This window comes from Dasypus novemcinctus, chromosome 6 (genome assembly GCF_030445035.2).
Source record: "Dasypus novemcinctus isolate mDasNov1 chromosome 6, mDasNov1.1.hap2, whole genome shotgun sequence".
In the NCBI taxonomy this organism is placed as follows: domain Eukaryota; kingdom Metazoa; phylum Chordata; class Mammalia; order Cingulata; family Dasypodidae; genus Dasypus; species Dasypus novemcinctus.
In genome coordinates this window covers 47,581,921-47,870,278 of record NC_080678.1, presented here as the reverse complement: position 1 = coordinate 47,870,278, position 288,358 = coordinate 47,581,921, and the positions used below count along the sequence as shown (strand labels likewise).

At 39.2% G+C, this 288,358-nt stretch overlaps 2 protein-coding genes across 3 annotated transcripts; one reads left to right on the top strand and one right to left on the bottom strand.

Annotated features, from left to right (window-relative positions):
* The first annotated feature begins 27,834 nt into the window (after positions 1–27,834).
* On the top strand, positions 27,835–32,472 carry PPP1R3C (protein phosphatase 1 regulatory subunit 3C). 2 transcript variants are annotated; one of them, XM_004449993.4, is made up of 2 exons: positions 27,835–28,156; positions 30,062–32,472. In XM_004449993.4, exons 1-2 carry the CDS (start codon positions 28,143–28,145, stop codon positions 30,999–31,001), a joined length of 954 nt encoding a protein of 317 aa, XP_004450050.1. In that variant the 5' UTR covers positions 27,835–28,142; the 3' UTR covers positions 31,002–32,472. The 2 variants fall into 2 exon arrangements, with proteins under 2 accessions (XP_004450050.1, XP_004450051.1); XM_004449994.5 differs by having other exon boundaries at positions 27,835–28,316.
* Positions 32,473–132,303: 99,831 nt separating this feature from the next.
* Positions 132,304–263,660, bottom strand: HECTD2 (HECT domain E3 ubiquitin protein ligase 2). Its single transcript, XM_058298765.1, has 21 exons — positions 263,407–263,660; positions 227,697–227,826; positions 191,562–191,700; positions 190,752–190,854; positions 190,259–190,348; positions 182,018–182,082; positions 171,393–171,438; positions 169,108–169,217; positions 162,879–163,027; positions 162,169–162,292; positions 159,853–159,949; positions 156,447–156,554; positions 155,322–155,454; positions 154,317–154,405; positions 150,872–151,030; positions 142,736–142,810; positions 141,995–142,082; positions 141,804–141,910; positions 139,429–139,544; positions 138,731–138,874; positions 132,304–134,596 (listed from the first exon to the last, which is right to left on the bottom strand). The coding sequence occupies exons 1-21, from the start codon at positions 263,542–263,544 to the stop codon at positions 134,476–134,478; spliced, it is 2,331 nt and encodes a 776-aa protein (XP_058154748.1). The 5' UTR covers positions 263,545–263,660; the 3' UTR covers positions 132,304–134,475.
* Between the last annotated feature and the right edge of the window lie 24,698 nt (positions 263,661–288,358).

Sequence of the window (288,358 nt, the reverse complement as noted above, 5' to 3'; positions counted from 1 at the left end):
AAGCAGGGCAACAAGCTCAGGAATTCGGCATCCTGTTAGTGGGCCTTACTTTGCAGTTTATGCTCCCCAAAATAAGAGAGTGAGACACATTTATAGTTTCCCTATGCATGGCTTTTCTGTCCCTTTTATTTGAACCTACAATTAGGCCTATATATCATAAATACATGCCCCAGAGACTTAAATCTTTTGTCTCTTCATGTGCTAGTTGAGCACTGAATCTCAACAGAGTTGCAGCACCTACTTTCCAGTTCATTGGATTCACCCAGGACAACTAACAAGGAGATGATGATGGACAATGTCCATCCCAAGAAGCAGAGTATCTACAACTGCAAGCAAGATAATTCCATCATTTGCTCCATGGGATCTAAGCCCCCTTTCAGTTAGAGTAGGTATCACTATCCCCAAACCCTCAAGACTGGGAATGAAAAATGGACTAAAGTAGACTTATAATTCTATTATAGACTTATTATTATTCTAGTAATGGAAGAACTTTTATCATTGATATAAAGGCAGTGGTTTTGAGGAGAGGGAGAGGGAAAAATAGGTGTTATATGGGGACATTTTTGGGACTTTGGAATTGTCCTGCATGACATTGAAATGATGGATACAGGCCATTATACATTTTGTCATAACCTGTAAAATTGTGTGGAACAGAGTAAACAGCAATGTAGACCATAGTCTACGGTTAGTAGCCAAACTTCAATATGTGTTCACCAATTGTAACAAATGTACCACACTAATGAAAGATGTTGTTAATATGAGAAAGTGTGTGTGGGGGAGGAGGTGGGGCATATGAGAATCCCCTATATTTTCATGTAATATTTATATAATCATAACCTTCTTTAAAAATAAAAAAATTAATTAAAAATTTCAATAAAAATGATATTTATTGAATTACCTTGCAATTTCTTCTTTGACCCACTGATGATTTTTGTGTGTTGTTTAACACCCATATATTTTTGGATTTTCCCTTTTCTGTCCATAATTGATTTCCAGCTTCATTCTGTTATGATCAGAGAAAGTGTTTTGTATAATTTCAGTCTTTTAAAATTTATTGAGACCCATTTTATGACCCAGGCAGAATATGGTCTATCTTGGAGAAGGATCCATGAGCACTTGAAAAGAATGTATATCCTGCAATTTTGGGGTGCAATGTTCTATAAATGTCCATTAGGTATAGTTCATTTATCACATTATTCAAGTTCTCTATTTTTTTTTTAAAGATTTATTTTTATTTATTTCTCTCCCCTTCCCCCCCCCCCCGAGTTGTCTGTTTTCTGTGTCCATTTTGCTGTGTGTTCTTCTTTGTCCGCTTCTGTTGTTGTCAGTGGCATGGGAATCTGTGTTTCTTTTTGTTGCATCATCTTGTTGTGTCAGCTCTCCGTGTGTGTGGCACCATTCTTGGACAGGCTGCACTTTCTTTCGTGCTGGGCGGCTCTCCTTATGGGGCACACTCCTTATATGTGGGGCTCCCCTATGCGGGGGACACCCCTGTGTGGCACAGCACTCCTTGCGCGCATCAGCACTGCACATGGCCAGCTTCACATGGGTCAAGGAGGCCTGGGGTTTGAACTGCGGGCTTCGCATGTGGTAGACAAACGCCCTAACCACTGGGCCAAGTCCGTTTCCCAAGTTCTCTATCTATCCTCTGTCCTGATGTTTTCAAAAAAAAATTATTTATTTTTTTAATTGTATTTTTTTTCTTTTTCTTCTTCTTCTTTATTTTCTTTTAAATGTTACATTCAAAAAATATGAGGTCCCCATATACCTCCCCCCCCCCCCACTCCTCCCATGTCAACAACCTCTTCCATCATCGTGGCACATTCACTGTACCTGGTGAATACATTTTGGAGCACTGCTGCACCACATGGACAGTAGTCTACATTGTAGTCTACACTCTCCCCCATTCCACCCAGTGGGCCATGGCAGGACACACAATGTCCAGCATCTGTCCCTGCAGCACCACCCAGGACAACTCCAAATCCTGAAAATGTACCCACATCGTATCTCTTCATCCCTCTTCCTACCAGCAGCAGGTACCGTGGCCACTTTCTCCACATCAATATTGCAATTTCTTCCCTTACTAATCACAATAGTTCCCCAGCAGAACGCCAGTAAGTCCACTCTAATCTATACTCTACTCCTCCATCCTGTGGACCCTGGGATGGTTAAGTCCAGTCCCCTTCTACATCAAGAGGGGTCTTAGATTCCACATGGATGATGGATGCAATTCTCCTGCTTGCAGTTGTAGGCACTCTTGACTCCTTGGTGTGGTGGTTGACCTTCTTCATCTCCCTGTTAGCTGGCCAGGGTAAGTCCAATAAATCAGAGGGGAGGAGTAGCAAGTCTGCTGAGGCTCAGGGCCTGGCTGTCACATGGACAGTCCAGAGATTCAGGTCTCCTGAGTATACACCAACCCAAACACCAACCACAGGTCCAGTAAAAGTAACAGAAGAGGCGTGTGTATAAAGGTCACATCTGAGTCCAACTCCATCACACTCAGGAACACAAACTCCAAAGTAGGGCCAACTGACATGGCAGTGAATTCCAGATACATCTGCCATGACTGTAGAATCTGTGGGTCTCTGGACCCCTCAGAAGAACCAGTACCTGGGCTTGTATCTACTTTGACTGTCTCTGGAATCTTGCTGAGACATGTGTAAGAATGACTCCTCTGATGACCCCCCGAATCTTTTTTGGAGACTCATAGCCATATAAACTCATTTGTCCTTTCCATTTCCCCCTTTTATCCAAAGTCAAAAAGCAGTTTTTAGCATGTGATATTACATGTAGGCTGAGATATTCTGCTGGTCTGAGTTGATCCCTTTATTCAAGGTCTTTTTCTAGTTACATCATCAGTTGGTGCTTGGTAGTAATCCCTTAGTGCCAGGGAGGCTCATCTCCAGGAGTCATGTCCCAGACTGGAGGGAAGGTAATGCATTTACATGCTGAGTTTGGCTTAGAGAGTGGCCGCATTTGAGCAATATGGAGGCTCCCAGGAGATAACTCTTAGGCACCCTGCAGCTCTAGGCCTAGTTCGTATTTCAGGCACACATGCTCATAATCGGAGCCATCAGTATCAAGGGCTCATTGTTGGACCATCCATCTTTATTGGTCTTTGCCATTGCACTTGGGTAATTGTATTTTTTTGAAGATACATAGATCACAAAAAATGTTACATTAAAAAAAAATAAGAGGTTCCCATATACCCCACATCCCACTCACCCCCACTCCTCCAACATCAACAGCCTTTTTCATCATTGTGGCACATTCATTGCATTTGGTGAATACTGATATTCTATCCAATGTATTGAAGTCTCCAACTGCTATTGTAAAGACATCTATTTCTACCTTCAGTTTTGCCAGTATGGGCCTCATATATCTTGGGGCACCCAGGTTAGGTGCGTAAATATTGATTACAGTTATTTCTTCTTGGTGAATTGTCTATGTTATTAATATACGATGACCTTGTTCATCACTTATAAAAGTTTTGCATTTAAAATCTATTTTGTCTGATATTAGTATTGCTGCTTCAGATCTCTTTTGGTTACTATTTGTGTGAAATGTCTTTTTCTGACATTTCACTTTCAACCTGGTTGTGTCCTTACATTTGAGTTCAAGCTGTTAACATTCAATGTTATTACTGTAAAGGCATTAATTACTTAGTCCATTTTATCCTTTGGTTTTCCATTGTCATATCTTACTATTATCTGTCTTTTCCCCCGTTAATTTACACTTCCTAATAATCTTCATTTCTACACTCTTCTCCAACACTCTCCCCTGTTTTTTCCTTTCAGGCTTCAGTAGTCCCTTTGGTATCTCTTGTAGTTCTGTTCTTTGGTAACAAACTCTCTCAATTTTTGTTTGTGAGGACCTTAAATTCACCCTCAATTTTGAAGGACAGTATTGCCAGGTACAGAATTCTTGGATGGCAGTTTTCTTCTTTCTTTACCTTAAATGCATATATCACTTTCTTCTTGCTTCCATGGTTTCTGATGAGAGGACGGCACTTAATCTTATTGAGATTCCCTTGTATGTGATGCTTTGCTTTTCACTTGCTGCTTTCAGAATCATCCCTTTATATCTGATATTTGTCATTCTGAATAGTAGGTGTCTCAGAGTAGTACTTTATCATGAAAGTAAAATGATAGCCTATACAATGGGAGAAAATATTTGGAGACCACATATCTGATAAGGGTTTAATATCCAGAATATATAAGGAAATCCTACACATAAATGTTTAAAGTAAAGTAATTGACCTTCATAATAGTTGAATCAAAAACTGACAGAAATGAAAGGAGAAACAGACAGGATCCACAGTTACAGTTGGAAACTTCAAAACTCTTTTCTCAGTCATTGATAGAACAAATAGACAGAAAATCAGTAAAGTTATAGAAACCTGAACAATTTCATCAAACAGCTTAACCTAATTGGCATTTATACAAAACCCACCCAACAATAGTAAAATATACATGCTTTTACCGAGGACTTAGTACATTAACCAAGACAGACCATATGCTGAGTCACATAACCAGTGTCCATAAGTTAACAAATTAACATAATAAATTAAAACTACTGAGTGTGTTATCTGATCACAATGGAAATAACCTTAAAATTAATAACAAAAAAAAATCTGGAAAATCTCCAAATATTTGGAAATTAAACAGTACACTTCTAAATAACCCATAGGTCAAAGAAGAAATCACAAGAGAAATGAGAAAACATTTTGAACTGAATGAAATTGAAAGTACAACATATCAAAATTTTTGGTATACAGATAAAACAGAACTTAAAAGGAAATTTATGGATGTAAAAGTTTATATTAAAAATTTTGATTTCAGAAAAGAAGAGAAATCCAAAATTAATGATCAAAGTTTCTATCTTAGAAGCTAGTAAAAATAAGAGAACGTTAAACACAAAATAAGTAGGAGGAAAGAAATAAAAAGGTAATGAAATAGAAAATGAAAAAAAATAGAGAAAAATCAATGAAACCAAAAGCTGGTTTATTGAAAAGATCAATAACATTTCTAAACCTTTAGCTAGATTGATCAAGAAAAAAGAAGACAAAATTACCAATATCAGGAATGAAAGAGGGGACAACAATGCAGATCTTAAAGATATTAAAAGGAATATAGGGAAGCAGACTTGGCCCAGTGGTTAGGGCGTCTGTCTACCACATGGGAGGTCCACAGTTCAAACCCCGGGCCTCCTTGACCCGTGTGGAGCTGGCCCATATGCAGTGCTGATGCGCACAAGGAGTGCCGTGCCATGCAGGGGTGTCCCTTGCGTAGGGGAGCCCCACACACAAGGAGTGCGCCCCTTAAGGAGAGCTGCCCTGCACGAAAGAAAGTGCAGCCCGCCTAAGAATGGCGCCGCCCACACGGAGAACTAACACAAGATCACGCAGCAAAAAGAAACACAGATTCCCATGCTGCTGACAACAACAGAAGCGGACAAAGAAGATGCAGTAAATAGACACAGAGAACAGACAACTGGGGTGGGGAGGAGGGGAGTGAAATAAATAAATAAATAAATCTTTTAAAAAAAAAGGAATATAATGACCAACTTTATGATAATGATTTGACCATATGAAATAGACAAAACCCTTGGTAAACACAAATTACTAAAACTATTTAAGGAAGAAAACTCTATATAGCTTTAAATCTATTAAATAGATTGAATTTGTAATTAAATACCTACTCAAAAAAAGAAAAAACCACTAGGCTCTGATGACTTCACTGGGAAATTCTATCAAACATTTAAGAAAGAAATAATACCAGTACTACCAAATGTTTTTCCAGAATATAAACATGGAGGAAACAGTTCCAAATGCATTTTATGAGGTCAGCATTATTCTGCTTAAAAACCAGACAAAGACATTACAAGAAAATAAACCACAGGTCAATATTGCTCATGAACACAGAAACAATAGTTATTAGGAAGATATAATGAGATTGAATTGAACAATATGTAAAAAGGGTACTACACTATAACAAAACGGGGTTTATACCAACAATACAAAATTAGTTTGAAAAATTAGTGATTTATTTAACCGTATGAAGAAAATGTCACCTTAAGAGCTGCAGAACAAGCATTTGATAAACTCAAACCCAGTGGATAAAACTAAAACAAAATGTTCAGGAGAGTTAGATAGGAGGAACTTCCTCAACCTGACAAAAAACAGCTGGGAATAACAGTTGAGATTACACTTAATGGTAAAAAATGGAATGATTTCCCCTAAGATAAGGAACAAAGTAAAGATGTTGTAGCAGTTTAATATTATTGATGAATTTAAAAAATATTAGATTATGTTTGTAAACTGGTCTTTTCCTCTGGGCATATGAGATTATGCCCAGATTATGCTCAGTTATCTCAGAAAGACTTATGGAAAGTCTTACTGTCTGATGGCTTGGACCCCTGCTTCTTGCATGCTAAACCAACAAGGTTTTGAGAGAACTGTGTGAAGAAAACCACTGTCAGCCTGGGCTAAAAGGGACATGGAAAGGAGAGATTGAAGGAGAAACAGCTTTAAGAGGAAAACCATGGAAGCTGAGATCTGGAATTAAGACTTCACCTTGGGCCAAGAGAGGAAACCCACCCATGTGTCCAGAGAGAGTTTGCACCAGCAGCTGAAGAGGGTAGATGTTTCCACCCAATGTTCTGGGAGAATATCGCTGCCCCAGAGTGCAAAGAGGGTGGAGCACATTCCCCAAGGATTAGGGCAGTTAAGTTCAGCACTCCACAGGTCTGAGAGGGGTGGACCTGACCCCCATGGATTAGGGAAGGCCAGGTGGTCAACTCGTTGCCCTGAGAGGGTTAAGCCTGCATGCCAAAAGTTAGGGAAGGCCAGGTGGTCAACTCATTGCTCTGAGTGGGTTGAGCCTGTTTGCCAGTTAGGGGGAATGTTGTCTTCACATCACTGTACTAGGGGAGTTAAGACTCTAACCCAAAGATTGGGTACGGTGTTTCAATTACCCCAACACTCTAGGAGGGTGAGTTCTGGTCAACATCCAGATGCTTGATGAGGGTGGAACCAAGAAAATGGCCATTGGGCAAACCTGTGGAAAGGGTGGATTTCCATAAGGAACCAAGGAGAAGAAACCATCATCTTAAGAATGACTCTCAGCATTTTACTCTCAACCAACACCTGACACTCCCCTATGTTAGGAAAGGAGAAATGAGTTTATATGGCTATGAGTCTCTAAAAAAGAGTCTGGAGGCTGTCAGAAGGATTGCCCTTATGCACAACTGAGCAGAGTCTAAGAGACAGATAAAGTAGATACAACCCCAGGTATTGGTTCCTTTGAGGGCTAAAGAGACCCACAGGTTCTATGGTCATGGCAGATGGGGTTCACTACCATGTCAGATGGCCCTTCTTTGGAGCTGGTGTTTCTGCGTGATGAAACTGGACTCAGATGGGATCTCTTTTCATAAGACTTTCATGCTACTTTACTGGAATTGTAGTTGGTGTTGGGGTTTAAGATATATTTAGGGGATTTGAATCTCTGGACTGACAATATGATAGACAGGCCCTGAGCCTTCTTCAGCTCCTACAATCTGATTTATTGGACTCACCTCACTCAGCTAAGATGGAGTTGAAGAAGGACAACCACCACACCATGGAGCCTAGAGTGCCTACAGCTGAAAGCAAGAGAATTGCATCCAGTATCCATGTGGAATCTGAGCCTCCTCTTGACATAGAGGTGCAACGGACACAACCAATCCAAGGTCCACAGAGAAAAGGTGGCATTGGAGGGGGAAAAGTGGACATGGTGGCTGATGGGTAAGGGGAATGGCAGGAAGAGATGAGACGTGGAGGTGCCTATGGGACTTAGAGTTGCCCTGGATGGTGCTGCAGGGGCAATCACCGGACATTGTAAATCCTCCCAGGGCCCACTGGATGGAATGTGGGAGAGTATGGACCATGATGTGGACCATTGACCATGAGGTGCAGAGATGCCCAGAGATGTACTTACCAAATGCAATGGATGTGTCAGGATGATGGGAGTGAGTGTTGCTGGGGGCGGGGGGGAGTGGTGGGGTGGGGGTGGTGGGGTTGAATGGGACCTCATATTTTTTTTAATGTAATATTTTTGCAAAATCAATTAAAAAAAATAAAAGATATCTTCCTCAAAAAAAAAAAATAAATAAATAAAAGAGAAATACGGTTTACCAAAAGAGATCCAGGAAGTAAATTAAAAGGCAATCCATGTAGTAGAAGATGATATCCACAATACACGTTTGACAAAAGTCTAAGATCCAGAATATATAAAGAACTTCTACAAATCAGTAAGAAAAATACTCAGTCCCCAATATAAAGTTGGAAAAATACTTGAATAGAGACTTTATTTAAATGGATAGTCAAATGAAAAATAAATATATAAAATGGTGTCCAACCTAATTAGTAATTAAGAAAATATAAATTAAAATCAGTCAATGATATCACAATGAATCCACAAGTTGACAGAGGGAGGAAAAGATAGAGAGGAAGAAGGAGAATGTTAAGGGTTGGTGAAAACATGTACCACCAGAAATTCTCATACACTATTGGTCAGAATAAAAGTTGGCACAAACATTTTGGAAAACTATATAGCAATATCTACCTACACTAAATGTATACATGTATCATGTGACCCAGAATTTCTGCTCCTAATTGTGTACTTACCAGAAACTTTTACAGCTTCTGTTTTGAATGTCCATGCAGTACTAAGTCATATCAGCCTTTAGTTGAAAACTACCAAAACTATGCACCAACTGTAGAGTGGATAAATAATTTGTGATTGTCATACAATTGGATACTTTATGGCAACAAAAATGAATAGCCTCCACGCAATGGCATGGGTGCATCTCTACCAGTGACTAGATAAAGAACCCATTATTTGTCCAAAGGGAGTACATATTGTATCTTTCATTTACATACCATTCAAAATTAGGCAGAATTAAACTATACTGTAATAAGTCTTTGTAATAAGCTACTCTTGACAGTGTGGGGTAAGTGTAGTAACTTGAAGGGGGTTTTAGGGTGCTAGTGGTATTCTGTTCCTTATTTTGGGTTATGATATTTTCACTATATAAACTTTTTTTCACTATGTAAATATTTATCAAATATGTGCAATCTATGGATATATATTAACTTTAATAAAAGTAATAAAATATATCAAATATAACAAAAAGTAACCAATATCCTTGAAAGAACAGTGATTTGTGTTCCTAAATTGGAGGCTGATGTATTCAGGAAAGCTTAAAGCCATTTTTCTAGGTAAATGAAACATTAATTACATTTTCTCTAAAGACATTTTGTGGGAGTTCTGTCCGCAGATAATAAACATAATAGTTAAAAAAAATTAAAAAAAAAAAAAAAGAATGACTCTCAGACTGAAACTGAATGGAGGATGCCCTGCAGGTTTTCTGAACTGTAGCGGACCTGTGACTCATGTTTCCCTCCCAGTCTCTCCTTATTGTAATGAAAATGTTTATCCTTTTTCTGTCCATTTGTGCATTAGTAGTAGATGAATTGTTTTATAAGTTTCAGAGGTCTGTAGCAGACAGTACTTTGCCCCAGCATAAATTGTATTTCTTTAAATTGATTGTGATATGATTTAGTACTTGCCTTGTAACTGATTAAAGTTTTTTTGAATATTGTAATGTCTTTTTGGAATTCAGAGGATGGAATGTAGCAGTGTGATATTATTGATGAATTCGCAAAAGAAATATTGGATTATGTTTGTAAACTGGTCTTTTCCTCTGGGCATATGAGATTATACTGGATTCGGAGGTTTACTTAATTTCAGAATCAGTAGGGTGTTGAGTACCTGTCCCTTGGTGGGTGGGGACTCACAGATAAAAGTCATGGCAAAGGACAGAGTTGGGGGTTTTTGAAGTTGGAGTTTTGATGTTGGAATTTGATGCTGAAGTCTTAAGCTGGAGTCCCAGGAAGTAAGCATATAGAGGAAAGAGAAGCCAGCCCCAGGATGGGAGGAACCCAGGAAGCCTGAATCCTGGCAGACATTGGAAGCCATCTTGCTCCAACATGTGGAAAAGTAACTTATGCTTTATGGCCTGGTATCTGTAAGCTCCTACCCCAGATAAATACCTTTTATAAAAAGCAACAATTTCTGGTATTTTACATCAGCACCCTTTGGCTGACTAATATAGATGTTAACTTTCATTACTCCTCTTCAGCATTGTTCTTGAGGTCTTAACGGGGAAATAAGGTATGACAAAAATAGAAAGTATATAGATTGGAACAGAAAAGTGAAACTATATTTGCAGATGTTGCAATAATGTGTATAGAAAATCCTAAGAAATCAACAGAAGTCTACTAAATTATTGAATATAGCAATGTTGAGTATATTCTAATACTAGAGTACATCAATGTTGCAAGTACAAGGTCATTATGTAAAAATCAATTGTATTTCTCTATACTGGAAACAAACCATTTTAAATTGAAATAAAAAACCTACCATTTACAATATCATCAAAAGATCTGAAATACTTATGGATAAAAAGTAATGAAATATATGCAAGACTTGAATTTAAGATTATAAAGATGTTATATCCCCCCAAATGACCTATTGTTTCGGTGGCAATTCTAATGGGTTTATTCATTTATTTTTGTGGCACTTTGATTAGCTGATTCTACAATCTTATGTAGAAATGCAAAGAGACAAGAAAATTTTGAAGACGAACAATGTAGGAGGACTCACATTACTGAATAGCAAGTCTTATTATAAAGCTATCATAATTAATACAATGTGATACTAGTTCAAGGATAGCCAAAGAGACAAATGGAACAGAGAAGTCTTGAAACAGGTGCACACATATATGGGGCACTTGATTTTTTTTTTATTGGCCCCCCCCCCCCGCCTGCAGGCTGTCTGCTCTCTGTGTGCATTTGCTGTGCATTCTTCTGTGTGTCTGTATTTATTTTATTTATTTCCCTACTCCCTTTGTGGCTTGCTTGTCTGCTCTCTGTGTTCATTTGCTGGGTGCTCTTCTGTGTTGTTGTTTTTTTTTTTTCTCCCTTTCTGTTGCATCACCTTGCTGAGAAGCACTCTGTGGTGCTTGTGGGTTGGCAGCTCTCTGTGGTGTGCAGGTGAGCCTGCTTTCACAAGGAGACCCTGGGACGCAAACCCAGGGCCTCCCATATGGTAGAAGGGAGCCCAATTGATTGAGCCTCAGCTGCTTTCCAAGGATAGTTGATTTTTGAGAATGATAACACTGCAGAGAACTGGGAAAAGAAATTTTTGTTTTCAGTGAATGGTGCTGGGACAATTGGCTATATATATATATATAGAAAGAGAGAGGGAGAGAATAAAAACATTCATTTCTCAATTAAATGTACTGGATACATATAAATTTAAAAAAATCACACAATAGGTTACAGTTGCCATAGTAATGCAATGGGACAATTGGATATTAATATAAAAAATCACACTGTATACAAAAATTAAGTGCAGGTGCATTATAGCCCTAAATATGAAAAGTAAAAGAAGATAGCATAGGATAAAATTTTCATGATGGGGTAGGCAAGTATTTCTTAAGCAGGATAAAATGTCTTAGCTGTGAAGAAAAACCTTTGAACTTCATTCAATTTAAGAACTTCCATTCATCAGAAAGTCCATTATTAGGAGAATGAAAAGCAAGTTACTGAGTGGAACAAGATTTATAAAAGTATAACTGGTAAATAGCTTATATACATAATACACATAGCATTAAAATAAAACCATTAATGACTAATTCTGTCCTTGGAACTGAGTCAAAACAAGGCTTTGGTACCTTATGCTTACATGGTAAAGAATGGGAAGCCCCTGGAGGGTAATGCTAATTCCCGCATCTTCTGACCTGGCCAGACTTGAACCTGACGCTGGCTTGTGTTGAAGTGAGACATCTGTCCTCAGGAGAACTACTCAAGGACTATGTCCTCTTTTTCACAAACATTAACCCCATTGTTAGTTGAATTGGCTATGCCATTTTCTTTCACCTAATCTAGATCTCAAACATATGGTCAATAGGCTGTTTTCTATAAGATAATTCTGCTTACTTTGAATTTGGCTTAAGAGAACTTTAAATATTTGGTGCGTTTTGTCAGTATGCTTACCATGATATATCCTTGCCATGGTGAACAAGACCATGGGCTTTATCTCTAAAATGGGATTGACGGTAATACCTGCTCATCGTTACAAGGGTTAAGTAAGTTAATGTATATAAATGCTTGGTGCCCATTGCTTATGACCTCCAACAAAGGCACACTCTTGTCCACAGTAGAAAGTTCATATTCAATGCAGGGCTGAAGGATCCCTGGTGATGGAATTTTGCCCCCACTCTCCTCCCTTATCCTAGCCAAACTACTTAGTGCAGACACCCTACATTTCTCCAACTTTGTGCATTTACTCCCTCTGGTTCTTCAGCCTGAAATATCCTTCTTTCCCACCTGCCAAATCCTACCCCTCCTCTGTTACTGGTTCACACCCTTCAGGAAGTCTTTTCCTATCACCTGGGTGGCAAGGGAGCTGCTCCTCTGTTCTCTTACATCTCTCTGGCTGGGTCTCTTATGGCAACTCACTGTGAATATCCAGGCATCCCTGGCACTTGGTGTGTCCAGAGCAGGGGCTCAAAACATATTTTATGAATGAATGGATTAAAACTGGGAGTTAATACTTGGTGTGGCAATGCTTGAAGTTGGGCTGTTCACAGGAATCACCTTATGTGTTTATCTCCACTGAGTAGAATCATTTTTCTTTGTACACTGCTAATTGTCTAAGGGTGTGAGATTTCTCTCCTGGCCAAAGGTATTTGATCAAAAGTTGGATTAGGGAGTGGATGTGACCCAAGCAGTTGGGCTCCTGCTTCCCACATGGGAGGTCCTGGGTTTGGTTCCCAGTGATTCCTAAAGAAGACAAACAATGAGCAGACATCAAACAAAAACAATGAGCAGACAATGAGCAAAGACAAACGAGCAGGGAGTGAATGTGGCTCAAGCAATTGAGAGCCCACCTCCCACATGGGTGGTCCCAGGTTCAGTTCCCAGTGCCTCCTAAAGAAAAAACTACAAACAGACAATGAGCAGACAATGAGCAAACAGACAAGAAAGCACTCTCAGTGGGTGAGGAATTAAAAAAAAAAGTTGGATTAGAAGAACTAGCATATTCCATCCGACTTTAGGAAACTATGAATCTATTGTCTGGACAGCTGCCAAGATGACAGCTCCTGAATCATCTTCTTAGTTACTTAGGGATAGAACTAAACCATTACATCTGAGAGATTAATTTGTACTACCCCAGAATTAATAGTCTAGTGCATGGAATTCTTGGATCTTTCACTATCCAAATCTCCATTGTATATTTGGGTTTCTAGGCAATAAAATAATAGAATCTTTGCATTGGAATGAAACTGCCTTACCATTGAGGCCAGCCTCCTATGTAAAGCATGTTGCCTTCAGCATGTCTGATGCATCCTCCAGCCTCTGCCTGAGCATGTCCAATAAACTCTCACTAGTTTTCCCATTCACTGTTGGACAACCCAGTTGTTAGAAAGGCTTCTTTTACATAAAATCACAATTAGTGTCTGAACAGTTTCATCTGTTGGCCCTAGCTCAGCTTCAGAGCAGCAGAGAAGTCTGCTCTCTTTTCCATATTTAGACTTCATGGATTCAGTGCATTTGTACATTACCTGGGTTGTCACAGGTAAAATTCCTCTAGCTCCTTTGACAACATGTGGCACAACCCTATAGTCTTCTAGAATTCCTGTTTGGCAATGTTCTTCTAAAAATGTGGCAAGCAGAATATACTACTTCCACACCTAATTCTAACTGCCATCTACTACCTAGCCACCTTACTATAGGTGCTCTCCTTGTATTATCTCACAACTGCCCCATGCAGTTAGTTCTTACTACTTTTAATTTATAGATAAGGGCTGCGGACTTGGCCCAGTGGTTAGGATGTCCGTCTACCACATGGGAGGTCCGCGGTTCAAACCCGGGGCCTCCTTGACCCGTGTGGAGCTGGCCCACGTGCAGTGCTGACGCACGCGCAAGGAGTGCTGTGCCACGGAGTGCTGTGCCACGAAGGAGTGCCGTGCCACGAACAGGTGTCCCCTGCATAGGGGAGCCCCACGCGCAAGGAATGCGCCCCGTAAGGTGAGCCACCCAGCGTGGAAGAAAGTGCAGCCTGCCCAGGAATGGTGCCGCATACATGGAGAGCTGACACAACAAGTTGACGCAACAAAAAGAAACACAGATTCCTGTGCTGCCTCACAACAACAGAAGCGGACAAAGAAGATGCAGCCAATAGACACAGAGAACAGACAACCGGAGTGGGAGTGGGGGTTGGGGGGGGGAAGGGGAGATAAATAAATAAATAAATAAATCTTAAAAAAAATTTATTGATAAGGAATCAACAGCCCAAAGAAGGTAAGTCATCAATGGACTCAAGGTTACAAAGTAGTAAAGAGTAGAACTAGGTGTGATGGCTTCTCAAATCCACAACTCTCTACCATTATGATTATTTCTTTCTACCTAAAAGCTAGTTATAATTAATAGAAATCTAATTCCTTTTGTCTGCTCGAGCAGTGTACATAGTCCCTGTATTTAATTTACTCATGATTCAGAAAGTCTGGTGACAGAGATACTGGCTCTGTCCTAGCTGAAGGGCCAGTGGTGTGGCCTAAGCAAATATAGAAGGATTCTCTGTCACTCCTCATCACTGGCTGAGTTCCTTAATGGCACTGTTGTATTCCTGTATTCATTCATTGTTTTGAAAGTGCTTACTTGGAGGAGGAACTGTCAGGGAGTAGCTGCAGGGGAACTATGGGCAGGTGCTTTGGGGGAATTGGTAGTGAATCAGGACCAGGTTGCTCTTAAAGTCTATGATAAAAAGATGATAGGTGAACGGATGTAGCTCAAGTGCTTGAGTGCCTGCTTCCCAGGTATGAGATCCTGGGTTTGAGCCCCGGGTATCTCCTAAAGACAAACAAATGAAAAAACCAACTCTCATTGGGGAATGGATGTAGGTCAGTTGTTGAGTGCCTGCCTCCCATGTACGAGGTCCTGGGTTCAATCCCCAGTACCTCCTAAAAAAAAAGATGATAAAGGCTAAATAGCAATAATAGGAAGCAGACGCTGGTGATGCTGTGAGACGTGCATTACAAAGCCTCAAGATTTCAGAGGGAGAAATCCTTTTCAAGGGTGTGGGCAGGAGTTTACCATGGCAGCCAATGAGATCCTGCTGAGACTTGCATAAGTGTAACCTCTGGAATGACCTACCGACTCACTTTGAAATCTGTTAGCCATAAAAACTCATTTGTATGTACCATTTCCCCTTTTGGTCAAGGATTTTTTCCAGATGCATTGCTAGCTGGTGCTTGGAAACAGTCCATGGTTAGTAGCAATGCTTCAGTATGTGTTCATCAATTGTAACAGATGTACCACACTAATGAAGGATGTTGTTAATGTGGGAAGCTGTGGGAGGGGAAGGGAGTGGGGCATGTGGGAATCTCTTATATTTTTTATGTAACATTTATGTAATCTAAAGCATCTTTAAAAATAAAAATTAATTAAAAAAAAGAGTGTGGGCAAAACTCTGTGGAGGAGGTTGCACTTGAGCAAATTTCTTTCTCTACTTTAGTTTCATAATCTAAAAAATATTAAAATTGCTTCTTATCTCATAGGGTATGAGGATCAAATAAAACAATTCAAGGGAGTGCTTAGCATAATATCTGTCATTTAGTAAGTTGTCAATAAGTTTAACTATTATTATTCGAGAAGCATTGTTAGGTAGGTGTCACATACAGTTTTTTTTCTCCAAGAGGTATCGGGGATTGAACCCAGGACCTTGTACATGGGAAGCAGGCGCCCAACCACTTGAGCTACTTCTGCTCCCCTCACATATAGTTTTGAAATCATCCTGGCCTACGCTCACGTCCAATGTGGCATGACTTTGAACACCTTATTTCGCAGAGCCCTCAGGTTCTTAATCTGTAAAATGGGGTTAATGATAGTACCTACCTACCTCATAGGTATATGGATTAAATGAGTTAATGCTGGTAACATAGTGCCTGACAAATGGTAAATGCTCAGAAATTGTTAGATGTGATTAATTATTATCTTTTGAGCTGGGCCTTGGAGGAAATGGCTAGGATTTGTGTGAGAAAAAGAACGTTTCAGATGAAGCATGCCAGGTACAAGTTGTCCTGCAATTGGTAAAGAGATCACTTCAGCTGGACTATGTATGATGCATGAGGAGGAAAAAGGGAGCTCAGTGGTCAGAGTACAGTGGCCTTGGAAGCCAGAATGAGAGTTTGGACTGTGGTCTCTAGTCAATGAGGCCATGTGTTCATGTGTGCTATTTTCAAGGTCTTGCTGGATTTTCATTACTCCTTGTTCTTCCTAGTTCTGTGCCATAAATTGTTCCATTATACCCATCGTTGCCATCCTTGTGACTGTAATTGCCTCCTAACTGGACTCCCTCATGCTACTCTTTTACCTCTTCTCAACGGTTCTCTACATAGCAGGAGCTGGAGTGATTTTTTAAAGTGCAAACCTGATCAATTACCTCACCTGCTTAAACCCATGGCATCTAGGGCAGAATCTGAAACCCTTATAATTTAAAAGCTCTGTATGATCTAGCTTCTCATTTGCCCTTGGTATCAGTTGAGATTCTAGCAGGAAGACAGCATAATCCCAAAGGTTAATTTGATGAGTGTTTAGTGAAGGGGCTCTTTATAAGTGTGTGGGCAGGATTGGAGGAAACTAACAAGGGGGAGTGCAGTCCCCTAGGGATAACTCCAGGAGCAGTAGCCAGCCCTACTGGGTAAGGGGAGGGAGCCATTACTGAACGAAAGGAGTAGCTGCATGGAGAGGTGGTGAGCACCACCTGACTAAAGCAATGGCTCTCAGCAGAGGGATGAAGCCAACTACCATCAGGGTGGAAGCTGGAGGAATAAACACTTCACGCTCATTCTCCTCCTACTCTCTGCTCTCCTGCCAGTGCGTCTCACTCACCAAATCTTACCAGAAGCTAGAGGTCATGGGAGCCCATTGGTATGGTCTATACAGGTCAGCTTCCCCAGGGACAGAGTAAGTTGGGAGAGTGAAGGGGCAACTGGAAAGTCTCTGTAGGCCCTTTTATATTTTGTCTAAGTCATCTCGTACCTCAAATATGCTATTTCCTTCTGCTTCCCCATGTCCACCCCTTTACCTGCCAATGCCTGCTGTTCTGTCAAGTGTCATTGACTCAGGGAAGTCTTCCTTGAATTCCCCCAGTTTAGGTCATGTCCCCTTATCACACAATCTCATAGTACTCTTTAGTTATCTTTTGGTAGTCTTATAGAAATTACATAATAATTAATTTTGTAAGTGTTTGCTTATTAATAGTCTCTCTATTAGACTGAGAGCATGGGACCCTGTTGATCTTTGTTTTCTCACAGCATCTCCAGCCCCAAGCACTTTGGACTCCATAGTAGAAGCTCAATAAATATTTTTGTATGACAAACACTTGATATCCACATTGTTCAGTCTTCAAATTTCCTCTTGTATATCATTTAACTTTGATTAGGTCTTGCTAACTCTAATTGTGAACTTGAAACATTAGTGGACAAAGAACACTAAAGATTATTTCAATAAATAGTTTTTGAGTGTCTACAATGGTCTAAAAGTGCAAGGGACAAAGAGATAGGTGAATTCCATAGGAATTCATAGTCTAACACTAGAGATGGTTATCCAAGTAAATAAATATCACACATGTTACAAAAGTTGTGCTAGCTGTCTAAACAATGACATGCTTTGAGCACAGAGGACAGCACAGGGCATTCATTCTCTGTCTCTGAGGGTTGAGGGCAGTTTAACATTGGACATTTGAGCCAGACCTTGAAGGATGGATAGGGTTTGGCCAGGTGAAGGCCTTCCAGGCAGAGGGAACAGCATGAACAAACAGGGGAATGTGGCACATTAAGTGACCTGTGTGCTTTCCATAATTAGTGGTGTATATTAGTCAGCAGAATTTTCCAGAAGGGTTTAAAGTCAATGGTAATCTTATACAAGCAAGAAAGTGAGGGACAAAAAGGAAGGAAGCATTGGAAGACAGATGAGGAAGGAGACATTTGGAGTCTCAAGAAGAAAAGGGGAATTTGAACAAAAATCAGAAGTAGCAAAGGAGAATCAAAGAATGACAAATGGTTTTGTATATATTAAAATAATTCTTCATGAGTTAGTCCTTTAAAAAACCCAAGAGTACACTGGTCCCAGTCTTGGTGTCTGACTTGTGATCTGAGAACAAATCTGCCATGTCCCAGGACAACTTGTTCTTTTGCTGAGGTTTCTAAGTAAGTCTGGGGCATTGGGTACTTTGCTTGGCAGTGCTTTTTAGTCCTTTTGAAATAACTTTCTCCCCTGACTGCCAACTTAATAGTACACTTTCTTGATTTAGGATTTTTGTCAACACTCCTCTCTAGACCATTTCTTTTTTTTTTTTAAGATTTATTTTTATTTATTTCTCTTCCCCCCTCCCAGTTGTCTGTTCTCTGTGTCCGCTTTTGTTGTTGTCAGCGGCACAGGAATCTGTGTTTCTTTTTGTTGTGTCATCTTGTTGTGACAGCTCTCCGTGTGTGCGGCACCATTCCTGGGCAGGCAGCTCTTTCTTTCGGGCTGGGCGGCTCTTCTCACGGGGCACATTCCTTACGCATGGGGCTCCCCTACATGGGGGGCACCCCTGCGTGGCAGGGCACTCCTTGCGCGCATCAGCACTGCGCATGGGCCAGCTGCACACGGGTCAGGGAGGCCCGGGGTTTGAACTGCGGACCTTCCATGTGGTAGATGGACGCCCTATCCCCTGGGCCAAGTCTGCTTCCCTCTAGACCATTTCTGAAAGCATCTTTTGACAATTGTTCTCTCCACTGCTGATTTACCAAATTCACATTGTTTTGATGTCATTTTCTTATTTTCCTTGGAACTGTGCAGGGTACTGAAACCAGCAGCTATTTTTACTAATATAATGTATCCAGTTTACCCAAGGGCATGCATTGTTTGTGCTAGGTGTAGTCCTAAGTGCTGAGTATGCAAAGATGAATAAGACATTGTTTTGGCCCTCAAGGAGCTCACTATCTAGTAGAGGAGACCAACACAAAAAAGACTTTTATAAAAGGAGATGGTAAGTCCCTTTGATCAACAAAAACCTCTTCCAATATCAACCACGGGGAAGACTAATTGTATAAATAGCATCAATACTTTGGATTTGGAGGTGGGTAGAATAGAAGCAAGACAGAAAAAGTCATACTTAATCATTTTTGTCCTACTTATAGTAAAAGTCCTTTGTTCTTTTAAAATTAATAGCACGTGTTTTAAAAGAAGCATTATATTTTATGTTATAGCCAGTGATTATGTCATAGAATGTGAAAAGGACTTAGTGCCAGTTACATAGTTTGTTCTTTTTAAAATTAGAGCAGTTGTAGGTTTATAGAAATACTATGCAGAAAGTACAGAGCTCCCATATACCCTCCTCACATTCAGTTTTCCCTATTATTAACATTTTACATTAGTGTAGTAACTCTGTTACAATTCATGAAATTATATTATTGTAATTTTGCTATTAACTTTAGCTACTGTTTACATTAGGGTTCAATCTTTGTGTTGTAAAGTTCTATGTGTGTGTGTTTGGTAGCTTAAATATAGTCTAAAATTTTCCTTTTTATACCTTGTTAAATATGCAATTCAGTGGCGTTAATTATATATGCAAAGTTGTACCTCCATCCTCATGACCCACTGCCAACACGTTTCCATTACCCCAAGCAGAAACTCCACACCAATTAAGCATTAACTCCCCATTCCTCTCTCCAATTGGGCCCCCAATAAGCTGTGTTCAAGTTTCTAACTTTATGGATCTTCATATTCTGCTTATTTTATATAAATGAACTCACGCAGTATTTGTCCTTTTGGATCTGGCTTATTTCACTCAACATGAAGTCTTCAGGTTTCGTCCGTGTTGTTGCATGCATCAGGACTTCATTCCTGGTCTTGGGCTTTTGTTTGTTGGGCGGTTTTGATTACTGATTCAGCCTCTTTACTTGTTATTGGTCTGTTGAGATCATCTATTTCTTTTCCAGTTGGTGTAGGTAGTTAATGTCCTTCTAGGAATTTGTCCATCTCATCTAAGTTACCTAATTTGTTGGCATACAATTGCTCACAGTATCCTTTTATGATCTTTTTTCTTTCTGTGGGGTTTGTAGCAATGTTCCCTTTTTCATTCCTGGTTTCAGTTATTTGCATCTTCTCTCCCTTTTACTTTGTTAGTTTAGCTAAAGGCTTGTTGATTTTATTGGTATTTTCAAAGAAACAACTTTTGCCTTTGTTGATAGTTTTTTTGTTTTTTGTTTTGGTTTAAAGATTTATTTATTTCCCCCCTTCCCCTCCTCCCGCCCTGCTGTTCTTACTTGCTGTCTGTGTCCATTTGTTGTGTGATCTTTTGTATCTATTTCTCTTTTTGTCTTCTCTTCTGATTTTTTCTCCTCTAGGATTCACTGGGATTTGAACCTGGGGACCCCTGATGTGGAGAGTTTCCCTGTCAATTGTGCCACCTCATTTCGCGCTCTCTGCTGTGCTACACCTTGACTCTCCCCTTCGTCTCTCTTTTGTTGGGTCATCATCTTGCTACGTGAGTCACTTGTGTGGGCACTGGCTCACTGTGTGTGAACTTGGCTTGCTGCATGGGCACTGGCTCACCATGCAGGCACTTGTGTGGGCACTGGCTTGCCATGTGGGCATGCTTTCTCTTATTCTTTTTCACCAGACGGTCCCAGGAATCAAACCTGGTTCCTCCCATAGAGTTGGCAGAAGCCATGACCTTTGAGCCTCATCTGCTTCCTTCTATGGTTTTTAAAAAAAATGAATATTTTCTATTTCATTTATCTCTGCTCTAATCTTTTGCTATTCCCTTCCTTCTGCTCACTTTTCTTTTCTAGTTCCTTCAGGTATAAGGTCAGTTCTCCTATTTAAGCTCTTTCTCTTTTTTTAATGTAAGCATTTAGGGTGATAAACTTCCCCTGAATGCAGCCTTTGGTGTGTCTCATAAGTTTTGATACATTGTGTTTTCATTTTCATTCAGCTTATGATATTTCCTGGTTTCCCTTGTGGTTTCTTCTTGAGTCAATGATTGAGAGTGTGCAAGTAGCTACTAATAGTTATGGTCACAGTTGTTGAGGGGGGGGAGATGTGGTGTGTTTGTATGTATGTAATTGAGTGGGAGTGGGTAGGCAGAGGAAGAAAGTTTAATTTTGTCATATAAGAAAGGAAGTGTGGTGCCTTACCAAGGGGAGACCTGTTTTCAGTTTGGGGTCCTTCTGCCAAAGGTGCTTTGAAACCTCTCCAATAGCCACAGTTTATAGGGGAGACCAGGAAGCAGATTGCAGAACAGAAAAATGCTAGTTTCTAGACAAAGCAAGCCTGCAGAGTGAAGAGTAGCCTGGTTGAAAGAATTATGCCTCATCTCATAGGCTTTCAGGTTTGCAATACAAGAATCAGAGTGCAAAGGCATAAAGATTCTGAACACTAAGATTTAATTAAATATGGGACGGCAATTAGAGGTGTGCAATGAGAACATACATAAACATCCAGACCCACCCAGTACAGAAAAACCAATCAGCCACACCAATGAAGGGTTTTCTCCAGCTTCTTAGAGAGGAGGAATTGAAGACAGGTAAGTGTGGGATTCAAGAGCACAGGGTATATTCTATCAGTTCTCTATTACTGAGTAGATAAAGTCATTGCCTTAATACTTTTTCTCTTTTCCTTAAAGCCCTGAGTTTTAAAAGAAAACCCTTCAAGTCAAAAAAATTAAAGTGCCCAGAGTAGGCTGAACCAGGACAGCAGTTCTGCTGTAGAATTCCCTCTTGGCATGTTGCTGCCATCAAAGCTCTTTAGTCCCCTTCCACAAAGCCATGAACGGAAAATAGTTTCTTGTATATATCCTTCCACTTTTTTCCTCAAAGATGGCTAGCCAGCTGCCTATCTATTGGATAATCTTTTCTCCCTTTGCCCTTATTAGAAATGCCCACCTCTATAATATATTAAATTCTCATCTGTAAATAGGTCTATTTATCAACTCTTTCATTTAACTGATCTGAGTCTAATCATTCACCAATACCAATTTAAAAAAAAAACAAAGAATTCGTAATTTTGTAATAAATATTAAGCTAGTACCTGGTCATTATTCTTTTACAAAACATTCTTTCTCATTTTGATTTTTCCTATGTTGCTTTATCATATGAATTTCAGAATATTTTGGCTAGTTTCTATCCCCTTCCTTGCATAATCCATCCCTTTACCATTTTTCAAGAGCAGAGAATTTTTATAAGAATAGGGTATGTTCTATATATTCATCTTTTTTATTTTTATTTTTTAATTTATTTCTCTCCCCTTCCCCACCCCCCTCCCAGTTGTCTGCTCTCTGTGCCCATTCACTGTGTGTTCCTTTGTGACTGCTTCTCTCCTTATCAGTGGCACCAGGAATCTGTTTCTTTTTGTTGCGTCATCTTGTTGTGTCAGCTCTCCGTGTGTGCGGCGCCATTCTTGGGCAGGCTGCACTTTCTTTCCCGCTGGGCGGCTTTCCTTATGGGGCGCATTCCTTGCACATGGGGCTCTCCTATGGGGGGGACACCCCTGCGTGGCATGGCACTCCTTGCGCGCATCAGCACTACGCATGGGCCAGCTTCACATGGGTCAAGGTGGCCTGGGGTTTGAGCTGCGGACCTTCCATGTAGTAGGCAAACACCCTATCCATTGGGCCAAGTCCGCTTCCCTATATATTCATCTTAAAGCTTTAAAAATTACCTTTCAGTAGTGGTTGTTTTTTTTTTTAGGAGGTGCCAGGGTTTGAACCCAAGACCTGGTACATGGGAAGCAGGTGCTCAACCACACAAGTTACCTCTGCTCCACCTTCAGTAGTGGGTTTTTTTTTAAATCCCACACCTTGTGGCTTTTTGCATGCTGTCTGCTCTCTGTGTCCATTCGCTGTGCATTCTTGTATGTCTGTATTTATTTTTATTTATTCCCCCTGCTTGAGGCTTGTTTTGCTGTCTGCTCTCTGTGTCCATTCGCTGTGCCCTCTTCTGAGTAGTTGTTTGTCTCCCATTTTTGCTGGGTCACCTAGCTGAGTTGGCTCTCCCTGGCGCTTGCCCGCCGGCGGCACTCCGCGGCAGTTGTGGGCTGGGCAGCACTATGCGGCGCCCGGGCCAGAGGCTCTCTGCAGCATGCGGGCGAACCTGCCTTCACAAGGAGACCCCAGGATGCGAACCCAGGGTCTCCCGTATGGTAGATGGGAGCCCAGCTCATTGAGCCACAGCTGCTTTCCTCTGTAGTTTTTAATGATTTCTTCATAAACCCTCTCTAAGTTATACTTTTCCTTATCTGAATCCCTCAATGAATTTGGAGAAACTGCAAGAACTTGGATATGTAGCTATTAATATGAGAGGATGATTTTCCCCCTAGAATCAGATTGTTTCATTCCTTTCTCATTTCATTTTGTAGCACTGGGATCTCTAATTTTGTTCAAGACAGGCTGGGGACTTCTTTAAACTATTTACGATTCTCTCTTAGTTAATCTTTCCCTCAATACACCCTAGCTAGAATCCTCACTTTAGCCAAATTTTTCTCCTTACAGTTACCCAGCACGTCTTGGTGCTCTCTGGCCATCCTGGTCTCCAGGAGGCTCTCCTCTCTCTCAAGTCCCATAGCACATATAGCGTTGTATGTAATGTCTGCTTGACATATTTGTCATTTAACCTACCTGGCATTGTTACTTGTCTTTGGATGTCTATGTCCTTCTTCCCAAAAGATTATGAGAGGGGCCAGGTGGGACATCTCTTTTGTCCCCCCTTCCCTTTCCTTCTCCCTCACGTGTCTCAGGTGGCATTCCTAATGGTTAACTGTTGGTGATGACCATCATGTCTTTGCACCCAGAGTGTTCACTGTTCTTACTGTGATGTTTTAAATGTGGGGTAGAAGGTGACAACTTGAAAATCAAAGGTAGTGAAAAGTACACTTGAAAAATCCATTTGCATGGTTAGTAGCATGAAGTAACTCTTGTCTACCTCAGCAACACTTTTTGTTCTCTTGCCCTCTTGGAATATGCTCATCGAGGGGAATGGCAGGTGGCTGGCACCATTTCCGTTGTGACCTCAGTTCTCTCATTGTTTGAGCCACACAGTTGGAATTTTATCTAAATGTTCTAAAGATGATACTTTGCCATATTTAAATTCTTCCCATTTTCCTGGCCTTCCCAAATCCCACTACTTCCTTGAAGTTTCCACAGAAATTCCATGGGGAGCCCTCTCCTTTCTGAAACTCTCTGGTTTCCTTCAGAGTTTCATTTTGGTCCAGTGTGTTGCTTGTTTTTTTTTCTCAGCAACTTACACACTTGGAGCATGGAACTCTACAGCCAAACTGCTTGGGTTTGAAACCTGCTTCTGCCACTTACTGGCTATATGATCTTGGACAAGTTACTTAAACTTGCCAGACCTCAGTTTCCTCATCTGTGAAATGGGGATGACAATCATGGTTTCCATCTCACAGGATTCTTATAAAGATGAAAAGAGTTAATGAAATTCATTAATATTTGTAATATTAACAAATAATAATAAAACCCCTCAATTAGAACAGTACCTGGAGCCTTTCTTTTTTTTAATTACACCCCTCTCCTAATATTGGTGTATTCATTGAATGTGGCTAAAGAAGGAAGGAGAAACTGGTGTAGGAGAGAGTTAACCATTCACTGAGATATGTGGATTGGCACCTCTCTGTTCTCAAAAATAAAAATCCTGTCCCCCCCCATGGCTACTTTCTAGTTTACAACTTTTGTAATAAAAATATATTTTTAAAAAATTGCCATCATAATGCGGCCTTTAATCTGAAAAGAGTTTAAAGGTTAATCCTGTAATCAATGTGCTGTGATATACAATCATTATTCAATTTATAAATCTACTTGAATGTTTTAAAATACTATTAAATTTTTAATACTATAAAAAAAATCCTGCCCCCTTTGATCAAAAGGAGCAGAGCTTACCTTCACTGGCTCCACACTGTTGGTTTGTCCCAAGTAGCAACGTGGTTAAAGTACTGACATTTTTATATGAATGACTTTGAGGTTAGATTCTATAGGTAATTCTTTAAGGTTAAATTCTTGGATGGGCAATCCTGGGATCCCCCCAGAGTGTCCCCCCACCCTCTGCAGGTTTATGTCCCTATAATGTGTTGAGTGGATGGTATAAGAGACCTGCTTGAGTAAACCACACAACCAGCAGCCACTTGCTTAGTAGTTCCTTAAAATGATCCCCAGGTGCTCAAGAGTTTAAACTTGGTTTTCTGTAACAAAGAGGTCAAAAGATTTTGTCTCATGAGTCCTTACAACTCCCTCCCTGCCCTCACATCCAGCTCTGGAAACACTACACAGCCCAATTAGGTGCCTGTTCAGAGATTTGTTGTTAAGATGGGTAGGACAATGCATTGTTTAGATGCTGCCAAATCACAGCTGGAGAAGATGCACAGATAATAAAATTCCCTACAATTTCTAACCCACTTATTTAAGAACACTCATTTCATTTCAGTTCTTCTCATCCCTAAGGGAAAAAAACACCAGGAAGGAGGCACAGAGAGGGGTGTGGATGATCCAGTTGAGAGCTGACTCCTCTTAGGAGCAGGCACTGTTTTCCAGTATCTTCCATTTGAAGGAATGGATGAGAGGCTCCTATGGCATCAGTCAGCACCAGGGGGCAGGAGAGAAAGGAGTGTGAAAGGAAACAGTACACCCTCGAAAGGGCTGTGTGAGTAAATGCTGAGGTATGTGAAAACCTCAACACAGTTCTTGGCGTCTATTCATTTTAAATGAATCTGAAGGTTTTAAACCCCTTCTAAAACTACTCCTTAATTGCAAAAGTAGTCCATTTGATTGTACAAAACAAAAAATACAGAGAAGCAAAACAACAAGAAACTTTTAATTATGCATAATCTCACCATTCAAAAATAAGTAGTTATTATTTGGTGATGCACATGTCATTTTCTATGCATACACATTTGCCCCCTCCCCAAATGGGATTATAATAAATTCTTGTTATTTTATGTTCCTCCATAACTTTAACTGGTGGTATTCACTCTTTAGTTCAACATATGACTATGGGTAGAGGAAGAAGCTCTACCCCAGTGTTCTAGTTTTGACCCTGACCTAACCATCCTCTGACAAGCACCTTCTCTTGGTGTTAGATTCCTTATCTGATAAGTAAGGAAGTTTGAAGTCAATGATTTCTAAGGCACCTCCTACCTCTATCATTTTAATTGTTTATGGGTTATAAAAGGAAGACAGTGTGGCACCCTGGTTATTGCTTTGGCATCAATAATAATCCCATCTCTACCTGTGAGGTTTGGACAGGTTCTTGACCTCTCAATGCCTCAGTTTCCTCATCTCTAAAATGGGATTAGAAATAGTAAACACAATGTAGGGTTATTATGAGAACTGAATAGATAACAGAGGCACATACATAAAACACTTAGTTCCTCATATACTAATGGCTCAACTAACGTTATCTATTATCGATATCTTCACTCAGGTGCCCAGCCTCCTGTGGTAATGGAGTGAGAACAAATACTTAGGGATCCAGCAATGATTTAAGGACTACAATGTGTTTTCTCATCTGCACAATCTTATCCTCAGAATAACTTTACTTATCTCCATTTTTACAAGTGAGGAAACTGAAGCTAGAGCTTGCCTAGATTCATTTAGCTAATAAGTGTCAAACTCAAAAACTATGTATGCCTTTTTAGCTAGTTTTGTTTGGGCTGAGGGGCTAGAAGCCTTGGCATTTGTGGGATGTTTAATTTCAAAAATAAAGTCCAAGCATCTAGTACCTTTCCCAATGATATTTAGCATGAATATGTTTTTCTTTACTCTAATAACTCTTTTTGTTATTTAAATGACACAGGGATTTTTTTTTACATTACAATTTTTTAATTGACTACTGGGTATCTGTTAATACAGCAGAACTAAGACTTAAGTTTTATAAAAATAATTTATATTTGACTTATAAATTTATTATGGTAACTGATGGCCTAAATATTCCCCAAACTAAACAAAATAACTAAGTCTGAGCGAAAGTAACTGTCTCCAAAGAGTCATGAAACTTACAGTGTGATATTTTAATAGTTTGATTTCCATATCATTGCCAAAGAACAACAGAACTGAGTTGAGGGATTTGGTTTAACTCCTGGCTCCGTGGCTGACGAGCCACATGTGCAAAAGAGGACATTTCATTTCTAGCTTTAGTTTTTCTCTTCAAGGGAGAAAACGGAAGAATAAACCGAAATACAAAGTGCCTTTTAATTCAATGTCACCTCATCGTTTTATGGGACTCTCATGCTTTCATAACATTTGTTAGGGAGACTGGTAATTCCTGACAGCCTTTGTCTACTCTGTGGTGCATTTGTGGATGCACCCTAACCAAAAAGTATGCAGCAAACTTCTGCTAAAGTGAGGCAGAAGAAGCGAGGATAACCTCAGACAACGAACAATGTAAACAAGTTACATATACACATTTGGACCGAGCTACAACTTTCTGCGCTGTGATTCAGCTGTGCAGAGACCAGAAAAACATCTACAAGCAACCGACTCCTCAAGACGCAGCAAAAGGCATTTTCTTTTCCCGCAGCCCCAAAGAGCTGGTGCCCGGCCTGGATGAGGCTTGCTAATTTCTCTCCTGGCCGGGACCCAGCTACGTGCGTCCCGCGCTGCCTCCAGGCCCCCTCGTCAGGGTTCGCGTTACAGCACTAGGTCCAGCTGGCCCCGCAGTCCCGACCCCTCCCCCGTCGGTCCCGCGCCCGGGGCCTCCCAGCTCGCGCGGCGCTCGCCGCTGCAGCCCGCGGAGCTCCCTTTCCCAGGCGAGGGCTCGCGCCCCAGCTGGGCGCTGGTTGGTCACGCAGTTGGGCCCGGGCCCGGCGATTGGTCCAAAAGATTGGTTCACGTGGTCCGGGGCTGATAAGCGGCCTCTTAGGCACGGGGACCCGCAGAGCGCTGGCTCTTTTCGCCGCAGCGGGACATCCCTAAGTGGGTGTGTAAACTGACCCAGGCAGCGGGCGTGCAGGCTCTCTCCGCCCGCCGCGGCCTCTCTTCCTAATGAGCTGCACCAGGTAGGTTCACGGCAAACCCTCTCTCTAGGGTAGAGGCCAAAGCGCAGCTGCGGGGAAGTAGGGCTGCATTTTCCTCCTGTCATCACTGTAAATAGAGATCTCCGGGGAAGGCGAGTTGACTGACGGCTCAGTTGAATCTGGCACCTGGGAGGCCTAAGAGGTTTGGAATTTTGGCTTCTCCATCCCCCTCGTGCGCTGTGTTTCTTAGGCAGAGCTTCCTTGGTAATTAGCATCCTAAACCAGAAACTGTCTTAAGATGTGTCAACTTTAGTTCTGAATCCTTCATTGATTCTGAGTATTATCTCTTGGTCCTGCACAAATGTACCTAGGATTCGGGCAGCTTAATTTGTGGAACAGCTGGTAGTATTGCCATTACTGGTTGGGTGGTTTAGACTGGGGAAAAATTACAGAACCGTATTTGCATTCATTTGTCCTCCTCCACTCTTATCATGGTTTGCCATAGCAAAGTAAGTCTGAGAGTTTGATCCATTCTTGGCCAGGATTTAAAATGCCAGCGACATCACCCAGCACTAGAACTGTCTTTTTATAAAGGCAAAAAAGGAAAAAGTCGACTTGAAATAGCTTTTTCTAGACATGACTTAGCAGAAGTTCTCAAAAAATTCTGCCAGTTAACTATAATTAGACCCATAAATGTAGCATTAGCTTTCATTTGTCTGTTCTAAGCTTATAGGTCTCCCAGAGCAATAAAGTCTGTGATGTTCTTTTTATTTTTATTTCATTTTTGTTCTTTTTATGTGACTGTTCTTTATTGTCCATTTTGTGATGGTGACCACTTGTCTACATGCTTAGAGCTGCTGTGAACAGAATTACTACAGCCAGATTGGGAAGTGTTATGGAGAGTATGCACACACCTCTTATCTCTAAGGCTAGGGTAAGGGGGAAACTCCTAATTCCATAAGCTTAGCAATAACATAATAATGGCTAACAGCCAGGAAAAAACTCTTGATAGATAAACATTCTTGGTTTAAAATTGCTGAGTTTGATTATGTTTAAATTTTTTGATAGCTTTATTGTCTTTTTAGTTATAAAAATATATCCATTGCCCAAACATTAGAAAATACAAAAAAGTACAAAGAAGACAAAAAGAGAACACCTATTACTCAGAGACAGCTGTTACTTTTTGGTGTCTTTTCTAAAACTTTTTTCAAAACTTACAAGCCATGTATATATTATACATATATTTTAAAAAACCTACTTTCAGGTAATCAGTTTTTTCCATTTAAGTGTGTACTTGTCATGGACTTTCTGTATTAAATATGGATTTTGCAAAATTTTTCTTTAAGTGTGTTAAATGCTAACTTGTATTTTAATTGGTTATTTGTACAAAATGAGGAAGAGAATGTAATTAAAGTGCAAAGATAATCCTCTGACTTCACTCTTTCCAGCCTTATGTTCAGAAGTGTTCCATGAAAATTTTTATTTCTATTTACTTTTCAAGTGAGTTATCTTTCTAGAAAAGCATAATCAATTCAACAGCAAAGGCAGCTACAGGGAGCAGAGGGTGGAACCAGTGGTTCCCTGACCCTTTCTGGTCATTGGAATTACCTGGGAAGCTTTAAGAAAGTATCCATTTCATGGGTCCCATCCCCAGGGGTTCTTAGAGCTGTATTAGAGATGATGACATTCAGCCCTTTCATTTCTCAAATGGGGAAACTGAGACCCCTAAGTGTTTTAAGCAGTTAACCCATGGCTGTGCAGCCAGCCTGTATACAGAATGCAAATATGATAACCTAATGCTGTTCTCTTTACTACATGTGCTAGTGCCTTCCTGATAATTACAGTGCCAGCAATAATTCAGTCAGTACAAAAATTGTACAGTGTATTTGGGAGCAGGGTAAAAGCATTCCAGGTCCAGGTGATAACCCTTCTTTTTTTGCATTTCAGAATGATCCAGGTTTTAGATCCACGGCCTTTGACAAGTTCAGTCATGCCAGTGGATGTTGCCATGAGGCTCTGCTTGGCTCATTCACCACCTCTCAAGAGCTTCTTGGGCCCTTATGGTGATTTTCATCGAAGAAATTTTGTGAACAAATTAAAGCCTCTGAAACCATGCCTCAATATTAAACAGGAAGCCAAATCGCAGAACGACTGGAAGCATTCACACAACCAAGGCAAGAAGCGGGTTGTGTTTGCTGACTCCAAGGGCCTCTCTCTCACTGCCATCCATGTCTTCTCTGACTGCCCAGAAGAACCCGCATGGGATCTCCAGTTTGATCTCTTAGACCTTAGTGACATCTCCTCTGGCTTAAAACTCCATGAGGAGAAAAACTTGATTTTAGATTTCCCTCAGCCTTCAAGTGATTACCTAAGTTTCCGGAACCACTTTCAGAAGAACTTTGTCTGTCTGGAGAACTGCTCTTTGCAAGAGCGTGCAGTGACTGGGACTGTGAAAGTAAAAAACGTGAGCTTTGAGAAGAAGGTTCAGATCCGTATCACTTTTGATACTTGGAAAAGCCACTCTGATGTGGACTGTGTCTACATGAAAAATGTGTATGGTGGCTCAGATAGCGACACCTTCTCATTTGCCATTGACTTACCCCCTGTCGTTCCAACTGAGGAGAAAATTGAGTTCTGCGTTTCCTACCAGGCCAATGGGCAGGTCTTCTGGGACAACAACGAGGGTCAGAATTATAGAATTGTCCATGTGCAATGGAAACCTGATGGGGTGCAGACACAGATGACAGCCCAGGACTGTGCATTCCACCCAGCACCTCCCAAAACAGAATTGGAATCAACAGTCTTTGGCAGTCCGAGGCTGGCTAGAGGGCTCTTCCCAGAATGGCAGAGCTGGGGCAGAATGGAGAACTTGGCTTCTTATCGGTGAACTAAGTAACCTACTGACCAGCTTAACCTATCATATTCCTCAATGTAATTTTAGGTCTATAATGCTCAATATTAGGAAGTTTTTGCTATTTTCCTTCAGTGAGTTTAGGTTTGAGCTTTTGAGACCTGGCTACCAAGAAGATAGCCACTTGAGAATTTAGCATTTAGATCTATAGGGATGACAGTGCCCAAATTTGCTTTGGATGCTTAAGTAACAGCCTGAGACCTGATTTTATAAAAGCAATATTTTTTCAGTGCCCTTTCCCCTCCCCTCTCAATTCACTAGTTTTCACATTGGGCAAGGAAAGGTTGAGGAAGGACGATTGATGGTGATAGAAAGCTGTGTTAATGGTACGAGGGATGTCTAAAAAAGTACATATGAAGGACTGCAGTTCAAGTTAGTGGGAGCAGGAGGTCTGATACTTAATTGCTGGTGAGTAAATGAAAGGTGTTTTAAAGTTGGTTTCACAGTTCTCTCCCAGGGCAATAATTTGTAAAGGAGAAAAAAATTCTGTGTATTCTTGTGGGAAAAGAACAAACTCTAGGTTATGGGGTAGTGTTGGGGAAAGGTGAGGAATCATTATCTCAAGTGGAGCCTTTCTGATCAAATTGATTTATCAAAAGCCATGATTTGAGGAAAATGTAAGCATATCTGGCTTTGTAGTCCTAATGTCCTAACTGATCTTGCTTGTGGTCAAGGCATCATGCTCAGGTTTGCATATGGAATGCTGCCTACCTAAAAACCGTGCCATCGTCCACGGCTAACAACTTATAGGGACTCCATGTCATGGCAAAGATAGCTTTTTGCAAGTGCCTTGATTAAACGAGAACACTGCAGTTGCTTAACCCAAATACCTGAATAGTCATTTGATAACTCTTAAGTTTTGGCCTCAAGAGAAGGTCCACTCAGTAGACTGGCATTCCTCCTGCAATACGTTTTATCTTTGAGAGTATTGTCAGTGTACACATTTGCATCCTTCATATTGAAGGTGACTCATTTTTCTGCCACACTTTTTTGATGTGATATTTGAAGTGAGGGCTGACACTAGGATTCTCTATGCAGGAATCCAGTACCTTGCCCATAGAAGGAACCATCTCTCGCTTGCCTGTTTTTGTCTTGCTTGTTCTTCAGTCTTTCTACTTAATCTTCTTTCAAGTAAAAGTGTTTTCTTAAAAAATTGATTTGAATTGTTTTGGGTATGTTGCAATATATTTGTTTTGGGGTGTGCATAAATCCATTCTGTAAGAGCTACCTATCCTTAAGGACAGGAATTTCTGTTTGAGTAGTTCCATTGACATATTCAGAAAATGCAATGTGATCTGCTATGCTGAAAAAGTACATAGGAATAACCCTGCTATGAAAATATTTGAGGTGTGGTTAGCACTCACTGTTTTCCTAATGTAAATATTTCACTCTCCTATAGCTATACTTTATGAGCTTTTCATTTTAAGAATAAATGTGTTTGATATAAGACGAGTATGTTTTCTTTCTCAAAGCCATAGTTGGTCAAATAAACTGTCAAATGAGGGTCTCCTGTTCGTTTAGGTACAACTGAGTAGAGTTAGTTCAGACCAGGAATTGGATCCACATGAGGGTCTTCACATAGTGCCAGTCCCATCACTGGGCACTTGTCCTGCCACCTGACCACTGGGGCTGGGGGTGCAGAGGCAGTGACTTGGGCTGCTGCACCTCTCCCCTGACTCTTCGTCTGCATTATTGCTCATCACACACATTCTGCTGGGGTGGGGTTTATCTTGGGGGCCACTCCTTAGCTTTAAAACTGGGGAAGGAGATGGTATGGGAAAGGCTGGGGAGGCTTCTACCTCTTGAGCTCTCGCTTCTCCCTGAAGGGACAAATCTTGAAACTGCATAGAGGGGAGGGAGAATAAGCAAATGTTCGACTGACAGGAAACTTGGAAACCATATGACTCAATAGATTAACTTTATAAAAGAAGAAACTAAGATTCAGGGAGGGGAAGTGATTTGTGCAAGGTCCCATACCAGGTTAGGTCAGATTGGACAATATCTTCCAGGCCAGACGTTGACTTTTTGACTAGTGTTCCTATACTTCACACATTCTCCTTGATGTCGTCCATGGAGAAGCACCTTCCATAGTGCCCCCCTCTTAAAGAGGGCATCACTTGCAGGTAGGCATGGCTCCAGTCAGGTCTCGCTGGTTTCCTGTGCCCGTTTGATCCAATATTGGCAGTGTGTCTCTCAGCTGTATGTGAATGATTAAAGAAGGACCAGGTCAGAGAGTAGCATGTTCCTGGGCCTGCCTGATCGAACAGAAGCGTCCACACTTCACATACTAATAGCTTACCTCATAGCAAAAGTAGCACTGCTATTAAAATTTAACTTGGAATCCCTTATACTTTTTTTTTATGATTTATTTATTTATTTATTTATTTATCTCCCCTTCCCCCACCACTGCAACCCTGGTTGTCTGTTCTCTGTGTCTACTTGCTGCTGCGTCTTTGTCCGCTTCTGTTGTTGTCAGCGGCATGGGACTCTGTGTTTCTTCTTGTTGCGTCATCTTGTTGTGTCAGCTCTCCGTGTGTGTGGTGCCACTCCTGGGCAGGCTGCACTGTCTTTCGCACTGGGCAGTTCTCCTTAGGGGGTGCACTCCTTGTGTTTGGGGCTCCCCTACGCGGGGGACACCCCTGCATGACACAGCACTCCTTGGGTGCGTCAGCACTGCGCATGGGCCAGCTCCACATGGATCAAGGAGGCCTAAGGTTTGAACCGCGGACCTCCCATGTGGTAGACGGACGCCCTAACCACTGGGCCAAGTCCGCCGCCCTCCCTTGTACTGTTGATATAACTTTTCTGCAATATAAAACCTCTTTAAAAATAAATATATTTAAAAAAGAATGAAAAAAAGAGAAACTGCTTTCTCAAACACCCTCCCTCCTGACATGGGGGGTGAGGGGGGATTTAACTTGGGAGAATGGCTTGGATTTGGAGCCCATGCGATTCTGTTTCCCCCTGCCCCAAAAGGTTCAATTTAGTTATTTAAGGAAGGACTCTATTCTTTTCTAAATTTATGACTCCTTTTAGATGATTCCAAAACCAAAAGGCTGGAAATCCCTTTTTGGTTAGTCAACTGTACACCTCCAGCAATGTGAGTCCAAAAGTTCTGGACAACTTTGAGTGATCCTTCAATCTGCAAAGAGTCTCCTCAACTTTCCTCTCTAGGATCCACGTGGAGTTTTCAGTAGCTACCAAAAGCTATGAACTGAACAATGCTCTCACTAGTCAGCGAGGATCCCAGACTCAGAGCAGACCCCATGTGCCATGTTGCTGACTCCTGGCCTCCTGGCCCATCCCTCTTCCTCCCAATGAGTGGCTGCCCTCTGCTGGATTTAGAGGACCTTTAAACAAGTGGTTCTGTACCTTGACTAACATTGGAATCACCTGGACAGCTTTGCCAAAAATACTGATGCCTGGATCCCATCCCCAGAAATTCTGATTTAATAGGTCTAAGTTGTGGCCTGGGAATTGACATTTTAAAATGCTACCCAGTATTTCCAATATGCAGTCAAGGTTGATGACCTCTGCTTTAAGCTGTCTGAAGTGAAGTGTCTTTAACCACCCCATTTCAGAGGACAGAGTCACATAATGACTCAGAGGATTCCTCCACCCATTTCTTTTGATAGATGATGAAATGGAGCTGAAACTCATTCAAGATTACAGAAATAGTAAAGCCTGGCCTCTTGACCCCTTCTCCACTCCCATGCCATCTCTTGCTAAACAACTTGAACATGGACTTCTTCATTTTACTAATCTCTCTCTCTTTTTCTCTTCTCTGATCTTTTGTGTATAGAAGAATATTAATGAGTTTGCCTTTGGGTCAAGTGACATGATCCCCTGACTCAACTAGTTTAAATAATAAAGAAAATGTATTACCTCTCATTAGAAACTCCAATGTAGGGTGCTTTCAAAATTCGTCAATTCAGAGGCTTAAACTCAGGTTATTTCCATATTTGTGCTATATCATCCTTACCATTTTTGATTGTTCTTGTGCTACCTTGCTTCCAAATTACAAGATGGCTGCCACAGTGTCTAGGCATCACATGTAGACGTAATAGCACCTGGAAGAAGAAGGAGTCCATCACTTTTTATGGAATAAACCTTTCTCAGAAGTTCCCTTACCCCTGCTCCCCGCAGATCACACCACCTCCACCATGTCTCATTGAAGAGAATTAAGCCTATTGGAGAGGCCCATGTGATGAGCAGCTGAGACCTCTAGATAACAGCTATGTGAGTGAGCTTGGAAATGGGTCCTTGAGCCCCACTGGTCCTTTGTTCCTGCTGTCCCCCAAAAGGTGTGTTGGGGGCAGTCTGCTGTCTGTTACAGGAGGGCATAGAGAGGAGGTCATGGGAACAGTGGATCAAGGCAGAACTCTGGAGTTTTACAGGTTTGCCTTGAGTGGGAGAGCAAGGACTCTGTCCTGGGGTGATGGAGCAGAAAGGGGAGATAAGCAATATATCCTGGAGAAGCTGGGGACTGCTAGAATACTCCTGATCAGCTCATCTGCAGAGAAAGTGGTGGAATGGTTGACTGCATTGCTAGAGCTGCTGTGATGGGAATAGAGGGTCCCAGAAGACTTCAGCTCCTGGGAGTTGACAATTTTCAGTCCAAAGGGAATTAGCATTACTCCCTGACCCTTCCTCCCTGATCCCTTCCACTGAGTGGGATTTATCCTGGATGGTCTCTGTTTGAGACCATCTTGTCTTCCTTGATCTCTTCCCCTGAGCAGGACTCTTCCTGGCTCCCTCAGTGAGGCTGTCTTCTCTGTTTGTTGAGATCCATTTAAATTTTGGTTTGCTGTTTTGGCACCTCCCCTCACTATGAAAATTCTTTTTTAATTCTGCTCCTCAGATGGCTGCTTGGTGTCTCCTCAGTCCCATGCCCAAAGTTTAGTCCATTGCTTCCATAAGATGACATAATCAGGGGGAAAAAATCTCAAGGGTCTCCTCCACAAGGATTGGTGGTAAAGCTTTTGCTTTATTAAGTAAATATTAAGTAAATAACCTCAATGTGTCCCATCTGTCAGGAACACAAATAACCCTGATTAAAAACATAAAAAGTGGGACAAACACAAAAAGCCAGCTCTTTCATGTAAAACAGTGCATTTTGTGTTTATTTCTGACCCATTGATGAGAATTCTAAATTTGAAGCTCTCTATTTGTGTCTGTCTATATGTTCATGTATGTATCTATCTATAGATATATATACACATATTTTCCTACCTCTGAGTGGTATTACTAAATTAATTTTTTAAATTTTAAAATTCCTTAAAAGAGCTCTATTTAAATTAACTAAAGATAAATAAGTGCTTGTATAAATTAAGTACTCTTAAGATCCCAGGAATTAAAGAAATTGAACTTGTAATACTTCCAATGTTTTTTTAAAAAGTGTTCTTGTAGAAACTATCCCTAAATATTTTAAAAATTCAAGTTCATATATCTTAAGTAAATCTTTGGCAAATGAGACTATATTGTTGGTTTAATAAAAACAGTTATGTCTTCTGAGGCATCAGTGTTAGGTACAATGCAAGCATATATTTTTATTCTACTTGGGCCTGTTCTTCCTAAACTTACACAGGTTTACTGATCAAATAAGCTAGTATTACATCTGCTACATGTTTAAGATGATAAAAAATGTTAGTTTTTATTTAAACAAATTGAATCATCATTCTGACAAAGTTTATTTCAACAGTAATTCCTGTTTTGTAGGATGTAGGTCCTGAGATAGATTCCAAGATCTTTTGATAACTAAAATCTTAGGCTTATGTTAAGTCATGTATGCAAGGTATGAAGGATGTGTTTTTGTTAAGAAAAACAGAGTAGTTCTGTCCTAAAGTAAAATGACTGGTTGTTGTAGAAAGAGAAAAAGGAAGGCGTAGGATAAAACATGTATGGATATAAAAAGTTATTTGAAAATTTACAGAAAATGAATTTTATTTCTTGTGGTTAAAGCTGAGTAAAATTTAATGGATTTATTTATAAGATTTTAAAAAACAGTTTTAGTATCAAATAGTATACTAATACAAAACTAGAATTTGTTCCTTTTCCCTGTTAAATGACAACTTTTTCTTGGATTATTGGTCTATTCTCAATAAGAGGCTGTAGAAAGTTTACTTTCTGAGTAATTGACTGAGAAAGAAGAGATTCTGTGTCTTAGAATAATTTTCTGTACTTTATTTTGATTTTATTATGCCCTCGATAGTTTAAGAGAATCAAGTCCTCTCACTTTTTAAAGAACTAAGTTTTTAAAAAAATATAATTAGTTACCTCCTATAATTACTTAACTTTTTTTATTGCACTTTGGTTAGAAAACCAAGTATTGTTTCACAGTGACACATGATCCTTTTAAACCAAGTGATCAAACCTCTTGACAACCTTTGACATCCTGTCTTCTCAAAATCAAATCCTAAATGATGTCTTTCTAAATTTCAAACTCTTGCTCCCTGCCTTCCTTTCTTTAATACTGTTCGATACTTTAACACTGTTCAGTAAACCATCTGGTTGCTTAGTTCAGTCCTTGAATTCTTTCCTGTGATCAAGCAAGAACCCTCTCCATCAACATCAGTCACAATTTCAATTATGCTAAAAAAATGTTATATATCAAGAAACAACTAAATTTCCTTGTCAGTTATATGGTTTTTATAATAAACTCAGATCTTTAATAATAAAAATATATTTTTATTTTTATAATAAAACTTATAACAAAATCAGATATATATCAATTATATATATTTATATAATAAATTTTATAATAAAATCAGATATTATAAAATTATAATTTTATAATAAAATCAGATCTTTCATTTTTATAAAACCATAATAAGTTAACCATAGCCATTTAAAATATTTTGTCATCTACAAATAGTATTTGTTCATTTGCTTTACTTTGATTATTCCCTAAAGGTGCTTGCAATCAGTTATAGACCACAGTGTTTTATCGTCAACATAAAAGGGACTGTCTCAAAGATATGTGAAAAGGATTATGCCTGGTACATGAACCACAGGCTTCTAAAGGTAGTTTTCTAAAAACTTTGAGATCATACAACTGGAATGAGTCAATATTTCCGGAATTCTAATTGAAAAGCCGTTAGGCTCATGAGATTGCTAATGCAAGATAAGAATGGAACAAGAATCAATTACATAGGACTAAAAGACCTAATAAAGAATAATTATAGGTTTTGGTTAAAATAGTTAAGATCCTTTAATGTTCTCTTTTGTGGATATAAGGCACCCCTTTCTCTTTTTTTGTAAATACTCTTTTTTTTTTTTTAAGATTTATTTATTTATTTCTCTCCCCTTCCGCCCCCAGTTGTCTGTTCTCTCTGTTTGCTGTGTGAAAGTTCTTTCTTTGTCCGCTTCTTTTGTTGTCAGTGGCAGGGGAATCTGTGTTTCTTTTTGCTGCATCATCTTGTTGTGTCAGCTCTCCTTGTGTGCAGAGCCATTCCTGGGCAGGCTGCACTTTCTTTCGTGCTGGGTGGCTCTCCTTATGGGGCGCACTCTTTGCGCATGGGGATCCCCTATGCGGGGAACACCCCTGCGTGGCACGGCACTCCTTGCGTGCATCAGCACTGTGCATGGGCCAGCTGCACACAGGTCAAGGAGGCCCGGGGTTTGAACCGCGGACCTCCCATGTGGTAGATGGATGCCCTAACCACTGGGCCAAGTCCGCTTCCCCCTTTCTCTTTTACTTTAAACTATCTTAACTCATAATAATTTTTTAAAGTTTTGTTTTAAAATAATTTCAAACTTATAGGACAGTTGCAAAAATAATACCAATACAAAAAACTCCAACATATTGCCTACCTAGACACCCAGATCCACCAGTCCACCAACTTTTAATATTTTGCCACATTTGCTCTCTCTCTCTCTCCCCCCATCTTGCTCTCTATTTAATAAACATTTGAGAATAGATTGTATACATCATACTTTTTGAGCACTTAATATTTCTAACCCATAATAAATTTTTAAAAGTGATTTTTTTAAAAAGATCTATTTATTATTTATTTATTTCTCCCCCCTCCTCCCCCGCCGGTTGTCTGCTTTCTGTGTCCATTCACTGTGTGTTCTGCTGTGTCCACTTGTGTATTCTTGTCAGCAGCACCTGGAATCTGTGTCTCATTTTGTTGTGTCATCTTGCTGCGTCAGCTCTCTGCTTGTGCAGCACCATTCCTGGACAAGTGGCACTTTTTTTCGCACTGGGCAGTTCTCCTTATGGGGCGCACTCTTGTGCATGGGGCTCCCCTAAACAGGTAAACAGGTGATACCCCTGCGTGGCACGGCACTCCTTGTGCACATCAGCATTGCACATGGGCCAGCTCCACACCGGTCAAGGAGGCCCGGAATTTGAACTGTGGACCTCCCATGTGGTAGGCAGACACCCTATCCATTGGGCCAAATCTGCTTCCCCCCATAATAATTTAATAGACTAATTTAGTAAACAAAAATGAAACATTCATTATTTTCTCACTGCTTAATCCCTCCAGAATTTGGAAACTCTTATAATATTCTTATTTTCACGGCAATATAATTATTTGCATAGGTTCAATAAGAATCTTATCCTCCCTGTTAACAGGACAAAATGCAAATGCTGGCTATATAACCAAGAATTTTAAGGAACTAAATTACTTTTAAGGAACAAAGTTTGACTCTATGGAGCTAATGCTTACAAAGACCTCTTGGAAAAATGACCTGGTACTGGTTTACAGGGTTCTCTGCTATACAAATAAATAAAGAAGGTCAATCGCTGGCAGGCCCAAGAACCATAGGATTTTTCAGGGAGACCTCAAGCGGAGAGGAATTCACCCAAATCTATAGGTATTGAAGGCTAAATCTGGTGGTGAGTTCTTGACCAGACTTCTTAGTCTAAAGAGGCTTTTAAAAGTTCAATCTAAAATTTCTTATATAAACTTCCCACAATCAAATTTAAAAAGGATTCATGGTAATTATCTTAATAGGGTAATTGCTATTTTTCCTGCACCTATGTAAATAATCAGGTCAAATTTAATTAAACCAGCCTTATTTTATAATCAAGAATAATGTTTCTTTGGGACTATGTTTGATCAAAAGGTAGGTGACTGTAGAGAGAAATTTTGTGTTTCAATAGAAAACTATAGCATTGTAGCTTATTAGGTTCTACTCCTGTTCATTGTCTTTGAGCTATTTTACACCTCTTTGTAAACTACAGGAAACTAATAGCTTTGTGACCTACTTGTAAATTGGACCAAATCCTGTCATCCTGTATATATTGTCAAGCCTTACCAATTTTCCAATTTTTGCAATTTCTGTCAATATCTGGTTACAACTTTCTAAACCAATGCTTTCAATTTTCCTTCCACCATCTTTACTTGAAGTCACTGAAAACTGAAATCTGACAGCCTAAATCCTTATTGAGACTCAAGATTGTTTTGTAGTTTTCCTTTCCCCCAGAATCTAAAGGAGTACCACCAGCTGATAATTATATTTCAAAGGACTCATTGTCTCAGAAGACCATGAGTGAGCTGGATTTCTACAGGGACAAGTTGCCTCCAGGATGTTAAAGGAATCTGGTAAAATGCTCAGGTCATGCCCGTCTTTATATGAGAGGTAATTACGACCATGGGCAACCTTACCAAGCACATCACATCTCAGCTTAAAGAAACTCAAGGAGCAGTGCTGCCAAAACAAACACATTTCGGGAAGTGGACTTGGCCCAGTGGTTAGGGCGTCGGTCTACCACATGGGAGGTCCGCGGTTCAAACCCCGGGCCTCCTTGACCCATGTGCAGCCGGCCCACGCACAGTGCTGATGCTCGCAAGGAGTGCCCTGCCACGCAGGGGTGTCCTCACGTAGGGGATCCCCATGCGCAAGGAGTGCGTCACATAAGGAGAGCCGCCCAGCGTGAAAGTTCAGCCTCTCCAGGAATGGCGCTGCACACACGGAGAGCTGACACAACGAGATGGCAACAAAAAGAAACACAGATTCCTGTGCCACTGACAACAACAGAAGCTGACAAAGAAGAACACATAGCAAATAGACACAGAGCACAAACAATGGGGTTGGGGGGAAGAGAAATAAAAAAAACAAAAAAACAAAAAACCAAACGAATTTCATCCACCAGCCCCAGTTAATATTTTTCTTTTTCATTTTACACATACCTCTTTTAAGATGCCTGACCCTAAAACAACTGACCTTTTGCCACCGTCTCTTCATGAATAATCCAACTTGTTCTCCAACAATAAAAAAAGCTGAGCCAAATGGCTAAGGACTGACCAAGATTATTTTTCTCTGTCTTTTCCCCAGCCCTGACTACCTTGAAATTCATCTTGCAGCTGTGAGACTGCAGATTGGGGCCGGGGGGGGGGGGGGGGGGGAGCAGGTTGTGATAACTTTAGATACCAGCTATTCCTTCCAAGCAATCGGCCTGGCTGAGACTCCCCCCTCCCTCTTTTCCAGATGGCTTAATGGTGCTTTCTCACTGCCCTTGCTCTGACTATAAAACGCAAGCACTCCTCTGCCTTCTTCAGAGTTGAGATCTACTCTCTCATGTTTACCAGGGTGACTGTAACTGTAGTTTTCCTTGTTTACTTAACATTGTCTGGTGGAATTGTTCTTTGACAGCAACTTACAGCCCTGTATTTACACATTGTATTAAAATGTCTATGGCAATGTTTTCCTAATTCTATTATGTAATGTGGCACCAGTACAATCTGAATAATTGGATTTGGGAGAAATGTTGCTAGAAGGAGTACAAAGCAATTAATCTTATTGTTGTCTTTCCCTTCCCTTCCCTCTGCCTGGCTGACTTCCCCTCACCCTGTGGTCAAAACATAAGTGTCACCTCCTCAGAGTGGTATTCCCTGACCACCAATCTCAAACAGGCAGGTGCCACGGTCTCAGTTCCCAGCTACTGACAAATTCCACACAAGGGGACAGCTTAAACAACGGGAACTGCCTCACAGTTTTGGTGGCTGAAGGCTTGTTTCCTCCCTGGGTTGGTAGTGTTCTAGCAGGCTGCCAGTCCTGTGGTTACTCGGCTTCCGCTTCACATGGCGATGTCCTCCCCTTCTTCCCAGTTTCTGCTGGCTTCCGGCTTCTGGCTCTTCCCCATGGCATTTTCCTTACAAGGCCTCCAGTAACAGGATAAAAACCCATCCCAAATCAGTTAACCACAACTTAATTAAAAATAACTTCTTCCAAAGGTCCTAGGCACAATGGGTTCATGTCTACAGGAATAGGATTAAGATTAAGAACAGGTTTGTTTCCCCCCCCCCCCCCAGGGTGTATAACTCAATCTACCATACTCACTCTTCTCCCTCATTCATTATTTCAGCAAATGTTGGTTAGTGCCTGGATCCATCAACCCATCTTTGTGGAACATATTTATTGTGCATTTATTACCTTGCCTGGCACCATGTTAAGAATTTTAGAGCATCCGCCTACCATATGGGAGGTCCAGGGTTCAAACCCAGGGCCTCTTGACCCATGTGATAAGCTGGCCCATGCGCAGTGCTGATGCATGCAAGGAGTGCTGTGCCATGCAGGGGTGATCCCTGCACAGGTGAGCCCCATGCAAAAGGAGTGCACCCTGTGGGGAGAGCCGCCCAGCACAGAAAAAGTGCAGCCTGCCCAGGAGTGGCGCTGCACACGTGGAGAGCTGACACAGCAAGAAAAAGAGACACAGATTCCTGGTGCTGCTGATAAGAATGCAAGTGGACACAGAAGAACACACAGCGAATGGACACAGAGAGCAGACAACTGGGGGTGGGAGGCTGGGGGGGTGGGGGAGGGGAGAAATAAAATATAAATCTTTTAAAAAAGGAAAATTTTACTTGTGTTTCCTCATTTACTCCTATGAGGTGGGGGTTATCGTTACCATTTTACAAACAAGGAAACAGAGGCAAAGAGAGGTCAAGTAACCTGCTCAAGATCACACAGTATGCAAGGGGCAGAGCAGCGATCTGAGCCCAAGAAGTCCAATTCCAGAGCACGGCATCTAACACTTCATCTCGATAGCATCCTGTTCTTTTCCTTCATCCATATGTTCCACAATTGTAATTTTATCTGTAACAAGATGTCGAGTGAGACTTTTTCTGTTGTCTTGGGATGGCTGCCAATGCCCGAGGTTGAAAAGAGAGGTCCTAAGCACCCTATGTTTCTACCAATTGAAGTATCAGACCTGGTCCTAAAACCATAAGCCCTGCCCCCATCCGAGTCTGGAAGGAGAGGGCCGAGCTGGAGAAGGGGGAAGGCATCCTCAGAGCCTCAGGTTGTGGGAGGTGCCGAGTTCATGGTGAGAGTATTCCCTCCCCAAGGGTAGGGATGAGGTGCTTTTCCCTCCCCAGCCAAGGCTGAGTTAGCCATATTCTAAGAGAATGACTGGGTTCAAGTTTCCTGGCTGGACCCCTGCTTGGGCGGCAGTCCTGCTGTCTTCCCTTTGTCGATTTGGGTCTCAGGGCAAAAAACTATTAGAGAGAGAAGGCAGGGCTGAAAGAAGGGATGGCAGCAGGGCAGCCTCTCTCCCACAGCAAGGCATGGCAGGATGCTTGAATTTCCCCTGGATCAAATGGACACCAAGTTAGGTCCTAGGCTTGGCTGACTTACCAGTCTCCACCCAAGATGGCCACCCTCTGGAGGAGGGCATTCCAGCAATGAGGCTATGAGTGGTTATGGCTGGCAAGGGCTAGGGGCTGGAAGGAAGAGCTCCAGACCTCCTTCTCCTCCCTCCTTCCATTCAACTTGGCCCATGGCAGAGGGAGCAGCAGTCAGGAGGAGGCAGGTTAGGAGGTAAGCACAGGGCAGAACCCCCTGCCCTATGCCAAGGTCCTCCGGCAGCAAGTCCTGGTCATTCTGGGGGATGCGGAGGGCTTTGTGTCAGATATGCGATAGGATTTTAAATTGGTCTGGACTAAATTTTTTAAAAATAACTTTACTGAGATGTGATTCATTCACTTATTCTTAATGTTATTATTACTGGGTATATTTGAGTTTCAGTTTACCATCTTATTAAGGGCTCTCTATAGCTTCATCTACTCTTTTCTTCCAGTTTTTAAATTAGAGAAGATGTGGACTAAATTTTGATAGCTGAACATGTCAGGGAAGTAATGGAATCTGTCTGAGGTATTTTAAAGAGAAGAAAGAAGGAAGGAGATGATTTGACAGAGCACAATGGAGGAACACTGCATCACATTTATACCCTATTGATTTGAAACTCTTTTGGTGAATTGGTGCTTGCATTTAATTGTGTGTTCATTTATGGACTATCTTCCCTAACCAGAAAGGTTTACTGTTGTATCTATGGTGCTTAGTACAGAGTCTGGCAAATAAATATTCATTGAAGTGAAAAGTGAAAGACACCACCACAAGCATGGGGGAAAATTTAATTGGTTATTTCTTCTTTTTTGAGATACCTGGGCTGGGGATTGAACCCGGGACCTCATTTGTGGGAAGCTGGCATTCAACCACCGAGCCACATCGGCTCCCCTTAGTTAGTTATTAATTCTGGATTTCCAGATGTCTGACTAAACCCCCCAGTACATGTTCTGGCAGTTTAGATGCCAAAGGACTTTAGCAAGAGGATCTCAGAACAGTGGTTAGGAATGTGTACATTAGAGTCACATAACCGTGGGTTCAAAACTCAGCACCCCACACTCTACACTTAGTGTCTCAGTCAAGTAGCATAACATCAGAGCTTCCCTTTCCTCATCTATAAAATGGGCTTAATCGTATTGACCCTTCAGGATGATTGTGGAATTGAAATGGGATCATGCATGTAAACCACTTAGCACAGTAGCTGGGAGGGAGAAAGTGTTCAATGGATGGTGGCTCTGATTATTAGGGGTGTGTAAATAATGTTTTAAGATGGATGTGGCCTGAGCCATAGGGATTATTTGGAGAAGCCTGACCTTAAGTGTATAGTATTAAAGCTAAGAAATTTGAGGGTGTGGGTATGGGGTACCATAATTCTGTGCCTGGAACGTGGTGAGCAGGGGCTTGCAGGACCTTTAAAGTGTGTGATGTCAGAATCAGATGGAGATTACACAGGGGAAAGGGCTTTGCAGACCACGAAGTACAGAGAAGTATGAGGATGTCTGCACTTAGAGCCAGGACACTGCAAGAGTTAATAATGGGCTGCTGGCAAGCTGGGGTCTTATTTATTTATAGACATGCCTTGGGGAATTAAGAAGGGGAGGGGAAGCAAAGAATGTGTTTCTGTACTGGAGTGTGTGAGAGAGAGAAACAGAGAGAGAGGGAGAAAGGAGAGAGAAAGGGCGGGTGGAGGGGGCAGAGAGAAATTTGTGGGTTTGGCTTTTTCTGGGCTTCCATTTAACACACACTCTGCCTGCTCCCTTATCCCCATCCCCATTCCCTTATCTCTCAGCTCTCCTAGCACCACCACCTCCTCCTGCCAGTCCTGCCTGGACACTCGTCTGACCTTGAGCTATCACTCAATCCTTCCGGGCATTGCCTCAGCCAGGGAGAGGAGAGTCCTGGCAGAGGCAGCACTGAAAATAATTCATTATGAAAGCTGGGCTTGTTCTTTTGAAAGGGTGAAACGGGCTAAGGAGAGGGATAAGAGAGTTCCCCCTGCCTACCTCCACTCACTCACAAGTCCCCTTTGGTAACAAGGCTTCTCCTTCCTGGGATGACCTCGGTCTCTAATGAAATGGGAGAAACACAATGTCAAGACTTGTTTCCTTTCCAAATAAAAAGATGAACACACTGACGTGCATTTTAAATGCTGTCTGGCAAGACTGGGGTGGGTTGGGGATTGGGAAGGAGGCCCACATGCTGGTTCTTTGCTAAGATATCTGGGAACCTAGCCCATATCCACTTTATCCATCAAACTTCAGGGACACTGCTTTATTATGGGAGTAGCACTGCAGTTTCTCCAAATACAAACCTCACTGCTTATAGGGTCTTCTTCATTTATGAGGTCAGTGGTGCTCATTGAGCACCTACTATGTGCTCTTTATCATGGCAGACTTAGCTGGCTGAAAATTGGGCTGGAGCCACTAAAGAAGTTTCAGGTAAGAACCATGCCCTCCTCCAAGGACTACATCTAGGACAGTTAGAAAATAAAAGGGATCCTTAAAACATTTGGGACTGTAAGAAGTTGAATGAAAGGAGCAACCCTTATGCGGTAGAGTGGCTGGAAATAGCATTTGACTGGAGATATTAAGGATGGATGGAGTTGGGCAGAGAGAGGGGACAAGATAGGGTGCTCCAGGAAGGATACAAGAGCACGCGAAACAGCGGGAAGTGGCGATGACTATGGTGTGGGGAGAAAGCAAGGAGAGAAATGTGCTTGGCCACTGGGCTTCGGGTGCAGTAAGGTTAAGATGCAGCCAACTGACAGAGGTAGAAGAAAGTTGTCCTTTTTCTGTAGGTAATAGGGAGACAAATTGAAGTTTGTCTTCATTTGGAAGCAACGCAGTGAGAGTAGAGGGTTAGAAAGTTTGGCAAGGATACTCAAGGAGAGAGGGAAGGGAAGTTGGAGATTCAAATGGAAGTCACTGAAATAGCCCAGGTGAGAAGTGATGAAAGCCTGGGCCGTGGCGGGGGCCCAGTGGGCCTGACTGATATGAGGGGAGCAAGACAGTTCCAGCTCCTCGGTCAACTGCTTTTGGGTGAGAAGTTCTTGGACCACTAGTGCCTCCTAATCAACTTAGGTTAGGGCCATGGGGGTATAGCATCTGTGGCTGTTTGTTTTTAGTTGTTTGTTTTGTAGTTGGCAGTGATGGCCAAGAATTGAAGGTCAGTGGGCATGCTTTTTATCTGGCTTAATGACAGGGCTTTTGATTGTTCACGGGAAATCTAGTTCTCAGAATTTGTGCATGGAATTATTTAAGAAAAGGTTAAGCTATATTCCAGATATTTTGTTTAAGGAGAATGGGAAGGGGAGTGGCTATGGCTCAATCAGTTGGGCTCCCATCTACCGTATGGGAAGCACTGGGTTTGTGTCCCAGGGCCTCCTTGTGAAGGCAAGCTGGCCTGTGCACTGGGGAGAGCTGATGGCCTGTGCACCACAGAGAGCTGACAGCCCATGCACCGCGGAGAGCTGACTCAGCAAGATGATGCAACAAAGGGAGACAAGCAGACACAGAAAAAACATGCAGTGAATAGACACAGAGAACAGACAACCAAAAAAAAAGCTGCAAGGGGGAATAAAATAAATCTTTAGAACAAACAAACAAAAATCAAAACAAAAAAAAAGGAGAATGGGAAGGATTTAACACTTTTCAGGAAGATTTCTTTATCATTGATGGGTAATAAACTCAAATGCTTCAAGGGCCAGAATGCACCCTAATGCAAATTAGTGAACTAGGTGTATAAAATAGAAAGGGTGATATAGAGAAAGATATTGGAATTCAATTTAAAAACTACTGTCAGTGCCAATCAAAACACATATGCTCCCTGAATTCAGCCAGCAGGCTGCCACTGTGAAATTCCTGTTCTAAATGGTTAAATTTCAGTCTTAGTGCTGAGAGTTTTTGGAAATTTCTACAAGAGGAAGAGTTTGCTTCCTATGTGCAGGTAAATGAGGGGTAAGGGCACACATACGGAAACTGCTTTTGTACTTGTCCCTAAGTTTCAGGTGTCACATCCAGTGATGGTGACAAAACCAAGTCTGCTTATTGACTGATTTTAAGAATTTTTCCTCTACATATTTAGTGAGAGGTTTAAATGCCTTAAGATATAAAAATAGCTGAACTGTGTATCAGAACTTGAGTGGAATTGTAAGAGAAATGTTCAGAAATGAGATCTAAGAGACTGAGAACTAAGTGAACTCAATGATGATGAAGACAGAAACCGATGAAGACAGAAACCAATAAAGGAAAAGAAATGACTGTAAAGGAGAAGATGATTGAAATGTCATAGGATGACTTGATTAGAAGTGCAGGGTGTGAATAACACGAATGGCTCAAAGGGGAAGAAACTTAGTGTGGGAGATTCAAACTGCAATCGCATACACCTGGCCTGGTGTACTGAAGGGCAGAGTTTGGCACAAGGTAGGGATTGAAGACATAATTGTTTAACAAATGAATGGATAAATAAATGCCTCTCATTCCATCTGTGCAAAGATGCTTTTTGCTTCAAAGGAACACAGATTCCTATTTCTTTGGCTTTTAAAAAAAATCATTAGCACACCACAGGCATAGATTTTTTTTTTTGAGGTACCAGGGTCAGGAATTGAACCTGAGACCTCATATGTGGGAAGCCAGCACTCAACCACTGAGCCACATCAGCTCCCCTGAACTGGTTTTTCCATTTGCTTGGCTGTTTGCTTTTTTGTTTTTAGGAGGCACTAGGAACTGAACTGGGGACTTCCATGTGGGAAGCAGGTACTCAACTGCTTGAGCCACATCCACTTCCCAGGCATAGGCTTTTTTCTTCTTATTTTTTTCCCTTTTATTTTTAAAAACATTTATTTATTTATTTTGAATAAACTTTAGATTACATAAATGTTACATAAAAAATATAGGGGATTCCCATATACCCCACACCCTCCCCTCCCACACTTTCCCACATTAACAATGTCCTTCATTAATGTGGTACCTTTGTTACAATTGATGAACACATATTGAAGCATTGCCACTAACTGTGGATTATAGTTTGCATTATAGTTTACATTCTGTTCTGTGCAATTCTGTAAGTTATGACAAAATATTATAAAGGCTTCTATCTATCATTGCAATGTCATGCAGGATAATTCTTCCAATGTCCCCAAATACCCTCATATTACACCTATTTTTCCCTCTCCCTCCCCTTAGAACCTCTGGTGGCCACTGCCTTCACATCAATGATAAAAGTTCTTTCATTGCTAGAATAACAATAAGTCTATAGTGGAATAATAGTAATTGTACTTTAGCCCATTGTTCATTCCCCAATTTGAGGATTTTGGGATGGTGATGCCCACTCTGCCTCTAATTGAGAGGAGGCTTATATCCCATGGGACAGATGAATGGAACTATCTTGCTTGCAGTTGCAGACTCTCTCTGTTCCTGGGGATGGGTGTTGTCCATCATCATCACCTCGTTAGTTGTCCTGGGTGAATCTAATGAACTGGAGAGTAGGTGTTGCAACTCTGCTGAGATTCAGGGCCCAGCTGGCACACTGATGGACCAAAGATATAAGTCTCTTAGATTTTTGATGCAATTTATATATGCTTATATTTTGCAAAAACTGTATTTTTGTCACCAATTATATGTGACTGCTAGAAAAATGTGTTACACCATGAATAATTACTTCATTCCCCTTAAGAAAAAAATACTAGTTATTGCTATTTTAAAAAATAATAATACTTTTGGGATAAGAGTAATAACATGGTGCTTGCTTTCCTTACACTCCTTTCCAACCACAAGGAATACTCAATTATAATATATTTGGAACCTAGAAATACCATCCGACAATGTAAGGAAGGAAGTTCAAAGGTGAAAAATCTACTCAAGTAGTTTCAGTCCGGCTTGCATATTAGAATCAGGGGAGGAGTTTTACAAATATAGATGCCAGATTCTGAATCAATTGATCTGGGTTTAAGCTCCCCAAATGATCCTCATGGGCAGCCAAGGTTGAGAACTAGTAGTCTATAGGAACTAGGGAAAGGCTGCAAGGATTTTTAAAATTTTGTTTTGTTTTTTAACTACATAAATATTATATAAGAAATATAGGAAATTCCCATATTCTCCCCCCCACCTCCAAATTTTCCCACATTAACAACATCTTTCCATTAGTGTGGTACATTTATTACAATTGGTGACCCCATGCTGAAGCATTGTTACTAACTGTGGACCATAGTTTACATTAGAGTTTACACCCTCCCCTGCACAATTTTATAGGTTATGACAAAATGCATAATGGGCTGGCTCTATCATTGCAATGTCACGCAGGCCCAAAAATGCCCCCATATTACACCTATTCTTCCCTTTCCCTCCCCTCAGAACCTCTGGTGGCCACTGCCTTTGTATCAATAATAAAAGCTCTACCATTGCTAGAATAATAATAGGTCTATATAAGTTGACTTTAGTCTACTGCTCATTCCCTAATATTGAGGATTTGGGGGTGGTAATGCCCACTCTGCCTCTAATTGAGAGGAGGCTTAGATCCCATGGGGCAGATGGATCAAACTATCTTACTTGCAGTTGCCGACACTCTTTGTTCCTTGGGATGGGCATAGTCTATCATCATCACCTTGTCAGTTGTCCTGGGGAGGCCAATGAACCGTAGAATAGGTGGGGCATGACTCCCAGGGATGAGTCTCCCTGGCACCAAGGGATTATTACCAAGGGCCAACTAGCAATGCATCTGAAAAAAGACCTTGACAAAAAGGGGGAAATATTAAATACAAATGAGGTTTTATGGCTATGAGATTTCAAAGTGAATTGGGAGGTCATACCAGAGGTTATGCTTATGTACATCTCAGCAGGATCTCACTGACTGTCACAGTAGAAGTGCCTCAAACAGTGGGGCTCTTGAGGGCTCTAGAGACATCTAGAAACTATAAATAGGTCAGACAAGCTCAGGAATTCGACACCCTGACAGTGGGCCCTACTTTGGAGTTTATTCTCCCCAGTATAACATTAGACTCATTTATAGTTTCCTACACAATGCTCTTCTGCCCCTTTTATTTGAACCTATAATTAGCACTATATTTGTTAAACACATATATATGTCCCAGAGACTTAAATCTTTGGTCCGTTCATGTGCTGGTTGAGCCCCGACTCTCAGCAGACTTGCAAGGGGTTTAAAAGTGTCTTAGAAGGTGGGTGGTGAAAGTATCAGAGAGAGTAAGCATGAAGAGAACCATTGTTTGACGCCCTGGAAGGGCAGAGCATGGATAAGAGGTTTCCAGCAGTCCCAGTCTCTGTTGCCTTTATGCTCCTTTCTCCATCAAGGCCAGGTGTTCCGGGTTGAATACCTGGAGGTAGCTGGAAAGTGCAGAGAATGAAGACAGGATATGGTAGAATTTATTTATAATCTGCATCAGCAAGGAATGACTGAGAGATCCAAAATACTGGGCTGAACTTTTGAGATGCCTCATTTGGCTTGTGAAGCGTCCAGTTAATGACTTCGGCTGTATCTAATCTGGTGTCATATTAAAAGTGTGCTATAACTTAATCTAGTATCTTTTCTAAGTCACCTCCTCTCATTTTGTAATGAGTAGGATTTTAATAAATTCAATGAAAAAATCTGTACATGGTTTGTATTTGAAGCTTTTCTCATGTTGGAACAGGTCTTACACTTAAATGCCTTCCAAACTGGGGCCTAAGCAGTGGGGAGAGGCCGAGCAGAGAGGGATCCTGGATAGCAGTGAAAGAGGAAGGCTATGGTCCCAGAATGAGGACTTGGACAGAGAAAACTCTGGGTGCCCATTGATGAATTGGAGTTTGTCAAAACCATCTGACTCAACCATCTCAATTGACAGGGGAAGAAAGTAAGGTAGAAGAGATAGGACAAGGAAACATAATTGAGTTAATTATCTTGAGTCTATCTTGACAAAGCTTCAAAGTTACCCAGGTGTTGGGTGGTGCTGCAGGGACAATTACCGGACATTGTATGTCCTCCCATGGCCCACTGGGTGGAATGTGGGAGAGTGAGGGCTATGGTGTGGACCATCGACCATGAGGTGCAGCGGTGCTCAGAGATGTATTCACCAAATGCAATGAATGTCTCATGATGATGGAGGAGGTTGTTGTTATGGGGGGAGGAGTGGGGTGAGGGGAAAAAAGTTATCCAGGTGCTTTATTTGTGGCCATTCACACTTTAGGGAGAATTACTTTAAACCAAAGATTCAGTTACTTGTCTCTCAACTATGTTTTGTTAAATGAGAGAATGTATTCTTACAGGGAGTAGAGGAGGAAGCTAGGCTAAGAGAAAGAAGTAATAGGTATTGTAGGGCCCTTGACATAGGTAAACTTGATGAATTGTCCTAAGGGACTTTGGATAATCAGAAAACTAAGGAGGGCTGTGGTAGTGTGTGAGAAAGAGGACATTAATATTGAAATTCAGCTACTATTTCTTGAGGACATTTCGTGTGCTAATCATTTACTTAATCCTCACAACAACCTCTTAAGGTAAAATTCAAAGGATCCCGATTTTATAGTTGAGGAAACACTTTTACAAGATCACACAGCTTGTCAATGGTAAAGGTTGGGGGCAAGCCCACCATATCCAGCTCTCTTTTCACTGAGCTACCAGTGTCTCTGGATAAAATCATGAATTCTAAAGGATCTCCAGGTTTGGAAGTTGTATTTGTCATGTACGCAATTGCTCACTTGAGCTTTTAATACTTTGAGAACTCAGAACAATTTGTTCACCCGTCTTTAATAGAGAATGGGCCTTGCTCAGATCTAAAAGCCACAGGCCGACTTTTCGGGCCTCTCAGAGCTCAGCTGGTTAGTTTGGTGTCGCTGTGATGTCCTGTTCTTAAGTTGTTTTTTTTAAGAACAAAAAAAATGCAATGAATATAAATAATGGGTAAGAAGTTGTTATAATCGTAGTTTTGTTAAATTCCTTATGGCTTTATTTTTAAATTCAAATTTCTTTAAATATTCTGGGCCTTTAAGTAATGTAGTAGTCATAGGAAAGGGGTTTGTTGCTGGATTTGAACACACACCCCTCTACCCCCCCCCCCCACAGTCTTCTTTCTTCTCCTTTCTCCTTTTTACTTTCCTTTTTCTTTTCTCGTTCTTTCTGACTACACAAGTGGAACTTGGCCCTCCTGGCGAGTGAGGAAAAGGGACTGTGGTTTTGGCTGAATATTTTTATCTGTGGCCTGGATGATGGAAAAAGTGGAGTCTGGAATTTAGGGTGTTTCTTAGATGAGATGAGTGACACTTTAGAGGAGGGATCTAAATCCCTGATACTAATCAATCACCCATAATACTTTGAGTGCCTTGATGAACTGTTGTAGGTACTAAAGATAAAATGGGAAACAAGAAACACAGTCTTCACCCTCCGAAGTTTGTAATCTGTTGATATTAAACAGCCTCAGAAATAAATATATATTACAAATTGTGGCTGGCATATGAAGGAATATTAGGAGTATGATAACTAATTATAAGAGGCTCTTTTTGTTATTATTTTACTTTATTGGGATTTTTAAAATAAAACAACTATTGGGATATAACTCAAACTGTACAGTTCACTCGAAGTGTCCAGTTTAATGGCTTTTATTAGTTTAGTTACAGAATTGTGCAACTACTACCACAATCAATTTCAGGACATTTTCATCACCCCCAAAAGAACCTCATACCCATTAGTGGTCACTCCCTAATTCTTCCAACCTTCCTAGCTCTAGGCAACCATTAATCTACTTTCTGTCTTTATAGCTTGCCTATTCTGGACATTTCATATAAATGAAATCATATAATAGGTGATATTTTGTGGTTGGCTTATTTAGCATAATATTTTCAAGGTCCATCCATATTGTGGCATGTACCAATACTTCATTCCTTTTTATTGCTGAATAATATTCCAGTGTATGGATATACCGTATTTTCTTTATCCATTTGTCAGTTGATGGACATTAGAATTGTTTTCACTTTTGTGCTATTATGAACAATACTGCTATGCATTTTTTTAAAGATTTATTTTTTATTTATTTCACTCCCCTTCCCCTCCCCCCATTGTCTGCTTTCTGTGTCCATTTGCTGTGTGTTCTTCTGTGTCCACCTGTATTCTTGTCAGCAGCACCTGAAATCTGTGTCTCATTTTGTTGCGTCATCTTGCTGCGTCAGCTCTCGTGTGTGCGGCTCCACTCCTGGGGCAGGCTGCACTTTTTTCGTGCTGGGCAGCTCTCCCCATGGGACGCAATCCTTGTGCATGGGGCTCCCCTATTCGGGGGACACCCCTGTGTGGCAGGGCACTCCTTGCGTGCATCAGCACTGTGCATGGGCCAGCTCACCACATGGGTCAGGAGGCCCGGGGTTTGAACTGTGGACCTCCCATGTGGTATGTGGACACCCTAACCATTGGGCCAAATCTGCTTCCCTTGCTATGCATATTTGAGTACAAGTGTTGTGTGGATGTATGGTTTCATTTCTCTTGGGTATGTACTTAGGAATGGAAGTGTTGGATCATATGGGCACTCTATGTTTAAGTTATTGACAAACTTCCAGACTGTTTTCCAAAGTGGCTGTACCATTTTACATTCCCACCAGCAGCATATGAAGGTTATAATTTCTCCACATCCTCACTGACACATTGCTATCTGTTTTCTTTATAGCCACAGTAGTGGGTGAGAAGTGATGTCTTATAGTGTTTTTGTTTTTCATTTCCCTGATGGATAATGATGGTGAACATCTATTCATGGGCTTATTGGCCATTTGTTTATTTTCTTTGGAGAATTGTCTATTCAGATCCTTTGCCCATTTTTTTTTGAAAAGGAAGTGCTGGGGATTGAACCCAGGATCTCTTACATGGAAGCAGGCACTCAACCACTGAGCTCCATCTGCTCCCCAATGAGTGTTGGTTTCTTCATATGTTTGTATTTAGGAGGTGCCAGAAATTGAATCCAGGACCTTGTACATGGGAAGCAGGTGCTCAACCACTTGAGCTACATCCACTCCCCTTTGCCCATTTTAAAATTGGAGTATTTATATTTTTATATTGAATTGTGTGAGCCATTTATAAATTTTGTATGTAAGTTCCTTATCATATATATTATTGGAAATATTTTCTTCTAGTTTGTGGTTTGTCTTTTCATTTTCTTGATGGTGTTGGCAGTACAAAAGTTTCACTTTTTAAAGTCCAGTTTATCTTCTTTTGTTGCTTGTTCTTTTGGTATTATATCTAAGAAGGCTCTGCCTAAATCAAGGTCATGAATATTTACTACTATATTTTCTTCTATGATCCATTTTGAGTTAATTTTTGAATATGATATGAGGTAGGAATCTGACTTCATTCTTGTACATGGGAATATTCACTTGTCCCAGCACCATTTGTTGAAAAGACTCTTCTTGACCTATTGAATTGTCTTGGCACATGGTTGAAAATCAATTAACTGTAAAAGTGAGTGAGGGTTTATTTCTGGACCCTCAGTTCTATTCCATTGACTTATATGTATATCTTTATGCTAGACCTACACTGTCTTGATTACTGTAGCATGGGATCTGTTTTTTTTTTTTTTAGATTTATTATTTATTTTTTAAATTAATTTCTCTCCCCTTCCCCTTTCACCTCTGGTTGTCTGCTCTCTGTGTCCATTTGCTGTGTATTCTTCTGTGACTGCTTCTATCCTTATCAGCAGCACCGGGAAACTGTGTTTCTTTTTGTTGCATCATCTCATTGTGTCAGCTCTCTGTGTGTGCAGCGCCATTCCTGGGCAGGCTGCACTTTTTTTGCGCTGGGTGACTCTCCTTACAGGGCGCACTCCTTGTGCATGGGCTCCCCTACATGGTGGACACCCCTGCGTGGCATGGCACTCCTTGTGCACATCAGCACTGCAGATGGGCCAGCTCCACACGGGTCAAGGAGGCCCGGGGTTTGAACCGTGGACCTCCCATGTGGTAGGCGGCTGCTCTATCCATTGGGCCAAGTCTGCTTCCTGGGATCTGTTTTAATACAATAAATTACATACTCAATATAACCAAAGCTAAGGTGAACTTTAACAATCACCCTGTCCAGTCCATCTCCATCTTACCCCCTGAAATAATTCATGTATGTTGTTTTGTGTATAATGTTGACACTTTATCTCTATGTTCATACAAATATATGTAATCATAGGTACTCATGTATGGAAGTTGTTTGTCTTCTTTCCCTCTATTCTCTGCTTTCTGCTTCCTTTTCTTTCCTCCATTTGTCTGTTTTACTTCATTTGCACATCCTAAGAGTAAAAACTGCAACAATATCAATAGCAATGATGATAATAGTAAAAATGAACACCTATTGAGTCCTCACTCTGAGCCAGTCACAGTAGTAAGATCTTTTCAGGTATGAACTATTTTGGTCCCTATAACTTCCAAATGAAGTAGATATAATCATTACCCCCATTTTACAGATGAGGGGACTGAGAGGTAGAAAGATGAAGTGTCTCACCCAGAGTCACAAGGCACATGAGTGGTAGGCATTCATAGAGAAGGCATAGTGGCCATTCAGTCATTAGCAGCTGGTGTTGACTTCACGGGCAGTCTGCAAACCCCTTGGCCATCTTTTCCAGAGGAATTCTGCTACAGTAAGGTTCAGAAGTGGTATTCAGTGAGACCTGAGTCTTTGGCTGATATGAGCCATCTGGCTGTGGTTGTAATGCTGCCTTAGCAGACCACATGGAACTATAGATTTGAGGTCATAGGCTCCATGGTTCATGCAACTGCTCTGTGTTTTAGTTGAGTCTCCAACCCTGCAGACCTGGTACCTCAGTGTTCAGCTCAATTCAGGATGACCAGACCTTGAGAGAATGGCTTGCACTGCCCTATGTCTGCCAGAATCATTTATGCTCGTGCCATTTAGGAGTTTCCAAGGAGAAATGAAATGCATTATATGCATTGACTGCCTAGCATATTTAGAAACTCCATTTACGAGTTTCCAAGGAGAAATGAAATGCATTATATGCATTGATTGCCTAGCATACTCCCTTTTACTAGCCATGTGGCAGTCAATACAGCACTTTAAGGACCAACAGCCACTAGGTGACTATGAAATCAGAACAGAAAGTTGGCTGTGGCAGTTCCTAGATTTGTTTGGTGGACCATTAGCAGCTTGGGACAATAATAGATGTTATATAAAAAAGGGATATATGGTCAAATGAGTTTGGAAAACACTGGTTTAAAACTAAACTCTCTTCACTACAGGACATCTCAGAGTTCATTCTCCAGGAAGAGAAAAGCACGAGCAATATTCCCCAAGTTTATTTGACCATGGGTTTCTTTTTCATAGAATGTCTCATCGTGCTAGTGTTCTATGAAACCCAATTTGGGAAATACTGATTTAGAGACAAGTTTGCTCCATTTTTTTTGATGACGATACAGTCTCTGCTTGTTCCAGGGCTGGGAGTAGATTACTCAAGTTTTGTTGCTGTTGTTATTGTTGTTAAGTTTCCTTGTTTTCCTCAATATGTGGCCGTTATTTCGGCTACTCATATTTCATCAAGACTTTCCCTGAGCTGGCATTCATTTCTTATTGCTACTCAACAGCGCCTGTAACAAGGGGCAACATGATGACCTGTCCCTATTGAGAAGCTTTTGTCTCTAAGACCGAGTTGTGAGCCTCTCTTGCAGCAGGGCCGTGTCTCATTCATCTTTGTTTCCCTGCCTGGGAAACAAAGTATGAGTTTAGCAAATGTTTGTTGAATGAATGAATGCCTTAGAGTGACTTTGGAGGATTTACATAAGAAGGTAAAATTTGAGTGATCCTGAAAGTTTCAATTTAGTCTTCTTTCAGCTTTCTGTCCTAACAGGGAAAGTGAAGACATAATTTGATCATTGATTGAACTTGTTACCTTTACTTATTTTTTATTTTTTAAAGATTTATTTATTTATTCTCCCCCCACCCACCCCAGTTGTCTGTTCTCTGTGTCTATTTGCTGCGTCGTCTTCTTTGTCCGCTTCTCTTGTTGTCAGCAGTATGGGAATCTGTGTTTCTTTTGGTTGCATCATCTTGTTGTGTCAGCTCTCCGTGTGGGCGGCGCCATTCCTGGGCAGGCTGCACTTTCTTTCGTGCTGGGCGGCTCTCCTTATGGGGTGCACTCCTTGCACGTGGGGCTCCCCCTACGTGGGGGACACCCCTTCGTGGCATGGCACTCCTTGCGCGCATCAGCACTGCACATGGACCAGCTCCACATGGTCAAGGAGGCCCGGGGTTTGAGCCGTGGACCTCCCATGTGATAGATGGACGCCCTAACCACTGGGCCAAGTCCGCTTCCCCTTGTTACCTTTATGAGGGACATTACATCCAAGCTGAGTACCCAAGACTCCCTCTTTCTCTAACAGGGAAGAGTTGAGTTTTGCAGTACTTGCTTCCTTCCCTTCTTCAGATCCTCCAGGCTAAAGTCAGCCTTGGATAGCCCTAAGAGGATGGGTACTGAGAAGAGAAGCCTGGAGGAAGCTTTCTGAGCCTGGAGGGAAGATGGGGAGGCCTGTGGACATGGAAAACTTCCATGGAGCAGACCCAAGGCACTGGGTAAACAACTCTAAATTGGAGAGGCAGGTTAGTGTACAGTGGGGACCTGGAGTTAAGATCTGGACCTATCTTCTACAAATTCTGGGTAAGCTATTTACCCTTTGAGCCACATTTTCTTCGTCTGTAAAATGGAGCTGATTATGTTCCTGCCTTATTAGATTGTTGGGAGAATTAAATGGTGTATGGCATGTGAAGCACTTACCAAAGGACCTGGCTCTCAATAATAAGTATATGGCAGGGCCTTGCCTGGCAGAGATAAGTCAATCTCTTTGTTTCCCTTAATGCATGAGGTCAGAAAGCAGAAGGTTGAACTGAGGCATACACGAATCAATCCCCTCTTTAGAGGTCTCAGACTTAGCAGGGAGAGGAAAATTATTCCTTGAATTCCCGAAAATTTCTCTCTTCTTGTGAACAAACTAGCAAAAAGAACACAAACATCATAAAGGGCCACTGTAAACATGACTCTTCTTTTATCCAGAGAAATCCCCCCTTCTGAAATAAATTATTCCTGACTTTAAGTCAACCCACCCAACCGCACTGGGCTACTGGATATCTCTGCTTCAAATTATATTTGCTTCGGGCAGCTCAGAATTACAGGAGAATTGAATGGCTCTTAGAAGATCCTTTGCCATATTTGGAGAATAGAAGAAACTTATGCCAGTAGAACTCACAGCTATATTTATTATTTGTTTTCACTGTCACTGGTCCCAAAGCTAGGTTTCTTATTGGTTTTAGATTGAGTTTATTTTCACAAAATCCATACGTGTGTGATGGGGTCTGATAAGGCCTTCCTGCAGGAAAGAACAACATTCTGAAGTCTGACTTGCTTTTAGAAATCCTTGGCCCTAAATTAAAATTGGAGGTGTGTTTATTTTCGGGGGTAATAAAGAACAACTGAGACTTGGTAAACAAGCAAATGAACATGAAACTGAACCCTGAAGGAGAAGAATTGCATCTTTGATAAATGGCAACCTGATTTGGGAAAAGAGATGCCTTTGTTTAAACATCATCATAGCCAAGTGGCCTGGGATGAAAGCTTTGCAATAGGCTCCCAAGCAGACTGCATGAACCAGGCTTCTGACTTGCAATGGATCCTTTCATTTACCACTAAATTAATCCCTTATCAAAATGGTGCTGGCTTCTGAAAGAAGGTTTTCATATTGAAAAAAAAAAGAACTTACTTGCAAAAATTTGTCAAATCCACTATATAATTGGGAGGAATTTGCCCGTTTAGGCCAACGTTACTGGTGTTTGAACTAACCTCACAGTGCTTTAAACATAGAGGGATTCGACCAAGTTCCATTCCTTTCATTGATTTCTGGAGAAGCCACAGCGTTGTTGGCACTGGTGTCACATTTTAAATTTAAATACGTGATTTATCTTTTATGCTTTGGAGGAAACAGCACAACATTTTACAAGTAACAAACCTTAGGATTATAAACAACTATTTGTCTGTGCTTATTGTGGCTCTGAATTAGGAATTAATTGAAATGGACAAACCCGAGGTGTGCAGATTTGGCGGTGTTCTTGTTTGCCATTTATTGACCATGGTGAGGGTGGTTTCCTGTGTTGCGTCCCTGCCCATTCTCCAACTTCCGTATGGGTGGAGGCGATGATATCTGAGAGGGGCAGATGAGCTCTCCTGCACACCTACTTAACAGTTCCTGAGTGCTGTGTGCCAGGCACTGTGCTAGACGCCAGAGGTACAAAAGTGAATTGAAATAGGTACAGTCCTCGCCCTCAAGAAACTCCCAGTCTAGTGGGACAGTCAGATTGACATTAACCAATGGAAGCACTCTCACAGTAAATGTTTACTTACAAGCTGGCGGAAGCGTCCTGAAGGAAAAGCAATTTTGTATTAGGAGAGTTCTGAAGGCAAGCCTGACCTATTTTGATCAGGGGGGAAGGGTGATGGTGGGGCTATAATGGGCAGAGGTAACGGCCTGGAAACAGGAGTGCGTGGCTGCATGGAAAACGTCATCTTCCATGGGAGGCAGAGCAGCTTGTAACTTCTACCGAATTCCTACCCATTGTTCAAAGACCATTTCAAAAGTTGTCTCCTTTATGAAGTTTTCTTCAAACCGTACAGTCAGATTGAACTACCCACGTAACAGGGCTTCTCTTATACATCTGTTGTCCCATTGTGAAGACTCTCTGCCTTGAATGTGAAAGGTAGTATATGGCTATGGAGTCCGGCTCTCTAGAGTTCAAATCCTGCTGTGTGACCTTGGGCAAGTTGCTTAATTTCGTTGAATTTCCATTTTGAGATTTGTAAAATGTAAATATTAAGAGTGTCACTCTCAGAAGTTCGAAGGGAGGGTTAGGAGAGTTAATACATGCCAAGTGCCTAGTTTAGTACCTGGCACATAGCGAAACCTCACTAAAATAACCTTTTAGTTCTGAGCATGCCTATTCCTTATTAGTTTTGCCCAAGTGCACAGTTATCTGGAGTTCAATCAGAAAGTATTTTACTCATATTTCTTAACACCTAGAATATCAGTCTGCCCTTAACCACAGTTCCTCTGAAACTTAATGTGTGTTTGAATAACCTAAGAAGCTTGTTAAAATGCAGATTTTAATTAAGTTGGTCTGAGGTGTACCCTGAGCTTCTGCATTTCTCTCTCTTTTTAAAAAAGATTTATTTATTTTATTTCATTTATTTATATTCCCCACCCCTCCTTGTTGTTTGTGCTCACTGTCTGCTGTAAGCTCTCCATGCTGGCACGGGCCAGTTTGCTTTCACCAGGAGGTAGGTCCCAGGAACCGAACTTGGGGCCTCCCATATGGTAGATGGGAGCCTAATCACCTGAGTCACCTCCACCTTCCTGCATTTCTCTTAATGCTTTCAGGTGATGCCTATGCAGCTGGTCTGTGGCCCACACTTAGAGGGTAAGGGCCTACCACTTCTGACCTCCCTGAGCATTCTGAGGTTACCTGAGCCTCTGGGGAGCAGACAGGAGCCTGTGGAAGGAAGAGGGGGCTCACTCTATAAGACCTGACCACCGAGCATCACGGTCTGCTTCCCTCTCCCTGTCTGGCCCAGAACTCAGCCTGCAGAAACTACTCAGTCAATGCGCCCTGAGTGCCATTAGGCCACCACCAGTGGTCTGGATCTTCAGGGCCAAAGTGCCCTGAAGGCCTGTCCCATGGCATCAGATTACATCTTGCCCTGAGCCCCTGCACCCTACCTGAAGGCAAAAATTCCATGGGCCTGACCCCCATATCTTGGGGTTCAAAGGGTGGCATTAGAAGTGGAGAGTTGTCTGAGACTGTGGTTTGTGCTCTGTTATGCCCAACTTGAGCTCAATTAATCAGCTCTTTTGGCATTGGAAGCTAAGTTTCTCAGTGAAAAACAAGAAAGTTACTCCAATTCAAACAAGCTCCCACCCTGGAGTGCCAGGCTCAGGCTGAGAATTCAGATCCGTTCATGTGGAGCCATACCACTGGATTGTAAGCAGCAGGCGGGTCCTTCCAGGGGGTCTTGGACAGCTGCTAAGACCCCAGATGTGGCTATGGCCAATTCTGGCCACAGAGTAGAGGTGAAAAAATGTTCCACAGTCCTTGGGGACATATCCAAAAAACAAAGAGCATACTGTGGGGAGTCACAGCAGGCACCGTCAAGACTTCACATTTGTCTCTGTGCATCTTTCCTGAGGCCCTTTCCAGCTGTTATTTCGTTTTATTTTAAGTGTAATCTGGTGGGGTGGGCAGGGTAGAGATGCTCACCTTCATTTGTCCTGACTTGCTGACACAGTACCTTCATCTGGTCCAATCTCCTTCGGCTGGATGGCCAAACTGGCATCCTTGGCATTCCTGCTCCAACCAGCTTTAGTTAAGTGAAATAAGTTACCTCAGCTCTATGAGCTTCAGTTTCCATCTCCGCAACAACTACCTTGAACATTTGAAGCAAGGTTTATATGTGCTAATATAGCTCAATGTCTGTCATCTAGTAGGTCCTTGAAAAATGACACTGACTTTTTGGTATTGCTGTGGTGGACAGACCTTGGGGGGCTGCCCACCCACAGTACCCTTCTCTGGAGATGGCTTTTACCTGCAGCCCTTGGTGAGATGCCCGGCTGAGGTGTCTGGGTTTGTCCTGTGTGACCTATCCCTCAGTCACAGCTAACTGGGTGAAGGAAGGATGCCTTATCCATCATGGATTCAGATTCCTCTCCTGGGAACTTGAAATTGGGACATAGGGGGACTAAGTCATTTAACTGTGGGGGAACTCAGCTGGTCTTAGGGACTAAGGCAAGCATGATGATTACTGTATTGAGGCAGTGGCAAATGAAGCTCTTTGATGGGAGAGAAAGAAAGAAAGAAAGTGAGCAGAGGTAGAAGGAAAAGAGATGGAGCCCTTGAAAGAGAGAGCCTCAGTTCTTAAGACCTTCTTGCTTCTCATGGAGCCAGATGACTTTTCTTTCCTGCCATTGGACTCCATGGGACCTGTATCCTTAGAATGAGTCGGCAGCCCCTTTCCTGGGCTGGCTTGAGTGGGCGTCTGTTTCTTGTAACAAGATCAATGATGCAGTAACAGGGGTTCTGAAAAGTTGGTGAGCCTAGGCACCTGCTGCCCTCTGCTACCTTGCCATACTTCTTGTCTAGAAATTATAGTTCTTGTAACTGTGATTCCCTTGGTGGTCTCGGACTGCTAATAGGGACTCTCTGGAGGTGGGCTGGGGAGGAGGTGTGGCCTAGGTGGGAAGATGTGGTGCAAACCCTGTACTGACAGTTTCCTCTCTCTGACTTCTGCTTCCCCCAGGTTCCACGTAGCTGTTTCCCCCGCTCAGCCCAGCAGTGAGGATACCTCCGGTATTTTCCTCCTTGAGTAGTGCATAGACATTGGCTCCGAGGCCTCTTTGCTTATGTTTCTCTGAAGGGAGAAGTTATTGGGCTGAGGAATTGGACCCCAGGGGAAATGGCTTAACCAGCTCCCCCTTCCCCCCCAATGAAATCGTCTGTCTTGGAAGTCATGGTTCCCTGATCTTTTGGTGCTGGCTGTGGACTAAGCAGCTAATCTGGGACCTGAGAGGATAGAAAAGCCTGGAGGCATCCTGGACATGCCCCTCCAGTGTTCCCGAGGTGGAAATCCTGAGCTTCGAGTTCTCTGTGGACATCCTGGGGGCTGGAGTGCCGGAGGCTCCTGGAACCACCTCTGAGGCACTTGGCTGTTACAGGGGCCAGATGGTTGAGCATCCCATTTGAAATGAAGATTCAATAAGGCACGGGTGCTGCATCTGGGAGCACCCTTATTTCTGTGGCTAAGGGGGAGTGTTTAAATCACAGGAAATCTCCCTCCAGTGAGGAAAGTGACAGGGCTCTATGAAGTCAACAAGAAGCTGAGCAGTACGAATCTGACCAGACATTTTCAGAAGCCAAACATCTATGACCATCTGCTGATTCTGTAAATTTGGAGTATGTGGTTGTAGGTGCCCTTATGCTTTGTGTCCAGGTAAATTCATAGTACAAGTGTTAAGTGCAGGGCTCTGGAGTCAAACTGCTGGTGTTTGGATCCTACTGGCTCTATGATTTGGGGTAAGTTGCATGGTCCAGGGGTCCTCACATTTTAGTGTGCATTGGAATTTCCCAGAGAGTTTGTTGAAACATAGATTGCTCCACTACCAAAATTTCTGATTCAGTAGGTCTGGGAGGGCCCTGAGGATTTTCTTTTTTTTCTCCCTCCCTCCCTCCCAACTTTTTATTTCCAAATAATTTCAAATGTCCAGGACTTTCACTTTCCCAGGTGATGTTGCTACTGGTCTAGGAACCATGTTTTGAAAAACATTAACCTAGGCTCTCTAAGCCTATTTTCCCATCAGTAAAATGGGGTCCATGATGCTACTGAAAAATAGAACTGTTGTAAGGATTAGTGCATTGATGAATGGAAAGCAATGTTAACTTTTAATTAACGTGAATCAAGGTCCTTTTCTATACTTGGCTCACTAAGTCCTCCCAAGATGTTTCATAGTCAGGAAACACTTAAAGGTAATTCTGGTTGGGGTGCAGAGAAACATTACCCCTTTTGAAGTTTTCAGAGCAGTAAATTATCCTCCTAAAACTCAGGGACAACTATTGCTATGCTGAGATTGTAGCTTCCATCTGGGTCAGCCACTGAACCCTGAATGAGGCCTTTGGTAAAAATGAGTTTGGAAGGAAAGACAGAGATTGGGTCTCATCCTCAAGCTTATCAAGCAGACAGCCTTGACTGTCCTGCCAAAGAGAGTGTGAGCACCCATGGTGCTCAGGCCTGCAGCTGTAGCCTCTGCTGCTCCATGCAGGGCATTGCCCATCATTTCAGAAAACATCCCGCAGCCTGTAGTCTGTGCCCTTTCCCACACTCCCAGCTGAAGATGGCAATTGTCTTGGTGTTCAAGCATCAAGAGCTTGGACATTTTAGAAGCCACTATATATGTTTGCCCAGTGTTGCCTACAGTCTGGGCTGAGCAGAGGCATGCAGACTGTTAATGGGTTGGCCTTCCTAACTCAATATGACATCCTGGCACAGAGTCTTCTCATTAGCACTGCTTTGGTCCTTGGGATTCCAGCTTCAGAAGCAAGGCTGTTAATGTGGATAAATAATGTTTTGTCTCTGGAATTCTGGCCCCATCAGATGACCAGGGGCTCTGGTTGGGAGCTGCTGGCTTGTTGCTAAGGCTCTTGGAGCTCACCCAAGTTCACATTTCCCAGGATGCTTGAGAACAGTTAATGATTACGAGCTCTGAAAATGTATATGCTGGTTTCATTCCATTGCAGCTTAAAAAATTAATTACTGGGGAGCTCAAGCAATTGAGTGCCTGCTTCCCACATGGGAGGTCCCGGGTTTGATCCCTGGGGCCTCTGAAAAACAAAAGCAAAACAACAAGCAAACAAATGAAGCAACCAACTCAGGGAAGTCCATGTGGTTCAGTGGTTGAGTGCCAGCTTCTTTCAAATGAGGTCCCAGATTCAATCCCCAGCCTGGGTACAAGTATCTCTGAATCTTGTCCTTCAAGGAGTGAAGCCTGGTGGTTACTATGGACCTTGAGGAGAGGGGTAGGGAGGAGTAGAATAGATGGAAGGGGGGTATTTAGGAAGCAATGGAAGTGTTCTGCATGATCTTGCAATGATGGATATGGGCCATGTTAAATTTCATCAAAAATTTATAAAAATGTATGGTCTAAAATGTAAACCATTGACCATGGTTAGTAGTTATGTTTCCATATTTGTATATCAGTTGTAACAAATGTGCCATTCACATATAAAAAGGTTATTAATATAAAAGGAAAAGAGGGAGGATGTTGGGTATATGGGTACTCTATATTCTGTATGTGACTTCACTGTGACCTAAAACTTCTTTGAAGACAAAATGAAAAAAAGTAAGACACTGGGGAAGAAATGGAAGAAAATGCCACTGTACATACAGGACAACAAATATTACAGTGATGAAAGGCAAAACATCAAAAAATTTTTTTGAAATATATTTCATTTTTTTAAATATCCCAATTTTTAAAACTTTATTTCAGTTTAGTTTTTCTAAATTATTATGTATTTTATTTCTTATGTTTAAATCTATCGTTATTATTTCATTTTCCTATTAATTGTATTTGGCAATATTGTTGGCTTCATTTTTTAAGAAGTTTTGGATCACAGACGGTGATATTGATGACTATGCTTATGAGCCTTTGCTCTTAAAATTGCAACTTAGCTTAGTGTTGTGGGGTGCCTAAGAGTTACCTTCTGAGAGCCTCCATGTTGCTCAAATGTGGCCTCTCAGAAATTAATGTGCCAGCTGGGCCCTGAGCCTCAGCAGGGTTGCAACACCTACTCTTCAGTTCATTGGACTCACCCAGGACAATTAACAAGGAGGTGAGGATGGACGACCATCACACCAAGGAACCAAGAGAGTCTACAACTGCAAGCAAGAGAGTCCCATCCATCAGCCGTATGGGAAGGAAGCCCCCTCTCAATTAGAGGTGGAGTGGGCGTCACCATTCCAGTATCTTCAGGATTGGCGGATAAAATATGGACTAGAGTGGATTTACTGGTATTCTACTATAGACTTATTGTGATTCCAGCAATGGAAGATATTATATCATTGATGTGGAGACAGTGGCCACTGGAGGTGCTGAAGTCAGGGAGAGGGGAAAGAGGTGTAATATGGGGGCATTGTCAGGACTTGAAATTGTCCTGAATGACATTGCAATGACAGATACAGACCATTATATATCCTGCCATAACCTAGAGAACTAAGTGGGAGTGGGGGAGAGTCTAAACTACAATGCAAGCTATAATCCATGCTTAGTAGCAATGCTCCAAAATTTTGCTCAATTGCCATGAATGTATTATACCACACTAATGAAAGAAGTTGTTAATGTGGGGAAGGATGAGAGGTGTGGGGAGTAGGGCATATGGGTATCCCTCATATTTTTTAATGTAGCATTTTATGTAATCTTAGAATCTTTTAAAAATAAATTTTTAAAAAAGAGGACCCTTGAAAAAATAAAAAGTAAAAAGACAAACAAAAACAAACAAACAACAAGTGAACAAATGAAACCACCAGCTCACAGGAGCCCATGTGGCTCAGTGGTTGGGTGCCGGCTTCCCACCTATGAGGTCCCAGATTCAATCCCCAGCCTGAGTACCTAAACAAAAAATAAATAATAATAATAATTACCAGGAGGAGAATGTGGAGAATTTTTCTGTATTTGTTTGGCCTTTTTGGTAGTTAAACTTTAAGGGTAAAACTAGGCTCTCTTTTTCATGTGTGCATTGTTGAATGCCTCCCTTTTCTCACAGTAAGCTCTTCTTGAGCACCTACTACATACAAAATAGCCATGTGAGGGGCAGTAAGAAAAAAGGTACGATCCTTCCAGTTTGGTTGGAGGGGAATGTTCCCAGGGGACTAGGTTGTGACATAAAGGTACAGAGAGAGACAGTTGGCATTGGAGAGATAAGATGTAAAGATATCTTTCTGTTTTTCTTTGCCCAAAACATGTATCTTTCACCTTAACTCACTTGCCCTTCCCTGCTGCATGGCCGTTTGAAGTTTTGGAAAAGATTTCAAGAGACTTTCTAATAGTATCTCCTTGGAGCCAAATTGTGTCTGATTTACACCTCCCTCCCTAAAATCCTTGTTTGGCTCTACATGTAGACTCTCCGTGTATCCATAGAAGGTTGATAGGAAAACTCATTTGTTTTCTTGCCTACTTACATGTGGTCTTTTCCTATTCAGAACTTCTACCTTATTACAAGTTTTATTTGTGTATTATTCATTGTATCTCCCACTAGAATATATAATCCTTATGGAAAAAGTACCTTTTCTGTCTTGGCAACAAAATTGAAAAGACCATAATGAAATCAAAGGGGCAATTATATAGCATATTATTCACTAAATCCAAAAATACTAAAACTTGGGAATAGACTTTAAAGCTTGAACAGTTTGTTCTATACAAATAAAAGCAGACTTGTTTATGGTTTTCACTGTGGAGATCAAACTCATAATTTCATTCCCCAATCCCCTATTTTATGAGATCGTACAGGCCAGAAAGAGGTTTTGAAAAAACACTTTCATCAATTTCTTTATTCACATATCCACTTTCCCCCAACAAACATTCATTAACAATTAATATGCATCAGTCACTCAAATTATCACACAGGCCACATACTTGATGTTATCTAATGACACTTGTGCACAGAGAGGGAGTTTTAGTGATGTTATTTAAAGAAACTCAGTTCTCTCCAAGGTTGAAATGGATGATGGTAAATGTCAATAAGCACTCAAGGGTGCTGTAGAAGAGGTCTCAACCTTTGAGGATAAAATCAAAGGCCTTGTGTCCTTTCCATAACCCCAAAGGATAATAATCTCCAGAGCTCAGAAGATTCTGTACATAAGACTGAATGGAGAAACCCTCTGATTCTGTTAGGTATTATTATTATAAGGGTGACAATAATATCCAGAATGAAATTAAGGAGCAGAACTCAGGCTTAAGAAACAATGCATTCATTCACTTTTCTATATAAAAGGAAAATAACTTAAGCACCCTTCCCCCCAGTCCTCAGGGAGAAGAGAAATTCAACATCAGTTATTAGTGGGTACCTTCCCCCCATTGGACTGTACAAGATTCTGGGTTCTGGGAAAACCTGGACTGTAACTCATGGTAACTTTAGAGCACAAAGTTTCCTAAACTGTCTCTCTGTGCAAGAGAACCTCAGATTTCGTAGAGTAGTGTCAAGGGACATAGCAGGAGAGCAGTAGGGGGAAAATGCTTTTCTTTTTTTCCTGAAGAGAATCAACAGTACATTTCCTAATTGGGTTATCCTATACTTTGCACTATAATCACGAGTGGTAAGGAATTTAGCTATTGTTAAAAACAAAACCAAATTTTAACGCATGTCAGATTTGGGACGCTGGGCCCTGGGACTTCAGAAAATGTCTCACCACATCAGGCATCCATTGACAGTGTAGTTTCAGCAACCTAGAGTAATTCCAAATCAGCCCAAAAGGAAGAAGTTTATACTGCCAAAATTCCCCATGACGCTGCATTAGGAAAGTAACCCTTTGTAGAATTTCACCAAATTCATCTCAGAGGTCTTATTTTCCACCATTGAAACAGACCATCTTTCTTTGGAAGAACACCAGATAAACTGGCTTACACTTACAGGTCACAATGCACGAGAAAGACTTAACTTTAAACACTCTTGTGTTATGAGACGCTCTTTCTAAGAGGAGCCTGAAGGAACTGAAGCAAATTTCCCACCTCACGTTCACTCAGGGGCGTGCACCCATGGTTCTCTAGAGAAACAGAATCAACAGGATATATCTATGTATATTAGGAAATTTATACCTGGAAAAATAAGAGACATTTATTTTCAGGAATTGGCTCACATTGAGTATAGAGGCTGACAAGTCTGAGATCCATAGGGCAGGCAGGCAGGCAGGCAGGCAGAAAACGGGTAAGAGTTGATGTTAAAGGCTTGAGTCCAAAATCCATTGAGGAAGCTGGTAGGCTGGAAATCCTGAAGGGAAACTGATGTAGTCCTAAGGCAGAATTTATTCTTCTTTCTGGAATTCTCCAATTGATTGGATGAGGCTACCCTTGAATAATCTCTTTACTTAAAGTCAACTAATTGTAGATGCTAATCCCATCTACAAAACACATCCATGGCATCATCTAGACCAGTGATTGACCAAACGACTGCACACCATGAACTAGCCAAGCTGACACATGAGATTAATTATCACAGGTGCCATTGAAATTGTTTTGTTTTTTTCCCCATTCTTTCTCTCTCTCTCCATCTCTACCCTCCCAAGTGCATGTAGTTGGCTTGGAGTATTTTAAATGTAAATATAAAGGGACTCCACTAAACTACATACGCTTGCCTTCTCTGTGCCAAGCCCTGGGGAGGTAGAACAAGCCTTGCTCTGTTAGTCTGCTTCCTGATCTCTCTGTCTTTCCTGTTGGCACTCTCTGTGGGCTTCCATCTTGGATTGTCCCTTGATGGCTCTTGCTGTTGCCTTGGTTTTCATAGTCAAGATAAAGTTTTCTGTCCATGTAGAATTGGTTTGGTGACCAGTTATTTCTTTGGGTAATCTGGATTTGGCCCCTGCCTTGTTTGGGAACCATCATGTTTTTGAGTTGGCAGTGATAACTGAAAGGACCCCAGCTCTGCTGTGATGTTCTGGAAACTGTCCATCCCAGCCTCCTGGGCCCATTCTTGCCAGTTATTTTAGAGACTTAGGCTCTTTCATATATTTTCTGTGAGCTCCTGCCTGAGGATGAGCCGAACTCCACTGAGGACAATCTCTGAGGTCCTTTTTCATTGAGCTTCCTGGAGTCATAAGTAATAAACCAAATAGTTTGCTACTAGTTACTTCTAAGCTGGGAGCATGGGGACAAAAGGCTTCGCAGCAAAATGGAATTAGAATACTGGCTCTGACTCTGTGACCCAGCACAAATTCTTTAGCATCTCTGAACATCTCTGAAGTCCCCACAGTAAAATGGAATTGCGCTACTTACTTCGCGTGTATGAAATTGCACCGAACTTGTTGTGAGAAAAAGTTACACAAAAGCGCCTGGTACACATGGCCCTGAGTCAGGAGGGGTAGGGATGGGCTGTGTGAATTGTGGGATAGCTCTTCTTACCCATTTGAAGCAATCATTTTGCTTCCTCTGTCTGGCTAATTCTGTTTTGCTTAAATTGAAGCACAGCACAGTGATTCGGAGACACTCTTGGGCTCAGTTTCCCACTCCGCCACTCACTTGGTGTGACCTTTGGGTTGGTCTTTGATCTCTCCCAGCTGCAGTTTTCCCCTGTGTAAAATGAGGGTCATAATGCCTGTCCCTTATGACTATTGGGAAAGTAAGAAGTAAAAGGATATAAAGTGGTCAGCACAATACCTGGCCCATGGTACATGTCCAAATATACCTAATATTGAGCATACACTTAAATCCTCTTAGATCATAAGTTCTTTGAGGGAAAGAAATCATTCTTTCTTCAGTGGTTGTCATGAAGAGAGGTTTCAGCAGCTATTGATGGGAAAAATAAATAAGTCTTTCCCTGGCTCTCAGGAGAGCCAATTTGAAGGCTGTAACATTAAATTCCATAGCAATTTAAAAGATAGACGTCCTCGAAATGGGTTCCTGTGGCATTAACTAGGACAACTTTCAAATGGGTTGTGATGGAAAAGGCGAAAACTCAACTGTGTTAAAGGAAGACTCAGGACTTGACTCACAGAAGGAAAAAAAACCCCGGAAACTTGTGCTAGGAATTTTAATCTGAAGGCAAATACATTTGTAGCAAAAATTTTAAAAACGATTTGTTAAAATGTTTTCAACCAGAAAAACCCCAGTTTTTAAATAGAAGCAATGTGATCATAGCAGCCCCAGAAATGTCACTGTTGGACTGAGTTTCTCCTTTTGCAAAGTTTAAGGACTTGGTTAGGTCTGTGAAACCTCACCGGCCTTGATAAGATGTTTGAATTTTTTTCGTAAATACAGAAGCCGCTGGTGTTTCAAGCAGGAATAGGCCAGGAGCTAATTTATGTTTTCAAAAGCTCAGGCTTTTTCTCATTTCACCCCTACTGCCCTATGGTCATTCTAAATACTGTCTTTTGTGCTTTATTTCATGTCAGTTTCTCTTTCTACGGAATCTATCTCCCACCCCCGCCCAATCGCTCCAGCCACAGCCACTGCTCCTTCCTCTGAGTTCTTAGCCTCTGCTCGGATCTTAATCTCACGCATCTGCCCCATGACATCTCATGCTGCCATTATCTTCTGCATATGGTAGTTAATTAAGTAATTCAATAAGCATGTATTAAACAGCTGTTGTGTATGAGGCACTGGGCTAAGTTCTGCAGATAGAGATAATTAGGGCATGTTCCCTGCTGTCAAGTAGCCTGGGGTGGTGGGGGGGTGGCAGGCAGTTATATAAACAAATCACTGGAGACTGTGGGGTATATCCACTGATAGGCATGGCAGAGTTTTATTAAACTGCAGATAAGGGGTCCTTAATCAAATATGGGCTCCCACAGTGGGGGGCATTTGAAGGGATGAAGAGAGACTCCCTGGATAAGAGGAGGTTGGAACTGATTCTTCAAGGCTGAGGGGATGGGGGACAGAGGGGTCATGGGGGGCAGAAACAGAATGGTGGGGAATTGCAAGCAGTTCATTCTATATAGAACATTTGGTGGGAGGCTGAAAGAGTAGGAGATAAGGCTAGAAAAAAAACAGGTAGGAGGGAAACATAACACAAACCACACAACACAATACCCAGGATATTTCTCTTCTGCTGGAAGGAATTCCTGGATCTGAATTGAGGAAAAGCTCCAGGGTGAGCCATGGAGGCCAAAAAGGTATTCATTTATTTCTTCATGAGCTAGGTATTGGGAATATCTCAGTGATCAAAACAGAGAAGGTCCGTGCCCCTCAAGGAGCGTGTAGAAGACTGACCAGGGACCAGGTCGATAATACAGGGCCCTAGGAAAGAGCTCTAACCCAGCTTCGGAGCCCAGGAGGGCTTCCTGGAGGTGGTGTTCTCCAGTCAGCTATCCTGACAAGTGGACTTCATGGGGCTGAATGGTAGAGAGTGGGAAGGCCACTGTGCTGAGAGAGATCATGGTGACCCACCTTCCCCAGAACCTCCAGCCTTTCAGGCGTGAGAAATCAAATCAAGGCCCAGGCTGGAGGAAGGGGAAGGAAAGCAGGCTGTGGAAAGGCCTGCAGAGAGGTCTGGCTGTTTTGAGCCTTTCCGACCATCTCTTGGAACATGGGTCTGTTTTGCAAATACAGCACATTAGGCCAAATATGTGGGGTTTGGCTTGGCTCACTAAGCAAACAGTAAGGTTTCTCTCCCCCCCCCTTTTTTTCTTTCTAAACTAAATCTTCTCTGGGTACATAATTGATGGAACTCCAGTGAATTGCAGTTTGGCTTTCTTCCCAAGAAAGAAAAAACATCTCCTCAGATTTTCCACACAGCCTCCCCATCCTGCTGGCCTAATGCCAAGACTTCCCAGCAAGGCTGAGACAGGAGAACGGGCTGTGGGCGGCTATACCAGCTTGCCAGGGGCAGCGTGGACGGGAATTTCAGGGTGGTTCAGTGGTGCTGGCTGGTGTTCCACATAGGAGTGGGAAAGTGGACAATAGTGTGGGTGGGTGGCTGGGAAGGGGGCAGGAAACTGCAGGCAGCGGTGCTGCTAGGAACAACGCTGGGGCCAGCAGACCCTGGAATAGCTCACAAAGCACTTTGTCATCTCATCAGACGCTCTTGACAACCATAGGAGGTGGGTGGGACACATAAGTGCTATTCCCATTCAACGGATGAAGAAACCAAGGGAGCGTGAAGAGAACAGAACAGGCAACTTGAGATTAGTTTGACCCAAGTTTAAATCCCACTTCTGCCACTGAGTGATCTCGGGAAGGTTGCAAAACCTCTCAGAGCCTCTTCTGTGCAATGGGGATAGTAGTAGTACTTTCCCCAAGGTGTCGTGCTATGGGTGAAATGATACCTGGCGGGGAGGGGGCGCCCACTATGCCTGGCTCCTGGTACTTGTTTCTCTTGTACACCTGTGGGCACAGCTGGGCGTTTTCACTGCCAGCACTGCCCTTTATGTAGCCTCAGTCATCCTTGTGCCCACTAGTTCCTCCCTTCCCTGAGCAGAGGTTGCAAGCTTTAATTTTTGAGCATGGCTACATGTTTCTGGCTCACAGATCTGGGCTGTAGCTGAGTAGTCCATCAGTCCAGTAGGTCAGTCTGTAAGTCCCAATTTCTGCCTTACACTGGGGGAGCCGGCAGCCCTAAAACTTGTGTAGCTGGTGAAACTTAAGCTTCAGAACACGAGCCCCAGTTTGCAATCCGCTTGTTTCCTCTTATAGTCAAGGGCGAGCATCCAAATTCTCCCCCTCCATTTATCATTGTCATCGCTGCTCAGAAAGGTCAGTGTGCATTCCTCTCGGGTGCCTCCAGACACTCCACTCTGTGCAGTAATTCAGCCTTAGAGGAGTGATGCCTCCCATGCAGTAGGCACTGGCAAGTGCAAGGAGGCAGAGTTGTGCCCCCAACCAGGGTGCCAAAGCAGTGTTTGTAAAAACAGTATTTCCTCATCTGAGCCTCTCAATGATGCTCCATGGCTGGCTCCTTCTCACTCAGTTCTCAGAGTAAATGTCACTTCCTTAGGGGGCTCTTGACTGATGGCCTCATATAAAGCAGTTTCCTCCAAAGGCCCTGTCTAACTTGGCATCCTCCTTTGTTTTTTTGTGGCACACATTCTCTGAAGCTGTTTCTTCTGTCTCCTTCATGCCTAGAACATAAGCTCTATGAGAGCAGGACTTTCTCTGTCCTGGTCACTGTGGTATCCCCAGTGCCTGGCATACAGTAGGAGCTCAATAGCTATTTGTTTAATGGATAAATGAAGCAACCTTAAGATCATGGAGTCCACTGTCTTCATTTTGCAGAAGAGGCTTCTGATGCCCTGAAGGGTTAAGATGCCCGATGTCAAGCAGCTTGGGCCGGAGACCATTTCCATGTGCTTTCTCCAGCAGTTTCCTCCTACTTGGAAGGTTCTCAGGACCCAAAGTATGGTGAGGGCCTGTCTTTCTCTTTAGGAAGGAGGACTATTTAATGTCTCAGAAGAGTTATAGCAGCAGGAATATCACTCTGACGTGCACCCTAATAAGCCAAAGAGCTGTTTGCTCATTTGGGCTAAAAATGGGATACCCACAGATGTACATTTAAACACCCTGAAAAGAAATTAAAACAGGCAAACACTGGGTAAGGAATGATCACATAAAATGATGTCATCCTGTTGCGAGTCAGCTAGCCAGGGAAATACCATAATTGGGATGTTGGAGGAGATGTTTCCCCCTCTAGATTCTGGAGCAAGAACAAGGGGCTCATAAGGAGTCAGTGTGGGGCTGTAGGCTGGATGTCTTCCTCAGAAAGTAGTTGTGAAAACTAACTGTGAAGAAGCACGAAAAGGCCAGCACAGAACCTGCCCAGTAAAGGGTAGTTCTTTCATCCCTAAAGCTGGATAATTCTAGCTGAGGACTAACTTGCTTCTGTGTCTCAGTGACTCCTGCTGCTTTTCTCATAGGATATGATAGGAGATGACTCATATGAAGAACCAAAATGTTGTGCTAGCTGTGGTAAAAAGTTATGTAGGGCAGGAAGAAGCTAATAATAATTATTATAACTGCCACTTATTCACTTATCTTACACTTACTATGTCCCAGGCAGCACAGAACATAGGTGTATTTCGTCATTCAATCCTATGAGGTTGGAACTATTTTTGTCCCATTTAACAGATAAGGAAATAATCACTCAATTCCCCGAGGAAGGAAGTATTTTTACCTCTATTTTACATTTTACAAAAAGAAAGGAAACTTGGAGAAGTCAAGTGGCTTACTCATGGTTACTCAGTAAAGGGCACAGCCAGCATTCCAGATGCAGCCCAAGGGCTGATTGCAGAGCCCAAGTACAAAAGCGTTTCTCTATCTCACCTCCCAGGATGCTGGAAGTGATGGCAGAGGTAGATGGCAAGTGGTAGAGTTTGTTCACTGTCAGTTGCCTATCTTGCTTCTAGCCCTTTGCTTTTGGTAATTGACTATTGACCACATGTGTCTACTAAGAATCAAGGGTGCATTGTTAGAAACTAAAGAGGATGGATTTTAAGAGAAGACACCAAGAGAAGTACAAATTACTGTCATAACCATGATGATCCAATGAAGTCCCCAAAACTGTGCATTTTAAGAGCAACACACTGTTTTGCTCTTAAAAGACATGAATTGCATTTTATTTGTCTTTCATTAAGTGAAAAAGTATATGTGGATCACCTACCTAAATCCTGTCACCAAGTAGGCATTTAACTTCCTTTCTGTATCTTTATTTCCTCAATGTCTCCCACAGTGTTTGGCATATAATAAGTGCTTAACATATATTAGTTGTATGCTACTTTTTTTTTTTTTTACTAGTAAGCACTTATTACTTAGTGAAACCTAATATTTGTTGAGGCTCCATGCTAGGCATTTTCAGGCATTATCACTTTTGTCCCTTACACATGTCCAAGGAGGGAAGTATGGTTAACATCCCCATTTAACAATGGGGTTTCCTTTAACAGAAAACATGCTTCCAGAGGTTACATGATTAGCCCAAAGACACCAAGCTATCAAGTAGCTAAGCGGCAGAGCCATGGGCTTGAATGGATGGATTCTCAGACTCTCCTCACATGGTTCCCATTGTGACCACTCCCAAGGAGGAACACCTGCCACTCTCCAGAGATCGTGGGCCATAGCTTGAAGCCGAACATTTTTTTTTTTTAAAGATTTATTTTGTTTATTTATTTAATTCCCCTCCCCTCCCCCGGTTGTCTGTTTTCTGTGTCTTTTTGCTGCATCTTGTTTCTTTATCCGCTTCTGTTGTCATCAGCGGCACGGGAAGTGTGGGCGGTGCCATTCCTGGGCAGGCTGCTCCCTCCTTCGCGCTGGGCGGCTCTCCTTATGGGGCGCACTCCTTGCGCGTGGGGCTCCCCCATGCGGGGGACACCCCTGTGTGGCAGGGCACTCCTTGCACGCATCAGCGCTGCGCATGGCCAGCTCCACATGGGTCAAGGAGGCCCGGGGTTTGAACCGCGGGCCTCCCATGTGAAGCCGAACATTTTTTAGAAACCTTATTTCTTTCAAAAATTCACATCATCTTTGCTTTCTAGTATACTCATGATTAATTCTACCTAAATTAATGTTTTAAACCATGACCAGTTTCATTACTTAACTCACCTTTTCTCCTGGTCTTCATATTATCTTGATACCTCAGAAAGATGCACCTTATTTTTTCCATGGCTTCCCATTTTCCTGGCAACTACCCCATATCGCTAAGGGTATGCATGCTCTAGGTTGAGCAGGGGGCTGGAGGGATCTGGTCAATTCCTACAAGATGTATCCTATGAACTGGAATTTAATTGGTTGCCAGAGGGCAAACTAGAACCTGAACTTTGCATTCTTGCTTCATCTTTCCCCCACCCCAATCCTATCTCACTTTATTCCCTGGTAATGGCAGAGCAGAGTGAAAGCCAATATAACATAGTGGATCCCCAGAATCAATTAAAGGAATAATTGGCTGGATGGCTGGATATGGTCTGGTCAGTGATAGGCACCAGGATCCTCTTGGCAAGGCCTATGGCCTGGGAAGGGTAAGGGGGGATTTTATATAATAAAATGTACTCATTAAATGCAATGAATATATCACACTAATGGAAGAAATTCTGGATGTGGGAGGAGTGGGGGGTGTGGGGAGTGGGGTATATGGAACCTCTTATATTTTTTTATTGTAATATTTTATGATTTTTGTATCTTTTAAAAAAGATAATAAAATTTTTTTTAAAAAATCACTTAAACATAGAAAAAGGGTGGGGCTCCCTGGAGAAGAAGGCTGCAACAACCAAAGACACTCCAGATTGACCACCTCTGGCTCTTTTCTAGACCTTCTCAGGCTATTATTGCTGCTGCTGGGATCCTTGGCTTGGACCCTAAATATCAATTTGGGAGTCTCTTCTGCCAGTACTAGCCAATTTTAATCAATTAGAAAGGTAGATAAATTAAACATGATAAAGGTGGGAGGGCCCTAGAGATCCTTCTAGTCTAGTCATTCCATTTTACAGATGAGGAAATTGAGTCACAGAGAGGGAAAATGAATGATCCAAGGTTACACGGTTTGTTGGAACTAGTCATTGCCTATCATCAGTCATCTTCTGTCCCCTGTTACTTCTAACAGAACCCCAGTTTTGCTTATTATTGGGCAGCCATGGTTTCAGGGGAGACCAATATCTCTCTTCATCTCCAGAGAATGAATCTTATTGCATCTAAGCCAAGTATGATCATTCCATCCCCCTTATCAGTAACTGGTTTGAGGTGAGCATGCGATACTGTTCTAATCAGTGGCCATGAAGGCGAGCCTGTTGATGTAGGGCTTTTGGGGGAGTTTTCCTCCATCTTAAAGAGCAATGACAGTAAGGGCTACACAATCTTAGGAGTTTTGGTTTTTTTGTTTGTGTGTTTTGTTCTGTTTTTTGTTTTTCACTTGAGGATGAGATGTTTAGAGTAACATCACCCAAGAAAGGTCAAGTTGAGGACAAATGCCAACACATTGCAGATGGCAAAGTGGAACAATAAGAACCTGAGCCCATGATGCTGTCACTGAGCCACCAAATTAGCTGGCTCACGAATTGTGCTACCTCTGCACTTCTGGTCAAATGATACAAAAAAAGGTTTTTATTGTTTGAAATAGTTGACTGGAGTTTTCTGTTACTTGCAGCCCAAAGTACCCTAATTGACACACAAATGGGTAGGATCAGATTCCCAATCCAGTGTTTAGGTAACTCTTTGGAGTGGGACTGGGTGGTCCCTGTGAAATTCAGTAGATAGTGGGTGAGGTAAAGAGATGTTTGGGATTATCTCCTGGGTAGTAGCTAACATCCTCATTTAACAATGGGATTCCTGCAGAAAACCAGTGGCTCCCAGGAAGATCCTACAGACAAACCTGAGATTTTAACTTGAACCTTGTAATTAAGATTAGGACTGGCTTCATCAGGCAGAAAACACAAATTACGTTTTATACCACAAGATTTTAGTCTCTCATGTAACACTGGTTGGGGCAGTTCTGTAAGTTATCAGGGACTGAGGCTCATCCATCATTCCTAGGGTGTGGCCCTAACCCTCAAGTCCAAAATGGCTGCTAGAGAGTCACCATCACATCTATGTCCCAAACAGCCAAATGAAAAAGGAGGAAGAAGAGTGCTAGTCCCCTTCTATGTCTGAAATAAGACTTCATTGTTCTTTGAACTGCTTTTTCTCACCCTTTCCCCTCTTTTCTCCCTGTTCTCCAAATACCAACACAGGGGCACAAAGTGGATTTTACAGTCTACTATATTTTGGATTTAGGCTTGTAGTATATAAGCGCTCAAGAAATTTTGTTTCTGATAATGATGTAAGCATATGACTCCCTTTGCATTCCAGCTTCTACAGCATGGGTCACACACAATGCCTTACAGACCAAGCAGGAAGAAATGGAATGCGGAAAGTAGTTCTGCATAAGGAAAATGAGAAATGGTGGCAACTGTCATTACTGGAGAGTATAACCCCCTTGAAAGGAGGTATTGTTATTCAGATCCAACTAATTGTTGTCAACTGGAAATATAAACCCCATGTTGCCAGATTTATTTACTAGAAGCTGAAATATCTGTTTTTTAATGTAAATATGATTTCTAAATGTTCGACCAACATTGTATGTTTGTTGGGTTGGGAGTGCCTTGAGGTCATATTTTCTATCTGGCATAGAACAGGCAATTAATTTCTGTTAAATGAATAAGTTAAAGATTTTCCAGTTGCTTTCTTCCTCCCAGAAGACTGGATGAAACATCTAGAACAACTGGTGAAAGAAAAAGAGACTGTCTTTGTCATGTATGAGTTAGTTGTCCCAGGGTTCCAGTGTCTAATCTTTCTCAAACGAGACTCTAAGCAACTTGAGGAAAGAAATCATGTTATCCATCTCATCAGCCCTTTCCAAAGTTTCACATGATGTTTCCCTTCCATCTCATTAGACAGAATGTAGCTACATTTCTGGGAGCCTGGAAAATTTACTCTTTTAGCTGAGTGTCAATTATTCAGCTGAAAACTGGAGTTGTTTTATGAGTGAAGGGGGAAGGTATTGGGAAGTCACTAGCAGTCTTTTCTGCATGACCTTGAAGAGAAAACTAAGGGATGCTGCAGCTGGCAGTCTCTGAACAGCCTGCTTTAGTAAACAGCATGAATTACAGGATGTGAGAGCTGGAAGCAGTCGTAAAGGCTTCTGTTCCAATTCACTCGTTTTATAGGTGAGGACATTTGAGCACTAGAGTAGCAAGGGGATTTTTTTCCAGGGTCGTATGATAAAAGAGGCTGTCATTCTAACTCTCAGTCTTGTACCCCGTGTCCCCACTAACTCTTTTTTATATTTTTTAAAGATTTATTTATTTATTTCTCTCCCCTTCCCCCCACCCCCGGTTGTCTGTTCTCTGTGTCTATTTGCTGCTGTCTTCTTTGTCCGCTTCTGTTGTTGTCAGCGGCACAGGAATCTGTGTTTCTTTTTGTTGTGTCATCTTGTTATATCAGTTCTCTGTGTGTGCGGTGCCATTCCTGGGCAGGCTGCACTTTCTTTTGCGCTGGGCGGCTCTCCTTACAGGATGCACTCCTTGTGCGTGGGGCTCCCCTGCGCAGGGGACACCCCTGCATGGCAGGGCACTCCTTGCGCACATCAGCACTGCGTATGGGCCAGCTCCACACGGGTCATGGAGGCCCGGGGTTTGAACCGTGGACCTCCCATGTGGTAGACGGATGCCCTAACCACTGGGCCAAGTCCGCCGCCTCTTATTACTGCCCAAATCCCAGCATTCAGCCCTTAGTGAATCCTCCCTGTTGTGATCACCCAGGCTCTCTGACCTTACCAGCACCCTCTGAACTCATTACCATCTCTCCTTTCCTAATCAGTTCCACACTAACATCTCAGTCCCTCAGCCCCAGAGTGGCTCATAGTTCTCATCTTAGAGAGCAACTAGTATTGGTTGGTAGACACTTCCAGGAATGGCCGCCTATTGGAAATTTTGAAGGCTTGGTGGGAAAGAGTACAAGGATCAGTTAATGAGGTCTGTCAGGGTTGTGGCTAGAGGAATGGTGACTCTTGGGGCAAGAATTTGTTATCTGAACCCTGGCTTCTTTACCTTCAGAGGTGAGGGAAAAGACCCCTTCACAGGCATATTCTATAAGGCGTCTGGCACGCATATGACTACCCTTTTCCTGCAAGCTAGGCAAGTCTTCCACCAGCCACACTGTAGCCATGTGCGAAGGGAGTGGGTGGTGGTGTGACTTCTCACATATCTGAAGCTCAAGGCCATCCATCATCCTGTGCCCAGATTGCAAGAGGCCACCTGGGGCAGGACAGCTGATCCTGTCTTATACCAGAATGATAACTCTTATCAGCACTCCACAAACTGAGCTTGTAAAAATAGATAGGATTAGGCTGTGGCCAGTGCCCTGGAGTTACCAAGAGAGTCACTCAGTTAGGCTCTGGTGACAGCTCTGTCACAGGCCCGATGCTAAATATATCTTCCCCATGTTGACAGAGATAGTGTCAGAGAGCACACCGGCTGCAGGATCCTCCCCAGTCACGAGGGGAGAACCCCCACCACTCTGCTCTCAGAGTCTATTCCTGAACTAAGTGCATGCCCGGGCTGAGAATAGATTCCTGCATCCTGGTCAACTGTCCTACTTGTGGCCTCCAGCTGGGACACACACCACTTGTCACACCCTGACAAGCATGTGGGCAGCTGTGGAGAAGGTAGCAGGATCCTTGGGCATGTCTTGAGAGAATAAATTAGGTCAGGGAGGGCAATCCTCCTCCATGCCTCAGGGACTGCAGGAAAAGGAAGAAGCCCTGACCCATCCCTGGCCTCGGGGTGGGGGAAAGAAGGAAAGCGGTTAGTAGGCCTGGGAGGGCTGGGAGAGTTCTCAACACCCCTGCAAATCACACAAGGGACCAATCTGATTCACTTCTAAGCAGGTGTCTCTATAGGCTGCCTGACAGTCCTTGTGACATGGCAACCAATTTTCCCTAGCCTGAGCAATCTAAGAGAGAATGAGTGAAGAGGAACCCACAGTACATTTTCTGACTTAGTTTTTGAAGTAACACACCATTACTTCCATTTCATTCTATTCATTAGAACTGAATCACTACATCCAGCCCTCACTCATGGGACAGAGGGATCGATGAGAGCTGTACCAAAGTCTTTATTGACATATTTTAAAACCACCACAGAGATACTTACTTTAGCCATAACATAAAAAGGATCATCTTCTATATGTTGTCTTGCAATTTGCTATTTTCACATAATAAAACATCTTGGAGATCTTTCCTTATCAGCATGGATAGAACTGCCCCATTCTCTCTGCCTTACTCTATTTCATTGTAAAGATATACCAGTGTTTCTTTAACCATTCCCCCTTTGATGAGCACTTAAGTTTAGTTTTCATTTTTTAAAGAGTACAAGGGCCTGAGTGAGGAGAATGGGTATTTCTCAGAGATCCATAGTCCAGAGGAAAGCTTCCAAATACCTAATTCCAGAAAATTAACAATTGTAGCAGGGAGCAAAGACATCTACAGATTCCAAGTGAGCCAGACAGGTTATAAGCCCAGGACACATATAGATGGTTACTCACGCAGAGAGCACTAACACAGGATTGTCACCACTGATCCCAGAGCAGCTGCTGCTGCCTCTGGTCCTACTCTTATGCTCCCTCCAGAGTGAGGCATGTCAAGGATCCCAAGATATGTCTCCAGCATAATGTGCAGCTGTGACGACCAAGTGTTTAAAGCATTAGACATCAAACTCCAATGGGATCTCCTCATGCTCGTATAAACCTTACTTATTGTGACAGATAGTTTTAGTTGGCTACTCCATATCCACCTCTCCCCTTTCCTCCTATACTCCAAGCTCTTCTTACTGCCCGGGTTTTGTTTAGGATGGCAAAGACCTAGCTTCAGGGGTTGCACTGTGATTGTCAAAATTAACGACTATAATTCCTTACTTTTCCAGCCTCCCTTGTAGCTAGGATTTGGCCAATGGGGTCTAAGCAGAATTCGGCTGAGGGACTTCTTGGAAATCTTTTGCACTACTAATAATCAGATGTAGCTAGCACCACTCAACTCTCTCTTTCTACTTAAAATACAGATATAATAGCTAGAGCTGTGGCAGTCATCTTGGGACATGAGGTTATAAGCACAAAGTTGAAAAGCCACCATGCTGAGTATCTGGGGTGGAAGGAAGCACCCTGGGGCTTTGATGACATTGTTGAACTGCTGCAGCAGCTATGGACTACCTATCCAAAGACTTTTTGTGATGGAGAAAAATAACTCTGTTTTTAAAATGTAATGCTAGCTAGATTTTCTGTTACTTGTAGCTGACAGCATTCCTGATACATTTCTTGCTTCTCTGTAAACTTTTTGGTTGCAGGGACTCTGATATACTTCCCATGGAGTCCCCAGTGCCAAGAACTAAGCCTGGAAAATAGCAGGTAGGTGATGAATGAATAACTGAACTGAGCTGGGAGTTTCTCTATAAGAGCTTTAGCCATTTGGGGACTGCTCTCACTGATCCCCAGATAATTACCAACTTTCTGGCTAAGCAGAGGTGGAGATTCCCTGGACATACAGACAGATTCAGGATACAAATATCATTATAGTAATTTCTCTGTTATATAATGCCCTTCAACTTGCTTAGCCAGTTTCATCCCTGGGAACATAAAACATCAAATCACTCCATAAAAGCAGACAAATAAAACTTCTTGTCATCCTTCTAAACATTCTTAGTTAGGATCAGGATAGACTATCTTGTATCAAATTCTGCTCATCAGTAAGTAGTGTTCTAGCAGGTGGAGACCAGTGAAAACCTCTCACTTGTTGAGAGCAAATTCAGGGAATGTTGGCTGGTATGTTATCCAGCCGGAAGAGTAATATCTCCTGGAAAGTGAAGTGGTTCTTTAGTGAAGTGAGAGAAAATATTTTAAGAGTCTAATCAACTATTAACATAAGGAGAGACTGAGTTTTAAAAAAAGAGCAATATCCTAAGTTCATTGTTCATTGAATGTAATTAGACTCTTAGACAATAACAGAACCAACTTCAGGTCATGTATGGGTTCAAGACAAGGGCTGAATAACCCTTTAATCATTGAGCATTTTCTAAATATAAGTTACAACATCTTAATTTTCTAATGTGTTAGAGTAGAAAGAGAAGGATTTTTGGAGTTGGAGAACCTACCTGGGACCTATCTTACATCCCTTACTATGTGATTCTGGGTCAGTTAATTTCTCTGGGCCTTGGTTTTCTCATTTGTAATATTAATCTACCTCGCAGGATTGCTATGAAGATTTAAATAAAATAATCCAGGCAAAAACACCTGGTACACACCATTACTCCCAGCACATAACTACTATTGTTACCATTGCCACTACTAGTATTACTACCATTGCCGCTACTACTACTAGCATTACTACTACTATTACCATCACCGCCACCACTACCACTAGTATTACTACCACTCCCACTACGACCATGACTACTACAACTGCGCCTCTGGTGCTGCTGCTACTCTACCACTATTCCTACTATTTGTTATAGAAAGCACACAGCAGACTTCCCATCACTGTTAGTTCCCTTCTGTTCCAGATGGAGGGATGTTAAATGAGGAAGACAAACCTTCCTTTCAATGAACTAGGAGGGCAAAAAGCCATAGACTCAAATTTCTCTTCCCTCTAGAAAACAAACCACCTTCCTTTGGCATTTTGAAGGAGCACATGGCAGATAAATGGGTCTCCATCAACCACCTTGCTCTGTAGGAGTGCTGTGGACCAGAAACCCTGGCAGGAGGCACACACGTTCCTCTGTTGCTCTTCTGTGGGCAGGACTGTGAGTTTAGTTCTGTTGATTTCCTTCCTAGTTTCCCTCTCCTCTGGGCCTTGAATACAAGAGATTACTCCCTGTCCCCCAGCCCCACAAATGCTGCAGCAAGTCATTTAAGGTCTGCTTAAATGGCAGGTGGGAGGACAGCATGTGGCCAATGGGGAATTCTGTCTTTTGGGTCCCCTCTCCTGCAGTGGGAGAAGCTGTCTCCAATGATGAGTACAATGACAACAAAAGCAGTACTTCTAATTTGTGAGGAATGTGATGCCTTCCTTTTTTTTTTTAATCACCCCCCACCTTGTGGCTTGCTTGCTGTCTGCTGTGTCCATTTGCTGTGCGTTCTTCTGTGTGTCTGTATTTATTTTTAATTCCCCCACCCCCGTGGTTTGCTTGTTGTTTGCTCTCTGTGTCCATTCTCTGCGCGCGCTCTTCTGTTTTTACTTGCCTCCCTTTTTGTTGCGTCTCCTTGCTGAGTCGGCTTTCCATGGCGCTTGTGGACTGGTGGCTCTCTACAGCGTGTTGCCAGCTTGCCTTCACAAGGAGGCCCCGGGATGCAAACTCAGGGCCTCCCATATGGTAGATGGGAGCCCAACTGATTAAGCCACAGCCACTTCCCAATGCCTTCCTTTTTAAAAAGTACTTTTTCTTCTTCAAAAATGTAATGCCTTTTCACTATGGAAAATACAGACAAGCAAAATGAGAAAAACAAAACCACCCATAATCAGAGTTTACTGGGATTAACAATGTACGTGCTTTTAGTCTTTTTCCTATGCATATTTGTGTACTTTGTTCTCCAAAATAGAATGTAATTATACTCCATAACATAGTCGTTATATATTTTCATTAATCAGTGAGGAATCACAAACAGCTTTCCTTGTTTTTAAATATTTGTCTTCAGCATCGTTTTTAATAGCTCATGGAACTGTTTGCTTTGGGGTAACATCATTTACTACTTTATTAAATCAGTTGCTGGTGGTTGGGCATTTAGGGTCACAGTTCTTCACTATACTAACAATGCTGTAGTGATTAGCAGCCTTGGCATTTAGCCATGATGATTCCTCCAGGTTCTACGCCTAGCAGATGACTTGCTGGGTGGAAGAGTGTGCATATCCTGAAGGTTTTAAAAATACATGTTGCCAAATTGGCTTCCCAGAAAGGCTCTGTCAATTTGCAGTGTGTATGGCAGGTGATTTTGCAGGGAATCCTCAACACAACTCTGTATAATAGGTAGGACAATTATTGTTATTCATATTTTTGAAGCTGAGAAAACTCAAGTGCTATGAGAGTTACTCCCAAGTAGCAAATGAAGTGAGTTGCCATAGGGAGATGTTGGGTGTGCTAAAACAATTAAACCGAGGGGACTGTTAACAAAACAAAATGACTATGGAAGCTCTTCTTTAGTAGTCATTAACTCTTGGGGACAAATAGTCTATTAAGTGTTTGGCAATAAAATCATGTTATCAGCATAGAGGAGAAAGCTTACCTTTCTGTTTTCCGTCCTGAGGGAAGGCACTTGGGGAATCAAGTAACCAGCTCACTCAAGGGTCTCCAGGGAGATTAAGTGACTTAGCCAAGGTTACTCAGTGAATTAGTGGCGAAGTCAGAACTGGAAGTCCACATCTCCTGACTCCTGGACTCTCTGGGACAAATCATATACCTCTCCAAAAGAGTACTTGACAGTGACCATGTCTCTGAAACACCTTTAGTTGTCTAGTCTAGAGAAATGGCCTGGGAATCTTGTTAAAATGCAGGTTATGCTTTAGTAGGTGAGGCCTGAGGTTCTCCATTTCTAGCAAGTTCCCAGGTAATGCTGATGGTCCAGACCAATTCATTGAGTAGCAAAAAGCTAGAGAATGGCTCAGATAAAGACAAAGCAAATGACCCACATAAAGAGAGGGCTTATTAGCAAAAAAAGTACAGCATTTTGGGAAGCAGTTGTGGCTCAAGTAATTGGGCTCCCATCTACCACATAGGAGGTCCAGGATTCAATGCCCAGGGCCTCCTGGTGAAGGCAAGCTGGCCCACGAGGAGTGCTGGCCTATGTGGAGTGCTGGCCTGCGTGAAGTGCTGGACTGTGCATAATACTGCCCCATGCAGGAATGCTGCCCTATTCAGGAGGAGTGCTGGAACACGTGGGGAGCTGGTGCAGCAAGATGACACAACAAAAAGAGACACAGAGGAGAGACAATAAGAGATGCAGCAGATCAGGGGGCTGAGGTGGCAAAAGAGAATGATCACCTCTCTCCCACTCCGGAAGGTCCCAGGACCGGTTCTCAGAGTCACCTAATGAGAATAGAAACAGACACAGAGGAATACAGCGAATTGACACAGAAAGCAGACAACAGGGGGCAGGAGATGGGAGAAATAAATGAAATAAATAAATCTTGGAAAAAACCCCAGCATTTTAAATGTTGATGACTGCAAAGGGTATTTCTGGTTGTTGTGAGAGTCTTAAAATAACACCCTCACATGAAACCAACCTAATAGGCCAAGGGTAGATCTGGGACTGTGGCGGCCAAAGGATATTCATACACCCCCACCAACAGCACAATTAGCCTCTTCATTATGTGGAAGAAGCCCCAGAAAGGCAGTCAAAATAAAAGCCACTTTATTTAACATTCTGAAGGCATTTCCAGTGTCCCCCAGAGTCCTCATTAATTACCTGGAGAATTACCAAGGGGTTGTTGGATGGGATGTGAGGCTCCTTCCACTGCAACTTACCAGCCCTTATGACACTTGGATGATGAAAAAGCAACACTTGACAAGGAGAGAAGAGGAAATGGAGCCCGGGAACAGAAACAAAAGGGCTTGGGCTTTTGAGATTTAGAAATCATAGGCATGACTTGAACTCTTGCAAGCAGAGGCAAAAGATGCCAGGGTTGGCAGTTTTGAGCATGGAACTTTGGTATTGCAATTGAAATGGGTGTAGGCGAGGGATGGGCCTTTGTTGGCCTGGAGCAGTGAAGGGACCTGGGAAAGGCAGGGCAGGGCCCGGGAGGACGACTGGGAGTGCTCGCCGTTTCTCTTTAAAAGGAGGAACCAGAAATCCTGGCAGTAAACCAGAACAACAGACTCACAGGAAAGGATCTTAGAGGTCACGGATTCCTGGCTTTTTAAAACTGTGTTCTCAGGAGCATTAAGGATTCCATGACGGTCTTTCAGGCGACGTAGGATTGGTCCTTCACCCCTATTTTAGCATCACTTTGTATCTGTTTTAGACATTGAGATTCTGAACAGGATTCATTCCTGTAAAGGGTTTTGTACTTAAAAATTGCTATACTTTTCCAACCTCTTCACATGACAGCTCAGAAAGGGGAGGCAACTTAAAAGACTTACAGATAGTTCATGACATAATGCTGTGGCATCCATCCCCCCCAAAGGGTGTGGTGATATCAAAGGTCAAATAGGATCCTAAACACCAGGCCAGATTCCTGCACCTCAGAGCAGCCCATTTGTTTTGCTCCATTTCTCCAGTTCCACCTGTCCCCACCCCGAAACCCAAATCAGAGCCCAGATTTACAACATTCCATCTGTACCTCAGTCTGGAAAGAGGACTGGCCGAAGGGATGGTGGACAAGAGTGCTTGTGGGGTGTGATAGGTGTGGGCCTCAGCCAGCCCCCAAGAACTTCCCATCTACCTGGGATTCCCACGATGTGTTAGACCAGCGGTAGTCAAAGGAACCCAGGTGTCAGTGTACTTAATTCCAGGACACACAGGAAATGAAATTTTATCAGTATTGATGGTGGAAGTGCATGTTGAGATGGTGCCTCTGTTAGCCAGGGCCCTGGGCTTACAATGATGATGGTTGGAGGCCCTCTGCCAACCCACATCAAACTTCTACGACGAGGAAATAAATCTTTGTTAAAACCATAAATATTTTGGAGTTTTGTTACCAGAGCAAAACTTAGCCTATTCTAACTGATACAGATACTTAGCAGAAATAAACCAACAAGCTTTTACATGAAACTGATCTTTCATTATTTCTTTAATTCAATTTTTTTTCTAAATTCAACTCCAGCTTTGGAGGTCTAGTAAGAAAATGTCCTGTGATTGGAGAATTTATATTTAAGACTATACAGGGAAAATTGTGTTAAATGGACAATGATTATGGATGAACCAATGAAAGCTTATGAATCATCTTAACATTCACTAAAATAAACCATAAAGAAAGCACAACAAATAATGACAAAATCATTGGTGTTTAATGCATACTAAGTTGAGTGGGGTCTGAACCATTAATTGTTACTTACCATTCCTTATTTCAAGAGGACCTCTTCAAGATTACTCTACTTAACATGCTAGACCGAGTCTGGCTTCTGTTTCAGACTCCAGGTCTTTCTGGTGTAATGATAAGAATGGTTGACATTCATTACCCTTAGTCCTGCCATGGTACCAGAGAACTAAAATATTTGGGCTTTTGAGGTAGAAATTATTTGGGGGCAACTCATTAATTTCATCTCAAGCTGTCTTCCAGATATGTAGTCATAAGTTCTGCTTATGCTAATGTCAAACCAGCTTTTAAGTGGTTTTTAGGTAATGTGGTGCCATTTCAGGCTCCAATTTCACATAATGGACTCAGCCTCTAGGTCTCAATTCCAAATTCCTGAGAGTGAATCTGACTGGCCCATCTTGGGTCAGGTGTTTATGCCTGATCCAATCAGTTGTAGGAAGGTCACATGATACATAGGGCTGACCCTTCCTACCTAAGAGGAGGATAGACTCAAAGAACAGGCTGTGGAAAACAAGGGCATTAAAAGCCTCTTTAGCATAGAAACTGGTATACACAGCTGGAAGTTCTTGTGGTTGCCAAAAAACATTTACGAAAGCAAATTACATATTCTAGAATTCCAGGTAAGTGATTGGAAGGAGTGACTGTTTCATTTGCTACTTGTTTTGTTTACTGCTAGCATTCACTAATAAAAAGCAGTAGTGGGTGCCAAAAATGTAAGAAAAATTTACTGGAGGAAAACTTAGAATTAAGTAAAATTTTAGCCACCCATCAATTTTTTAAAATAGATTATGAAAAGACTGTCTTTGTAAAATTTGATTTTAGTGACCTAACACTCTGGGTTGGTTTACAGAATATGAAAGAAACATTGAGTTAGATAACAAAAGTAAGCATTATTTTCACAAGTCTCGTGTGAGGGTAAATAAACACCGAGGTTTGGAGCCTTTGCTGTCCATTAAATCAGCAGAACTTAAAACAAGGTACTACCCTCTCATACTCACCAGAATGACTGGAAATTAATAAAATTGATGAGACCAAGTATTGGTGAAGATGTGGGACAACTGGAACTCTCAAACAATTCGAAAGGGGGCAATAAATGGATATTATCACTTTAGATGACTGCTTCACAGTATCTACTAAAGTTAAACATATGCATATTCTATGACCCAACAATTCTACTCTTTGCTTTCTTTTTTTTAAAGAAGATTTATTTATTTATTTATTTCTCTCCCCCCCCCCCCGCCCATTGTCTATTCTCTGTGTATATTTGCTGCATCGTCTCCTTTGTCTGCTTCTGTTATCAGTGGCACAGGAATCTGTGTTTCTTTTTGTTGTATCATCTTGTTATATCAGCTCTCCATGTGTGCGGCACCATTCTTAGGCAGGCTGCACTTTCTTTCGCGCTGGGTGGCTCTCCTTATGGGGCACACTCCTTGCGCGTGGGGCTCCCCTACACAGGGACACCACTGCGTGGCACAGCACTCCTTGTGCGCATCAGCACTGCGCATGGGCCAGCTCCACATGGGTCAAGGAGGCCCGGGGTTTGCACCACGGACCTCCCATGTGGTAGACGGACGCCCTAACCACTGGGCCAAGTCCACCGCCTCTACTCTTAAATTTATATGCAACAGTAATGCATACATATGATCACTAAAAGACAAGTACTAGAATGCACGTATTTATAATAGTCCCAAACTGGAAACTATTCAACTGTCCATTAATAGTAAAATAGATACACAAATTGTTGTTTATTCACCCAATGGAATATACTAGTTCAGTGAGAATGAAGAAACCCCAACTATATCAAACAATATGGATGGATCTTACAAGCATAATGCTGGGCAAAAGAAATCATACATAAAAGAGCATATCTGGATATCATTCCACTTAAGGCACAAAAATAGGCAAAACTAATCTATAATATGTATTGGAAATCAGGACTTCTTTGTTTTTTTTTTTAGTTAGGCCAGTAGTTTCATAAGAAAACAAGGGAAGAGAAATGGGAGAAAAACAGATTATGGGTCCTAGGCAGAGAGATACAGATTACAAATGCCCCTTACAGATTACAAATCCACAGGTGTACTTGTATACTGGTCTAGGCAGAGTGGGAAAGGGCAAAAACAGGACCAGTTTAGTCTCTGCACTTGCTTTTTAAACCATTAATTACTCTGTCCCTTCTTAATGTTCAGGGGAGGAGTCCCACCTGTTTGCTGTTTTGGTTGGTTACTCTATCTGTCAATTCCTCTGGGGGGCCCAATGGCAAGACCCCTTGAGAATATCCAGGACTCTTCCGTGATCCCAAATGAAATCCCATTCCAAATGGGGAATTCTCATGAGGTTCTTCCAGCAGTCATCTTTTGGGGTCCTTCCCTCAGGGAGGGTTCTGATAGCCATGTGTTTCACAGCCATGGTTTTCTGCCGGTCCCAGATTCATCTCTTTATTTCCTAATCTAGCCTGCCTCAACTGCCCCCTCAGAGAGTTTACACCTTTATTCTGAAAGGGGTGCTGAAGGATGATGGTCATTCTTCTGCAATTATTTCCTGCTTGTTAGGGGGAGTAGGCCCTACCTGTTAAGATGTAAAGCCCTCTTGCTATTCTATTAAGTTGAGGGAAGATGAATCTGGCACCATGGGTGTAGCTGGATGAAACCCCCATATGGTTAATAAGGTGCTGATTCTTGAAGAAACAAACTGAATTAGAATCTTGAAGATATAGGGTCCTACTAAGAGGATACTGGATCACAAGAGTAGGAAAGGCCAGGCGCCTGCAAAGGTTGTGTCTTCCTGAAGTTAGTGGGAAACAGCATTCTTCTTGGAGTTTTTTAAGGCTGTTTTTTAGGCTGTTTTTAAGCTTAGGAAGAGATTGTAGTGTAGAGGAGAGAAATGAGAAGAGGCATTGCCCTTTTAGTTATTGTATAGGGAGAAAGTAGAGGAAGCAAACACAGACATGTTTCTTAAGAGGTGTCTAGCTTGCTCTCCCCCTAGCAATGGGCTAACATTGGAGGGAACAGCTGGCTTTGACACAGACACTACTTAGCTTTGTCTCCTGAAGAGGTATTTCAGGCCATCCAATGACTGGTACTCGTACATCCCATCAGGTGCTTCTGGTGAGCTGGCACTTCCTTGGGCAGCTGGCTTCACTCAAGATAAGTGCACCCAGCTGGCAATTCCTTTAACTGTGGTAATCATCAGAACTACAGAGTAAGGTTCCTTTCATCTTGGCTCTAACTGAGAGTGAGGCTTGTTCTCCTGCCAGATTTTGATCAGAAACTGGTTTCCAGGTCCTGGGTGAGGAAAAGTTACCCATAAACCATCTGAAAGGGGCTAAGCTAAAGTGGGTCCTAGCCACCTTAATGATTGTCCTTGGGGAGAGTTAGGTGCTGGAGATCTTCTGTTTCCTGATCTGGGTTCATGGATGTCTGTAAGAATCTATTAACATGTACATTTATAATTTATTCACTTGTCTGTATCTGTAGTATACTTGGATAAAAATTTTTTTAAAAATTAGTGATGTTTGGATCCCCCTCCAGTCAAATTAAATCAGAATATCAGGGGGTGTAGCCCAAGTAAGGTATTTTTAGAAAGCCCTCAGGTGATCTTCATGTACAGCCATGAGAAGCACTGGTCTAATGGAATGAGGAGACTGGGATTTAGATTCCGGCTCTGTTATCAAGGCATGGAGTGGCCTTGGGCCAATCACACTTCTGCTCTGGGATTTAGGTACCTGGTGATTTACCAGGTGACTGCTAAAGTCCTCTCTGGGCCTCCTACAGCATTACCATAGCCCTGTTAACCCAACAGATTAGCTGACATAATAGATTCTGAAGGAGATCTAATGGAAATACAGGTTTCGTGTGGAGGAGTGTGGAGGATGGTATTCCAGGTGTTTTACTAGCCCGGTACAATGATGTACCCAGGTGGTGTCAGATGAGGGCTGTATAGTAAACACAGGAAACTTAGTCCCCTTCACATTTTTACCTGGAGCTGGAACTAAGTGGAAATTGAATTCACATTTTTTACTTTGACTTCATTATCCCTTTGGAATACGCTATGAATAATCCAGGAAACTAGGGTCCAAAAAATATCAGAGCTTGATGGAACTTATATATCATCTGGTTCGGCAGTTTGTAATCATTTTTTAGGCGATCTCTCCCATTTTTTTCAAATTAAATTTTATGCAGAATCCAAATTTATGCCCCAATAATAAAAGTCAATGGGAAAAAAAGGAAAAAAAAAATCAGTGAGTTCCCAGGCAGTTAAAATTTTCTCTTTTTAGTGAAAAATGCTTTATTTCTTGAGGAAGCACTAGTAGTACAGAATGACTTTAAATAATTGTTTCCTTGAGGTGAAAACAGCTTACATAGTCCAATTTTCTAATTTCACAAATGAGCAGTTGAGGTACAAAGAGGAGGAGAAATGACTTATTCTAAGCCACACCTTAATTAATGACGGAGCCAGAACAAATCCTAGTTTCCAAATTCAGCGATTCTTTTACGCATTTAGAAAACATCTGCTGAACATCTATGCTCTAAGTAGAGTGCCAGGCCTGAGAGATATGATGGTGAACAAGCTGCAGTGAGCAAGGGGTTCCTGGTCCTTCTACTGGGCCTTTTCACTGGGGACTAACCTGAATCAGTCACTCTCATCTCTGATCATTTCATGGGCAGAGTCTAGCTCTCCGTGGTCACCCCTGGGCACTTGGCTTGGTGGGGCTTTTCAGAGGCTCTCCTCTCTGATGCTGGTTTGGGGGTGGTTCAAGACAAGCTTTGGCTGCAGGAGGTGTGAATGTGTGAGAGTGGCGCCACTACAGTTTGCCCATCAGTTAAGGGTGTTGCACAGTCTGGATACCAAGGCCAAGAAATGGCTGAGCTATGGGAGGCTGGGCATCAGCTTGCCCGCATGGGAATGCACATATGGACATGGGCGTGTGGTCTGAAAGGGCCATACAGAAGGTGTGACACATTACTCTTGTTGGGCCCATGATCTCAGTTGAGGATAAGAAACTCCCCTCTGTTCCAGATGTGGCTGTGATTTGGGAACCTTTATTAGAATCAAACACTCCTGAGAAAGAAGGGACTTAGGGAGATCATCTATTCTGCCCGAGCACATCTCCTACCTAGTAAGTTGTAAACCTTATGTTATGGAGCTCTAGGTATTCCTAGGTGGTCCCTCAGGGCCACCATATCAGAGTGTGGGTATTGTGGGGGGTGGAGGGTCACAAAGGAAGGTCCTGGTATCCAGGGCTTAATGGGCCTTACCACTAATTCAGTCCAAACCACTCACCTTTCTCTAGTTGAAATATTGAGATTCTGTGAATGATTTCATTCTAATAAAGGGTTATGTAACTAAAAATGTTTGAAAAACACTGCCATACCCAACCCTTTTCTTGGAGACCAGTGAGTATCAGTCTTTTTTTATTTATTTATTTCCCCCCTTTCCCTCCCCCAGCCTGCTCTTTCTGCAGTCTGTGTCCATTTGCTCTGTGATCTTCTGTATCTATTTCACTTTTTGTCTTTCTTCTCTAGGATTCACCAGGATTTGATTCTGGGGACCTTTTGATGTAGAGAGTGGTTCCCTATCAATTGTACCACCTCAGTTCCTGCTCTCTGCTGTGCTTCACCTTAACTCTCCCCTTCATCTCTCTTTTCTTGCATCATCCTCTTGCAGTGTGACTCACTTGCATGGGCACTGGCTCACCACACAGGCACTCAGCTCACTGCACGGGCACTGGCTTGCCAGGCAGGCATTCACACGGGCACTCAGCTTGCCAGGCGGGCACTTGTGCAGGCACTCAGCTCACTGCACAGGCACTGGCTCACCATGCAGGTACTCACGTGTGGGCTTGACTCACCACACAGGCACTTGTGTGGGCACTCAGCTCACCATGTGGGCACTTGGCTTGCCTCACGGGCACCCACATGGGCACTCGGCTTGCCATGCGGGCACTGCTCACCAAACAGGCAAGCTTTCTCTTTTTTTTTCACCAGGAGACCCCAAGGATCGAACCCGGGTCCTCCCATATGGTAGGTGGAGGCCTTATCACTTGAGCCCCATCTGCTTCCCTTATTATTGTTTATCTTCCTTGAATGAGACCTTCATAACCTTTCTAGGTAATGTGTATTAGACAAGTCTTCCTCATATAAAAATTAAATTGCTTGTGTGGCAGTTGAAGTCCGTTCTAAATATATCCATATTCTTTGGAAGTAGAAGATGGGGACTTGCTTATTCCAGAGTAGGCCCCAGATGTAGACAAAGTGTGTCTTCCATGACCTTAGCCTGCTTTCATGTACCCCTTTTCCTGCTGTCCCAAAACTGCTTCTCATCCTGGAGGCCCACCTGGACGTACTGCTTGTGGCCAAGGCCCCTTTCTCTCAGGCTCCTCCCTCTCCCTAGCACATGGCAACTGACCAGTCTCCTGCCTTACTGCCACAGAAGATTGCTGGGTGATGAGTTTGTTCTTCCCTGGTAGACTGTAGCATTAGGTTGGAGTACACATTTGGTCATGTCTCAATTCTCTTTTTTCTGTTAGTTGTTCTACTTCCTCTCCTTTCTTAGTAGCAGAAAGTCTGATATCTCCCTTTTGACACTCATCTTCCCCAAATTAGCCAAAATCCCAAGAGGTTACCAATACTGTTTCCAAATCGAGGTAGAGAGAGAAGTGGAATGTCATATTATCCCAGGAGCTTCACTATTTTGGTCATGGCAGTCTATTTCTCACTATTCGTGGACGTGGGTCCTACGACACAGCAGGCAGCACTCTTGGACTCCAGGGTCATAGCTCTTGGGTCTCTCATGTGCTCAGCAGATGCTTCCAAAGCAAGATACCAGTCAGGGAGGTGGGGTCCAAGAGACTCCAGCCTGGCCCACTTTGTGCCATACCAGCTGCCGGAACTTTGTATTTAACTCAGGACCTAGCTCAGGGCTCCTTTTACTTTGTGGTGAGTTTTTTCTGGGGCCATTGGTGTCCTTTTGTCCTCCTGTGCTGTAGGGAGGGCTACTTCCTTCCATCCTTCTCTTCAGAGAAGAGGGGTTGGGGTTGTGTTCACTCTCCTCCCTGAAGGGCTCCTTTGCAGGTTGGTTCTCATCCTTCCCACTCCCACCCTCCCACCACTCCTGGACTCTGAATACAAGGGAGGCCAGCCTTGGCTAGACCAAAGGAAAAACTCCCCATTACCCCTTTTCCTGAACAAGGGGCCAGTCAAGTGATTTTTCTCATAAATACAAATACCTGCTCCAAGGTGATTTGCTGTCTCCACCTCTGGGCACAGAAGAGGCTGGCACTGTTTGCAGAATTCCACCTCCCCAGCCACCCCCTTGTTACAAAACCAATTTCAAATATGAATTAATGGCCAGCAGTGACTCAACGTGTCATACCCTGGGGCATTCATGCTCTTCCAGGCCAGACAACTGGCTGTTTCTTAAACACAGTCAGCCTTTGCTCTACCTCCTTCTGTTTTCAGGCCTTTGCTCTGCCTCCTTTACCCTTTCTCTTCCAGAAATGTTTCCCCCTCAGTCTCCACCTAAAAATTGTCCCCATTCTTCAGAGACTACCTCTCCTTTAGAGACTACTCAGAAGCCTCCTCTTCCATCCAGCCTTCCCTGGATACCTAAATCGTAGGCTACAAACCAACCAATCCCCACTCCTTGGAGTGTCCACCATCCTTTGCTTACCCCTCACCAGCTGCACCTTCAAGGTCTCCCAGGCTTGTGGGCTGGGTCGTGTGGCCTAGTGAGTAAGGGCAGTGGCTTTGGAGCTTCTTGGTTTGAAGCTGGTTCTCCAATTTTTGACCTGAGGAAATGTACTTATGCTCTCTGAATCTTATCTGTAAGGTGAAGATGTTGATGGTTCTTGCCTCAGGGGTTTATTGTGGAGCTTAAGTGGGATAATCTGTGCCTGACTCAGGGAAATTAAGCTACTCATTCCATAATTATTATTGAATTATTGAATCTGTGCCAGGTCCTGAGGATGTCATGGTGAAAAGACCAGGTCCTGCCCTCGTGGAGCTCACATCCTAGTGGGGAAGAATTTATACAATAAACAAACAGCAGCTGTCATGTGTTAATCAGTTTCTATGTACCAGTCACTGCTCTCAGTATTTTGACGAATTATTCTGGTTTGTCCTCACACATACACACACACAAACAAAAAAAAACCTCTGAGCTGTGCAAAATTATTATCTACTTATGGACAAAGAAACTGAAGTTCAGAGAGTTCAAAGAATTTGCCCCAAATCACACAGCTTGAAAGTGGTGAAGTCAGGACTAAAACCCAGGCAATAAGACTTCAAGGGCTGCACTTAAGTGTTATGAAGAAAATAGATCCAGGAAAGAGCTAAAGGAGTGATGGGATATGTGGAGGGGGACAAGGGAAGTCGGGGAAGGACTCTATGAGAAGGTGACATTGAGCTGGGGAAAGGTCATGCTAGGTGGACAGAAGGGCAACCAAAGAGACCCCGAGGCAGGAATGAGCTCCAAGGTAAACAGACCACCAAGAAGGCCGGGCAGGTCCGGGCCTAGTGATGGAGGGGAGAAGGGTGTAGGATGAGTCGAAGAGCTGCTAATGTCAACTTCTTAAACTGCTGGTAGTCACCATATTCATAGGTGATGCTTCCCCCTTCAGCCTGAGAGGCAGGGACCATGCATCTTGCTTATATTTGCATGTGCCCACAGACCCAGCTCTGTGCCATGCTCATGGTAGATATTTATTATTTGTTGTTGTTGTTGAATTGAGTTAGATTTTCAATCTAATTGGGAAAACACAGGCTTTGCCAAAAATGAGAGCTAGGTTTGCATTCTGACCCTGTCACCAAACTAGCATCCATAGGCAGCTCATTCAATCACACCCAAGGAATTTTTCTTCTACTTCCCAGAATTCCTTGGAGTGCTCAGTTATCCTGACTCCTCAGATGATGTCCATGGGCAAAAACAGCCTCCTATTGTCTGGGCTCCATGGACACTTGAGACATAAACCTGGATTAACATGGACTTGGCCAATCTTTGCTCCACTTGGTGGGGGATCATCTTGACAGCAAACTAAGATTTCATCCAGGAAGGGTCTCAGTCTCAGCCCACCAGAGCTAGCCCACTGGGGGTCATCATGAAGGCCTGGGTGGGACTTGCCATGTGGGCGAGAGCCAGGCAACAGCCCTCCCCCTGTCAGCTGGGAGGCTGCCAAGAGGTGCAGCCTTATTTACCTCCTGCCAACGGGCCCCTTACAGAATACCTTGTGGTCCTTCAAGCAGACAAACAATTTTTTAAGACTTGCTCACTTCCTCGACAATGACATTACCCAGGATGTCCTCAAACTGGAGCTGCCTGTTTCACCACTGGTCAATAGCATTTTTAGCCACCCCAGGAACTCAGGCCTAAGACCTAAGATTTGACTCTTTGTTCCTCCTTCTGCCTTATACTTGTTTTGTGGTGAATCATCTAAAGCATATGACCATTCCAGAGCTAAATTTTACTACCCTGTGATAAATTTCAGAAGATATGTGTTATGCAGAAAGGCAATTTACAAGGATGCTCCAAAGTCACAGAGTCCAGTTTGGCCCAGTTTTTCACATTCCACTTATTTCCCAGTGAAACTGGGTCCTTTCTGGCTAGAACTCGAGTCAGCTATTCTTCAGTCACTAACAGCTATTGATTGGTTCTTTCACCTGGATTTCACACTCAGAAACCTGGAATATTTCCTCCCTAGACTCCTAAGCCTAGGGAAAGTTCTATCAATGTTCAATACGTCCCTCTATTATCTCTCTTATCAGACTTCAAACTGCCTTTAGCTTTTTTTTTTTTTTTTTGTAGGCAGATACCCATCTACTCCCAAGCCTTCTTTGGGGAAACATCTCTTTCTTTCACCTCCCCTTCATTCAAAGAAGGACTTATGTTTACAAAACAACTATATTTATATTAGGGTTACCATTAGTCTCAACCCAAAATCCAAGATCAGCAATATTTGTTGAACCCAAGTATTCATCAAATCTATAGCAGGTGCTGTAAAAATATTTGGGGAATTGACTTTTCTTTTGATGAATATACCAGCTCTGTACCTTTCAGAAATCCATGCCAATCCTTTGTGTGTATGGCAAAGATGCTTCCAGCCTTGCCACTAACTTCTTATAGGTAGGCTATAACTGACTTCTGTAAGTACTTACAGAGTTCTTCTCTAAGATGGTAAGAAATTCTTCTTCACAGTCCTTTCTAATGGCGTAGGGGGTGGGGGTGGGCAACAGAAAGAGGTAACAGTAATGGTAATAGTAAGGGGATGGCAGAGCCAGGCTGTAATTTGATCCAAGCTTCAACCTTATCTATCATTCACCAGATTAACTGCAAAAGGGCAAGTGGGATATGGCAGTGCCCCGGACTGCCTGGCCTTCTGACATTACAGTTCTGGGCACAGGGCTTTGACAATGTCATAATGACCAGCACAACCCTGGAAGCAAAGGCTGTGGCCCATTTAACTTGTATCTCCAGTGCCTGGACCTGGTACATAGTTGTGCTCAATAAATATTTGTTCAGTGAATGAATAAACCAAGACATGGACTCCAAGCTCTCAAGGCATTTTAGAAAGAAGATATGATTATGGACTCTTGGGACCTTGAAGGATGAGACATGAGATTGTTTTGTAAGGAGTAACTGGGTAGGAAACAACTTAAAAAATAAAACTCAGAGTGTGCAACTGTCAGCATTTGGAAATCTGTTAGGTTGGGCAGGGGATGGCCAGGAACTTGGGCTGACTGGCAGAAAAATTATTCTAGGATCACCAGAGAGACATTCTGGTATCTGGCTATGTGACTTAGGCTCAACATGAGGTCTAGAGGTGGCTATAGAAGCCACTAGAATCAAGTTTTGGGGACATGGCTCAGCATCCATATGTGATTAGAGGAGAAGTAACCTGCAACCTGGGTCAGGACCTGAATCAGGGCACAATGACCTGGCAGGTAAACCTCCTTGGGTGGTGCTGGACAGGCTGTCAACAGCACGAGGCAACAATGAACAGATTAGATTTTCTATTTGTCTCCTCGGGTATTCTTAGAAAGACCCTAGGATTCTTGTACAAATTTGGGGAGAACATAAAAGTACCCATGGGACTAATTGAAAAAAAGGTGACTAGGTTTGTACCCCAAGCTAGTAAGGTAGGCTATAACAATTACAGTTTGAAAAGGAAAGGAGGTTTGTCAGGTGGGAGGCACCACATGAGCAATGGTACGGCAATGGAAACAAGCCTGCCGTGGGGTTTGTGGGGTTGTGAGAAGTCTTGACCCAAAGGTAAGAAGGGTTGGGTTGGCCAGTGGTCAGATATGGGCCCTTGTGGGTAAAGTTAGAAATGGATGGGCTGCCACAGGTGGAAGGCCAGGAGGCTGGACAATATTCCCAGGAGGCTATGGGTTTTAGAGTGTATAAACCCAAGATGGCATTCTGATGGTGCTCTAAGGGGTGGCTGGGAAGGGTAGGAGCCTGGGGCAGGAAGGTCAGTTGGAGGCTTTGGTATAGGGGAATCACCACCAGATATCTTGAGGACAGGGATTATGTGTTCTTTATTACTGAGTCCCAACAGAGTGACTGGCACATAGTAGGTGCTCAATAAATGTTTGTTGAACTGAATAAAAGTAATGCTATCACATGGTGGGAAGTGATCTCTAGGAGTCAGGTAGAGCTCCTGGCTTCAGCGTCTGGGAGACAAGGATTCCAGGTTCTGGCACTTTCTTTCTATGTGATGTTCCACAACTCACTTCACCTTTTTGGCATTTCAGTTTCCTTAGGTGTAAGGATAATTCAGCTATTCATTCACCAAGCCTTTGTTGAGTAATGGCTAAGCACCACATATTTTGTTAGATTTGGGGAAATCAAAGTACTAATAGAATAACATGGGGTTCCTATTTTTGCAGAGGTCATGATTTAGTTGGAGAGACAAACATGCAAACAATTTGTAACTGCATGGAATGTGCTTTCATTGAGGGATGCACAAAGTGTGATGATATTGCAGAAGGATCCCAACATTTACTTACTGTGCACTTATAATGCACCAGGTGCTGTTCAAAGTTCTTACAGGTATTGGTTCATTTAATCCTTGTAACAACCTTGTGAGTAGATATTTATATCATCCCCATTTTCTGGAAAGGGAATTGAAGCTTCTAGGTTAAGTAACTTGCCCAAATTTCCACAGTTAGTAAGCGGCAGAGCCTGGATCCCGGCTGGCCCCGGTTGCTCTTAACTAGATCGAGGGTAGAGCGTGGGGACAGGGAGCAGGTTTTTATTGAAGGATTCAAAGACAAGTGACATTTGACTCATGCTTAAAAGCCAAGTAGGCATTTGAGTGCTGGGAAAGGGGCAACTGGCAGAGGGAACAGCATATGCAAAAGCATAAGAGTATGAAAGAGCATTTTGTATTCTAAAAGAGGAGAGCAGTTCATGAAACTAGAAATCAGTATGGGACCAGACCACAGTGGGCTTCAAATGCTATGTTAGAGAATTTGAACTCTATCTAGTAGAGCTTTCTGGAATTTTCCAAAGAGTATGGAGGAGCCCAAGTTCTGAAGGACATTAATATGAGTTAAATATAACAAGGGGGACTATTGTGGTAGGGGACACTGTTGGTTGCCTATCCATTCTTCTCCTTTTCCTTCCCAAAAGACCCCCACCTTTGTTCAGGAATCTACTCCGACTGGATGGAACCACACGCTCAGGGGAAAGTGGCCCACCTCCAGCTTGAGGAGGCTGGGCCACAGGGGAAATGCCGCTTCCTTGGCCAGTAATTGGTTCAGGGGTGGACACCTGAATCCGGCCAATGAAACCTGAAGGGATGCCGGGCACTTGTGGGAAAGTTTCTTCTCCTCTCAGAGAGACCACATGAGGAAATGGTCTCCTTCCTTTGCCTTGCATTAGGCCTGAATGTGATGCCTGCAACTGCCATCTCATGACCAGCCTGAAGTGAAATCGACACAGAGGACGCCAGAGTAGAAAAAGTGAGGAAAAAACCCCAAAGCCTGCCCTACCTCTCTGAACTTGTTTGTGAAATCTCAGTGCCCTTATTGTTTCTCCTGTTTTTGAGTTCAGAGTTTCTGTCATCTGCAGCTGTCTCCTACCTGACATAGTTTTAAAAAAAGGTTGGAGGCTTGATTTAAACAACATTAATGAGGTTTGTTTTTTTCCACCTAGGACTTCTCAATGCAGCAGCATTTATTATATGGGATGTGCACGGCAGATCTCCAAGAGATCTGCACATGTGACCGTGGAGACTTTTAGAGTAGAATTCCACGGGACTGATGTTGCAAAAAAATGCTACCATAGACAATGAAATGGTGAGATCTATGGGACTCTAAAGCAGGCTGTTGATAACATCCCACTCTCAGTAAAACCCACCCTTTCCTTCTCCAGCCACACCAAGAATCATGTTTCTGATGATCACAAACTTTAGGGAAACTTTTTCTCCAGGAAAGGACTGCAAGCCCTGCCTTAATATAGTAACTAATTTCTTAGTCTCTTTCTAGTTTTCAAATTCTGTGAGGCTTGGTGTAATTTGGTACATTCATTTCTGAGCACTGAACAAAGTTTCCCTTCTTTTTTTTAGTCAGTTAACATCTGTGAATGGAGTTGGTGATACACACACACACATGTTCTCAAACAATCTTTTTCGGGAGTGAATTATTTAAAATAACCAACTGCTGAATGAATCCCTGCTTAGTGGGTCTCTAATATCTCACATTCAAGTTTCACTCAGGTTCTGACCATATTTTTTATTTTACAGTTTTGTGCCTTTTTTTTTTTAAGTTCAACAGCTCCGGGAAAATGCCTCGACTCCATAAAGGGCATTTTTAGAAGGTTTTCTCTGCTATTACTGACAGGGTAGACAAATGGCATAAAATAGAAGGATAAACTCTATCCCAGATGGGGAAGACTGCTTCTGCTGGTTTTCCTGACTTATATTAAATTCATCATGGTTTTCAAAACTGAAACCACTGATACCCTAAATAGCAAAAGGAGAAAAGGAAGAGGAGAGAAATACAACAGATCTCTCCAGTTAAGATACAAAGAACTGTGCAGTCTTGGGCAGGTCAATTATTCTCAGCTCCCTCCTCCACACAGCGAAGGTAATAATAATTATATACCCTCCCTATCTCCCAAGATGGCAAGAGATTTACATGAACTATGGTACTTTGTAAACAGTAGAGCTCTTGTGCAGATGAGATGGATAAATTGCTGCTCTCTTCTGCCTGCCTGTTGTGCTGTGGTAAAGTCCCTGCTGACAAGAGCCTTGGCTCCGGAATGAAGAGGGTGTCTGTAGTAGGTGGTGACTTACAGTGACCTGGGGACCATGGAGGGAGACGCTTTCTCTGTCACAGCCTGTCCTTTGTTAGAAGAAAGGTGCCATCCCTGTCCAAAAGTCCAAGCCCCAAAGGTCGCCCCTAGAAATTCCACTTTAACCCTTAGAGTGCCACACTGCTTAGCTTAGGAATCATTGATTCAGGGTTGTTCAACTTGATTCTTAAACTGATGACTGAGGCCAAAGTAATATGGGAGCTTCTTTGAAAAGCACAGTGAGGACCAGGAAGGCCAGATGAGTGGACTTTCATTTCAGGGTGAGGAGTGTATGTTTCTTCTGACCAGGTAATTATTAGTCATATGACAAAGAGGAAGCCTGATCACCAGTCAGCAAAGTGAAATTAAAAATTAACATGCTTTTGTTTGCTCAACTGAATCAGTCAATACCCGGAGGCTGTGCCAGTAACCTGATTTGAGGGCGGCCACAGGTTCTGCCCGGAGATCAGCCCAGGCAAACAGTCAAGGCTGAGGAGAGCTGGGCAAGACGAGGACTTCTGCTGAGAGCTTTCTTGCTGGGGCTGCATTTGTAGTGCTGGGTGTGGCGAGTTGAGAGGACCCAGAGCCCCAGGCCTTCCCAGTGATGTTTACTCCAGTCGCCCACTGGGGCACAGGGAACACCTTTTCTTTTCTCTCCTCTCTTCTGCCCCTACTGCTCTTCCCAGCCCAAGCTCCAGAAGCCCAATATGGCAGCCAGTCTGAGGGAGGGGGATGCCACTGGCATCTGGTGGGTAGAGGCCAGAGATGCCACTACCCATCCTACTACAAAGAACTGTCTTGCTCAAAATGTTAATAGTGCAAGGTTGAGCATAAAGCATAAAAGAATGTCACCAAACTTAAAAACGATTATTGGGGAGGGGGTGAGGGTGGAAGGGAATTACAGAGGCTCACATTTGCAATCAGAATCTCAGTACCTGAGAAATCGTTAAGTGTAAGGTGAATATTTCCATGTCTCTCTAGTTGATTCTGATTACAAATGTGATACACACATGTTGCTTGAAAAAAGAATCCCAACAATACATCAACGGTTAAAATTAGAAAACGAAAAGTTTTCCATAATTCCCGTGAGGAGGAAGTAGCGTGTAAGGCTTTGTGCAGGCCTAGGAGACCCTAGTCCCATTCTGACCTCCAGGGCGGCCTCCCTGCTGGCCTCTCATCAGGCCCCGCTTCTGCCCTGGCCTCACCAGCTCCTTCCCAGTGGCCCTCAGCCCTGAGGGTGGAGGGAGAAGCAAGACTCACTAACAAATCCAGTATTTGTGCAGGAAAGGCCTTAGGAACATCAGTGCCAACTCCCTTGTTTCATGGGAGAGGAAACAGAGGCTCAGAGAGGGTAAAGGCTTGCCTAAGATCACACAGTGAGGCAATGGCAGGGATGGGGCTGGAACCCCAGGTTTCTGACCCCCAGGCTTGGGGGTGGGCTTCTGCTCCTGGACATGCTTTGCTTCTTACTGGATTGCCCAGTTTCCCCTCTCCCCTCCCAACACCACGGTCACCTCCAAATGTGCTTGGCTGGTACTAAGCTTGGTCCACTTTCCCAGGCTTCAGATTTTACCCTTCAAAGTCCAGGTGGGGGTTGGAGAGATCCCAAGAGCAGCGAGCTTAGATGTTTAGCATCGGCCAGGTTGACCACCTTTAACCACCCATCACCTAGGAGAGTCAAGCCAGCAAGGTCTGGAAGGCAGCTGTGAGAGGGAAACCACACAGGAGAGTCATGTTTGGTAGGCTGGGGGCGATGGGGAGGGCAGTGCTAATATGAATAGCCTTGGACATGGGGTGCTGTACGTGTGTATGCATATGCATGCATAAACACATGTCTGTGCTAGCACAAGCAGATGTGGGTTAAATGTGTCTGTGCAGCTATCAAAAAGAAAGTTATATCCATATGTACTGAGCAGAAAGAATGTTTCAATATAGTGTTAAATGAAAGATGCAAGTTCCTGAAAAACAAGTTTGGTAATGATCCTATTTTTGGACTTAAAAATCCTTAACAGATGCTTATATGTTTCTATCAATACAGAGAAAGATTTAGAAGGATATAGTCCAAACTGCTAATATTGATAATATCAAGGGCTTGAGATTATTACTTTATTTGGTTTATTACAGAAGGCTTATTACCTTTGTAATTGTTTCTAAAAAACTTAAATTGAAAGAGCAAGTGTGTGTAATTATGTGTGCATGTGAATGTATTAATGTGTGCTCATGTACATAGGAGTCTGCATGTGTATGTGAGTGTGTGTGCATATGTGTATGCATGGGAGAGGGAAGAAAGGTTGTAGGATGGGTAGGAAGTGGGGAGAAGAGCAGGAGAAAGGGGAGGAAGAGGGGAAAGGAGAGAGTTGGGGGGAGCTGGAGCAGAAGGGGGAGGGAAAGCAGACAGTCCCTCAGAGGAATTCCAGAAAACCAGAAGGGACCCTGCCATGCCATTTCCTGACCATCCCATGGTGTCAGCAATGGGTTTTATGGGGATGGGGAGCAGCTGTGTGTCCTCAAGGGGAGGATTGTGGGGAGTCGAGGGAGAAGGGAGCCCCAGGCATCAGTCCCTCCACCTGAACAACTATTATACAGGCACGTATTGCCTGAATCAACTATTTCTAAACTCTGGAGTCCAGCAGAATGCTGGGCAGCATCCAAGGAAGAGCAGGAGGAAGAGGCTGATAAATTACAGCAAAGTCCAGTAAATTGCTCCACCAGCATAGCGGTCACCAGTGCCCATCCCCCACTCTCATGGCAGGCCGCCATGGGGTCCATCCCTGCATAGCTCACTGGTGCCAGAAAGGCACTTAAAATACACTTCCCCAAGATCAGGGTTAGGCATGGGCAGATGGCTGATCAAGGCTTTTGATTAGCGACTGGGGATCACTAGCATACCTGGGATTAAATCATGGTGTGTAATTCCTTTAAAGTGCTGTTGAATTTGGTTTGCTAGTTGTGATGGTTATTCGAATACGTCAACTTGGCCAGGGGATGGTGCCCAGTTGTCTTGTCAAGCAAGCACTGGGCTAATTGTAATACAAGGACTTTCCTGGACTTTAATGATCAGAGAGTTGATTGCATAGATGGCTGGTTACATTTACAATCAGCTGAGGAGATTGCCATCAGCAATGAGTCTCATCCAATCAGTGGAAGGCCTTAGAAGGAGAAATGGTTTTCACATTCAGAAAGAGAATTCCCATCTCTACTTCAAATAGCCAGCGTCTCCTGGGGAACTCAATGAGGACTTTCATCGCAATGCCTGGTTTGCACCCTGCCCTATGGAACCTGGACTTGTGCAGCCCTGTAGTTGCGTAAAACAATTTTATAAAATCTCATACTATTTACAGATATCTCTAGGGTCCTGTTTCCCTAGAGAACCCTGACTAATACAGTTGTATATAGAGTACTTCAATACCATTAAAAATAAAGAAATTCATGGAACTACCTTCTACAGTGAAATGAAAATTAAACTATGGACTATAGTTAATAGTACAATGATAAAAATGTGCTTTACCAATTGTAACAAATGTATCACACCTTTGCAGGGTGTTAATAGTAGGGTGATATATAGGAATCCTGTATTTTATGCATGATTTTTCTGAAAACCCACAACTTCTCTAATTAAAAAAAAAAAAAAAAGCCTGCAGGAGGGGACAATTTTGGTCTCCCAGGTGGCAAGTCCTACAGCCAGGCCTCCTGGGGTCCCAGAGGCTATTCTCCATTCTTAATCCTCTCTCCTGCCATTTCTGCCTCAGGTAGTCTCCATGTTGAGCCCTCTGAGCCTTGGTTGACTGCACATTTTCAACCCTTTCTGCACTAGTCTAAACCTAACTCATCTCTCAAGACTAATTCAAGTCCTGCCCCTCAGAAGCCACCCTGCTTGCCTTAGCCCACACCAACTGCCCCATTCCTCAATTTCCACTGCATGTATGGTTTGTAACACCCATCATTTTACTTCTCATTACTTTTGTCTCCCAGTTATATGCAGACTCCTTGAGGGTATAGACTACACATTTCACTTTCTTCTATCTCTGTCACAACCCTAGAACATAGGACTGTAATTATTAATTGACTGAAATATGCAGGTTAAAGACAAAGAGATTTAGGGCAGGCAAAATACCTGAGTAGGTCAGAATCTTCTTCCAAGATCTCCTGTAGCCAAGCGTCACTCTGTGGCTTTGTACCATATTTGGTCATGCTGTGTTTCACCAACACCATGTTCCACTGCCCCTGGAGTGTTTGGGTGTTCAGGTATATAGAGTCATTCATATTTTCTCCTTCCCACAGGGACATAGTCCAGGTGGGTATCAGACTCAGATAATGTCAGAGTGAGGATGGACTTGGTGTTCACCTTTTCTGCTCATTTTCTGATATGGGAATCAATCACTGAACTTTGGACTGAAGCTCCTTCAGGGACCAGGAGCCCCCTTACTCTCAAGACAATTCATCAAAAGTCCAGTACTTACATGCATGGGAGCTTTCATTGAGAGTGCAAACTTGTCTCCAGTGGGAAACATGCAAGTCATCTTGTCACTGGCATTTGGAAATATTTCCAAGCCTCCTCTCCATGATGTTGTGCGCTATCTTTTCATAGATTGAAAGGAGAACAGATTTGAGTATTAGTAAGGCACTTTACAATTTAGGTTTCTGTTCCAATTATGATGGTTATCTTTATTACCTCTGTAATGAGTCAGGAATCTCTGGTTGCAAGTGACAATTACCCTACAGCTATCTTTAGGTGTCTTGGTTCTTCTTGGTTCATCATTGACAAGTGTACTTGTCAATGAAGTGTAAAAATATCTGGTAGACACCATTGTCATGTCTCACAGTCATTACACTCTTTTTCATTGACAAAACTCCAATGTGAACAGTGCCAGGGATTGAATCATGATTGGGTAAAAGACCATGTACTACTGGACCCATATGTGTCAGGGATGGTTTGCTAGGAGGACTCACAGAGCACACTCATACACATGGCTATGATTTATTACAGTGAAAGGACACAGGCAAAGTCGGCAACAGGAAAAGGCACATAGGGCAAAGTCTAGAAGAACTTCTAGAGTTCACACCTTCTAAGAGGTTCTCGCCCAATAGATTAAAGAAAGGATGTGCCTAATTCCTCCAGAAATCTGTGACAACAAATGTGAAGTGTTGTCTACCATAGAAGCTCATTAGAGACTCAGTGCCAAGGTTTCTATTGAGGTCTGATCATGTAAGCACCCTCTGTCTAGCAATTCCAGACCTCCAGAAAGTGGGAATTCATCAAAACTGTATTGTTTGTACAAACAGTTTAGGCATGGTGAACTACTCTTGCTACTTCTGGGAATGGTGGGAACCCTCACAAAATCCAAGTTCCCGGATTCCAGCCAAAGGCCAACCTGGTAAGCAGGCCTTTCAAAAGAGAGCAGTCTCATGCCTGCTATGCCATCTCTTTTCTGTATACTATCCATTCTTTTCTGTTTGATTCTTGCTCCCTCAGCCTCACTTGCAGCTATAAGTGACAATATGACGCGATTATAGTCAATAAATTGTAAGGGGAGGGAGCGGACTTGGCCCAGTGGTGAGAGCATCTGTCTACCACACGGGAGGTCCATGGTTCAAACCCCGGGCCTCCTTGACCCGTGTGGAGCTGGCCCATGCGCAGTGCTGATATGCGCGAGGAGTGCCGTGCCACACAGGTGTGTCCCAGCGTAGGGGAGCCCCACGCGCAAGGAGTGCGCCCCGTAAGGAGAGCCGCCCTACGCGAAAGAAAGTGCAGCCTGCCCAGGAATGGCGCCGAATGCATGGAGAGCTGACACAACAAGATGAGGCAGTGAAAAGAAACACAGATTCCTGTGCCACTGATAACAACAGAAGCGGACAAAGAAGACACAGCAAATAGACACAGAGAACAGACAACCGGGGTGGGCGGGGAAGGGGAGAGAAATAAATAAATAAATCTTAAAAAAAAAAATTGTAAGGATAAACTGCTAGGATGCCTCTGGGAAAAGTGTTATGATAATATTTGGACCTGTGGTGGCCATTTGTGACAAGTGCTAGGACAAAAACCCCAGTACATCCAGCATATGGAATGGTGAAACAAACAAACAAACAAACAAACCAGTCATTGGTAATATCTTTTAGCCAATGTACAAACTACCTCTAGAGTTCTTTTATTTATGTGAGACAATTAAATGCCTTTTTTACTTAAACCACTCTTGGGTTAAGTTGAAGGCAGGTCAGATGCATTCCTAATTCATAGGTGATATATATTTCTCTCCACTTATGGGCATGGAGTAAATGAGTAACTGATAAAAGCAGGAACTTAGAAGGCGTGGTCAGATCTTGTGGTCATATACAATATCCAGGGAGGAAAAGGATCCAACAGGATGAGGCAAGAGCATGGATCAGCCATGTGACTCTGTAGAAGATCTGCCTGCACCCACTCACACTCTCATCTTCCAGAAAGAAAAGCCTGTATATAGTTCTACTAATTACAATGAAATAGGAATATGGCACAATGAGGTAGGTAAACAATAAGTGGAGATAGGATAACTGGTGACCCAAGTAGATGGACATAGGAAAGAAGAGAGGGGACCTCCAGAGAAGGTTATCATGTGTATAAGATTGAAGACTTGTGTATAAGCCTGTATATAAGCCAGATTTCCCTTTGTGTCGATGGAGTTTGGGCTTTCTCCAGAGGCAAAGGTTCTCAGGTAGGATAAAGTGAAAGGGAAATGGAAAGTAGTTACTGCAGAGTGGCTTCTCATTTGTTACCGGGGAAGATGGCCAGTTTTGTGTGGGATGCTTGGTATATGTCCTTCTGATCAGACTTGATTTGGCCTTATTTGGGGATTTTTAAAGGATGCTGTGTGGTACCAAGTTTATTTAGCTAAGCTGTAAGTCAGTGTAGCCACAAACCCATCTCAGATTCATTTAAGCCAAGAAGAGGATTTTATTGGCTTATGTAACTGGAAAGTTCAGAGTTGCTGGAGATCCAGGTACATTAGATCAAGGGGGTTCAACCAGCATCATCAGGGTTGATTTTGTTTCTCCACCTTTCATCTCATCTTGTCTCTACAGCTTCATTTCTCTGACTGGCTCTCCCTACATGATTTTCAAGCAAACTACTGGTACACCTGCCAAAAGGAGTCACCTGAATCCAAACACCAGGAAACAAGCAGACAAACCCAAATCAGGGACCATTCCCCAAAATAACCGACCCATATTCTTAGAAAGTGCCAATGTCATGAAAGGCAAAGAAAGACCGAGTAGCTCTTCAAACTAAATGAGACAAGCAAAGATAAGTCATTGGAGAAAGGATAGTCTTTTCAACAAATGGTGCTGGAAGAACTAGACAATCACATGCAAAAGGATGAATCAACACGCAGACATTTCAAAAATGAACTGAAACTGGATTACAGATTTAAATGTAAAACACAAAACTATAAAACTTCTAGAAGATAACATAGCAGAAAATCTAGGTGATCTTGGGTGTGGTGTTGACTTTTTAGATACAGCACCAAAAGCATGATCCATGAAAGAAAAAATTGATGAGTTGGACTTCATTAAAATGAAAGACTTCTGCTCTGTGAAAGATATTGTTATGAGAATAAAAAAAAATAAATGAAACTAAAGAGACACTAGTGCAACGAATGTCCCATGATTATGGAGGAGGTTGTTGTTATGGGAGGAGTGGGGTGAGGGGGGTGGGGGATACATGGGGACCTCATATTTTTTTAATGTAACATTAAAAAAAAAAAAAGACAAAACAAAAAGAGATATTAAAACTAAATGCAGTGCATGATCCTGAATCCTGGATTAGATCTTGGATGGGAAAAAGTAGTTACGAAGATTATTGGGACAATTGGTAAAACTCAAAAATGTACTCTATTTTAGATAATAGTATTGGATCAATGTTAAATTTCCTGAATTTGATTGTTGTATTTTGGTTATGTTAGAGAACATATTTGTTCTTAAGGGACAAATACAAAGTATTTAGAAATCAATAGATCTGGATAATGATGTCTGTAACTTATTCTCAAATAGTTCAATAACATCAACAATATAATACCACATAGTATAATATAATTATAATATGATATAATATGATTAAAATATAATGCAATGTAATATACCTAGAGAAAAGGAGAGACAGAGAGAATGATAAAACCAAAACGGCAAAATATTAACCTAGATGAAGAGTATGCTAAGTTACTTTACTCTTCTTGCTATTTTTCTATAAGTTTGAATTTTGTTTTGAAATTTTAAATTAAAAAAAGATGTTGCCGGCAGCCCTCTTTCTCTTAATGCCCATATATCAGTCAATGGAAGAGTCTAATTGGTTGGCCTGGACCACATATTCACTTCATTGACTGGAGGGTTTAGATGCTGTGATGGACACACTCACCCCTCACCGGGGACCTTATGAAATGGGGAGAAATTCCCCAAATAATCTAAAGTTAAGAGCATGGGAGAGTATGTGAGAAACACAAAAATGAAAACTAGCAATCCATTACAACCCTCTCTCCAACTCCACTCTTCTCACAGCTCCCAGCGTCCTAGGCCTTCTCTGCTGGTTGTCCACTTGCTGCCTGACCTGGTCTTCCCAGGCCATTCCTTCCTCCAAATTGGAATCAGACAAAAGCAGTTTCCCCTCAACAAATAGCTTTACACTTGGGACTTTTCCTCATTTCTCTTTCCTCTCCACATATCCATCTGGGTCACATTCCTCTTGGTCCTATTTTCTCTTACTTCACTGCTGAAGGAATCTGTGTTCAGGTGACGTGTTTCCAAGGGTTGTCTGTGTGCTTTTTCCCTTGTTTCAAGGTTGCATTTTGACTGGGTCTGAATTCAAGGAAGAGAAGCCAATGGCAAGAGATTCAAGCACAGAAGCAAATCAAGGAGGCAAGCAATTTTGAGCAGGCGGGCCTTCTGGCTTCTTTCACATCCAACTACGTAGGTGGCTTTTTCCTCTACCTCTGGCCAGGGTCTCTGACAGGGGGCTCCCTGCTTTCCCTATCAGCTGGAGGAAGCCAATGTGGCCAAAAGGAAACAGGCCAATATCACTTCATTTCCTATCAGGCAATTTCGACAATTGGTTTGTTCTAAGCAGTAAAGTGGAGTCAGCAAAAAGGTTGCTGGAACTCTGTCAGTGCGGTCTTGGCATGGATGCATCTGCATTCAGCCTTCTGGGGAAAAAGGCAGGATTGAGTTGCCAATCTGCTGAGAGGGGAGTGGGAGTGGCAGGGTGTACTAGTAAGAAAAAAGAAAGTTCTTTCATTCCTTTAACATTGTTTAGTCATTCACTTATTCCTTATGGAAGACTGAGAGGCATAGTGAGTAAGGTAGGGCCACAAGTACATTCTTAAAGGTCATGCTGTGTTCTGCACAACTCTAGGGGGTGCCACTCACAAGGAAAGTATGTGTCAGCCTTAGGTTAGGGGCATTTGTTCTGGGATTGCATCACCTGGTTTCAAATTCTGCCTCCACCATCTCCATCTTTTGTGGAATTGGGCTAGATTCTTCATGTCTCTGTGACTTAATGGCCTTATCTCCAATATGGGGACAATATCTGCCTTATAGGATTGTTGTGAGGATTAAGTGAGTGAATGCAGGGAAAAAGTTGAATAGGAAGTGGCATATAATAAACCTAAAATAAGTGGTGTGTGTGGGTGTGTGTGAAAGAGTGTGCATACTTTCATGTATTCATTGATTTATTCGTTTAACAAACACTGAGTATCTACCATGTGCCCAGCAATTTTCTCTGTACTAATGATGCAGAATTGAATATAATATAAATAGGGAAGCTACTCAGCTTTCACAAATAAGCTCAAACACCCCTTGTAGGAAATTACTCCTTAACCCCCACCCAAATAGAATTGATCACTCACTTGGGCTATGTACCCTCCAGAGAAAATTACCATGGCTCATAATTTAATTTGTTTTGTATTATGGTAAATACCACACATTTTATTAAATTAGCAGTTAGCAGAGAAATGACTAACCATATTGCTAAAGATGTGCTATTTATCTGCTCATCTGCTGATATCATCAGTGATGGTCAGGAACCAGAATACCTCCATAAGCTTTGCGTTGGTCACCATCTACAAACAGAAGTGCCTTAAAACCTCAGCACAGACTGCCTTTCTCCAAAAACAAGCCTACAAATGGACAAGACTGGCAAATGGAAACATTTTCACTGAAAATATACAGGTTATAAGATATATATTTAAGCTATACGATATAACTATTGCATTGTCAATTGTGAACTGTATATTCAGTGGTAATCCATACCATAGATAAAGTTCAAAAGAATTTGAAAAGAATTTACAAGAGCAGGGCATTAAAATATAATTTGGCTGAATGCCAACCAAATGGCTATGTGTTAAATATGTAGCCAAAGTGAGACTAAAGCCCCAAATCACCATTATAAAATAAGTCTAAAAGAATAAATCTAAGACTTTATCCAAGTATTAATTTCATTAAAAGTTTACTATTAAAATATTATTTATAAAAATTTAAAGATTTAACATTATATAGTTTAGTAACAATTTCTTGTATTGTCAGCTGCCAAATTGTTCCTGTCGATACCATACTGCGTATTTGCAAAGCTACATAGATACTTACTTTCAACTCTTCTCAGAATTTTCTTGGCCATTCTTGTTTTATTTTTATTTTTCTGTGTGAACTTCATCATCGACTTATTTAGTTAAAATTTGATTTTATGATAAATTTATGGAAGAACATAGAGGACTGGCATCTTGATGATGCTGTATTTCCCAATTCTTTCCATTCATTCAAAGTTTTCATCATAGAGAGTTTGTATATTTCTCAATAAGTTTTCTTCTAGGTATATTATCTTTTGTTGTTATCATCAATAATGTCTTCTTTATATTTTCTAGATTGTTTGTGTATATGAAAGCTATTTAAGTCTGTGTACTAACTTTGTATCCAAATAGCTTATTGATTTCTGATAGACCTTCTATTAGCTTTTAACTGATTCTCTTTGGGTTCCCAGTATTAAATTACATCATCTGAAAATACTGGTAACGTTACCTTCATCTTTTCATTTTTAGAATTCTCATTTCTTTCTCTTGTCTAATTGTATAGGCTACAACTTCTAAAAAGCAGTGTTTTGTTAAATACAAGTCAGAGATCCCTTCTTTCCAGCTCTCATTCCTACATCCTGTATCTCCTCTGCCTCTGTGCCCATGCAGGCCAGCACAAAGTTACCCCCAGGCTATTGCTGTCATCTTTTACCTGGCCTCCCTGACATCATTCTTGGCCCTCTCCAACCCATTCCTAACAGTACAATCCCAACCCATTCCTAACAGTTTAATCAGAGCAAGCTTTTGGGACACAGATGTGACCATACTGTTTCCCAGCTGAAAACACATCAGTGGAATCCCATTTTCTCCAGATCACATCCCAAATCCTCCATGTGCTCACAGAGCTCTGCATGAGTTGAGTCCTGCCAGCTCCCCACCCTAATCTCATGCCACTCTCTCTTGATCTCTCCATCCTGACTGGTTTTTCTTTGGTTCCTCATACTCCCCCAGCTCACTGGAGTCACCAGACCTTGGTCATGCTTTTTCCTCTATCAGATCTGCTCTTCTCCCTCTTGTCTTCTGGCTGCTTCCAATCTTCCTTCTACTTAGTGTCTGCTTAAGGGGAACTTCCTGACCTTTCATTGCACCCTGCACTTTCCTCTCCCTTTGTAGTACTTATAACAGTTACACTTATTTTTGTTTGTTTAATGTTGGCTTTCTCTGCTAGACTGTGTGTTGTGTAAAGAAAGAGACCATTATGCCTTGTTCATTACTCCATCTCTCCAACTCCTTACACAATGGCTGGCATAAATACTCAATAAATAACATGAATTGAATTGAACACCCAAGAGAACATTATGACTTCCCAGTGGTGCATGGACCCTGGAGATAATGGAAAAGTCCTGTAACTCAAAATGGAATCATCACTCTTCTCAGGAATTAATAACACTGCCTTATGTTCATATGCAGGTGCCATTTCAAAGGGCAGAAAGGAAAAAAGTGCATCCAAAGCCTACCCAGCTGGTGTTTACAGAAATGCTCTTCTGTAATGTTTCTTTCTTTACTCAGGAGAGAATATTTTCTTTTAGCTATGTTTCTAGAATTTCATAGTTACATGTGAAATGCCTCAGCTCCTGCTGATAAAGTGATTTCTACAGATTTGGTTGCCTTCCAAGAGGAAGGATGGATCCTGAGATGCATCTGAAAAGGATGAAAGAATTTCCAAAATAGCAGCTTACTGTTGTACCACATATGGGATTTTCAAATTCACAGCTGGTTGGAAAACCATTTCCGGCTTTAAGCCATTTGATTTAAATCTCTGTAGCTTCAAGAACGTCAAGCTTTATTTTATCTCCCAGAGGTTTCTCTGCCATTTTCTTCCCCCAACTCTTTACTGCTGAATATTCCCAGTTGTGTAAAACTAGCATTTGATGAAGTGTCCGTATAAACTCCATGGAGGCTCCAGTTATATTACTGCTGAATAAAAACTACCCTGAAACTTAGTGGCTTAAAATAGCAACCATTATTATTTTGACCACAGATTCTATGAGTCTGGAATTCAGACATGACGCAGTGGGGGTGGCTTGTCTCTGCTCCATGACATCTGGGACCTCAGCTGGGAAGACTCAACAGGTGGTTTTGTAATCACCTTGAGGCGCCTTCACTCAAATATCTGGTGCTTAGGCTGCTATGACTCACGGACCAGGACCGCTGGCCAGAGCACCCCCTGTGGCCTCTCCACGTGGCCTGGGCTTCCTCACAGCATGACAGTCGCAGGGTAGTGGGACTTATGTGGCTACAAGTATTCCAGTGAGCAAAATAGAAGCTGCAGCACTTTTTATGACTCAGCCTCAGAAATCACATAGTGTTACCGCCTGCCATACTCTATTGGCCAGAGTAGTCACAAGGCCACTGAGAGCCAAGGGGAAGGGAAATAGACTTTCTCTCTTGATGGAGAGTAGCAAAATCGCATTGTAGAAGAGCAACTTCTCCAAATATCTCTACTAATAAAAGATATTTTTGTAGCCATCTTTGGCCAATACCATCTAGCATGTTTTCTTAGCCTTTACCAGCGGGTAGGTGGGTAAGCAACTTCTTTGATTCAGTTATTGGAAAAGGATCTGCAGCTAAGGTAATCACATGCTCATCCTGAATCTTTCTTTGGTGTTCTCTTGGGGTTTATTTATTTATTTTTCTTTACACAAAGGGGTCACCTGTCTTTATATTCTTAACCTTTATTGATTTTGCCTAGAAAAATGATTTTTTAAATATAAATATATAGGCGAAATGAGACCAACATTTTCTGCCTGTCTTCGTTTATCAAGACATTAATCAATATTACTTGGGACAAAAAGGACAAGAAAGTTTGGAAAATATTTTGTAAATGATTTTCTTCTTGGAAATTCATGCACATTAGTATAATATAGATCCATGTCTTCAAAATTTAAAATTTTATTTAATTTGGACAAATATTGGGTGGTCAAAAAAAAGTTAATTTCTACCCCTTAAATCATCTCAGATAAATTGAAGCTTTCTGAGCCTCAATTTTATCATCTATAAGGCGGTGATTTAACTTTTTACAGTAATGTCAGCATATGAAAGAGTCTGAAGAAATGGCAACTACTATTGTATTATTATTATTACTACTACACAGTTCTAGTCTCCTTTTGCAGCAAACCAACTTTCTCATTCCTCTCTAGGTCTTCACAATGAGCAGAAAACAGCCGTTTCCACCTCAGTATCCTTCCCCCCACCAACTTCTCTTATGTGCTCCACTGACCAGGTATAAGAAACTCTGCCCATACCTTCCATAGAACCATCTGCCTGGGCTGAGGAGAGATCCACAAAATGTACTCTTCCCCAAAGACCTACGGTTGGGAAGTCTCACCAAGTAACTGTGATCTTTTCTGTGAACACAGGGCACTTCTATGAAAGGAATCCATGGCATGGAAGGTACATAATCCCATCTGCTTCAGTCTCCCACCCTGCTCCCCCACTTTCCAGCCCACAGAGTACTCCCACAAGCTTTTCAGAACAGGTGCTCCCCACAACCCTAAAATTCTATCATAGCTGTTTGTATCCCCATTTGGTGGACTTCAGCTTTCCCAAAGGAAACAAAAGCCTGTCCATCCCCACTAATCAGGTTTGCTCCCAAGAGACCAGGAAGACAGCCACACTGTGCAAAGAAGAATGAGGTGGAGTGAGAGGAAGGCCAGTTAGGGCACAGCAGGAGCTGAGTCTTGAGGCTCAGGCGGTGCATGGGGATTCACCTTTCAGGGCTGAAGCAATGGGGCAGGAGAAAGAGCAATGGTCCAGGCCCCAGTTTACCTGGATTCCTGTCCAACTTTACCACTTTCTAGCTGTGTGACCTGGGCCAAATCACTTGCCTTCTTGCAGCCGGAGTTTATTCCACCTTAACATCTTGCTGGGCCAGAACACTTATAGACAGGTGGTGGATTGGTTGACATTTGAAAACATTTTGGCATTATCTCATAACACTGAACATATACATACCCTATAACTCAGCATTTCCAAAAGGCTTGTACAAGAACGTTAATAGAAGCACTTTCATAATAGCTCTAAACTGGAAACTACCTGAATGAATCCACAATATAATGGATAAATATACAGTTGCATAATCACATAATGGAATACCATGCAGCAATGAAGAAGTCAACAAGTGGTACAATTACATGCAATGGTGTGGACGACTCTTGTCACCATGATATTGAGGGGAAAAGGGTACAAATAGTAATACTATATGATGCCATTTATGTAAAGATCTAAAAATGACAAAGTTAATCTAAGATGTTAGAAAAGGGATAGTAGTTCTCCTTGGGGTCAGGTGACTGCAAAGTGGGTATGGCAAGGGCTTCCAGAGTTCTGATAATGTTCTGTTTCTTGATTCAGGTGCTGGTAACAAAGTTTATTAAAATTTTTACAACAAAAAGTTACTGGGACTGTGTGGTGATATTATATAAAATCACAAAAGTAGGAACTGGGAGTCCAGAGTGCTGTTCCCAGCTCTGTACTATTCATGACCTTGGGCAAGTCGCATTCCTTTTTTGGGCCTCAACATCTGATTGTAAAATGAGAAGCTGAATTAGATGATTTGGAAAGCCTAGTGGTGCCCAGGGCTGACTATTATTTCCCCAAGCCCCCTCCCACACACACCCCCAAAACAAACAAACAAACAAAAAACCCACAACCCACAGCAGTGTGCTTGCCATGCAAACTGAGTTCTAAGATAATCCTCCATGGGAATGCTGACTCTACACAATGTCAGTTTAGAGAATAGAGAGTGGCCCCTGAAAGTCCATTTATTCTGAACATGCCAGATAATCCTTTCCCAGTTAGCCTCACAGGGCTGTTGTGAGGGTTAAGAATGATACTGCAGAGCAAAGATGCTGTGTAAACTGGACAGAGGTTATTTATAATTGTGTTATCCTAACAGCTCAGAGGCAAGTTCATAGTTGAACTTGTGCTCAGAGTAACTGAATTTAGGAGTGGATTGACTAATGATGGTATCATTGATACTCAGCGTAGAACTTGTAAAACCATCTGTTTCAGAAAAACACATTGGGATAAGGGTGGGACCACTAGCGGGCATGTTGAAATCAGTTGAGCAAATAGGAGTCTTCACAAAGATGTGGCACTTGGCGGCATGGGCTCCAGAGGAAAGGACTCATGGCAGAGACCCTTGCCCCATGCCCCCACCAGGGCTTATTTGGGATTTGGGCCAGTGAAACACCTGTCAATTACCCCAGGCCTCATGAGCTCAGAAACAGTAGCAATAGCCCACACTGATTCAGGGCTTGCACCAGTCGCTTTACAAGCATATTCCATTTAGTCCCCCCACAGCTCTCTGAGATGGGCCCTATTATCATTCCCATTTTATAGGTGAGGACATTGAAGTTCAAAAAGGCCAAATAATTTGCCAGGATTCAAACCCAGGTCCTCTGACTTCACAGCCCATGCCCTTAACCCGGTTGTAACCCTTGGCCTCAGGGAGTTTATGCTGTTGCCTCCTCCAGGCACATAAAAGTAATGACTATCCAGCATCCATGAGCACCAAACACACATTCTCCCTAAGTCTTCAAAAACCTTGTGAGGTAGGTACTATTACCCCCACTTTACAGGTGAAGAGACTGGAGCCCAGAAATGTCAACGTGCACACAGGCACGTGTGGAAGATTTAAACCTGGCCTGCTTGACCTAAGAGTCCTTGCTTTTCACCCGTCTGCTCGCTTGACTCTCCCTGAGCTAGGGTAAGAGATATAAAAGGTTCGACTGATGCCAATAGTCAGTCTCAAGTGCTCCATAGATACCATCTTGTTTAATCTTTACCCGTGAGGTAGGTCATATTCCACCTAAAATTTATGGAATAAAAGACTTAAATTCAGTTAGATCAATTTATCCAAGGCCCCCAGATCAGTAAATGGTGCAGCTGGGATTGGAAACCAGCTCTGCGTGACAACAGAGCCCAGCAGGGGAAGTCCAATGCCCATCGGGCAGGCTCTGGATAATGGCGGCCACCACAAAGTGTGGTGGGAGTCGTGAGGGCTTTGCTGGTTGCCTAGTGGGCCAAAAGTTCCTGCACAGTGGGATTCAGTGCCTTCCCAGGGGCAGTGCTGGCTAGAGGCCCCACTCCCACCTTCTTGTCCTTTGCACTCCCCTTTCAGAGAAGCTGGAAATACCAAGGCTTCACCCTCCTGCCACCCCTTTGTCCACAGGGTTTTTCTCAGTTCTGTGAGAGCATCAGGCATATGGAGCAGAGGCAGACGGGGAGGATGGGAAAGTGGCGTCCATCCCCATCAAGTGACCCAGTGCCCGGCCATCCTGCCCCAAAGAGCTAGGGATGCCAAACCCTCTTGCAAACCATCTAGGGCCAGCCTTGCTGAAAGCTGACATGGCTACCAAAGCTCCAAGGAATCTTGCAAGGGGGAAGAGCGGCTTGGTAAAGGCGGAGCCACCAGGGGAGCCAGGGCCTCACCAAGGGCACGACCTGTGGCTCCTCTCCTCCCCCTCTAGTTCCAGACCTCCGCCGTGCACTGAGGAGCTGGACTGGGGAATTTTCAAGCCTTCCCTATGCTGTCCCCTTGGGCACCCTCTTGAGGGTGGAGAAGAGAGAGAGGACTGCCAAGGTGGTCAGGGCTGCAGAGATCCACTTACCTTTTCTTGCTTTCTGGCACATACTGGATAGTGGAATTAAAAATCTGATGCTGCAAAAGCAGTTACTCTCCTGAGAAGGCTCCCAGAGCTCAGGGGCCTTATTTGCCATAAGATTCACCAGCTACTTTGCGATGCCGCTTGTAAGATCCCTAATGTTGTGACCGTGTTCTCATCCACCCTAGATGGTCTTTGGTTCTGTGTTCTTCATCCTCCCTTGCAGCCAGAGTGCAAGACTGGCTACAGTAAGAGGGTCAAGAAAGGAGCAGGTCTTCGACAAGTCAACCTTTAGTGGTATAAAGAATTTCCTTATAGTCTCGGGCATTTGAATATAGGAACTCAGAAAGGACAAAATACTTCCACTGGAAAACAGCTCTTCTTGGGATCTGCCATCTGCTCTTGCATCTTCCCAACACTCCAACACCTGTCATTACAAATGGAATTCCAGGTGGAAGAGCTGGAAGCATCTCCCCATTTATCAAACATGGGCTTATAAGAGGGGTAGGAAGCAGTGCTCCTTTTCCAAGGCCTTTCCACTCTTAGGATAGAAGGACCAACCCTGTCCAAGAAAACGGTTGATTGTCTTCTCCATTGGTGAGTCCTTGAAAGGCTGGGCTGATGAGAGGAAAAGTCTAGAAGCTCTGGAGGAGATGCTTCAGTCATGAAAGGATGCTTAAGTCTATTGGTGCTTTAGTCCTTATTCATTTCACCCATTAGAACAAATACAGGTTTTCAGCTTTCAAAGGAATTGAGCAGTGCAGTGGCTAAATCTACTGGGTATGTCACTGGGATTCCAGATCCTTGGAGATGAAGCTTGGTGACTACCCATGGTCAGGCTTTGCTCACAGGTGGTAAAAACCTGCTTTTTCTGGCCTCTGGGGGGGCATCCCTCAGAAGTAGGTCTGCACTTCTCCCCAGTGCTTTGTGTCCCCACAATCCTCTGCTGGGTGCCATGTCCTGGGTGGGGGAGGGTCTGGTGACCACACTAACATCAGTGAGAAAATACTAGGCAGCCTCCCTAGGCTGGTTACCAGCTGGGTTGCCTTTCTGCACACACTCCTGGCCACTGTGAGCCTGGAGAAAACGCTGCTGAATCCCACATACCTGGCTGGCGGCTCTGCTGCTTACCAGTTGGTGATTTAGCTAGGCTCACGGTACGAGGGACTTGCTTTCAGTGACCTCCAGGGTCCTTCCACTCTCAAGATTACTGGGATTCTGCCCTGAGGTCTGGGAATTGGCAAATTTTTATGGACTCTTTTCCAAAACAAATACACCTTAGTTACTAATTGCCTGACCTATATTTCCTGTCATGCAATGGCAGGTGGCATTTTTGCAGATTTCTAAGTAGGAATTAGAAAGGAGATAATAGTAAGCACTCAGCTGTGAAGACCAATGCTTCTACTGACCCATCAGAATCCTGAAATTTTGGTTGCTTTTTCCAGAAAACACCATGTTTTAGAAGAGTCCCTTAGTTTTAAACAGAAAGAAGCACTATTTTAATTTTTTCCAAATTACAAAAAAAAAAAAAAAAGAATTTGTTACATATGCAAAATAAAACATTACAAAATTATGACTTAGAAAGCAAAAGTTTTCTGGAATCCTGTTTCTTCCTCGTCCCTTCTCCCCCTAACCCCCAGGAAAACCACATGTAATAGTTTGGTTTATATTCTTGTGGGAATTTTCTATGATGAAACAAACATAAAAATGTTATTTTATGGAAATGGGATCTTACTAAACATGTTTCTCTGAAGGTTGATTTTTATACTTATCAATGTATTTGAGATATCGGTTCATGTTAGTACATGCAGATCTATTTCATTCCTTTTATTTATTTTTTTATATCTTCTGTTTTTTTTTTTTTTAAAGAAGGTTTGGATTACATAAATGTTACATTGGAAATGTAGGTGATTCCCATATACCTGACTCCCCCTCTCTCCCACACTTTTCCCCACCAACAACATCTTTCATTAGTGTGGTACGTTTGTTACAATTGATGAACACCTATTGAAGTATTCCTACTAACCATGGTCTATAGTTTACATTATAGTTTACACTTTGCACTACACAATGTTATAGGTTTTGACAAAATGTATAATGGCTTGTATCTATCATTGCAATATAATGCAGAACAATTCCAGTGTCCAAAAAAATGCCCCATGTTATACCTATTTTTTCTCCCCCATTCCCTCAGAACCTCTGGTGACCACTGCCTTTATATCAATGTCACAAGTTCTTCCATTACTAGAATAATAATAAGTCTATCTTGGTCCATAGCTGCAATCCCTCCTTATGTTTGTTCATTTCTCAATCTTGAGGATTTTGGGAGGGTGTGGCAGGTTGATATTATTTATGAATTCCAAAAAGAGATTTTTTTTCCTTATATGGGCAAACAGGTCTCTTCTTCTTCTTCTTTTCTCTCTATTTTTTTAAAATGTTACATCCAAAAAATATAAGAGGTCCCCATATACCTCACCCCCCCTCACCCCACTCCTCCCACATCAACAACCTCTTTCATCATCGTGGGACATTCATTGCGTTTAGTGAATACATTTAGGAGCACAGTTGTATCACATGGATAATGGTTTACATTGTAGTTTACACTCTCCCCCAGTTCACCCAGTGGGCTATGGTAGAACATACACTGTCTAGCGTCTGTCCCTGCAGTACTACCCAGGACAACTCCAAGTCCTGAAAATGCACCCACATCGTATCTCTTCTTCCTCTCCCTGCCCTCAGCAGCTACTGTGGCCACTTTCTCCACATCAATGCTACAATTTCTTCTATTACTAATCACATTAGTTCCATACTAGAATATCAGTAAGCCCACTCTAATCCATACTTTATTCTTCCATCCTGTGGACCCTAGGATGGTTATGCCCACTCTACCTCAATATTGAGAGGGGGCTTAGATACACTTTTTAAAATTAAAGTTAATAGATCACAAAGAATGTTACATTAAAAAAACATAAAAAACATAAGAGGTTCCCATGTACCCCACTCCCCACCCCCCCACCCCATCATTTTTGTAAATTGTGTTTTTTTTGAAAATATATACATCACAAAAAAATGTTACATTAAAAAATATGAGGTTCCCGTATAAAGGGAGATATTGATTATGCTTGTAAACTGGTCTCTTCCTCTGGGCATGATACCCTTTGATTGATTTAAATTCAAAGGCTTTATGTTTACTTGAGTAAATCAAGATTAGGGCTTTTACTCAACCACGTCATTAGGGAATGCTGGGTTGAGGCCCCACCCCTTGTTGAGCTATATAAATGGATACTCAGTCAAGAAGTCAGAAGAAGAAATACACAGAGGAATAGCAATAGCTCCACAGACATGGGAGAGGAAAGAATTTTGATCCTGTGGCCCCAGGAGAAGAGATGAGCCATTTGCCTCATAGTCTACAGCTGACCTTGTGAAGGGACCAGAGTAGCTGAGCCTGGGAAGAAATGAGACCTACAGCTGAGATAGGAAGAAACTGGGCCCATGGAGCCTTAGGAGACAGAGGAAGGCTGAACCCTTGTAGATATCGCTCACCATCTTGGTTCAACACATGGGAAGAGATTCTGGATGAGGAAGTACCTCTTATGGTACCTTGAGTTGGACTTTTTAGGGCTTTGTAACTGTAAGATTTTACTCCAAATAAATACCCTTTATAAAAGTCAGCAGTTTTCTGGTACTTTGCATTAGCATCCCTTTGGCTGACTAATATAGATGGTGATGCCCACTCTGCTTCTGACTGAGAGTGGTCTTAGATCCCATGGGGCAGATGGGTGGAACTGTTTTGCTTGCAGTTGCAGAAACTCTATTTTTTTGGATGGGCATTGTTCATCATTCTCCTTTTGTTAGTTGTCCTGGATGAGTCCGATGAATTGGAGGGTAGGTGTTGGCTGCAACTCTGCTGAGATCCAGGGCTCAACCAGCATATGAATAGTTAGAAAATTTAAATCTCTGGGTCACGTATTTAACAGGTATAGTGCTAATTATAGGTTCAAATAAAAGGAGCATAAGAGCTATGTGTAGGAAAATTATAAATGAGTCCAACTGTGATACATTTGGGGAGTAGGTTATATATTCATATATTCCAAGGTAAGGCCCACTGACAAGGTGCCAAATTCCTGGGGTTGTCTGCTCTCCTTACAAGGTCCAGATGTCTCTAGAGCCCTCTGGAGCCCCCTGCTTGAGGCATTGTTTATTGCGGCAGTCCGTGAAATCCTCATAAAACATGCATAAAAGTAATCTCTGGAATGATGTCGCAACCCACTTTGAAATCCCTTAGCCATGAAAACTATTTGTATTTAATATTTCCCCCTTTTGGTCAAGGTCTTTCTCCAAATGCATTGCTAGTTGGTGCTTGGTAATAATCCCTTTGTACTAGGGGGGCTTATCCTTGGGAGTCATGTCCCATTCTGGGAGTGGTGGGGGGAAGTAGTGAGTTTATATGCTGAGTGTGGCTTAGAGAGAGGCCACATTAGAATAATAAGGAGGACTTCAGGAGCTAGCTCTTAGGTAATATATAATACTAGGCTAAGTTTCAGTTTCACAAGAACAAGATTCATAAGTATAAGCATCAATATCAAAGGCCTGGTGTATTGGTCTGTCCAGTGGTTTTGACCATGGTTAGTGACAAAGCTCCAATATTTGTTCATCAATTGTAGCAAATGTACCATACTTGTGTAAGATATTTTTAATAGGGGAAACTGTGAGGGGGGTGGGGATGTGATATATGGGAATCCCTATATTTTCCATGTGACTTTTCTGTTACCTAAAGCTTCTTTGAAAATAAAGTGAAAAATTAAAAAAAAGACAGTGGGGGAACACACAGAAAAAATTGTCACTGTACATAAAAGATAACAGATTTTACAGGAAAGGCAATGCAAAATATATATATTTTTAACTTTTATATATTTAAAAAAAATTTTTTTTTTGGCTTTGTTTTTTGGGAGGTTTTGGATCACATAAAAGTCACAATTATGGTAGGGGAGGATCATTGGTGCAGGGTGTCAGTGATAGGGGGATGTATGGGGAGGAGAGCACTTAGGCCATGCCTCTGTGGAATATGAATGTGTTGAAGTGGTCATGGGGTGTCTCAGTGGGTGTAGACCCACACAATAACTGAAAGAATATTGAATTCCCATCCTGGGGATTCCTGCTACATTCTCTAATAGAGTGGCAAGAATCCCTAGAGTACATGGGCAGTGAAGGAGGACAAAACATTCCTCTTAACAAACAAAAAAAGGTCTTCTTAATGCATTGGGAAATCTAGAAGAGAGAGGAAACCATGAAGTACATAAAACTTTCATTTTCAATATTATTTCTTCTGTGTTTGGCAATAGGGAAACATTTATTAATTTCCAAATGCTTCAAAATTAAAAATCACAGGGATGATCGTTGGACTGTTGTAGGAAATTAGGGAATAATTAAAAAGTCACAATATGCAAGTCTGACCATTCCTTATTTTTCTGACCATTCCTTATCCACAATTATTCCTTATTATGTCCATTTTGTCTTCATTTGACAGTTTGGACAACGGAAAACCTTCTGTGGTGGTCAGAATAATGGCCTCCAAAGATGTCCATGTCCTGATGCCTTGAACCTATGAATATGTTGCCTTACATGGAAAACAGGACTTTGTGATTAAATTAAGAATCTTGAAATGGGAGTGATTATTCTGGATTGTCCAGGTGGGCCCAATATAATTACAAGTGTCCTTATATGTGAAAAAAGGAGGCAGCAAAGTCAACATCAGAGAGAGGTTAGAAGATGCTAGGCTGGCTTTGAAAATGTATGAAGTGTCCAAAAGGCAGGGGATACAGGCAGGATTTAAAAACTGAAAAAGGCAAGGAAATGGATTTTTCTCTAGAGCCTCCAGAAAGACTGCAGCCCTTCTAACACCATAATTTTAGCCCAATGAGACCAATCTTGAACTTCTGACTTCCAGAACTATAATTTTGAATTTTTTAAAAAGTGTCTTTTTTTAAAAAAATATTTATTTATTTTATTTCTCTCCCCTTCTCCCTCCTCTCCCCCCAGTTGTCTGTTTTCTGTGTCTCTTTGCTGTGTGTTCTTCTTTGTCTACTTCTGTTGTCAGCGGCATGGGAATCTGTGTATATTTTTGTTGTGTCATCTTGTTGTGTCAGCTCTCCGTGTGTGCAGTGCCATTCCTGGGCAGGCTGCACTTTCTTTCGCGCTCGGCGGCTCTCCTTACGGGGCGCACTCCTTGCGCATGGGGCTCCCCTAGGCAGGGACACCCCTGCGTGGCACGGCCCTCGTATGCATCAGCACTGCACGTGGGCCAGCTCCACACGGGTCAAGGAGGCCCAAGGTTTGAACCGCAGACCTCCCATGTGGTAGACGGACGCCTTAACCACTGGGCCAAGTCCACTTCCCTTGAATTGTTTTAAGCCACTAAATTTGTGGTAATTTGTTCTAGCAGCAATAGGAATTGAATACACCATCATTCGTCTTGCACACTGTGATGTTATTTGGCACAAGCTCCTACCTTAGCAAAAACTTGGTCCAAACACAAATGATTGTCTGAAGTTTTTACACATCTGTGGTTTGAGATATCCAGGAATGAACCCAATACTCAGTATAACATGGTCCTCTGGATGACCCAAACTAAAAATAAAAATGGCAAAAGCCTACTGGCCTCCAGGTGGGAATTATGGAGCCTCTGTGTAGTTGCTTGCCCCAGGTCAAAGAGCAGGCTAGGGTCTGGACAGGGCTAAAATGGTCTCTTCCTCCCAGTTCTTTGATGTGACATTCACTCCTTGAAGAAGTGAACGTTCTAGGGCTTGACACAGGGCCCATGAGCACCTTCTATGGAACATCTGTTCCCAGGTTTCATGTCTGGGCACCACCACTGTGGGGGTGGCAGGAAAAGGAAGAGTGGGCCCAGATTTGCCCATCCCAGGGAGGCTCACCTTCACAACTCTCCTGACCCTCTCCCACCTTGGCTGACAGCAGGTTCCCTGCTCAGAGTCATCAGTGGATGGGGACAGTGCCCCAATTCTGGTATTGCCCATGGTTCCATATATGATAACCAGGCAGCCTCCCTTGTGGTCAGGATTTGTGTTTGGTTTGAACTTTTCAATGCTCCTGCAAGGTATAACAGGGGAAGGGTTTGGCAGCTGTGTCCTCAGCTGTGACACACACAGAGTACTCCTCAGCTTTTCCTTTGACCACTGGAACCTCAGAGATGACAGTCAAAAGAAAAAGGCATGTCACCTGGTATAAAGTGAAGATGCACTTCTAGGTCTCCAGATTTCTTGCTAGGAAAGTGATTGTAGGCCCTTGGCACCTCAGAGGTCAAGGCTGATAGGCAGTTGTGTAACTCAAAAGCCATATTTCATCTCTCCCTTTTACTTAATCATTCAGAGCACTGATGAGCTAGGTTCTGGTTGTGGCTCTTCATTTCTTAAAGAAGCACACTTTAGCAATAAAAGAAATGGAAGTCCCATTGATCAGGTACCTACTATCTAGGAACTTTGCAGACATTATTGTTAGGGTTAGGTTCTTGGTGCCTATTATCCCTGCTCCCATCAGGGGAGCACATAGAGTAAATAAACATGACCAATTGGAGATCAAAATATCTGTTCTACCATTTAACTCCCAAGTACAGGGCTCATTTGTAAAGTAAGTTTGGAAAACATGGCTGAGATCCTGCCTCCTTCTCTGAACTTTAATGTGAAGGAGACTGCTGGCTGTCAGCAAACCCTGCTTTCCCCTCTTCTTAGGCACAAAACTGCATTGCGTTTTTCAGCCTTCCTCAGAGATGTGGAGGTGAGTCTCCCATATACTCCTTTAAGGTCTTGTGCCCCAGCAGCAGGAAGTGCAGTCAGCAGGCAGTCTCAAGTGCCTAGCAGCTTTAGGGTCTGCCTCAGCTGTAGAGCGTTGCCTTGCCCAAGGTCACACTCTTTCTGGGCAGCCTATGTCTGGGTGATGGCATGAGGCATAGATATGAAAACCTGGCCATTTGGGCCCAATAGAGGACAATTCTGATAGGCAATATTTACTGGGTTGGTCAATGGTAGGTAGGTAGACTGACAGTCAGATAGATTGTCAGGACATTGTTATGTATCAATGGCCGTATGTAATACACAGTAGAAGAGGATTCAAATCCAGCCCAGTAAGACTCAGAGGTGAGATTCAAATTCCAGTTCGATAGCCTTTCCTCTGCTGAGGGTGTCAAAGGACTTGGTTTATTTGCCCACACACAAGGTTTCATTTACATAATACAGTGTTCTGTTTGCTTTTATTATATTTAGAATTCATCTATTTGTGGCTTGGATTTTGTCATCTAGTAGTTTAAAGAATTTTTTTTAAAGGTGGATGTTTAGAGACTATATTCCCTAAATTCTTACATGCTTAAAAATTTTTATTGATTTCCATTCGAAGGACAACGTGAGTGGGTACACAATTTCTTAGTAACTCTTTATCTCAAATCTCTCTCGTAGGATTATGTCATAAGTGAGAAGAGTAAGCGATAAGGTTGAACAAGTTGGGTCAAACAGTGAAAAGCCTTCAACATCTTTCTGATGTGTTTTAACTTTTTTAAAAAGAGAGCCATTGAAGATTTTTGAGTAAAGTAATGATACGTTGTGTGTAGATGGATTTGAGAAGGAAGGAAGGGACTCACCACAGAAAGACTAGATTAGAGCTACCACAATGGTTTGGTGGTGAAAGCCTGGACTAGGGCAGTAGCAGTATAAATAGATACACTGTGCAGCAGAATTGAGGGGATTTACAACTGCTTTAATATGGAAGAGACAAGGACAAAGGAGAGGGTGCTGTTAAAAAAAATGTCTTGTGTTAAACTGGGGTGACCAGGAAGATGGTATCATTTATAGAGCCAGAGAAAGAAGGAGGAGGAGAGGAGGAGGAAGGAAAATAGAAGAGGGAACGGGTAGAAGAGTGTGTGTGTGTGTGTGTGTGTATAGCAGTTTGATATGGTTATGAATTCCAAAAATAGATATTGGATTATATTTGTAATCTGGTCTGTACCTGGGCATGATTAAGTTATGATTAGGGCCACATCATTAGGGCATTGAGTCCCCACAGATAAAAGGCATGGCAAAGGACCGAGTTGAGGGCATTTGATATTAGAGTTTTGATTTGGAGTTTGATGCTCGAGTCTTGAGCTGGAGCCCCGGGAAGAGAGGACCTGAGCCAGGAAAAGAATACAGAGTATGAGAGACAGCTCCTTAGACACAGCAGAAACCCCTGGGAGAGAGACAGAGCTGTTTGTCTGATAGTCTACAGCTGACCTTGTGGGGAGAGGCAAAGCCTACAGAGCCTCATAGTCTATAGCTGACCTTGTGGAGAAAACAGAGGACCTGAGCCCAGTGAGAAGCAAGATTTGGGAAGAAAGGAACCCTGGCAGACATTGCCAGTCATCTTGCTCCAATATGTGGAAATAGACTTTGTTGAGGGAAGTAACTTATGCTTTATGGACTGTTATCTGTAAGCTCCTACCCCAGATAAATACTCTTTATAGAAACCAACCTGTTTCTGATATTTTGCATCAGCACCCCTTTGGCTGACTAACACAGCAGGTAAGAGACCTAAGTGGACACATTTTGCATTTTGGAGGGGTGGGTAGGATGCTCGGGTGGAGCTGTCCAGAGGACCCTGAAATTTGGGACTTGTGTTCTGAAGGAAGGTTAGATCTAAGGTTAGAGTAGGACTGGAAGGAGTTGCTAAGTGTGATAAATATGTCCAATATAAAGTTTCCTTCTCAAGGTAAATGCTTAACCATTTACAGCTGGGGGGTATTGTAAAAGCCTCTCAAATTCTATCAAACCTGTTTTCTCATAATCTATAGAGTGGGAAAATTGCAGCCTTTACTAAGCAGTATAAATGTGGGCGTCTCAACATTCTTCTGCAATTTGCAACTGACCTTCCTTTTGAATTTAGTGAGTTATTCCTTTTTTCCTGATTAATATTTGCTAGAAGTTTATCTACTTTATTAGCCTTTTCAAGGAACTAGCTCTTGGTTTTATGTCTGTTACAGTGTTTTTATGTTTAATAATTAAATTTTTTTGGTAATTTTATTTCTATTTTTGTTACCTCTCTGAAATTTCAACCTGTTTGTTGAGTTCATTAATTTTTCTCTTTCAGTCTTAAATATTTAGAGTTATCAATTTCCCCACAAGTACTGTTCTGCCCATATCCCAGGTAGTCAGATAGTGTTTTCACTGCCATGGTTTTGTAAGTAACCTATTATAATTAAATTTCTTCCTTGACACAGAGGAAGTTGTTATTATGTACTATATTTTAAGATTCTGAGGATATATATCATTTTTTAGAAGGAGAGGAGGGAAACTAAGTGAAATAAGTAAGGAAATCATTTAAAGTTATACAGTCATTAAGCATCAAATCTAGGACTAGAACTGAGATTGACTAACTCCTGGTCCAATCAGTGAGGAAACATTTTATCAACTTCCAGCAGAATAGTTCAGCTTGGAAGTTTCTGGAAAGCTTGTGGAATGGGGGGAGAATGTGGAATGGAAAATCATGAAGTATGGAGTCATATCTGAGATCAAATTCTGGCTTGGCTTTGATATCTTAAGTGACCTTGGGCGAGATCCTCTCAGAATTTCAATTTCCTTACCTGTGATATGAGGAAAATAACATCAATTTATAAGGTTGTGGTGAGGAATAAATGAAAAATGAAATGGTACATATAAAATGTCTCATACATCATAGGTAAGTAATAAATATTCACCTCTGCTTCTTCAATTAATACTCTGTAAATGCACAGGTTGTTGGGTAGGGAGTTAAAAATTTAAACAAATATCTTTTTTCATGACATAATGTTCATTGCAAAAAATTTTAAAAACACAAACAAAATGACTAAAAAATCATAAACATTAAATCATTAACAGTGTAATATAATCTTTCAGAAGACACACACATATTCAAAATTTGTATCACACCATAGAGCTATTGTGTAACCTACTTATACCCCCTCCTCTTTCACAGTGAAGGTACAAGGTACAACTTCACTCTCTGGTTGTTTCATTTGGTGAATGAGTCACTTGATAATTAGAGGTGGACTGGCCAACGCTGTGTGCTGGAGTGGAAAGATACATCCAGACAGATGGGAACATGGTGATAGATGGGAGTTCAGAAGGCGTTTCCCCAAGGCTCAGACTTCCGGGGTGTGAGCAAGTTTGCATGAGCCAGGGCAACAAGCTATGAATTAAAGGCAAAAGTACTTACCCATGCAGACCTCTGGTTCACTCCACTCATTTGGTGGGTATTGCACTTGCCCAGTCAAGTTAATAAGTCAGGCAGGATTTTAACTGAAGTCTTCTAACCAGCGTTGTGCTAGGTGCTGGGTGGTGACAAAGGAAAGAACTCTGTTCCCAAGCTGCTGATATGCATAGAAGTCCGAAACATTAAGTGCTTCCTGAGAAGTGAAAATAGGTATTATGGGGAAAAGAGGGAGATTTGCCTTCCTCATAGCTTTTTGTCGTTGTTGTTGTTGGGAGGGGGTGGTGATTCAGGGCAAGGTTTGCCAAGGGAGAGCGAATTCTGGTCTGGGGAGGTAGGCCATGGAGGGCAGGAGACCTGAGCTAGTCAGGATAGACAGTGGAGTTGGTTGGTTGGAGAAGAACGGGAAGAGGTCCTTAGAAGGTAATAAGCTGAGCAGGGATGGGATTAAGCAGTGTATGTTCAGGAGACAGTAAAGGAGCTATCCTTTTGGAATTTGGTATTGGGGAATAAAAATAAACTAATAAAAGTGGAACTCATGCTAGGCCCTGGAGTTTGAAGGTGATCAGTTAAATACCAGGCATACCTTAGCTAGTTGGTGGAGAGGTACATGATGAAAACAGAATTTTATAAAGATTAACTGTCAGGGGCATTAGGATGAATTGGAGAAGTATAGTGCATAGTCAAGGAGGCCAGTTGGCTATGAAGGGATAAGAGTTTATCTAAACTAAGAAAGAGGCTGTAAGAAGGGAACAGTAGGGTCACATCTGAGAGACAACAAAAACATGAAAAAGGCCAAACTAATGGTTTGGGGGAGGAATAGTTAAGATCTGCAGTTATCTACTGTAGCCGATGAAATGTCATTTCCCTTTTGGGTGGCCTATATTGGTATTACATATTCATTTAGTGGAATATTTACTGAGTGATCACCTAAATATTGGAAATACAACATTTCATACAGAAAATAATGCCAAGTAAGTTCTACTTAACATCAGTAACACATCTTTTGAAGCTATATATATTAGTCATTTTCCTAAGCACTAGTTTGAGTCAGTATAATGCAAAAAGTAGTTGCATTTATAAGATATTTTAAGCCTAACTTATTATTGTCTAGCATTCAAAAATTGAAATGAAGCCTGATTGACTATATAACTTGAATATCTGAAAAATTTTATCCAGAAATTAACAACTTAATACTGATTTGTACAAAAAGCTGGACTGTTAAAAATTTCTGATCATACGGACAAAAATATGATTAAGCAAAGATTAAAAAAGGACAAGACATTTTGTAAATATTGGTAAGTACTATGCAATGCTTTAATTTAATGTGCCAGATACAAAAATCAGGAATTCATTAACAGATTACATTAAAAAAGTAACTACATGAATTCTTTAGGCTGTTTAAATGAAATATAACAGTAGTTTTATTTTTTTAAAAAATGAGGTATTATTACACTGTAAACAAAAAACAGCATAAATAAATAAAGGCAATATGCAATTTAGTGATAAATGTTAAAAATTTCAACTTAATAACAACAAAAAACAAAAATTTTCCAGTTATTTATGGATTTATATTTGGCTTGCTTGTGTACTTCTTATTTTAAAAAGTGATATAGCTATCAATATACAGGCACATCATTAAACATGCAGACCAAGCCAACACAATTTTTCCATGAGTCATCTCTACCAAATAAGAACTTTGTTTACATTTTATTTAAAACACTTAAATCTGGTTTCTTATACATAATTCTTTGTGCTTATTAGCTAGTAATAACCTACATTAAATATCTTACTCTCTAGTTCAAGCAGTGTAAGAGAGAAGCAGTTTTATTTGCATGGATTAAAAACAGAGCAAAACCAAACCAAACCGTATGCCTTTAATGCTTCAAGATTTTTAAGAAGAAAAACCCTTTAAAGAGTATTCCCAAATGAAAAGCAGAGTCACTTCTGATCAAAAAGACTAGTAAAACTAAGAAATTCCTTTTTCTCAAAGAGATATGGGTTAGCTTCAGAATTGTAGGAGATTAGTTCCTCCACCCTTAAAGAATTTTGCTGGTTGGGTGCAGGAAGCTGGCAACAAGAAAATAGCCTAACTCAGAAAAAAATTGGAAAATATTTATTTACATGTGAATCATGTGCTGGTACTAAATGCTGGCGTCATTATTATTGCAAATATAACTTCAGAGTATTCTGAAGGAAAGCTATCAAAGAAGTCTTGATTTGGAAACATTTGTAACATGCTAATAAAACTGCTTCATTTATTGTAAAAAAAACCATTTACTGTCTGACTTAAAATGCAGTTTCTTTTTACATGTACTTTATTAGAACACTCAAAAAAGTACTCTTGAATTTACTACAGTCAGAATCCAGTGAAAAACAAACCTTTGGTCAAAATGATGAACTCTATTTTTACACCAAGTTACATCATTTTGACACAGATGTTATTATTGTATTCACTTTTGTCAAATACTATATATCTTACCTCTTCAAAAATTAGTGTTTCAGGACTTCTGGTGACCAAAAATGTTAGAAAAAAGTCTTACATATCAACCAATATATATATGTGTGTATATATATATAAACAGTTCCATTCCATTGTGCTTATAATTGACAATCATTGATTAGTAAATTCTGATTTCTCTTCTAATGTCCTCATCCTTAAGAAGAAATGATTATATAAATATTACAGAGTACTGTACTAAAAGAAACTAGTTTACTGTCAATGAGCATGCAGACTAATACTTAAAAGAATATAACCTTGAATCCAATTAATCTGAAAATAGTTACACTCTTATACAATCATCTTTATTGATTTGTAAAAGCTGTATACACATCTAAAACCCTGAATTTACTTTGTAAAAATAAATCTTTAGCAATAAATGGCACTATCAAAATCCCATTGTTCTCAGGCTATTATGTAGTTATTTACAGATTTTTCAGCAACAGTTGAAAAGAATCATATAGGATCAAAGCCAGTATATCAAAAAACCCTGTAAACTGCATTTGCAATTATACTGTTGTTTACCTCTATATGAAAATATGGCTACATGCCTTATATATATGATAATGTAGCTATCTGCTTTGCTACTGTGTGCTAGCAACATACAATTTGCCACTGGGTTCAACTATGTCATAAATGCGTTCCTCACTGCACTCTGCTTTCCCAGTGGAACACCTGTGACAAACTACTTATGGAGAATGATAAAGTGCTATAAAAAAGGGAACTGGACCCATATCTGTCTTGGCTATCTGGTATTTTCTGCAGTCAAGCAATTTCTGTCATTTTAGAAAATCATGCCTCTGCTGAACATATTTCATATTTGATTTTAAAATATCAGTATTTTAAAGTTGGTAAGCTTTGTCAAGGTGTTTGAGACAGAAACATGAAAAGGTTAAAGGCACAATAAGACGGAGGTGAATGCTACATATAAAATATTATATTTCAAGTCTTCTAGGTTACTCAAGTCCAAAACCTTCTGCATTTGAAATTCCAATGATCAATTTCTGTTTCAGGTCTTTTTTGCTCTTGTAGGGGGGAAGGCAAAGTTGATTGAAGCAGGTATGGGCCACAGGTAACCTAGAGAAAATATTTTTTTAAAGATAGTCTTCAAACACACAGAAAACTATTACTAAGCAACTTTTAAAAATATACATTCAAATTTATTTTACTATGCTAAGAAATCATTCATTCATTCCTTCATTGAACAAATATTTATTGAGTACTACTATGTATTAATATCAGGCACTATTCTAGACACAGGGGCTATGTTTATAGACAAATCAGTCAACGTCCCTGTTCTTGTGAAACTTTCATTCTAAAGGCATTTTTTTTGAGTCAGATCTGAATTTGAATACTGCTTCCTCTACTTACTAGCTGTGGCCCCTTGTTGCAGTTGCTTAATGTCACAAGTCATAGGATAAACTATCCAGTTGGATAGTGTAAAAGATTAAATGAACATTCACATAAAACAGTTAGTAGAGTAGTAGATATTATAATTATCACTACTATTATAGTCTTGACTGTAAAAAAAGTAGTAAAAAGAACATTTCTGGGATACTTGAAGCCCAACTTTTAATGTTGTTGCCCTCATTGTACATGCACATTCATTATTTGAATGCTTTTGATTCGCTCCTCTGATCCTCTTCTTGACAACACTGTTCAGGATTTCTACAGATATAGTAGTTTTTTTCCTTCAGTCTTTATGAACTTCACAGCATCAAAGTATTTGCCAGAGAAGTCAATAAATAAAAACAGAGATGAGGTGGTGGACTCGGCCCAGTGGTTAGGGCGTCCGTCTACCACATGGGAGGTCCACGTTTCAAACCCCTGGCCTCTTCGATCCGTGTGGAGCTGGCCCATGAGCAGTGCTGATGCGCGCAAGGAGTGCTGTGCCACGCAGGGGTGTCCCCCGCTTAGGGAAGCCCCACACGCAAGGAGTGCACCCCATAAGGAGAGCTGCCCAGCGCGAAAGAAAGTGCAGCCTGCCCAGGAATGGTGCCGCACACACGGAGAGCTGATACAACAAAAAGAAACTCAATTCCCATGCCGCTGACAACAACAGAAACGGACAAAGAAGACACAGCAAATAGACACAGAGAACAGACAACCGGGGTGGGGGAGAAAGGGAGAGAAATAAATAAATAAATAAATCTTTAAAAAATAAATAAATAAAAACAGAGAATAAACCAGAGAAAAGGAGAAAATTTTTAAAGTAAGATCGTATGATTATAAATTTAGGGAGCCTTGTATTAAAAGAGTTCTTAGAATTATTAGAATCAGCATTTATTGGGTACTTGATCTTTGACAAGCATTTTGCTGAGTGCTTTTATATGCATTGTTTCATTTAATTTAACCCTCCAAGCAACCTAAAACGTGGTTATTATTATTATTATTTTACTGATGAGGAAAAAGAATGTATATAGACAGGTTAAGGCCAAAGAGTTGGTAGAGCCGTAAATCTGAGATCCAAACCCAGATCAGTCTGACTTTAAACAAGCATTCTTAACGTGTAAAGATTTAACATTCTTAATTAACAAAAATCTAGTGCATCTGCAACGGTGGGCCTTATTAGAGGAACGGAAACTCTCCTCTTAACTGGAGTGTTGTTCTTGTCTTTGACAATATGTGGGAGCTTCCTACCAGGAGTCCTAAAGCTGTTTGAGTTCTAGATTTATGTCTGAGCCATGTGTGAGCTCACGGTAATACTTGAAATAATAATAATAATAATTGGAAAAGTTTGGATGTACCATCACCTTCAAATTAAAATATATTACTCAGGTTATTTTTTTTTAATTGATAATATTTTTGTTAATCCAGATAGGATTAAGACCCATATGAAAATACTGAGAAAGGTGTTTTCTTTCTTTTCTTCCTTCTTCTTCTTCTTTTTGTTATCTCCAGGCATTCAAGGAAAGTTCTGTCATAATACTATCTGGGTAGGTAAGGAACAGATACCTCAGAGTCTAAATTCCAGCAATAACACATTAAAAATATTAAAATTCCAGGTTTCCACAAAAGATTACAAAAAAGAAGTGATGGCCCAGACAAAGGAGAAGATTAAAGCATTTAGAAAGCATCAATGAGGAGGACCAGACCAGGGACATACCAGATAAAGAACTTAAAAAAAAATGGTCCTAAATATGCTGAATGAGTTAAAGGAAAACATGAAGAATTAAAGAAAATCAGGAAAACCTTAGATAAACACAAAGAGAAGAGCAATATAGATGAAAATTATGAAAAGGAAGCCAACAGAGTGTGAAAGCCACAGAAATAGAAAAATTCCCCAGAAGACTTCAATAGCAGATTGCAGCTTGCAGAAGAAAGAATTTGTAAACATGAAGATAAGGCAAATGAAATCATCCCATTAGAGGAGCAGAAAGAAGAATGAAGAAAAGTGAACAGGGCTTGAAGAACCTGTGGGACACCATAAAACATATCAATATACATATTGTGGGAATCTTAGAAGATAAGAGAGAAAGGAGCAGAGAGAATATTTAAAGAAATAATGGCTGAAAACTTCTCAAATTTAACAAAAGACATGAATATACACATCCAAGTCCCTCAATGAACTCAAAATAAGATAAACCCAAACAGGCCCATACTGTGATATATCATAATCAAACTATCAAATGTCAAAGATAAGGAGAGAATTCTAAATGCCGTTAAGAGAGAAGCAAGGTGCCATATATAAGGAAGCCTCAATAAGATTGTGTCAATTTCTTATTGGAAATCACGAAGGCAAGATAGCAGTGGGATGACGTATTTAAAGTTATGAAAGCAAAAATGTGCCAGCCAAGAATTCTATATCCAGCAAAAATGCCTTTCAAAAATAAGGGCGAGATTAAGACATTCCCCAATAAACAAAAGCAGAGGAAGTTTGTCATCACTAGACAGGTCCTACAAGAGATGCTAAAGGTAGTTCTGGAAGTTGAAAGGAAAATGGAAACAACTGACTGAGGCCACATGAAGAAATAAAGCTCTCCTGTAAGGGCAAAGACATTGGTAAATATAAATGCCAGTATTTTTGTATTTTTTGTTTGGAACTCCACTTTTTAATTCTTACAGGATCTAAAACACAAATGCATAAAATATAATGCTTAATCAGTAGTTTTGGACTCAATGTATAAACATGTAATTTATGACAAGAACTACACAAAAGTGTGGGGGGCGACGGAGAGATTTAGGAACATAGGTGGTGTACCATTGAAGTTAAAGTGGTTAAACTGGTATCTAAGCAAATCAGAGTGTTACAGATTTAATGTTAAATTTAAAACCCATGGTAACTACAAAGAAAATATCAAGAAAATGCAAGCTCACAGAGACAGAAATTAAAGTACAGGTTGCTGGGGCAACAGGCAGGGAGAATTGGGAGTTAATGCATAATGGGTATAGGGTTTCTGTTTGGGGAGATGGGACACTTTCAGTAATGGAAGTTGATGTTGGTACTAAAACAGTGTAAATATTAGCAATTCCACTGATGATATGCTTGGCAGTGGTTCAGAATGAAATATACTGTACATATATTCCCACAAAAACATGAATGAGTAACTAAAGAGAAAATGACAATTAAATGCAATATTTGAGCCTTACCAAGGTATAATAATGGAGGAGAAAAGGCCAAAATGACATTTTTGGGACACATGAAAAAATTGGAATATAGGCTGTAAGCTTCATAGCAATGTTAATTTTCTTGAACTTGATAATTGAACATAAGGAGGTTACATAAGTAAATATCCTTGTACTTGGGAAATGAATATGGCAGTAAATGTGTTCAAGGACCATGACGTATATAGCCTACATTCAAGGGTTCAGAAAATGGATTGATTGATACAGAGATACACAGATAGACAGACAGACAGATGGACTGGAAGATTAACAAATAGATAAAAATGATACAGCAAATGTGGCAAAATGTTAAAACTGGTGGTTCTAGGTATTTAGGGACATAAGCATATATTTTCTGTATGGGGATTGTATTATTTTTGTAACTGTCCTGTGGTTTTGAAAGTATTTCAAAATAGAAAGCTAAAAAAGTAGTTAAAAAAAAATAGAGAACTTTAAGCCACAGCTTCTCTCATTTCAAGGCCATGTTTATTTACTCTCAAGATTTTCCTATGAAAACTACTTCAGACTACATGAATCCCCTGGTTCAAATGTATTGTTATTAGCAAACCTACAGATTAAAAATAAAACTACAATCCAGAAATTTACCAGTTAGTAGAAGTTTCGTTCTTTGAGATTTTAAAATTCAAATCAGCCATCCCTCCTACTGGTACTCTGTCACTTCCTGTAGTAAAATGTAGCAACTTCTTTTGAAGATCAAGAGGAAATCCAAGCACAACATCCCAAAAATATCTAGTGAACACCAAAGAAAACTTATCTGAGAATATCTTGATAAAATCTGGCAAACCAGAATAAAATAAGCTCTAAAGAAAAACTTTCCTTAAACATACATAATACCCTTTGTGCGAAATGAAGGAATGACAAGCTTCTATATGTGAACTAGATTTTGACTAACATTATTATAAAATTATAAAAGTAGTATAAGAGTGGATAGTGCAAGTCATTTTTCTCCTTTATAATTTACATCTTATTTTTTCAATGCAGTGCTATTAAAATGCTGTTTATAATTACAGCATCCCTGAAATCTAGGTCAAAGTCACTTAAAAAAATCCAATCTCTGTACGTTCTTGTAAGCTCATTTGTACCACTTTCTCTTCAAGGACTGCTAAGTGATTTCATATTTAATATTCTCACTTTTTAGAGATAAAATAAGACAGCATGGGACTCTACAACATTTCAGCTAACCTACTTGATTCAAAGACTAAGACACAAATAAATGAACCACATTCTCTTTTGTTCCCTTTTCTGCAACCCCACTAATACTATCAGAAGTATAAAGAGATTACCTTATAGTTAAGTCAGTTTTTGCATAGCCATCATACTGAGTACTTCTCTGCAAAGCATGCATATCCAGTTCAGGACTTCCACAGACCAAAATTTCAACCTCTTCTGGACGAAGCAGCTGCCAATAATTATTTATCAAAATGATAAATTAAAATGATGATTAAAAAATGAAATTAACTATTTCACTAAATTAAAAAGTGTAAATTACATCTCTTATGGAAAATTAAACTTTTTTTTTTAAGAAAAATCTTCTCCGTTTATATTTTATTTTATTTTTTTTTAAAGATTTATTTATTTATTTATTTCTCTCCCCTTCCCTCCCTCCCCACCCCGGTTGTCTGTTCTGTGTGTCTATTTGCTGCGTCTTGTTTCTTTGTCTGCTTCTGTTGCTGTCAGCAGCACGGGCACGGGAATCTGTGTTTCTTTTTGTTGTGTCATCTTGTTGTGTCAGTTTTCTGTGTGTGCGGCACCATTCTTGGGCAGGCTGCATTTTCTTTCACGCTGGGCAGCTCTCCTTACGGGGTGCACTCCTTGCGCGTGGGGCTCCCCTATGTGGGGGACACCCCTCCGTGGCAGGGCACTCCTTGCACACATCAGCACTGCACATGGGCCAGCTCCACATAGGTCAAGGAGGCCTGGGGTTTGAACCGCAGACCTCCCATGAGGTAGACGGACGCCCTAACCACTGCGCCAAGTCCGCCACCTCCATTTATATTTTTCATACCCAGGCAAGGTACTTTCCTTTCTGAAAGTTTGTAAATATTGTCAAACCATTAGGTTCCACTTTCGCAAATACTAATTAGCAGTTTAATACAGAAAAACAATCAGATGACTCACCACTAATCCAAAATATAATTCTTTCACAAAACTCAACTTGAAGTTCTCTTAGCTACTCCAGTACCTACTGATCTGCCTGCCTCCTTTTGACGTCCCATAACAGCTCCTGTGTATACTGTTAACAGTTTACGTATTTGGTTACAGTCTGTCTTGTGTTGCTCCCTTGTTTTTCACATATATAGGCCAATCTCCCACTTAAAGAGATTAAAGCTCTTAAAAATAGATGCTATACCATTTAAAGCTCTTAAAAATAAATGCTATACCATTTAAAGTTTGCTTTCTCTTTGCTGCCACAAATACTAGTGTGTCATAGACAAAACTCAATTAGAACTCAATAAAGTGTTTCTTTTTCAAAGGTATGTTAAATTATTAACATGGCAAAGCTGGAAAGAATGTAAGCACACTTTCTCCTGCTCCAAAGTAGTTCTCCCTCTACAGTTTCTCTCTTCTGTGAAAAATAATTTAAATGAAAGACCTTACTCCAAATCCTCATAATAAACTCAACGAATATATGAAAGACATGATGGAGTGTGCCCTGTGAAGCTGAGGTGAAGAGCACTAGTTCTTGAGAAAACTATGTTTATATCTTACAATACTTATTTCCTACATGGTATTCTAAATAGCAACTGCCCCATACCACAAGGCTAAGAGAGGTCAAACCAATCTGAGTCTGCCATGACTTTGGAAACAAACTACTTTTGGGTAGAATGCAACTTGGAGATACTGAGAGACCTCTGAAGCAACAGAAAACAGGTACAAATGTGTAGATCAGTAAGAAGTTGTGACTTTTGCCCTGAAGCTATGAGCCTTGTCCCTCAGAATTAAGACCCTAAGCCCAAGGGATCTCTTCACCTATTATGCTTGGAAAATTTTTTTTAAAGAACTAAAAGATATAAAGTAAGAAAATATATAGGGTTTCATAGCAGAAAGGGAGAAAAACTGAGTTTCACTGGTCTTTTCCCTCCCTAGGGAATTCAGGCTGAAATGGGAGAACTATTTTTATTTCTAGCTCTGTTTTTCTTTTTTTTAAGGATTTATTTTATTTACTTTTCCCTCCTCCCTCATGGTTGGCACTCACTGTCTGCTCTTGTGTCCATTTGCTGTGTGCTCTCTGTATCTGCTCATCTTCTCTTTAGGAAGTACTGGGAACCGAACCTGGGACATCCCATATGGGAGAGAGGCGCTCAATTGCTTGAATCACCTCTGCTCCCTTTCTAGCTCTTGTTTTAACAAAGTAGAGAAGACTTCTTATTTTAAAAGCTTATCACTAAAATATTTAGGGAATTGTCAAATATTATATTATAAAGCCTAATTTAGGGGTTCTTAACAAGGGGTCCATGAGCTTGAATTGAAATTTAAAAAAACATTATCTTACGGGGATGTGTTGGTATGGGTGTGATATATTTATTAAGTAATACACAGTATAGTGTGGACTTAATAAGGGGTCTGTGGTTTTCACCTGACTGGCAAAGGGGTCTGTGGAACAAAAAAGGTTAAAAACCCCTGGAATTAAAAGCATGATTTAAAGTTTTAAACTCACCATCAGGGCATTTGAAGCACACACACTGTGAAATCCGTAATAAAATGCAGCGAACTGCTTGTAGATGGATTTGTTGAGAAGGAAGTCAATATAAAGCTGTACATATTCTGGAAAACAATTTTACATGTTAAACAGTAGAAATAAATGGTGAACACTAATAAATTTTAATTTAAAAATGCTGTCTAACTTACCTTTCCTATTTTGATTGGTAACTGTAATTTTATCACCACCTGGCTTTAAATTATAGGATTTAATTATTCCAAATTCTTCTTGAAAAACCTGATGGGAAATGCCATCACATTATATTTATTGGTATGGCTGATTTAATAACAAGCTTCAATGAATAAAATTTAAGAACAATTTTTTCTCCCTTCTAAATACTTAAGCCACAGAAAGCCTAAGCACTTGTGGTATTTAAGAATAAGGTGTCATGAAAGCATGAGGGGACAAAAAGTAGGGTCTTAACCTTATCTGTTAAATACAGCTAAGTATTTTACTAATAACCACAAAACCTGCATTGTCTTTTAGGTAATACTCAAGTCTTTGGACTGTATGGATTATTGTAATTGCCACCCCCCAACTACTGTTAGGAGAGTGGAAATGAGAATGCTTTGGTCTGACTTGTTAGTGGTTGCTCCTGACTTTTTGTGTTGTGGTTATAGCAGAGGCTTACTTTTAGAAGCTGAGAACCAGGTCAAGGGAATATGCTAGTTACCCACTTTGTGAATTTTTAAAAGAACCTTCATTGACTGCTCACACACGTGTCTGTTTTATTGTTTTCACTTTATCAGGTTAAGATCCTTTAGACGTGGGATTGTGCGTATTTATTAACCCTGCTTTATCCCCCTTTCTAACGGTGGGTGTTTAGTAACAAATGGCAACAATTAAATGAAATCTATGGATAACAGAAAACTATTTGCCATTAACAGTACCTGGAATGTTGAATAGAAATCTTCTTCAACATTGCCTTCATATGATAGGAGTTCACTTAATCCATGGGCTAATTCCTGTAAAAATAAATCTGTTATGTATATTTTTTAAAAAATTAATATTACATAAAATAGTTAAGCAGATCTACTATAGGTCACTTACATGTGAGGAAAAGAGAAGATAAAATCCTTCAGATTTAAAAATAAAGATAATATTTGAGATACGTTTTCCAGAGCATAAAAAGCTTATTAATGATTCCTATTGTCTCAGAGAGGCTTGGATAAATTTATTTGGATCATGTAAGAGGAAAATATCCAGTTTAACTATATGGGAATATTTCTGGGGTATATTCTTAGCAGTAAGCTAAAACATTTCTAATGTAGTTTTCATCAAAATTCACAGTTGTTACATTGTTGTTTAGGAATCTGTAGTATACAGGCATACCTCAGAGATATTGCGGGTTTGGATCCAGAACACTGCAATAAAGGGAATATTGCAATAAAACAAGTCACACAAATTTTTTAGTTTCCCAGTGCATATAAAAGTTATGTTTACAGGATACTCTAGTCTATTACGTGTGCAATCGTTTTGTCTGAAACTACCATGTATATGCCTTAATTAAAATACTTCATTGCTAAAAAATGCTAACCATCTTTTGAACCCTCAGTGAGTTGTAATCTTCTTGCTGGTGGAGGGTCTTACCTCGGGCTGCTGACTGATCAGGGTGGTGGTTGCTGAAGGCTGGGATGGCTGTGGACATTTTGTAAAATAACAATTAAGTTCACCATATCAACTGAATCTTCCTTTCACAAAAGATTTCTCTGTAGTCAGCTATGCTGATAGCATTTAACCCACAGTAGAACTTCCTTCAAAACTGGAGTCAATACTCTCAAACCCTTTCTTTCTTTTGGATATGGATATCCAGTTCTCCCAGTACCACTTGTTGAACAGACTGTGCCCCAGCTGGATGGGTTGGCAGTCTTGTCAAAAGTCATTTGGTCATAGATGTGACGGTCTGTTTCTGAATCAACAATTTGGTTCCATTGGTCTATATGTCTATCTCTACGCCTGTACCATGCTGTTTTTTTTACCACTGTTGCTAGGTAATATTATTTAAAATCCAGAAGTGAGAGTCCTCCAACTTGGTTCTTCTTTTTTAAGATGTTTCTGGCTATTTAGGGCCCCTTACCCTTCCAAATAAATTTGATAATTGGATTTTCCATTTCTTTTAAAATGTTTGTTGAAATTTTTTTTTTTTTAATCAGGAGTGCATTGAATTTGTGTATCAATTTGGGTGGAATTGACATCTTAACAATATTTAGTCTTCCCATCTATGAATATGGAATGTTCTTCCATTTATTTAGGATATACTGAATTTTGTGTATTTATCTTGTATTCTGCCACTCTGCTAAATTTGTTTATTAGCTCTAGTATGTTTGTTGTAGATTTTTTTTTTTTGGATGTTCTAGGTATAGGGCCATACCATCTGTGAATAGTGAATGTTTTACTTCTTCCTTTCCAATTTGGGCAGCTTTTATTTCTTTTTCTTGCTTGATGCTCTGGCTAGAACCCCTAACACCATATTCAACAACAGTGGTGACAGTGGGCATCCTTGTCTTGTTCCCAATCTCAGTGGGAAAGCTGAAGTCAATGTTAGCTGTGGATTTTTCATATACACCCTTTATCATCTTGAGAAAGTTTCTTTCAATTTCTATCTATTGGAGGGTTTTTATCAAGAAAGGATGCTGGATTTTGTCAAATGCCTTTTCTGCATCGAGATGATCATGTGATTTTTCTTCTCTATTAATGTGATGTATTATGCTGACTGATTTTCTTGTTTTTGAACCATCCTTGCATGGCTGGGATAAAACCCACTCAGTCATGATAATTCTTTTACTGCATCATTGGATTCGATTAGTGAGCATTTTGTTGAGGATATCTGCATCGATAGTCACTACAGAAATGGGTGCAATTTTCTTTTTTCATAATCTCTTTATCTGGCTTTGATATTAGGGTGATATTGGCTTCACAGAATGAGCTTGGTAGAATTTCTTCCTGTTCAATTTTTTTGGAAGAGTTTGAGTGAGATTGGTATTGTCTTCTTTGAATAATTGGTAAAATTCACCTGTGAAGCCATCTGGTCCTGGGCTTTTCATTTTGGGGAGTGGTTTGGTGACTGTTTCAACATCTTTGCTTGTGACTGGTTTTTTGAGGTCTTCTATTTTTCTAGGGTCAGTGTAGGTTGTTCATATATTCCTAGGAATTTTTCCATTTTATCTACATTGTCTCGTTTGTTGGCATACAATTGGTCACAGTATCCTATGATCTCTTTTATTTCTGTCTCCATTTTCATGTCTAATTTTATTTGCACATTCTTTTTTTCTTTGTCAGTCTAGCCAAGGGTTTGCCAATTTTGTTGATCTTCTCTAAGCACCAACTTTTGGTTTGTTAATTCTATTTTTCTTTTGGTTGTTCTCAATTTCATTTATTTCTGCTCTGATCTTTGTTATTTCATTCTTTCTGCTTGCTTTGGGTATAGTTTGCTGTTCTTTTTCTATTTCTTCCAGCTTTGTAGTTAAGTTTTGATTTTAGCACTTTCTTCTTTTTTAATGTAAGTGTTGAGGGCTATACATTTCCCTCTCTGCACTGCTTTTGCTGCATCCAATAAGTTCTGATATGTTGTGTTCTCATTTTCGTATGTCTCAATAATTTTACTGATTTCTCTTGCAATTTCTTCTTTGACCCACTGATTAATAGTGTGTTGGTTAATCTCCATATATTTGTGAACTTTCCCATTTTTTGCCAGGGTTGATTTTCAGCTTTATTCCATTATGATCAGAGAAAGTAATCAGATGAAAGTGGTGTATTTAAGTCTACAACTATTATTGTAGAGACATCTGTTTCTCCCTTTAGTTTTGCCAATGTTTGCATCATGTAATTTGGGGCATCCAGGTTAGATGCATGCACATTTATGATTGTTATTTACTCTTGTTGAATTACCCCTTTTATTAGTATATAGTAGCCTTGTCTCTAATAATAGCTTTGCTTTTAAAGTCTGTTTCATCCAATATATGTATAGCTACTCCAACTTTTTTTTTTTTTTCCCTGCATGCATGGAATATCTTTTTCCAGCCTTTCATTTTCAATCTCTTTGTATGCTTGGCTCTAAGGTGAGTCTTCTGTAGACAGAATATAGATAGCTCATATTTTCTTATCCATTCAGCCAGTCTGTCTTTTGATTGGGAAATTTAATCTACTAACATTCAATGTTACCATATAGACAGTTCTTCACCCATTTTGATCTTTGGGTTTTATCTGTCATATCTTGTTTTCACCACTTTTATTTACTTTTAATGTTATAACCTTCACTCTTTCCTGTCTTTTCTTTTCAGGTTATAGTACTCCCTTTAGTATTTCCTGCAAAGCTGGTCTCTTGGTTACAAACTCTCTCAGTTTCTGTTTATCTGCGAAAGTTCTAAACTTATCCTGAATTTTGAAAGACAATCTTGTTGGATATAAAATTCTTGACTGGCAGTTTTTTCTTTTTCAGTATCATACCACTGCCTTCCTGTCTCCATGATTTCTGATGAGAAATTAGCCCTTGATCTTATTGGGTACCTCTTGTATGTGATGAATTTCTTTCCTTGCTGCTATCAGGATTCTCTCTTTATCTATGGCATTTGACATTCTGATTAGTATGTGTCTCTGTGTAGGTCTGCGGATTTTTTCCGAAGGGAGTATATTGTGCTTCTTGGACATGGCTATCTATGTCCTTCAACAGGGTTGGGAAATTTCCTACCATTATTTCCTCAAATATTCCTTTTGCCCCCTTTCCCTTCTCTTCTCCTTCTGGTACACCTATAACATGTATGTTTGCATGTCTCTTGTCATCACTGAGTTTCCTGAGACCCTGTTTAACTTTTTCCATTCTTTTATCTGTTCTTATTTATGTTCATTTTCAGAGGCCCTGTCTTCAAGCTCACTTATCCTTTCTTCTGCCTCTTCAAATCTGCTTTTATGCCTCCAGTGTATTTGTTGTTGTGTCACCTTTGCTGAGTCAGCTCTCCGCAGCATGCGGACAAGCCTGCCTTCACAAGGAGGCTCCAGATGTGAACTGAGGGCCTTCCATATGGTAGAAGGGAGCCCAACTGATTGAGCCACAGTCACTTCCCTCCAGTGTATTTTCAATTTCATTTATTGTGCCTTTCATTCCCATAAAATCTATTTTTCTATGTACGCCTTAAAATTTTCTTTGTGCTAACCCATTGTCTCCTTGATGTCTTTAGTCTCTCCAGCCATCTCATTGAATTTATTAAGGAGATTTATTTGAAAATCTATGATTAGTTATCTCAACTACTTTCTGTCATCTGGAGGCTTAGTTTGTTGTTTTGACTGCATCATATCTTATTTCTTGGTATGGAAAATTTTTTGTTGGTGTCTTGGCATCTGATTTACTAGATGTATTTATTCTTGGCCCCTTTTCTCTTTATTCTAGGGCTTACTATTTGTTTGGCTTTCTGCTAAAGCCTCCCCCCACCCTTTTAAAAAAGATTTTATTTCTCCCCCCTCTTGTTTGTGCTGTCTACTCTCTGTCTTCTTTTTTTAGGAGGCATAGGGCACTGAACCTAGGAACACCTATATAGGAGGGAGCCACCCGGTCACTTGAGCCACCTCCACTCCCTGCTTCTTGTGCCTCTCATTGTGTTTCCTGCGTCTCTTTGTTGTGTCATCTTGCTGTGTCATTTTGTTGTGTCATCTTGTTGCATTAGCTCATGGCACCAGCCTATTGTGTCAGCTTGCTGTCTTGTCTTCTTTAGGAGGCATCAGGAACGGAACCTGGGACCATCCATGTGGTAGGTGGGCACCCAACTGCTTGAGTCACATCTGCTTCCCTAAAGCCCTTTTATGATACTTGGTTCAACTTAAAATGGAACTTTATAGTGGCTCATGTTTAGCCAATCTGATCTTTTTTCAGCCTTTTCTTCATCCATTTCCTGCTCTTTTGCCCTTGCTGGTTGTGGAATAGGAGCCAAGGATGTGGTTGGCCCTATAAGCCATGGATGCTATAGCTACCCAGGATCTAATAAAGCTTCTCCTACCTTTCTCCCCTGCGAGGGGTAGGGATAGATCCACAGCTGTGTGCAGTAATCCAGGGCCTGCAGGCCAAGACTGTCTATAGTTGCCTGGAGAGACTGATGAAGCTCCACACCCCTTGCTCCCCTGCCTATGGCTGGGATGGAACCATAGGTGTGGGCAGCAAACTAAGCTGTGTGAGTGAAAACTGACTGTGGTTACCCAGGTAGACTAATGAAGCACTGGCACCCCACCTCCCTTACCAGGGGTGGGAATTGAGCCTCCAAATGCCCAGCAATGTAGTCCATGCTGGTCAAAAGCAACCGTATCTGCCCAGAGAGAGTGAGGGAACACTGTTCCTCTTCCTATTTTGTCAGGGGCTGGGTTGGAGCCATCTATGTGTCCAATAATCTAGTTCATGTGGGCCAAAAGTGGTTGCAGTTGCCTTGAGAAGGTGAGGGAGCACTGTCCCTCCTCCTGTTGTCACGGGTAGGGATGGAACCACAGACATGTCCAATAATCTAGTTTGTGCAGGCCAAAAACAACTGCAGTTGCCTGGCGAGGCTTAGGGTGCACTATCCATCCTCTTGCCCATGTAAGGGGTAGAGATGGAATCAGAGATGTTTCCAACAGTCTAGTCCATGCAGGTTGAAAGTGGCTGCAGTTGTCCAGAGAGGCTGAAGGAGCACTGTTCCTTCTGTCCTGTCAGGGGTGGGGATGGATCCACAGGAGTGTCCAATGTTCTAGTCTGTGGGGGTTAAAAGTGCCTATAGTTGCCCAGAGAGGTTGAGGAAATACTGCTCCCCTCTTATCCTACTGGGGGTGGAGATGTTTGCCCACCGGTCTATTCTGTGCATGCCGTAAGTGCCTCAAGTTGCCTGGAGAGATTGGTGCAGGTACCCCCAGCTTCCTCCCTACTGGAGGTGGGGTTGGAGCCTAGGCTAGGGCTGCAATCTGACCTGGGCAGAAAGAAGTCAGTCCCTACTCTCACTGTGATGTTCAGTCAGTCCCGCGTCCCTTCATGCTGGGCGTGCTGATAGATTTACTTGATGCAGGGCTGTCACAAACCTTTAATTTGTAAAAAATGCAGGATCTGTGAAGTACAACCAAGCAATGTATAATAAAATGAGAGATATGCCTGTATACTCACCTTTGATATGTACTGCTTTAAAAGTCTGCTAATGTTTTAGGATTTCTTTTTCATAAAAGTACATGATTCATAAATGTTAAGTGGTTCTACATTTCAGTTACAGTGCCCTCCCTACCACCCCAACAAAAAGTTGAGAATATTTTCTTATGTCTTAACACATTTTATCCATGAACAGGGATTTCAGAATAGGGTTTATGAAAAAATTCATGTTTTAATTTATTTTAAATTAATAGAAGAGGGTAAAGAACAGCATGCTTCGAATATTATAAACTTTATATAATAAAATTTTATTACATTAAACCCATATATTTTTTATATAAATGTAGACTGGCATAGATTTGATATTATCATTTTTTAATGGTTAAATGAAATTACAAGTTCTGAAAACTACAACAGGGAGATTTGCAATTAAGAACTCCAGGGACTAGTAGGTGAATAAAATGGAAAAGTACTCTTGCTGTAAATGTTAATATTTTTATAAAGAATTGGCACAAGTTTTGTACAATGTCCATTTTTCTACTAAAAAAAATTTTTTTTGAGGTACTGGGGACCAGGATTGAACCTGGGACCTTATATTGGGAAGCCAGTGCTCAAACACTGAGCCACATCAGCTTCCCTGAGTTGGTTTTTTGTTTGTTTTGATTGTTGTCTGTCCTTGCTTTTTCAGGAAGCACTAGGAATCGAACTGGGACCTCCCATGTGGAGGCGGGCACTAAACCACTTGAGCTACATCTGCTTCCAATTTTTCTGCTAAAATTTAACCTTGGGTTAAATCTGATGTTCAGAAAGTTACATATTGCGTTTTTCTGGTTCCTCAAAGAATTGCATTTACAGGTGTATATAGTTTGTCTATACTGAGAAATGTTATAGAAACAGTCCCATGAGATTTATTATTTTATTTTTGGATTGACTTTGCAGATATTGTTAATGACATTACATGGTATCTTCTTAAGAGGGAGATATCTCTTTCAATCTCAGTACCATCAACACTTTTTCCTGACTCATTTTTGCCCACTTTTATCTTAGGATCACTGAGGTTCATGTAATAATGTTTTCTTTTTTGTTAAAGTGCAAGCATATTTATGACAAATGGACATGATGACTTTACAAAGTGCATTTTGTATATTAACCTAACCTCAGGCTTAATTTTATATTTCTAATCCTTATTTTCCCCTCAATCTAATTTCAATTTTAAAAATCTAAAATACTTCTTGTATCTTTATATCTACCTCAAATTCTTTATTTATTAACATTAAATAAACAGAGTTCTGTACTATGGATATTCAAGTTAGCTGTGTATTAGAGATCTATAATTTAACTCTGTCAATTAATCCCTGTAGATTAGTGTGATGCCTATTTGTCTCCTTACAGTTCTAGTTCCTATCCAAACCCCTCTAATTTGAGCACTGTGCAGCAGCATCTTCAAATAGACACCCAGGCAGTTGACTTTCATTACTATTAAAACCTCTCACTCTAATAATAGTATTACTACTAATAATTGTAATACAATCACCATCACTATTTAGCACAGTGATTCCAGTACTATGTGCTTTATTATTTCATGCGATCTCCCCAATTTATTAGTAAGTTTTACTATCCTATTGTTCACAAAGGAAACTATAGTTTGGAAAGGTTAAAAACTTATCTAAATTCACAGAACTAATGAGTGGCCTGGATTCAAATCTTTCCCTTTGACTCCAAAGCCTGTGCTTTTCTACTGTGCTATAAAACTACACAAAGTAGGTGATGTATCTCTGTAAAGAAGGAGAAAGTTGGATGAAAAAGGAGATAGGTATGAAAGTAGAGGGAAATCATATTTTAAAAATAAGAATAGCATTAGGAGGAGAGAGACCATGTAGGTAGAAGAGAGATGATTCAGCATTAAGGGAAAAGACGCTAATAACTTTATACTTACAGGCATAATTTGACATAAGTCATCAATGGTAACATTGCAGATGCCTACTGTTGTATTTTGATCGCTAGGAACGATGGGAGGACTCAATAATTTCTTGTAACAGCAGGGAGGGAAACGTATATCCAAGGTGATGCTGTTATAAACTGCTAGTCCCATAAGCTATGCATACTAAATGTTAAGCATTAACATAAAATCCATTGCAACAGACGGGTTTTGAATTATGCATCAGTCTATTTCTTACATACTTAAGTGAATAATTAGTCCCACATACTGCCTTTCCCCTCATTTAATTTTTCCTGATTTTACATAATTCCTTGATTGCCAAAAGTCATGTAAAGAGGGATTCAGTTGATAGTATTTAATAATTTCCCTAGAAACCATTTAAAAATCAATGCTTTTTATATGTTTAATATAAACATATTAAGCATATAAAATTTATATTTAAAATTATATGTAATTTTTTAAACATAAAACATTTTATAAACGTAAGCAAACATGTTGGTGATTGCAACAAATTATTCAATAGAACTCACTATAGAACTTACTACTGATTTCAGTGGCAGTTATTTTAGCTCTTTTAAAATTAAATATAGACTATATGAAGAGAGAGGAATAAAAAACATGACTACACTCACACACACAAATATACACTATTGGCCAATAGGACAATTAATCTTCTACAGTAATATTTGAAAGGCTTTTGTTTATTACTTGGAGTTTTCCCAAATTGATGAAGTTAAAGCAATAGATGTTAAAATTTATAAAATTTGTCCAATTGAATTTTATTTATCTATCAGTTACAAGGCAGAATGTAATTTATCCATTGGCTGAGAGAGGAGTTTTAGATTAAATTTCACAATATTTCAACTGTCCAGTAAAGATTATTATACCAAGTTACTAAGGAAGTCATTGTTTTTAAGGGCCCAAAAGGAAATCTAAACATATGGTTTGGATAAACTACTGAAAACAATAGAAAAAAAAAAGGTTAGACAGCCAGTATTTCCATTTCCTAAGGCAGAAGAAAAATTAATAATAATTTAAGAAAAAGATACGCTGTTTTATAGGGGACCATATCAACAAAGATTGAGCAGTGTGTTCAAGGGAATAGGAATTGAAACTAAATTCTATTATGATAATAACAATAATAATAACAACCACAATGATACTGTAGTTATAATTTATGGTCACCTATTATGGATCCCAGATCTAAGCATGTTTTCATTTATCGTTAATTTTAAATTTTATTTAATTCCAAAAGCATGTTTTTTATGATGAGGAAATGGGCTCATAGAATTTGCTATGGGATCTTTTCATACTTAGAAATGAAACATTTCATTTCATACTAAATCATCCTGCTTTGGTGGATGAAGAGATGGGCATGGAGGAATCATCCTACTGGGGTCACTGAGGCAGTATATGGTACAAATAGCAAAGCTTGAAAGCTCTGTACTAACCTATATTGTTCCCACTTTTTGTTCCAATGTCCCTTTTGGTGATGGCAAGTTTACTTTTTAAAAAAATGTCATACTATGGATCTTTAAAACATTTTACAAGTTTTATTACAGGTTTCACTATAACATTTCTATAAACCCAAGGTATTTACCATATTAAGAAAAAGTTGTGTTAGAAATAAATACTGACAGAACTATCAGAACAACAAATCTTTGGTTATACAGTTTAAAAAGCAGAAATATGTGTGGAACCAACCATACTTTGACAATGGTCATGCCAGTTACTTCTTAATTTTCAGTTCTCTTTATTTTTGATAGATTTCTCAACTACTTATATAATCATAATTCACTCTATTCTCACATTTTTACCTAGGGAGTATTATGCTTTTTAGGGCATTATTCTTGTGTTCTATATAGTTTATTTCTTTGTGAGATAAATATACATAATTATGAGATTGCAGTGATTAAAATAATTTAATTTTATATTTACTTGTTTAACTTAAAATATGCAACATGTAAATATGCTTAATATACTATTTTAGGTATATTAATGACTGATAGATATTAATACTCATTACAAATATTACAAGGCAAAAATACTACCATGATAAGAATATAAAACATGACAAATGTATGTATCAGGAAATTCAAATAGCTCACAGTGTAGTGAGAATCATCAATGACGGGCTTTCAATAAAGTTGGAATATTCAACAAATGATTACTCAAGACAATAGGATAAAAACTAAGAGTCTAAGAATTGTCAAGCATTCTATAATGTAGAACTTAGCACTCTGGATCTTAGACATAATACTAAATATAAAATTTCAAAATTTTACTATCTCAATGTGTAGTTTTCTCCTTAATAATTTTTCTTTTGTCAAGTCTCTCAATTTCCATATACATTACTCAGGATTTATTTCAACAAAGGAAGAAAACCAGCCATTCAAAAAGCTCCATAATATGGCTCATTTCTTTTTCTGATGACAGCTACTAAACTCCCAGTGCTCTGTGCTTAAAATCAAGTGGAACTATCAGATGCTTTATAACAGGTGCAGCATAGTTCAGTCATTTTTCTACCTGTTCTTCCAGGCTACAATGCCCGACTCTCTTTAGCCCTATATTAAACAAATAAAAGTGTTCCATTTAAAAATTTCTACCTCCTCTGGGAGAATACACTAAAAACTTTCCTCTTAGAATTTCTTAGCACTTATTCCCCATAAGGTCATTTGACTTTGGGAACAGACTACTCTTCATTGGTAGTTATTTGTTCATTTAGATGGTAAGCTGCTTAAAGGTGGTATTTCACTCGTTTTTAACCTATGTATCCAGAAAGCTTGCTCATTTGGTTATTCTTCCTTCCTTCCTTCCACAGACAATTATATTATCTAGAATTTAAAAAGCTAATTTAGAAGGCATGTTGTCCTCTCTCCCAACCAATGCAGGAATACCCCCTATACCTGATAGGGATCAGACAATGATATATGGATTTATATAATTTTAAAAACACTATAAAATAAAGCCATATGCTTTAAATTTACCCATTCCATTGAATTTTCAATTTTTCCTTGTTTTATGTCTCAGGATTTGGAGGCATATTAAAAATCCCACAATTTCAATTTAGTAAATAGAGTGAAATAAGCACAAAATGAAAAGTAATGGGAAAAAATTCTTCATTATGGTTAGAAAAGATAATCTGATTTTTAACAATGTTTTAAACTGCTGAACATTTAGGTTATATGGGAAATAAAGTACTTTTGAGATGATGTTTTTGAAAAAACTATATTCAAAATTCAGTTATTCCTTTGAATCAGGAATTAATTCAATCTATTAGCATATAACTGTGATATTACAAATAATAAAGATCACTGAAAATCTATTCATAAAATTTACAAGAATGTTAAATTTGGATAAAATGCTTAAAGAGAAGTTTTCTAAATAGTTATATTTAATCAGTAGTCTATTAGCACCTCCTAGTGGAAGGTTTAAAGGATACAATTCCAACCAATCGGAATTCAGAATAGTTATCACATTTAAAACTGCTAAACCAATGGCAGTGTGAATCCTTGTGATATGTAAACATGCCTGAAAAACAGAAACATAATTTTATTATTATAATAATGATAAAAACATCACAGTAATAAGAATGAGACATGACATTTCATCTATTAGAAGCAAAATATTTCAGCAATAGCCCTGTTACAAATTCTTTCATATTAAAAACTTTATTTCAGGGAACATATTTTGCAAATCTTAGCAAATATAAATATATACGTTTTTAAGTATATAAAAATAGAGAGAGAGGGGAGAGTGCATATTGTTCATTGGCATCCTAAATGAAAGCTAGAAATAGAGGGTGAAAGGATGGAAACTAATGAAAACATTTTATATTATAAAACTGTAGTTTATAAATTATGAATAAATTAATTTCGAGGATTACCTAGAGAAGTCAATTTATCCATGCCATCCATTTTTCCCAGATGAGATATATATATATAAAATAAAGAAAAATAAAGAATAAGAACACAAAACTCTTCTATGAAGAAAAATATCTAACAGATACTAAGGATCATATAGGTAGCTTCTCTAAATAAAATAGAACCAAAAAACTGATTCACAAATTTTTATTAAAATGACTCCTTTAATGAAATAAGCTTCAAATATTAGTGTTAACTATAGTTTTAACTTTTAAATTTTCAAATGTTCTTTATATTAATGACAAATTAAATTTCCATGCATTTAGCTTATTCAGCAAAACTATGAACATTTCCTTGCAAATGCATACTTTCAGTCTTGATACATTTAATGCAGGATTCCAAAGTAAGATAAATGACATTTAGATCATCAACTTAGTCAAACAAGTTTTTAAATGTACAAATATTCAACATTTATGGTTGACAAAAATTCTGCAAAATCACAGCATAGGTTAATAGTAAGGGTAACTACATAAATCTGACAATTATGAAGAAAGGTTGTTTATAAAAACTAGGTAAGTACATACCATAATCTGGATGAAAAATTTGACGAATTAGAAGAAGGAACCATTCTTTAGTCAAACCACCCATATCCAAACCAGCTTCACCTACAAATGTAACTTTCAACTTCTTTTTCAAGTCTGCTCTTTTCCGGGTTAACTATTTGAGAAAGTTATATAGTGGAGGAAAACAATGAACAGTGAAAAGGGAATTAACTCTTTAAATCTGAAAATGTGTTAGGGAGTCCTTATCTTATTTACAGTGCCACAAACTTCATTCATTCATTCATTCATTCAATTTACCAGACATTGTGTGGCCTAGATATTACTACATTTGTTTTATTTGAAGAAACAGAATTAAAGAGGTCAGGTACCTTACCCAAGGCTATCATCTTCTGGTATCATAATGTCTTCAACTTTAATTTAGCAGACTACAGTATAAAATAATTCATTTTATTTTCTTTAACTCACCCATTCAAAACTAAACTTTTAAAATGATATTGCCAAATCTGTCATTATCTTCTAACACACTGTACATGAGTAAGCTCTATAATATATGTCCGTATAATCAATACATGTTCAAACCTGACTTGATCCAATATACCCTCTAGATCAGACCTCATTTTACAGATGAGTAATTGAGGCCTGGAAAAGTTAAAATGACTTGTTAAGCACCTAACCAGTGTCCAGATTACATACTTAGAAACATGAATTACTAATTTGAGTGTTCTATATCATAGAACCATTAATAAACATACACACAAAATGAATATAAGATTTAATTGTAGGGAAGCGGCTGTGGCTCAAGCAATTGAGCTCCCGTTTACCATATAGAGGACCCGGGTTCCATTCCCAGGGCCTCCTGGTAAAAAAAAAAGAAAAAAGGCATCCCAGACCTGTGTGGCGTGGAGAGGTGAAGGCACCCACATGGTGAAGAGAGGCACACCAAAAAGACAATGACTCAACCAGATTGAAAGAAAAAAAAAGATGTAATTGTGAACTGATTTTAACTACAGAATCAAAATACAAGGAGGCACACTTATTGGCATATTAAAGAAATAGCTTATTAAGATTTCAGTTATAATAAACCATATTACAGAATTTATTGAAAACTTTAATCAATTAATACCATTTAGAATAAGTTATCTATACCTCATCAAGTGAATCGCTAACCAGATGTGTCCGTCTTACTTTCATATTTAGAAATAACATATTCATATCAGGTCTCTGTCTTCGAGATACTTTGTCCACCAGACTTTGCTAATTGAGAAAGAAAACATTTTCACCTTAATTTAAACTAATTAATTTCATTTAAAATCTTTAAATGTTTAAAATCATTCATATTTTTGTCTATGTCATCTCTAGTATAAACTATTTCATAAAATCAATTATGTACACATAAATGTTGCTATAATTCTAGGAATCCATGAAAAAGAATATCAAGTTTATGGAAATCCCTTATTATTAGTTCATTTTGGAACAATGATAACCAAAAAGAGTCGAAAACAGAGAACCAAAAATTATTTACTTTCTACAGTAAAGAATTTTGCATTCCAGTTCTCATATGTCTCATCTCTTAAAGAGCAGTTTTCTGTTTTAATAAATACAAACATAAACTGGGAACATTTAAAACAAGGTATAGGTATGTATTCTAATGGTTAACCTGGGCTAAGGCTTTTTCAGATATTGAATTTTCCCTAAAAGCACAGTTTACTTTTAGAAAGTAATTTGTCAAAATTTATCAAAAACCTTAACTATGTCTATAACATTTGTCCCCATAATACCACTACTGGGAATTCTAAACACAGAAAATATTTTATGTAGTGAGCATTTTCCATAAAAGGAAACTTCAGAAATATTCTAAGTACATACCCACCCAATGGAATATAATAGTTATTAAAAATAATGGCCAAAATAAATAACATGGAAAATGTTCAAGATACAAAATTTTAGAAAGCAGGGAACACTCTCAATTAGAGGTATAGTGGGTATCACCATCCCAGAATCCTCAGGATTGGAAATAAAATATGGACTAGAGTGGACTTATTGGTATTTTACTATAGACTTATTGGTCTAGCAATGGAAGAAATTATATCATTGATGTAGAGACAATTGGAGGCCACTGGAGGTGGTAAAGGCAGGAAGAGGGAAAAAGAGGTGTAATATAGGGGCATTTTGTCCCTTGGAATTGACTTGGAATTGTCCTAAATGACATTGCAATGACAGAGGCCATTATATATTCTGTCATAACCTACAGAATTGAGTGGGAGAGAGTGTAAACTACAATGTAAACTATAATCCATGCTCAGTGGCAATGCTCCAAATATGTTCATCAATTGTAATGAATGTACCACAGTAATGAAAGAAGTTGTTAATATGGGGAAGGGTGGGAGGTATAGGGAGTGAGGAATATGGAAATCCCTTATATTTTTTTGTGTAACATTTTATGTAATCATATCTTTCAGAAAATAAAATATAAAGCAGGGAACAAAATGTGTGTATGGCACAACAGTGTTTCAACTATGTTGCATTTAAAAAAAAAGACTATATAAAAAATGTTCTAAAATGTTAACAGTAATTATGCTTGGGTGATGGAAATACAGGTGATTTTTAAAACAAGTTTTTCATGGTCTCTCAAAATATAAGCAATGAGTAAGTAAAAAGCAATATTTTAAAAATCTGGAAGGAATATATAAATACACATCATATAAAACCAACATGTTTGTATATTTAATTTATCTAAATAATTTTCATCAGGCTACCTAATTTTCTTTGATAGCAAAGAAAATATTACTGTGCAGATTAAAGGTGGACATTTCAGACATTTTAAATACATGCTGCATTTTGATTTAATAGATAACATTTTAATACCAAATCATATAATAAGGCTTCTTCCATGATTTTGTAGATCCTATAATAAAACATTATTAATTCAGAGCTATTCTTCACCTCCCTAATATCTAATTCTAAAGGCTTTTTAATATAGCCTCTTGCTTCTCTGGGTCCCTCCCTTTGGTGCTCAAGCAGATTTATATACCTTCCTTTGGTGCTCAAGCAGAAAATGTCCTATGTTCCCTACCCTTTCCTGTCTTCTGTTCCCAGTCTTGCTCCTGGTGAGGTGCCACACTGGAAAGATCCAATAAGCAAATGTACACCAGGATACTAATGGCAGACAAGGCTCAGTGACTGTGACTTCCAATTAGGAATTTGTATTTCAACTGGAATAAACTTTAATAAAAAGAAATAACCCAGCATTGGTAGAATTTTAGACACAGTCTGATGAGGATATTATTTTTAGGCTGGGGAATCTCTTTTGGAAGTTTATATTGTAAGCTCTTGCTTACAATGACTACCTGAAAGGTTTCCCTTGTGTCAAAATAGTCATCAGTTATTAATTCCAAGTGGAATGGCAGTTTACAAGTTAAAATGAATATCTGTGTTAACTCATTCTTCAGGAGGTAGTGTGGCTTTGGAATTCCCATGGTAGGCACAGGCAACACAATTTCATACTAGCTATAAGCTGACTTTGGGATGTCACCAGTTACTCAAATATTTTTGTACCTCTCTGTGACAGGGAAAAAAAAAAACCCTTCTGGGAACCAAATTACTGAAGGATAAACAAATCTTAATTTTTCTAACTTTCTGAAGTATTATAATTTATGCTTTAGGATTTTCTTTATATTCTTAGAAAAGGCATGGAAATAGATTCTTTTTACTTTATGCTTCTCTTTTTATTTTAAGGTGGCTATGATCAATCTTCCCTCTAATGTTTAAAGTTGTGAGTAGATAAAATGCAGATGCTCAACTTACATGAACAACATTCTAGGCAACCTGAGTATTTAAATGTAGTATCAAAAGCTATAATAAAAACTTCACTTAATCTGATATCTAGCAGATAATGTACATAACTATGCTTTACAGTACTGAAACACGAGTAAGTTGAAACACAAGGGGGTGTTAAGGACAGGCCCAGAAGTACAATTTGCTTGAAGTCAGCTGATTGCTATCTCATTTTCTACAGTCCTCCATGCATTTTGATTTACTAAGAACCAATGAAACATCTTTCAACTTCTTTGGGCCTACTTCTCAGTTCTCCAAGAGACATACTTTTTGTTAAATCTCCTAATTTTTTGATTGTTTCTATTTGATTTTCATAAAACCTAGAAAATGTTTCAGTGGTTTGAAGAGCTGAATAGCTCTTAAGGATATCCTCTAGCCCACCGTAGTTCTCCTCAATGTGCTGGTTATCTGAAGCTAGAATATGGTATCTACAAAATGATGTCTAACAAGCTTGCAGTACTTTGCTTCTATAAAAAGCATTTAATCTTTCTGTTATATTTATACATATAACGAGAAGTTGATTTAGATCAACTAAAGTGATGAGAGATGTCTTGTTTCCAGTATTTTGAACAGTTTTAAGCTCTTTTGGGGAAATACCATATGAATTTTATTTTTAATATTTTTTGATTATGCTAGAACAATTCACAAGACATTTGACTTATCATTATTTACTATATTGATTATAGTTGGCATAAATATGTTTTCATAACTGGCTTACCCTTGCGATGCTTATCATCTGTTGTTCTGAGTCTCTTTGAATAATGATTTTTTTTGCAGTTATAGAAATAACGAATGGGTACTGACAGAAGGAAAACCTGCTCAACAAGTGAAAAACAGAAAAAGCAAAATGGTGTGTTTTTAGCAAAATTATACTAAGGGAATCTAAGGCACCCCTTCTAACAATATAAAACATTACTTTGCATTATGTTTTACCATTTAAAAAGTGATTTTATATGCATCATTCCTTTTAATCACCAATGCCCCGTGAAGTATGTATTTTGCTAGATGTGCAGTGCTTTTAATCTTTCAAGGAAGCTACAGCTCACATTCTGAAAATGTGCTGGTCACTTATATTGTTTACACAAATAACTCCATTTTATATATAATCACCTGCATATCATTACCTGTGAAGAACATGGCCAACACCAGAACCAGGAGACAGAAGTACTGATGAAGAATGAGGACAGAAAACTCATATGTTCAAATTACTAGAAGAATTCACTACTATATGGCTGTTTCTGATGTATGAGCTTCAGAAATGAGGAAATCTAGTATTAACTACAGTAGATGAAAAGCAAAGTAATAAATTTAAGACCGATAAAATAAAAGTCAGAAAAAAAGCATGCTGTTTTAGTACTATAATTAAATGGTGTAGTAATATGAAATGGCTTGTATTTGTAAACACACAAACATTATCATCAAGGTTATGAAAATAACTTCTCTGTTGGGTCAGAACCCATTCTATGCTATGTACAAAAGCCATCAACTACAGACACACAGAGATGCCTTATGAATTACTTATTTGTGACTAATATGGCAGCAATGATACTTCAGGAATTAGATTCCCATCAGAAGTGACTACAACAAATCCATTTAGTTATCATTAGAATCCATCCAAGTATAGTTAATTGGTACATCTGTGACCACTGCGTGCAATGAAGCCATTAAGAGGAATAAAGAGATAATCCTAGTGTGAACTGAAAATGAAACAGCTTTCTCTCTGGGTCAAAATGGTTAATGTTAATTGTTAATTGTTACTGAAAAGTAGTTGTTCAGCATTAACAGAATTTTGAGTCTTTAAGTGCTAACTGAAAATCTGGAAATGAACTGAGGGGGATATATGATATTGATCTTATTACATACATTAAAACAGTGCTTTTCAATCTTTCCCTTGTCATGGGAAACACAGAAAAATTATACTATTTGTGTGACACAATGATATAAACAGATGAGGCTGCTCATAGACAGAGGCAACTTGCCCTAGGGCCCTGGCTGGCTGTTCAAAGGCTGAATATATCATAAGGATAAAAAATCCTATGTAATTCATTCTTGGTATGGCATACTGCTTTGAGGAAGCTCTGAATTAAAAGACCCTGTCACTGAAATAGATACAACAGCTCTTTTGTTTTGTGGTTTTGTCTAAGCATTATAATTACATTGAAATGGGAGAAAAAGTATCTTGGTAAAATAAACTTTGCCAAGAAATACCAATCAGATTGACTAGTGTTCTTCAGAATAAATGTAATTTCCTAGATATCACAAGGTCTAGGAATCAATTATGTCTGGGATCATTTTACTGAATTAATCCAAATTAGAAGGTAGATATAAGGTATAGTATATTACAGAATTTGGTCATGTGTTTTGAAAATCTATTGTATTATGGTAATTAATAAATCTGTGGTGAAACCCTTTGCTGTAACATCCATTCTTTTATAATGTATGTAAAGAACCACCACTTTTTCTAAACAATAAAGAAGAGAGGGAATGAGTGAATATGTGTGTGTGTTTGTCTATGTGATCAGTGTGCTAGATCAGGCATTGACAAAGAATTATAGGACAAATATGGCCTACCACTTGTTTTTCTAAATTAAGTTTTTTGGAACACAGCCAAACCCATTTGTTTACATATTGTTTAAGTCTTCTTTCACACTATAATGGCAGAACAGAGTCTGTATTGTATGCAAAGTCAAAAATATTTACCATTTAGCACTTTGTAGAAAAATTTGATTGACCTCTGTGCTGGATGATGGCACACAGAATAATAAGATCTAAGAAACTAAGCTAGAGCTTTTCCCTTCTTGAAAAGATGCTATTAACTAAACCAAGACCAAGTTATCATGTACATAAATTCAAAATGATAACACAAAAAGAAAATGTTTTAAGAAATATAGTGATATTTCAAGGGATATCTAAACTATAAGTTTATATATAAATTTAAGTGTATATTTTAATTTCCTGATACATACTTAAAATTCAGTCATTATTTAAATAGTATTTCATTTAGGTATATAGTCAAATGAACTTTCAGTCTTACCTGTGAGAGTTCCCAAAGCTTTGCCAGGTATGATATTCTTCCATGAGATCAATATGATCCAATGTAGAATTATAAAAATCAGTATAGGGGATGAGGGGAAGGTGAACCAAATTGTTTGCAGTATCTGTAATGATAAATTCTAACATGATGATCTTTTCCAAAATATACAAGATTCATTCTAATAACAAAAAGAACATTTTAATGTCCACTAGATAGGCTTTATCTAGAAATCCCTATTAAAAACAACTGTTGTTCCAAATGAAAGCAGTAATTTTTAAATTGTGGTCTAAGTACAGCCCAAAATTTCTTGCTCTTTTAAAAAAAAACTTGTGGTGGTGATTATAAAAGTAGTAAAGGAAATATATAGATGACCATCCACTCATACTACTTTTCCAACAGTGTGTTCTCCCCTAGAGGTCCCTGGTAAGTAATGGAAGTCCCTGTTTTCTCAGGAATAACTATTTAGCAGGTCACATGTAGTTGATAGTCATAACACAGAATACTGCCCAGTAAAAGACATAAAGCTTTTTTCATGTTTATATGTTAACTGTGAAATCCATGATCACAACAGAAATCCATTATGACAACTCTTTCCTTCAAAGGAATAGACTGAAGTTTAAGAATGCCTCTATAGTATTTTGAGATCCTTAAGAAGATATCCCTAATAGTTAACAGAATAAAAGTAAAGATATAGAATAACAAAAACCTACTAAGTAAAGCCAATACTTTAGAAGCTGATGGAATCCACCAGGAACACTTTGTTATAGGTGGGAATTCTTCAGGCTTTGCAGGAAACAGGCGTAAAGAAATAAATTGCAGCAATCTCTCTACTAACTGTTTGAATCTCTTCTGGGACAATCTGGCAATAAGGATTTTGAAATAATACCAATCAAAATTCACATGTTATATTTTGGCAATATATATAAAAGGTATACAAATGTATCCTACACACATAAAATTTTAGAATGTTTCTCCAAATCAAATTTTCTTTCATAAATGACCCAATATTTGATGCAAATCTTACCCTGAATACTGTTTTTAATTAAATAAGAAATAAACACTAAAATTGCTAGTAAGTTAAACTGTTATAAAGTTAGTATCTAACATACTTAATTTTTAGAACTTTTGATATATTAAAATTATATTTAGAATCTTTAGCTTCTTTTAACGTTTACAACTATTAAGAAAAGTCATTGTTTTTGAAAGCATAGTTTGGTGGGAAAAACCTTTGTGTTTTCACAAGTTGATATTGTTAACTATCCTAAAATTTACGATGGACTTTTGAGGTGAGGAGAAGGAACTATGCATATAATGGTGAGAGTTATTGATATACTGATACTGATAGTAAATAAAAGACAATTAAAATAGTAATATCTGAAAAAAATCCAGTCACCATCTTGGAGATGCCTGAAAAACCGAGGGTAGAAATTGCTGAATAAAAAGCAAAAGCAGTGGATAGATAGAAATTCTCAGCAATGTCTTGCACAAGAAAAATGATTACTTACATTAAAAATAGATTTTCAATTATTCTCTACGTAGTAATAATAATAAAGCACATTTTATAATTGGCCTCTATATTTTTTTTGTTTTGCTATAACCACCATCCATTACCAAAACTTTTTCATTGTCCCAAATATTCTGTACCTTTTAGCCTTAACTCTATTCTTTTTACCCCTACCCTTTCCCTGGTAAACTATAATCTGACTTTATGAATTTGCTTATTCTAATTCTTCGTATCAGTGAGATCATACAATCAATAGTTGTCCTTCTCAGTCTGATTTATTTTACTCAACATGTCTTCAAGATTCATCCATTTTGTAGCATGTATTAGAATTTCGTTTTTTTGGTTGAATATTCCATTGTATATATAAACCACACTGCGTTTAACTATTACAATTCATCAACTGATACACACTTGGATTGCTTCCATCTTTTGGAGATTATGCATAATGTTGCCATATAATAAATCAGTGTGGCAAATATTTGTTTGAGTCCCTGCTTTAAATTCTTTATACCTAGAAGTGGGCTTGTGAAGTCAAAGGATAATTCTATACTTAATTTTCTGAAGAAGCACCCAACCGTCTTCCACAGTGACTGCACCATTTTACATTCCCACCAGCAATGAATGAGTGTTCCTATTTCTCCACATCCTCTTTGTAATTTTCTGGTTTTCTTTTTTCCCATAGTAGCCAATTTAGTTGTGTGTGAAATGGTATCTCATTGTGGTTTTGGTTTGCAATTCCCTAATGGTTAATGATAATGAGCATCTTTTCATGTGCTTTTTGGCTATTTGTATATCTTCTTTGGAGAAATGTCTATTCAAGTCTTTTGTCCAGTTTTAAATTGGATTGTTTGTCTTTTTGTTGTTGAGTTGAAGAATTTCTTTATAAATTCTGGATATTAAATTCTTATTGGATATATGGCTTCCAAATATTTTCTCCCAATGTGTAGGTTGTCATTTTACTTCTGTGATAAAGTCCTTTGATAAAAATTTTTAATGTTGGTAAACTCCAATTTATCTATTTTTTTCTTTTGTTATTGTGCTTTGGATGTAAAATCTAAGAAACTATTGCCTAACACAAAGTCCTGAAGGTCCTACCATTTCTTCTAGGAGTTTCATAGTTCTGACTCTTACATTTAGGTCTTTCATCCATTTTGAGTAGACTTTTGTATATGGTGTGAGGTAGAGGCCCACCTTCATTCTTTTGCAAATGGAGATCCAGTTTTCCCAGCACCATTTATTGAAGAGACTTTTCTTTCTCAATTGTGTGGTATTTTTCTTTGGTCAAATATTGGATGACCATAAATGTGAGGATTGTTTTCTGAGCTCTCAATTAGATTCCATTGGTCTATATGTCTGTCCTTGTGCCAGTACCAAGCTGTTTTGATTACTATACTTTGCAGTATGTTTCAAGATCAGTAAGTGTGAGTCCTCCAACTTTGTCCTTCTTTTTCAACATGGCTTTGGCTATTCGGGAAAATTTACCCTTCTATATATATTAATGACTGACTTTGTCATTTTTGCAAAGAAGGTTGTTGGTATTCTGACTGGGATTGCATTGAATACGTAAATTGCTTGGGTAGAATTGACATCTTAATGTTTAGTCTTCCAATCCATGAACATGGAATGTCCTTCCATTTATTTAGGTTTTCTTTGACTTATTTTATCAATATTTTGTAGTTTTCTGTGTACAAGTCCCTTACATCCTTGGTTAAATTTATTCCTAGATATTTTGTTCTTTTAGTTATTGTAAATATAATTCTTTTCTTGATTTTCTCTTCAGATTGTTCATGTCTAGTATATAGAAACACTACTGATTTTTGAGTGTTGGTCTTATACGCCACCTCTTTTGCTGAATTCATTTATTTGCTCTAGGAATTTGTTGTGGATGTTTTGGGATTTTCTGTATATAAGATAATGTCATCTGCAAATAGAGGAAGTTTTACTTCTTCTTTTTTAATTTTGATGCCTTTAATTTCTTTTTCTTACCTAAACATTCTGGTTAGAACTTGCAGTACAATGTTGAAGTGGTGATAGTGAGTATCCCTGTCTTGCACCTGATCTTAGAGGGAAAAGCATATTTCACTGTCAAATATGATACGGCTATGAATTTTTCATAATGCCCTTTATCGTGTTAAGGAAGTTACTTTCTAGCCCTAATTTTCTAAGAGATTTTTTAAAATTTATCAGGAAGTGTTGCTGGATTTTGTCAAAAGCCTTTTCTGCATCAACTGAGATGAGTTTTAATTCCTTTGTTCTGTTGATGTGGTACACAACACTAATTCATTTTTGTTATGTTGAACCACTCTTGCATACCTGGGATAAATCTCATTTGATTATGTGTCTATATCTTTTAATGTGCAGTTGGATTTGGTTTGCAGTAGTATTTTGTTGTGAATTTTTGCATCTATGTTCATAAGAAACAGTGGTTCATAGTTTTATTTTCTTGTGGTATCTTTATCTGACTTTGGTATAAGGGTGATGTTGGCTTTGTAGAATGAATAAGGGAATGTTCCCTCCTCTTGAATTTTTGGGAAGATTTTTTTTTTATTTTTTAAAATTAAAGTTAATAGATCACAAGGAATGCTACATTAAAAAACATAAAAAAACAAGAAACATAAGAGGTTTGCATATAACCCACTCCCCACCACATCATTTTTGTAAATTGAATTTTTTTAAAGATATATACATCACAAAAAAAAATGTTACACTAAAAAATATGAGGTTCCTGTATATCCCCCATCCCCCTACCCCATTCCTCCTACACCAACAACCTCCCTCATCATTGCAGCACACTCATTGCATTCGGTGAACACATTTTGGGCCACTGTTGCACTACACAGATAATAGTTTACCCTGTAGGTCGCACTATTTCCCAGTACATTCAGTGGGTTATGGCAGGATATATAAGGTCCAGCATCTGACCCTGCAATATCATTAAGGACAACTCAAAATCCCAAAAATGCCCCCACATCACATCTCTTCTACCCTCTCTATTTTTGGGAAGATTTTGAGCAGAATTGGAGTTAAATCTTCTTGGAGTATTTGGTAGAATTCCCCTGTGAAGCCATCTGATCCTGGGTTTTTCTATGTTGGGAGGTTTTTGATGACTGATTCAATCTCTTTACTAGTTATTGGCTTGCTGAGATCTATGTCTTCTTAAGTCAGTGTAAATACTTCGTGTATTTCTAAGAATTTGTCCATTTCACCTAGGTTTGCTAATTTATTGGTGTACAGTTGTTCATAGTATCCTGTATAATCCTTTTTATTCAACGGGGTCAGTTGTAAATGTCCCTCTTATCATTTCTGATTTTAGTTATTTTTGTCTTCTCTTTTTTTCATTAGTCTAGCTTTACATTTTTTAAAGATTTATTTTATTTATTTCTTGCCCCTTTCTCATTGTTCGTACTCGCTGTCTGCTACTCTATGTCCATTTGTTGTACACTCTGTGTCTGCCCATCTTCTCTTTAGGAGATACCTAAAGAGTGGGAGAGAGGCACTCAATTGCTTGAGCCACCTCTGTTCCCTGGTTTGTGTCTCTCATTGTGTTTCCTCTTTGTACTCCTTGTTGCATCATCTTGTTGCATCAGCTTGCCGCATCAGCTTGCCATGTCAGCTTGCTGTCTTACTCATCTTCTCTAGGAGGCACTGAGAACCGAACCCAGGACCTCCCATGTGGTAATTGGGTATCCAAATGCTTGAGACACATCCACTTCCCTTTACTCTTCTTTTTTTAGTTCTTCCAGTTTTGAGGTTAGGTTTCTGATTAGAAATCTTTTTCTTTTCTAAAGTAAGCATTTAGAGCTATAAATTTCACTCTCAGCATTGTCTTTGCTGCATATCATAAATCTTGATATATTATATTTTCATTTGCCTCAAGATATTTTCTAATTTCCATTGTGATTTCCTCTTTAAACCACTGGCTGTTCAAGAGTACTTTAATTTCCAAATATTGGTGAATTTTTTATTTCTAGCTTCATACCATTGGGGTTGGAGAAGACACTGTATGATTTCAATATTTTTGAATATATTGAGACTTGTTTTGTGGTTAATATATGGTCTCTGCTGGAGAATGATCCATATGAGCTTGAGAAGAATATATTCTGTTGCTGCTGGGTGATGTGTTCTACATATGTCTTTTAGGTCTAGTTGATTTAGAACAGGGGTTCTTAATAAGGGATCTGTGAGCTTGAAATGAAATTCAAAAAGCTATTATTCTTGTGGGGACGTGTTGGTGAAGGTGTGATATATTTATTAAATAATACACAGTATAGTGTGGACTTAAGTAAGGGGTCTATGGTTCTCACCTGACTGGCAAAGGAGTTTGTGGAACAAAAGAAAGGTTAAGAACCCCTGATTTAGAGTATCATTCAAATCTTCTATTCATTGATCTTCTGACTAGATTTCTATTCATTATAAAAAGTGGTATATTAGAGTCTCCTATAATTAATATATAACTTTCAATTTCTCCCGTCAAATATGTCAGGATTTGGTTCAAAATTCATATATAATTTTGGGGTCTGTACTTTTAGGTACAAATATATTTATAATTGTTCACATTCTTGTTAAATTGAGCTCTTTATTAGTATACAATGACTATCTTTGTTGCTTATAAATGTTTTTGATTTAAAGTCTATTTTATTTAAGTATAGCTACCCCAGTTTTCTGTGGGTTACTACTTGGATGGTAGATATTTTTTCCATCCTTTTACTTTCAACCTACTTGCCTTTGAATTTAAGGTGTGTCTCTCATAGACAGCATACTGCTTTTTTATCCTTTCTGCCAATCTCTGCCTTTTGACTAGAGAGTTTAATCCCTTACATTTAAAGGCACTACTCATACTATAGGACTTTCTTCTGCCATTTTGCTATTTAGACTCTATAAGTCTTATACCTATATTGTTTCTCAATTCTTCCATTAATGTCTACTTTCACATTTATTTGATTTTTTTGTATTGTACCATATTGAGTCCTTTCTCACTTCTATCTGGATATATTTTTCATATTTTTTCCTTGTGGTTACCATGAGGTTAAAATTTTTAATATCCTAAATACATAACAATCATATTTTGTTGGATATTTGGCTTTAGTAGAGTACACATACACTGTTCCTATACCCCTATGCCTCCCCATCTTTTTTGTACTGGTCACAAATTATATCTTTGTACACTGTATTTCTAAAACTATAGACACATCATTACTTTTTATGCATTTCCATTTTAGGAAGTAAGAACTGGAGTTATATACCAGAAATACAATATAATAATACTGGCATTTATAATTAATTACCCATAATTGGCTTTTGAAGCATTATAAATTTTAAGTATCATTCCTAAAGATCTGAAAACACTTAAATATATTTTACTGTAAAATTATGAATAAATATCAAACTTAACAATATTAGGTTATACAAATTCTTAATATCAGAGAATGATTTACTTTTTAAACCAGTGAACTAGGAAATGGTGGTCAGCTTCCACTAAGGTAGCTATCTGTCGTAGCAAGTGAGCATAGATGACATATGTTGATGTGTTATTAAATTGAGGATTCTGAAAAAGATATTAAAGATAAATGTGTTAAAATTTTATAACATGTAAAAGGAAAAACACTAAGCTTAATGAGATAATTGGTAAATTCAGGGAACTAATCTTGAGATTATAAAATATGAGGTGACCATCATTCAAAACAATTATCTAGTTGTTATTTAAATAACAAAGAGACTGATTTACACTATATAGTGGAAAGAACATGGCTTTGGAATTAAGACTGACCTGGGTCTGAGGACTAATTTTACCACCTACTAACTATGTGCTTTTAGGCATGTTCCTTAAATTCTGAGTCTCAGTTTCCTCATTTGTAAAGTGGAAATGATCATATCTTAGGAGTCATTTTGAGCATTAAAAAAGAAAGTATATTGAAAGTACCTAGCTTAGTGCCTAATATGAAGCGGGCATTTTATAAATAGCAGCAATCACTATCATCCAGGTAAACAAAATCCTGGGTTTTCCTTGATTAAAAAAAAAAAAAAGACTGCCAGAAAAATGCAATAAAAGAAATAAAAGTTGAATATGAAACTTTGCCACTGTGAAATGAGATAGCTCTATATTTCACAAAGAATAAGGGAGGGACCAGATAATAACTTCTGACAACTTAAATGTTAAAAGGACACTGAAGGGGTGCTTAAGTAAGCAATTCTCTAGTTATGTTCCAAACTTTAGAAGTCCAAAATAATGTATATTTCAAAACTTCACAGAAAAAAATGAACCTTATTTAAAAATAAACTGAAATAGTGAAAAATAATGTGCTTTCAAAATTGACCTACCAGAAGAGAATTCAAAACTGGAGAGTGACCTACTCAACAACTCTGTGACGGCTCATGAGAAGAACAGAAATATTATGAACAGAGTTTATTACTAATATACCTGCCTAAAAACTTGAGATTCATGTTGTCATATTTCTAGTTTTACTACGTATCCCTACCTATAATTCCTCTTTTTTTCTCTTTTCCCTTTTTCCTACCTATTATTTCCCCTTACATATCTCTTTTAAATAGTCTCTTGTCCATTTACTCCCTTTATTCCAATTTTTTCTTTTTTCTTCTCTCCCCTCCTCTATTCCTACCTCACATATATTCCTTTTATTGGACATAATATTGAACTAAACACTATTTTTAAATATATTTTTTCTTAGGCTTAAACCGGATAATCTACACAAGTACTTTCTTTATATTTGTAAAGATTAATACAAATGTATGCTCACTACGGCAATAACCTATTTCTTTCTCAAAAAAAAATTCTTTTTATTTGTCTAGACCTTAATTTATTTATGTCATCTATAAATATGTATCACTTAAGATGAAAAATTTCATCTTTGCTTTAGCATACAGAAACAACATTTACCTTTCCATGAGAATGCTAACTTAAGCACTATTGAAACATAAACAAGAAAGTTATAAGGCGTCAGACTTGGCCCAGTGGTTAGGGCGTCCGTCTACAACATGGGAGGTCCACAATTCAAACCCCGGGCCTCCTTGACCTGTGTGGAGCTGGCCCATGCTCAGTGCTGATGCGCACAAGGAGCGCCCTGCCACACAGGGGTGTCCGCCGCATAAGGGAGTCCCACGCGCAAGAAGTGCGCCCCGTAAGGAGAGCCGCCCAGTGCCAAAGAAAGTGCAGCCTGCCCAGGAATGGTGCCGCACACATGGAGAACTGACACAACAAGATGACACAACAAAAACAAACACAGATTCCCATGCCGCTGACAACAACAGAAGCAGACAAAGACGACGCAGCAAATAGACACAGAGAACAGACAACCAGGGTGGGGGAGGGAAAGGTGAGAGAAATAAATAAATAAATCTTAAAAAAAAAAAAAAGAAAGTTATAACCTACTAATTGTGGGAAATGAAGTCTGGGAGTCCATTAAAATTTAATATAAGAAAGGAGGGTGAATGGAGGAAGAATAAACACTTCCATTCTGTTTATTCCTGAATACTATGGAAGGTAGGCAAGAACTAAATTAAAATTTTAATATTGTAGATAATTCAGCTTCTCAGTGCTTATTTGTCACAACTTTAGTCTTGTGGTGTCAAGGAACTACAATTTTTTAAAAAAGTATCACTAATGTTGCTCAAAATACTACTTAACATTTGATATTATTTCACTTACACACACATAAACTGAAATCTGAATTAGACAACTTCATGTTAGTTCTTGCTTTCTTACCTGTAAAAGTATAAAATATGCTCTAAGATCATCTTTTGTTCGGGGACTGAAAAAAAATAAGCATAATTAATTATGAATATGATCTTCAATCTTACAGCATCTAATAAAAACAACAAATAAAATTTTGATCAACTGAGTTGATTAAAGCCAAACCCTGGAATTAAATTAATATGTATTATTATTATTATTTTGCTTTAATCCTTTTTTATTAAAAAAATTGTAGGTTTACAGAAAAAATTATGCAGAAAATACAGAGATCCCACATTCCCCTCATCTCACAGTTTTCCCTGTTATTAACATGTTGCAATACTGTGGTACTTTTCTGACAATTGATGAAATAACATTATTATTGTTATACTATTAATAATAGTCCACAGTTTATATTAGGGTTCAACATTCATGTTGTACAATCCTACAGTTCTTAAAAAATTTTTATTCTAGTAACATATATACAGCCTAAAGCTTCTCCTTTAATCACATTCAAATAAACAATTAAGTGGTGTCAGTTACATTCACAATATTGTGCTACTATCACCACCATCCATTAGAAAATTTTTCCATCACCCCAAAAAGAAACTCCCTACCAATCAAATATGAGTTTCCCATTCCTTCCCCGAGCCTGGCTACTGGTAACCTATTTGTTTTTGCTCATTGTCTGCTTGTTGTTTTAACTCATAGTTTTTTTGCTCCTTGTAAGCTTATTGTTTTTTGTTCATTATCTGCTCGTTGTTTTGTTTTGTTTTAAGAGGCACTGGGAACCAACCATGGGAGCTCCCATGTGAGAGGCGGGTACTCAACTGCTTGAGCCACATCCACTCCCCCAAGTGATTTTTGAGAAGGATGACAAGTCCACTCAATGTGGAAACAATAGTCTCTTTTTATTATTTTTTAAAGATTTGTTTATTATCCCCCCTAACATGCATTATAATTGAGATAGTATCAAGTTAATAATATACTGGGAATAGAGGTTCCTCTGTGCCTACTGTTGGCTGATCTGAAGATACTTAAAGACCATGTTAACTAGATATAACATTTTGTGAGGTAAATATCATGACTAACTCTGGAAACAGTTAAAGTCTGACAATGAACAACTTGAAAATACTATGTTTTTGTTTTACTAGGTGATAGCTAGTATCTTGACATATGAATATTTATGTATTAAAGAAAGAAAACATGCTTGAATTCATAGGTCCATTCTTGAAGTAATATATTTAGAAATGTCTGCAAATCAAATCACACTTTAAAATGCACCTAGGATGTTTCTAATTAAAATAATAATATTTTGAATAACTTTAAAAAGTAACTGAGGGGGGCATTTTTGAGACTTGGAGTTGTCCTGAATGATATTGCAGGGACAGATGCAGGACATTATATATCCTGCCAAAACCCACTGAGTGGACTGGGAGAGAGAGTAAACTACAATGTAAACTATACTCCATGCTGTGTAGCAGTGCTCCAAAATGTATTCATCAAATGCAATGAATGTGCCACACTGATGAAAGAGGTTGTTGATGTGGGAGGAGTGAGGGTGGGGGTTCGGAGTGGGGTATAGAGGAACCTCTTGTATTTTTCAATGTAACATTTTGTGTGATCAATTTATCTTTAAAAAAAGATAATAAAATTTAAAAAGTAATTGGATTTTAATTTTTCCATGCTAATCTTCATTTTCACATTATCAGATTTTACCAAAGGTTTCTGTTATTCTTGAGGTTGACAAGTGTTTTTCATCCTCTCTAGATCCATTATATAAAATCCCCTAAATACCTAAAAGTAATTTCTTGAATTAAAAATGGCCCACCTATATGATAACCAGGTCTAATTCATGATATTTGAGTGGGCTCCTGAATTGCAAAACAAAACCCAGATATGAAAGAACAATTCTGGGACAACTGAGAAAATGTAAATGTGGACTGCATTTTAGAGAGTATTACTACATGAATCTTAAATTTCTTTAGGGTAATAATAGTGTATTAGTCAGCCAAAGGGGTGCTGATGCAAAATACCAGAAATTGGTTGGTTTTTATGAAGGGTATTTATTTGGGATAGGAGCTTACAGATACCAGGCCATAAGCATAAGTTATTTCCCTCACCAAAATCTATTTTCACGTGTTGGAGCAAGATGGCTGCCGATGTCTGTGAAGGTTCAGGCTTCCTGGGTTCCTTCCTTCCAGGGTCTTGCTTCTCAAACTCCAACATCAAAAACCCTCTAGCTCTATCTTTTGCCCTGCCTTTTATCTGCGAGTCCCACTAAGGGGCGGGGACTTAACACCCTGATGATGTGGCCCAATCAAAGCCCCAATCATAACTCAATCACACCCAGGTACAGACCAGATTACAAACATAATCCAATATCTATTTTTGGAATTCATCACCATGTCAAACTGCTACAAATGGTGTTATGGTTATGTGGGAAATGTTCTTAGGAAATGCATGCTCTAGTAATTAGAGGTGAAGTGTCATGATGTCCTCAATTGACCAAAAAAAATTACATACACATACACAAAGAGGAAGAGAAAGGAAAAAGCAAAACAAATGTGGCAAAAAGTTAACAACTGGTAAATCTAGGTGAAGGGCACATGTGTGTTCATTGTAGTCTTTATTAACTTTTTTGTAATTTGAAAATTTTTCACAATTAAAAGTTGGGAAAAATGGTTCACATCTAAGTAGCTACTTTAACTTCAGAAAATAAAATAATCAAATGATTATTTACCTTTCTGTTAAATTTACAAAATAAATCTGAAAATATAAATCATAACATAAACATAATTATGTTTAATTTAATCATAAACATAATGAAATTAAGATATAATTCATTTAAATTTAAACTAATTTAAATTAAAATTAATTTACTCATAATATAATGAAAACATAAAATATACTAGCTGCACCTTTTAAAAATGTAAAGCCATATGTCTGAAATATATGAATGTAAATTTAAAGGAAATAAATGAATATATATGTATACATTTTAAAAATTAGCAATTAATAATATTCCTTTGTGGAAGAATTACCTTGACTGTATAATAGCTTAAATTATTTAGGTTTAAAATTAAATCTAGGGAAGCAGATTTGGTTCAGTGTATAGAACATCTGTCTACACATGGGAGGTCCAAAGTTCAACCCAGGGCCTCCTGACCCATGTGGTGAGCTGGCCCATGCGCAGTGCTGATGCACTCAAGGAATGCCGTGCCACGCAGGGGTGTCCCCCACGTAGGAGAGCCCCACGCGCAAGGAGTGCGCCTTGCAAAGAGAGCCACCCTGCGTGAAAAAAGTGCAGCCTGACCAGGAGTGGCACCGCACACACGGAGAGCTGACACAGCAAGATGACGCATCAAAACGAGACACAGATTCCTGGTGCCGCTGATAAGAATATAAGCGGACACAGAAGAACACACAGTGAATGGACACAGAGAGCAGGCAAATGGGGGGGGGGAGGGGAAGGTGGGGAAGGAGAGAGAAATAAAAAATAAATCTTAAAAAAAATAAAATCTAACCTTATTCTGTCTAGAATAGTCTATATAATTGTCAGACTTTATCAATCAGATTACTATTTTATTTTAGAAATTATATTTGATCTAAGTAAAAATGGATTCATATTTTTAAAGAGCTCAAGGAAATTCAGGAATATTAAAATTTCTAGTAATGAGAGCTGAATCTTATGCTTTCCATTTTATAGCAATACCATGACAATCCCCAAGTTTCTGCCTATGCACTAATATTTCAGTACCCAGTATACAGTTCTGCAGACACAAAAGGTTAAGATCACAGGATTTTTTGTTAGACTGCATGGGTTCTAATCCTGACTTGGGCACTTACTGTGTGAACTTGGATAATTTATTTAACTTATCTGTGAATTAGTTTCCTTAACTGTAAAATGAAAAGCATATTACCTGTTTTGTAGGACTATAGTGAGGATTCAATGAGAAATGCATGTAAAATGGCTAGAAAGGTACCTTGCCCATAGTAAAAATTCAATAAACTTTAGATGTTATCATAAATTCAAAACAAAACAAGACTTCTGGGTAAAAACAGCATGCTCCTTTGACATATATATATATATATGTCACATCAAATTAGCACTTTAATCTATCTCTGGCACGCTTTTGAGGCATTGAGTCTAGATTTTGCTTATTAGAGGGGACTTGAGATACCAATAGCTTAAGCCCACTCATTTCTCTAAGAATTATCTTTACATTTAAATTTTTTCTCTACACTTTCAATGAAAACACTATGTGTTCAACCAAGAACATGGAATTCAAGTTAGCCAGGAGTAAAAATAGTAAACTATTAATATTTCAAAAAATGATTTAGAGGGGAAAAAAGTGGGAATAAAGTATAATAGTGTGCTTGATATTACTAATGTGTAGCTCCCAATGAACAAGGTGATAAAATTTGACTTTTTCCCCATCTACCCAGTTTCTGTAATACCAATTGCAGAATAACCCTTTGTTTTATCATTAAATATAACATTTAACAGTGCTGCTAAGAGAAATAAATCTTAATTTTTGAAAATTAGTGACTTTGGATAATATAGGAAAAATATATAAGACATCTAATTTATTTGGTCTGTAGTACATAAAAATGAAAGTTCATATGTATCATCTGTGTAGTGAATGTACATTTTGTTTAATGCACTATGATATGAGAGAATGTACCAATTACTTTACCATCTAAAGCTATGGTACAAAAAGATGTTCTATTACTTGGCATATCTAAATAGTCAGTATTCATACCTCCTAAGGCTTTTATTTCCATATTTTAGTGCATATTGATATCACCTATTCTTCCAAATCCTTTTCTCTACCACCTAGAACTTCTTAATTCTGGCAGTGCCATTTGTGCCCACATGAATTACTGGGCATTGGTAATAATAGCATAAATAAGTTTGATTTCTTAGAATGATTTTGATTATATTTTTACTACAATATTCAGGAAGTAGTCGTGTTAAACCTTAAATCCAAAGGCACTTAATTGATAAATAACAGGAATTTCTTCTCTGAGGCCATTAAATGATTTTCTAAAACAAGGAATATGAGAAAATATTTTTCTACACGATACAAAAAAAACATCAATTTTCTTAATATAATAAACGTGAGTTTCAAACAGAAAAACAGGCAAATCTCCAACAGAAAAATGGGCAAAGTATGTGGATTAGTTATAAAAGAAGAAATATAAAAATGGGCAAAGTATGTTGATAAGTTATAAAAGAAGAAATATAAATAGTTAATAAATGACAAAATGTTAACACTGTTAGTATTAAAGAAAAGTACCTAAAATGAGATCAATTTTTATTTATAAAATTAGGCAAAATAGTAAAAGGATGGGGAGCTGATATAGCTCAAGTGGTTGAGCACCTGCTTCCCCCATACAAGGTCCTGGGTTCAATTCCCAGTACCTCCTAAAAAAAAAGAGAAATAAAAAACATTATAAGGAGATACTACTGAAAATTATAAACTCAGAGAGTGCAGGCAGTCAGACCCTGTTATACAGGTGACTAGAAAAAATACTGCAAAATATTAATATTTTTACTTTCATCTTTATAGTTCTCTGTCTTCTTTAAATTTTCAATAGCATGAATTTCTTTGAAAATCAGGAATGTTACTAAGATATATAGGATATTTTTAACATTACATTTAAGAATTCAGGCCTGATATTAGTTTTAATTGGTTCAATATAAATATTTGAATTATAATTTAATGGTATACTTTAGCTTTAATACAAGCAGTTATTTAAATAATATGAAGTACATATTTGTGTATTCTGCATACTGATAGCTCAAAATATTATCAATTATATTACTTATCATTCCTTATATAAGGACCCATTATTTAGTTCCAAGAAAAAATATATTTCAGTAGTTATATTGTTTCCTTATATTAGAATAAGAAAAATTTTGCTCTGGCTACCAGGCAGTCCAAGGCTAAATAAAATGGCTATATTATTTCATTCTAGGTTTCCTGACAGAAGTAACCATGCCATTTTTATATAGTACATATTACTGCACAGAAAAAAATATACATGCCGGACAACCTGCAAGGTGGTAGCACAGTAAGGTGCTCCTAGAGTCAGCTCGTGAAACAGGTAATAATAGCCAGAGCTATTTAAAGCAACTGTTTGGAAGCTCCAGGAGACTAGAAGAACATCTCACACAACATCCTTGAAAGAATAGAAGGCGGAGACTGCCTATATGTAGAGAAAATTTGTAAGTAGAGCTCTCCATGCCATGGAGGCCGGTGTCCATCCTCCACTAGAGGAACAAGCCACCTTGGGAGCTGTTCTGTGGCTGGAACTGGAAGCTCCAATTCCACAACCAGGGAGAAAGAGACGGTTGGGCACCAACTTCAGCTACTGATGAGTAAATTCAGTGGGCTAAAGTATAATTCTAAGAATAGCTAAAGTTTGAACCTGTCCAAGTCAGAAAGAGGCCAGGAGCTGCCATTTTAATCCGTCCCTGGCATGAGGGGAAGTGGGGTTGATTGAAAATCACAGTGCTGGTAGGGACCGGCTTCTTTTTATCCAGATCAGATTGCAGCTCTAGCCTAAGCCTAAGCCACAGCCCCATCTCTAGCAGGGAGGAAGCTGGGGGAACTTATGCCAGCCTCCCCAGGAAAATACAGGCCACTCTATGGAGGCTGGTGATCATCCTACTCTGGTGGCACAAGCCACCTCAGGAGCTATTCTGTGGCTGGAATTGAAAGCTCCATTTCCCAAATACAGGGGAGGCTATTAATTTCAGCTACTGATTAGTAAATTTGGCTAGCTAAAGTATAACACTAAGAACAACTAAAGTTTGAAACTTTCCAAGTAGGAAAGAGGCTGGTAGCTGCCATTTTAACTCTGCTCCTGGCATGAGGGGAAGCAAGGTGGACTGAAAATCACAGTGCTGGTAGGGACCAGCTTCTTTCACCCAGATGGGCCTGCAGCCCTAGCCTAGGCTTCAGCCCCACCTCTAGCAGGGAGGAAGCTGGTGGGCCCTGCACCAGCCTCTCTGGCTAACTGCAGATACATTTGGCTGGCCAGACTGAATAGTCAGAAGTTTACTAGGGCAACTGCAGTCATTTTGGATGGCACAGATTGCTGCCCACACCTGCAGCTCCATCCCTACTCAGATAGAGAAGAAAGGGACTGTGAAGTTTCATCAGTCTCTCATGGCACCTACAGTCTAGGCCTGTACAACATGGATTATTACACATGACTGTGGCTCTGTCCCTACCCCTGACAAAGGAGAAAGTTGGGAGAAACTTCATTAGTCCCTGGGGCAATGAAAGTAGCTTGAGTCCCCACAGTTTGCAGCATCGACTACATCCTTGGCTCTGACGACATAACAAGCAAGGGAGAAAAGGGCAAGAAAGCCCTAAATTAAAGAGAGATATTGCACCCAGAATAAAAACATCTAGTAAGCCACATGACAAGACACCCACAAAAAATTTCAGTCCATACCAAGAAACAGGAAAATTTGGCCTAGTTAAAGGAACAAGATAAGCCTCCAGCTGACATAAAGAAGTTGAGACAACTAATCACAGATATTCAAACAAATCTCCTTAATTCAATGAGATGGCTAAAGAGATTAAGGATATTAAGAAGATAATGGATGAGCACAAAGAATTTGAAAGCATACGTAGAAAAATAGCAGATCTTATAGGAATGAAAGTGTAATAAATGAAATTAAAAATACATTGGAAACATATAATAGCAGATTTGAGGAGGCAGAAGAAAGTACTGGTGAGCTTGAAGAAATGGCCTCTGAAAGTAAACATGAAAAAGAACAGATGAAAAAAGAAAGGAAAAATTTGAACAAGGTCTCAGGGAACTAAATGACAGCAACAGACATGCAACATATGTGTCATGGGTGTCCCAGAAGGAAAAGAGAAAGGAAAAGGGGCAGAAGGAATATTTGAAGAAATAATGGTAGAAATTTTCCCAACCTTATTGAAGGACATAGATATTCATGTCCAAGAAGCACAACATACTCCTATCTGAATAAATCTGAAAGACTTACTCCGAGACACATGCTAATCAGAATGTCAAATGCCAAAGAAAAGAGAGAATTCTGAGAACAGCAAGAGAAAAGCAATGCATAACATATAAGGGAGACCCAGTAAGATTAAGTGCCGATTTCTCATCAGAAACCATGGAGGGAAGAAGACAGTGGTAAGATATATTTAAAATACTGCAAGAGAAAAACTTCCAGCCAAGAATCTTATATCCAGTAAGACTGTCTTTGAAAAATGAGGGCAAGTTTAGAATATTCACAGTTAAAAGAAACTGAGAGAGTTTGTAAATAAGAGACTGCTTTGCAGGAAATACTAAAGGCTGTGCTAACATCTGAAAAGAAAAGACAGGAGAAAGAGGCTTGGAAGAGAGTCTAGAAATGAAGATCATATCAATAAAAGTAAGTAAAAGTGTCAAAAGAGTGGTGAAAATAAAATATGACAGATTAAACACAAATATTTTGGAATAAACTTAACCAATGATGTAAAGCCCTTGTATTCAGAAAACTACAACTCATTGTTAAAAGAAGTAAAAAAGACCTAAATAATTGGAAGAACATTCCATGCTCACAGATTAGAAGACTACAAATGATTAAGAAGTCATTTCTACTCAAATTGATATACAGATTCAATGAAATCCCGATAAAAAATTCCACCAGCATTTTTTAAATAAATGGAAAACATGATTATCAAATTTATTTGGAGGTGTAAGGGTCCTGAATAGCCAGAAACATCTTAAAAAGGAAAGGCAAAGTTGGAGGACTCTCACTTCCAGACTTTAAATCACATTACCTAACTACAGTGGTAAAAACAGCATGGCACTGGCATAAAGACAGACACATAGATCAGTGGAACCAAATTGATGGTTCAGAAACAGACCCTCGCATCTATGGTCAAGTGATTTTTGACTAACCTGTCAAACTCACTAAGCTTGGGCAGAACAGTCCATTCAACAAACGGTGCTGAGAGAACTGGATATCCATAGCCAAAAGAAGGAAAAAGGACCCCTATCTCATACCTTACTAAAAAATTAACTCAAAATGGATCAAAAACCTAAATATAAAAGCAAGAACCATAAAGCTTCTAGAAGATAATGTAGGAAAATATCTTCAAAACCTGGTGGTAGGTGATGGATTTCTTAAAGGAGATGGGAGGACAGAACCGGACTAGTAATGTTTAATGTATGTAGAAGTTTTAATTAACTTCACTGTACAAGTGTGGAAATGTACAGAGTTGATGATAACACATTATAGTGAGTAACAGGTGGTTTATAAATGGGAATGTGGCTGAAAAGGGTAGTCTAGGGATATAAATGCCAATTGAAAGAAAGCTAGAGAAAAATCTAGGGAATAAATACCACAGTAAACACAAAGGTGGATGAGAATTGCGGTTGATGGTACAGATGCAAGAGTGTACTTTGTAAGCTACAGTAAATGTACTTCACTATTGGAGGGTGGTGGGAATGTGGAGAAGCATGGGAAAAATACAACTGGAGCGACCTATGGACTGTGGTTAACAGTAATAATGTCATATTCATGCATCTATACCAAAGATGTACTGTATTGATAATGGGGAAGTATGGAAAAAGTGTGCCAAATGTATGTTACAGACCTCTTAATAGACTCATGATATTATCTCATAATCTATAAAAAATGTTCTACCATGGTGTGGTGTGTTAGTAGAGGAGTGCTGTATGGGAATTCTGCACATGTGCACGATTGTTTTGTAAGTTTACAACTTCTGTCATAAAAATATATTTTAAAAATAATAATAGGGTGGTTTTGGGGGAAAATACACCAAATAGAAGATAAGGATTATAGTTAGTAATAAGATTTTGGCAATATTCTTTCATAATTTGTAACAAATGTCTCACAACAATGCAAGGTGTTGGTGGTAGGTTGACGTATGGGACCCCTGTATGATGTTATTCATGTTTGCTTTGTAACTTCACAACTTTTACTATATACCTATTGTTTATGTATGCTCATGTATAATTGATATAGTAATAATAACAACAGTAATAATAATAGGCTGGGTTGGGAGAAAAATACACCAAATGTTTGCTACTTTGGTTGGCAGTAATATTTTGAGGATGCTCTTTAGTCATCAGTTAAAAATGTTTCAAAACAATGCAAGGTATTGGTGCTATGGTGAGTTATGAGAGCACTGTAAGATATTATGTATGTTTGTCTTGTACTGTAAGATATTATGTATGTTTGTCTTGTAAGTTCACAACTATTACTACATACTTATTGTTTATGTATGTTTATGTATGAGTGATATCTTCAATAAATTTTGAAAAATGTAAAAGAATGCATGGGGGATGAGATGCTATGAGTGAGAAGAAGGAACAAAAACTTGCTTTAGTTTTCTAGGTAAAAAAAAATATGTACATACAATTTTTAAAGATTTACAGATCCTCTGAAGTCCACTGTGAACCTTCCTGAGAAGTCACAGGTCTCAAGTTTAAAAGTTCTATTGTAAAAAGTTTATAATTTATTTCTTATCTACATTTTTTATTATAACTCACCTAAAGTCTTTTGGGAGAGTCAGATACATACATACATTTTGAAGATGTATAACCTGTATAAGTTAACCATCTATATTGATTAGTTAAATATTGGTTATAATTACCCTTTCCATTCTCTTAACAGGCTGTTAATGATTCCCTTTAACACTGTCTTCTGAATGTCTTGAGGCTGTAGGCAAAAGAAAATCATAAAGTAATTAGGATTAGTTATTAGGTAATCCTTCGCTTACTTAGCTACTTTTACATGTTAATTATATTTACAGGTCTGTTTCAACAGTTCAAATCATACTTGATGATTGAGGCCGGTCACTTATGGTGGTGTCAGTTTCACACTGTAGAACCTTAGGGAGAAAGCTGGTCCCTGGGATGTGCAGTGTACAACCTCTATAACCACATATTGTGGTCCTTTGATGATCAACAGCAGTTTTATAAAACTGAAAAACAATTTTACTTTCCTAGGCTTGACAGGATAAAATCATGAACACAAGTCTAAGAGTAGCATGTTTACTGATATGAAATGATTGCATGTATTTTGAATATATTTAGCCCTACCAATACCATGTTAATTCAGTGCAGCATGATTAAATTTAATTAAAAATATAATAAGATAAAGGTTTTTTTATTATGGGATAAAAAATTTGAAAAAGGCATAAAAATATTGTTTATAGTTTAATAATTCAAATATTTTTTTAAAAACTCTTATTTACTACCAAACATCTGGAATAAGAATGAAAATAAAATACATCTAGGTGATGCTCTATCTTATAATAAATAATTAATAAAATCTTCATTAAGTAAATGCTTCAAATAATTATTAAAATGTCTCAGTGTCACGTTTTTACATTAAAGGGGTAAATGCCAAGGAAAGAAGCATTTTATGATTTATTTAAAAACCACAACCATGACTTCCAAGACACGTCAGCATTCATTTAACCTAGTGTATTACAACTTATATGTCATTCCATTTTCTTTCTTTGCTTTCAATGACCCTCATACTTATAAGGCAAATACCACCCCTGCTCAACTAACCACTTACTCAGTGTTTGTCTCTGAACTGTGGAAAGTTGCTAGAGAAAAATCACACCAATGTACTGATTGGATTAATTTTAAGTTTATGATGACAAATCTCAAAAGGACTCTCAATACCATGGACAGCCCTACATTTCCCTAGTTCATTTATTTCCTCATCCCAAGACAACTATTTCAAAACTTCTCAAATATCCAACACCTCCTTCTTATCATCACTCTCAGCTGATGACCTTGCCAGGTACTTCAGAGACCAAACAGATGCACCCAGATCAGAACTTATTTACTGTCCCACTATCAATTCACCAATTTACCTTTATCTGCATTTGTCCAAGGCCAACTCCTTCACTTGGGCACTATATCACATCTTCTCTTACTTTCCAGTTATTGCAGTTTTCTCTTTTCTCTCCTGTATCACCAATTTCTCCCTATTAGTTCATTCCCATCAGTGTAACAACACATACTATCACCTGTGCTGATTTGCCTCTCCTATAGCTACCATTCTCCACACAGATCTGTGCCCCAGCAGGCACATCCCTAAGGACTGTATCAACCACACTCCTTTTCCTCTGTCTTTGATTGGGTTTGACTAATAGTAATAGTGAGCACTAGAAGAAGGAGGAGGAGAGTGAGGCTTGGGTCTTTCATTCCCTCACTTTCCTCTTCTCCGCAGAGTCACTACAGGCTGGCCATGTTCCTTACCCGAAAATCACAGCTCCTATAAGCCAGCCCTCTCTCCAACGCTCCATCTAAAAATTCACCCCTGGGGTACTGTAATATTCCTTATGGTTTCCCTCACCCTGTTATCTCTCTCCCAGTTATCCAGTTTGAGTGTGTCATCTGCTTCCTGCCAGGATCATGACTAATATATTCCCCATACTAAAAAACTCACATTTGGTTCCATGCACTTTTCTAGCTGCTAACTCATTTTTCTGCTTCCCTTCAGAGTGAAACTCTGTACTCACTGAACCTACTTCTTTTCTTCTCATTCTCTCTTCAGCCAATAACTACAGTCTTCTGTCCCCACAACTCCACTGAAATGGCTTTAATTAAAATCATCAATTGTCTGTATCCTTTTATTTTTATTTTTTTAAGATTTATTTATATATGCCCCCTCTCCCTGCATTGTCTGCTCTCTCTGTCCATTCATTGCGCATTCTTTTGTGTCTGCTTATCTTCTCCTTAGGTGGCATCAGGAAATGATCCTGGGACCTTCTGGAGTGGAAGAGAGGTGCTCAATCTCTGGTACCACCTCAGATCCCTGGTATGCTGTATCTCTTATTGTCTCTCTTCTGTGTCCCCGGAATCGAATCCTGCACTTCCCATATGATAAACGGGAGCTGAATTGCTTGAGCCACAATTGTCTGTATCTTATTAAAGACAAGGGCCAATTCTCTCTCCAGTTCTTACTGAATCTCTCAGCAGCATTTGAAACACATTGCTCTCTTCTTTGCTGGTGCCTGAGTCCTATACATCTAATTAAATGACAATGCCATTTATTTGGTTTCCTTTCTTTCCCTCAAGTCCCACACCCAATCTCCCAGAAGCTTTGTTAGATCTGTTCCAAAATATATTCAAAGTCCGAATATTTCTCACTGTTTCTACTATCAAAACCCTAGTCCAAACATCAACTGTTCAGACCACTGTAGTGCCTTCCTAACTCTTCTTTTTGCCCCACTAAGATCATGCTCTGCAAAGTATCCAGAGACATCTTTCTAAAGTATAAATCATGTCATATCATGCCCCCCATTCATGCTTAAAACCTTTTGCTGACTTTCCATTACAATACAATTCAAACTCACATGGCAATACATGATTTGACCCCTAACGAACTCGTTTTCTCCTTTCTCCCTAATTTACCAAGCTTTTGTCACATGAGCCTTATTTCTGAACTTGTCAGTTGGGTTTTCTTCTAGGGGCTTTTGCGTTAGCTGCAACTTCTATTAGTGTGCTCTTTTCATAGATGCCCACATGGTTGAGTCCTTTTCATCATTCAGATCTCAAATATCACCTTACAGAGGTCTTTCTTGACTACCTAGCTAAAGCAACTCCTCATCACTCCTTACCACATTAAACTTTCTGGAAAGCACTTATCAGTACCTGAAATTAACTTCTTTCCACTTGTTTTCACATATATTATCTCTCTGCCGTCTACTCTCATTAGAAATTAGAATGTGAGATATTTGGGGGTTTATATTCTGTGCATTTTGCTCAACACTATATCTCCAATAATAAGGCATTTAATACATACTTGTTGATCTACAACTCTGTTTACTTAAGTTCTATCATTTTCAAGATCCAAACAAAACTCTACTTCTTCTGTATAACATTTTCAACTCCAGTGATTTCTCCCTCATCTGATTACCTGTAATATATATTGTCTGAAATTAGTAACAGCTCTTCAACTGTCTTTTGGTTAGTATTATGTATCTGGAATATCTTCTTTCATACCTTTATCTCAACCTTTTTAATATTTGTATGTTTTAGGTATCTCACATAAATAGCATGGAGCTGATTTTTTAAATCCAAATTGATAGTCTGTCTTTTAATCAGTGAGTTTAACTCTTTATATGTGCTGTGGTTATTGGTATATTTAAACTTTTTTCTACAAACTTTTTTCCTATTTAACTTTTTATAGTTCTTTTTCTCTTGCCTTTTAAAAAACTGATATTTTTTCTCTGCTTGTCTTTTTTTCCATTTTCCTTTTTCTCTTAAGAGTGCCATTTGCCCAACTTGTATTATTTTAAAGGTTACCTTTAATGTTATCATGAATAGTTAAAATTCCTAATTAGTTAAAAATCCTAATTTATTTTCAGAGCATCTCAGAAAATCTTTGACTCCAGTCACCTTCCCCTACTTACATGTTATTATTTTGGTTCTCTCTCTTTTTTAATCCCACACTTCATTCACTGTATTATTTAAAGGGTTTAGAATGACATAATTTTTTACCAATTTCTTTAATCAGTATTCCTTCTTACATTTCATATGTAATCTGAAATCATTTTCTTTCTCTCGAGTCTACCCCTTTCTTTAAATGTACATCTGATGGTAAAATCATTTTTTGCTTATTGTAAATGTCTTTATGTAAACCTCATCTTGAAAGTTAGTTTTTCTGGCTACAGCAATAAATGTTTACAGTATTTTCTTTCAGCGTTTAAAAAAATATTCCATGTTTTTTGGCTTCCATTACTGTGTTGCTAAGTCTACAAACTGTCAATTATTGTTTCTTTGAGGGTGATTTGTCTTTTCTCCTTGATTACTTATGAAACCTTCATTTATGTTCCACAGTTTTACCACAATGTGTCTAGGTTTGGATTTCTTTTTGCTAATTTTCCTTAGTGCTTTTTATGTTACTTATGGATTCATGTCTTACATCACTTCTGGAAAATTCTCAGTCATTAAATATACTCTATTCTTTCTATTCTTTACTTCTGAGACTTCAGTTCAAATTTATCTTAGACCTTGTCATTCTACCCCACTATACATCTTTACTTTTTTCAGTTTCTTTTTCATTTGTCTTCATTTGCCAATTCTTTCTTCAGCTGTCTTTAATCTGCCTGTAAATCATCTATTGATTTTTCTACTTCTAAACATTCTGTTTGGGGTAAAGCTGACTAGTTATTTTAGACAATCTCATTGCTGATAATCCCAATATCTGAAGTCCTAGGTATATAAATTTAATCTATGTTATATCTGCTGACTCTCATTCATGGTCAACTTCTTGTTAGATTACTTATTGATCATATTGAGTTTATGATATTCTGTGGAATCCTAGGATTCTAAAATGAGGATGTTTTATTTTTCTTCTTCTTGAAGCTGATGAGTAGCAGACGGGAGAGTAGGCAGAGTGATGAGGGCAGTGAGGCAAAGGGAGCTTTTCACACTTGGGACTACTTTAGGGTCTCTGGTTTATCCTGTATCTCTTATTCAACTACCTCAACTTAATGCTAAGACAAAGCTCAGGTTCCAGGTTTCACTTTACCAGTACTGAGGTTCCTTATTGTACTTTTTCTTCATTTTCAATTGATTTTTAAAACTTTTAAATTTCTGAGTAATTCCAAACTTAAAGCAATGTTTCCAGAAAAGGTTTTTAAAAATTCTTGTATATCTTCACTAAATTCTCCAACTGTTGATACTTTATCACATTTTCATTATCATTCATACTTTCTAAATTTATAAATTGTTATTTTCTAAACCATTTGAAAGTAAGTTGCAGACATGTTGTCCCTTTATTCCCCAACACTACAGTGTGATTCTTAAACATGTATCACTTAAATGACCAAATCATTTAACAAAATCAAGAAATTTAACACTGATACAATACTATTAACTAATATGCAGACTTAATTCAAATGTAGTCAATTGTCCCAATAATGTCCTTTAGAGCATTAAATTTTTCCCAGTCCAGGATCTAATCCAGAAGGATGCATCACATTTAGTTCTCATTTCTTCTTAATCTCCTTTAACCTAGAACTGCTACTCAGTACCTACTTTAAAAAGTATCCCCTTTTTAAGAGTTCAGACCATTTATTTGTAGAATATTCCTTAATTTGGATTTGTCTGCTGTTTTCTCATGATTAGATGGTGAGAAAGATAATGTATTTTTGGCAGGAAGACTCATAAGTAATGTTTCTTTCTGTCTTTTTCAGTGCATCATGTCAGGAGGTTTGGTGATTTAGTTAATTGGTTAAATACAATCATTACTATAATTGTTGTAATAGTGATTTTTAAAAAGCTTTATCATTCTTTCTACATTTATTAGTTCACATTCTACTGTATAAAAGACCATTCCCAGTTCCTACATTTATGTACCTATATCTACCCATATATTTACCTATTTACCTATTATCTATTAGTATGGGCTAATATATTCCTATTTTATTCAGTGAGTTTTAATTCATTATTATCATTTTTAATTTAATGGCCAAATTATTTCAGATCTGGCCTTTGAGTCTTCAAACCGGCTCCTATGTCACATACCCACCATTTTAAAAAATACACTCTCCTATCATGTGGGACAACAAGAAGTTCCAGTTTAATCTTGTACTTTCTCTGTCTTAGCCCTGGAAAAAGCCATTTCTCTAAGGAGTGGTAAATGATATTTAAAAACCAAGATCTGGGTGCTAAGGGCTCATTACTACTGGGGTGTTATCCTTCTAGGTCCCTTCAGTGGACAGTGCTAGGAAAAACACACACAGATACACACACACACACAATATCTATATATTAAAAACCATGAGTTCATGATGTTATGCATGTTTGCTTTGTTAAGTTCCCAACTTTCACTATATACTTAATTGTTTATGTATGTTCATATATAAATGATATAAAGATAATAATAATTGGATTGGTTAGGGGAAAATACTTTGTTTAGTAGAAATATTTTGACATTGTCAGAATATTAGTTAAAAAGGTTTAAAAACAATGCAAGTTATTGGTGGTAGGGTGAGATGTTATATATGTTTGTTTAATTTTATATATGTTTGTTTTGTAAGTTCACAACTATTATACATTTATTGTTTATGTATGTTTATGTATGAGTGATATATTTCAATAAATTTAAAAAATAAAATAACAACAATAAAAAAACAAACCATGAGTTCATTATGATATCTCCAATTCCAGTTAGGCACATACCCAGGGTTATTTCTAGTCTTCTCCCATTCTACATTTGTATCTCCTGTCTCCCAAAGTAAGAAAGCTGGCTCCCACCATCATCAATATATTTACTCTTGTTTAATTCAATAATAATAGAAAGTAGTTTCTGGATTGTTAACCTATAACACTGAAAAAAACAAAAACTAAGAAAACTTGAAGTTTTAAAAAAATCTTTAGATTGCAGATACACAGTCAAGTACTGTGTATAAAAGTTATTTGGCCTAGTTATTTTTTACTATGGTTATGGTATTCATTTGAAATCAGTTAGATTCATTTTTTTTTTCCTGCTTGTATTCCATTTTAGATGTTTTCCCTTCTTGTTTGTAGATTTCATTTTTTAATGTATATAAAACATTAACATTGTTCCAAGTAGAAATAAGTTAGAGAAGTGAACCCTAGGAATGGAACTGTTGTGTCATAGCATATGCATATGTTAAGCATTATTAAATAATGCCAAATAGTTTTCCAAAATAGTTGTACCAATTTATACTTAACTCATCAGGGTATTAAAGTTCCAACTGCTCCACAATATTGCCAATACTTGGCATGGTGATTTAAAATTTTTAATAATTCTGATGGGTAAGTTGTATTATTTCCATTTCTCTGATGATATTAATCGTATTAAATGAGGTATTGGCATCTTTCTGCAAATCCAATTAAGTAGGTAAGTAACATTTTAAGGACTATTCTTAGTAATATTTGAACCCTAATTATTCCTTCATAATTTCCCTTTTCATTGTTTAATAGTATATTATTGAGATTGTGACTAAAACAAAAGATGCTTGCTGTACAACTGACCTCTTGTACAATTTTGAATAAAAGGAGTGACAAATCCTTGCTGGTGCAATAAGGCAAATACATATGTATATACATACTTACAAGATATAAAGATAAAACTATCATTTTTCATAATGACATGATTGTGCACACAGAAAATCCAAATATATTGTTTAGAATTAATGAGTGGATTTAGTAAGGTCACTAGAGAAAAGCTAAATACTGGAAGTATTTCCATGTAATAGCAACAACTAGAAAATGAAATTACGATAACATAAAAAAATCAAATACCACGAACTAATTGTAACAAGAAATATGAAAATATCTACCCAGAAAACAATAAGACACTACTAAAATTAAAGAAGATCTAAGTAATTGGAGAAGTATATCATGTTTAAGGACTGGAAGGAGGTCAATTCTTCACAAACCTATCTATAGTACAACCTGGGAACTCAAAAGAAATGCAAATTCTTGGGTCCCACCCAACACCTACTGAATCTGAAACTATTTAAACTAGTCCTTCCTGTCATTCTGATACATGCTACAGTTTGAGAACCACTGATTCATAGATTCAATGCAATTCCAATATAATCAAATAACTTACTTCTATTTTGCTGAGGAAATGAGGCATGATTTTATTTTAGAAACTTTCCAAACAAGGACTGGATGTAAAGGTATTTTCTGCCTAATTCTCCATTAATTAGAAAAAGAAAATAAAATTATCTATTATCTTATTATGCCAACTAAATTCACTATAAAATTACATCAACATTTGCAGTATAATTATGTTACCAGGTAATTTTTATAAATATTTGTGGAGCTGCTTCTTAAATATAAAAGAGACACAATTATATGATTTGCATGTATTCATAAACAATACTTACAGTATTTAGTAAGGCATCATACACAGCGTTCACAAATTTAGCATTAATCCCCGAGTCTTCAATGGTATTAAATGAGGCATTGGCATCTTTCTGCAATTCCAAGTAAGTAGGTAAGTGTATATAACACTTTAAGGACTATTCTTAGCAATATTTGAACCATAACTATTTCTTCATAATTTCTATATTTTTAGTCTGATAATAAAAGAAAAACTGTTAGTATAAAATTACTGAAAATAATAACATATGAGGATTATTTTAATAACTTTTTAAAAATGGAAAGTATGGACTCAAACATTCACACTAATACAAATAAAAATTTTTAAGGTATCACTTGTGCAATTATACACATGATTTCAGAAATCAATTCACATATATGTTTGGTTAAACAGTTGCTTAAGTCAATATTGGGTGGAAAAACAAGGTAAATTTATTGTATCTTTTTTGGAAATTCCAAAACTAAAGGTGAATAAAAATGTGTTTGATGTATTATTACCTTAAATGCAGCATTTAGTCCTGGGAAAGAATCAAATGTTGTTAAATAAAAATCATGTACTGCTTTCCAATCTCCTGATGACTTTACCTTTTCTACATCATCCCTAAAATGAGATCATACATTAACCATGTATAAATATAAATATTATTCAGGTAAAATAGTATTAGTTCTTTACAAATAAATGTCATCAAACATACACTCTGAAATACTGAAATTGAATACAGAAATATATGCCAGTTAGTGAATGCACAGTTTATTAATTTCTAATTCTTAGTTGGATTAAGATGTTAGCCCAACTTCAAATTTCCCCTTTATCTGTTTTTAAAAAGTTCATTCTTGGCACGCGTGTTTCAACCATCTCTCTCTCCATTCCTTCACAGCTAAATTTCTTGAGAGAATTTTGTTTACATTCTATCTGCTTTTTCATTGTCAACTTACTCAAGTATACCTCTGGATTTTTTGAATGGTGATATAGTTTTTATAGTATGTGTTTCACAGTAGATGAACCTTATTTTTTTTTAAAGGCTGCTTTCTCTTATTTTATTACCACCTTTATCTCTTTTTTGCCTGTTTTAACATTTTCTCTTAATGTTTCCTTTCTTTTGCTATAACCTATCTACTCCTTACCTGTTATATATACAATACATTTATTTTCACTTTCAACTTGAGACATCCAGTCTTTTATATCTTCACTATTTGCTAACGTCTGCAATAATGATCCACAAGTCAATTAACTCCTCACACAAAGATATTAAATCTGCTGACACCAGATGACTACATGTATATATATAATGGTGAGTTGAAACTTACTGAAAGTCTTTCATAGTTTTGGGCTGGATAGGAATGGTAGATTCTGGAAGGACTGGGGCCTTCATTTCAGATGAAAATGCATCTATAGAGCTACGCTGTTTTTGTCTAACATCAAGACAAATAGGTGGTAGGTCTCTCACTGTGAAGTACAAAAAAGCATTCAATATAATTAGTCATAAAATTTTCCAAATTATAAACAGCCGGCTAATTCAATATGAATTAAAAAAACAAATGAGTTATTTTGTTTGCAGTTACTTTAGAATCATATAACAGAAAAACCTACCACAGTAGAGGCACTTACTGTACTGGAGGATCTATTGCCTCCTCTCCCATCAACAAAAGATATTAGGCTGTATCTTATATTAACGTATATATATAGTATTTTTGCCTCTCCCTACCCCCAAAGATGTCTCTAGATGTAATACAGTTTCTTTTCTCTTCTACTTTCCCAAAAGCTGTCTTTCAGGAGCTATTTTAGTGAGACTCAATGTGTTTAATATTTATTAGCTTTTGAATATATTAAAATTATTTATGTTGTCTGTAATGTTGGTGGATTTTTACCATTTTTATTATCATCAGCATTTTTATTAACTTTCATAAAGTTTTTATGTATTTTTGCAAATATTTGTCAGTTTACCTTTTTGTTGCATCTATAACTTTTAATTGCAAAATAAAACAAATACAGAAAAATCTCACAAAGCAAATGTATGGCTTAATGAATTATTACAAGGCAAACACCTTTGAAACTACCAACTAGTAAAGCAATAGGATATTACCACCAGATGGCCCTTTATCTGTTCCATCTCAATCAAAACCTCCTCCCTCCCCTCAAAAGTAACCACTATCCTGATTTTATAGCTATTTCCTTGTTCCTTTATAAGTTTATCACACAACTGTGCATCCCTAGACTATGGAGTCTGGGTGTGCTTTTTTTTTTTTCTTTTAATTTGATATATCATTTAAGTCTTTTTTTTTTTTTAAGATTTATTTACTTATTTATCTCTCCCCGCCCGCCCACCCCAGTTGTCTGTTTTCTCTGTCTATTTGCTGCGTCTTTCTTCTTTGTCCGCTTCTGTTGTTGTCAGCAGCACAGGAATCTGTGTTTCTTTTTGTTGCGTCATCTTGTTGTGTCAGCTCTTCGTGTGGGCGGCGCCATTCCTGGGCAGGCTGCACTTTCTTTCACGCTGGGCGGCTCTCCTTATGGGGCGCACTCTTTGCATGTGGGGCTCCCCTATGCGGGGGACACCCCTGCGTGGCAGGGCACTCCTTGCGTGCATCAGCACTGCACATGGGCCAGCTCCACACGGGTCAAGGAGGCCCGGGGTTTGAACCGTGGACCTCCCATGTGGTAGAAGGATGCCCTAACCATTGGGCCAAGTCTGTTTCCCTTTTAAGTCTCTTTTAATCTACAGGTGTCCCCCTCCATCCTTTCTTTTCCTAACAATTTAGCTGTGGAAGAATCTGGGCCACTTGACCTGTAAAGTTTCCTACAGTCTGGACAGTGCTTATTATGTCATTATATACAGGTCAACATGTTTCTCTGTTCTCTGTGTTCAAGCAAATGGGCAGTCGAGTTCCATGGCATTGATCATACTCCATCTTTATTCTTTTGGCAAGACAATAGGTGGTATGGTGTTCATTCATCAGTAATCATGTGTCTGACTGTCTCTCTTTTGGTGATACTAGTAGCCACTGAGGTCCAATGCTTAAAATCATTAAGTCACTGGGAGTTTGTAAAATGGTGACAATATAGTATCATTTATTAATTTGAACACTTTTCTATTGTTTACCAAGCAGTACAGTTCACATAGGAAGGGCAAGATATATGCTTCTTTCCTTTATTTTCCAGTTTTTGAGATAACGAAAAGATTTCCTATCCTCCTCTGGAGGTATTTTTTTAAATACTGGTGTGAATTTCTGGATTTAAACATATTTGATAGGTTTCCATCCATTGAATTTTTTAAAAAATCTGTACCACAGGTCAAAGGTCAAATTATCCCATTTTTGGTTAGAGGGAGATCCTGAGTCATTCTGACATTTTCTATAGTCTTTGATGGTTTGTTGCTATCTGGTGTGACAAGATATTCTAGTTCACCTTGTACATCTACTGCCCCAGACCTGGAATAAGCCATTTCTCCAAGAGACTTTAGTTATTTTAATGGAAATATTATTTAACAATCACATTTTGATTTCTAGGAATGCCTATTGCTGCTACTGGGCTGGTCCTTGTTTTTCAGTATGCAGAGTTAAGGAAGTATCATAGTAATGCTTCCATTCAAATTCAGAATTAGAATATTTTTACTTAACCTCTTTTATATGATATCTCTTACTCCTTTCTTCCACTCCAAGAATACTAATTCTCAAGGCTACCAGGGATGCATGAATTATAATATCTCATAATTACTTATTTGCTTTATCCCACATTCCATTTAACAGTGTTAGAATAACAATATTAATACCAAACAATATAATTATTAAAAACAACATCTTCTGCATATGCTTTCTCCATTTTATTCCTACTTTTTAAATGGTTTTATTACACCTACATTGTCAGAGCATGTAGCCATTAACAAACTATATTGTCTCTTTTTCAACCTTCATGTCAGTCTATTTTCTCATTACCAACCCTCATGTCAAGGTCTCTTTAGTCATTTGGATTGTCTGAAACTTGTTTCTCCACATTTCTTATGAAGGGCTCATGGGAAAAGTAATCTTGCATGCTGAAAATAGTTTGTGACTGTAATACTTGAAAGTCAGGCTGGATATAAAATTCTTAGCTCACATTTCTTCTCTTAATTATCTCTTACTGACATAAAACATTATCGCTGAAAAGTCTGATGATAATCTAATTTTCTTTCTCATATAGGTCATATGCTCTTTTTGCCTAGACACCCAAAGGATCTTCCCTATCCCCTGCCGGTTAAATTTTAGTAACATTATTGGAATATGTTTTGGTGTTGGTTTTGTTGGGTTGACAGTCTCTGGAATTCAATACGTCCTTCAAAACATACTGTGGGAGAGTGTGGGCTATGACGTGGACCATTGACCATGAGGTGCAGTGGTGCTCAGAGATGTATTCACCAAATGCAATGAACGTCTCATGATGATGGAGGAGGTTTTTGTTACGGGAGGAGGAATGGGGTGAGGGGGGTGGGGGGTATATGGGGACCGCATATTTTTTTAATGTAACATTAAAAAATAAATAAAGACAAAAAAATACGTAGTAGTTTCAAATGTCTTTTAATATCAGGAAATTTTCCTTGAATTGCAGTTTTTATTCTGTTATAGAATATATGCAGTATATATTCTGTTACCTTTCACCCATTATTTATATTATTATTTATATGCTGAGTCTTTCCTTGTTCTAATTACCCATATGTTAGATAATCATTGCCTATTTCAATTTTACTTACTTAATCTCAAATTCTTTTTACCTTTTAATTTCTTTTAAAATTTAAAATATTTTCTCCTTTTCATCTGCTAATTCTCTTAAGGCATTATCTGTTGTGTTTGTTTGCTTTGGTGTTTCTTCTATTTTCTTATTTGTTTATAAATATTTTTTGTATTTCTAATTCTTTGTCACTTCATTTCTGCATTTTTATAATTCTGATTTGTTTTTCAAGTGTTACATAATTTTCAAAATATTTTAGATCATTCTGAAATAGTTGGTTTTTATCTATTGTTGTGGACATGTGTGCTTCTGGTATGCTTTCATTATCTGAATGGATGTTATTCTCTTCCTTATCCTTTTTCATTACAATAAAGTTTTGTATTTACAAATGATAGGATTTGAACTTGATCCTTTTCTATTGCTGATTTTTATTTGAAACTAGTTTTCCCAATATTTTAGAAGGAGGTGTAGTTGCCTCCCTTTTGTTGTTTTTACATAGAACTACAAAAAAATATGGTGGCTTGCTTTCTGAAATTTCCAGGCCCTGATTCCCTCCTCCACTTTTATTCAAGCACTCTCTTTCTTTAATATCCTAGTGACCCTACCCTGCTCAGTTTTGATGCTAATTTCACTGTGGGGCCCTGGCCTTAAAGAGGACACTGGCTAGTCAGTTCCGAGAATTCAAAGGGGCCTACAATGCTTTCTTTAGACTATGGACCATACACATTCACCTGTTTTTGGCAAAACTCCTCCCAGTTATAGCATTTGTTCTCAAATCCGCTTGTGAGCTTTCCAATGACTACCTGCTGCCTACTTTTAAGTTGTCCTGTTCTTAGGTCCATCAGATAGTTTTTATGATATTCACCAGAAAACAAAAACAGGGGACCATCTTCTAACTCCTTCTATGAGGTAAGCATTACCCTAATACTAAAACCAAACACAGACATTAGTAGGAAAGAAAATTACAGGGCAATATCTGTAATGAACACAGATGCAAAAATAAAATCCTCACCAAAATATTAGTAAATAAAATTCAACAATGTAGACCAAATGGGATTTATGAAAGGAATATAACAACATCAATTAGATGAGGAAGAAAAACCATTTGATCATATCAATAATACAGAAAAGCATCTGACAAAATCTAACACCCATTCATGATAAAACAAAACAAAACAAAACAAAAATTCTTGGCAAACTAGGAATAGAAGAGAACTTCCTCAACTTGATTATAAGCATCTGCCAAAAACCCCTACAGCTAACATACTTAATGGAGAGAAACTAGATGCTTGCCCCCTAAGATGGGGAACACAACAAGGATAACCCTCTCATTATTCCTGTTCAACATTATCCTAGCTAATGCAATTAAACAAAAAAAGGAAAAAAAAGGTATACAGATTGGGAAGGAATAAATGTAACTGTCTTTGTTAGCAGATGATATGATTGCCTATGTATAAAATCCCAAAGAATCAACAACAACAACAAAAATCCTGGAAGTAACAAGTGATTATAGCAAGGCTGCAGGTTTTTAACATATAAAAGTCAAGTGCTTTCCCACATACCAACAATGGACCATTGCAATTTGAATTAAAAATCAGGGAAGAGGATGTAGCTGAAGTGATAGGGCCTCTGCCTATCATATGGGAGGACCCAGGTTCAATTCCTGGGGCCTCCTAGTGAAAAAGAAGAAGAGAAAGCATGCCTGTGTGGTAAGCCAGTGCCTACGTGGTGAGCCAAGTGCCTGCATGGGTGCCTGCATGGTGAGCCAAGTGCCCACATGGTAAGCCAAGTGCCCATGTGGTGAGCCAAGTGCCTGCATGGGTGCCTGCATGGTGAGCCAAGTGCCCACATGGTAAGCCAAGTGCCCATGTGGTGAGCCAAGTGCCTGCATGGTAAGCAAAGTGTCCACGCAAGTGCCTGTGTATGGTGAGCCGAGTGCCTGCACAAGTGCCTGCATGGCAAGTCAGTGCCCACATGGAGAGCCAAGTACCCACACAGCAAAGCTGAGTGCCTATGTGGTGAGCCAGTGCCCATCAAGTGAGTCACACAACAAGATGATGATGCAACAAAGGAGAGACAAAGGGGAGAGTAAAGGTGAAGTGTAGCAGAGCCAGGAACTGAGGTGGCGCAATTGACAGGGAGCCTCTCTCCACATCAGAGGTCTCCAGGTTTGAATCCCATGAGTCCTAGAGGAGAAAGTCAAGAAGAGAAGACAAAAAGAGAAACAGATAGAGAAGATCACACAGGAAGATCACACAGACGGCAAAAAGAGGAGGGTGGGGGAGGGGGAATGAGGAAAAACATTAAAAATCACAAGATCTGACAGTTTTCACAAAAATTAACTCAAAATGGATCATAGTCCTAAATGTGAAATGCAAAATGATAAAACTTCCAAAAGATAATGTAGGAGAAAATCTAGGTGGCCTTGAGTTTGGTGATAACTTTTAGGTACAATACCAAAACTACAATCCATGAAAGGAAAACTTGGTATGTTTGACTTCATTAAAATTTAAAGCTTCCTCTCTGCAAAAGACACTGTTAAGGAAATGAAAAGACAAGCCACTGACTGGGAGAAAATATTTTCAAGACACAAACCTGTTAAAGAATTTTATCCAAATTATACAAAGTACTCTTAAAACTCAACCATAAGGAAACAAACAGTTACAAAATTGGCAAAAGATATGAAAAGATACTTCACCAAAGAAGATATACATATGGCAAATAAACATAAGAAAAAATGCTTATAATCATATCATTAGGGAATTGCAAATTAAAACAATGATATATCACTATACACGTATTTGAATGGATAAAGTCCAAAACACTGACAACACCTGTATTAGTCAGCCAAAGGGGTGCTGATGCAAAATACCAGAAATTGGTTGGTTTTTATAAAGAGTATTTATTTGGGGTAGGAGCTTACAGATACCAGGCCATAAAGCATAAGTTTCTTCCCTCACCAAAGTCTATTTGGAGCAAGATGGCTGTCGACGTCTGCGAGGGTTCAGGCTTCCTGGGTTACTACATTCCTGGAGCTTGCTTTTCTCTGGGTTCAAGGTTCCTTCCTTCCTGGGGCCGGCTTCTCTTTCCTCTGAGTGTTGACTTCTCAGAGCTCCAGTTTAAGTCCTCAGCGTCAAACTCCAAAATCAAAACTCCAACATTAAAAGCCCTCAACTCTGTTCTTTGCCATGCCTTTTATCTCTGAGTCCCTACCCACCAAGGGGTGGGGAATCAACACCCTAATCATAACTCAATCATGCCCAAGTACAGATCAGATTACAAGCATAATCCAATATTTCTTTTTGGAATTCATCAATTATATCAAACTGCTACAACACCAAATGCTAATGAGGATGTGGACCTACAGTAATTCTCATTCATTGTTGGTGGGAAGTAAAATGGTATAAGGACTTTGGAAGACAGTCTATCAGTTTCTCACAAACCTAAATATAGCATTATCATACATTCCAGCAATCATGCTCCAAGAGATTTCCCCCAATTAAGTGAAAACTCATGTTCACATAAAAGCCTGCACATGAATGTTTATAGCAGCTGTATTCATAATTACCAAAAACAGGAAGCAACCAAGATGCCCTTCAATAGAAGAAAGGATAAACAAATAATGATAGATCCATACAATGGAGTATTACTCAGTGATGAAAAGAAATGAACTATCAGTTATGAAAAGATATGGAAGAACCTTAAATGTATATTGCTAAGTTAAAGAAGCCATGTAAAAAAAAAAAGATAAATGCTATAAATGATTGGAAAAGACAAAACTATAAAAATGGTTCAAAGATCAGTGGTTGCCAGGGGTTCAGGTAGAGTAGGGGAGGGATGAAAAAATGAAGCACAGGACATTTTTAGGGCAATGAAACTATTCTGCATGACAATGTAATGGTGGGTACATGTCATCATGCATTTTTCAAAACCTATAGAACTACACAACACAAAGAGTGAACACTACTGTAAACTATGGATTTATTTAATAACAATGAATCAATATTGGTTTACCAATTGTAACAAGTGTACCACACTAATGCAAGTAGTAAATAATAGGAGAAATGGTGTTTGTGTAGGGGGGTATTTGGGAACCTTCTGTACTTTCTGCAAGTTTTCTGTAAACGTTAACCTTTCTAAAAATTAAAGTCTACTAAAAAAAGAATGTGTTTTTTGTTGTTGTGTGGAGTGTTCTAAAAATGTTGATTAGATACTGTTGGTTGATGGTGTTGCATGCTACTATATCCTTGCTGGTTTTTCATCTAGTTCTATCAAATCCACAATTATTGTTGAAGACTTCAACACTCATTTGTAGATTTTTCTGTTTTTCCTTCAGTTTTATCAGAATTTGCTTTAAATATTTTATAGCTCTGTTATTTGGTGCATATACATTTAAAATTGCTATGTTTTCTCAGTGATCATCTCTTTTAATGTCCCTCTCTGGCTCTGGTAATTTTTTTTCCTCTCAAGTCTACTTTATCTGATATAAAGTAGCCACCTGTTTCCTTTGATTAATACTCCATGATATATCTTTTTCCATGCTTTTACAATCAGCCTGCCTATATTGTTAAATTTGAAGTGAATTTCTTCTAGACAACATATAACTGGGTCATGTGTTTTTAAATCCACTCTGTCAATCTCTCTTTTAATTGGTGTATTTAGATCATTTATACTTATTGTATTTATGGATACATTAGGGCTGAAGTCTGACATTTAATTTTTGTTTTCTGTTTACTCTCTCAGTTTATCATTTCCTTCTTTTGCTCCTTGCCTTCCTGTGGTTAATTGAACATTTTTTAGAATTCCATTTTGACTTACCTATAAGGTTTCTGCATGGCTGCTCTAGAAATTTTATATATACATATAATTTTCACAGTCTACTGATGTCATTTTACCCATTTCAGTGTAGAAACCTTACTTACTTTACATCCCTTCACCCTCCTCCATTTATAATATAAATGTCTTAAATATTTACTCTGCATACATTTAGAACATCACACAGTGTGATAAGTTTTGTTTCAAAGGTCAAATATAATTTAGAAAACTCAAGGGGAAAAGGAAATTCTACTGTATTTACCCATACTTTGCTTATTGTGTTCTTTCTTCCTGGTGTTTCAAGATTCCATCTTTAATCATTTCTTTTCTGTGTAGAGAACTCCCTTTTAGAGTGGGTTGGTTGGTAACAAATTCTATCAGTTTTACTTCATCTGAAAATGTTTTCATTTTCCCTTCATTCCTGAAGGATATTTTTGCTGGGTATAGGATTCTGGGTTGATAAGTCCTTATGTTCAGAACTTGAAAAAATATTAGCTACTTCCTTCCAGCTTCCATGGTTTCTGATGAGAAATCTGTTTAGTACTTGCTTGTTGGGGCATTTTTACTATAGCTGTTTTAAATTTTTTTGTCAAATAAATCTAACATAACTGTCATCTCAATGTTGGCATCTACTGATTTCATGCAATTTGAAATCTTCCTGATTCTTGGTAAGAAAAGTGATTTTTAAATTGATATCTGAACATTTTTCTATTATATTATGGGACTGTGGATCTTAATTAAACCTTTTGTTTTGCTGGACTTTTCTGATACTGCTCATGCATGGAAAGGGAAGACAATGCCTTGTTAATCCTGGAAGAATATAGAAGTTCCAGTTCTCCTTTTGGTGTTCATTGACAGCAGAGAAGAAGGGGAGTTCCTTGTTTCTTCTGGGCAGGAGTGTGAGTTCTGGTTCCCTGCATGAGCTCTATACTGATATGCACTTGTTGTTATGAAAGTTACAACTGTTTTTGTTTCTTAGGCTGCTTAACCAAATATCACAAATGGGTCAGATTAGATAATGGGAATTATTAGCTTATGGTTTTGAGGCTAAATGAAAGCCCAACTCAAGGCATCATCAAGATGATGTCTTCTCCTTGAAGGCTGGTACTCTGGGGCTGGCTGCCAGTGATCCTTGGCTTCTCTGTTACATGGCAAAATACATGGTAGCATCTCCTGGTCTCTACCTTCTCTTCTGGGTTCCATTTCAGCTTCTTGTGTCCTGTGGCTTTCTTTCTCTCTCTCTCTCTTTGTTTCTGAATTTCATTCTGCTTATAAGGGACTCCAGCAATAGGATTAAGAACCACCCTGATTGAGATGGGTCATACCTTAACTGAAGTAGCATCATTGAAAGGTTCTACTTACAGTGGGTTCACACACATCCACAGGAATGGATTAAATTTAAGAACATGTTTTTCTGAAGTACATACAGCTTCAGACCACCACACTGACTATTCACTAAGTTTTCACTGACACCATCCCAGTGGAGAGGGGAAATAGTACCTGCTACCACTATGTATGGGTGGAAGTTCAGGCTTCCTATGTGGAATCCATCGACACCTGTGTGTGTATGTGTGTGTGTGTGTGTGTGTGTGTGGAGGAGGAGGAGGAGGAAGAGGAGGAAGAGGACTTGTTACAGGCCAGTGGGATGAAAGTCCTGGCTCCCTACTTGGCCTTCTTTGACACCACTCTGATAGGCTAGTTCAGGTGGCTTGTTATGTTTCCTTGTAAAAGTAGATATTTAGACTTCTCACTCTGCCTTTGCTGCTGTGGGTTAGAATAAAGGCTGGAGTAAAACAGTTACTTTAAAAAATTTCTGTCTGGCCCCAGGCTGTCCTTTTCCTGGTCTTTTGACTATAAAGAACAGACTTTTGTTTGGGACTTTGTCTGTTGGTATTACTGGATTGCCAGTTTCTTCAGCTTCATGTTTGAGATATATGAAGCAAAAAGAAAACCCAGGGAACTCACCATGTCATTCCTTGGGTTTTGAGGTCCCTAGCTAGTTTGCCTTGGTCTCTCCACCTTTCAGAGTATTTGCTTTATAAATAATATTCAGGAGTTTTAGTCATACATAGAGAAATAGGGAAAAGTATGTCTATTACATTTTCCCAGAAGTGGAAGTTTCTTGCTACCATACTTAAGTTTTTATATATATTATCTCACTTTCTAAAATACTTTTGGCAATCTCTTTTCCTTTTCTATTTTTTTTGTATAATATTTAAAAATTGCCAATATTTCTTTTACTTTACACTGTTGTCTCTTATTCTATGTTTCTTCTTCCTGATTTATATCTTCATAATTTGTCAAAGCAGTTATTTCATAATTTATAGTCTTTTTTCCTCCACCACTTAAAAAAATTCAGAAGTGCTACCTACAATTTAAACTAAACACAGGATGGAATTTTCCCAACATCAAAAATATTTCTCAGTATAGATATCATTTATTATCATCTCTTATTCATAATAATAGTAAGAAACAATAGATTCCTAATGCTGGACTCTAGATGCCAAGATAGAAAAATGTAGACCATTATGAAGAACATGAATATGTCTCTATAGCAATATTTCATTACATTTTAATAAACTTTTTGGTGATTTTTAAGGGCTATATAATTTATAAATAGATCATTCTTAAATGGTGAGTAAGGAACAGCAGAAATAGAATGAAGATAAATCAAGTATTAATACTTCCAAAGCAATAGATTAGTAATTTATAATTCTACAGTAAAGAAATGCACATACAGAGAATTTATCTATACTTTAATATAATCAGGATATATTTTTAACTAAGGAAAATACAGTCTTATTAATAAATGGAGAAGTAAAATAGCTATAGGCTTTTCTTCCTTCCTTCCACTTACCCACCTTACCAATCATCTATCCTTATCTCTATACCAACTTTAAAAAATTAAGATATATATCATTAGCATTGAGGTCTTATAAACTTTTTACAATGAATGATAGTGTACAGATGACAAATTTTAACGCTCAGCAACAATGGTTTTCAAATTTCATGTGTATCAGAATCATCTGGAGGGATTATTGGAACACACATGACTGGGCCCCACTCACCAGAGTTTCTGATTCAGTAGGTTTGGTGTGGGGTCTAAGAATTTGCAATTCTAATGTTTTCAGAAGATGTCTGGGAACCCACACTGAGAATCACTGTTTGACAGTGAGAGGTGAGAAAACGATGGTGCCAACAATATAAAAGAGATGATTAAATTTCTTAATTCAACTTTGTAATTTACTTTTATACACTTTATTAAATATGGAAGCATACAATTTCTAGTAATTTGTACTTTAAGCACAAAACTGAATAGAGATTCAATTTACTAACAAGTAGAACAGACATCTCTACAACTTTTTTCTTGTGGATTATGTTCGTAAATCTTTGTAAATGAGAAAGAAAAGGGCATTTCAACAGAAAAGAAATAAATGATAAATATAGTCTTCTCTTATCCAAAACCAGTCTTATTAGTTTTATATATTGTGGTTCCAATACAGTTTCCCTTCCTCTTCACCAGGCTTACCCTTTTCTATCCCTTCCCACACACCTTTTCGAACCTGGCTATAAACACCCACTATTTGACATAAACAGACTCATTCAAATATAAATTCATTTATTCACTCACATATACACATTTCCATACCCACTCATTTTTATTAATACCATGCTGAGGCAGAAGAAGAGTGAAATCTGAATTAATAAGAGAGCTTGATTTTGGCAAAGCCTAAGGTGGAGAGGTTCTTATATAAGAAAAATAGTAATGCAAGGCCAAGAGGATTATAGGTTGAGGTTAGAACGAAAGACCCAGATGGGATTTATTTTTAGTTCAGATGGTAACTTGGACTAAAAAGTAATGTAAAGCGTTAATGCACTGTGATAAAGGAATTTAAGTTAGAAATAAAGGCAGAATCCTTTGCTCACATTAGTGAATGAAAGCCAAACTACAGGATGTGACATTTGGCTATTAAGCAGCTCACAGCTGCTCTCACGTCCCTGAATATCAAGGCATTGTTACCAGTGACAGGATTTCTGCCTGTTCTCACAGATGGTTATTAAAATCTAATTCAAAAGAGAAAATCAATAATGTGGTGATGAGAGACTAATTAAAGCTCAAACTGATACTATAAATAGAACAGACAAATCTTTGTTCTATCATATACAGGTTTATTTGCAATACAGAATAGCATGAAAGGCTGAAAAAAAGCTCAAATATATTTTATCAGTGAAAACCTATCATTTAGGTTTCATTCAGCCAATACTTGGGAACACTCTGTACTAAATTGATAAGCAGTAATCATTTTCCCTTTTTTAAAATATAGTGTTACCAATTTTAGTTGGTTGCTTAGAAACATTAAGTAAAACACTTGAAGACATTGCAAGAATGGGTTGCGGTGGGGGCTGGCAGTATATAAAAAAATGTGAAGAACACAATACAACTATGTATAAGGGTGTGAGATTATGAGCCAAATTTTGCCAGCTCACTGTTTTCAAGACGCTATCACAGGCTGACTTCTGGTTGGAAACTAATAATATATAGCTTTCCACACTGTAGCCACCAAAACTAAGACTGACATTTAAATTGGCCACATGATTAAGAGATTGAAGATTATTCCTGGCCAGAAAGCACAGATGGCAATAGCAGCATCAGAGGAAACAAGGGTCTTTAAGTAGGTTGGTGGTTCAGTAGGAGGAACTTCAGGCCTCAGTTCATTATTCCTTACTCCATGCTGGGGAAAAAGTACTGATATAATATTTTTTGGCTTCTGGTGACACACTCTTGTAAAATGTCATTCCCTAAATTTCATCACAAATAACGTGTAGTTAAGTAAGTAATAAATAAACAATGGGAAGAACACTGGCCTTGGAAGTAAGGAGACTAGAGTCCTGTTGCTGGATGGGTAACATTTTAACTTTAGACAAGTCACTGAAACTCCCTGGGTCTCAGTTTTGGCATTACAAAATGAAGGAAATGGCCTAAGTCAGTGGTTTTCAAACAGGGGCTGAAGACCCTCAAAGTTCCAAAGAGGAACTTCAAGGGCACTTCAGAGAAATGATGCTAGGTAGGTGGGTTTATGCAGAATAGCTCAGCTTTTCTATGCTTAATAATACTCCAAGAAAATTTGTTTTTCTTTTAAAGTATTTTGATATGAAAATAAAAACCAAGAAAAAAAAATGGGTTTGAAAACCCCTGCTTTAGATAATTTCTAAGGTCACTTCCATCTTTAATGTAAGATTAAACAACTCCCCTGGGAATGGATGTGGCTCAAGCAGTGCCTGTTTCTCACATGGGAGGTCCTAAGTTCAGTTATAGGTGCCTCCTAAAAAAAAAAGCAAACAAATGAAACAAACAAAAACTAACTTAGGGGAGACAATGTGGCTCAGTGGTTGAGCATAGGCTTCCTGGCATATCAAGGTCTTGGGTTCAATTTCTGGTCCAGGTACCAAAAAAAGAAAAAAAAAAGATTAAACAACTCCATATACTTAATGTAAGAACAAAATGGATATGGGCTATAAACTAATAAAAAATTAAGACAAATCTCTACTAGAGTGAACTTTTTAGTGACTTATAATGGAGAAATTGAAGAAGCATGGAAACTTAAAACGTAAAGGTCATCCATAAACCTGATTTTAACTATGACTTCCTCCTTTACAACATGGTATAAGACAAAGGTTGAAATGAATGGCTACTAGTCCTGGATCTATATTTTACAGTCACATGATGAAGTGGTTTTAAAATCTGCCCACACATTCTTTGACACTGCTGCCATTAATTCCTCTCCTAATGTGGCAGAAATGGCGCTACATGACCATGTTACAAAAGGCAATACAACCTCTGCTTGCCTCTCTCTTTTGGGATACTCACAGTTAGAATCCAGACATCACACTGTGAGGAAGCCAAGGAGCCACAAGTAGGTGTTCTGTTCCAGTCCCATCTAAGGCCCTAACACCTAGCCAGCATCAATCACCAGGCAGGGGAGTGAGCAAGCCGTCTGGTGGGTCCAACCCCAGCCTTTGAATTGCTTCAGCTGATGCTCAAGAGAAGAGATGAGCTGTTCCCAATAAACCCCACCAAAATTGCACATTAATAAGCAAAATAACTGTTGTTGTTTGAAGCCACTGTGTTTTGGGGGTGGTTTATTATTATGCATAATAGAGAATGGAACATGTGACCTTATATACATCAGGCAATTTCTCAAAATCTCAAATTTCTCATCTGTCAAACAAACAAGTAGGGGGTTTTCAGGTGAGGATGGCAGATTGAACACAGACATTTAATCCCTTCCAAAATTCAAGAGAACTACAGTAAAAGATTCTGTTATTGTTGTTTAAAAGACATAAACCTATAAGGAGAAAGAAAAAAAAAAGGGAGAAAAGACTAGCCTTAAAGCTAAAAATAAGACAGAAAACAGGCAGATCTGTGAAAAATAACTTAAAGACTGAGAAAGATGAATATCAAGCGCCAATAGGAAAGGATAAAAAGCAACCTGATTTACACTGTTGAATCCTCAAAGGGTACAAAATGTGGAAGTTGGAGGTAGAGCTAAAATAAGAACTGTGGTAAAAATTATTTGAAGAATTTGATCATAATATCCCCTCCCTGTTACTGAGTGACTATCTCTTCTGCATCCATCTCCACACAGAAGTCTAGACAATTAGTATTCGGAGAAAATAAAACAGGGGGCTTTGGATTGGGGGCATACCAGACACATATGAGATTATAAGAACTATACCAAAAAATAGGGGCAGTAAATAACTAATTGCTGAATCCTAAGGAATGAGTGTGGAGACTCCCAGCCCTCTTCCCCTGGCAAACACAATACTGGAAGCCAGCCCCTTCCCTCGCCCTTTCCCCAGACAGGAGGTTAAAAAATACTTTCCGGGAAGTGGTTGTGCCTCAACTGATAGAGCATCTGCCTACCATATGGAGGGCCCAGGGTTCGATACCCACGGCTTCCTGACCCGTGTGGAGCTGCTCCCCGCCCCCCGCCCCCCCGCTGGCCGTGTAGGGGTGCCCCACGCTCAAGGAGTGTGCCCTGCAAGGAGAGCTGCCCCACGCAAAAAAACACAGCCCGCCCAGGAGTGGAGCCGCACACATGGAGAGCTGATGCAGCAAGATGACACAACAAAAAAAGCAACATAGTTTCCTGGTGCTGCATGACAAGAATGCGAGTGGACACAGAAGAACATACAGCGAATGGACACAGAGAGCAGACAACATGGGGGGAAGGGGAGAGAAATAAATAAAATAAATCTTAAAAAAAAAAAAACTTTCTGGGAAATCTGATCAGCCCAAGAAAAAATAACTAAAGATACTGATATTAGGGTTCCCCCAATCAATAGCACCTTATAATGAAGCTTATGGTAAAAAAAACCAAAACCCTCTTATTCATACCTCATCTTCCAATCATAAATTTGGTCCCACACTCTTAACCACGAGCAGAAAACCAAGGATTACCAAACCTTTGGTGAAAGCCTTCAATTTGGAAAATAGAGACCCAAACAAACACACAAAAGCAACTTTGAGGAATTAGAAACTATGCAGGGAGAAAGAACATGTTTTAAAAACCTACCACTAATTTCCTCCAGGGATAAGAGAGGATAGTACATCCATGAAATAAGAGGGGGCTATAAAAAGAAATACTTAAGGAAAATAAAATACAACCCTTGATAATTAAAAGCATCATAGCAGAAATAAAATAAAGGCATACTTCAGCGATACAGTGGGTTCAGTTCCAGATCACTGCAATAAAGCAAATAAAGCAACAAAGTGAGTCACATGAATTTTTTGGTTTCCCAGTGCATATAAAAGTTATGATCATGCTATACTCTGGTTTAGTAAGTGTGCAATAGCATTATATCTAGAAATACCTGTATATACCTTAATTTAAAAATACTTTATTGTTAAAAAATGTTAACCATCATCTAAGCCTTCAGTGAGTTATAATCTTCTTGCTGGTAGAGGATCTTTATCTCGATGTTGATGGATGCTAACTAATCAGGGAAGTGATTGCTGAAGTTTAGGTGGTTGTGGCAAGTTCTTAAAATAAAACAACAATGAAGTTTGCTGCATTGATTGAGTCTTCTGTTCACAAAAGATTTCTCTGCAATATGTAAAGCTATTTGATAACATCTACCCATAGAACTTTATTCAAAACAGGAGTCAATTCTCTCAAACTGCTTTATCAACTAAATTTATGTAATATTTTAAATCCTTTGTTATCATTGCAATAATGTTCACAGCATCTTCATCAGGAGAAGATTCCTTCTCAAGAAACTACTTTCTTTGCTCGTTCATAAGAAGTAACCCTTCATCCATTCAAGTTTTATCATGAGACTGCTGCAATTCACTCACATCTTTAAGCTCCACTTCTTTTTTTTTTAAAGATTTATTTTTTATTTATTTCTTTACCCCCACCCCGCTGCCAGCTGTCTGTTCTCTGTGTCCATTTGCTGTGTCTTCTTCTGTGTCTGCTTCTATCCTTATCAGCGCACTGGGAATCTGTGTTTCTTTTTGCTGCGTCATCTTGTTGTGTCAGCTCTCCGTGTGTGTGGCGCCATTCTTGGGCAGGCTGCACTTTCTTTCGCGCTGGGCGGTTCTCCTTATGGGGTGCACTTCTTGCACGTGGGGCTCCCCTACGACACCCCTGCATGGTACAGCACTCCTCGCACCCATCAGCACTGTGCATGGGCCAGCTCCACGTGGGTCAAGGAGGCCGGGGGTTTGAACTGCGGACCTTCCATGTGGTGGGTGGATGCCCTATACTTTGGGCCAAGTCCGCTTCCCTCAAGCTCCACTTCTAATTCTAGTTCTCTTGCTATTTTCACTGCATCTGCAGTTACTCACTCCACTTAAGTCTTGGACCCCTCGAAATCATTCATGAGGGTTTGAATCAACTTCTTCCATATTCCTGTGAATGTTGATATTTTGCCCTCTTCCCATAAATCACAAATGTTCTTAATGTCATCTAGAATGGTGAATCCTTTCCAGAAGGTTTTCAACAGACTCTGCCTAGATCCATCAGAGGAATCACTATCTCTGGCAGCTATAGCCTTACAAAATGTACTTCTTAAATAATAAGACTTGAAAGTTGAAATGACTTCTTGATCCATGGGCTACATATAACAAAAATGTTAGCAGGCATGAAAACAACATTGATTTCGTTTTACTCCATTAGAGCTCTTGCATAACCAGGTGCATTATCAATAAGTAGTAATATTTTGCAAGGAATTTCTGTTTTTCTGAACAGCAGTCTCAATAGTGGGTTTAAAATATTCAGTAAACCATGTTGTAAACAGATGTGCTGTCATCCAGGCTTTGTTGTTCCATTTATAAAACATGGGCAGAGTAGATTTAGCATAATACTTAAAGGCCCTAGGATTTTCTGAATTGGAGTAAACTTAAAGTCACCAGCTGCATTAGGCCCTAACAAGAGAGTCAGACTGTACTTTGAAGCTTTAAAGCCAGATATTGACTTCTCTTCTAGCTTTGAAAATCCTGGGTGGCATCTTCCTCCAATAGAAGGCTGTTTCATCTACAAAGAAAATCTGTTTTGTGTGTGTGTATATAGCTAACTTAATTATCTTAGCTAGATCTTCTGGATAATTTGCTGCACCTGTTGCTTTACCTTGCATTTGATATTATGGAGATGGTTTCTTTCCTTAAACATCATGAATAACCAATAGGGTTATTAATTGGCCTAAATTCAATGTTATTGCTGTGTCTCAGGGAATAGGGAAGCCTGAAGAGAGGGAGAAAGATGGGAGAGGCCAATTGGTGGAGCTGTCAGAATGCACACATTAATTGGTTAAGTTCATCATCTTATATGGACGTGCTTTGGGACATCCCAAACCAACACAATAGTAATATAAAAAATTAAAGAGCACCACAACAGATATAATAATAATGAAAAACCTTGAATATTAAGAGAATTATCAAAATGTGACACAGAGACATAAACTAAGCACGTGCTATTGGAAAAATGGCACCAGAAGACACAGGGTTGCTGAGAGTGTCTATAACCACAAGCAGGAGAATCACATCCATCAGCCATGTGGTATATAAACCCCCTCTTGATTTAGAGGTAGAGTGGACATCACCATTGCAGGGTCCACAGGAAAGAGGAATAAAATATGGATTACAGTGGACTTACTGGTATTCTACTATAGAACTATTATGACTCTAGAAATGAAAGAAATTGTATTATTGATGTGGAGACAGTGGCCACAGTAGTTGCTGAAGGCAGGGAGAAGGAAGAAGAGATGTGATGTGGGGGCATTTTCAGGACTTGGAGCTGTCCTAAATGATACTGCAGGGACAGATGCAGGACATTATATATCCTGCCATAACCCACTGAATGGGCTGGGGAGAGTGTAAACTACAATGTAAACTATAATCCATGTGGTGCAGCAGTGCTCCAAAATGTATTCATCAAATGCAATGAATGTGCCACAATGAAGTAAGAGGTTGATGATGTAGGAGTGGGGGGGTTGGGGTGTGGGGTATATAGGAACCTCTTATATTTCTTTTTTTTTTTTTTAAGATTTATTTATTTATTTAAATCCCCCCCTCCCCCGGTTGTCTGTTCTCTGTGTCTATTTTGCTGCGTCTTATTTCTTTGTCCGCTTCTCTTGTTGTCAGCAGCACGGGAAGTGTGGGCGTTGCCATTCCTGGGCAGGCTGCGCTTTCTTTCGCGCTGGGCGGCTCTCCTTACAGGGCGCACTCCTTGCGCGTGGGGCTCCCCTGCATGGCAGGGCACTCCTTGCGCGCATCAGCACTGCGCATGGGCCAGCTCCAAACGGGTCAAGGAGGCCCGGGGTTTGAACCGCGGACCTTGCATGTGGTAGACGGATGCCCTAACCACTGGGCCAAGTCCATTTCCCTCTTATATTTCTTAATGTAACACTTTTTATGATCTATGTATCTTTTTTTAAAAAAGGATGCAGGGTTGCCACAAACCTTCAATTTATAAAAAATGCAATATCTGTGAAGTGCAATACAAGAAGGGAATCCTGTGCTCTATAGAAGCACCTGAAAATAACATAGGGGAAATTCTCTAACACAGAACAAGACAAAGAAATGAAAATAAGGAAAAATATGAAAATTAAAAGTGAGTGCAGATGAGCTAACATTTGGATAACTGGGGATCCAGAAAGAAAGGATGAAAAAGCAGAGGAGAAGAAATCATCAGCAAAATAATTCAAGGAAATTTCCTGAAATTCAAGAGTATGAGCTGCTAAATGGAAAAGACTTATCATATATGTAGCACAAGTGATGAAAATTGATCTACACCAAGGCACATATCATTGTGCAATTTCAAAACCCTCAAGACAGAAAAACAGAGACAGAGGTAGAGAGACAAAAGATATGTATGTTACAAAAAGGGACAGGGATGACAACATTTTAAGATGAGAGCTGTATTACATATATTGACTGGAACAGGGTAACCTAAGAGAAAGTAATTTTGACGACTGTCATCACTAAGATCCTGATTGACTTTGTACTTTTTTTAAACTGAAGATAAAATAAAGAGGTGAGTTCAGCTGAGAATTGTATCTGTATTTTGGCTTATCTTGCCAGTGGGGTAATGAAGTCCCTGCTCTCCTCTTTTTCTTTGACTATTTGAATCAGTTGAGGACACTCATTTCACCTCTCAGCTTTAACTTACGGTACTTCTTGACAGCTGGAGAGGCCATACTTCTGCTAGACATCTAATATATAGTTCAAATTATAACTCTGCCAGATGCCCCAAAAGTTGCCCTTAATTTCCCAGGATTCACTCATGACCTGGCTCATTAACTTCCCCAAAAGGGACTCTTACACATTCTCAGGGAAGATGGAGCCAGATTTGACTGAGTCTCTGCTCAGATCATTGTCTCCTGGGAATCTTCACCTAATAATGGCAATACTGTCCTTTCTTTATATATTCAGGTTTGTTTGCTATTATTCAGTTTTTCAAAACTAAACAGAACATTATTTATGGAAAAACATATAGATAATAAAACTATTTTTAAAAATCGCTTTAAAAAAAGGTAATTGCAGCTACCTTTGGAGTAAAAGGTGGGGCAATGCAATTGAGTGGGCTCACTCGGGCTTTTAAGGTGCTGATGCTTGTTTTTAATCTGAGTGCTGAGTTCATGGATTTTCATTATTATTATTATTATTAAAACTATATACAAATGTTGATTACATTATTCTTTATGTGTCAAACACTTCACAATTTAAAAATTTGTGCTATTAGTCATGGCGCAAGACTAATGGAAATACTTACCCCATTACAATTTTTTCCCCTACAACTTAGCTGCTTTTGTATATTATCACTAACATTCACTGAATTTCATATAGGCCAGGTATGGGACTGACTGATTTATATACATTATTTCATTTATTCCTACAACCTTGTAAAGTAGCTTCTTTATTATCCCAAATCATAGATGGGAAAATAAGCATACAGAGATTAAATAACTTCCAGGGTCATACATCTTTTAAAATAGAGAGCCAGGATTCAAACCCGGCCTGATAAGTTCCAAAAACCATGTTATTTCCATTATTTTTTAATAGCGCCAAATCTTCCAGCATGTATAAAATCAAGTAACAAAACTGAGCTCTAAATTTGCAGGGAAGTAAGAGCTAGTAAACTACAAAATGGTAGCAACAACAAAAACTGAACAAAGATAAAAAATAATTAATATATTAGAAAACTAACCCCTTAAATCATAAAACTTAGGTGTAGAAGATACTTCATAATTCATAAAACCCAACTTCCTTATTTATAAATGAGAAAATGAAGGCTGATAAGGATTATTTGTCTAATAGGGTCACATAAATAGTTATTGGTAGTAGCAGACATAAAGACATAAATTATTTAATGCCATAAATGAAAATGTAGACTAGCAGGCAGGTAGTAAATATAGCTCTAATTTTAAGGATACCACTATCATTTCAGTACTTTGGCACTGCTTTTGAAGACTTTAGTAGTGGCAGGTGGCCGAAACAGGGAGAGACAAGAGTGGATTAGTCATAATAGGTGGTGTTTATATCATTGTCTATAGGATGACTTTTATGAAAATTTGGCAAAAAATAAAATTGAAGGTGGGAGAGAGGAAGAAAGAGGGAGAAAAAACTGTGACTCATAGGACTTTTGCCATCAGAGCCAAATTAAGCGACATATTCACTGGCATTTGTAGATGTACTTTCCACTAAGTTCAATGATGTGTATGTTTATAAAACTGCAACAAAAGCATGGGTGAAATGTTCTTTTATGGGTTCAGCTATAAAGATATCCCAAAGTCCTTTCTATGGAAGATTATTTTAAATGGAATAGATACCTTATACTGGACATCTCTTAAAGAATTGCAGCCTTGAGGTGGGTTTGACATTCCAATAGGGCAAAAAGACCAGAAACCCAGAAAAAGTGTCTCTTATTCATTTCTTCATTTAATCAATTATTTACTGAGTACAGGCTCCATGTACTATAGATGCTGGGTCCTAGAGACACATAGATAAGTTCAAAACTTCAAGAGATTATAAATGCATTTACTCCTTGACCCAACAATCCCATTTCTAAATATATCCTATAGATAGAGCCAGATTTGACCCATATGAACACCTGCATATGAACGAAATGATATACATACAGAGACATTCATTGTGGCATTGCTTATGACAGCAAAAGAATAGAAGCAAATCATTCCTTTGATTAGGTGTCTCATTAAATAATTTATGGTACATCCAATACAATAAAACATAGTTGTAAAAAAGGATAAGATATAAAAAAACAAGGTGCTTGTTATTATTAATATATATGTAGATATAAAAAAAGATGGAGAATGAAAATGTATATTTATGTTTGCTTGCATTTGCATTAACAAAATGCAGGGAAGAATGTAAGAGAAACTTAAAAAAAAAGATTCCTAAAGGGGACAACAGGGAAGCATGTGAAAGTGAGATATCTGTCTGAGCACAGATCTATATAGTTTTGATTTGTGAAACATGTAAATGCATTATCTATTCAAAAAATAAACTTTAATGTAAAAAGAAAAAGCCCTTTCCTTCTCCAAAATAAAAGCTTAAAGAGCTTATAGACTACTAAAGAGACAGATATATAAACAAAGAAATTTAACAAGGTACTGTAAGTGCTTGACAAATATTTCTCCAATAGGAACAGTTAAGAAAAGTCAAGTCCAAGGTACTCACTCTGACCTAGGGAAGGATTTTGGAAATTACGTCTAAAATCAATTTAAGGAAACTTGGAGATGAGATCATTTGAGGCCTTTGAGATACTTCTTCTAGGGTAGGAATCCCAGAGCAGCTATTACAAATCCTTTTCTCTCTCCAGACAGCAAGTTCCTGTGCTGGGTTTCTTCTAACAGCTTGCTTCATTATTTGCTCTTGGAGAAACTTGTGAAAACTGAGTGTCACTTTATCTGGGAATAGATCATAGGACCCCACCACACACAGATCCAATCATTTTTTAAACTTAAGACCACTCCTTTGTTATTTTAGAGTGACAAACATCATGGGTCGCATTTCTCCACAATGTGTAAAACTGTAGAGTTCCGTTTGCTACAGGGCTCCCATGAAATGGGCTGTACTGTGTGGAACACTGCCCTTGAGGTAAATGTCAGAGTTTTGGTCTCTTTTCTCCAGTACTAAAAGTGCAAAGATATTTTAAGAGGTTTGGGGAAGAACTACTTATTTTCTTTTATAGATGTTCTGTTCTGTTTAGAGATGTTTTAAATAAGCCTGAAAGGCAGTATAATCCCTATAGAAGGGAAGATGCATAAGAGTCAGAGAATGTAGTGCTATACACCCCCACCAACAACCAGTACTTATCATCTAGATTGTTTCTCTGAAGATGTATCATCCCTAGCAGCTGTTATAGTAGGTAAAACTCCTACAATTCTCAGATCTTTAAAAGGACAGCCAACTCCACAGGCATACCTAGTCATGTGATCTACGGGGAGGAAAGGCATCCCTCAGCTGTTAGGTAAGCCCACGCTGGGCTTTTGTGGCTTCTCTTCTACCACTTGAAGATCAGACAGGGAGGCAAGCTGTTAAAGAATACCCAGCAAAGGTCCTGCTACCAGGAAAGAGGGAGAAAAATTATACTAACTGCCAAGAGCCGATGCATCTTTGAGGAAACAATCTTAGTGGCAAGTACAAGGAGCTTCCCAAAAGATGAAGGAATTATAAACATGCAGCATTTAGAAGACTTAGTCTAACTTCCTGTTCAATAAAAGAATTCTTTCTAGCACCTCTTATACCTCCCTGTTAAATGTGAATTCAGGTGGTATTAAATGTGAATTCACCTGTTAAAGGTGAATTCAGGCCAGACAGAATAGGTAGGGGAAAGCAGGCAAACGGGAGATGCTCAAATAGATAAGTCCACCCAAGCAGGAGATAGGCAGGTGGTATACATACAAGTTGGCAAGCTGGGTTTAGAGATCAAGAGATTAGTATAGGCAGAATGGAGTAGGCAGGAATTCGAATATGGAATCAAAGGCTAAGAAATTTGAACAAACAGTCCACACAAAGAAGGGTATGGCTACCCTCTCATTCTCCACAGTAAAGGTTTCAATTTTCTTAAAGTTCCTAACCCTTGCAGGAGACTTTACTGAATTCAAGGCTACACAAAATGAGGTTTCCTATTTCCATTTTCTCCTTCTACTTTCTCTCTATATTTACCTTCCCTCTATTCCATAGTCTCTGAGTAAGAAGTATCCTTTTTTCCTTGCTGGAATCATTGTAACCCTTGTACAAGCTTGTACTCTTCCTGATCCCTTCTTTACATCACTTTTCTATTCTTTGTTCATTTTATTATTGTATGTCCCTACTGCAACTTTAGTCTCTCCCTTTGTGTGAGATCCTGTTCCTTGACCCTACTACTCATCAAGATTCCATTGTTTTCTTCTTTCTTCCCATTTAAGCTACTGTAAAGGCAGTCCGCATTTGCCCCTACATCCTCACCACTAAATTTCCTCTTAACTTTTTATCATTTGACTTCTTATACTATCTTACTGAATCTATTCTCTTAAAAAGTCACCAATGAACACATCAACCAGCAAACACATGGTTTTCTCTAAGGGCTTCCTACCTTGCCCTTTCTTCAGTAATGACACAGTCAACCAAATCCTATCTTAAAATTTTCTTTTCCTTTGATTTCCAAGTCATAGTACACCTTGATTCTCTTATCTCTTCCGAGATCACTTTTTATTCTTTCACCAGCTCTTCTTTTAAGAGGGAGGCATTATTAAAAACCGCCTTGGCCGCCTTCTTTCTCTGATTCTGACATTTACTAGCTATGTGAATTCATGCAGGGTAAGTCATTTAAACTCTCTGTGACTTTGTTTCCTTATCAGTAAAATGGAAAATTCCCACCTCAGGCCAACACAAGGACTAAATGAATTCATACATGTAAAATGCCTAGAATAGTGTCTGGACCATAGTAAGTACGACAGCGACTGCTGTTTCAGCTCTGACATATCCACTCTCACAGCTATTTCCCCTGCCCTGAGGTCTCTCTTATTTGTTTTATTCTTATATTCAATAAATATTTTCTCAGAACCTCTGATAGACCAAAAAACTGCCCTAAGCTCTGTATGGATTACAAAGTTATTTGTATCCTCATGGAGGATATGTCTAGGAGAGGATATTAGACAAGTATACAAATGATACTACACAAAGTTGGAAAATTACTGAGATAAAAACTAAATGGCAAGTCAAAGAAGAGAAAAGTTATATATGGCTAAGGAGAAACAGCAAAGGTTTAGTGAAAGAGGTAGCTTTGAAGAACAGATAGATTTCTGACAGATGAAGAAGAGAGGAGTGTTTCCAGACAGTAGGAAAAGATTGGCAAAAACTCTGAGGTAAGCAGAAATGAGACATTCTAGGAGAATAGTTGAAATATAAGTTAGATGCAGGAGAGAAGTGGGAGATAAAACTGAAAAGATCTTGCAATATCATGAAATGTCAAGGTAAAATTTTCTGTTTAATTTGGGAAGCTAGGGAGTCATGGAGTGATGCAATTAGAGTTGTGTGATAATGTGGCATGATTAATCAGGCAAAAGAAACCAGTCAGTTAGGAGTTTCCTCTATCTGTCAGAACAAGACTTTTATTGTCAGAAAAAGTTCTATTGCTTGGCAGTGTGACATTAGGACTAAGTCACTTACCCTCTCTGAGCCCCAGTTACCTTATTTCTAAAGTAGGTATATTCCGTTTCCTTATTTCTAAAATGGATATGACAATTTTAGTTGTTCATATTTTCTTCTTTTATTTTTTTTGATTGATCTGTTCATACCTTTGCCTTTGTTTTTTTCTACTGCAATGTTCATTTTACTGATTTATTAATGAACTTTATGATTTAAGGATATGTTTTCCACCTACTTTTTGTCTATGGCTTTTAAAAAGTTCTACAGAAATTTTAAATTTTCGTATGCATCCATATTTATTAATCTTTGGTTTTTATGACTGTTGATATTGTTGACATTCCAAGAAATTATAAAAATAATCTCTTGCATTTTCTTCTAGTACTTTTATAGTTTTTTAGAAGTTTAACTTTATTTTTGAGAGGTTAGCCAGGGCCTAACTAATTCCATTTGTTGAATAATTGATACCACTTTTATTACATACAATTTTTTTTTTACTGATCTACCTCCATCTATTTGTATATGTTGTAGCAGTGTTATCATTAGTATAGCTTTATAATACATCACACTGTGGGGGACTGGCCCTTCATTGCTTTCTCATGCGTCCTCTCATAGGTCATAGGTCAAATAATCATTTTTTGTTAAGATTCTCCTCAAAGCTGTTGAAAAATTTAATAAATGTAGAGAGTAATTGGGTGTATCTCATGTTTTTGATATTTATTGTAAGATTTTTCATTTAAATCATCCTTAAGCCTTTTCTTTAATATTGTATACTTTTCTACAGAAATTTATAGTTTTCTCCATATAGGTTTTACACATTTCCCTTTAGGTTTATTTGTAATTATTTTATACACATTCCATCAAATTTTCTAATTGTTATTGCTGAAATAAAGGAAATCTATCGATGTTTTGTATAAGTATTGTGTCTGGATCCCTACCCAAACTTTATTATTTATAAACTTTGTATTTTCAATCCCTTTCTCTAGATGATAATCATTTAAAAATAATGATGATTTTGCTTCTTCTAGAAAATATTTATATGGCATATTGATCTTATTGTATTAATTAGATTTACCAAAACAATGCTGAGTAACTGCTATAATAGCATCTTTGTCCTGGTCTTCATTTTAATGGGACTATTTTACCATTTCATCACTAAGCAAGTTTGCTATTGTTTCCTAATAAATACTACTCATTGTACTGAGAAAATATCTCTCCATACAGAGTTAACTGAGGGATTTTAAAAATGTTTACTTTGTTCCTCTGCTTTACTTATCTCATCCAAGTCTTGACTATCCTACCTTTTAAACATCTCTGTAACTTATCACTTTCTCTCCATTTCTACAGGCACTGCCTGAGTTCAAGTCCTCTGTATTTTTGCCAGGATTATTGCAAAACCTTCCGAACTCATCTCTGTATCTCCAATCTTACAACTCTCTAAAACTTTTCAGAGGGAAAACTGTAAAACGCATATCCTTTGCTGATAAAATTCTTTACTGGCTTCCTGGAGCAAACAATCTCCTCCATAATCTGGTTCTAGCCTCTTTCTCTCAAACTTCGTAATTTATAGCTCCCTCTCCCAACTTCTGCTCCATCCCAAACACAACCTTCCCTTGACTGGACATTATTTCCATTAATTTTTTTACCTAGTGAACACCTATTTATTCCTCTTGACTCCAACTGCAGGCCTCCTCCAAGAAAGCTTTGCTAATACCACCAGCTAAGGATAGATGTCTCAACCTGTGCTTACTTCGAGCATAGCACATCCCTGCTATCTCACAAACTATTTTTATCCTCCATCTTCACTAGAATAATGATCTCCAAATTGGGATGAAAGCTTACATTCAGGGAATGGAAAACAATATTAGAACTTCCATTTTACATTTAATTTTGAATATATGCATAGTAATATTTTGTAAAATCTGTGTGTGATAGGCTCAATTTAAAAATGATGCCCAAATTTCCTGCCCCTGGTGTTCATGCCCTGTATAAGCCCCTCCTCTTGAGTATGGGTGGAACTTTTAAGTATAACATGATATAGTCCCATAATTAGGTTACTAATCAGTTGACTCAGTTGCTCACCAGAGACTTAAATCTTTGATCTGTTCATATGCTGGTTGAGCTCTAAATCTGAGTAGTGTTGTAACACCTACTCTCCAATTCATCAACTTGCCCAGAACAACTAAAAGGATAATGCTGGACAATGCCCATCCCCAAACACAAAATTTCTAAAACTGCAAGCAAGACAGTTCCATTCATCTGCCCCATGAAATTTAAGCCTCCTCCAAATCAGAAGCAGAGTGGGCATCACCATCCTAAAATCCTCAAGATTGAGGAATGAATAACTTAAGGGGGGAACTGCAACTATGGACTAAAGTAGACTTATTATCATTCTAGCAATGGAAGAACTTGTAACACTGATATAAAGGCAGTGGCCACCAGAGGTTCTAAGAGGAGGAAGAGGGAAGAACAGGTATAACATGGGGCATTTCTGAGACACTGAAATTGTTCTGAATGAATAGTAGTGACAGATACAGGTCATTATACATTTTGTCAAAACCAATAAAAAAAGTATGGTGCAAAATGTAAACTTAATGTAAACTATTGACCATGGTTAGTATTAATAACAATGCTTCAATATGTGTTCACCAATTGTAACAAATGTATCACACTAATGAAAGATGTTAATGGAGGGAAGTGGGGGAGGGGAGGGAGTGGGGTATATGGGAAAGCCCTTATATTTTCAATGTATCATTTATGGAATCTAAGGCTTCTTTAAAAATGAAATAAAAAATAAAGTAGCTAGGGACAAATATCTGAAACTTATTTCTTTGATTCTAATACTACGTTTTATAAATGCTAATTTTTAACTCCTAATTAACCCCTCCCCCATTTGTATTCCCTTCTCTGAACAGGTATGGGCTTTGTTAATCCTTAATAACTCCATGACGGCCCACTCTGTTTAGCTTAGTTATGTTAAATGGGTGATTTGAAACTTTATCTAGTTTAGCATTATCTTATGTGGACTGAACCTTTTACAACTTTATATATTACACAGCTGGACTTTGTCAGTTCCTAATGGATGTTAATTAAGCAATTTAAGATCCAGTTTGTAACCTATAATCTGATGATTACCCCAGAGAGCCTCTGGGGCCTGTGCTTCTAATTAAACATATCAGTCAATATCCCCTAACATCACAATGTCACTACCTCCATCTTCTGTTTGAATTTCATAAAAACCCAAAATTTCTCCAATTCAAGGGGAGTAGATCTGAGAATTTTCTTCTGTTATCACGCCTTGCGCAATGCAATAAAGACTCTCTCTTTGAAAAAAAGAAGTGGGGGTGGGGAGATTCCTTGGGTGGGCCTGACTTAATCAGAGGAGTTTGAAAAAGATGATGAAGTCTCAGAGAGACATGCTCCTGCTAGTCTGGAAAGAAAGCAAATAACCATTTTGTGAACTGACTCTGGGGGCCACATGGCAAATTGCAAGCAGCCTCTAGTTGCTGAGAAAAGTTCCTAGCCAACAGCTAACAAGAAAACAAAGACCTTAGTCACTTAGCCAGATAGAAATAAATTCTGCCAATGATCAGAAACACTGGAAGCAGACCCTAAGTCTCAGGTGAGAGGTGCAGCAACAGCCAATGCCTTGATTTTAGCCTGCTGAGACCTTACACAGAGGACTCAGGTGACCTGTACCTGGGCTCCTAACCCATAGATACTGTGAGGGAGGAAATCCATGTTGTTTTAAGCCACTAAATCTCTGGTAATTTATACCACAAGAGACAAACATGAGTGAACCCAAGTACTCTTAATCCAATTTAAAGAAAAAGAACATTATCTTTCTTCTTGATGTTCTTTATGCACTCTTGGATCCCATGTGCATCATTTCCACCTCAGAAATAAGCACTATCCTGATTTCTTACCATTCTCTTTCCTTTCTTGATGTTTTTAACATACAGGTTTTTACACTTAAATAACGAATCACTTAGTTTGCCTCTTTTTGAACATTATATAAATAGAATCATATTATATTCTTCTGGGATTTTTGTTGTTGCACTGTGTATTTCTCAACTTAGTCATATTACTATATTTAGCTGTAGTTAATTCACTGTGGCACAGTATTCAATTATATGAATAGTTCAAAAAATATTTCTTACATATTATAGGTGGACATTTGGGTTGGTTCCAGTTTTCTGCTAACACAAAAACTACTGCCATGAACATTCATGTTGATGCCTCCTCTGTAAATAAATAAGATTTTCTCTGGAAAGATCATCAATGTAAAAGTGAAATTGTTATCTAAGGGTAAGCACATCTTCAACTTTACTAGACAATGCCAAATGGATTTCCAGTGTGAGTATACCAATGTACATTCCCATGGGAAGTCTATAAAAGTTCCAGTTGCTCTGCAGCTTTGCTGTATTCATTTTCTATGGTTGTTGTAACAAATTACCATGAAGTTGGTGGCTTAAAACAGCAAAAATTTATTATCTGAGAGTTCTAGAAATAAGATACCTGAAATGGGTCTCATCAAACTAAAATCAAGATGTTGGGAGGGCTGTGTTCTTTCCTGGCGGCTCTAGTGAAGAATCCATATCATTGGTTTTTCCAGCTTCCAGAGGCTGCCTGCATTCATTAGCTCACTACCCTCTTGGATTTTCAAAGCCGCAATGGCTGGCTTTGCATAACTGACTCTGGCTCTTCTGTCTCCCTCTTCCTCCATTAAGTGATTACATTGGGCCCACCTAGACATTCCAGGATAATCTCCCTATTTTAAAGTCAGCTAATTAGCAAGCTTAATTGCATATGCTACCTTAATTTCCCTTTGCCATGTAACTTAACACGTTCACATCTTCCAGGGATTAGGATGTAGACATCTATGGGAGGGCCATTCTGCCTACTGCATTTGCCATATTTAACACTGTCAGACTTGCTCATTTTTAACTCTCTGGTAGCTGCAAAATGGTATCTAGTTATGGTTTTATTGTATTTTTCCTGTTACTAATTATTTTTATATGTTTGTTGGTTGTTTTCCCTCTTCTGTGATTTGTCTTTTCAAGCTCATTGTCCATTTTTCTATTGGGTTATTTGTCCTTTTTCTTAGTGATTTGTAAGAATTCTTCAATATTCTGGACATTTTTCCATTGGTTATGTGGGTTGCAAATATTTTTTTCCAATTTGTAGCTTCTCTTTTTTAGTCTCCTAATGATTTATTTTGGTGAGGAGAAGTTCTTACTTTTAATGTAGCCTGATTTAATCAGTCTTTTACTTTTTTTTTAAGTCAGTGCTTTCTGAGTCTTATTTTAAAAAGCCTTTCTTTTTTTTTTTTTTTTAAAGATTTATTTATTTATTTAATTTCCCCCCCTCCCCTGGTTGTCTGTTCTTGGTGTCTATTTGCTGCGTCTTGTTTCTTTGTCCGCTTCTGTTGTCGTCAGCCACACGGGAAGTGTGGGCAGCGCCATTCCTGGGCAGGCTGCTCTCTCTTTTCACGCCACGCGGGGGACACCCTTGCGTGGCAAGGCACTCCTTGCGCTCATCAGCACTGCACATGGCCAGCTCCACACAGGTCAAGGAGGCCCGGGGTTTGAACCGCGGACCTCCCATATGGTAGACGGACGCCCTAACCACTGGGCCAAAGTCCGTTTCCCTTTCTTAATTCAAAATCATAAATCATAAAAGTATGTTCCTCTAATATGTTATAAAATGTTTATAGTTTTACCTTTCACATGTAAGATTTTAATTTCATGGAATTGATTTTTAATGCATGGTTTTTTGATGAAGGATAGATTTCAATCTTTTCCCCATTTGGATACCTGTTAGGGATGAATCATGTCTCCCTGAAAAGACATGTTCAACTCTTAATTCACATTCTTGTGGGTGTTAACCCATTTGTAAATAGTACCTTTGAAATGTTTTCATTAGTTAAGGTATGGACTCATTTGTGAATAGGATATTCAAAAATTCTATTTAGATGAGGCTAAACTGAATCAGGGTGGGCCTTAATCCATTGGCTGGAGTCCTGAAAAGGCAGAAGAAATTTGGACCCGGTCAGTCAAAAGAAGCCAGAAGTCAGTAGAAGGCCAAAGAAGGAGAAAGAAGCAAGCAAGAGAGATACCACCACATAACAGAAGATTGCCAGAAAAACTATCACCAGAATGTGACAGACATTGGAGAAAGTATGGCCTTGCTGACACCTTGATTTTGGACTTTTATACTCCAAAACTGTAAGACAATAAATCCCTATTGTTTAAGTCAATCCATCATGTGGTACTTGTCATAGCAGTCCAGTAAAAATAAGATAATGCCCAATTGTCACAGCAGCAATTATTCACTTTCCTCACTGATCTGTTGTGTCAGTATGTCATACCGTAGGTTTCCACTTATGTGTAGGTTTGTTTCTGAACTCTCTATTTTAGTCCCTTGGTCAATTTGTCTGTTTCTGCACCAGTATAATACAGTGTCTTAATTTATAGTTCTATACTAAATCTTGATATTTGGCAACATATATCCCCCACGTTTTCTTCTACTGGAGAAGTGTATTGTTATTTTTGATTCTTTGCTCTTCCATTTACATTTTCAATCAGCCTTACAAGTTCCATGCACAAAAAATCTGTCTTTCTATACATGAATATGGCATACTTAGGTCTTTTAAGTTTTATGGTTTGACTCATGAAGTTAATGCACATCTTTTATGTGCTTTATTACTAGATTTTTTTATTAGAGAAGTTGTAGGTTTACAGAAAAGTCATGTATAAAATAGAGTTTCCATGTACTACCCCATTATCAACACCTTGTATTGGTGTGGAACATTTGTTACAATTCATGTTACAAACCACTGATACGCACAACATGGACAAATTTCACAGACGGTATGCTGAGCAAAAAACATACAAAAAGTGTGCATACTGGTGATTCCATTCATATGAAGTTCTAGAACAGGCAAAATTAATCTGTGCTTTAAAAAATCAGATCAGAAAAGAGGTTGTTGGGATAGGTTGAGGGGCTACTAACTGAGAAGAATTTCAAGGGAACTTTCTGGGGTCAATCTTATACATGATTTCCAAATAATATTCTCCAATAAAAAGAACTGAGGTTCAAAAAAGCTTGATTCCAGGGTGTTTTACTCTACTAGGTTGCTGAAAGCAATATACAATAATTGGGTTAGCTCTTACAATGGAGATTTTTTGGCTTATGAGCTTACAGTTCCAAAGGTGAGAACAATGTTCAAATCAAGGCATCATCAAGCCATGCTTTATCCCCAGAGACTGGCTGCCAGTGATCCTGGACTCCTTTGTCACATGTGAAGGCACATAGTAGTGTACGCTGGTCACTCCCTTTTCTTCTGGGTTTTGTTGTTTGCAGCTTCTGGCTTCCATAGCTCTCTCTCCCTCTGAATTTCATTCTCTTATAAAGGACTTTATAAAAGGATTAACACCCACCAAGGGCCATGCCTTATGGAAGTAACCTAATCAAAAGGCCCTTAACTGAAGTAACCTACACAAAAGGCCCGACTTAACAATATGTTTATATGCACAGGCATGAATTAACTTTGACCCATTAGCTTCAAACCATCATAACCTTGTACACAAGGCTATGGTAGGAAATGTACAAGATGAGTCTGAGCTATGGAACTTCTTATCGCATCAGAAAGTAAAGAAGTGCACAAAAAATGATAGGTACATATCAACACAGCACAGGAATGTGAGCTAGAAAAGATTCCCACTGGTCAAGTTTTTAATTTGAATACCAAAATAAAAAATGACATAATAGATAACCCAGCACATGAAATATAAATCCTGGACGTCAAAGTGATAAACATACATGAACAAATTAATAAACAAGAGAGTAGGGAATACTCTTCCTTAGAGTTGAATGCCAACTAATAAACATGAAAAGAATGTTGGAATTAGAAAACTATCAATGGATACTAAAAAATTAGTTGGGTGAAAGTTGGACCACGAATAAGATGTTTAGTTAGTCTTAAAATATCTCCCTATAGAAGATATTATTTCAATTCTTAGGGACAACAATAGGGAAGTATAAGGGGGTATGGGATTTTTCCTTTTGGGGTAAGGAAAACATCCTAAAATTGACTGAGGTGATGCCAGCACAACTATGTGATGAAAGTGAGAGCCACTGAATGTACAATTTGAATGGACTATACAAAGCACAGGACTGTATAACAAAGGGAATCCAGTGGTGGATGATGGACTGTGGTTAACAAGACAAATATGAGAACATTCTCTCATGAGCAATAACAAATATATAATACTAACATATATATATATAATATATATATAAAATATATAATACTAATATAGGGTGTTAACAGTTGGGTGGGTTGGGGAAAAAACACCAAATGTAAGATATGGGCTATAGTTAGTTTTAATAATTTGACAATGCTCTTTCATAGTTTGTAACAAATGTTTCACAACAATGCAAGGTAGTGAGGAGCTATATGGAAGCCCTGTATTATGATAGGCATGTCACTGGATGGAATGGGGGAGAGTATGGGCCATGATGTGGACCACTGACCATGAGGTGCAGAGGTGCCCAAAGATGTACTTACCAAATGCAATGGATGTGTCATGATGATGGGAACGAGTGTTGCTGGGGGGGGGGGGGGGGGGAAAGGTGGGGTGGGGGGGTGGGATTGAATGGGACCTCATATATATATTTTTTATGTAATATTATTACAAAGTCAATAAAATAAAAAAAAATGATAGGCGTTTGTTTTGTAAATTCACAAATTTTACTACACACTTACTGTTTATGCATGTTCATGTATGAATGATTTACTTCAATAAAAGTTTATTTTAAAATATATATATCTACAATAAGAAAAAATATCTCCTTACAAAATACTTATTTTTTACAAAGGGAAACACAGTAATTTTACAATTAATGAAATCACCTTACCAAGTAGTCAAAGTTACTGTCACCAATACTGACAATATCATTGTCTCTTGAGAGGATGCACTAAAAAGGACACAGTATCATCTATGATATATATATATCATATATATATATATATCAAACCTGAATCTAACCATGAGGAATCATCAGACAAACTGGAAGTTTTGGCCATTCAAAAAAATAACTAGCCTATCTTCAAAAATGTCAAAGCCAGAAAAGGTAAAGAAAGGCTAAGGACATTTCCAGATTAAAGGAGTTTGAAGAAACATGACAAATTCAATTCAGTTGGTGATCCTATATTGGATCCTGGATTGGGGGAAAAAATCTATAAAGAACATTATTATTGTGACAGTTGACACACCCTGGTTATGAACTATGGAATAAACAAACAGTATTGCATAATTTAAATTTCTGGATTTTGGTAATACACTTTGGCTATGTAAGAAAATGGCCTTCTTCCCAGGAAATATGCAAGGAAGTATTTAGGGGTAAAAGGGCAACATGTCTTTAATGATTTAGGGAAAAAATACTCTTAAATTGTTCAGGAAAAAAGTTATATATACAGATTTATAGTATGCATGTGTGTGATGAGAGAAAGAAAGGGAGGGAGGCAGGGAGAGAGAGACAATGAGAGAGACACACACAAGGGGGGAAAATGTAAACTGGCAAGTCTAGGGAAAGCTTATATGGCAGTTACTTGCATTATTCTTGCAACTTTTCTCTATGTTTGAAATTATAATTTACCAAAAAAAGGATGAGTTACAGTTTTTCATTTACAAAAAGACAAATGTTCCAAATTTCTTGACCTATGACATAAATGATTTCAGTAGTATACACCTAGCAGATAATTTTGAAATAATAAATATATACATATTCTAACAGTAAAAAAGATTAATTTTTTCAAAAGAAACTTTTGCTGTAAAGAAAGTATGCTGAAACTGGATGTTTAGAAGTTTCCATCATTACGTTAATTACATTAGACATACACACATTATGTAAGTGTATTACTTACTAAAATGCATATGTCTACAAACATGAAATCTGGAAATAGAATCATCTAAATGAAATTTTCAGTAGATTTGACAACTTGTTAATATAAAAATGTAACACTTGCAACCAGTTTGAAAGAATGACTGATATCAGGGAAAATGGAAATTTATCAGTCAAATTTCAAAAAAAACCATAACAAAATTTGTGACTGGGGTTAAAAATTTAGTATTTTGATAATCATAACCTGTGAAATGCTACAATCTATATGCATCTTTCGTGACAATAACAGCCATACAAAACTACTGGACAAAACTGAACTTAGAAACAGATCTTCAAACCATGGAAACCATGAAGTGATATAAAATATTTTTAAAATAACAAAATATATTAGACATATGTTTTTATTGTGCCATTAATTTTTTTACAAATATTTAATATGGCTTGTTTCATCTTCATCTCATCCTTTAAACTTTTCTATTTTTTGTGTATTTTATAATGTATGGAATGTACTAGTATGTAACATGCATGTAATTTATAAATAAACATTCATTTTAAATAGTAGCTGCTTAAAATGCAACTACTTAGAGAAGTAGTTGCTCAAGACATTCTAATAACATGACAATACACTAGATACTTGGAGGACAGAACATTCTTTTTGTTTTAAATCTATTTTCCTTATACAGTATATGGCATATTGTAAATGCCTAATAAATTCTCTCTAAAAAACCAATATTCTTTCATAAGGATCAAATAAAAATTTAAAATTTAAAATCTACTTTTAAATAGCTTAATAATATACTTTCAGCCAAGATCTACACACTATTGTGTAGTTTCAATAATTATAAATACACAAAATTTTTTTTTTTACCATTCTTGATGTTAGGGAAAACAAGATGTGTAGGTGAACTTCTGTTTTCAGCAGCTTCTTTCTTCTGGCTAACGGGTGAAATAAAACTGCTGAAAGTGGAAATTTGGCCTTTGGCTCCTCTGTCCAAACCCTAAAAACAGAAAAATTAAAACTATAACATATCACCTATCACCCATAGTTATTTTATTGTGGTAATCATAAACATTTGTAATACAGACTTTAATTTGATGATAGTTAAAACTAATTTATGCATAATTGACTGAAAATAGCCATTTCAACTAATTGCTTACAAATTGATGAAGTTTGGAAATGGGGAAAATAATAGCACGTACATCACAGGTTATTGTGAGATTTAACTAGGATAATGTATGTAAGATACTTATTAGCACAGCTCCACATACAAAATACATACTCCATTACTGTTGACTGTTATTTTAACCATGCATTTAGATATTATTTATGTGACCTTCACAAATTATATTTTTAATAATTAACATGTAGGGGGTAATCCACACGTTGACTTACTGAATGAAGACTTCAAAAGTTCAGATAAAAAGATAAATCCTTTAGAGTTCATTTCTTTCTAAGCATTGTAATTGCACTTTGGGGAGTAAAGGATTTTGAAAAATCCAGTTTAAAAACACTTAAGGATCTTTAATTACAAATTACAGAGCAATCTTCCTATAGCATAGAACCGATCATTTACACATTTTCCACAAAAAAGTAACTCCTTAAAATTAATAATACATATTTAATCTGTGATACATAATTATAAATAAAATTGTTACCAGTGCATGATTCAGCAATGCTCAGAGCTAGCTGCCTTAGCAGTTATTCTCAACTCTCAACTGAGAATACACCATTTTCCAGTTTCCAGATGTTGACTGGAACATAAGAGTTAATGTCTTCTTTAACATTTACTTCCTTATACTAAAGTGAACTTCTTAGTTTTCACAGTAGAAAGTTTTTCATCTCTCCCTTCTTCATTCATCAGACTGATTTCCATTTATCTTCGTGGAATCATCTCATATACAATGTGGCAGAAACAATTTATGCTCACCAAACATCCACATGCTCTCCTACATTCTTCACCCTCTTGTTAAGTGAGTCATGTGATTAATTCTGACTAATAGGTCACTACTGGATATGACATCTGTTATTTCTGGGCCGGGAAGTGCCAACACTCTTAACGGCTGGTGAGTAAGCCTCTAGTTCTCTCTCCTCCTCCACTGTGACAACCTTGGAGGCTAAGTGTTCAAATGTCAAAGCATCCATCAGCTTGAGCGAAGCCAATGCTGACCAAAGTTAGACAGGTAACAGCAAGAAATAAACATTTACAGTGTTTAACCACTGAATCTGGGGAGTTAATTTTGTAACTGCAGCATAATTTATTCTATCATACCTTCTCTGAGACTCTTTCCTTGTAGTGGCCATCTCACAAAATCAATCACTATTATTTATGCTTGTAATTTGCTTCAATTATTCCATTGAAATTACAATTGTTCTCAAATTAGTTCTTCATGCTGGACCAGGAATTCTTTATTCATCACAGAGCTTGACATATAGTGAATCTTGGGTGCAGGTTCTGCACTTTAAAGTAAATTAATTTATGTTTTTCTTTTTTTAAGACACCAATATAGAAAAGAACCCAGAAAGAATACATTCAGATACTACATGTATCTGGAATTAAGAGCAGTTTAGAGGGAAACGGACTTTGGCCCAGTGGTTAGGGCGTCCGTCTACCATATGGGAGGTCCGCGGTTCAAACCCTGGGCCTCCTTGACCCGTGTGGAGCTGGCCATGCTCAGTGCTGATGCGCGCAAGGAGTGCCTTGCCACGCAAGGGTGTCCCCCTCGTGGGGGAGCCCCCATGCGCAAGGAGTGCGCCCCTGAGGAAAGCCGCCCAGCGTGAAAAGAGCGAGCAGCCTGCCCAGGAATGGCGCCGCCCACACTTCCCGTGCCACTGACGACAACAGAAACGGACAAAGAAACAAGACGCAGCAAATAGACACCAAGAACAGACCTCCAGGGGAGGGGGGGAAATTAAATAAATAAATAAATCTTTAAAAAAAAAAAAAAAAAAAGAGGAGTTTAGAAATTAATTATTCAACTCCTTTATTTCACAGATGAGGAAACAAGTTGTCTGAGACTTACCTAAAGGCACTTAGCTAACCAGCAAAAAAGATGTGATACAGGTCTGAAAGGGATGTCAAGGCAAACATTGACAATATATTTCTAGCTTGAAATAAGAGCCCATTATTTCCAGTAAGCTACTGAAAACACATTTTTTAAAGGAGAAAGTATGAGCATCTCCCAAACAAGAGGTTATTAAGTGGAAATCTCCTTTAGAATACTTTCATCCTGTGGAAAGAAAGATAAGCTCTTTTGTCCCATGCTACCTTTATAGCAACACTCATCCCTGGTCAGTTAGGTATCCCTAGTTTATCTGCAGGTGAATGACAAAAGGAAGGAAAGGAGGAAAAAGTGTCTTCAGCTGCCAGCATTTATTTTAAATCTTTAGTACTGCAATTTAAATGGTATTATAACCATAAATTCCATATATAATGCTGTTGTTAGGAAGGAACCAATAAAGAACCTCCTTGAGCTAAACAGATGACTTGAAAGAAACATTGCCATCAGTACATATAAATTTAGGAATCAGTAATGTTGATATTGTCAAACTGGAACAACGAAATCAACTGGCAATATGCCAAGTAAAAATACAGAGATGTGAGGGATACTATATGAGAACTTAGGGATACTTCCATGAGTAAAGCACATATATGTAATTTTTATGTATGAGACATAAAATCTGTGCTGCTCACGAATGTATTGATTTTTGTTTCCTTGATTTGTTTTGTTTTGTTTTGTTTTTTTTGTGGGGTTTTTTGTTTTATTTTGCTTGTTACTTGTTTCTGGGCTTTATTTTGGCTTAGTGAAGTCCAACTTAATATTTCTGTGTCAGGATTAGCCTACATGATCCAGTCTATAAAATTACACATACTGCCTAATTAAAATAAAGTATCCAATGTTAAATTTATATTGCTAAGTGGAAGAAACCAGTCTGAAAAGGCTATATACTGTATGATTCCAACTATATGACATTCTGGAAAAGGCAAATATAGAGATAATGGTTGCCAGGAACTCAGGTTTGGGAGGAAAGGGGGGAAGATATGAGAAGATGGAACACAGGAGATTTTTAGGGCAGTGACAGTATTATATATAGTGCTGTAATAGTAGAAACATGACATTATGCATTTGTCAAAGCCTATAGAACTGTACAACACAAGAGTATAACCTAATGTAAACTACAGACTCTTGCTAATAATGTATCAATATTGGTTCATCAATTGTAACAAATGTACCACACTAAGGCAAGATGTTAATAATAGGGGAAACTGTGGGGTTGGCGGGCAGGGATATGGGAAACCCTGTATTTTTTGCTCAATTTTTCTATAAAATTAAATCTCAAAAAATAAAGTCCATTAGAAAAATTAAGTGGTCTTACATAGATGTAGGATATGAATGTGAATTTTCAGAATCATAGACAATATCTAGGGTCTTTTACAAAATCTAGGACACAATGGGTGCTCAATAAATGATTACTCCTATAATAATAACATAACAAAATAAGGCATTTACTGAGTGCTTGTTATATGCTATACTAGGTGGTGTATATATATTATAACATTCCTCTGAGATATGTATTTACAAATGGGGAAATTGAAGTTCCATGCCCAAGTTCACAGAGCTGGTAGGTGGGAAGCAAGAGTTTAAAGTCCAGTTTGAATGACATTGATGGCTTCACTCTTAAATCGAGAAGCCATCACTCATTAAGGGCTTACCATGTGCTACTAGGTATGTTATGCTCATCAGCCTAGTTAATATCACAACTCTTGGTGGTTGATATTATCTTCTCTATCTTTATACAAGTATGTTGAATGAAATTTAATAGCTTTAAGAGCAACGTACATAACTGTATTAAAGTAATGTAAACAGAAAAAGTAAGTGTACTATAGAAAAATCTTTTATGTTTTTGCAATCTGGAAAGACTCAATATTTTCTTTTCTTTTTCTCCCCATCCCTCCACCTCTTTTTAAGAAAGAAGACCTAAAGAACAGTGCTTGGTTCACTTGGGAGAGCACCAAAAAATACAAATTAACAAGAAACTAATCCAATCAACAAAGTAATTAAACAACTATCAGTTCTAATTCATAGTAAATGTATGGTATAGACTCCTAAAATATGGGAGAAAATACCCTGAGATAGAAGAGGAAGGTAAATAAGACAGCAACACTCAATAATTTTCTATAAAACAATCTCAGCAAATTACATAATTTATATAATCTCTGTAAATTAAATATTCCAAATTCATATAACTAGTGTGTTGATTAAGAAATAAAATCTAAATAAACTATACATTTGAAAAAGTAAAGAACTCCTTGCTAGAAATACTAGGATGCCTAAATAAAAATACTAACTGCTGGGGTCAAGTTTGCTTATTTATATGTTTTGTTCTGTCAGAATAGCTGAAATAACAGGAGAAGGAAATGCCAAATTGTGACACAATATATATTTCATTTATACATGATAATTAATAAAAGTAACCAATTTATAAATTGAGATCAACCATGTGTTGTATAATGAATATACAGTACTAGAACTTTGTTTACTTAGTTGTAAATATCTACAATAACTCAACATATCAAATATGTTTTTTCCATGATAACTGTCATGGATGTTGTCTAAGCCTAAGCAAGAATGGGATTTGAGCAGCAGAGTGGTTAGACTATAAAATCAAAGAGAGAGAATGGCCCAGTGAGATAAGACCGGGGGGTAAGCAGGGGCCATATCATGATATCCTCAAGCTAAGGAGTATAGACTCTATGCTGCAAGGGCATAGGGAAAAATCTTTGAAGACTTCTAAGCAGGGGAGGGATATGATCATACTTATGTTTTAGAAAAATCATTCTGGCAGCAATATAGTAAATACTTAAGGGGTGTAATACTGGAAGCATAAAACAGCCAAGAATCTATTGCAAGAAATAAATAAGTCTGAACTGAGATAGTAGGAACAGGGAATGGAAAAGAATCACAGCATGGGCCAAAGCAATGACAAAAATGGGAACAACTATTTCAGGCCTAAGTCTGAAGCAAAAAGAGAACCAAAGCACCCACCCATAAACTAAGAAATAATTAAAATGAACAATGTGAAGTACTTTATTTAAAATATCAGGAGAATGTGCATTTTGTCACTTGTGTGGAAAGAAAAGAGACAGAATTTAAGAATATGTGAAAACCTGAAGAAAACTCTAAATTGGGTTATATAAACAAAAAAATTGTGAGTAATAGAAAAGAAAGCAATGATTACTAGGCAAAAGCATGCTCCTTATATCAAAATAACTGAATTTTTCTAACTGATACAGTTGTTGGTATATGGCAATAGAAACTAAAGAAGGACAGAATGGTGGGAAATACTGGCATGATGATGTGAGTGACAAGAGAGATTAAGAATGGGAAGCAGATTTGGCTCAACTGATAGAGCATCCACCTACCACATGGGAGGTGCAGGGTTCAAACCCAGGGCCTCCAGACCCATGTGATGAGCTGGCCCATGCACAGTGTTGATGCACGCAAGGAGTGCCATGCCATGTAGGGGTGTCCCCCATGTAGGGGAGCCCCATGCACAAGGAGTGCACCCTGTAAGGAGAGCCACCCATGCTAAAAAAGTGCAGCCTGCTCAGGAGTGGCGCTGCACACATGGAGAGCTGATGCATCAAGATGATGCAACAAAAAAGAGACCCAGATTCCCCATGCCGGCGACAAGAATACAAGTGGACACAGAAGAACACACAATGAGTGGACACAGAGAACAGACAACTGGGGTGGGGCGGGGGGAGGGAAGGGGAGAGAAATAATAAAAAATCAATCTTAAAAAAAAAAAGAATGAATGGCAAGGTGATGTCATCAACATAACAATGTAGGACATCACCTGGAAAGGTCTCCTGTCAGAATCAAACAATAAAAGGAAAATTTCTACTTGCTTGATCTCTGGATTATGACAGAGATTGGAGAAAGACTCCAGAAATGTTGAATCAAAGAAAAAGAAGATCAAACATCAAAATCAGGTAGGAGATTTCTGACTCAGACCCACCAGTCTGGAACCCTCCCCATCACTCAATCCCATGCAGCTTTGAAGTCACACAGTGGAGGCATAGTCCAGGTCCCTTCTGCAGCTCACAGCAACAAATGAGAACCCTCTCATATCTAGCCACAGAAATTCCCAGACATCAGCAAAAGATGTCAAGCCATCCAACGAAACAGGAAAATATGGCTCAGTAAAGGGAACAAATTAAAACTTCAGAGGAGACACAGAATTAGGAACAATTAATCAAACAAGTTCAAACAAATCTCCTAAATCAATTCAAGGAAACAAAGGAAAATATGGATAAAAATAATCTAATGGTGGATATAGAACCAAAGGATATAAAGAAGACATAAAGAAGATTTCAAAGTTTAAGAAGAAGCATAGTAGAAATTGTGGGAATGAAAGGGATAATAATGGAAATTAAAAATATACTAGTAGGGGAGCAGATATAGCTCAAGTGGTTGAACATCTCCTTCCCATGTTCAAAGTCCTGGGTTCAATCCCCAGTACTTCTTTTAAAAAAAAATACACTAGAGGCATACAATAGCAGATTGAATAGGCAGAAGAAAGAAAAAAACAACTTTCATTGGGGAGCACTGTGTCTCAGTGGTTGAGTGCCTGCTTCCCATGTATGAGGTCCTGGGTTCAATCCCCCGTACCACCTAGACAAAAAAATATATAGTAGAGGCATGCAATAACAGACTGAACAGGCAGAAGAAAGAGTCAATGAACTAGAAGACAGGACAATCAAAATTATACAGTCAGAAGAACAGATACAAAAAAGAATAGGAAAAAACCGAGCAGCATTCCTGGGATTTGAATAACAGCACAAAGCATACAAACATATGCATTATGGGTGTCCCAGAAGGAGAAGAGAAGGGAAAAGGGGAAGAAAGAATATTTGAGGAAATAATGGCTGAAAATTTCCCAACTTTTATAATAAATATAAATATGTATTTCCACAAAGTGCAACACACTCCAAAAAGAATGAACCCTAAAAGACCTACTCTGAGACACACAGAAATCAAAATGTCAAATGTCAAATATAAAGAGAAATTTTGAAAGTAGCAAAGAAAAACAATTCATCACATACAAGGGATCCTTAATAAGACTAAGGAGGAGGAATAAGGTTAGTAGGAGATAGAATGTGGGTTGAGAAGGGGAAGCTGATGCTGAATGTATTTAGAATGTTTAATAAGGTTGATTGTAAATATTGGAAATTGGTAGAGTTGATGGTAACACATTATAGTGAGTATAACTAACACTGCTGATTTATAAATGTGACTGGCTGAAAGGGGTTGTCTAGGGAGGTTAAGGTTAATGGAAATACAGTTAGAAGATAATCTAGGGACAATATAATATAGTGGTTTCAGTGGTAGATGAGATTGTGGTTAATAATACAAACACAAAAATGTTCCTCTATTACAAGGTGTTAAGAATATGGTGATACATAGGAAAATACAACTAAACTTACAGACAGTAGTTAACAGTAATATTGTAATGTTTTTGTAGCAAAGGCAAAGAAGGTACTATAACAATGATAAAGGTCATAAAAAAAGAATATTGGATTGAGTTTTATGAGATGTAAATAAAATTGGGTTTTTTTTCAGTTTCTTCATTAACAAGGAGACCTTGGTCATGTCATTTAACTAATCTGTGCTCACTTATTCATCATTTGGAACATGGGAAAAACACCAGAGTTTGTTTTTAGGATGAAATAAGACAACAAGATAAATGTGCCTGGACACGATTTTTTAAAGTAATGCTTCCATAATTTGTTAAGTTGCCTTTTATCTGTTATTTCATTTTTTGAAGTTAAAATAAAGTTTTTTGAAAAAAGATTAAGTGCTGATTTCTCATCAGAAACCATGGAGGTGAATAGTATGTGGTATGATATGTTTAAGGCATTTAAAGAGAAAAACTGCAAGCTAAAATTCCTTATCCAGCAAAACTGTCCTTTGAAAATGAGGAAGAGTTTAAAATATTCAGGGATAAACAGACACAGAAAGAGTTCATCAACAAAATACCTGCCTACATGAATTACTAAACAGTGCCTCAGGTTGAAAGGAAAAGACCAGAGACAGTGGCTTGGAGTAGCATGAAGAAGTAAAGAACTTCAGTGGAGGCAACTAAAAGGGTAAATGCAAAATCCAATAGTACTATATCCTCAATATATTACTCTACTTTTTAATCACCATAAGAGTAGAATACAATTGAACAGAAAACATATTTCCTGATAGTGGGCATGCAAAATATAAAGAGGCAATGTGGGACAAAAACAATATAAAGAGGGGAAACGGGGGGATATGGGAGCAGAGAATATTTATGCTCCTGAAGTTAAGTTGTTATTTTCTCAAATTAGTAAATTGTAAATGTAGCCCATCTAATACAAACCCCAGGGTAACCACAATGAAAGTATTTTTAAAACATATAGAGGGAAGTGGCTGTGGCTCAATAAGTTGGGCTCCTGTCTACTATGGGAGGTCCTGAGTTTGCATCCTGGGGCCTCCTTGTGAAGGTAGGCTTACCCACATGCTGAGGAGCACCGCCTGGTCTGAAGATGCCGCGGAGTGCCGCCCAGCTTGCAAGTGCCCAGGAGAGCCAACTCAGCAAGGTGATGCAACAAAAAAGGGAGACAAGCAAAAACACAGAAGAGTGTGCAGCGAATGGACACAGAGAGCAGACAGCAAGCAAGCTACAAGGGGGGAGGGGAAATAAAATAAATAAATACAGACACAGAAGAACACACAGCAAATGTACACAGAGAGCAGACAGCATGCAAAAAAAACACAAGGGGGGGATAAAAAATATTTTTAAAAAACATATAGAAAGAGAAATGAGAAAGGGATCAGGCAGATACATCACAAAAGAGCAACTGTATAGGAAAGGAGGCTGCAATAAAGGAAAAGGCAAAAAATATATGACATATAAAAACCAAATGACAAATGACTGAAGTACTGCCTTTACAGTAATAACACTGAATATTAATGGTTAAACTCCCCAATTAGATTGTCAAGCATGGATTTAAAAAGTGCAATTGAACTATGTGTTTTTTTGGGTTTTTTTAAAGATATATTTTTTTATTTTTCATGTAGGTATTTCCATACTGAACAGTGCAATATCTTTTTTTTTTATTGACTTTGTAATAATATTGCATTAAAAAAAAAATATATATATATGAGGTCCCATTCAACCCCACCACCCCCACCCCACCTCTCCTCCCCCCAGCAACACTCATTCTCATCATCATGACACATCCATTGCATTTGGTAAGTACATCTTTGGGCACTTCTGCATCTCATGGTCAATGGTCCACATCATGGCCCATACTCTCTCCCATTCCATCCAGTGGGCCCTGTGAGGATTTACAATGTCCGGTGATTGCCCCTGAAGCACCATCCAGGGCAGCTCCATGTCCCAAAGACGCCTCCACCTCTCATCTCTTCCTGCCTTTCCCCATACCCATCAGGGGTGAACTATGTGTTGTTTACAAGAGACTCACCTTAGACACAAAAACACAAAAAGACTGAAAGTAAAAAGATGTAAAAAGATAATCCATGCAAATAGTAACCAAAAAAAAAGAGGTAGGGTAGTGATAGCAGACAAAATAGACTTCAATTCAAAAGCTGTTATAAGAGACAAAGAAGGATACTATATATTAATAAAAGTCAATCCACCAAGAAAAATATTCATAAATATTTATGCATCTAACCATGGCACCCTAAAACACATAGGAAAAAAAATGGCAAAACTGAAGGGAGAAATAGAAATCCCTATAATAAAAGTTGGAGACTTCAATACACTACTCTCATCAATAGACAGACCATCTAGACAGAAGATCAAAAAGAAAAAGGAGAACTTGAATAATATGATAAATGACCTAGACCTAACAGACATATACAGAAAACTATACCTCCCCTCCCCCTGCCCCAAAAGGCAGGATATACATTTTCTCCCGGGCTCGTGGATCATTCTCCAGGATAAACTACATGTTGGGTCACAAAATAAGTCTCAATAAATTTTAAAAGACTGAAATTATACAAATCATCTCCTCTGACCACAATGAAATGAAGATGGAGGTTATATAACACATTCATACAGTCAATGGGTGAAAAAAGAAATTACAAGGGAGATCAGTAAATATCTTGAAGTGAGTGAAAATAAGAAGACAACATATCAAAACTTATGGGAATACAGCAAAGGCAATACTGAGAGGGGAAATTTACAGCTCTGAAGGCTTACACAAAAAAAGAGCTAAAATCAAAGACCAAACTGCATACATGGAAGAACTAGAAAAAGATCAGAAAACTAAATCAAAAGCAAGCAGAAGGAAAGAAATAAAAAAGATTAGGGCAGAAACAATGAAATAGAGAGTTAAAAAAGACAGAGCATCAACAAAACCAAAAGTTGGTTCTTAGAAAAGGTCAATAAAATTGACAAACCCTTAGCTAGACTGACAAAGGAAAAAAGGGAGAAGATGCAAAAAAAAAAACAAAAAAAAAAAACAAAAAAAAAAAAAAACGAGAGGGTGGGCATTACTACTGACCCTACAGAAATAAAATATCTCATAAGAGGATACCATGAACTGTATGCCAACAAATTTAACAATCTAAATGAAATGAACAAATTCCTATAAACACACAACCAACCAACACTGACACTAGAAGAAACAGAAGATCTCAACTAATCAATTATAAGAGATTGAATGAGTCATCAAAAACTTCCCAACAAAGAAAATCCCAGGACCAGATGGTATCACAGGTGAATTTCACCAAACTTTCCAAGAAGAATACCAAACCTGCTCAAACACTACCAAACAACTGTACAGGAGGGAACCCTACATAACTCATTCTGTGAGGCCAACATTACCCTTATACCAAAGCTAGACAAAAGTACTGCAGGAAAAGAAAATTACAGACCAATTTCTCTTATGAATACAGATGCAAAAATTCTTAACAAGATACTAGCAAATCAAATTCAACAGCACATTAAAAGAATTATACCCCTTGATCAAGTGGGATTAATCCAAGGTATGACTGGATGGTTCAACATAAGAAAATCAATTTAAATAATACACTACATCAATAAAACAAAGGGGGAAAAACTCATGATCATCTCAATTGACACAGAAAAGGCATGGACAAAATCTAGCATCCTTTATTAATAAAAACACTTAGAAAACTATGAATAGAAGGAAATTTCTTCAACATTCTAAAAGGCACATATGAAAAACCCACAGCTAACATCATACCCAATGATGAAAGAATGAAAGCTTTCCCTATGCTTTTTTGCACAGAAATGGCCATGGATGAAAGCAGAGATAGGCACTGAACTCAAAGGCAATCTATCTTGTATACTGGGTGGCCAAACATTAGGTGCCTTGGCATAAAGGATACTGATGCTCCTTAATAAGTCACTGACCAGGTCTTTCTAGATTTTAGATTGAGGAATGTGGAGGAGATTGGCCAACCAAGAGAGAGAATAGTAGAGGCACAGAGAGCAGCCAGTCTGTTTCCCACTGCTTTCAGGTTCTATATATGTGTATCATTTCAATAAATACCCTAGTCCTGAAAGAGTATAAATGAAAAATTTTAAAAACAAACATAGGACTGAACAATACAAGTGAACCCTCGTGTAAAGGATGGACTATAGTTAATAGTACAATTGTAAAAATGTTCTTTCATAAGTTTTAACAAATGTACTAATGCAAAGTGTTAATACATGTCTGTCCTTTTAAATCAAAAACCTTTAAACACCCTTCAAAAAAAATCTTTGGTCTAAGAAGTCTTTTGTCATAAGATGTGCTTTTGATAGTTTGTACTTAAAATGACATGAAATTAATCATGAATAGTTTTAGAGGTTGACACAGCATTAAATATCAATGAATGTAAACCCTCAAAACAGCTGCTGCCCCATTCCAGCTTGTCCAAGAGAAATCTTAAACATAACTTAAGATTTTCTTTAGAGAAACAGGGCACTATGTTGTACAACAGTAAACTGATTAGCTGAAAATTAGAGAATTAAATGAAGAAGCCATAGGGCATTAATATAGCATCAAACTACAGACTAAATTAAAGGTGGAAAACATTACTTTACAATCCTTCTGAGACATGGATCCATCACAGATATTTTATCTAGTTTCCTGACATGTTTTAGAAATGTTATCTATGAATCCTACAGAAACAGAATACTAAAGATGAGATCCTGGAATGTAGCCAGCCAAAAACAGTGGGCTGGGTGTGTGTGAAGAATAGTAGCAAGATACCCAACCAGCTGTTGTACATTGAAGATAAGTACAAGCAGGGAACACAAGAAAAAGAAAAAAACACTAAAAATTCACTGAAGGAAGGAAAAAACACTAAAAATTCACTGAAGGAAAAAAAAATACTTCAGTAATAAAAAAAAATAAAGTTGAATCTTCTGGCAGAGGCTGACCGTGAGTTTAATAAATACGGCAAACGGCAGAAAAAATTTATGTAGTAATTACAATAATAAATCAAAAAGTATATCTCACAAGTACTTAACATAGACCTCAATGGTCTTTTCAACTATTACTATATAGACACACAGGTTATACATAAGATCATAATATAAAATTATCTAAAAAAACTTTAACAGCAACTACTCGAATACCTATCCTGCTCCTGTTAACATAGTTAAATGTTTTCAACCTTATTTTATTTCAATATTGAGTTTCTGCCTTAAATCTTTACTGAGGAACAGACTGTATCCAAGTTAAATTTCTGATTCATTTACATGTTTTCTAGTAGATACCAATCAGAAGGATGTTCACAGTTTTACATCCTAGCTACATGATAGCTTTTGTACTGAATGTCAGTTCAACTACATTAAAAATTCTGTTAAAATTACTTTCATCATCCTCTATCTCCCAAAAGTTGCCTTAGGATATGAAACGGTTATGTTCATATTCTAACCCAATCTTTGACAAAGGAACAACTGCTGACTCTGTTCCATCATAAAACACTTACAGCCATAATATCTTAGAGTCTCTGAATTAAAATATTTTAAATTGATGTTCTATGTCAACAAAATTCATTATTCAGAACATATTTTAAACTGTTAGATTTACAAAAAAAGATATCAATGCTGCATTTTAAACTATATCAAGTGAAAATTAACCTAGCATCTAAGTATCAATTTAGAAAAGTCAGACTGGCAGAAGTTTTATTTACTGAAGAGCACTTAAGACAAACGCATGGATAGATGAACTCTAGGTAGAGCTCTTTGGTTTGTTCTGCTCTGGATGTAGAGTTGTCACATGAGCTCACCTTTCCAAAGGACATGTTTATTTTACTGATGATCAGTGCTTCACCTGACAATATCCTGGTTGAACTCATTAAGTTTCAGATCTTTATTTGACTATGAAAATTGTCTATGTGATAGGCTAGCTGTATAAATCCCTAGTGTCTTCAGTTTTACTAAATAACAGTAGCATGCCACCGTTAAAAATAGTTCATGACCTTCTTAAACACCTAACACCACCTTCACCTATACGCTAGTATTTCCTGGATGATTCTCTTCAGAACTTCTAATCACAGTCTAGGACTGATCAGCTTAGCCACTTCCAGCCACTCAAAAATGAAAGTCTTGACCCAGCTTTCAGGTCTTTGTTACAGGGAAAGTGGTAACCTATAACCTAGCCGTAAGAAATAGTATCTCCCAACCTTGTAAGATTATATGATATATGAACAGAAAGGTTCTAAATAAGTCATTAAAATGAGGAAGGTTAGAATTCTAACTGTATTAGGAACAATCCAATGCCAAATGAATCTTCCAAAACATATCTAAAAGAAAACAAAAGCTTCTGAAATAAGTGACACAAGACTCCAGGAGAAAAGCTATCATTTCACTCCACAGGAGAGAGATTAAAGTCCAAGTTACTTTATGCAAGATTCTTATTTAGCTTGAGTATGGATGTTGTACCCATTTGAGCCTACAAGTCCCACAAATGGGTTATTTGGTTTTTCAACACATAAAACAAAGGAAAAAGCAAATTAGATAGGGTGGGGAGAGGTGGTAATTGATGGTGATCTAGTGATAAATTAAAAAGAGAGATAAACCAAAAAGCAGGCATATACAATGTTGGATATAATAGTACATTATGGATGTTCATAATGATGGGCTTGAGTCATCATGAAACATTAAATCACTGACAGTATCTTCTATTTGAGAAGAGGCAGACACTGCAATATAGAAAATGCCCCATAAAATAAATGATGATTGGGTATTTTTAAATGCTCAACAACAAATGGCGATTTGGAAAATTCACTTACGTAGAACACCTGTCATCAATAATGCCAGATTCAGAAAGCATTAATAGTAATAGTACAAAGAAAACTCAACATACATTAGGGCAGTGGTTCTTCATCTTTCTGGTCTCGCTTTTAAAAGTTATTGAGAACTTCAAAGATCTTTTGTTATTGCATGTTATATCTATCACTATTTACTGTATTAGAAATTAAAACTGAAAAAAAACTGAAGTATTAATTGCTTTAAAAATAATAAACCTGGGGAGCAGGTGTAGCTCAGCTGATTGAGTGCCTGATTTCCATGTACAAGGTGCTGGGTTCAATCCCTGGTGCCTCCTAAATAAATATAATAATAATAATAATAAACTTTTTCTTACTAACATATATATATTTTTATGAAAAAAAACTATATTTTCCAAAACAAAAAGGAGCAAAAAGAGGAATATCATTTTACATTTTGCAAATGTTTTTGACTGACTTAATAGAAGATAGATGGATTCTGATATCTGCTTCTGCATCCAACCTGTTGCAGTATCATGTGTCACATCACCCCCAGAAAACTCTAGTGTACATTCATGAAAGAATGGTATGAAGATGACAAATAACATCTTAGTATTATGATGATAGTACTTTTGATCTCACAGATCCCTAAAAAAGTATGAAGGACCATATTTAGAGGACTGCTAGAGTAGGGATAAACAGCAATTAGAACTAAGAATGAATAAATATAGGATTTTAAGAAATCTTGGAAGAACAAGAAGGTATCATCTAAATCTGTGCGGTCAAATACAGCCATTTGCCACATGTGGCTATTGATCCCTTGAAATGTGGCTAGTCCAAAGTGAGATGTGCAATAAGTATAAAATACAATTTTCAGACTTAGTATAAAAAAACATAAAATATCTCATTAAGTGTTTATATTGATTAAATGTAGAAATAAAAAATTTCTAGATATATTAAACAAAATAAATTACTCAAATTAATTTTACTTTTTTCTTTTTGTTCTTTTTAATGTGGCTTTTATAAAATTTAAATACATATGTGGCTTGCAATATATTTGTACTGGAAAATTCTGATCTAGACAGATGAAAACATACTTACCTGAAGTAGATCCAACACAACATACATTCTCAGGAAAAATGACAATATTCTGATCCATAATATTCTGCACAATAGTGGAAGAAGGAATTTGATGGGAAAGTAGTAAAATTAAAAGTGGTATAAAATATTCCATAGATAAAGCATAAAAGATGAATAAATCCTGAGCTGTTCGTTTTAGGACAATGGCATTCTGTATACTTTTGTCCACACCTCACTGAAATTTATTTTTTAAACCCAAAGATGAATGTTTCAGCAAAAGATTGAGTGTTCCTAAAATAAAGCATGTATCCTTTATTATCAAGGAGTCTAGGGACTACCTATAATGCATGGAAAAATTACTCTTTTCAAAGGAATCAATTACTTCCCAAGGTACTGAGCAAGGGTTATTGTGTCAAAAGATTGATGAACAATGCACTTACGGTTAAGGCAAAAATTTTTATAAAATTTAAAATACTCCCCTTTACCAAAATTTTTAATAAACTGACCTAAACTACCAATTAGGGCCAAATCAGATGAGAGGTTTCAACTGTATTTAGAGTCTACAAAGGAAACTTTTAATTTTAGACCCTGTTACAAGGTAAAAATGTTTTGTTTTTTGGGGCATTTTGTTTTGTTTTCTTTTGTTTTCACAGTTCCCTGTTAGGATGCTGGGTTGCAAAATCAGAAGCGCTAACTTTGCTCCTTTTAATAATACGTGAAGATTTAGACAAAGGTGTGTATTTCTCTCCCAAACTAAATAGCACCAGCCTAGTGTATTTGCTCTCTTAAAATAACATAAGCCACATCTTTCAAGGGAGACTAGGAAATAAGGATTTAGACTTGGAAAGCAAAGTTCTGTCACCAAAAAGTCACAATATGATTGATCTTATAAATAAATGAAAATTAACCCTACTTAATATACAAGAAATGTTAGTCTTGAAGATTAGAAATTCTGGTCATTGTTTATAATCAGGAAAGCAAAGTGGCATGATAGGTCCTATTCATTTATTTTACAACAAAGGAAAAGATGAAATTGCATCAATAGATAATCTTTATATGATAAAATACTAGTATTAAAATGTGTACTTTGATTCAGTCACAATTCTTCAACCAGTTAAGTACTCTCTTGTTCTTTAATAAAAACATGGCTCAAAACCAACGTAATTTATTTCCAGGAAGATGACATCAAAGTATGAAGGCAGGGCTCAAATGTCTCACAAAAACAATGGAGGAAGGACAAAAAGCTATCCAAGGAGCTGCTTTGGGGATCTGCACACCAGGAGAGAGCTGCACATCATCCAGGAGGGAGGACAGAGAGACAAAGAGGTCAAACAAAAACTGTGATCTACTCGCCCCTGTGGTTGGGAACTGCACATATACCACACCCTCAGGATGAACAGACTTGGTATAACCCCTGGTTAACTGCAGCCAAAACTGAGTGGGGAAAGATCATTCTCCTCCCTGGAGGAGGAAGGGAAGGTAGAGGTCAGAGAGGTTTCTCTTCAGTGAGTTTGGCCCCTCTGAATCTCAGAAAAGACCCCAGCCAGCACAGAAGCAGCTCCAGGGAGAGGGGAGGGGGGGATCGAATCAGGCAGGCTGTCACACCCAACCACCCTAGAAGAGAAAGGGTAGGTAAAGACAGGCACCTAACCAGCCCAGGAGAGTAGGAAGCCAGGAGAGATGGCCAGCAAACTATTAGAAGCCCAATTTGCCTATGGGGCAAGGAGAGCCAGATAAAATTTCAGAATGCTACCTAACTTGTGAAGTGCATGTAGCTCAGCGTAGGACTGCTTGCCTTGCAAATACTGGATCCCTGGTTCAATTCCACGTACCTCCTAAGAAAAAGGATCAAGAGAGTGATCCACCAGGTTGTTATGATAGGCAACAGGGAATTTTTTTTTAGGTTTTTGATCTGTTATTTTTTATTATTTTTAATTCTTTATTTTATTTGCTAAAACCAGGTACCTAAAATAAAAATAAATAAACAAAACAAAAAAACAGGTAACTTACCTGTGAAGGGCAGGCTGCAAGGTGATTGACTGACAAGCACCAGCAGCCTGAGACAGTTCCTTGTGGCCTAAGAGGAAGCTTGCTTTTCCTGGGTTGTTTTTTTGTTTTCTCTTTGTTGTTTTTCCCTCTTTCTTAGCTTCTTTATTTCTTTTCTTTCTTTCATTTTCCCCTCTTCTGCTGTTTTTCTTTCATTCCACTTTTTCTTATTTGCTCCTCCTCCGCCCCCCCCTTCACCTCCTCCCACCCCTCGCCCTTCCTCTTCCTCCTCCTCTTCTTCTTCTTTCTGGTCTTTTATTCCTTTTTATTTTTTCTTGCTTCATTATTTTTATTCCAACTTTTAAATTCTTGTTCCTTGTATTTTTTATGATTTTTTTTCATTCTTATTATTTATTTATTTTTCTGGCTCTTCTACAGTTCCTTTTCTATCTTTTTAAAAATTATTACTATTAGTCTTTTCTTATTTTTCCTTTTCTGTGGTCTTAATATTTTTTCAAGGTAACATGGACAACTACAAGGATATAGAATAAGTGGAACCAAGTATCAAAAAGGAAAGTTAACACAAAACAAAACAAAATAAAACTCTAGAGTATAAATGAGGCTAACCACCTGAATAAGCCATCAAGATAAACAGATGCCTAGACACCAACAAAAAATTACAAGCCATACTAAGAAACATGAAGACATGGTCCAGTCTAATGAACAAACTAAAAACAGGAAGAGATGAAGAATGTGGAATAACTAATCAAGAATGTCCAAACAAAAATCATGAAGCAACTTAATGAAGTAAAGACAAAGATAAAGGATATTAAGAAGACACTGGGGAAACATACTGAAGAAATTGTAAACATACATAAAGAGATAATGGAGCTGATGGAGATGAATGATATAATGCAAGAAATAAAAAATAAACTGGAAACACATAACAGCAGATTTGAACAGGCAGAGAGAAGAATTAGTGATGTCGAAGATAGTATGTCTGAAATCAAACAGATAACAGAACAAATAGATAAAAAGATAGGAAAAATTCAGCAGTGACTCAGGGAACTGAATGACAACATGAAATGTACAAACATATGCATTATAGGCATCCCAGAGGGAGAAGAGAACAGCAAATGGACAGAAGGAGTGTTGGAGGAAATAATGGCTGAAAATTTCCCAACTCTTTTAAGGGACATGGATGGACATGTCTAGAAGTGCAGTGTACTCCAAACAGTATAAATCCTAACAGGCCTACCCCAAGATATATACCTATCAAACTGTCACATGCTCAAGACAAAGAAAGAATACTGAAAGCAGCAAGAGAAAAAAGATTCACCACATACAAGGGAAGTTCAATAAGATTAAGAGCTGTTTTCTCATCTGAAACCATGGAGGCAAGAAGGCATTAGCATGACATAGTTAAGGTGCTAAAAGAAAAAAGCCGAGAATTCTGTATCCAGTAAAGATGGCATTCAAATATGAGGGAGAGTTTGAAATACAGATAAACTGAAATTAGAGAGTATGTCAACAAGAAACCTGCTCTTCAAGAAATACTAAAGGGAGTTCTCCAGGTTGAAAGGAAAAAAAAAACAGAAGAGAGGGTTGGAGAAGAGTGTAGAAAGGAAGATTATTAAGATTATTAATAAGAATAACTAAAAAGAGAAAGAAAAAACACAAAATATGACATATATAAACTGAAAGAAAATATGGCCAATGTAAGTAGTGCCTTGAGAATAATAATACTGAATGTTAACGGATTACACTCTCCAATCAAAACACACAGACTAGCAGAATGGATAAGGAAATATGACCCATCTATATGCTATCTGCAAGAAACTCACCTTAGACCCAGGGATGCAAGGAGGTTGCGAGTGGAGGCTGGAAAATGATTTTACAGGCAAACAATAACCAAAGAAGGGTGGGAGTCGCTATATTAATATATATCAAACAAAATAGACTTTAAATGCAAAACTACTGTAAGAGACAAAGAATGACACTATATATAAATAAAAGAGTTAATCTATCAAAAAGAAAGAACAATTATAAACATTCACCTAACCAAGGTGCCCCAAAATACATGAAGTAAACATTGGAAAAACTAAGTGGAGAAATAGATGCCTCTCCAATTATAGTGGGGGACTTTAATACATCATTATCACCATTAGACAGAACATCTCAACAGAGTCAATAAAGTAACAGAGACCTTGAACAATATGTTAGAAGATCTAGATCTAATAGACATATACAGAACATTACACTCAAATACAGCAGGATGTATGTTTTTCTCAGGGACACATGGATCATTCTCTAGGATAGACCACATGCTAGCCCACAGAACAACTCTCAATGAAATCAGAAAGAATGAAATTATATGAAACAATTCCTCTGACCACAATGGACTGAAGCTGGCAATCAATAAGGGGCAGAGAATCAAAACAGTCACAAAGATATGGAAATTAAACCACACACTTTTAGACAATCAGTGGGTGAAGGAGGAAATTGCAAAAGAAATCAGTAGCTACATTGAAACAAATGAAAATGAGAACACCACATAACAAAACCTATGGGAAGTAGCAAAAGCAATGCTGAAAAGGAAAACTCTAGCCATAAATGCCTATATGAAAAAAGAAGAAAAAGCTAAAATCAAAGACCTAACTTAACACCTGGAGGAACTAGAAAAAGAACAACAAACTAATCCCAAAGCGAGCATAATGAAGGAAAGAACAAAGATTAGAGCAGAGATAAATAAAATTGAGAACAACAACAAAAGAACACTAGAAAAATTTAACAAAACCAAAAGCTGGTTCTTTGAGATTAATAAAATTGACAAACCCTTAGCTAGACTAAAAAAAAAAACAGAGAAAAGATGCACATACATAAAGTAAAAAAATGAGGGAGGGGATATCACCACTGATCCCAAAGAAATAAAGAATATCATAAGAGGATACTTTGAAAAATGGTATGTGGACAAATTTATAGAAACACACAAGCAGACTACTTTGGTGAAAGAAGAAACTGATGAACTCAACAAACCAATTGCAAGCAATGGGATTGAATTATTCATCAAAAACCTCCCAAATAAGAGCCCAGGACCAGACAGCTTCACAGGTGAAATCTACCAGTCATTCTGGAAAGAATTAACACCAATCCTGCTTAAACTCTTTCAAAAAATAGAAGTGGAGGGAACATTGCCTAACTCATTCTATGATGCCAACATTACCTTAATGCCAAAGTCACATAAAGATGCCACAGGAAAGGAAAACTACAGACCAATTTCTCTAATGAAGCTGTATGCTAAAATCCTCAACAATATACTTGCTAATCTTATTCAACAACACATCAAACGAATTATACACCATGACCAAGTGGGTTTCATCCCTGGTATGCAAGGATGGTTCAACATAAGAAAATCAATCAATGTTATATACTACATTAACAGATAGAAAGAAAAAAATCACATGATCATCTCTATTGATGCAGAAAAAGCGTTTGACAAAATACAGCATCCTTTCTTGATAAAAACACTTCAGAAGATAGGAATAAAAGAAAACTTCATCCACATGATAAAGGCTACTGGAACAAGACAAATGCCCACTGTCACCACTCTTACTTAACATTGTGTTAGAAGTACTTGCCTGAGCACTTAGGCAAAAAAATATATGTAAAAGCCATCCAAATTGGAAAGGAGAAGTAAAAATTTCACAAAGCTTCTAGAGCTGAAAAACGAGATCAGTAACATGATAGGCTATAAGATCAACACGTAAAAATCAGTTGCATTTGGGAAGTGCTGTGGCTCAATCAATTGGGCTCGTGTCTACCATATGAGGCCCTGGGTTTGCATCCTGGGCCTCCTTGTGAAGGCAGGCTCGTCCACAAGCTGCTGAAAGCCACTGGCCTGCAAGCCACGGAGCGCCGCCTGGCCTGCAAGTGCCACAGAGAGCCAACTTGGCAAGGTGATGCAACAAAAAGGGAGACAAGTAAAAACACAGAGGAGCATGCAGCGAATGGACACAGAGAACAGACAACAAACAACTGCAAGGGAGGGAGGGAATAAATAAAATAAAATGTAAAAATCAGTTGCATTGTGTACACCAATAAAATGAGCAATCTGAGGAGGAAAATCAAGAAAAAAATTCCATTTACAATAGCAATGAAGAACCTACCTAGCAATAATACCTAGGAATAAACTTAACTAAGTTGTAAAGGACATATACACAGAAAACTATGCGACACTGTTAAAGAAAATCAGAGAAGACCTAAACAAATAGAAGAATATTCCATGTTCATGGATAGGAAGACTAAACATCACTAAGATGTCTGTCCTACCCAAATTGATTTACAAATTTAATGCAATCTCAATAAAAATTACAAAAGCACTTTTTAAAGAATGGAAAAGCTAATTATGAAGTTTATTTGGACAGGCAAGGAGCCCCATATAGCCAAAAACATATTGAAAAAGAGAAAAAGAAAAACAAGATTGGAGGAATCACGCTGACTTTAAAGAATACTACAAAGCTACAGTGGTCATAACTGCATAGTACTGGCACAAGGATAGACATACTGACCAATGGAACCAAACTGAAAGCTCTGATATAGAATCCTCACATATATAGTCAGCTGATAGTTGACAAGGCCACCAAGTCCACTCAACAGGGACAAAACAGCCTCTTCAACAACTGGTACTTGGAGAACTGGATACCCATACCCAAAAGAATGAGAGAGGACCAACATCTCTCATATCTTATACAAAATTAATTCAAGATGGATCAAAAAGTTGAATATAAGAGCTAAGACCATAAAGATCCTAGAAGATAATGTAAGGAAGCATCTACAAGATCTTGTGGTAGGAAATAGTTTCATAAACTTTATACCCAGAGCTTGAGCAAAGAAAGAAAAAATAGATAAACGGACAGTCTCAAAATTAAAAATTTTTGAGCTTCAACAGAGTTTGTCAAGAAAGTGAAAATGCAGCCTACTCAGTGGGAGAAAATATTTGGTAACCATTCATTTGATAAGGGCCTAATATCCAGCCTATATAAAGAAATTCTACATCTCAAAAATTAAAAGACCAAAAAACAATTTTAAAAATGGGCTAGAGATCTGAATAGACACTTTTTCAAAGAAGAAATACAAATGGCTAAAAAGCAAATGAAAAGATGCTCAGCATCATGAACTATTAGGGAAATGCAAATCAGAACTATAATGAGATATCATTTTACACCTATTAGGCTCATGGCTATTTAAAAAAAAATAAAAACATGGACAACCAGCAAGATGGCAGCAGAGTAAGGAGCTCCTAGAGTCAGCTCCTGCTACAGGGCAGTTAATAAATACTCAGAGCTATCCGATGCACCTGTTTGGGGGATCCAAGAGACCAGAAGAGCATCCTGCAACACCCTTCAAGGAATGGAAGGAGGAGACTGCCCATCTGCAGAGAAGTATCATGAGTAGAGCACTCCACGCCCTGAAGGCCAGTGCCCATCCTCCACTGGTGGCATAAGCCGACTAGGGAACTATTCCATGGCTGGAATTGGACGTTCTACTTCCCAAAAATAGGGGAGGAAGAGATGGTTGGGCACCAACTTCAGCTATTGATCAGTATATTCAGTGGGCTAAAGTATAATTCTAAGAACAACTAAAGTTTGAACCTGTCCAAGTCCGAAAGAGGCCAGTAGCTGCCATCTTAACTCTGCCTGGCAAGAGGGGAAGGGGGGAAGACTGAAAATCACAGTGCAGATAGGGACCAGCTTCTTTCCATCCAGGTCAGACTGCAGCTCTAGTCTAAGCTCCAGCCCCACCTCCAGCAGGGAGGAAGCTGGCGGGACCTATGCCAGCCTCTCCAGGAAAATACAGGCCATGCCCTGGAGGCCAGTGATCATCCTATTCTGGTGGCACAAGCCACCCCAGGAGCCATACTGAGGCTGGAATTGGAAGTTCCATTTCCCGAAAACAGGAGGAAGAGATGGTTGGCCACCGATTTCAGGTACTAATTAGTAAATCTGGCTTGCTAAAGTAGAACCCTAACAACAGCTAAGGTTTGAACCTGTCCAACTCTGAAAGAGGCTGGTAGCTGCCATTTTGACTCTGCCCCCAGCATGAGGGGAAGTCAGTTTGACTGAAAATCATAGAGACTACAGGGACTGGATTTTTTTACCCAGATGGGTCTGCAGCCCTATCCTAGACTTCAGCCCCACCTCTGCCAGGGAAGAAGCTGGCAGACCCTGAACCAGCCTCTCTGGTAACTGCAGGTACATTCAGCTGGCACAGAGTGAATAGTCAGAAATCTTCCAGGGCAAGTGTGGTCATTTTGAACCTGCAAAGCATAGATTGTGGCTCACACCTGCAGCTCTATCCCTGCCCAAGGTTGAGGAGAAAGGGGCACGAAGCTTCATCAGTCTCTCTGGGCAACTACAGTCTAGGCCTGCACGACTTGGAATATTACACACGGGTCTAGTTCTGTCCCTAACCCTGACAAAGGAAAAAGGTGGGAGAAGCTTCATCGGTCCCTAGGGCAATGAGGGCAGCTTGAGCCTCCACAGCTTACAGCACCAGCTACATCCGTGGCTCCTACTATACCAACAGTAAGGGAGAAAGGGCAAGAAAGCCCTAAACTAAAGAGAAACTGTACCCAGAATAAGTACTCTAGTAAGGCAGATGCCAAGACACCTACAAAAAATTACAATCCACACCAAGAAACAGGTAGTTATGGCCCAGTTAAAGGAACAAGACAAGCCTCCAGATGATATAAAGGAATTGAGACAACTAACCATAGATGTTCAAACAAATCTCCTTAATAAGTTTAATGAGATGGAGATTAAGGATATTGAGAAGACAATGGATGGGCACAAAGAAGAATTTAAAAGCATACATAGAAAAATAGCAAATCTTATGGGATGAAAAGTGCAATAATTGAAATTTAAAATACACTGGAATCATATAATAGCAAGTTAGAGGAGGCAGAAGAGAGGATTGGTGAGCTTGAAGAAATGGCCTCTGCAAGCAAACAAACAACAGAACAGATGAAGAAAAGAATGGAAAAAAATGAACAGGGTGTCAGGGAACTAAATGACAGAAAGAGACATGCAAATATATGTGTCCTAGGTGTCCCAGAAGGAGAAGGAAAAAGGGGCAGAAGGAATATTTGAAGAAATAATGGTAGAAAATTTCCCAACCCTATTGAAGGACATAGCTATCCATGTCCAAGGAACACAATGTACTACCACCCAAATAAATCTGAATAGACTAACTCCAAGACACATACTAATCAGAATGTTAAATGACAAAGACAAAGAGAGAATTCTGAGAGCAGCAAGAGAAAAGCAATGTATAACATATAAGGGATACCCAATAAGATTAACTGCTGATTTCTCACCAGAAACCATGGAGGCAAAAGACAGTGGTATGATAAATTTAAGATACTGCAAGACAAAAATTTCCAGCCAAGCATCTTATTTCCAACAAGACCGTCTTTTAAAAATTAGGACAAGTTTAGAATATTCACAGATAAACAAAAACTAAGAGAGTTTGTAACCAAGAGACCAGCTTTGCAAGAAATATTAAAGGTTGTGCTATAGACTGAAAATAAAAGACAGGAGAGAGAGCATGGAAGAGAGTCTAGAAATGTAGATTATATCAGTAAAAGTAAAAGTTACTAAAAGAGTGGTGAAAATAAAATATGACAGATTAAAACAAATATTTTGGAATAAACTTAACCAACGATGTAAACCACTTATATTGAGAAAACTACAACTCATTGTTAAAAGAAATTTTAAAAGACCTAAATAATTGTAAGACTATGCGCACAGATTGGAAAACTAAGTATCATTACAATATCAGTTCTACTCATGTTGATATCTATGCAATCCCAATAAAAATTCCACCAGCATTTTAAAAATAAATGGAGAACATGATTATCAAAATTATTTGGAAGGGTAAGGGGTCCTGAATAGTGAAAACAATCTTAAAAAGGAAAAGTGAAGTTGGAGGACTCTTGTTTCTGGACTTTAAATCATATTACCCAGCTACAGTGGTAAAAACAGCAATGGTACTGGCATAAAGACAGACACATAGATCAATGGAACCAAACTGATGGTTCAGAAACAGACCCTCTCATCTATGGTCAAGTGATTTTTGACTAGCCTGTCAAACCCAACCAGCTTGAGCAGAACAGTTCATTCAACAAATGATGCTGAGAGAACTGGATATCCATAGCCAAAAGAAGGAAAAAGGACCCCTATCTCATACCTAATAAAAAAATTAACTCAAAATGGATAAAAAACCTAAATATGAAAGCAAGAACTATAAAGCTTCTGGAAGAAAATGTAGGAAAATATCTTCAAGACCTGGTGGTAGGTGGTGGATGCTTAAAGAAGAGGAGGACTGAGATGGACTACTGATGTTTAATGTAGGTGGAAATTTTAATTAACTTTACTGTAAAAGTGTGGAAATGTACAGAGTTGATGGTAACACATTATAGTGAGTAACAGCTGATTTATAAATGGGAATGTGGCTGAAAATGGTAGTCTATGGATGTAAATATCAATTGACAGAAAGCTAGAAAATAATCTAGGGACTGAATAGCACATTAAACTCAGAGGTGATGATAATTGTGGTTGATGGTACAGATTCAAGAGTGTCCTTTGTGAGTTAGAGCAGATGTACTTCACTATTTAGGGTGGTGGGCATGTGGAGAAGCATGGGAAAAATACAACTGGAATGACCGGTGGACTGTAGTTAACAGTAATAATGTAATATTCATGCATCTTTGCCAAAGATGTACTGTGTTGATAATGGTGGAGCATGGAAAAAGCCATACGTATGCTGTGGACCTGGTAATAATCTGAGGATATTATCTCATAATCTAACAAATGTTCTACCATAGTGTGGCATGTTGATAGAGGGGTATTGTTTGGGAATTCTGCACATATGCATGATTGTTTTGTAAGTTTACAACGTCTGTCAACTTCTGCCATAAATATATATTTAACAAAAAATAATATATTTAAAAAATAATAATAGGGTGAGTTGGGGGAAAATACAGCAAATATAAGATAAGGACTATAGTTAGTAGTAAGATTTTGACAATATCCTTTCATAATTTGTAACAAATGTTTCGCAATGCAAGGGGTTGGTGAAGGGTTGACATATGGGTCCCCTGTACGATGTTATGCATGTTTGCTTTGTAAGTTTTACTGTACATTTATTGTCTATGTATGTTCATGTAAAAATGATATACAAATAATAATAATAGGGTAGACTGGGGGAAGAATACTTTGGTTAGTAGTAATATTTTGAGGATGCTCATTAATCATGGGTTAAAAATGTTTCACAACAATGCAAGGTATTGATGGTAGGGTGAGGAATGAGAGTCCTATATGAGGTTATGTATAATTGTTTTATAAGTTCACAAGTATTACTATACACTTATTGTTTATGTATGTTTATGTATGAGTATATACTTCAATAAATTAACAAAACAAAACAAAACAAAAACAAACAGAAAACTACAAGTGTTGGAGAGGAGGTGGAGGAAAGGAAACACTCATCCATTGCGGGTGGGAATGTAAAATGGTACAGCCATTGTGTAGAACGGTTTGGTGGTTTCTCAGGAAGTTAACTATAGATTGCCATATGATCCAGCAATCCCACTTCTGGGTATATACCCAGAAGAATTGAAAGCAGGTATATGAAGAGGTATATGCATACATAGTTCGAAGAGGCACTATTCACTAATGCCAAAAGTTGGAAGCAAACCAAGTGTCCATCAACAGATGAATGGATAAGCAAATTGTGGTATATACATACAATGTAATATTACTCAGCTATAAGAAGGAATGCATTATTAATACACGGGACAACAAGTATGAATCTTGAAAAGCTTATGTTAAGTGAAATAAGCCAGTCACTGAAGGACAAATATTACGTGGCCTCACTGATATGACTTAAGCAAATTTAGCAGACTCACATAGGTAGAGTCTGGAAGATAGGTTATCATGAGACAGAAAGGGAGTAGAGGGTAATGTGCTGTTGCTCAGTATGAGTAAAGTCTATAATAAGGTGGAGGTGGAAGGGTAGATGGGCAGTGGATGGTGTGAGAGTGGTGCTGTGATGTGATTGGGTTCAAATGGTGCTAGAATGTGAGGGGGTGTAAGAAGAGGTTGGTTTTGACTATCCATGGAACTGGGGGGGAGAGCTAGAGGAACAGGTTATCTCTGGGGATTTGCAGGTCTGTGGTAAAACTACAATGGTGGGAATGTTCTTTTGAGAAATATGGTAGGGGAGGGTTACTGGCACAGGATTTCAGCAGTGGGAGGCTATGTGGTATAGGATGCATTTGGAATACAAAAGTGTTCACCTTGTCATAGTGTATTTCAGTAGATGGAGATAGACACAATAAGAAAGAAAATATTAAACTCCCATCCTGGGGAATCCTTCTATGTTCTTAATTAGAGGAGCAAGAATCTCTTGAGAACATAAGCAGTGCCTAATATAAGAAAACAGACTAATATGTCAAGCCCTAATATTGTTGCAGGTAACTACGAACCTTATTCTTCAAAAATTAATAACTGTAACATGTTATTAAAAGGGGAAAGTTGGAAAAGGGGGGGGTTGGGTATTGGGGAATCCTCTATATTTTCTATGTGACTTTTCTGTAAACTAAAGCTTCTTTGGAGATAAAGCACACACACAAAAAAGACACTTGCGGGACATACGGAAGAAACTGTCAGTGTACATAAAAGACATCAGATCTTACAGTGATGAAAGACAATGAAAAAATTTCTTATTTTATATTTTAATTTTTAATTTTTATATTTTATTTGTTACTATTATTTTTATTTTTGTTTATTTTTTGGCTTTGGTTTTGGGGAGGTTTTGGATCACAGAAGATCACAATTGTGGCAAGGGAGAAGCACCGGTGTGGAGTGTCAGTGATGGGGGGATGTGTGGGGAGGGGTGCACCTGGGGTATGCCTCTATGGCATATGAATATGTTCAAGTGGTCATGGGACATTGTCTTGGTGGGTGGAGACCCACACAACAACCAAAAGAATACTGAATTCCCTTCCTGGGAAACATTCTCTAATAGAGCAGCAAAAATCCCCTGAGTACATTGTCAGTGCCTAGCAAAGAAGGACAGACCATTACACCAGGCCCCTGATATTTATGATTGTACTTATCAACCTTGTTTCTGTGAAACTGAAACTTAGCCTAGTATTATATCATTGCCTAAGAGTTACTTCCTGAAAGTCTCCTTTTTGCTCAAATGTGGCCTTTCTCTAAGTCAAACTCAGCGTATAAATGCACTATCTTCCCCTCGGTATGGGACATGACTCCCAGGGATGAGCCTCTCTGGCATCAAGCAATTATTCCCAAGCACCAACTAGTGATGCATCTGGAAAAAGAACTTGACCAAGTGGGGGAAATATTCAATACAAATGAGTTTTAATGGCTAAGAGATTTCAAAGCAAGTCGGGAGGTCAGTGCACATCTCAGAAGGATTTCGTTGACTGCCACAGTGAGGACTGTCTCAAACAGCGGGGCTCCTGAGGGCTCTAGAAATGTACAGACAGTATAGGCAGAGCAGACAATCTCAGGAATTTGGCACACTGTCAGTGGGACTTACTTTGGAATATGTGCTCCCCAATGTAACATAGACTCATTTCTAATTTCCCTACACATGGCTCTTCTGTACCTTTTGTTTGGCCTATAATTAGCATTATACTCATTAAATATATGTCCCAGAGACTTAAGTCTTCAGTTTGTTCATATACCAGTTAAGCCATGTATCTCAGCAGAGTTGCAACACCTACTCTCCAGTTCTTTGAATTCACCCAAGACAACTAACAAAAGGATGATGATGGACAATGCCCATCCCCCAAAAGCCTAGAACAAGACAGTTCCATCCATCTACCCAATGTGATCTAAGCCGCCTCTCAATCAGAAACAGAGTAGGCATCACCATACCAAATCCTCAAGATTGAGAATGCAACTATGGACTAAAGTAGACAGCATTATTCTACTTGTATGAACTTGTATCATTGGAAGAACTTGTATCATTGATATAAAGGCAGTGATCACCAGAGGTTCTGATGGGAGCTAGAGGGAAGAATAGGTATTACATGGGGCATTTGGGGGACACTGAAATTGTTCTGCATGACATTGCAATGACTGATACAGGCCATTATGTACTTTGACAAAATCTATAAAACTGTATATTACATGGGGCATTTGGGGGACACTGAAATTGTTCTGCATGACATTGCAATGACTGATACAGGCCATTATGTACTTTGACAAAATCTATAAAACTGTGCGGTACAAAGTGTAAACTATAATGTAAATTACATACCCCGGTTAGTAGAAATGCTTCAGTATGTGCTCATCGATTGTAACAAATGTACCACACTAATGAAAGATGTTGTTGGTGGGGGAAAGTGGGGGAGGGAGAGGAGTATATGGGAACACTCAACATTTTTTATGTAAAATTTATGTAATATAAAGCTTCTTTAAAAATAAAAATTAAAAAGTTAAGAAAAGCAAGTTAATTTAAAATATATCTTTCTTTAATCACTAGAATCAAACTTTAAATTGACTTTTCAATTTAGCCAAATATTAAATTTTCAAAAATTCCTATTTTTAAAAGGCGAATTCATTTGATTGCATTCATTCAAAAAGAAATTTCTGACTGCTTGCTAAATGCAAAAGCACCAGGCCAAATGTCACATAGATATCATCCAAGTTACAAATACCACCTTAAAAGAACAACTAGCTAATCATATCAGTAAGTTTCAGCAGTGTAACATTCTACAACACAAGAAGGGATCCTATACCTCTAGAATTATGATACTAAGAAAAAAAAAACAGGAGAAAAAGTAGGGACATCAAAGCTTTCCAGAGCTTTCTCAGTTCTACCCATTTCCTCAGTTACTTTCTGTTTATCTCTCTGTTCTCTCTTCTACCAACTCTAAAAATAAGCAAGTCAATTTACAAACACTATGCAAAAAGCTGCTACTCTGGCAATAACAGCTGTACCCCCTTTTAAAGCTATTTCTTTTCCTCTTCAAAAAAGGAATTCACAGAAAATTAGACATACACCCTTCATAAAGAGTTCAGAGAGTACATGATATCCCTTAATTCAATGAGTGTGGATGAGAAAGAAGAGAGAGAGAATGTGGTGGGAAGGGATATGGGTTAAAAAAGGCAACATCCACAGGGCGTAAAGCTTGATAAAGGATGTGAAAGAAAGCATCAAAGCTACAGAATTTAGTGATATAGTCATACCATAATATTAAAACTCAAATTATCAGATATCCTAGAATACATATTTCTCTATCATAATAGTTCTATCTCTGATAAATTTTGAACAAATATGTCATTGGAGTACATCCTCTTTTTTAAAATAGAAATACTGTTCTAGGTACAGATTCTTGGCACTATATTACATGGCCCCTAAATTATGACCACAGATACAGGATATATGGAAAGGGGGGAAAGCATAGGTTTTTGAATCAGAAACATCTCAATTTTAAACCAAGCTCAAACTGTTACTAGCCGTTTTACCCTTTGACAAGATACATATAACTTCTCTGACTCTCAGATTCTTTCTGTGAACTGAGAACAATGTCTTCCTTACAGGGTTGTGTGATTGTGTGTGAGAGAATACATGGAAAATGCTTAGCACAGTGCCTCAAGCCACCACCAGAAGACTACAGACTTTGGAAAAAATACGGACTGCCTATACCTTAATTTAGGACTTCTAGCCTCGAAAATGATGAAACAATAAAATTCTGTTGCTTAAGTCAACCAGTTTGTAGCAGTTGTTACAGCAAGCCTTGGAAAACTAAGACACTTCTTGATTAGAACATAATGGGCAAAGAGCATACAATTTTCCATATATATGATTGTTCCAAGGACCTAGCTGGGCAGAGTTTTATGTAAGCTCTCACACACACATACAAGCACACACACACACAAGATTATTTGAAATGGTATGTGCTACACTGCCTTTTTACGCAAATATTTTTCTGAGAGGTCACATCTAGAAAACTTAGAATCCTTTTTCTTTATTAAACTTCCGTCTCCTTTCCTGTTTTTTAGTTAGGTTCCACATCATGTGGATTCTTCCATGCCTTACACTTTATTCCATGGCCACTAGCCTAGTGGATGCACTTACTACCTCAAGCATGAACTACAAAGCTCCTTTCTTCACTCTCTTCCTTCTCCCTACTCCAATCTAACTATACATTCCACTGATTTCATTAAGCAGTTCTTCTATTTAAGAAATTTCAATGGCTTACCACCAACCACAGAATAAAGTCCAAACTTCTCTGCTTAGTGATCTGGCTTCACACACCCCCCCCCCCCATACCCCACACCTCCCACACCCCGACCTCCAATGCAGTCTTATTATCTCCCATGAGTTCCCAGCATGCTTCCATTGAGCTAGCTTTATTACTCCTTAATTCTTCCCTTTAAGCCTTGCTCATGTTGTTTTTCCCCACTGGATTACTTTTTCCACTCTTTTGCCCATTCAAATCTTACCATCCTTCAATGAACAGCCAGCTAAAATAATTACCTTTATTTTAAGGCCTTTCTTCACAGTTCTGCACACATTGATCCCCATTTACAATGACTTCAAATCCTCAAGCTTATACTAACCCAAACATCTTATGTTTTCCCTCAAACTCTCCTCACCTTCTACCTACTTGACAAGTTTCTTTGCCTTCCTCATAGACAAGCTTCTCTTTCAAATTCTAAACTGATTTCTTCTATTTCTCTTCACCTCTCTAAGGAAAATCTAGCTCTTTTTTGAACCAACTTCATTCCTTGTTACTCTATCCCACAGAGATTCACCTGATTTAAATGCTAAAACAGATAAACTCACCCTCATTTGCCCCTTTATTTCTGCCCTTCCTTTTGACTGTTTTTCTTCCTCATTCACTACTTTTCCCCCCTAATTGCTGCATTACACCAGCAACTAATTTATAACATTCTTTTCCTCCATTCTAATCCATCAACCTCAATAAATTCAATATTCACATCATCAGCCCTTCATACCCATACACTATTTTAAATTCTTTATTCTTATTGATTCTGTTGATTGGACAGCTCCACAGTATCAAGGCCGAACAGTGATAGTCCTCTGAGAGCTCTATCTTGAGCCTCTTGAGTATCTCTAACTCAAAACGCTTTTAACTGCCATTCTTGTCAATTCCCTACCACACCTGATTTCTGCTGTGTCTCATTCATTTATTTAATTCATACCTTTCACTAGTCCATTTCAATTACTGCTCCAAAACTATCCTTGGGGGAATGGAACTAAAAATACAGATTCCTAGGTCTCACACATGGCACTTCTAATTCACGATATAGAGTATCAGTTTTAAACCTTGGCTAAACCTGGAGAAATAATACAAAACAAAACACTGATGCCTGAGCCTTAATTGACCTGCATTAATACCTGGACACTGATAGCTTTAAAATTTCCCCAGATGACTGCTGTGCATCAAAGGTTGAAAACGGTACTCTAGGGTGAGGTCTGGAAATAAGGACTTTTAACAGGCTACCAAGCAACTCCAGGGTTCAGTCATGTTTGAGAACAAACTGATAGGGACCTTCTGGCTAAAATGGACTTCCCTCATACATGGGTGACCTTATAATTAATCACCCAGCACCCTCTCCTCTACCCCTACCTCTTTCTTTACACTTCCAGGGTATAGTCAAAACTCTTCAACCTTATTTAGGATCATCATATTCTGGTCTATTTATTTAGTGAGTTGTCACTCTAAATTGTTTTCATACTCTCAAAAATGTGATGCATTAATTTTTGGGAAAGCCACTATTGTAGGGACACTTGAATTGAGTCATAAAGTCAATCTGAATACAAAAAACTGTTAACCAAGGGAAAGAGGAAGAAACACTGAAGTGCCTCAAAGAAAAAGTTATTGATGGCAAGCCTCAGGAGCTCTATTTAATCCAAATCAACAGGTCACAAACTTTCCTCACCCCACACACCAAGGCTTTCCTCACCCGCTTGTGAACTCAAGTCATCATCTGACTCTCCTAGCTTTCCTGCCTTGGAAGGACAAAATATCTATTATCTTGACTATGGCTTTTCACTGCTATAGTTTTCAATCAGTTCTATCTCTGTAAATCTCCTTGAAAAATACACACATATCATTGATAAGACCCTCCTCTACTCCTTGCTCTTCTCACTCTTGCTACAAAACTGAGAAAAAGTCCTCTTCTCTGGGTAATAATAACAAACCTGTCAATGCAAATAAGAGCCATAAATTCTGATGTTAAACTGTCATTAAAAATAAACAATACTACCAGATCTGAAAGACTTTGTAAAGCATTAGGAATTGCCTTCCGAATCTCAAGTTTTTTGATTCCTCCTCATTCTTTTCTATTTTAACCTGTCTTTTCAAGGTTTAACTCGAAGATTTAAAACATCTTCTTGAACTCTATTCTGTTTGATTAGTAGTACAAATCCATAATCCTTGGTTCACAATTCTTAAAACTGAAAGGTTGTAACTCATTTCCTGGCAAAACATGGCCCGACCTGAACTCTGATAATCAAACTTGACCTGAACTGGCATGAGACTACTTATAGTCAGACTTTATCCCTTTTAGAATGAATACAGCATCTATTTCACAGCAGAATTATTTAATATGCTTGATTATAGGGAATTAGCCTGGACCCCACTGAGGGTATTATATAATATAGGGCATATGTATCATATTACTTTTCTAAAATCTGAAAGACTCTGAATGCCAAAGTCAAGGATTTCAGATAACAGGTCATGGACCTGTAATAGCAAGTGCATCAATTTCCGCAAGGTTTCATCTCAAACCTTCAAGTTTTTTTCCTGCTTTGGGGGTGGGGGTGGGGAGTCGGCAATGCTTGTTTGAGGAGCTAAGCCCATTCATGAAACTGTTTCTATAAATATATGCATTCCCTGTCTTAAACAAAGGACTTAGAAATGAACTGTTGGAACACGACCTATTTTTGAGTTAAGAACTTCCTATATAAACTGAAAACCTAGGGGCCAGCTTTCTCAAAGTAATCCCTTATTCCAGCTCAAATTTACCAATCCATTGTAGCTGTATTTTTTTACTGTCGTTTTATTACTGTGCACAATTTGCTGCACTGCTTTATCCTGAAGAACTTGTTCTAACAAATTCCAGTTATAGTCCTTACACATTTTTGTACAGTCTATGGACTCGAAACATTATTCCTAATACTAATACTTTAAAAGACTGAGTTTTGTTTTGTTTTTTAAAATAAATTCTTAATCATTTGGGGAGGGGGTTTTGCAAAAGTTGCAATTAGGAATAAAGAAATGTACAATATTCACCAAACTTTTACTATTTTGTCATGCACAGCTGCATGACATGTGACAGTCTTTAATAAAGCAAACTCTCGAAAAGTATTTAAATATTATGCCAAATGAAAGTTTCAAAATGAGAGAATAATTTTTTTTGTGCTCCAAAGTAGCCAGAGTAAAAACCACCCGGAGAAACAGGGAGGGGGCAGGGAGCTGTCCCATTACATCATAGTTTGAAATGTCTGAGAGCGCGCTCCAAATAACCCTTAAGAAAATCCAGCTTGAAAAACCATCCCTCTCAAGCTTAGATAATTTGAGATTAAATAAAAGGTTGAAAGAGCCTCCCCGCCTCAAGTCACATATCCGTACCATATGAAAAATAAAACCCTCACGGATGCATCTACCTCCCACTTCCCCGAGAGCAAGGGAAAGGTCACAATTTAGTGGAACCTCGCCGCAGAGGCTGTGCCATCTGAAGGGGGGAGGGAAAGAAAAGCGACGAAAAGAGGGAAATCTCCTCGCCTCCACGGCAGGCAGGCACCTCGGTGGAAAAACCACTCCCGCCTCGCTGACATCTTATCCTCATCCAATAGATAATGCCGACTCCAAGATGCACTTCATTTCCCTATTGAAAGTGGGGGGCGAAATAGAGAAAATAACCAAAACCATAAAGCGGGATCCCCTCCCAGCCCCGGCAACATTTCCCGAGGATGGAAGGTGCAGCCAGCGAAGCGTTCAGGGCGGTCCACAAAGCACAGCTCCCGTGTTTCCGCCCGAGGTGCGTCGCCCTGGGCGGTCCCCGGGGTCCCCGGAGGAGACGCCGACCCCGCGGCGCCCCCTGCCCTCTCCCCGACGCCCGCCGTCGGGGCGCCTCGCGGACCCGCCGGGCACCTACCGCGGTCGCGCCCGCGCCCGCCGGCACGATGGGCGGCAGCTTCTCGCGCTCGGGCTCCTTCCCTCTCTTCTCCTCGGGCGCAGCCGTCGCCACCGCCGGCGGCGCGGCGGGCGAGGGGACCCGACCCGCCTCGCTCATGTCGGGCCAGGCGGCGGCGGCAGCCGGGCTGCGGGCTGGGGCTGGCGCTGCTGCCGCCGCGGCCGCGAGAGGGCTCTGGCCGCCGCTTTCCCCCGCCGCCGCCGCCGCCGCCCCGCCCCTGCCGCCCCGGGGCCCCCGCGCGCGCGCCCGGCTGCCGGGCACCCGCCCCGCCTCTCCCTCCCGCCGCCCCGCCCCTGCCGCCCTGGGGCCCCCCGCGCGCGCGCCCGGCTGCCGGGCACCCGCCTCGCCTCTCCCTCCCGCCGCCCCGCCCCTGCCGCCCTGGGGCCCCCCGCGCGCGCGCCCGGCTGCCGGGCACCCGCCTCGCCTCTCCCTCCCGCCGCCCACGCCCGAGCCGGGCAGGCGCGCCCGGCTGTCCGCGCCTCGCGCCCGCCGCGCCCGCCCCACGCCGCGGCCTCCTCCACCCACCCCCGGGCTCGCGGTCGCGGGTTTGGGACCCCGGCCGCGGCCGCCCGGGCTGCAGCCATCCGCTCCGCCTGGCCCGCGGGCGGGCGGAGGAGGCGCCGCGGCCGACGCCAGGTCGCCATGTTGTTTGCGCCCGTCGCCCGAGCTGACGAGGAGGGAATCCTGCTCCCAGCTCGCCGGGGCCGCAGTGTAGGGTCTAACCTCGGGGGCGCAAGGCGAGGTCTGGAAAGGGTCGGGCGGGGATAGAGAGCGCGCGAGCGGGGCTTGTGAGACGGGGCGAGCTTAGCAGGTTCTCCTTGGCGGGGCGACCCTGACCTGGGTCACCGAAAGCCTTGGGGGAGCGCCCTCGGCCCAAGAGTCTGCGCTGGCGGCCTTGGTTGCGCGCGGCCCCTGCAGCCGTCCCGCCTCGGAGCCGCTGCTGGCCCCCGCTCTGTCTGCCCGCCTGCCGCCTCTCAGGAGAGGCGGCTGAGAGCCCGGCCTCTTCGGGAGACAGTCTTTCCTTTCTTTGTCAACTGACACTTTCTTGATGCTCTGACAGCTTCCACCTACACAGGAAAAGTCGGGAGGGTGGGGGAAGAGGGCGGCGGGGAAGATGTGGGCCCCACCTTCCCCCAAAGAGGGCAGGATGGCCAGACCGCACTTCTCATTCCACGTTCCTTTCCCCCCTCTTCACTGCCAAATCCGCCTCTCCCTTCCTGTCCCACGCGCCTACATCTCGCCGTCTCCCTGCATCCCTTTGCTGCCCTTCAGTCTCTTCATTTTTCCCTTCCTTCTGTAAATTGCAGATGGACATACCCAAATGCTACTGCTTAATCCTTAATATCAGATCATTATAAAATATGGGTAAGAACTTTAGAACTAAAGAGGAAAGCTTTTAATCATAATATTGAAACAACCCCCTCCCCCACCACCATCAGCAAGACATAGGCAATTTCTTTTCCTTTCCTCAGTCGACTGAAACAGTGAGACACCTGCTGATCTAAGAGAAGGGAGAGAGTAAGAATACATTGTATCACTGGTTAAAAATAGGAAATTTCTCAACATTCAGGTCTTCAGATTTTTAGGTTGTGGCTTCATTATTTTGTTACAGGTTGAATGAATTTCCAGATCAAAGATATGCCGATTCTAAACCAAAATGTCTTTGAAACAAACAAATCCAAAGATGATTTTTGGATTATCTATTGTTTACATAATTCAGTGTATTCCAGATCACTAGTTTAACTAAGTGCTAGTTATAGCAGCTTGTAGTAGCTGAGATGAGGTTGCACCTTTTTCAAACCCAGAATTTGTAACAAGCAGATATGCAGCAAGCAATGTAATGAATACAATAATTAGTATTTAAGATTGTCTTCTAAATTATAAATTCTGGCTTTCTTTTATAGAAAGCTTTTCTAGTTTTATTATAGTTGCCGTCAGCAACTATTAAATGTTAATTAAAAAAAAAAAAGACGTATGGAGTAAGTGCCATATAGTCAGCAAAAATGTCTTTCAGTGCTAATTAGCCTTGGAGGAAATGATGTATACAGACATTACATTGAAGCATCATTGGTCTCCTTTCTATTTTTCTTCTTTTTCAGGATTTTCTTTCCTTCTTAAGCTTCTGAGATCCTCATCCCATAGAGAGGAACATAAAAATATTCCCCACATGTAGTGGGTCAGCATTCTGATCTTTTGATACAGCAACGACTCAAATGTTATTTTAGACACTGGATCCTTTAACTATAATCCAAGATATTCTGTGATTTTAAATCTAGTTTCATAACAAATACTAGAGGCAAAGTATTCTCTTTCTGTGGTGGTTTGATATTTGTGAATTTTAGGAAGAGATGTTGATTATGTTTGTAAACTGTTCTGCTCCTTTGATTGTATTAGATTCAGCTGAGATGTCTGATTAAATTATGTTAAGATTAGGGCTTTGAGTCAACCACATCATTAGAGATCGACTCAGTGTTGAGTCCCACCCCCTTGGTGGGCAATGAAAGAGACCCCACAGGGAAGTAGATACACAGGAGAAGAACACAGAGGAATAGAGACAGCTCATTGGATACGGCAGAGGCCAGGGTTGAAGAGAGATGAACCTGGTAGTCTATAGCTGACCTTGTGAAGAGACCAGAGCAGCTGAGCCGGGAAAGAAACGAGCCCTGCGGAGAGAGATGAGCTGCATGCCAGCCTACGCTGAGATCAGAAGAAACCCGGACCATGCAACCTTAAGAGGAAAGAGGAAGGCTGAACCTTCACAAACATTGCCTGCCATCTTGCTTCAACACGTGGCAAATGACTTTGGATAAGAAAGTACCTCTTATGATACCTTCAGTTGGACTCTCTAGAGCCTTGTGACTATAAGATTCTACCCTAAATAAATACCCTTTATGAAAGCCAACAGATTTCTGGTACTTTGCATCAGCAACCCTTTGGCTCTCTAATACACTTTCCTATTGTTTTCAACTAGATTTAGTAATTTGCTTTAAAAAAATGCCTGGATGAGAGAGGAAAGAGGAAGGCTGAACCTTCACAAACATTGCCTGCCATCTTGCTTCAACATGTGGCAAATGACTTTGGATAAGAAAGTACCTCTTATGATACCTTCAGTTGGACTCTCTAGAGCCTTGTGACTATAAGATTCTACCCTAAATAAATACCCTTTATGAAAGCCAACAGATTTCTGGTACTTTGCATCAGCAACCCTTTGGCTCTCTAATACACTTTCCTATTGTTTTCAACTAGATTTAGTAATTTGCTTTAAAAAAATGCCTGGATGAGAAACAACTTGAATTACATGCCTTATGCTTTCTCTTTTTGTGTGTGAGACTAAATAAAAGTGTCTGTACATGTAGTCACATTCAATAGAACAAAATGCTTAAATATTGGCAAAACAAGGCAAGTCAAAAATTTTAATTTCTGCTACTGCACCAAGATAAAAACCCATTTCTAAACAAGTCCACTGATTAATTCATTCCGTGAGTTGCATATCTGAAAGAACAAGTAATTCAGTTTTTTTACTTCCCCATTAAACATATTGTTCTCAGTTCACCACCCCATTCCCTCCAGCATGCACAGGCACTCCAGCATGGGGGTTGGAGGAGTGGGCATAGAGGCTACAAAGAATTACAAAACGATGACTCTGGGGGAACTCATGGTCTTGAGAAACACATTCCCAGTTGCCACCAACATGCTTCTGGGGGCTCTGGTGGGAAAAAACAGGGTTTTGAAGCAGAAAACACAACTATGACCATTCTATACAAAGACTAGAGAAGATGCTTTTCATTTAGGCAAGCTTTAGTGAGAAGTGCAGCAGTGAAGGCATCCAAGTATGCCATTTATTAACTTGAAAAAACTGGGAGTTGGGCAGAAGAAACTATTCACCTTTCTGAATCCAGATGTAAAACCTGAGCACATTAATTATGTTTTGGGGAGGTGGGATGTATGTTTGTGTGTGTGGTGTTTCTGTGGAATAAAAGAAGGTATTGGAAGGTACAAATTTTAGATAACTTTATATTTTAATTACACTAGTGAAAATAGCAAAAAAACAGTTATGACAGATCAGTTAAGAAGGGTTTGGTGATCAACCACCACACCAGGGAACCAAGAGAGCCTACAACTGCAATCAGGAGAATCCCTTCCATCAGCCATGTGGGATCTAAGCCCCCTCTCGATTTAGAGGTGGAATGGACATCACCATCCCAGAGTCCACAGGATGGAGGAATAAAATATGGATTAGAGTGGACTTGCTGGTATTCTACTATAGAACTATTGTGACTCTAGCAATGGAAGAAATTGTATCACTGATGTGGAGACAGTGGCCACGGGAGTTGCTCAGGGCAGGGAGAGGAAAGAAGAGGTGTTATGTGGAGGCATTTTCGGGACTGGGAGTTGTCCTGAATGATATTGCAGAGACAGATGCAGGTCACTAAATATCCCGCCATAACCCACTGAATGGACTGGGGGAGAGAGTAAACTACAAGGTAAACTATAATACATGCGGTATAGCAGTGCTCCAAAATGTATTCATCAAATGCAATGTATGTGCCACACTGATGAAAGAGATTGTTGATGTGGGAGGAGTGTGGGGTGGGGGGTAGTAGGGTATATGGGAACATTTTGGGTGATCTATGTATCTTTTTTAAAAAAAGACAAATTTTAAAAAAAGAGAATGGTTTATGAGTAGTACCTTAACTATAGAAGATAGATGTAGCCATGAAACTATGCAATTTAATTTTTAAGAAAACATTTTTCACATTTCAACTGAGTGTTCTAAAGTAGTAAACTTGGGGAAATATCCTTATTTTAGCTGTGTTGACATTGTTATAAATGTTAGAACTCTTCCTTAGGTTCAATGATTTTTAAGAATTGCAATTTTTTAAAAAACTTTATTACAGAAACAATGTATTACATTTCAATACAGAATAATAATAGAAAATACAGATTAGCAAAATGCAGAAAATAAATGTTCCAAATTCTACTCAACTTCAGATAATCACTAAGACCTTAAAAAATCTCTTGTCTATGACTATATATCTGTAGCTATATAAAGATATACACATATAGTGTTTTTGCTTTGTTTTATTAAAACAACATACTGAAATACTGCCTCAAATCTCTGCAATTCATTCTTTAGAAGATCCACAATGGAAGGAAAAATTTTTAACTCTACAGGATAAATTTTTTTTTAAAAAATGCATTATATATTACAAAACCAAGACTCAAGAATGAAGTGGATGATCATTAAACTTTACCTTTTTAATCAGCTCTCTCATGAATCTGTTCTCTTTCTCTGGGTTACCATTTCCATTGACCTTTTCAAGGCCCTCACCACCTCTCACCCACATTACCTCAATAACCTGCCAACTGGTCCTCTTGTCTACAGTGTCCTACCTGCTCCAGTCTTCCATATTGCCACCAGAATATGGATTTTTCAAAATACATAACTTTATGCTACTCCTTTGCTTAAAGAAACTTTTTTTTTTTAAAGTCTTTATGATAACAATCCAAACAGCCTAGTTTGGCATTCATCTGAATTCTTTACAAAGAAGACAGTTGCCTAATTAGAATCAATTGTTTTTACTTTCTGCTTCTAGAGCATGTTGTACATTTGTGCACCTGTTACATTGCATCTTAGTTATTTGTTCCTCTCCAATAGGTCATGGCAGACTAAAGGGGTTTCTGCTTGCTAAACTAGTTCTCTTGCCACATGTGAAATTCTTCTAATAGTCTTACCTGGGTATTCTAATATCTATTCTAAACCTTAGCCTAAATTTTACATTTGTTCTCTACTCATAAAAGGTAAAAACAATAGTAACAACATAAAAATGATAAATGGCACATCAGAAGCATCCTGGCCATGATGCACCTATTTCCAATTTTCTTGACTCTATGTTTAAAGAAACTCTTAACTTTAAATGTTCTGAGATTGTTAAAGACATCCAAACAGGTCAGCATGGCAGACATGGCTATTCCTTCTTCTTTTTGTCTTATTATCAGAACATTGATTCAAATTGGAATAGCCTTATGCCCAGATAAAAATGTTTGTTTGTTTGTTTGTTTGTTTGTTTTCCCAGACTTTCTTGCAGCTAGAGGTGACCACATTACATAATTCTGGCCAATAATGTGTAAACTGAGTATTTTGGGAATGTTTTTACTACTTTGATCCTGCCTAGAGTGTGGATATTATGTATAGATATGGGGCCACAATCTTGTGATCATGAAACTACAAGCATGAAGATGTGTGACAAAACACTAAGGATGGTATAGGGAAAAGCTAGACAGAATCTGGGACATTCTGGAATTGTGGAACTGCTATACCAGCTCAGAACTGCTTATATCTGGATTTCTTGTTTTGTAAGAAAAATAAATCCCTATCTTGTTTAATCCCTATTACTTTTCTGTCATTTGCTAAACATATTTCTGTTATACTCAATAACACACACATACAAACACATGCATTTTGTTTCCCTTAGGTGATCCCCAAACTAGTATATTTGTTCCATTTCTACTGGTTTAACCTGTTTTCAGTTGTATAGGCATAGCTCTAAACAAAAAAAAAAAATGTCTCTTCTTTTTATCTTAATTCTATGATCAATAGCTCAGGATTTGCAATAAACTTTGTGAAAGCATGAACTTCTTCAGAGTTAGAAAAGATGCCTCTATATTTCAGTTCAAAATACTTGAAAGAGAATTAAATTAGGATTGAGGATTTTGCTTTTAGTTCTGGCCCTTCCAGAACAATTACGTGATTTTGGCAAAATCATTTACTCTTTCTTTGAGTTAATTTCCTTACCTTTGAATGGATGTTCTGAAGAAAAATGAGGAAACATAGAAAAGTGCTTTGTAAAATATGATGTATTTTAATAAATTTAACTTAGTAAGCACTTACTGTGTGCCAGAGACTATGCTAAGTACTTTCCATGGATTAGTTCATGTATTCCGAGTTCTCAGGAACCTACTTTCAATATCGCTACAGAGTAAGCACTCTTATCCCCCATTTACTAGATGGGGGATTTAAGGAATCATAGCTAATAAATTGTTCAAATTCCTCTTTTAACTCCCCATTGAGCCCAGAATAGTTACTCAATAAATATTTATGGCAGGAATGGATGAACAATTTCTTTTGTGTTCCTGTAGTTGTATACCATTTAGGATGGTATAAACCCATAATGGATTTGGCCACAATAGGGGACTACTGCTAAAGGCCTACTCAGAACCTTCCTTTTGCCCCACATCCTAACAGAACATTTTCTACCAGAGATACAGTCACCCTTCATTAAGGTGGCAATCCATGAAAAGCATCTTTGGTTTATAATTTCTGATGCCTTTAGAATTGTTTGAAAACAGATACAGAGGATCACCCATCTTTTGCACAACTCCTGGCTGATGTATGCTCAATAAGTATTGCTGCATGGATGAATGTTAAGTGTTTCACAGAGACTGTACTTTTTAGGGTCTGCAAATGTTAGGATATTACAATCATGCTTTGATCATGAAAGCAACAAAATACCTTACTAAGCCCTGTGTTATTTAAATATATCTGGTACTGGAGTCTATTTTAAAAGGGTATGCAAATATGCAACTGGGGTCCTCAGTGCCACTGTTTAGGCAGAGGCATTAGTACTAATGTGATGTACTCACATGGCAAATCTTCTCCAAAAACAAAGGAGGTGCTTCAAGCCTTCCTCAGGCTACTCTAAGTCTGTTTTTTCCTTCAAAGGAAGCTAAAGTGCTAAATCACTTCATCAGCCACAGGATAAATACAATCTGTGTTACAGGGCTTGCCAACATGAGGACACCTACTAGGATGTCAAGGAGTTCCTGGCTCTGGGGTCTTTCCTAATGCATCCTGATGATAATGGACCAGTCTTTCTTTTCTCTCACCCTTCTTTCCATGGCGGGAGAGCTTTGCTTAGTCACAAGATTATAAATGGCACTAAAACATGTACTTCTTGAAAAAAATGCTATGAATATAAAAATATTACATTGCTAAAGCAACCCATGATGAAAGTCAAGAAGTTCCATGGCTACTTTGATACTTGTATGCGTTTATAATTTGTACTGATTATGACACTCTTTTGGATACTCATTTCTGAGGACAAATCTGAATTCTTAACCATAGCCTATTATGTTAGCTCCTTTTGTCCTTTAGCTGCTGCTGAGATACTTTTCTAAAAGCCAGGTTGAATATCAATGCCCTTGGCTATCTCCCACTATAGATAAGCCACCACTGGAAGTTTTACTTTTAGATGGCCTTCCTGATTAATCTTTTCTGCTTGATAAAATCAATAAACCAATCATTAATTAGCCAATATTATTGATCACTTACTATTCAGCAGGCAGGACTTGGTGTTTGGATACAAGAATTAATTAAACTATCCCCAAGAAATCTACAGTATAGTGCAATGGTACTCAATTTTTAAGAAAAAAATTATGTTGTTTTTTTGTTACTTCAACAAAAAATTTCTACCTGGTGTGGAAACATTGGGATGGGCTCAGGTCCTTATTTTTAATAAGCTACTCCAGGTAATTCAGAAGTAGATGACAGAGGACCTATTCTATTGTCTTTGAGCAGATATCATTTTTAGAGAGTACGAGGGCTTGCCTCAAACTTACTTTGAAAACTTCAAAGGAAAAATAGGTAGGTTAATAAAAGAAGAAATTAAATTGTGTTTAATGAATTGTATTTTGAAGGTTTGAGTCATTTGTCCATTCTACATCTGCCAGAAATAAATACTCTTGAAACTTAAAATCATACATTTTCAGCTTTGCCATCATAAGAAATGGTTTCATTGCAGCCACAATGGCACCAGTTTATGCCTTTAGTGAAACAGAGAAAATGAGTTTTAGGTAATCATTAGTGAAAATTGAATTGTCACCTCAAAAAGCCAATAGATCAGAAAATTTAAACAAAGCTAACACTTCCTTTACTCTTCAACTCCATAAAAGTAAAAATGCTGCATATCATTTATACACTCTATTATTGTTATTTGCCCCTTAAAATTTCAGCTATATTCTGTTGATAGAAATAATGAAATACTAAAATCTAATGAATACCAATAAAAAGTGAGCAAAAGAAAAATTGTAAGAGCCCAGCTGGCCAACACCTTGACTTCACCCCGTGAGACCCTAAGCAGAGAGCCCAGCCAAGTCCGCCTGAGCATCTGATTTACAGAACTGAGAGTTTATAAGTAGGTGTTGTTTTAAGCTGCCACATTTGTGATTTTTACTATCACAAGCCTCAAGAGAAAACTAATACAATCAGGAAAATTTTAACCAGGATACTCAGGCACAGAGAGTTTCTAGTTCACTGGTTCCCTAGACATATGAGGCCCCTAGACACAGGAAAGAGTGTGAAATCACAAGCTGTTTCAAAACTTCAAAAAGCCTAAATCAATTCTTACATTTATTTGCAAATAATGCTACACAGATTTACTAAACCATCAAGTTTCTTTGTTTTCACCCCTACTAGAACATAAGCATCACTTGGACAGGACACGGTCTCTTTTGTTTATGATTGTATCCTCAATGCCAAGAACAGAACCTGAGACCCAGTAGGTACTTAAACATTATGGAAGTAACAGATAAATTATTTGGGCTATAAGTATATCAAGTTAGTATTGCAGCAACAATTATTCAACTGCTGGCAATTAATTTTGTTTTTAATTAATTAGAAAGATAATGAACTTGTTTTTACATGTAAATGCAGTTAGATTGGCTAAATCATTCAAAACATAGGCTTCATGAGCAGGGAAGGTAATAAAAAGGATATTAGTTATATTTTGTTGGAAAGAAACATTATTTTGTCTATCCCACCCTCAAGTATACAAATGAGGAACTGAAGCCTAGTTAAGTACAAGCATTGTAACTGTAAGCTGAATTGTGGCACTGGTTCTAAATTTTTATGATAGAAAGTTTTTAAATCAAATAAGAATCTATCCAAATTTAATACTAAGTGCTACTGCTAAATCATTTGAGTAAAGAGGAAATGAAAATAGAGACTAAGCAGGCTTGAGATTCACAGTTACTGGAGCATAATCTCAACTCCATTCAGTTTGATTAAACAAACTGCTATGCATTAGAAATAAATCCACAGAAACTTCTTAGGCTGAAGGTGGTACCTGTTTTGTATTTTCTTAGTTCTTACCCTGAAACTGCTTATTCCCTTGTCCCTCAGTTTTTTCTCAGATACAATAATGCTTAACTTTATCCTGGTGGTAATGTGGAAAATTGAGCATTTTGAAAGTATGAGAAGATGTAAAACTTATTTGTTCAGATAATGACTTCCTATCTGAGAAGAATAAAGAGCATCTTTGAGCTCATAATTCATAGTTTTTTTTCCCAGGTTGGGGAATTAATCCCTAGATTCCTTTGCACACTAATTGGTGCAAGTCACCTGGTCTCCGTTTCATAAGTCTTTGAAGTGTTCTCTTTATATTTGTTGAATATTTACTCACACTTAAATGCAGAATTGATTCAAAGGCATGGCAAAAATATAAATATCTGAAAACAAGATACTTATTTTATAAAACACCTTTTCTCTTACTCATCTGTAACTGCACCTATGTATAGTAATCTTGATTACATTGCCCTCTAGTGGTATTATGAGGGCATAAGGTTCAATAAACAGTTCCTTTTAGTTGGTCATTCATTCAAGATTTATTGAGCATCTGTTGCATGCTTTGCACCGAGGATACTGAGATTATTAAGGCATTGTTCCTATGCTTATTAGGTTTGCAGGCTAGCAGAAGAGGCATCTTACCATAGCACAGCGTGAGAGGGAGCTACAGGAAAAGTATGTATAGAGATCTCTGAGTATGCAGCAGACCCGTCAGTTCTCCTGAAGTGTGTCTGGAAGGACTTTTCAAACATAGTACACTTGAGCAGGGACTTGCAAATGCACAGGAGTTTTCCAGCTGTGTGTGTGTGTGTGTGTGTGTGTGTGTGTGTGTGCATGCATGCACATGTTGTTCCAAAGTTGCAGGAACAAGTCAAGTAAAGGCAGCTAGTCGTTAAAACGCACGGTGTGTTCAGGTGACCTCCAGGTGCCTTTCATGCGAGATTCACAAAGTTCTTCAGCCTACTGTAATCCTGCTTCCCCACCTATACTCACAAAACACTTCACAAAGTTGTTGCAGGCTGTGCATTAGGAAGGTTAGGACAAACTAATAGAACAGGTTTTTATGTCATAGTCAAGATTTCACTCTATCATGACTTTATCTGTCATGATTGTAATTTATATAATCATATATAAATGGCTATGTTCTTACTGTTGTTCTCACAATTTTGTTCTCACCCTTCCTTTACTGACTTTCTTTTATGAGGCCCTTTCAGTATTCTTGTTGTTCCTTAATTTGGGGGGGAAAATAAGAGCTTGAAAATTACACCTACTTAACTACCAAAATCCAGTGGGTTTACTAACTTATTTTGTGGGTGAATGTCTTTCTTTCTACTGTGCAGAAGATGCAGGCACCTTCCAGGTTTCTGGGATGCAATGGAGGAAGTCAACACTTCTGCAGAATCCTGGGCTATCCCAACTCAGCCACTAATGACTGTGTATCTTGGACAAATTCTCCGGGTGTCCACTTTTATTCAGGTCTGTGGAATGGGGAAGATGTGAAGGTATGCACAGAGTAATTACTTATTGCTCTGGATTCTTCACTCTGTAAAGGCAGTACCCTATAGGGGAACAAATACAGGTACTGAAGGCAGACAGATCTGGGATAAAATCCTGGTTCTGCCACTTACTAGCTGTGTGACAGTGGAACGTTTCTTGGCCTCTCTGAGCTCTAGTTTCCTCATTCTAAAATGGAGATATCAATACCTACCTCCAAGACTGCTAGAGTGATAGCTAGATTATATGAAAATTTCCCTGGCACAGAGAAAGTGATCAGTAAAAATTAATTCCCTTCCCAATCTTCCTTATTCATTGTAATAAACTATATCAAGCCTCCACTTACATATGAGCATAATAGAACAATTTTTATGTATATTCTTTTTCCTAAAATCACCCTCTTAAAAGGGCCTTATCATTTGAAACTCAGTATCATGTCTCATCTCATTGGGTCCTCCCACAGCATCTTAAAATCTCTCACCCTCCATTTCCTGAGAGGCTACAGTGCTCTGTGCCAAAGTGGGGAGTTAAACTGAATTAGGCAGGGTAAGTAAGAGTTTCTTTTGTGGGAGATGGGAGGAAGTGTGTGGAAAGGTGGGGTGAGGTGTGGGTTGGGAGAGGATGGCAGAAGGTAGTGTTTCCAGGAAGAGCAAACAGATATTATTGAGGCTAGAAGAAAAAGTCCACACTTGTAACCATATAACTCTTCTAAGTCATCATATTTTTGTCATGTAGTTATGTGTATGGCCTGAAGGATGCAACTTGTGAAATGAATGGGTTTTACTGTAGCCCAGGTAACTGAAGCTTCTTTTAGAAAAACTGTTATTGCAGTTAAAGTAAATTAGCCATATTCCATTGAAAGCCAAATCAAAATCACTAGTTAAATCACCAGTGTTCCTAATCAGAGAAGTAATAATTATTTATGGAATCATGGTGACAATCCTAATTCATATGCACAGATATTCTTGTGACTTATTCTTCCTTAAAGAAATGTGCATATTTTATAGACTACAAAGTTACCTTAAAAAAGCAGGGAAAGCTTCTTAGTTAATAAAATCAGTGATTTGTTCCTTCTTTATCCATTCTATTCATGCAACCTAGCTATTCAGATAATGTGGATGCTTGGACTCACTCCTTTAGTTTAGCTGAAAAGAGAGCTCTCAAAAATCAGAATGCCGGTTATGACGTAAATGAACACACGGGGTATGAAGAACAGGCTTCCAAGCCACGACGGTGCTGGAGTTTTGCTGTAAGATTCACAGCAGATTTTTCCCTCCCTAACTCAGGCAGGGATGAATTCATTTCTTCTTTAGCCTTGATGCTTGGCATGAACAACCAAACATTTACATTTTTAGAGCCTCTTTTTTTGTGAACGTTTGGTGTGTAGAACTTTTCCTCTGAGGATAATTTTAGCACTAAGAATACATCAATTTCTTTCAAATCCTGGCAAGTTTTTCAAAACATGAGTGGGTGACTTAGGAAGGGTCTATTCTCAGGAATAATAATGGTGTCAGTACAATCCAAGAGACTTGGATATATATGTGTATGTGCACACACACACGTACAAGCACATACCTTCCTCACCCAGAAATTGAAATTAATTTAACTTATTGAGATTATGTTACTTAGGTGTTTCTTTTAAATACTAAGGAAGGAATTTACTTTGGCATTAGTGATAAACATTTCTAGCCCATAGAGAAGAGGGCACAGAGTTTGGGCTTAAAAATTATAGCAGAATTATTGATGCAATTTCACCCCCTTGCTCAATACACATCTTCCCCGTTCTTGGGGTTTTCTCTAATGCAGGAGTTCTTAACCTTTTTCGTTCCATTGACCCCTTTGCCAGTCAGGTGAAAAACAACAGTCCCCCTACTAAGTTCACACTATACTGAGTATTATTTAATAAAAATATCACACCTGTACCAACACATCCCCACAAAAATAATGTTTTTTTTTTTAAATTTCATTTCAAGCTCATGGACCCCTTTTTAAGTACTCCTGCTCTAATGGAACACCAAAATTAATAATAATGTACAGGTGCAGGGTATATAGCACTCATCTTGTGTGGCTTCAGAATATATGTGACCGAGGGCAAAAATGAAACACCCCCAAAGAATAAGTAACTATACACTTGCACACATAATTACTTACAAAAATTCTTTTAAATTTCCCCTCCTGCCTCCCAAATTTCAAGAAAGAAATACAAGATGTATTTTTCTCTGTACAGTATCTTCCTAGGTAGACTGCCATTATCCTTGGTAGCAGGTAAGTAGTAGACTTGAAGTAACTGCCCTATTTCTGTGTATTTTTCAAACTCTTAAAACAGCATAGGAACTCAAGTTAATAATTCTGTACACTTATATGATGAAAGTTAATCTATCGATATATACTGGTTTAATTAGGGGATTTTTATGTCAAAAAGACAGAAAAAGGAGGATAATCTTAAAATTCAAGAATTCATATCTCTTCTTTTTGGTCTTGATTCCTAACACATATGCAATAGCACAATAAAAATGACCCATAATTCCATGTCATGGAGATAACTATTGCTAAGACACACAAGGCTGTATATATAAATATGTGTTACATATGCCAAGTTACCCACATCAGGAGGGTCATGATGAGATGATTACCATGCCATGGCTGTGAGTTTGTCAAGTTACTGCATATCCTGGATGAGCGGCTGGTGGCGTGCCACAGATAAGTTCTACACACACACACACACTACTCACAACTTTGCAGTAGGTTCAAAAAGAAGCAAATGGAAGCACATTGAAACCAGGAAGAGAAGCCCCTTCTTCCTAAAAGATCCCTCTAGTACCTTGCTCTGATAAAGTTTAACATTGTGCTTGTTGCAAAGGAGAAATACTTGAATGGTCCAGTGCCATTATCACAGAGCAGATAGTAAAGAGTGTTTGTGGAGTTGAGAGAAAAGTAACTGATCATTGGTCTACCACCTAAGCAGAAGGGAGGGAAGGGGCCTGTCTAGACACTTACTTTGGGTGAGTTGAGAATGGCAAACCTTAAAACAAAGGCAGCCCCCCCTTTTCTGGTTCCCCAGGGCAGAGTCTTGGAGTCCCTGTGAGATCCCAGCCCTTGGGAAGTCCAGTATGGCTAGAGTGTTCTTCTCCCATAATTACCATTTGCTCAATTACTTATCAAAATTTCAAAGGACTTTCTTAAGAGATCACTAAAGAAGAGTGTTTGTGACCTGCAGACCCCTTTAGAGCAAAGGGCCTGGCAAGGGCTTCTCTTTTACTCATTGGGTTGGAGCAGGCACCTTTCTAGTGGCAGTGGAGGTCCTCAGTGTCCTTTGGCAATCCTTTGGCTCCAGGTCAATCCATTATCAAATTCTCCCCAACCACTCTTTTCCAGCTTCCCTACTTCCACAGTTTCCCCAACTTTTCTCAAAAGCACCACTCCAGGAAGGCAACCTGGCCTTCTGCTTTCCCAAAACTTTGAGCCACATGATTTGAACTTCTTAGACTTCTCCTTCCTCTACCTCAAATGTTCTTCTTATATCTTTGACAAAGAAATACTCCTCTCATGGTACCTACCACAGCCCCACTAAGTGGACAGTGGGCACAATCTTGACCTCCAGCCATAGTTTATTACAATCTGAATCAAAGCCAGACCATCCATTGGCCAGGACTGGCCAATCTGTTTCTCCCTTTGAAAAAGTAAACAAATACATTTAAAAAATTGTAACTACTTCCTATATACAGGCCTGAACCAAAAACTGCTGTGGAGTCAGGGCTGGGACTGACAGTTTTGGGCCTTGTGCTGTATAAGCAGAGAGGGGAAGGGGGATGAAGCAAATGAGCAGACAGAGCCAAAATACGAGAGCCTGCAACCCCAGAGCAAGCAAGGTGGAGAGAATGGCTTCCAAATCGTTCTCCAGTTCCTAATAGGCTATCTCTCCAAACTTGGGTTCTAGGAAATTCCCCGGAATCCTATCAAAAAACCCCAGTTTTTACTTGTGCAGGTTTGAATGGTAATTCTCCACTTTGCCTCTGTCTAGGCTAGGTTTTCTCAGCCTTGGCACTATTAATATTCTGGGCATGATAATTCTTTGTCGAGGGAGAGGAAGGCTGTATGTTTAGCACCATCTCTGGTTTCTACTTGCTAGATATCACTGTCCTTCATCCCCAGTTGTGACAACCAAAAATGTCTCCAGACATTGCCTAATGTCCCCTGAAGGGCAAAATTACCCCTTGTTGAGAACTAATTCTCAAGGATTCTAGGCTAATTCCTGCTTACGCTCTCATTATCCTCTTGTCAACTCTAGGACATGTCACATCATTGGATTTCCTTTGACTGATAAACTTGCTCCAATCCCCCCTATCCTTCCTTGGTTCAGTTTTTCTCTGCAAATACTCTCCTCTTTCTCTCCTCCCTTTAAGATAGAACTGGACTTGCTGTCCTCTGCTTACTTTCCTCAACCCCAACCAATCTGATTTCCCCTCTAGGAATCTCTAAGTCTTAAACTATTCTTCAGGAGGTCACCAGTTACCTCATTCTGTAGTAAATCCAGTGTACTCAAGGAATCCCACTTTTCTCCTGCAACCTATGTTTTACCATTGCTTTGCAATTCAGTTGGGCTTAACAGGGGAAAGCATGCCAATTTATAGCCTTCTTAGGAAAACAAAATGTACCCGCAAAACCAGAGGAAATCATCAAAGAAAATTTAAAATTCTGAGTTGACTTTAAGTAAAGATCAAATAAGTGAAAAGGAGAGAATAAATCAGTCAAACAAATATTTATCTAAGCAATTATGACATGTTCATCCCCATTTTTTATAATATAGGGAATAGTGAAAAAGAAATATTTGCACTCAAGAAGGTTACAGTCTAATTAAAAATCCAATGCATATACATATGAAAGAGTAATTGAATAAGTTAGTATATAATGGATTCATATTGTACTATATAGATAATTATTACATAAATTGAGAGAGGACTAGCATCAGGTTACCTTGTGCATATATACTATTTTTACTGTTTTCAGACGACAGCCACATGGTAAAATTTACATTTATTGAGTGTATGCTATGCATCAGACTCTATAGAGGAATTTGACATTATTTGTTTTGTTCTACATGGGATGAACTGTTGAAAGGACTTTCCTAAAGTCTTGGACTTTCAAATTAGGCTTCCAAACCTGGATAAGTCACCTCACATTTTAAATTGAAGCTATTAATATTAGACACTTCCCTTCAAGACTAATTAAGAGTTGCCAAACTAGTCTTTCAACCTTCCCTGCCATTACCCTTTGTAGCCTTTATAAAAAGAAAACTGGAAGAGAGAGATGAGTTACTGAAAATAGATCATTGACACAGAGGAGTTATTGACTTCTTGATCTAGTGGTAAGCACTGAGCTCAGCCTTTCCCTGAGCTAGGTGAAGTGGGATTCAAGAATGATTGAGGTGCCTGTCATAAGAGGAGACCAGCATCTCCTGTCTCAGCTGGCTGCTGACTGAGCTGCAGAAACTGAGCCTCTTTCTGTTTAGAGATTCTGAAGACTGGGGCTGCCCACAATTGCAGGGAAAGGATAGAGTGTGTGGAGATAGCCTGCACACCCAGTGTTGGCATGGCAAAGATGCACAAGGTTTTTCCGGGTCAAGTAGACATTGGGGACCATAACTTGGTCTTCTTTTCAAGAGGAGGACACTGGCCTAAAGAGGCTGGGTGGTATATGCTAACTGCGCATAGGATTAAGAGGTCAGCAGAAGAATGCTTGGCCCTTCTTGGGGGAACTGTGCAGTACAAAGGTCCTTGAAGGGCTTCCAAAGAATCCAAGCAAAGAATCCTCACAAAAGAGCCAGGTTTTGTCCTTCTGCCACAGCAGAGGGCATAACAGGTAAGAAAGCACCCATTAAGTAAAAAGACTTTTGCTTCTTTTCTTCTGGAATGCCCAGAGAGGTGGAAGAGCAAGAAGGAATGAAAGGGTAAACTTTACCAGGTCCATGAGCCATGGTACAAACATGAGTTGGTGGGGAGGGAAAGAATGTGGGTGGGGGAGAAACCTTAAGTTTGTATCTGGATTGGATTGGACTTTTTAATATTTGGAAGTGAGAATAGTTTTTGTAACTGAAAACTACAGAAACCTAATGTTCAAGGGCCAGCCAGGAAGGGCAAGTTAATACAACATGGTGGTAGGCAGAGGTTGGAGGAACAAAAAGCCATTTGCCTACTTGTTGTTAACAAATAGGCCGAAAGCACACAAAAAAACCTGTGATGCGTGATTATTATCTAATAATGCCAAAGCTCAGAGCAGTGAAGCTACCTGCCAGAAAGTGGAGGTGTCAGAACAGGAAGTGGGGACCTGAAACACCAAGCCCGGTGCTCTTTCATCGCGTCTCAGGTCCTTGCTTTAAATAGAGCAAGGTGTGAGGCTGGCATTTTAAAAAGAAGAAATTAGATGAGAGCATGGGTGAGGGCACTGCAGGCAAGTATGAGTGTGAAATCTAGGGACACTATACTAGGATAGGCCTGAAAGCAGGAAGAAGGGGGACATGTGCTCACTTACGGTGTAGCTGGGGGGGGGGGGCTTGGACCCTAACTGCCTTAGTAGGTTTCTGAGGCAGCAAGTGAGACAATGAAAGTGTTTCATGGAGTTCGCTCCAGTGGCGGTGAGGGAAGACTCAGTTTAGAAATCAGATGGACCCTCTCAGCAGCCTAGAGGTAAGATAATGAAGTTTAGAACAGTGGTGGTGGCCACAGAAATTGGCAGGACATGATGACAACTTTGACAAGGGGAATGAAGGAGAGGCTGACATAATAGGTTACTAAAGAAAAGAAGCTGTGTGGGGCTGTCCCTAACCTACTAAGGTAAACAGCATGAAAGGCACCCTATCAGTCATGGCCACTCTGAAGTGTCCAGGACTGCCTGGGAAGGAAGATTGGTCTAATTTAGCTGTTGAGCATTTCTTTCATTCTTTCCCTTGGATGGTGATGTAGTGTGAATGCTAGCACATGTGGTTCAAGCAATCACAGGACTATCACCCAGGAAAGGCATCTGGCTGCCAAGACACAACACTGGGTGGTATTCACTGTAGTGATCACAGGGAAGGATGTGACCTTAACCTTGTGTGGCAGGATGAGCCTCCACCCTACCCCTGCCCCTGAGGTTTGGCACATACCCAATTCCCCCTTAGGGTCAGGTGCATGGATAAGAGGGAGTCTTTTGTTATCCAGAACTTCTTCTACCAGCAGGGACTGGAAACCCTCTGTTGCTCCATTCCAGAGGGGGTTAAAAAAAAAAGAAAAGAAAGAAAAGCAGATAGAATGGAATAATTGACAATGCAAACCAAAAGCTGAAGGGGGCGAGAGATAAGATCATCTGGAGCTAAGAGCAGAAGGGTTTAAAAGACTGAGGGTATTAGGGACAAGCAGGACTCAATAAAGGGAAAGGGCTCCCCAGGGCTCTTCAAGAGGGGTGACAGTGTGGGTAGCCCTCGGAATTGATAACAAAGGCCAGGTGGGGATAGAGCCCTGAGTGGGGGAGATGCTGTTGGGATTTGAGCAGATGGTTTGAGCAGGAAGTTACTGTTCTGAACATTCTTCTGGACGTATCAGTGCTGGAGATTGATCAGCTCACAATGAGGTTTAATTTCTGTAATGGACTCTGCAATTCTACCCAGGCTCAGAAAACAGTTTTCCTCTGCACTATGAGAGAAGATCCATTTTTCAGCAGGGACTCATAGTAACCAAATCCACAGAAATGAAAATATAAGGTGAATGCCAATGAAAAAATACAGCTGTCAACAGAGCAGAGTGCTCATGTCAGCAGATCTGTGTGTTATTTCCCTAAAGGCAAGAGGCAAGGGCAGTCAACTTGGGATCACAGGGTTGCATATGAGCCCACAACCAGAACAAAAGTAGTTTGCTGCAAAATTCACTGCAGGGATGCACCCCATACAAAGACTGATCATCCCTTTAGCAGTGTTCAGATGACCCCAGCAATATCTACTGCTTTAAATTTCCTCTTTCTTATCTTCTAGGTCAGTATTCCTCAAATTCTGGTCTGAGAACTACCTGCATACAAATTTACTGGGGAACTTGTCAAGTTTTCAGATTCTCATGTATCATCCCAGATTTTTCAGGAAAAAAAACTCAAGAAAGGGGCGCTGCCCTTGATACTGATGACTTGATACTTGATACTGATGATTCTTATGAGCCTGTGTGCTTGAAATTTCAAATGTGTGCGGTCACCCCTCGGGCTGAAGCGTGGTTTGCTGGCCTGGCGGGGGAGCGGCCGCGGTAGGCCAAGCCGCTGCCCCCATAATAGGGTGGCTGGTCGGACTCACCGCCACCCCTGAAGGGAGCTCGGCATGGGCGCAGAGTGCCCTCGGGTCTCCCCTTCTCGGCAGCCATGCTTCCGCGGCCACCCCTCCTCCCGGATGGCGCCACACGATGCCTTCTTTCTCCCTGCGCAGGCGCAGGGCAGAAAATTCCAGTCTGCCCTTTTCCCCTCCCCCGACAGCAGCAACAGCCAGGTGTGGGCGGAAAAATCCAGCCCGCCCTTTTCCCTTCCCCCGACAGCAGCAACAGCCAGGCGTGGGCGGGAAACTCAAGTCTGCCCTCCACCCCAGCAACAGCAGCCACCAATCCCTAAACCCTGCCCCTTCCCCCAGCAACAGCGACAGCCAATCTCTAACCACCACCCCTCCCCCGTCCAGTACCGCCCACTGACCTTTCACCGGCAACCAATCAGAACAGGGCGTGGCTTCGACCAATCAGCCTTCCCCAGCCCCTATAAAACTGTTGCCTCTCCCTCAGTAAAGTGGACTTGCGTGTTTACCTTGTCTCCGCGGTAGTTCTTCTGCCGTGCGCCCTCCAGTCCTGAGAGCCCCCGACAAGGGCCTGGCCTCCCTTGTCCCCAGTTCGTCGCCTGCTTCTCCGGGCGACCCCTTCGTCACCGGCTTCGCCGGGCGACCCCTTCGTCGCCGGCTTTGCCGGGCGACCCCTTCGTCGCCGGCTTCGCCGGGCGACCCCGTCAGCCGAACCGCGCAACCCCTTGTGAGACCGATCCCTCGTCTGCTGCCGGACCGACCCCTCGTCCCAAGTGGGACCGACCCCTCGTCCAGAGCTGGACCGACCCCTCGTCCAGAGCTGGACCGACCCCTCGTCCGCAGCCAGACCCCACCTCTACCGACCGAGCAAGCCGCCGCAGCTGGCGCCCAACGTGGGGCAAAGCAACCCCACCACAGCACAACGTGGGGCAAGGCAACTCCACCACAGCCTCCTCTCTTCTCACCGTGGGACTTCTCTCGTGCAACATTGCTGCTACCTGAGCCTTGGCTACCTCATATGATCCACGGCGGTCTGGGAGAATCGCTGGATGGCTTTCTCCTTCCATGTCGGGGGCTTATACCGGCCCGCTATGATTAAGAGGAGCCTTGGATTTCTCGGGAGCGTGCGCTTGCACGTCGGAAGTAATCCTACCACAGCCCTACCCCCTCCTCTCTTCTCACCTTGGGACTTCTCTCGTGCAACATTGCTGCTACCTGAGCCTTGGCTACCTCATATGATCCACGGCGGTCTGGGAGAATCGCTGGATGGCTTTCTCCTTCCATGTCGGGGGCTTATACCGACCCGCTATGATTAAGAGGAGCCTTGGATTTCTCGGGAGCGCGCGCTTGCACGTCTGAAGTAACCCTACCATAGCCCTACGCTCTCCTCTCTTCTCACCCCTATCTTTTCGCTCTGCATTGCTGCTCCTGAACCTTGGCGACCTCATACGATCCACGGCGGTCTGGGACAATCGCTGGATGGCTTTCTCCTTCCATGTCGGGGGCTTATACCGACCCGCTATGATTAAGAGGCGCCAATAAAACTCTCAGGAGCGCGTGCCTGAGCACCTCCACCCCTGCCTTCACCTCTGCCTCCTCCCCTCTGCGCTTGCTCCCCTTTGCCTTGCTCCACTGCTCGTCGTCCCGCCCTCCCTTCGTCGGGGCCTTCTTTTGGCCCGCGACCACCGTCGGAGCCCCACCAGCTCCGACCCCTCGTCTCACCGCGCACCTCGGCTCCCATCGCCACGCTCTCAAGGTAAGGGCCCCTTTTCTTATCGGCTCCAAAAGGCCATTAGCAATGGGTAACATCCTATCTGCTAAGCAAGCCCCACAAGTTCGGGCTCTCGCCGGTCTCCTAGACACTCACCGGTGTAAGATCTCTTTCAAACAGCTTCAAGTATATTGGGACCTTCTTCTCCCCTTTAATCTGTGGCTTACCACGTGTCAGCTTTGGGACCCGGACACCTATACTCGCCTTATAGATAGGGTCACTTTTGCTGTGGAGCAGGAAGGTAAAAGATTCCCTCCTGGCTTATTACAGGCAACATAAAGTCCAGAAAAAATCTTGAAGGGTATAATCTATGATATGCTATATAAAAAAAGATTTAAAAGCAGCTATACCAAGAAAGTAAGAATTATGAGTCAACTGTAAATAAATTATATATTTCTGTTAATGTGTTGTAATTGTTCTGTGTTTGTCTGTCTGTTCGTTCAATGTCAACGTATATTGTGATACCTCCGGATGGTAAATATAAATTACTAGAAATCTTTAAAAGAGCTCTATTCAAATGGCCAAAAATTAAATAAGCGCTTATATTAATACTTAAGTTTATTATATTAATACATAAGTTTAAATGTTAATAAGATATCTACAGTTAAAAAAAAATTGTAAGTCTTAATTAACAAAATTAACTGTACGTCTTCATAAAAAGTTGTTCTTGCCTAGATTAAAATGAATAACTTATTTTTCTTCACAGGATAATATAAAGAATGTAAAACTTATATGAATATTAAAAAGGTTAAAAGTTTGTAAAAATGCTAACGGAAATGTAATAAGTTTTGCAAAAAGACGTATTTTGTCCTAAAGTAAGATGGCTAATTTTTCATAAACTCTTGAAACTTAATTTGCATGCGGCAAGTGTAAAAGGTATTGTGATAACTTTACATAAGGGAATGTGTTCTGTAAAGATAAAATTTATCTTCAATAGTTTACATTAAGGTATTAAATGGCTAATTCCAAAAGGTCATTCTTAAATATATATATATAAAACTAAATTGATGATAATAATAATAAAAGGTAATTTTATAACAGGAAAGATTAACAGCAACCAAGCTCCCCTGCCAACTTGCTTTTAGGAAACGGTTTCTAATATTGCATGCTACTAAGTATTTAAAGAAAAGTTATTCTTAAGGAAACAGAGGATGATTTTGTCTTTGCAGCCATTGTCTACTTAGCAACACCCCTCGCTATCGGCCTAGCCACTGTTGCGCCGGACGATTGAAACCTTAAACAAAGACTCCTCCTCACTGTCATCTTCCTATCTATCGTTACTATATTTACTGCCCTCATTCTCCTTCGTTTATAAAGCAGTCTCCTACAAACCACAAAGCTTCTGTCTTAACCATACCATTCTCAACCCTATCCTCTAAATGATCTTCTCACTTCCCCCACAGCCTTTAATACTCTATTTCTTTCTCATAACCTTTGCTTTCTTGATAATATTTTCCGCCATCTGTCTAGCCACTACCACCCCAGAAGATTGTAACCACGGCCCCCCATGCCGCCATCGCTCTCAAGCAGCTCCAGCCCCGCGAAACGGCCCGCAACCTGCTTTCCCCGGCCTGCGGCCTGCTTTCTAGCATCTAATAACGTTTCTGCTTTTAACAGCTCCCCATACTTCTGCGGAGCTTCCTCCTGTCTCGACCTCACTCCTCTTCTCAGCCATCCAAAGCGTCCTTTCTTGTCCCCCGCCCCCCTCCTTTTTTCGCTTGAACCCCTACTGCATTGCAGATTGGGCCGCCCCATGTCGGCCCGCCCCATTAACATCGGCCTCTCTCGCACCCGTGAAGACTTTGGCCTTCTTATTGTCCTCGCCTACGTCTCCACCACTCCCGACGCTGCCGCCACCACCGTCGCTGGTGCCCTGACGCGACTTGTCCTCACCGCTGCGATCCTCCAGACCATCACACAGTCTGCCTCTACCGCTCTTCGCCGCCAAGAAGAGATCAACTACCTGTAACGCGCTGTCATCCTGGACTTTTAACAAGCAGATGGACCTTATAGCCACCGAGATCAACAAGAATTGGACATTGGCAACCCTTGCTTGCAACGGCAAGATACTGCCCCCCAAATTGTACATTTATCCCCGGCATACTCACCTCCCTCTTCAGCCCCGCTTCCCTCATTGCTTACTGCCTCTTGGGCCTCAGCTACTTGTTGCTGCTGCCATCCTGGTCCTTATTTGAAAAGAAGGGGGAAATGCGGTCACCCCTCGGGCTGAAGCGTGGTTTGCTGGCCTGGCGGGGGAGCGGCCGCGGTAGGCCAAGCCGCTGCCCCCATAATAGGGTGGCTGGTCGGACTCACCGCCACCCCTGAAGGGAGCTCGGCATGGGCGCAGAGTGCCCTCGGGTCTCCCCTTCTCGGCAGCCATGCTTCCGCGGCCACCCCTCCTCCCGGATGGCGCCACACGATGCCTTCTTTCTCCCTGCGCAGGCGCAGGGCAGAAAATTCCAGTCTGCCCTTTTCCCCTCCCCCGACAGCAGCAACAGCCAGGTGTGGGCGGAAAAATCCAGCCCGCCCTTTTCCCTTCCCCCGACAGCAGCAACAGCCAGGCGTGGGCGGGAAACTCAAGTCTGCCCTCCACCCCAGCAACAGCAGCCACCAATCCCTAAACCCTGCCCCTTCCCCCAGCAACAGCGACAGCCAATCTCTAACCACCACCCCTCCCCCGTCCAGTACCGCCCACTGACCTTTCACCGGCAACCAATCAGAACAGGGCGTGGCTTCGACCAATCAGCCTTCCCCAGCCCCTATAAAACTGTTGCCTCTCCCTCAGTAAAGTGGACTTGCGTGTTTACCTTGTCTCCGCGGTAGTTCTTCTGCCGTGCGCCCTCCAGTCCTGAGAGCCCCCGACAAGGGCCTGGCCTCCCTTGTCCCCAGTTCGTCGCCTGCTTCTCCGGGCGACCCCTTCGTCACCGGCTTCGCCGGGCGACCCCTTCGTCGCCGGCTTTGCCGGGCGACCCCTTCGTCGCCGGCTTCGCCGGGCGACCCCGTCAGCCGAACCGCGCAACCCCTTGTGAGACCGATCCCTCGTCTGCTGCCGGACCGACCCCTCGTCCCAAGTGGGACCGACCCCTCGTCCAGAGCTGGACCGACCCCTCGTCCAGAGCTGGACCGACCCCTCGTCCGCAGCCAGACCCCACCTCTACCGACCGAGCAAGCCGCCGCAAATGTGGACACTCTCTAAGCCAAACTCAGCATGTAAATGCATTACCTTTGCCAC

Excerpts from the sequence above, each read along its gene's own strand:
- HECTD2 (XM_058298765.1), bottom strand. The coding sequence starts at position 263,544 with ATGAGCGAGGCGGGTCGGGTCCCCTCGCCCGCCGCGCCGCCGGCGGTG. Across the intron at positions 156,555-159,852 it reads AGATGATAAGCATCGCAAGG|CAAAGTCTGGTGGACAAAGT; the intron begins GTAAGCCAGTTA and ends TTTCTCAATTAG. Across the intron at positions 142,811-150,871 it reads ACTTATGTCAAATTATGCCT|GAATTAGCCCATGGATTAAG; the intron begins GTAAGTATAAAG and ends TTATTTTTACAG.